The following is a 288358-nucleotide window of genomic DNA, read 5'->3' as shown; positions in this document are numbered from 1 at the left end:
GGGCAGTCCCCGGTCAATAAGGTTCTGTCCCGCCACAGTCTACCTGCTTCAATGGGTGCTTGGAGCTCAGGGTCATTGCCCGAAAGGTGGACTGAAACACCGCACCAAACAACATGAAAAAAGGAAAGAAGGTACCAGCCCTTCGCTTTGCAAGCTGGAACGTCAGAACTATGTGTCCTGGCCTGTCGGAAAACCTTACATAAATCAACGATTCTCGGAAGACCGCCATCATTAACAACGAGCTCAGTAGACTCAATGTAGACATTGCAGCACTTCAGGAGACACGCCTCCCCGCAAGTGGATCTCTAGCAGAGCAAGACTACACCTTCTTCTGGCAGGGCAGGGATCCTGAAGAACCAATACAGCATGGAGTGGACTTCGCCATCAGAAATTCCTTGCTCAGCATGATAGAGCCTCCCTCAAATGGCTCGGAACGCATACTGTCCATCCGACTGCTCACCACCTCTGGTCCAGTACACCTACTCAGCATCTATGCTCCAACACTCTGCTCCCCACCGGAAGCTAAAGATCAGTTCTACGAGGAACTCCATAACATCATTAGCAGCATCCCCAACACCAAACACCTATTCCTGCTGGGGGACTTTAATGCCAGGGTTGGGGCCGACCATGACTCATGGCCCTCCTGCCTTGGGCGCTATGGCGTTGGAAGGATGAATGAGAACGGGCAGAGACTGCTTGAGTTGTGTACCTATCATAACCTCTGCATCACCAACTCGTTCTTTCACACTAAACCCTGTCACCAGGTTTCATGGAGGCACCCAAGATCGCGTCGTTGGCACCAGCTAGACCTCATTGTTACAAGGCGTGCCGCCTTAAACAGTGTTCAAATCACACGCAGCTTCCACAGTGCGGACTGCGACACTGACCACTCCCTGGTGTGCAGAAAGGTTAGACTCAGACCAAAGAAGTTGCATCATTCCCAGCAGAAGGGCCACCCGCGCATCAACACGAGCAGACTTTCTCACCCACAGCTGTCACAAAAATTTCCAAATTCACTTGTAACAGCCCTTCAAAACACTCCCAACAGGGGATGCTGAGACCAAGTGGGCCCACATCAGAGACGCCAACTATGAGTCAGCTTTGACCACCTATGGCAAAAGTGTGAAGAGAAATGCAGACTGGTTTCAATCTCATAATGAAGAGCTGGAACCTGTCATAGCCACTAAGCGCATTGCACTGTTGAACTACAAGAAAGCCCCCAGCGAGTTAACATCCGTAGCACTTAAAGCAGCCAGAAGCACTGCACAAAGAACAGCCAGGCGCTGCGCAAACGACTACTGGCAACACCTATGCAGTCATATTCAGCTGGCCTCAGACACCGGAAACATCAGAGGGATGTATGATGGCATTAAGAGAGCTCTTGGGCCAACCATCAAGAAGATCGCCCCCCTCAAATCTAAATCAGGGGATATAATCACTGACCAACGCAAACAAATGGACCGCTGGGTTGAGCACTACCTAGAACTGTACTCCAGGGAGAATGTTGTCACTGAGACTGCCCTCAATGCAGCCCAGCCTCTACCAGTCATGGATGAGCTGGACATACAGCCAACAAAATCGGAACTCAGTGATGCCATTGATTCTCTAGCCAGCGGAAAAGCCCCTGGTAAGGACAGCATTACCCCTGAAATAATCAAGAGTGCCAAGCCTGCTATACTCTCAGCACTACATGAACTGCTATGCCTGTGCTGGGACAAGGGAGCAGTACCTCAGGACATGCGCGATGCCAATATCATCATCCTCTATAAAAACAAAGGTGACCGCGGTGACTGCAACAACTACCGTGGAATCTCCCTGCTCAGCATAGTGGGGAAAGTCTTTGCTCGAGTCGCTCTAAACAGGCTCCAGAAGCTGGCCGAGCGCATCTACCCTGAGGCACAGTGTGGCTTTCGTGCAGAGAGATCGACTGTTGACATGCTGATCTCCCTTCGTCAGATACAAGAGAAATGCCGCGAACAACAGATGCCCCTCTACATTGCTTTCATTGATCTCACCAAAGCCTTTGACCTCGTCAGCAGACGTGGTCTCTTCAGACTACTAGAAAAGATTGGATGTCCACCAAAGCTACTAAGAAGTATCATCACCTCATTCCATGACAATATGAAAGGCACAATTCAACATGGTGGCTCCTCATCAGACCCCTTTCCTATCCTGAGTGGCGTGAAACAGGGCTGTGTTCTCGCACCCACACTTTTTGGGATTTTCTTCTCCCTGCTGCTTTCACATGCATTCAAGTCCTCTGAAGAAGGAATTTTCCTCCACACAAGATCAGGGGGCAGGTTGTTCAACCTTGCCCGTCTAAGAGCGAAGTCCAAAGTACGGAACGTCCTCATCAGGGAACTCCTCTTTGCTGACGATGCTGCTTTAACATCTCACACTGAAGAGTGCCTGCAGAGTCTCATCGACAGGTTTGCGGCTGCCTGCAATGAATTTGGCTTAACCATCAGCCTCAAGAAAACAAACATCATGGGGCAGGATGTCAGAAATGCTCCATCCATCAATATTGGCGACCATGCTCTGGAAGTGGTTCAAGAGTTCACCTACCTTGGCTCAACTATCACCAGTAACCTGTCTCTAGATGTAGAAATCAACAAGCGCATGGGAAAGGCTTCCACTGCTATGTCCAGACTGGCCAAGAGAGTGTGGGAAAATGGCGCACTGACACGGAACACAAAAGTACGAGTGTATCAAGCCTGTGTCCTCAGTACCTTGCTCTATGGCAGCGAGGCCTGGACAACGTATGTCAGCCAAGAGCGACGTCTCAATTCATTCCATCTTCGCTGCCTCCGGAGAATACTTGGCATCAGGTGGCAGGACCGAATCTCCAACACAGAAGTCCTTGAAGCAGCCAACACCCCCAGCTTATACACACTACTGAGTCAGCGGCGCTTGAGATGGCTTGGCCATGTGAGCCGCATGGAAGATGGCAGGATCCCCAAAGACACATTGTACAGCGAGCTCGCCACTGGTATCAGACCCACCGGCTGTCCATGTCTCCGCTTTAAAGATGTCTGCAAACGCGACATGAAGTCCTGTGACATTGATCACAAGTCGTGGGAGTCAGTTGCCAGCATTCGCCAGAGCTGGCGGGCAGCCATAAAGGCGGGGCTAAAGTGTGGCGAGTCGAAGAGACTTAGCAGTTGGCAGGAAAAAAGACAGAGGCGCAAGGGGAGAGCCAACTGTGTAACAGCCCCGACACAGTGGCGCAGTGGTTAGCACTGCAGCCTCACAGCTCCAGGGACCCGGGTTCGATTCTGGGTACTGCCTGTGTGGAGTTTGCAAGTTCTCCCTGTGTCTGCGTGGGTTTTCCCCGGGTGCTCCGGTTTCCTCCCACAGCCAAAAGACTTGCAGGTGATAGGTAAATTGGCCGTTGTAAATTGCTCCTAGTGTAGGTAGGTGATAGGGAATATGGGATTACTGTAGGGTTAGTATCAATGGGTGGTTGTTGGTCGGCACAGACTCGGTGGGCCGAAGGGCCTGTTTCAGTGCTGTATCTCTAATAAAAATAAAAAAAACAAATTTTTCTGCAGCACCTGTGGAAGAGCCTGTCACTCTAGAATTGGCCTTTATAGCCACTCCAGGCGCTGCTCCACGTACCACTGACCACCTCCAGGCGCTTACCCATTGTCTCTCGAGATAAGGAGGCCAAAGAAGAGAGGGTGGTTGATGGTCGGCACAGACTCGGTGGGCTGAAGGGCCTGTTTCAGTGCTGTATCTCTAAATAAATAAACCGACCTGCATATTTAAAGCATGCCCCTGTTGCTTTCCAACATGTGTCCCACGTGTCTACTCAAAAGAGCAGATTAACATTGGGTCCCGGTGGGAAGGCAACAGGAGTAAATCACTGCTCTTATTTTAACTGCTTTCCCTAACCCAGTTTCTGGCACATGGGGAAATGGAGAAGGGTTAAAGTCTGGACCATTTGTATCAAACACTTATGAACCATGGATAATTTTTTAAACTGCTGATAGGGCTGCAGCCTGTCTAAGCAACATATCGAGGAGATTTATATTTTTATGAACTTGAGTTTAAATGAAACTATTAAGAACCAGTATCTCAGCAAAGCTGGACTATTAAAATGTCTGGGGACACAACCTGTCATTAGATCCACATTAGGTTAATGCTGAAACTAGCAGTTTTTGAATGATAATTATGTGTTTATCAATTAATGAGTTTAAGTTAAAAGTGGGCACGGTAATTTTAAATCCTATTTGAAAGAAAATGAACAGGTATCAGCAAATGCTTATACAATTAATCTTTCATGATGAGAGACTGATCTCCACAGAGATAATTAAGAACATAAAGAAAGATTTCAGGAAACTGAAGGAAAACATTTATCCTGAAAGCAACAGAGGTGTGAATGGTAAATTATTCAGCAACAGAGAAAGGAAATTTGAGAGAGAAAGAAAGACAACCTCAGGCTGTCTGAAAGGACTTGACAGCTAATTAAGTTCTTTTGAATTATGGGGCTGGATGGTCCTGTTTGGATCGTGATCCCGACATTGGCCTCAATTCTGGGTCAGGAACCCGGAAGTGGCTGTGGTGGGAGTCGCTCGCGATCTTCCCGGTGGATGCCAATTAAGAAGCTGACTCCGGGAGCCCCATCCAATTACGGGTGGTGGGCGGAGCAGTGAAGTGGGAGGCCCAATCAGAGGGCTCGCTGCAGTGTCCTGCTGGCAGCTCCGCTGAGAGAGGTGGATACTGCTGCTGAGACAGGCAGGAAACCAGGAGGGTTCCTCAAAATGGAGGCGTTCTTGGCAGCATTGGGAAAAGTTAAAAATCCTTCATGACCACAGCTGTCAGGCCATCAGTGTGAAGGGGAAAACTCTCCACAGCATGGCCCGCGGCCACAGCTATAGCTATTGCATCCCAGTGGGTCTGTGCTTGGGTAATGGAAAGGAGCCGTAGGTGGCACCCACTGGCTGGTACCAGAAGGCTGCCTCCAGTTCAATTCCAGGCTCTGGCCTCAGCTGGCGGATCTAGAATATCTCAGTGGCAGCACAGCATCTCTTCTCTAATTGGCCCAATAATGGGCCGAATTGACTAGCAGCCACTATCAGGCGGGTAGCCTCTGCTACACACACACCGCCTCCGGGAAGCTCACTCGGAAGTGGGAACGCATCGGGTAGCCAACCTGATGTGATCTTTACCAATTTTGCTCCCAGTCTGGCAGCCTCACTGTTTTTTTTATTCATTCATGGGATGTGGGCATCACTGGCCAGGCCAGCATTTATTGCCCATCCCTAATTGCCCTTGAGAAGGTGGTGGTGAGCTGCCTTCTTGAACCGCTGCAGTCCATGTGAGGTAGGTACACCCACAGTGCTGTTAGGAAGGGAGTTCCAGGATTTTGACCCAGCGACAGTGAAGAAACGGCGATATAGTTCCAAGTCAGGATGGTGTGTGACTTGGAGGGGAACGTGCAGGTGGTGGTGTTTGCATGCATTTGCTACCCTTGCCCTTCTAGTTGGTAGAGGTCGTGGGTTTGGAAGGTGCTGTCAAAGGAGCCTTGGTGCATTGCTGCAGTGCATCTTGTAGATGGTACACACTGCTGCCACTGTGCGTCGGTGGTGGAGGGAGTGAATGTTTGTAGATGGGGTGTCAATCAAGCGGGCTGCTTTGTCCTGGATGGTGTCGAGCTTCTTGAGTGTTGTTGGAGCTGCACCCATCCAGGCAAGTAGAGAGTATTCCATCATACTCCTGACTTGTGCCTTATAGATGGTGGACAGGCTTTGGGGAGTCAGGAGATGAGTTACTCGCTGTAGGATTCCTAGCCTCTGACCTGCTCTTGTAGCCATGGTATTTATATGGATACTCCAGTTCAGTTTCTGGTCAATGGTAGCCCCTAGGATGTTAATAGTGGGGGATTCAGTGATGGTAATGCCATTGACTGTCAAGGGGAGATGGTTAGATTCTCTCTTGTTGGAGATGGTCATTGCCTGGCACTTGTGTGGTGTGAATGTTACTTGCCACTTATCCGCCCAAGCCTGGATATTGTCCAAGTCTTGCTGCATTTCTACACGGACTGCTTCAGTATCTGAGGAGTCACGAATGGTGCTGAACATTGTGCAATCATCAGCGAACATCCCCACTTCTGATCTTATGATTGAAGGAAGGTCATTGATGAAGCAGCTGAAGATGGTTGGGCCTAGGACACTACCCTGAGGAACTCCTGCAGTGATGTCCTGGAGCTCAGGTGATTGACCTCCAACAACCACAACCATCTTCCTTTGCGCTAGGTATGACTCCAGCCAGCGGAGGGTTTTCCCCCTGATTCCCATTGACCTCAGTTTTGCTAGGGCTCCTTGATGCCATACTCGGTCAAATGCTGCCTTGATGTTAAGGGTAGTCACTCTCACCTCACCTCTTGAGTTCAGCTCTTTTGTCTATGTTTAAACCAAGGCTGTAATGAGGTCAGGAGCTGAGTGGCCCTGGCGAAACCCAAACTGAGAGTCACTAAGCAGGTTATTGCTAAGCAAGTACCGCTTTATGGCACTGTTGATGACACCTTCCATCACTTTACTGATTGAGAGTAGGCTGATGGGGCGGTAATTGGCCGGGTTGGACTTGTCCTGCTTTTTGTGTACAGGACATACCTGGGCAATTTTCCACATTGCTGGGTAGATGCCAGTGTTGTAGCTGTACTGGAACAGCTTGGTTAGGGGCGCGGCAAGTTCTGGAGCACAGGTCTTCAGTACTATTGCCGGAATATTGTCAGGGCCCGTAGCCTTTGCAGTATCCAGTGCCCTCAGTCGTTTCTTGATATCACGTGGAGTGAATCGAATTGGCTGAAGTCTGGCATCTGTGATGCTGGGGACTTCAGGAGGGGGCCGAGATGGATCATCAACTCGGCACTTCTGGCTGAAGATTGTTGCAAATACTTCAGCCTTATCTTTCGCACTGAAGCGCTGGGCTCCCCCATCATTGAGGATGGGGATATTTGTGGAGCCAGCTCCTCCAGTTAGTTGTTTAATTGTCCACCACCATTCATGGCAGGATGTGGCAGGACTGTTGAAATGTAAGAAACGTTAAACTAATGTGCACACAGCAAGCTCTCACCAACCGCACTGTGATAAAGACCAGTTAATCTGTTTTTTAGCAATATTGATTGAGGGATAAATATTGTCGAGGACAGCAGGGAAAACTCCCCTGCTCTTCTTCGAAATAGTGCCACGGGATCTTTTACATCCATCTGAGAGGGCAGACAGGGCTCTCAGTTTAATATCTTATTTGAAAGATGGCACCTCCAACAATGCAGCACTCCCTCAGTACTGCACTGGAGTACCAGCTTCGATCTTTATGCTCAAGTCTTTGGATTGGGACTTGAACTCACAACCTTATCTCAGAGGCAAAGATGCTACCAATTGAGCCACACTGACAAAAGGAGGGAATGCAGTAGCTTTTTTTTTGTCATTATTCAGAGAAAAATGTGTACAATATAAATAAAGATATGACTGATGTGTTCTAGTTTTTTGACCCCTATGAAGTTGGAATAGAAAAAACACATCAAATCAATCAAGACCCCAACAATACCTGAGTAGGTTGTACATCTGGTTAATTTTAAAATAGTGTGGGGAAACAGAATAGGGAAACAGTTTTTGGAAGAAAGTCCTGTCGACTGCCAAATTTATTTTAAATCGGTACTGTCTTCAGGAGAAAAGTATTCAGTGAATCCAATTTTGGTTATTCTGGACAGATGTGTTAGTGAGGTTTTATGTGGTTGAATAGCCTGCTAATCCAGGGTGAGGGGAGGGGGCTGAATTTTGATTCCCGGGTGGGAAAGCCGCATAGCGTGCGGCTGGTCCATCTGGGAGCAGCAGTGGGAGGATCAACCGATTTCAATGTCCGGGCTTCCTCAACATACTGCTGGCTGACTTCCTGACTAGAACCACTGAGACTTTGTCAGGAAACAGCTGCCCAGTTGTCAAAACCAGGAGGCTGAGACGCAGCTGGCCAGGTCCAACGAAATTACAGGCACGAGGGAGGGGAGACATGGGGATTTCTGAGCCGTCAATATTTAGGAAGGGGGAGGGAAGATTTCAGGGCAAAGGAGACCTACGTTCTCCTTCAAGGCCCAGATGAGCATTCCTACCCCTCCCGGCCACACAAAGGAAATGAATACACTTACTGTGAGAGGCCCCTTCTCCCATTGATCAGTCCTACCCGCTCTGTATATTTAAAGAAAGGCCCTGTTCCGTTGGGATGCCCTTGGAGTCTGCAATTTTCAATTGAAATTGGTGGGATTGGGGAAGGCCGGCAGGAAAGTGTCTCACTCCATTTCAGCTGCCTCCCAACCTGGTTTCTGTTGGAAAGAGTTAAACTGTGTAGAGTTAGTCATGAACTTGGACGAGATACCAGAAAGCTGCTGATACCCATGGAAATAAACCACAGTATGAATCAGCAGTTCAGAAGAGGAAGTAAAAGGAGCCGGAAATAAAAAGGAATGACATAATAACTTGATGCAATTTATGTCTTAGACTCGTATTTGTATTATAAAATGAGGAGGGTAAGAATTCCTCTAATCTCTAACAGTAGGGATACCATAGAGGAGATTTTCCTGGGTCTGTGGTCCGGTTCACTAGATTCCCTGACCACAGTGCATAACGAGAAATCAGGTGTTCGGAGTGCACATCTGTAAAAGGATGTGTCTGATTTTCTCATTTTTGCTGCACCTAAGTAATTCAGTGCGCCTAAGTGGAGATCAGGGAAAATTCCCCGTTGTACACGTTGCCGTCCTTCACCAGATCTGTCTTGATCACCTCAAGCCCTATCAGGCCTCACTCTCCTCTGCCAGAACTGCCAACAACTCCAGGATGATCCTGGAGAGTAAAGATAACACAAGGCTCCTTTATCCCACCACTAACATGCTTCTTAAACTGCTCTTCCACAACCTCTCCACCCTCACCTCCACCAACAGATGCAAGGAGTTTATGGATTTTTGGTAGTGATCATTCAGCTTCTCTGCAGTCTTTCCCCTTATCCATACCCATGAAGCCAAACCCCCAACAGTCTACAGCCCCAACCTAACCTAACCAACCTCTCTTTAGGCACTGCCTTTGAAAACTGCCATTAACTGCTTCTCAATAAAAATACTTTGATCTCTTTGTCCTTGCCATCTACTACTCCAACTTCAATCCCTCCCGTTTCCTGTTCAAGGTCCTTGAATGTCTTGTTGCCTTCCAGATCAGTGCCCAGGTCTCCCACAACTCCCTATTTGAATCCTTTTAATCAGAATTCCATTCCTCCCACAGCACCAAAATGGCTCTAACCAAAGTCACGGACAATTTTCTTTCCAACATTGACTATGGTGCATTATCCTCCTTCACCTCTCTGCAATCTTTAACTTAACTATACAATCTTCCTCCAAAGTCTTTTCTCTGTTGTCCAGCTCCAAGGGACTGCACATGTTGGTTCCAATCTTGCCTATCCAAGCATAACCACAGCATCTCTATCAATGGCTTCTTTTCCAAGCATCACACATTCACTTTCAGAGACCTCCAAGGATCCATCCTCATTCCTCTTCCTCATCCACATGCTGCTTCTTGGCAACAACATCCATAGCTGTAGGGTCAGCTTCCACATGTGTGACAACAACACCCTGTACCTCTGCACCACCTCTCTGAACCTCCCCAATGCCTCTGCGCTGTCAGACTGATTGTCCAACTTTCAATTTTGCATAAGCCATAATTTTTCCAGCTAAACAGTGGAAAGACTGAAAAAGCCATTGCTTTCAACCCCCACCACAAACTCCATACCTTAGCCATCAATTCCAACTTCCATCCCAGCCTAGCCAAAAACTGCCTTCTTCCATCTCCATAACATCACCCACTTCCAATCCTACCCTCTACTGTCACTGAAATCCACTTTTGCCTCTTCCTGACTCGACTGTTCCAATTTTCTCCTGGCTGTCCCTTCACCCACTATGAACTCCAGCTTGACCAAAGCTCTGTTGCCAGCACCCTATCTTTCACCGAGTCCCATTCACCCATGATGCTTGTCCTTGCTGACCTACAATCTTCAAAAGGCTCAAATTTACAATTCTTCCTTTGCACTCAAATTGCTCCATGCCTTCCTCCTTCCCTATCTCTAGAACCTCCTCGATCTCTGCAATACCACCAAGCCACTACCCATCCCTGGATTCTCTGTTCCTCTGATTCTAGTCTGTTGTCAAAGTCCTCCTCCCTTTTGACCCACCATTGTTGCCTATGCTTTCAGCCATCTAGACATCAGTCTCTGGAATTCCTTCCCTAAACTCTTTCTCTTCTCCCGATTCTCCTGAAAACACATCTCTTTATCCAAGCTTTTGGTCACCCATCCAAATTTCACCTTTGGTTTGGTGTCCATTTTCCTTACATCTCAGAAGGTTATCCTACTCTAAAGTTTCTACATAAATGCCCTCTAGTGAAATCATTCCTTTAGGAATCCTCAAGAGTACATAGAATCTTATAGAACAGTAAAGTGCAGAAGAAGGCCATTCAACCCATTGAGTCTGCATCAGCTCTTTCGAAAAGCAATCCAATTAGTACAACTTGCAAGCTCTTTCCCCATATCCCTGCAATTTTTCTTCTTCAAAAATCTATCCAATTCTCTTTTCAAGACTACAATTGAATTTGCATCCACCAGGCAGTGCATTCCAAATCCTAACCAGTCTTTGTATTTGGGCGGCACAGTGGCGCAGTGGTTAGCACCGCAGCCTCACAGCTCCAGTGACCCGGGTTCAATTCTGGGTGCTGCCTGTGTGGAGTTTGCAAGTTCTCCCTGTGTCTGCGTGGGTTTTCTCCGGGTGCTCCGGTTTCCTCCCACAAGCCAAAAGACTTGCAGGTTGGTAGGTAAATTGGCCATTATAAATTGTCCCTAGGATAGGTAGGTGGTAGGGAAATCTAGGGACAGGTCGGGATGTGGTAGGAATTTGGGATTAGTGTAGGATTAGTATAAATGGGTGGTTGATGGTCGGCACAGACTCGTTGGGCCGAAGGGCTTGTTTCAGTGCTGTATCTCTAAACTAAACTAAACATAAAGAAGTTCTTCCTCAGGTCGCCTGTGGCTCTTTTACCAATCACCTTAAATCTATTTAAATCTTAAACATAAAATAATATTGCTGCACATAGAGAAGTTCTAACTCTAGATAAAATGTTTTATCACATACTTTTTCAGGAAAACAGTGCTGCTTTAAATTAGGAATGAAGGCATGAATTTGATATAACTGCTTGGTACTGAAGGGCACAGATTCCATTTTCCGTATCTCTGTAAATGGAAATGTGTAAGTGTCCTAGGGTTCAGGGACTTGGCTTGAATTCCCATGTGTATGCTTGATGCGGACAATTATTTTTGGCCTCCACTAAATGTCCGTACATGGTATTCCTAGGAAATTCCAAAGTTCATGTCAGCCTCAAGCATGCTTTCCAATGGTGATCTCTTTTTCTGTCGACCACAGTTTTTAACTCTTTGACCCTTGTATTTTCCCCATATACCCACAAGAGTTAAAATGCATCCAATGTGGAAAAAATCGAAAGTGTTACAATATTTTAGAAGACTTGCATTTATATAGTGCTTTTCATGGCCTCAGGATGTCCCCAAGCACTTAACAGCCAATGAAATACTTTTTGAAGTGTAGACACTATTATAATGTAGGAGATATGGCAGCCAATTTGAGCACAGCAAAGTCCCACAAACAGTAATGAGATAATGACCAGCTCATCTATTTTAGTAATGTTGGTTGAGGGATAAAAATAGGCAGGGCACCAGGGAGAACTTCCCTGCTCTTCTTCAAATAGTGTCATGTGACCCTTTACACCCACCTTAAAAGCCAGAAAGGGCCTGGGTTTAATGTCTCGGCTGAAAGGTGGCACCTCCAACCATGCAGCACTCCCTCAGTACTGCACTGGAGTGTCAGTCTAGATCTCTGTGCTTAAATGCTGGAGTGGTACTTGAACCCACAACCTCCTGACTTAGCAGCAAGAATGCTACCAACTCAGCCATGGCTGACACTATAAATACAACATATATGTGAAAACGATTCAAAACTATATTTATATTTCTCCTGTGCAACCTGAACTCATGTTGGGGTGCTGTGCCTGAAATTATTCTATTAGCCACTATCTTTAAATTAATGCCTTCTCGATACTGCGATACTGTCTCACAGATCAATAGAAACACCTCCCATTACTTGTCCTTTCATAACTCGTCATAGTCTTGAAGACCTCTACAATTGCATGGTTAGAAAAGTGCTGCCTTCTTATCTCACCCAGAGAGCAGGAATGCATTAATGACCTCTTCTGTCAAGGATATTGAACGGCATCCAGTATAGGTACAACAAGGGAGCATGACCTTTATATAAAGTGGTATTGCCGTTTATATGAGGTTTGCAGGCAGGCTGGATACCTGGAAGAGTCAGGAATAGACTGCTCTCAAAATATTTCAATTGATGTCATATTGGCTGCTGAGGTAATAGGATCTGTACCATCTGAATAAAAGTCTTTGAATCACGCCAATGCAACCTTCCAGAGGGTGAATAGACAACAACAGCACTCAGCCTAAATGGTCACTAACTCCGGAGCCTTTATAAGCGCCAATCACAGCTCATCAGCTATTTCCCAAACCTGATTGCTTCACATTCCAGACTTGGGGGAATTTATGAGTAATTTTGTTATCTTAGATTGGGACATTTTTGTGGCTATTCCTCACGAGACCGTCAGGCATAATTTAACAAGAATAGTCCAAAACAGGACTTAGAAATGTATTTCAGTTGGATTTCAGTTAGCTTAGCAATAATAACCCATTGTAGGTTGTCTATTGTGCTGTCAAATCCACATAGACATTTTACTCGTATTGCATTCGGGATGATGCTGAGCATCAATGATGACACTGGTGCAGATTAATTACTTTGTATCTGCAGTAACACAAGATTTTGCCATTAATGTTATTCCTTTGATTTGTTTGACTTAATGGTAGCAGAATCAGAAGGTTCAACCCTAACCGAGGATTTCAGCCCATAGTTTTGGCTAGAATTTGAGTGCAATACTAAAATAGTGCTGCATTGTCGATGTGCTGTCTTTTAGGTGGGACATTAAACTGCTTTCTAACTGCTCAAATGGATGTAAATGGATGTAAAATCTGGAACACACTGCCTGAAGGGGTGGTAGAGGCAGGAACCCTCACAACATTTAAGAAGTATTTAGATGAGCACTTGAAACATCATAACATACAAGGCTATGGGCCAAGTGCTGGAAAATGGGATTAGAATAGATAGGTGCTTGATGGCTGGCATGGACACGATGGGCCGAAGGGCCTGTTTCTGTGACTCTAAAGAAAATCTCATGGCGCCAGTCAAAGAAAAGCAGGGCGTTTTCTTGGTGTCCTGGCCATCATTTAACCCACAACCAACACAGCCAAAAACAGCTTAACTATGATTGATCTTACTCTTGTTTGTGAGATCGTGTTGTGGAGAAATTAGTTATTTTGTTTGCCAAGAAAAATAACATTGACTGCACCTCAAAAATAACTTACCTTTTGCCGAGTGCTTTCGGACATCCTGAAGACATGAAAGGTGTTCTTTAAATACGAGTTCTTTCTTTCTCTGTTCTGGCTTAAAAGTTAAAAAGAAATTGGCTGAGCCATTTGTGCTCTATGACAGCAGTGATTCACTGATCAAGCCTCTGTTTACAAGGCTGTTAATGTCTTGCATCGACATTTAACCAGCAACTTCACATAAATAAAGACGAGGACGCGCAGTGATCGCATTACTAATGGGCCACTCAAATATTTCTGCTTAACCTCAGGCCTCAGCAATCAAATATCAGTAGGTTAACCCTTTGTGTTCTGAATGCCATCTGGCACTTTCTAATATTTGCAAAACTTTTGGCACTTAAAGTCATCAAATATGATGTTGCATAGTTTTAAAAGGTAATACTTTAGGAATGGAAGAAAGCGAGGATACCTGAGGAAACATTTGGAGCAAAAACGCCCCAGCCAATGTTGAAGATTTCTGTTAGACACATGTCATAGGAGTTCATAGAATCAATGAACAGTGCAGCACAGAAGGAGGCCATTCAGCTCATCGAGTCTGCATCTGCTCCTTTGAAGAGCAATCCAGTTAATCCCACGCCCCTGCTCTTACCCTATATTATTTTTCTTCTTCAAGTACTTACCCAATTCTCTTTTGAAAGTTACTACTGAGTCTGTATCCACCACCCTATCAGGTAGTGTATTCCAAATTCTAACCATTCGTCGTGTGAAAAATCCTCCTCTTGTCAGCTTTGCTTCTTTTGTCAATCAGCTGAAATTGCCCGCTAGTTATTGACCCTTCAGCCATTGGAAAGAGTTTCTCTTTATTTACTCTATCTAAACCTTTCATGCTTTTAGACGCCGCCACGAAATCCCTTCTCTGCTCCAAGGAGAATAACCCCTGCTCCTCTAGTCTATCCACGTAACTGTAATCCCTCATCCCTGGAGCCATTCTGTACATTCTCCAAAGCCTTCACCTTCTTCCTGAAGTGATGCCTGAACATGGACACAATATTCCTGCTAAGCCTGAGCTAGTGTTTTATATGGGTTTAGCATAACTTCCTGCCTTTTGTACTTCATGCCTTTAGTTATAAAGCCCAGCATCTGCTGATTATGCTTTACTAACAGCTTTGTTAACCTGTCCTGCCACCTTCAAAGATTTGTGTGCAAGCACCCCCACATCTGTTTGTTCTTTTTTTTAAAGAGATACAGCACTGAAACAGGCCCTTCGGCCCACCGAGTCTGTGCTGACCAACAACCACCCATTTATACTAATCCTACATTAACCCCATATTCTCCACCACATCCCCACTATTCTCCTACCTACACTAGGGGCAATTTACAACGGCCAATTTACCTAACAACCTGCAAGTCTTTGGCTGTGGGAGGAAACCGGAGCACCTGGCGGAAATCCACGCAGACACAGGGAGAACTTGCAAACTCCACACAGGAGGTACACAGAATTGAACCCAGGTTGCTGGAGCTGTGAGACTGCGGTGCTAACCACTGCGCCACTCCCAGATGATAATTTGTGCATCCATTGTACTCATGGTGAGCCCCCCTGCCAAATGCTGGCAATCAACTTATAAAGGCAATTGCTTATTTCCAGATGGACAGACATGAAGTGCACCTATCTGACCACTACTCTCACCAACACCCTTTCTCTGTCCGGTGAATCACATTTGTACTGAGGTGGTTCTGACATTCGTCGAACACTTTCAGGCTTCGTGAAAACATTGCATTTTATTTTGTCTCTCTGTGTTTCAGGAGACTTCATGCCAACCATGACACAACTTGACAAGTAGATTAGTGGTAGATGAAGCAGCACCACAAAATGCCTTGGGCGGATTGCAGGTGCAGTTAGCTCTGTGGTTCTTGGGAGATGTGGAGCCAAATGTTAATACCTACAAGTTCTAAAATGCCAATCAGCACGTCTCCCTCGATGTTTCGGTTGACGAGTGCTTAGGATCTGAAATACACAGCCTGAGAATGTGGTGGAGGCAGCTTCAATCGAGGCATTCAAAAGGGAATTAGACATCTGAAAAAGAAGAATGTGCAGGGTTATGGGGAGAAAGCGGGGGAATGACATTAGGTCAATCGGAGAGCCAGTGCAGACATGATGGGCCGAATGGCCTCCTTCTGCACTGTAGCAATCCTGTGATTCAGTGTGACCGTAAATGCAGAGCCCTGCATGGAACAGCCTCAGTCTCTGGTCTGCCCTGAGTTGTTTGATCTCGGTCACATTGGCGGTAGATGTGCTACAACTTTCCTCTGTATCCATGGGTCAGGGAATGCGGGGACATTAGGTGGACTGACACAGGCAAATAAACTGAAAGAAAGACTTGCATTTATATAACGCCTTTCAGAGCCTCAGGATGTCCCAAAGCACTTTACAGCCAATGAAGGACTTTTGAAGTGTAGTCTCTGTTGTAATATAGGAAACACAGCTGCCAATTTGTGCACAGCAAGCTCACACAAACAGCAATGTGATAATGATCAGATAATCTGTTTTAGTGATGTGGGTGAGGGATAAACATTGGCCAGGAAAAGAGTGAGAACTTCATAGTACCATCCAACTAAGAGGACAGACAGGGTCTTAATTTAATTTCTTATCTGAAATACATCAGCTCTAACAGTGCTGCAGTGGAATCACAGCCTAGATTATGTGGTCAAGTCCCTGGAATGGGACATTCTGACTCAGAAGGCTGAATTTTGAAAGCTCGCCCCCAATGATGTAGAGGGGGTGGCCATTCTGTCTCTGGCAACGGTCTCTGACGCCATTTGCAAAGGGCTTCAAGGCCTTCAGTGACATTTACATTTTTAAAGGTCCTCGACTCCGGGAAATAAAAATAAAATTTTATTACAACTTTGAATCCCGTCTCCCACACCCGCAATGAGTGATCTATTTATAAATTGCCCTCTCCCCCCAGAAAAGCTTTTATTCATATCCTGAACTTACCCCCCGAACTTTGTTCCTTTTGCCCCTCAACCCCTTCCCACCACCCCCACAGCCAATCACGTTTGTCTCTGCCGCTCCCCAACCCCGGCCCTGAAAAATTCACTCCTCCTCACCGGCGTCGTGCCTTGGATCTCCGAACAGAGATCAGAAGGCGCATGAGCTCCGGCCACCAGCCGGAATATCGTCATGGGACGGCCGTCGGGACAAGGTAAGTGCTTTTGCATGTAATTAAATTTATTTGGTTTTTTTTTATTTGTTGTTAGGGAAGTGGGCATTGCTGGCTTGGCCAGCATTTATTGCCCATCCCTGATTGCCCTTGAACTGAGCGGCTTGCTAGGCCATTTCAGAGGGCAGTTAAGAGTCAATCACATTGCTGTGGATCTGAAGTCACATGTAGGCCAGACCAGGTAAGGACAGCAGATTTCTTTCCCTAAAAGAAATTATGGGTTTTTACAACAATCGCCAATGGTTTCATGGTCACCATTAGACTAGCTTTTTAATTCCAGACTTATTAATTGAACTCAAATTTCACCATCTGCCGTGATGGGATTTGAATCCATGTCCCTAGAGGACTAGGCTAGGCCTCTGGATTACTAGTCCAGTGACATTACCACTACACCACCGCCTCCCCTTAGTTAAATATTTAAATGAAGGCTCCGCCGCCAAGCAGCGGGGGAGCTGCCCCGAGGCCTCGCCAGCGGCAGTAAAATGCGGCAGGGCCTTCCCTGTGTCAAGGCCCGTGGCGGGACTCTCCCAGAAGTATTTTCCGGGACTCCTCACCATGACCCCTGACGTTGAGGGGCTTAAAATTCAGCCCAGAGTGTGCTACCCATTGAGCCACAGCTGACAGCTAACTGCACTCAATATCTGAGCTCACACACCACTTGAGTGAAGTATTTCAGAACGGGCGGGAGGGGAGCGCGGAGGGGCGGGGGGTGCGGGTACTGGAGCTGGACCTCGATGAGTCAGCCCAAATGGGAGAGGAGAAAATTGAGGGGAAAAATAAATGAATAGCTAAAAAAGCAGACTTTCAAAGGAACATTTACAGGTCACTACCACCAGATGGCAAAATGCAGCTCAGTGTGTAAGGTACAAATAGTGAAGGCAAAAGCTCATTTTAGCATCAGGAGCAGGAACGACACCACTAGAGGAACAGTAATGGGAAGAGCTGTCTCCAATTTCTATGCAGCACAGATATCGAGAGTTGTGTGGGCAGCAAGGATTTGTTGAACTGCAAATATAGCCTACAGTTCTTTTAATCTATACATGTGACTCAAACCCGAGGTGAGAGCAAAGGCTGATGACTCACTGGTACAATGTAAAATTTAAATAGGGAAGCTCATTTTAGTCCCTGACAAAGTATGAATCACATGAGAGGGAGAGTGAAAAACAAGTACACAAAAATCAGCAGCAACATAGCAGGATATAGAAGAAATTAAGGATGTTGTTGATGGCGATTCCTGAGCTAGACTAGTTCCTCACTGTCACAAGCATAAGTGCTGACAAAGATAGTAAAAACAAGACTTGCACATTGTTGCTGATCACGTGCAAGTGTCCCAAGACATTTCCCATGCATCGAATTAGTTTTGGAGTCTGTCGATTGTTGGTGCAAAATCAACTGTAAACTTGCATCTAAGGGCAAAAAAAATACTATCTTGCATCTCCATCAACCACAGGATGAGAAAAATATATACGGAAAAAGCACGTTTGTGGAATCATTGCACAAGCGCACTTGCATTCTGCAGCTATTTTCTGGACTGTACACAGGAGAAGGAGACACCATCGAGATTGGCTCCAGCTTCTCACCTCCTTGAAAAAAGTTATATCTGGCCACCAACAACCACTTGGACCTACTGGGCTCCTGTCACCATGGGAATGAGAAAATAGACAGGGATGGGGACCAAACAAGGATATGGAAGAAACCAGTCATTCTTCTTTACTACAGCTTGAAAAAAACACACACACACTGTCCACAATAATCCAGACAAGACCTATTTCAGGAGAGCTGTTTCTCACATGAAGCCAGGAAATATGTATTGCCGACCACACAGGAAAGTAGTACAGGAAATATGACTGCTGGCAGGTATTTACCTGGCCCTAGGAACAAGTGCTTACAAACAGATTGCAAGTTATTGGGGATAAAATGGAATCCTGATCTGGAGCAAGCTCTATTTTGCATTCACAGTCAGAAGATAACATTCGTACCCAGCGAGCAGGGGAGAATTTAGATCTTATTCATTCCATTGCTGTGTGTGACAACTTGCTGTGTGTATAACGGTCTCTGCATTCATTCCATTTCAAAGTAATTCAAGGTGTTGGTGAAGTGCTTGGGATGTTTCTCAGAGAAGTCATAAAGGGTTATATAAAGGCAAGTCTTCTTTCTTATTCTCTAACACGACAGTTCTAAAAGTCAATGTCTTGTCGGCAACAGCTAAAGATTCAATTTGCTGACGTATAAGGTGCATTCCTTATTTGGACATCATGGTTCTGTGACACCCCAACACGCCAGCAGCCACGCACTTCTATGTCTGTCTCCACACGTTGTATTCTTAATTTACACTATCACAAATACGCTGTGAGGGAAATTCACTTAGTCCTGGCTTTCTGTGGATATAACCACATGGGATCTGCGCGTAGAGTCAAGTACACAGGCAGTGGTTTGCACCGCAGCCTCACAGCTCCAGCGACCCGGGTTCAATTCCGGGTATTGCCTGTGTGGAGTTTGCAAGTTCTCCCTGTGTCTGCTTGGGTTTTCTCCGGGTGCTCCGGTTTCCTCCCACATGCCAAAGACTTGCAGGTTGATAGGTAAATTGGCCATTAGCAATTGCCCCTAGTATAGGTAGGTGGTAGGGAAATATAGGGACAGGTGGGGATGTGGTAGGAATATGGAATTAGTGTAGGATTAGTATAAATGGGTGGTTGATGGTCGGCACAGACTCGGTGGGCCGAAGGGCCTGTTTCAGTGCTGTATCTCTAAACTAAACTAAACTAAACTACACGAGGCCACCAGGGTACCTGGGCTGCCAAATGATTATGCTGGGAAATCATGAGAGCCTACAATGTGCGGCCAGTAGGCAAGGGTCTCAGCCACCTGTCAATTAGGATTCCCATTTCTGATAAGTGCAAAATGAGACATGGGGCAGGATAGGGCCAAAGCAGGGCCTGGGATCATGGCTAAGTTCCAGTGTTCGCTTCTATTGATGTGAATTTTTCAAAAAGCCCAATAACTAATACTTCCACATCATAAGGCACAGAAGAAAGTTGGAAAAGATGGACATCTATTATCCAGTTCTCATTTGAAAAATCCCCCTGGAATTCACCAAACAGTCTGGCATCAAATCTGTTTAGTTCTGAATAGAAAGTGTGTGGTTTAATGCAAGCTGTGACTAAACATAAAATATGATTCGCTGCATTTCAGAATTTAGGTTTGTGGCAACGCAGACAGTTCTGAGAGTCAAGTTGACCTGGAGCTTCTATATGATTTCCTCCCAGATAACAGCTTAATTTGGTGCAAATTGGATGAAATAGCGCTAAATATCATGAAATTTTAAAAGTGGGCTGTGCCCATAACCATTTTATCCTGAAGTAATCACGACCTTTCACATTGGTTCAAAAGTCCATTTTCCTGAAACAGTCCCCGCTTACAAAACTGGCCACAATCCCAGGGCGAAATGGCGTGATTCGTGGGAAACTTTTACATTTGGGCTTATGCTAATATTTGCATAGAAACTTTAGCATAACTTTGCCTCGGCAATCCCAGTGCATTCAGCACTCATCTTGTCCACATCAATATCTGCTCCATTTTATACAATAAGGAGGTTATCGAACAAAAATCTCAGGTATGACCGTGTATATCGAGCTTCTACTTTTGCTACTTCACAATGATGTATTATGCTGTATCTGATTGTCCAAACTGACTGTTTCCTAATAAACCTTACATTTTCATTGTTGCTGCCCCTTCTAACTCAGTTCTACGTAATTGGATTTGAATGGAATGGACCAAATGGTCTGATCCATGTCTACCAACCAGAAGTAGACACAAACGTTTTCTCACCTTGCAATCCACTCTCCATCATGCACTTTCCCCCTCCAGGATACGTGGGTGATGGTTTTCTTCATTGCTGTCACTAATGATTTGATAGCATAAGATGCCACTTGAGAAAAGGAGCCAAATAATGTTGGATGTCCCCTGCAACATCCTACTTCAGCCAAGAGTTCCACTTTACAGTCTGTCTAAGGTAAGAAATTTCAAGAAGTAGGCAGGTTAGAAACAGAAGTGCCATCAGTCTTTTTTAAATAGAAACCTGCTCTTTAGTGAAATATCTGGAAATGAAACTCATACATAGAATTTAAAGCACAGAAACAGGCCTTTTAGTCCAACAGGTCTGTGTTACAACAGAGATTCCTCTTTCCTTACTTTATCTCACTCTATCAACATATCTTTCTATTCTTTCTCCTTTGTGTACTTACCTAGCTTCCACTTAATGCACCTATGCTATTCGCCTAAACTATTCCACGTGGTAACGAGTTTAATATACTCACACACTCTGAGTATAGAAGTTTCTCCTGAATTCCTTATTGGATTTATTAGTGGCTTTTTGTATTTTCACCCTCTAGTTTTGGACTCCCCCACAAGTTAAATATAAACTGGTTGTATTTAAAACTAAACTCCATTTCCCCACTTTGACTTATGGTGTGGAGCCGTTAGTTATTAAAGTTTACAAATTTTCATCAGTAACACAAACATCAGACCTCGATCCATGATCCCAGACATGTTTCTATCACCCTGTGCTGTTTTGGAAATGACAAATAAAGGACTAAACTAGGTTGAGAGCCAAGTGCTCTATCATCTGAGCAGGGAAACACTCTCAGATTCAAATGAATACTTACTGACTGATAGATGGCATGCGGTATAGATCAAGGTTAAAGTGGATCAGCATGATCTGAAATGGAGCCAATTTTGCGGCACTAGAATTTAATGACAGCATTATAACAGAATACGGAAAGATTAAGGAGAAAAATATCAACCCAAGTCTTCTTTGAAACACTTTGGTCCTGTTACAGGAAAAAAAACTTGTAAGTGTTTGGCCAGCAGTTGGGACTATTGACAAAAATTCCTGTGAACAACAACTTGTCAAACATTCAACTGTTGTCAAACGCAAGATACTGCAGAGCAGCTGTTCAACAAAGAGACAATGTGGCTTGTGGTGGGTGTTTTAAGTATCTGATGTTTTCCCTGGATTAGTTATTTGTTTTTCACAGAAAATGAACTAACTTTAAAGGCAAAGTATAAGGCCTGCACTGATCTGTACATGCAAGCAAATATCTAAGTGAAAAAAACGTGTTGAAAGATAAGGTAATTTTCTGGGACCTAAACATCTCGGTCTATACATCTTGAGCTGCTATAATGATTTGATCTCCTCCTTCCTTGTTAATAACATGCTGCGATTGGGGCGTACACGTTTTTTTCTGTTTGCTCTTTATAATTAATTTTGGTGACAATTGCGTAGCAATGCAGGTACGGTCATACATTCATGTACTGGTTAGTTTTCTGAACTAGTAATCCAGAGAATGTGAGTTGAAATCCACCCCACCCATGGCAACTTGAGAATTTGAATTCAGTTATTAAAAAAACGCTGAAAATAAAAGGCTGCTAGCTGTAAAAAAAAAGCGACCATGAAGCTAGCAGATTGTTGTAAAATCCCAACAGGTTCACTAATGTCTTTTAAGGAAGGAAAACTCATCTGACCTATATGGGATGCCAGTCCCGAACTAACATAGTTGATTCTTAACGTCCCTCTGACGTGGCCACCAGCAAGCCGCCCAGTTGCATCAAACTGCTTTATAGAAGGTGGCCCACAACCATCTTCTCAGGACAGGTGGGGGTGAGCAATAAATGCCAGACTTGACAGTGACACTGACATCCTCAGCATGTGTTTCGAATAAGGTGTGCATGCACGTGAAAGGGTGAGTCTGTAAATGATTCACAATGCATGGGCATTAGTCAACAACTCATGATTCTATTGCACTAAGTGTATACAGTATGTTGGATTGACACATTGTATGTAAGAAGAATTCGTGATCTGTTGATGGCACCCCATTCTTTGTTGTAAATATTCATCAGGACTTGCAAACGTTTGAGCTTTCGGAACAAAATTGTGACACAGTTCCATTCTATAGTGAAGAGAAATCAGAGTAAAGGTTTTTGTAAGGAAATTTACACCAAATACCAGATAGAAACTTGCCTTGCAATCTTCTATGAAACAAATTCTCTATTACTAATGCTCTGGTTAAACGATTCAACATATTCTGAGTCATAAAACTAATAACATTCTGATCCTAAATCAAATAACAAATCTTCAAACAATGTTAGAAAGTCACCTGATGATAGAAATGCTTTGAAAACATCACAAAATCGGGAGGGAAAAGGCAACATTCTGATATTCCCTGTGGCCTTCACTCCTGTACACAGTTGAAATAATGACAGGCACCAATGTCACCAAGTTGTAAACAGGAATTATTTCTTGGGAGCAGGGCTCCAAATCAATGAAATTCACGGCACCTGCTTGAAAGTGAGAAACTGCCACCATTCTCTGAACTAGGGTTATCAAATTCTGACAAATCCATAACAGGATGGAAGCAGGAGAGTGGAGGAAGAAAAGGATGGGACCACAGCTTTAGCTCTGAATTTTAATTCTCCAATTACAGACCAGCAATGCACCCATGATCATTCAATATATTTTAACAATTGGCAAGGTTGCTTGCCGATGGCAGCTACTGGAAAAACCTACCCCCTGATGAATTCTTCACTGATGAGAAACTTAATAATCTAACACCTGTGCATCATAAATAACAGGAGTGGAAAGAAAATAGGTGTCAATTTTTTAAAAAGGACTTTCATGGGGCACTTTCTCAAATACCCATTGGTGTTGGGCAACCCTCATCCATTGGCAGTGGGCAGTATGGTTGGAGCTTTCCTATGCATGCTGCCAGTGGATGGGATTTCCTAGCACTAGCATGTTCGGGGAATTGAGCTCCTTTGTGTTCACTTTTAGGTTTTAGAAGTCTTGTTATTTAATTCAAAAACCAGACTGTCCAGGTCAAAATTGGGAAAGTGACAACCACTCTTGGAAGCAAAGCTGCTGCAATTATTTTTAGGATGTGTTGACATTGTATGAAAGGTGAGTCAGCAGGAAGGAGCCCCATCGCCATGTGACAGTGACAAGCACAGCAGTTGTACAAACTTGTCCTTCCAAATCAGGAGGAGTCATAAAAACCACACCTGAAGAAACAAAATAATGGAAAACAAACTATTTGTGCCAACGATCACAAGATCCATGAGAGAGGCCATTTGGTCCAACTATGCAAAATAAGAGACTGACTGTCCCTCTGCCATCCAAAAATGTCCAATTATTCCCATGTTTTTTTCCAGGACCTCAAAACAATGGAACTCCTACAATCATCAGGCATTTGAAAGTGGTCTTGATTGCTTTATCAGGGAATGTAGGACCATTGCACGGCAGAACATACTTTGCTCCAAGACTTCCTTGCAAAGTTACGCAGTGTGGAAAATACAACACAGGAAGACTTGAAACCAAGCTGAGTCGATTCATATTTTGGCAAAGGATGATATTAAGTGCAAAGAGCCTGGAATGCAAAAGAACTACTGTGTAATGTACCAAAGTCCAACATAATAAAAGCAGAGTAACATCATCTGACAAATTCTTGAATAATGGTATGGTTTTTACTTCCACTGCGCATCACATCTGCTTTAAATGTTTTTTTTTAACCAGATCCCTCATTGGCGTATCTTGGCATACATTAAAATAGTGTTCTGGATTAAGCTTATTTGTGCTACTTAATATTGTGTACACTTCTATTAGGTCCTCTCTCTTCACCTTCGTTCAAAGTTAAAGAGGTGCATTTTTGTCTCATAATTGATTTACCCCTGGAATCAGGTTGGTGGCACTTTGCACCATTTCCATAGCTTGAGTGTTTCCCTCCTATTTGGTATTCAAAACTGAACACAGCACTCAAGGTGCTGACCGTGACACTATACAGTTTTGGCAATAATATCTTCCTCAGCTAGTAATATAATTAAGTATTCTGTATTGTTTATGACTGCTCCACTAAGGTTTGACATGCTAGCCATGGTAATCTTCCTTCACATCCTTTGCTCAGATGTTAGACAGACCTGGTATAAGCAGGTGGTTTACATGCCTACTGACAGGGCCTTGTGCCTTGAAACTGGTGTGAGACCATCACTGGTTGTTGGCCTCAAGCCCTCTGGCTGCAGTTGGCTATTAGCAGCCAGGCCCAAGATTCCATGGGAGGCTGCAGAAATCAGATGACCTACCTTCTTTGGCTTTCCTTGCCTTGTTGCCTGGCCCCTACAGACCCTCCAATCTAGGAGCAAGGTTTAACCTAAGCTTCTTTGTGCAGCCTTCAAAAAGGGCAGTTTTTCCTTTGCATTGAGAGTAAACCAAGGCACAGGTCTGGAAATGCCATCCTCCCAACTCATCTCTGTGGCGGCCCTTATCCTGTAGCCACTGTGGTCACACATCCAGGTCCGCCTCTGGGAAAACCCAGAAATCCTGGGGCAATAGAAAAGAGAGAGATTTGACATTGCGGGTCTCCTCACCATAGCATCTGGGAATTGAGCATTTTTCAGGTACTACAGAGAAAAACATCAGGGGCACTAGGTATATTAGAGTATAGTAACCTAGTGCTATGGTCATCGTCTAACAACCACAAGGTGATGAGTTCAAATCCCACCACAATAGCTTGTGAAACTGAATTTAAAAATTGGGCTAGTTTTTGGGCGAGCACCAAACAAAAATGGTTTACAAATCTCCTTTAGAGAAGGGGGTATGCCAACGTTACATGGTTTAGCCTACACATGACACCAGCCCCACCGTATATGGTTGACTCTGACTGCTGCTAGGACAACCAGGGATGGGCAATAAATGCAACCATGCCTATGTCACCCAAATAGGGGAATAAAATAAAAATGGTGCCAAATCTGCCATTATGCTATAATTTTCTGCTTATGCATTTCTATACGCATGGCATTCACCTTTCTGCCAGGGGTAGATTTTGTCTAACTTCTTTTCTAAGTTCCTGGCTGCTTCATCCATATTAAGATTCCATATCTCCTCCCACTTCTCCCCACAATTTAGTATCTTCTGATGTAATGTTTATTCTCGCCGAGTAGGAATTCACACTAAAGGCGTCAATGGGAAGTGAGCTAGATTACAATATGAGCTGTGGTTATGGTAGTTCATATATTTGCACATTTGAATACTCTAAATAAAAGATGACCGACTCAGGTATATTTATTATGCTTCAAAACACAGTCCCTAAAGCCAGAGGTGTTCTGTTTCCTCAAAACGATGACCCCTATCCATCTCTCTTAGACATTTTAGAAAATAACGTAATCCTATAAGGCCTGGCCCTCAAAACATGTCAACATGTGCACTGCTATTGGAAAATCCTATGATGCTGCATTCAGAGACTTCGTGCTGAGTAGCCCCTTCTTGAAGAATCAGACATGTTTACGTTTTCACGTGAAGGAGTCGGAGATGTGTTTCTTTTGGGCCTCCTTATCTCGAGAGACAATGGATACGCGCCTGGAGGTGGTCAGTGGTTTGTGAAGCAGCGCCTGGAGTGGCTATAGAGGCCAATTCTGGAGTGACAGGCTCTTCCACAGGTGCTGCAGAGAAATTTGTTTGTTGGGGCTGTTGCACAGTTGGCTCTCCCCTTGCGCCTCTGTCTTTTTTCCTGCCAACTACTAAGTCTCTTCAACTCGCCACAATTTAGCCCTGTCTTTATGGCTGCCCGCCAGCTCTGGCGAATGCTGGCAACTGACTCCCACGACTTGTGATCAATGTCACACGATTTCATGTCGCGTTTGCAGACGTCTTTATAACGGAGACATGGACGGCTGTATTGCCCCAGAACAATATGCTGTATTGCCCCAGAACAATATGGATCCCATGTAGTGACAATCCATTTCTACTCATAAATTTGAAGTTCTTACAGATACAATGAGCCTCATAAAAATAAATCTGTCTGTTGAAGACCTTAATAAATTAATTGTACCATTGAAATCAATGGGAAGAGTCCCATCACAAGTTAGATTTGTCGGTAAGTGTTGAAACCTATAAAAAGACATCCTACAAACATTTCTCAATTAAATTCTTCAGGACAGCAATGCATCAGATGCTGATAATCAGTGGTTTACATATGATCTCTCATTGCTAATGGCAGGGTATTCCTTGGGGGAGATGAATGCTCTTCTATAAAGCACCACTAGCCAAAGCTGTCTCAGAGTTTTCAGGCTTCCCACTGGCTCAGAAGGTACAAGCCCAACCCCTGATCCTGATGACCCACATCAATCAGGTAGGCTTGATCCTTGATCGACACTGCGTCAGCTGGTCTCAGCCAGAGCGGAATTAGGGAAAGTTCAAGCAGCCTTCGGGGAAACAAAAAATAATCAGCTGGCAGCCCCTACCCAATTGCTATGCCAAGATTTGCCCTCGGAAAATGTAGGTTGAAATCAAGGAGAGACTGAGGCTGTACTGCTCTCCACTCACCCTACCCCAGTTAAACATATACAGGCAGCTGACAGTCTCTACTTATGTTCACAGATGAAGAGTGGCCAGATGGATGTGGGCTACTTGTGCCTGTGGAATTGTACCCAGCAGGAGGCCATCAGGAAGGAAGGTAAAAGCTTAGAGAATAAAACACAGCCTCCAATCGCAATATTCTATAGTATAATTTCGAGCATATGGAGGTTATTGTTTCACTGCAGTCCATCTTCATTTGAAACTTCATGTTCAAACAATTCGGCCTTTAAGAGAAATGGCCATAGCAACTGAAGACTACCTCATGATTCAATTTGTCCACACGATGAATATAACAGGTTAGCTGCTGAATGTCTCCAGAGTCAGGTCGCTCAGCATTAATGCAGCAAGATAGAGCAATATATACACCAGCACTGTGCTCTTCAGGAACATTTGCAAATATGTAAATCACAGGCATTTTGCATTTAATCTGTATTTCTCCATTCTGAATGCAGCTAAACTTCAAATAACAAGCTTTAAAGTGATAGGAAAATTCCACTGCGGTGCAATGACATAATGGCCCAAAAGGGAATAAGTGATGTAATCTCCACAACACATCAATGGCCCAAGGAGCAAGCGGAATATATTTTAATATTGTGCCATTTGCTACAGACCAATATCTTTCCACCCCTTTGAGAGGGCAGAGGTGTATTATTCACATTAAACCCGCTCTGCAGATGCTGCACACTCTCACAATAATCCCAGAGTGCAAGCACAGCAATAGCTATGGAAACATATTAACCAGTGTTTAAAATGGAATGCAGCTATTAACCCATTAGCATCTGCAACTATTGGAGTATTTTCAATATCTCTGTTTATTGGCAACAAACAGCACTTCAGCAGATTATAAGGGGAGTGGGCACCACAAGTAAGAACCCCTTGGTTTCATTGTAAATAATCTTAAAACAGCTTTCCTAGTTCCCACCTTCCTCAACACTAAGGTCTTGGGCTCTCTGATTTGGAACAATGGTTACCGCATTGCCCAGATATTCCATGGGCAGACCTGGAGCAGTCAGTTCAGGGTCTTAATGAGCCTGCTTGCAACAGGAGCAAATTAACACAAGGGGCCAGATTTTGCTGAAATAATAAAGGAATCTGAATAACGCACACCGTTATTAATTCGCAAATGGGCCAGCAATCTGTGGAGAGTATAAGGTACTTCTTGAATTGTGAATCGTCACAAGTTGCCAGATGATTTGAGCCACTCTGTCAATAGGCTCGTGAAAACATCATCTTTCCCTTAATCGTCCTGTGATTTTCTTGAAGTTGCTGTATTTGCTCAACAATTGGCCATTAAGCTCGCCACAAAAGTTTAGTAATTATCAGCATAAGTACCCTCTTAATGACATGATGATTGACGAACCAGTCGCCCTCTTTTTCCTAGAAGGTGAACAATTGTAAGTGGGGAGTTTCATTCCTTTATGTTGTGGACTGTTCTAGGAGATTTTAAAAAGGTCAAATTTTAAATTGAACTTTTTTTTTTCTTAGTTCCCTTTCGGTCTCTTTTGTGTCTCAATCTAACTTTTCTTGCCCTCATACAAAAGCAAAATACTGTCGAGGTTGGAAATCTGAAATAAAGACAGCAAATGCTAGAAATACTTAGGAGATTAGCAGCATCTGTGGAGAGAGAAACAGATTTAATGTTTCAAGTTGATGATCTTTCAGCACCTCTAATAGTGCAGTATTCTCTCAGTACTGCACTGAAAGGCTGGTTACTCGCTCTGTAAAGGACTACTCACCTGGGCCTGTCTCTTCCATGGGTATCACAGACTCATAATTCCTTGAACATCCTAGCGTGCTATTCCTTAAGAATGAGAGGTGAAAGAATCAGTAGCATGTGCATGTTATTTCAGGCAGCATAGTCACGCTCAGAGCCATTTAGCAAGAATGGATGCAGATGCAAAACCCAGTTCAATCACTCAGTCCTTGGATGTTTGTGGGACAATGCTCATGGATGAATGGTTGCATGTTCTGCTCCATAATGGTCACTGTTGTCCAATTGTGTGACAAGCTTTGAGACATTGAGATAATATTTATTATATAAATATGTTTTATAGCTCCTGATCTGAATCACATGATAAAAAAATAAAATGAAGGTTTAAAAGAATGTGTTGTGTGCCAGATTGAAATTGTTTTAGAGTTTCTTGTACCGACAACATCCTCAGTTTAGCTCTGAGTCAAAAAAGTTCAGGTTCAATCTCCAATCCAGGACTTAAAAAGATAAAATAGTTTGATGCACCAGTGCCCTCTGTTACTAAAGGGTGGTGTGGCACTCCCAGGGTTGCTGCCTTTTGGATGAAGTCTTAAAACAAGTCTCTATCTGCTCCGGAGAAGACAAAAAAACCCATGGCACTATTCGAAGCCCTAGACAACATTCCTTTCTCAATAAACGCCCCCAAAATAAATAGATTAAGTAGCCATTTATCTCACCTGCTGTCTGTGGAAGCTTTCGGAGTGCGATTGGCTGCTACATTTGCTTCTGTAACACTAAGGGTCTGAATTTCCCAAGGCCCTGCAGCACCAGTAGTTGCTTATTGGAACATTGTGGGCTGCACTCCTTGCAATTATTGCTGGATTGACATTAATGAATAGGATATTGTGGGCAATACACTGAAGCCATCAGCTGTGTGTAAGGCCTCAGTGATGGCCTGAAGCCTTGAAAGATTTTGCCCACTGACTGCATGCAAAAGTAATTCATTGATTGTGAAGTGCTTTGAGACATCCTGAGCATGGAAGAGCGATCTATCACAATGCAAGTTTGTTCCTTCTTCTTTACCTGGAAGCGTCATTGCATAGTGACCACAAAATATGTGGATGTATTTTCCTTTGAAGGCAAAAATTATGCAAATTTTTTTAAAAAGCATCATAATTATAGTTCACATTTAAAGATTATGAATACTTGGCTCACACTTCAACAGATTAAAAAAAAAACTCCTTTGATAGCCAAAGGGACTTTGCAGTTCTTTCCTGTACTTGGAAAAAGTCCAATTTAATCTTTTTTTGTCTCCACTGTAATCTATCATACGAAAAGCCCTTAATAAGCAGAAAGGAAGTTGTCCAACTCATTCCAAGGTGACATCAATGCCAGTTTATAATTGAATACCAGGTAGATAAACAAGGCCAACTCCAGGTGGTGTCTGTTCCATGAGGAACCAACTGACCTCCACTTGCCACAGAAATTGAGAACTCATTGCACTGAGTGACGGTTATGAACCTGATACAACAGTCCACCATGAAGGGGATTCACAATGCATTTCTGATGCAGCTTCCAAAGAATGTTTATGTTTTAGATCATCTAGAAAGAAATACTTTGCATTTATATAGTGATTTTCACATCCTCAGGACATCTCAAAGTCCTTCACGCTCAACGAAGTACTTTTGAAGTGTAGTCACTGTTGTAATGTAGGAAATGGGACATCCAAATTGTTCATAGCAAGCTCCAAAAACAGCAATGTGATAATGACCAAATAATTTGTTTTTGAGTTGTTGATTGAGGGATAACTATTGGCCAGGACATCAGGGTAATTCCCAGGCTCTTTTTTACATCCACTTGAGAGGGCAGACAGACCCTCAGTTTAACATCTAATCCAAAAGGCAGCACCTCAGGCAGTGCAGCACTCCCTCAGTAGTGCACTGGAGCATCAGCCTAGATTTTTGTGCTCAGGTCTCTGGAATGCAACTTAAACCCACAAACTTCTGACTCAAAGCAGAGAGTGTTACCAACTGAGCCATGGCTGACATGAAAACTGAGAAAGACGGACATCTCTTCCTACCATCAGCTAACAAGGAAAATTGTATGCAACTATCACAAAGATAAGTACACATTGAGGAAACCACTCAATCTGTTTATCAATACTTTCATAGAAACTTATCTGTAGTGTCACCTGTAGATAACATTGCATGATCTCAGGTCCATGTCCTTTCCGTGTGTGTGTGTGTGTGTGTTCTTTGCAAACCACATGTTGAGAGTGCCTCTCAAAATGGTGTATCCTCTTTATGTTTGTTTGATGATGTCATCAGTTGAATCAGTAACCTAGTCTGTTGAAGGTATGGTTTCTTAAAGGTGAAGTCACCATAACACTGCATTACACTATCCACCATCTCTTGAGTGTTTCCAGTGTTTTTGCCTCCACCATTCTAACCAAAAGACCATTTCAGATATTAGTCACTCTGTGAAGATGTGCTTCTTGACATCAGTTCTTAACTAGCCTTTTACTAGTTATACCTCACTTTGTCCTGTAGTCATAATGCTCTAGATTAGCCTTTAACATTCCAACTAGTGAGGCAGAGGGCTGAATTCTGTAAGCCCGCCGGAAAAAAATGGCAGCCCACGCCAAAGAGCCACTGCAATTCCAAGCGCGGCAGCTCATTTAAATAGCCAGGCAGTCCCCCACGCCACCCCCCCCTCCCACACGTCCCGATCACATGGATGGGGCGGGCTGTCTGTCCCCAACAATGGTGTCAGCTGCCTGTGCGCAGGTGCTGACGCTATTTTTATAGGGCTGTCAGCCCTACCAGGAAATTTAAATATTTAAAGATAGATGAAATGAAAAAAAAGTATATTTGTGTAGCCCCCTCCCACCTCCCCATAACAATGAAATTAATTATTTGCCCTTTCCCCCCAAAACACTTAACTTTACCATCTGACCTGCCACCTTCCCCCTCAACTGCACAAACTTTAAAACTATAACCCTTCCCACCATCCCCTACACCTATGATGCTAATTTGACCTGTCCCCCTCCCTCGCGCACTGAAAAACTTACCTCCTCCACCCTCCCCACCAGTGTTGTGCCTCGTTTCACCGGACAGGGTGAAGATCACCGTGGGACATTAGGAGGCGACGGGAGAGTCATTAATTCAAGGACTGTAATTTATTTTAATATTGAAATTCCGATCCCGTTGCCGAGCAGCATCTGAGCGGGGGGTGGTTGCCACGAGGTCTCGCTGCCGCCGGCAATATTGGGCCGGGCTCTGCCAGCGTCGAAATCCATGGCGGGCGTCATCCGGGGCCATCTTCAGGCACCCCCTCTCCCCACCCCTCTGCCATGGCTCCCAACATTGGGGTCTCTATAGAATCCAACCCAGAGTTTCCGCTTTGAGTGCAATCGGCAATCTGGGTGCAAAATGCCCGCAAAATTGCACCCATTTTGAAAAATGCTTACCCCTGCCCCTGAGTTTCTGCTCAAATTAATTTGCCTATCACCAAATGCAAAATCTGCCATGAATCAAGACAATCAGGCAGCATTTTGAAATATAATTTAAAAAAAAAAGAAATTTGTTTAAACAGTATTCCTTGATATATTTAACAGTAGTAACTTGGTAAAGTTGTTTAATACAGGTGAAAATCGATTTATCACAAAATGACTTTTAAGATGAGGATAAAGCAGTGGATGTGGTGTATATGGATTTCAGTAAGGCGTTTGATAAGGTTCCCCACGGTAGGCTATTTGGCTAGCTGAAAGAAGACAGAGGGTGGTGGTTGATGGCAAATGTTCATCCTGGAGTTTAGTTACTAGTGGTGTACCGCAAGGATCTGTTTTGGGGCCACTGCTGTTTGTCATTTTTATAAATGACCTGGAAGAGGGTGTAGAAGGGTGGGTTAGTAAATTTGCGGATGACACTAAGGTCGGTGGAGTTGTGGATAGTGCCGAAGGATGTTGTAGGGTACAGAGGGACATAGATAGACTGCAGAGCTGGGCTGAGAGATGGCAAATGGAGTTTAATGCGGAAAAGTGTGAGGTGATTCACTTTGGAAGGAGTAACAGGAATGCAGAGTACTGGGCTAATGGGAAGATTCTTGGTAGTGTAGATGAACAGAGAGATCTTGGTGTCCAGGTACATAAATCCCTGAAGGTTGCTACCCAGGTTAATAGGGCTGTTAAGAAGGCATATGGTGTGTTAGCTTTTATTAGTAGGGGGATCGAGTTTCGGAGCCACGAGGTCATGCTGCAGCTGTACAAAACTCTGGTGAGGCCGCACCTTGAGTATTGCGTGCAGTTCTGGTCACCGCATTATAGGAAGGATGTGGAAGCTTTGGAAAGGGTGCAGAGGAGATTTACTAGAATGTTGCCTGGTATGGAGGGAAGGTCTTACGAGGAAAGGCTGAGGGACTTGAGGTTGTTTTCGTTGGAGAGAAGGAGGAGGAGAGGTGACTTAATAGAGACATATAAGATAATCAAAGGGTTAGATAGGGTGGATAGTGAGAGTCTTTTTCCTCGGATGGTGATGGCAAACACGAGGGGACATAGCTTTAAGTTGAGGGGTGATAGATATAGGACAGATGTCAGAGGTAGTTTCTTTACTCAGAGAGTAGTAGGGGCGTGGAACGCCCTGCCTGCAGCAGTAGTAGACTCGCCAACTTGAAGGGCATTTAAGTGGTCATTGGATGGACATATGGATGAAAATGGAATAGTGTAGGTCAGATGGTTTCACAGGTTGGCGCAACATCGAGGGCCGAAGGGCCTGTACTGCGCTGTAATGTTCTAATTCTAATTCTAATTCTAATTCTAATTATAAGAAACATTTGAAACTATTTTCTAGTTATATGGGGGTACAGTAGTCAGTTTCTTAGGATATTTAAAACAAAATTACATTCAAAACTGTATCACATCTTCAAAGGTTAAACATAAAGGGAGTAAACATGGTTTCAACAACTAAAACATAGGCTACTTACTGCGTCAGGAAAACAAAGACCCGCGGGTAGAGGTCCTCTTAATAAAGATGTGGGAGACTGTTTTTCTCTGAAATTGATAGCCTCTGAATGAAATTGTGTTTCAGAGCCACATGATCCCACAATTTCGTCATTGGATCCTGTTCACAAGTCTTTTATGTTAAAAAAGAATTGCAACCCACATTGGCATTTCGCTCGAGTCACATTCTTCAGCCATTCAGTAATCCTGGATTTCAGCCTCAGCTGACTGACAAAAAGGATATTCTCCCAATTAGCCAATTATTTATACCCCGTAACTTTGAGAGAATCTTAAATTCAGTCCCCGTACACATATGATTTATGCTTCTGAATCTAGCATATATCGTTCAGAATTACAGAGCATCCCTACAACAAACAACATCTGGCACTCAGGGCTCCAACTGATACTATCAGTGAGGGAGTGAAAGCAGCCGAATGTTTTCTAATGAACGATGATGGTGACATTGAAATTGTGATAGTATCACCAGTGAATAGATTTGCATTTTGCTTCTGTCCTGCTACTAACCTTAAAACAGCCTTTTGTTCAATTGTTCATCAGTAATGTTTGAAAAGTCAAAATTTGTTCAGAATTCTGACAGTGTGGCATATGCATACATCAATTATTTTCAATATATAAAGTGGAGATCATGGCGTTGCAGAACAACCTTTCAGGGACTTTCGCAAATTGGAAAGCAATGCATAGGTAAACAAAATGAAACAGGAACAGCTATGGGTTATACTGAGCTCCTGTGAACTTTACCTTTATTTCAACACAAACTGTTTAACCTTAGTGCCGAACAACACAGCTAGAAGTAAGTAACTGGTTTCAGCTGGATTTGGGAGAGATGCAAGTTCAGCAACAGTTATGCATTTTATAATTTTGTAAAGGATTAACTGATATCAGCTGTAGACCTAGACATTTAAAGTAGTTCTTTGACTATATGTGCCATAATATTAATATTTCAAGGATTGTACTTATTCAATTTCCCCAGTTTATTTTTTTCCTTTTTAGCTTTGTTTTTATCTCCCATCTTTTCCCAAGGGCAATGACCCTTTGCTGACACACTTTTCCACCAACTTGAGTCATCCTCGGGATATCAGCCGAGTGTCCATTGTTCATATGTGGCCCTTGGCAGCGAGATTTAGCAAGCTATTAGACCGCAGGGGGCAGCACCTACTAAACCTGGCCTCATTGGACACATACACAGCGCTGGATAGTGATCATTAGAGGGAACCCTGGCTGACTTTCTCCTCCTTACTCAAGGCAAGCTGAGGCTTTGAGCTAGTCAAATGGCAATTAAAAAAGCTGCTCCCGTCTACCAAATGGACATTGGGAGCAAAGAGACAGAAGAAGAAAGTTCAAGAAAAGGAAATGTTCAATATTAGAAAAAGAAAATAAAATTCAGCAGAAAAAGACAAGAGCACAAGGAGATTAAAAAAAGACAAGTAAAATGTAAACATATTGCTTATTTTTGAAATTGTGTTTCAGGCATTGAATTTAGTATCTTTTGGTTTAGCATCATAGATATCAGTAATAGCATGTTAAAATATTAGTGGTTATTATTAGTATTCAGCATTGGAGTATATGAACTGAATAAATACAAAACTGGTAAAGTCAGGGAGACAGGAGACAGAATCTATCAGCAGCGCAAGGGTTAAAGCCAGATTATTTGAAGGGAAAATTTGCGTCTTTGCAATCTCAGGTTTCAATCATTTAACTATTCAGAAACAGGGGTAAACAGTTTCCATCAACACCATCAGCGTAGCAGTGCTGCATTGAGCAGTTACTCCACTCGTAAACATTACCACAGTAAACATTACCATCAATCAGTAAAATTGCCTCTCTGAATCTCTTCAAAGATTGTCTTTGATCACAGGTGTCTGGGTTGGCAAACTCTTCAACCATGAGGTTATGATTTCCTCCCATTAAGTGTTGGTAAATTAGCCTTCAGCTGTCTGTCAAGCACTGGAGGGAGCCCCTTCCCTGCTTTCAGATCAGCTTTTCTCTTCTTCAGATAGAAGATGAAAATTATTTAATCATTCACTCTTGTGTGGAATCATTACGATCATATAACCTGTGTTAGGAGCAAGCAAGTTCAGATCAACAATGGTATAGGTAGGATAACAACAACAGCTTGCATTTATACAGCATTTTTAACGTGGGACATGGTACGAGCCAGGATACCTATGAGCAGCAGAGTTTTTGATGAGCTCGAGTCTACTGAGGTAGAAGTTGGGAGGTCGGCCAGGAGTGCATTGGAATGGTCGACTCTGGAGATAAAGCTCCTTCAAGTTAATCCAACTGTGTTCCCCTAATCTGAGAAACTCATTCACAGCTGCCTCAATGTGCTATTTCCTCTTCTTGCACCAGCCATCCATTGATCTCTCTGAGGAAGACTGCCAAATGGCATTTCAATTTTCATTGTAGTGCTCATATTTCAACACACAATGGACTAAGTCATCATGGAACACAATTGCTTCCAGTGCTGTTGGGAATCACAGAAAGGCCATGTGTGGGAGGTAAATGCCAGTGTTTAATAACGGAAGTGTAACTGTAGACACCTATCAAGTTCCATTTACATTATATTATGCGCTTACAGTTCTTACTACATTGATATTTTATGGAACTGTTTCAAATGTGTTAACCAGGCTGTATGTTGTGGCCAAGATTACTGTCATGGTCAGGGTAAATCATCAGCTATGATTTTGTGGAGAGGGCAGGTGGACATCCTAGGATGCATCACTCATCCTCCCCTTCACTATAAGTTCAGGTGTGGAGTGCTGATCTCTTCTGCCACCCTCGCTGTGCCAGTTGGGCTCCTTTTATGGAGAACATTGGTGTCATCACAGTTGGCAATGTAACCAAGTTCGTCTCCAGATGACCTGGTATTTTTCTCTAATGCAGAATTCTAAAATAAGCTCCACTGAACCTATTACTATCTAGAATCAGGGTTTTCAAAATCTTTAAATGGAAGCATTCATTAAACACAGCATACAGAATGCATCAGCAATTTCATCCTCATGCCATAATGTCTGACATTTTTTGCAATCTGCTTGGTTAGTGCATAACAGATGTCGTATGTGTTACAGAAATGACTAAATGATCAGACATGCCAACCAACTGGTTTCATGGGTTGTGATTGGCTGGCAACTGGCTGAAATGGAAGAACTGTTTAAGGATTAATGCAAAAATCTATTTCAGGTTTCAGCATTTAGCTCAGATTGTTCAACCAGATGCCCTACCTACAAAGAACACATCCCAAATAATTTCATAACCAGTTTCACATTATTTTACATCTCTCAATATTATTGGTCAAATACCACAGAATCACAGAATAATACAGTGCAGAAGAGGCCCTTCGGTCCATCGAGTCTGCACCGATGCATTAAAGACACCTGACCTGTCTACCTAATCCCATTTGCCAGCACTTGGCCCATAGCCTTGAATGTTGTGACGTGCCAAGTGCTCATCCAGGTACTTTTTAAAGGATGTGAGGCAACCCGCCTCTACCACCCTCCCAGGCAGGGCATTCCAGACTGTCACCACCCTCTGGGTAAAAAAGTTCTTCCTCAAATCCCCCTTAAACCTCCTGCCCCGCACCTTAAACTTGTGTCCCCTAGTAACTGACCCTTCAACTAAGGGGAACAGCTGCTGCCTATCCGCCCTGTCCATGCCTCTCATAATCTTGTACACCTCGATCAGGTCACCCCTCAGTCTTCTCTGCTCCAGCGAAAACAACCCAAGCCTATCCAACCTCTCTTCATAGCTTAAATGTTCCATCCCAGGCACCATCCTGGTGAATCGCCTCTGGACCCCCTCCAGTGCAATCACATCCTTACTATAATGTGGCGACCAGAATTGCACACAGTACTCCAGCTGTGGCCTTACCAAAGTTCTATACAACTCCAACATGACCTCCCTACTTTTGTGCTCTATGCCTCGATTGATAAAGGCAAGTGTCCCATATGCCTTTTTCACCACCCTATTAACCTGCCCTTCTGCCTTCAGAGATCTATGGACAAACACGCCAAGGTCCCTTTGTTCCTCGGAACTTCCCAGTGTCAGGCCATTCATTGACTACTTCCATGTCACATTACTCCTTCCAAAGTGTATCACCTCACACTTTTCAGGGTTAAATTCCATCTGCCACTTTTCTGCCCATTTGACCATCCCGTCTATATCTTCCTGTAACCCAAGCACTCAACCTCACTGTTAACCACTCAGCCAATCTTTGTGTCATCCGCGAACGTACTGATCCTACCCCCCACATAGTCATCTATGTCGTTTATATAAATGACAAACAAGATCCCTGTGGTGTGCCACTGGACACTGGCTACCAGTCACTAAAACAGCCGTCTGCCATCACTCTCTGTCTCCTACAGCTAAGCCAATTTTGGATCCACCTTATCAAGTTACCCTGTATCCTATGTGCATTTGCTTTCTTGATAAGTCTCCCATGTGGGACCTTGTCAAAGGCTTTGCTGAAATCCATGTAAACTACATCAACTGCACTACCCTCATCTATGCACCTGGTCACATGCTCAAAAAATTCAATCAAATTTGTTAGGCATGACTGCCCTCTGACAAAGCCATGCTGACTATTCCTAGTCAAATTTTGCCTCTCCAAGTGGAGATAGATTCTCTCCTTCAGAATTTTCTCCAATAGTTTTCCTACCACTGACATGAGACTCACTGGTCTGTAGTTCCCTGGCTTATCTCTACAACCTTTCTTAAATGGTGGGACCACATTAGCTGTTCTCCAGTCCTCTGGCACCTCTCCCGTGGCCAGAGAGGAATAAAAAATTTGGGTCAGAGCCCCTGCAATCTCCACCCCTCGCCTCCCACAGCATCATGGGAGTGTTAGAGTGAATACATCTGCTGTTTGTGTATAGATTTTTTTCAACTTCTAATGATGGGTAAACAATGTTTGGATTAAGTAGGTCCATTACAGTCTCTATTATCAATGACTTTTTTGCAAATAAAAATAAAAGTATATAAACTAGTGCCTGGTGGGATGATGACATCCTATTTTACATGTTGTGTACATGTTCACACTTGCATGCCATCAAAAAAAAAACACAGAACAAGTGGAAACAGCCTGCAGGATGGCACAGAGCCTAGGCTGACACTCCAGTGCAGTACTGAAGGAGGGCTGCACTGTCGGAGGTGCCATCTTTCAGATGAGATGTTAAACCGAGTCCCCATCTGCCCTCTCAGGTCAATGTAAAAAATTCTATGACGCTATTTTGAAGAAGAGCAGATGAGTTTTCCCTGGTGTCCTGGCCAATATTTATCCATCAACCAACATCACAAAAACAGATTAATCTCGTCATTATAACATCACTGATTCTGGGAGCTTACTGTGCACAAATTGACTGCCACATTTCCCACATTACAACATTAAAAGTACTTAATTGTCTGTAAAGCACATCAAGATGGCCTGAGTCTGTGAAAAGTGCTATATAAATGCAAGTCTTTCTTTAACCAATCATTACCTAGCCCAAAACTGTACAGTTGTTACTTTCTGAGATAGCTATACTTCAATATATCATCAAAACAGCAGGATTTGTTTCAGATTGTACTGCACAACACCCAGAGACATGGAGCTCAGGGATCAAACATTAAATAAAAATATTTTGAGAACATTATTTAATGTAGGATGTGCATGAATTCCAACAATGAATGGATTTATGGCTCTACCATCCATTTATGACTTGGCAAGAACCTTGGCATGTTACATTAAAGCAAAGAAAGCACACTTTAGTGGTTTCTTTGAAGTTAACAAGTACTAACAAGCCTGTAACAGTTAGTCTGTTATCACTGTCCTTTCAGGCCTACTGGGCTGATGAGATAAGTTACTGTGACAGCTTAAAAATCTATTTTGCTACTGCTGTATGGCTATAGTTAATGATAGTCATTGTTCTTGTTACACAGCAGCTTTTGTTTTTAGGTTTATTAAATGGGCCTTATTTTGCTGCTGTGTATATCCTGACCATAATTCCACTCTCCCTGGGCCGAAGTCCATTTCTCCTCTACTTCTAGACCTTATAGTGACCTCCAAAGTTGCCTCTGTTTTCTACAGTGTCTGTATTCTCTGGCAGGTATCTTGGTTCTAGTATTGGGCTTTCTGCTGTGTTCTCAGTTTTCTGCATCACTGCCAGGAATTTTCCATTCTACACTGAGTTAGCTCTGATTGGTTTCTGCTGGTTCCCACTCTGCTCTGGATTCTGCTCACCTGCTGCTGAATGACGTTTGATTTGCCCGCCTCTGCCTGCTTCCCATTATCGTTGATATTCCTGCGCTGGTATACTGGACCCATTGGTGTGCATTACTAATCACGGGGGCCGCTACTCACCTCCTCTGGACCTCTGGATCAACCTATGCTGGCTCATGGTCAATTCTACAAGCCTTCTCAGCTCTCCAATTTCCCTGAAAAGCCTCTAGCGGTGTGTCCGCTGGTATTCTGCCCCTCGAATAGCTCCTAGACTCAGTCACTCGCTCCACATCTGTCTCTGAACCTGGACAGCATATTCAGTTGTGCTGCAAGCTGACTCCGCCCTGTCTATAAGTCATCTTCATCCTACCATGTGACCTCCGACTAGATCTTTTGACATTCTCTTCTATTCTAGGTTTACAAGTAAGCCACATTTATCCTAATCTTTGCGATGCCTATATAACCTGAATTTCTGTACCCATTTGTATGCGCATTTTGGCTGCTGTTCCCGACTCAAGCCCATTATTTATATCTCCCTTTCTCTTTTCTCTTTACCCTTCTGGGACCTTTTCTCCAGTCTTCTCAACTTCCTTTTAATCACTGTTACGTCCTTTTATTTCTCCCCTCCTGGATGCTTTGCACCCCAAATCCATACCCCAACCCTTCATTATTCCTCTACCATCCTATTTGCTGCCACCATCCCAGGCTTGAATTACTCCTGGACAATCCCAACGTTTCCCCTAGTGCCCCCTCGACCTTGCCATCTCACATGGCCCCTCTATTCCCACTGTCTCAATCACAGCCAAGAACACCTATGATTACTTCCTTAAATCCCTCACAACTCACACCCGTCTTCTTCCTTCCAATCCAACTTCCTTCTGCATCACTGCCCACTCCCCTAGGAAATGTCTCTCCCGCAAGTCACCCAAAAGCACTCTTTAACTCCCAACTGACTCTTTGTGTCCCGCAATTCTTCTGCAGCTGCCAATCTGCTCAATCAAACCTCCACTTTTGTTGCCCTTGTCCCCTGGTCATGCCCCTTGAAAAGTCCCCTCATCTTCACTCCCTTAAGTGCAAGGGAAGCAAACTTGAATCAATATGAAGCACAACTGGGTTAGCCATTCATCATCAAATCTAGCCAGACTACATCAAGTACTTTTGGATTCGGCTCTTCTCTGCCAAGAATGCTCACTGTTCCAGGATCCTGGCTTCTTTTGTTCATTACCAATTGTCTACTGTTATCACCCTTACTCCTCAAAAAACCCACCCTTGACCCCTCTGTCCTTGCAAACTACCGCATCATTTCCAGTCTCCCTTTCCTCTCCAAAGCCCTTGAACGTGTTGTCGCGACCCCTGCAAATCCGTGACCATCCTTCCCACAACTTCAAGTCTCCAAACAGATTCCGCTCCTGCCTTAGTACTGAGATGGCCCAAATCAAAGTGACATCCTCTGTGACTGTGATCATGGTGAACTACCTCCTCCTCCTTTTCAACCCGTCTGCTGCCTTTGACATGTTTGGCCATACCATCCTCCTCCAATGCCCCCTCTGTTATCTGACTGAAGAACTACATTCACCTGGTTCCACTCTACCTATCCAGCCGTAGCCTGAGAATCTCCAGAAATGGCTTCTTTTCACATACTGTTACCTCTTCCCATATCAGAGGATCTATCGTTGACCTCTTCCTATTCCTTATCTTCACAGTATTTGCTGTCCCTAGATAACATCATCTGAAGCCATGACTTCAGGTTTCACACGTATGCTGACAACACCCAGTACTACCTCAACTCTGTCTCATTCAACACCAGCAAGGAATCCATGAATGATTTATTGAAGGAAATAATCGTGTTAATTGTGAGCATTAGGCAGGATCATTTGTTATGAACGCTGGATTTTGTAGTATGGTTATGTTTTAAAAACTGCTATCTTTAATGTAGTGTAAAACGGACATTCGGAGAAAACATGTGTCCTCATACAAATTCTGCCCAGGGACAAGCCAGGCATCTTAGTTCCCATGAAAACAAGAAACCTAGATCAAAGATCCTTTGGAAAGCAGGGTGCAAGGTTGTAATACCTAAAGGACAATGGATTTCACTCTCCCAGACTCTCTTTTTTTAGAAGATTGTAAACAGGGAGCCAGGAGCTCTCAAATGCAGATTTGAGTAGCAATTTTTAACACTTGGAAACAAAGGAAGGCCCGAGTGGTTTTGCTATGTTCAGACTTATGGGGCTGGATTCTATGCTGCCACCGTCGAGTATGGCGGCAGCCGTAAAAGATGGCGGCCTGCACACGGGGTTTTACTCCGCAGCCGCCACGATCTTGCACGCGGCGGTTCATTAACATGGCCGGGGCGGACCACACCCCCAATGACGTGGAAGGGGTGGGCGAGCCACTGCACTGACGCCATTTTTAAAGGGCTTCCAGCCCTTACATTTACTTTAAATTTTTAAAGAGACATTACTTTATAATTTATTACAAATAATGAAATAAACATTCCCTGCCCCTCTTCCACCTCCCCAATAAATTTACATTTCATCTCTTGTCCTCACCCCCCCGCAAAATACTCACCTTCTGTACCTGACCTTACCCCCCCCGCAAAGGTCAGAAACTTTTAACTTTACCCCTCCCATCACCCCCTAGACCAATCAAGTAAGTTTGACCCTGCTCCTGCTCCCCTCCCCCACTGATAAACTTACCTCCACCCCACTCCCTACAGGTGTCGTGCCTCGTTTCCCCGGATGGGGATCTGAAGGCACGTCAGTGCCAGCCACTAGGATGAAGATCGCAGTGGTACATCAGGAGGCAACAGGAACTTCATTACTGCAGGTAAGTTAATTTATTTAAATATTTAAATTGAGGTCCCGTCACCAAGCGGCAAGATCTGGACGGGCCCTGCCAGCATAGAGGTCCATGGCGGGCCTCATCCGGGGCAATCTTCATGCCACCCGTCTCCCCCGCCACAGATCCCGATGTCGAGGCCCCTATAAAATCCAACCCATGGTCTTAGAATTGTCAAAGGAAAATTACTATTGACTTTTGATCTGGAAGAATTTGACAGGCTTTGCCACGTCTGGGGGCTGAAAGGAAGACACGAAGACCAGCAGTGAGCTGTGGAGCTAAGAAAGAGAAAGAGAGAGAGAGAGAGGCCAATGAGCTGTTTTCTGGGGTAACAGCTGCTCTCAGATTATCGATACAGCAAAAGGCTGCTAAGATTTGAACCTAGTTCGAAGGTTTGACGTTTGCGGAGGAGAAAAGACCAACGGGATCACTAGAGATTTCCTTATTAACAAAAGTCCGGTCGAATGTGCTCAGTAGAAGTAAGTGAAAAGGACATTGACTTTGAGAAGGACGCTCGGAGATCCAACCCATTGCAGCTAGGAGGAGTTTGGGACTTTTAACTACAAGGATAGCTGTTCGATGAGTACACTGTGTAAATGTGGTGTGGGGTTTCAGAGTGTGTTAATGAGTTAATGGGAAATACATTTCTCTGTAATTTAGTTTATTAGCCACCTATTAAGTACTGTTTAATTATTGTTGATTTTTAGTTTAGTTATAGTAAAAGTCTTAAAATGTGAAATCCTGTCTTGGTCATATCTCTTGTTTTAAAGTTAATGCTCTCTACTGAGGTCATAACACCTTGCTAGAAATCACAAAGCAATTAAATCCCAGTCAAACTAGAGCCTGCCCAGGGTTCTCTGAATTTATCAAGATACATTTGCCTTGCTAATTAATTGACGAATGGGGTTCATATTTGCAGCCATTGTGTACCCCAGTATGCTGGACACAAACTAATTTCCTCATCACCCTCCTGTTCATGGGACCTGCTGCATTTCCAACATTGCAACTGTGACTACACTTTAAAAAGCATGTTCTTGGCTGTAAAGGGCTTTGGGAGTCCTGAGGTCATGGAAGACACTTTATTTCCCACCAGCTGTGCAGAGGAACTCTTTATAGTGGGTGGAACAATCCAAAAATATTGTGTGTTTGTTCCATTTATCACTGAACGTGCTCTTAGGGGATACAGTGTCCTATTCAAATAATTTTTGTTTGTAGAAATCCTGATTCCAAAAGATGGACCTCGAATTTCCACCAGTTACAGACGCACCTTTGTACTTCGTAGAATTCAAGATATATCATGGCACTTATTTCTTGTCAACTCTTCACATTATAAATTCCTATGCACCTATGTCCACATTTAATTGTGCTGTAATTACATCCTTCACTGAGGTACAATATACAGAAAATAATAATGCTTTCTTGATGAAGAAATTCAGAAGGAATCGCGCTGAACAGCAAGTTGTTAAATGTCCAGGTCCATAAAAATGAAATGTGTCTGCCACTGTCTGGGTGATATCACACCTCAAAACTCAAATGTGATGGTTTAATACTCAGAAACAAGTCTGTTAGGATGTATCCATCCATGTTTAGTCATGCAACAGTGCAAGTACAGCGAAAGTGTTTGTTCAGCCTGTGTTGTAATTTTTTTAGTTAATAATAATGTGCTCTGAACTCTTGCTGTGAGTTTGTATGATTTGGAAAGCTTTCTTCAGCCACACACAATGGGGTCTCTGTGCCTTACTGACCAAACTCCATTTACCTTGTCAGAATCCGACATCAAAACTGCTTTGATATGGTAAAAGAAAAATACAAAGGCACATTATTCACTTTCCAAAAGTAAATTAAAAGAAAAGTAGATAAATTTGTGTTTCATCAGACTTACGATCATGCTGGTGATGTATGACCAAGCTAAGGTTTTTATTTTAAAGAGAAGCCCATTGTGGACAGCCCAGGTGTTGGTTCTTTGAAGACCAGTTCAATCCAGCCAGCTGTTTTCAATCACATTATTTTCATTTAAAAAAAGAAAGATGCAATCTGAATAATACAATGAAAATGATGGGTTACTTAATTTTCCAGCTAAGCGTATATGCAAAACTAAAATAAGGAGAGAGGACTTCGCTGTTGGAAATAGATGTTAATTCCAGGGACAAATATACAGTCGGGTCTTAATAACTGGATTTTACAAACCAAGAGTACTTTTGTTGGATTGTAATTCATTTAGATCATAAAGGGACTGTCCACTTATTAAAGTTGTACACAATTTAAAACTGAGCATTATCGTCGAGCTGATTTCTGCTGTGTAAGAATAGTCGATTATATTATTGAACCTGGAATTCTTTTGAAAGCACTGGAAGTCACTCTTTGCTGTATAGGTAATAATAGGCATGCAGAGAAGGGGATCATTGTTAGACTAGGAATGTAGGTTCTCTGATCTTTTGCAGTTATTAGAACTTGCACATGCTATAATCATGCAATCTTGGACTGCTCTGAACTGATGCAAAAAATGTCATCTGAGGCCTTGTGATAATGAATCACTGTATTGCAAAAGACCATGCCTCAAGACTAGAGTGAGGAATATAGATCTGTGAAGCAGGAGCTTCTCAAAACTTGATAATTATACATTGGTTGACTCCTTTGAAAAGGAACTATGTAGGCATTTTGTTCAGGGAAGATTGAGGGTTATGTGGATCAGTGGAGGCATTCTTGGTTAAACACTCTCTAAAGAGCTGATTTACCTGTCTCCTCTGCACCTGGGAACCAGACAGGTGGAGTACACATGACTTGCACTGCATTTCCAATGATCTGAACCCACTTGTATTTCTACATTCACGTATCTCACTCACAAAGATAACCCTGCACAGGCACATCCACTGGCAGAGCCTTGTGCCTGAAACAGGGTCTGATGGAGCAGCTGCTGGGGCAGGCTTAAGAGGCCCCAAGTTGGGTCTTCTGGATGTTGTACAAAAACTCAGAAGGCCTCCATTACCGATTCCTGTCCCTGTAATAAATAAAGACTTAACTTGGGTCATCAGATAATGGTTGTCGCTCTCCAACTATTTGAACAAAGTGGGGCTCCCACTTCTTCTGGTGCCCCTCACAATGGGCTCCCTTCTGGAATTGGAGAGAGAAAAATGGGGCAGGAGACCACTTGCCTTATTACCAGGGCTGTGCTTTGCGTGCATCTTTTGTACTTGTAGGCACTCCACACCCAACACCAGGGCAATCCCCAGAAATCCCAGGGGGAAGAGATCCAGTATCATGGCTCTCCACCATCCCCCCACCATTTCTTCTTTGTGTCTGGGAACTGCGCGTTCCACAGGCCCATTGCAGAAGAAACTCAGCCTCTACCCCAGTCTTGTTGAGTCCAGATTAGTGTAGCCAGTGAAACGCATTTGGTTAGATTTTAATAGCACAATGATGTTAGACTGAATGGTTCATTTTATAAAAAGCAAAATACTGCAGATGCTGGAAATCCGAAATAAAAACAGAAAGTGCTGGAAATACTCAGCAGGTCAGGCAGCAGCTGTGGAGAGAGAAACAGAGTTAACGTTTCAGATCTGTGACCTTTCATCAGATTTTCCTCTTGAAATAGTTAACTTCTGCACTGTATTAGGCTCAATATGATATTTTTTGTCATGAATGGTTAACAAACGCTTGGCTGTGGAGAGTTATTGAATTCCAACAAATACAGAATATTTCACTAAATTAATGACATTACCACCTCTTCCCATTTGTAAGACACACTCAGATGGTATCTAATAGTCAAAACACTGACAGGGTACAGAGCACTGTGTCTAACAAAGTATACAACACAAGTATTAGTGAAGTATGAATTGCATCAAAGAAGCTCAGATGTATTTAACCTACAGTGGTTGGATAGACAGAAAGAAAATGTCTGTTGGGTTTCAATGCTAAGTTATTTTGTGGAGGTGATCAGTAATATTGTTTACTGATGTCTGCAGTAAATTCACAACAGATTTTACAGCACAACAGTGAAGGCATTTTATGTCAGTTAGCACACTGCATCTCTTCCAACACTTGTCAAAGCAGGTGGATAATAAAAGGATATCAAATACAATGGGCTGAATTTTTACCACGGAGGTGGGAAACAGGAGCTGAGTTTGTTTTCGGGTCAGAAACCCACTTCCAGTGGGAAACTGATTAAAGTCCTAATTTTCACATGGGTACTCCCTTAATTGGTATAGAGAAGGTTTTCCTGTCCAATTAGAGTCATTGGGGGGCAGAAATAGAGGCAGATCAGTTCAAGTGTGAGACTGGTTTAGACTCCCCATGGCAGCCATCACTAAGGCTGTCCTGAAGAAGAGAACTGTGGATTGTGCCAAAGCCTTCCACTGGCTCAAGAGAGCCGGGGCCTAGCACCCAGGACAGGGCTGTCCCTCGGTTTGTTGATACGGACCTGGATCTCATGTTGGAGGCTGTGAGCGATAGGAGGGAGGTCCTTTCGCCAGAAGGTGGCCGGAGGAGACTCCATATTGCTGCTGCCATGAGTGACAGAAGTGAGACAAGGAGAACTTGAAACCAGTGTGGAAAAAGGTTCAACAGCCTCATATGTTCTGGCAAGGAGAGTGTGATCCCCAACCCTCTGGACAGCTCTCAGGGCTTGACCCTCCAGCACATACACCACCTGAGGAGCCTTAGGGCACATGCTGCTCTTGAACATGGTTGTGTGTCCAGGCCACTTATTGATCCCTCAGAATGGCTCACAGTCAGAGAGCTGCTGAGGACCTGTCACCACTGAGATAGGCAGCTCCTCATGGAAAAGGGGCAGATGACATTGGCCACAGAGGACAGCAGTGCCTTATCTCACTCTCTTTTGTGCTTGCAGAAGAAATATGCTCACAACATGAGGGAGAGGGCCCAATGGGAGGAGAGGTGCCCTTCCTCTATTGAATAACCTCCATGGAGCAGACAGTAATGGAGATAGACAGGATAGTGGGAGCAGAGGCAATCAGGCCTGGTGAAACTGCAGCTCCTGGTGCACCTGGTGATTACAGAGGGTAAAGTGGTCATTATGAGGGCGCAGTGCATGCCACGCTGTCCAACAGCGTGCCACGCACTAAAATTGGGCAGCCTTTACACTGCAGAGGGTTCTACTCTCCTAGGCCAGCTCTCGTCAACTCTTTTTGTGTCTACAACAAGTGTAGACATCCAACCCAGGGCATCCTCTCCCTCTACCTCAATGAGCCCTGAGCTACACGAGGAAGAAGAAGAAACACCGTCACACCTGATAAACGCACCGTCCACAAGTGCAGATACTCTCACCTCGGTGAGTCCTCGCACATATATCGATATGGTGGCACAGGGTAATGATCTTGGCACTAGTGGGCAGGGGGAGGTGCCAGAGGCAGAGTGAACTGTGAGCAGTTCTTCTTGGAGGAGGGAGGACAGATGCTGCCTTACTCTACTGGGCACAAGTGCAGGGCCTGAGGAGTCACTGGAAAGGAGGCTGTACCTTAAACAGCAGCGGGAGATGTGTTCCCACGTCAGAGTTGCCTGAAGCAGTGTGGAGTCTTGGGCAGAGGACGGAGGAGTCCATCCAGCTCATATGTGTCACTATGGCTCAGGGCTAGGAAGGCATGAGCTCCTCCATAAAGAGAGTGGCCAACCTCTTGGACAGCCATATGCGGCATCACTCGGAGTGGATGCAGGAACTGCACACTGACGTCCACGGGATCTATGATACACTGGGTAGCATGGATCATTCAGTGGCACTGCTGGCGCAGAGATACTTGGAGGGGATGCCGTCTGCGCCCAAGCTGATGTTCTCCGCCAGGCAGCCGGAGAGCCCGGCAAGGGCTGAGGATGTTATGGAAGAGGTTGAGGGTGCCAGCCCTCATAGGGCATCCTCATCAGCCTTGGCCTCTTTAGGCACCGACTGAGGGATCTTCTGTGCAGCAGGGCCAAGTGATGCAGGCTGCCCCTGCAACGATGCAAGTGCAGCAGCCTCTTGAGATGCCCCCACGGACACCTCCACAACAAGGATGACCTCCACATGCATCTCAGCTGCAAGCTGAAATGAGTGAGCAGGCTGTTTCCACCTCCTCTGAGGCCGCAAGGGGATCACCGCGCAGGTGTGGCCAAATGCAGAGGCCACCATGTCATGCGGAGTACTAAGTGGGTCACTAGGTGTCTTCCTACTGTCTCTGTCAACTGATTTTTTCTCTGTACACTTTATAAATGATGACATGTTAAGGTACACATTTGGGACTCCTTTTATTGCTGCCATGACAGGAATTAATTAATTAATTTGGCCATTATAAATTGCCCCTAGTATAGATAGGTGGTGGGGGAATTGAGGGAAGGTGGGGATGTGGTAGGAATATGGGATTAATGTAGGATTAATATAAATGGGTGGTTGATGGTCGGCACAGACTCTGTGGGCCGAAGGGCCTGTTTCAGTGCTGTATCTCTAAATAAATAAATAAATAAAAGTGGCATGAGGTGATGCAAGAGATAACGGGATCTTGCACGATGAGGGCAAAGCCTCTGTGCAGATGGTCTTTCTTCATTGGCGGTAAGTGAGTGGATGTTCCAAGCTGGAGCTTCCATGCATGTGTTAGCACAGCTATCTCAGACTCCCTTCCGTGCCATGCCCCTCAACCCCGGGCCAGAGGGGCTCAGTTGAAACCTTCCTGAATCCGGAGATCTGACATTCATGACATCCTCACGAGCTAAGCCCAGCCACCTCGTTGTGCAGCAGGGGCACCTCTCTGTTCAGCGTCATCTCCCTCCACCTCCTGATCCTCCTCTCTCACCTCCAGCTCCTGCAATTCCCTTGATGAGCAGTCTCTTTCCAGGTCCTCAACGTCCACAAGGTCCAGACCGTCTGGATAGCCATGTTATGGAGAATGCAGCAGACCACTACAATGAGTGAGGATCTTGCAGGAGGGTATTGGAGGGCACCAGCTAACCGGTCCTGGCACTGGAATTGCACCTTCAGAAGCCCGCTGGCCTGCCCAATAGTAGTCTGAGTGAGCAGATGGCTTTGGTTGTATCACCTCTGTGCCTCTGATTGGGGCTACCATAGAGGGATCAGTTGCCATCTCCTCAAGGGATATCCCTTGTCCCTAGGATCCAATCATGCATTTTGCAGTTTGGAGTGAAGATCTGAGGCAGTGTGGACTGGCAGAGGATGAAGAAGTCATTGCAGCTACCAGAAAATCGAGCATACACATGGAAGAAGCTCTTATTGTGGTCGCAGATCAGCTGAATATTGAGGAAGTGGAAGCCGTTCCTTTTGATGAATCTGACTGGCCAATCACTGGGTGTCTTGATGGCTACATTAGTGCAATCGATGATGCCTTGCACCTGGAAACTCCAGAAATGGTGGCTAAACCCACTGCCCTTTGTGTCTGGGATGTCGCGTCTGTCATGAACTGAATGTACTGTCCAGCTCTGCCAAAAAGGGCATATGTGACCAACGAGATGTAGTGAAGTGCTGCCATTTGCGAGATGCCACTAAGATCCACAGGAAGGAGGCAGAGTGAAGAATTTCAAGGCCACAGTGACTTAGACAGCTACTGGCAGGGCATGCTGACCAGTTCTGTGAGGTGCAAGGTCTTTGGCGATTAGGTCACAGAAGTCTGAGACCATCTGTCAGGAGAGTCGCAGCCTTCTGCGGCACTGGGTCTCAGTTATCTCCAGATAGTTCCATCTTTGGTGGTAGATCCTATGTTAAGGGTATGGCCTCCATGTCCTTCCTGCCCCCTTTCCTCTCCCATGCCCCCCCTGCTGCTCTGGATTTCATCCTTCCTGTAGAGGGTGTTGCCCCTCATCGACACTGGTTCCAAAATCTGACAGTCATGCCCCCCCCCATTGCCAGCTGCAGCCTTCCTTCTGGCAGGCACCCACCCAATCGTGATTAGCAGCCTTGCTCTCCTCAGAGATGCAGAAAATTCCAGCCAATGTCTCTGAATTTGCAGGCACAAGGCAGCATGCTCCATTAGAATATTCCACTAGCTTTCCAGCCGGAATTCTTTCTGTGCGGCAAGTTGCTGGAAGTGTGAGCTGATAAAAGGGGCATCTGCGGCCTTGGTGAATGATGGGACCTTACAGTCTATCTCATTAACCAATGAGATTTAAGGATTAAGAAAAAAATAGAGGAATAACAAAGAAGGAAATAGGGTGAAATAAGAAAAAAAATACATTTTAAAAATCTCGAACAACAATTTACTATTGCAGGAAAAATACTCCACAGTTTCAATTGTTCCCTTTCTGGGCCAGAACATAAATTGAAAAGGTCCTTACGCTGTTAAGTATCAGCCCTACCTTTCTGCAGTGAAATTAATTGGCAATGTATGGACAAATGCTGCAATTTCTTGAAACTCACGGGGGAGTTTGAGGGTAAGATGTTGTTTTATTCACGAAGCTAATGCCAGAGCAGTGCAAATTGTCCAGCAATTTATGGCAATTTGCAATTCATGGTCTATTCATTCCTCTCCAGTAGTTGCTGGATGATTTACACATTAATAATGGTGAGCACCGTTAAACTCAATGTTATTATGGCAGAAAATTCTGGTCAGTTCTCAGTTAGATAAAGTTTAGCATTTAGATTACATCAGATGAACAATCTGAGGTCGGCCACTGTCATAAAAGCAAAATACTGCAGATGCTGGAAATCTGAAACAAAAACAATAAGTGCTGGAAAAACTCAGCAGGTCTGGCAGCATCTGTGGAGAGAGAAGCCAAAGTTAACGTTTCAGGTCTGATGAAAGGTCACAGACCTGAAACATTAACTAGACCACTGTTATATTGTCTAATATATTTAATATTTGATAATCAAAACTATGCCTCAATGATATCAGTTACGTTTGAAAAGGCTGGTTTAATGTTTTACTGGATTTTTTTAAATGTGCACAATAAAAGTTTAAATACATATTGCAAGGTTGTACCTTCCCAGAACTTACTTAATGCTGGATAAGTTACAAAATCAGCATTGTGCAAATGAAACACAAGCCATTGTTTCACACAGTCATGTCTCTGATTATCTGACAGAGGAAGCAAATGCAAAGCAACTTCATTATTAGCAGACACAACTCAATCAGAATATCACCTAACATGTTAAGAGCAGCAGCTCTTTGCTGCAGGGCATTGAGAGTAGGGGGCCTGCAAGAAACCTGCTCTAAATTGTGGTCAGGCAAGAGCCTTGCATCCTTGGTTTGCTCCAATGAGGACCTTTGCTGATGACACCATTCTTCATTTGAATCACAAGTCTTCACTAACCTTTACAATACAGGCTTGTTCCGGATACTTTTCCCTTATAACCAACACAAAAGTTAATTTCTCTAGGCAAGCCCTTGCTCCTTATAACCTGAAACAGGGCCCTATGCATGAAATAGGCTACAGGGTGAACAATTAATCCTTTTTTACCATTAAGGTATGCACTGGAAATAGTATGGTATCTCATGCTGATCTGTCTCACTGATGGCAAATACCACACTGACAGGTCATAAGAGTTGGTCAGAAAACTACAAATCAAGTGAAATTACCTGAAGCAAGAACAAATAGCAGATTTGAATTTGATGAGAATACTTTGCATAACTCAGTGCCCCTTTCAAAACAATAAATCTGAAAGAACCTTTAGCAGGTCTCTGTAATACTTAGAACAACATAGACCATGTGCACTTGATTAAAAGTTTGTAGTCAAGAAATTAACCATACAGAGCCCTTTGTTAGCCTTTGTCTGTACAGCAGCACATCAAGAAGGGAACTAAGGAACATAAAGCACAGTCCCAATTTTCTTCAAACAAAAGCAAAATACTGCGGAGGCTGGAAACCTAAAATAAGAACAGAAGATGCTCGAAATACTCAGCAGGTCAGTCAGTGTCTGTGGAGAGAGAAACAGAGTTAATGTTTCTGCTCGATGACCTGTCATCAGAACCCAGTTTTCTTCCCTTTCATATACAGGAAGATAAACAGATCATTTAAGTTGACCCACTGAAAAATATTTCTTTCAGTGAGGCTGAATTTTATATCGACGACGGTTCCTGGTGAAGGGCTACAAGGTGGGATGCAACCCCTCCTCAGCTCCCTATCGAACCCCCGACCAAATTCAATAGCAGGCAGGCAGTTAACTGCCCACCGTCAGGCACACCATCCCTTTAAGGGACAAAATCCCGCTTCCAAGAGTTGCCGGCCAATTGGAGGGCTGGTTGTTCAGCGGTACCAGCAGCACTGGAGTGGTGGCCACTGCCAGTATTGCAGGAGCTCCAGAGCAGCACTGATGGAGGAGACCCTGGAACCACCGTAAGTGGGGTCGGGGCTGCCAACGTCAGTCAGGCAGGCTCCAGCAACGGGGTGGGAGGGTGGTTGATGAGGCAGGGGGCTTCTTGCTGTGGGGGAGGGGGCCCTCAGTGGGCCATGAATTACTCCCAGAGGAGGATCCCCCACCCAGGGTAGCTGGGAAACCACCAGGATTTACTTGGTAGTGTCTCCAGGCAGCAGTGGGCCCCTCCACCGTTGGCTAAATGCCAGCAGAGGTGGGAAGCGGCCCTTAAGTGGCCCTTAATGGGGCTTAATTGACCTCCCAGCGGACTTCCTTCCTACCATGGCGCCCACCACAGCCAAAATGGCATGGGGGCAGGATAACTTTCGGCATGCTGCCTGACGCCACTCCACAGCATTTTGTGTGCTCCCCCCGCCCAGCCCATCTCCAAGGGCTGGATAAAATCCAGCCCATTGTGTCACATTAGGTTTCACAAGTACCAGAGTGGTCTATCAGAAATCAGACCAGCACTTTGCCGATGACACGAAGGTTGCTGGAGTTGTGGATAGTGTGGAAGGCTGTTGTAGGTTGCAACGGGACATTGACAGGATGCAGAGCTGGGCTGAGAAGTGGCAGATGGAGTTCCACCTGGAAAAGTGTGAAGTGATTAATTTTGGAAGGTCGAATTTGAATGCAGAATACAGGCTTAAAGACAGGATTCTTGGTAGTGTGGAGGAACAGAGGGATCTTGGGGTCCATGTCCATAGATCGCTCAAAGTTGCCACCCAAGTTGATAGGGTTGTTAAGAAGGCGTATGGTGTGTTGGCTTTCATTAACAGGGGGATTGAGTTTAAGAGCCGCGAGGTTATGCTGCAGTTCTATAAGGCCCTGGTTTGACCACACTTGGAATATTGTGTTCAGTTCTGGTCGCCTCATTACAGGAAGGATGTGGAAGCTTTAGAGAGGATGCAGAGGAGATTTACCAGGATGCTGCCTAGACTGGAGGGCATGTCCTGCGAAGAAAGATTGAGGGAGCTAGGGCTTTTCTCATTGGAGCGAAGAAGGATGAGAGGTGACTTGATAGAGGGGTACAAGATGATGAGAGGCATAGATAGAGTGGATAGCCAGAGACTTTTTCCCAGGATGGAAAGGGCTATCACCAGGGGGCATAATTTTAAGGTGATTGGAGGAAGGTTTCGGGGAGATGTCAGAGGTAGGTTCTTTACACAAAGAGTGGTGGGTGCATGGAATGCGCTGCCAGCGGTAGTAGTAGAAGCAGATACATTAGGGGCATTTAAGCGACTCTTGGATAGGTACATGGATGATAGTAGAATGAAGGGTATGTAGGTAGTTTGATCTTAGAGTAGGTTAAAGGTTCGGTACAACATCGTGGGCCGAAGGGCCTGTACTGTGCTGTACTGTTCTATGTTCTATGTTCACTCTATCCATTTGCTGAGGATATGGCCAAACTGCAAGAGTCTTGTTTGCTGGGCTCGTGGGACAATTGCAAAGGCCATAGCAGGAAGCACAAGTGACCAACAGCCTGGTGATCTAGTTAGTTTGATCACCAACATGTCTCCCAACACTTATTTGACAGAAGGAGAAGTTAGACCACTCAAGCAGCACCTATGTACAACCAGGAGGATGGATTTACTTAGCATTGACTTGGCATGCAGAGCTACAGGGTCAATAGCTCTGCCCAAGAAACCATTAGGAATCCATTTAAAAAATAATCATGACGGCACATTCACTCATGAAAAATGTATTGAAAGATACACAATTCGGAGATCCTTCGAGTCTGGAACCAAACACTCCTCTGATCTTTCGCAGTCACTGTCAATTTATTAAAACACCTGGAACTTCATACTTAAAAAGATCTGAATTGGTGTCTGAAAATATCTCTTCTATTCCTCTTAACAGGAGGCGTCCTAACCAAACCGAAAGCCACACGGAGGTATCAAAAAACAGCATTTTTTTCAGAAGTAATAATTTTCTTGCTTAAAAATAAATATGTTCACAGTTAGTTGCAAAGGATCCATTCCTTATGCTACGGAATTTTTATTTTTTTTGACCAAAATGTTCATATTTCATAGTCTGTTATATGAAAAATATAGTTTAAGCGATAACTCATGGTACTTTATAGTTGAGATACATTATTCAGGAAATGGCAATATACGTACTCTTGCTTCTAAACTACCACCTTCATAACAGGTCACTCCTTCATATTAATAACTAATATTTGAATGAGTCATGTTTCCAAATGTGCTGTCACAAGCAGCAAAGTAGTGCTAGTGTAATTAATGATCACAGTCGTGAAGTTTTATTTTGAACTTAGGTTTCATTAGGACGATTGTTAAATTCAAGTTAGACTTATTAATTTGTATTAAGTTAACATGTCACCAAATGTTATCCACAGAGGTGAGCGTTCTGTCTAGACACAACTACACAGATGGATAGAGGCATTTTAGCCATGGAAATCCCTACAGGCCCAACTGTAGAGTTGCCTGCGCTGCCAGGGTTGATCCATTTGTCTGATTTTACCCTGACTCAGAATCCATCAAAATAATAAAAAGCAAGACCACAAAATGCTGGAGGAAGGGAACACCCTCTTTTGAAGATCACAGATTAGATCGCACGGCTGAAATCAGCTCAATTAAATATGCTTCAAGCCCACCCAAAAACTCTTAGGTCTTAACGAACGTGATAAAAAATGTTCACTGAATGTGAGCCGGCTGCTCATTCAGGAAATCATTTGTGCAGTCTGCCTTGATTGTCACACACAAAGGACGCTGCTCTGCCTCTTTTGTCTATTCAGTAATTCTGGATTACATGGGTGTGCCAGTGACATCATTTAGCACCAACCACAGCTGATGAAAGGGGACAAAGCCCTCTGAATCCACATCATCCTAGAATGTCAGTGCCACTCCACTAACCTGATCTAACCTGTCCCTGGCTAATCGCACCCAGTATCAAGCATCAAACTGGGACTAACTATTGTTGATCATCTGAATCAAGGAGTGTCTGAATATATAGTATAGTTGCCGCCGATGGTTAACATATGGAAAGCAGATCAAGTTTTTTTTCCCTAAAATACACTTCCTTCATAAAACATGTAAAAGTACATTGCATATTAGTTCAAATTTGACATTACATAAAGTACAATACAGATCAGCTTCTTTCAATACAGTACATGAGGTCCCTCACCACACTTGCCATTACAGATTATATTTACAATGTACATTTCATGTCAAACTTTGTCTGTTGCGTTCAGCCCAAGGGGGTTTACACAGTTTCCAGCCCCTCCGTATACTATGGCAGGAGGGCCTTAGATATTGGAGCTCCCCTGTTGAGCCTTTGCAGCAACTGCCCCAAGCTTTAGTGTGTACTCCTGGACCTTGGAATTTTCCAGTCTACAAAACTCAGTCATTGACAGCTCTTTGCGCTGGAAGACCAGCAAGTTTCAGGCAGACCAAACAGCATCTTTCACCGAGTCGATGGTCCTCCAGCAGCAATTGATGTTTATCTCGGTGTGCGTCCCTGGGAACAGCCCGTAGAGCACTGAGTCCTGCGTTACAGAGCTGCTCGGGATGAACCTCGACAAAAACCACTGCATCTCTTTCCAGAGCTGCTTTGCAAAGGCACATTCCATAAGAAATTCAAGTTGGTGAGTCACTGGTCATGCTGCTATTTAGTCTCCATCTTACTTAACCAATCAAAGCAGTGCTGTATAACAACAAAGAACAAAGAACAGTACAGCACAGGAACAGGCCATTCGGCCCTCCAAGCCTGCGCCGATCTTGATGCCTGCCGAAACTAACACCTTCTGCACTTCTGGCGCCCATATCCCTCTATTCCCTTCCTATTCATATATTTGTCAAGATGTCTCTTAAACGTCACTATCGTATCTGCTTCCACCACCTCCCCTGGCAGTATGTTCCAGGCACTCACCACCCTCTATGTAAAAAACTTGCCTCGCACATCTCCTCTAAACTTTGCCCCTCGCACCTTAAACCTATGTCCCCTAGTAACTGACTCTTCCACCCTGGGAAAAAGCTTCTGACTATCCACTCTGTCCATGCCGCTCATAACTTTGTAAACCTCTATCATGTCGCCCCTCCACCTCCGTCATTCCAGTGAAAACAATACGAGTTTTTCCAACCTCTCCTCATAGCTAATGCCCTCCAGACCAGGCAACATCCTGGTAAACCTCCTCTGTACCCTCTCCAAAGCCTCCACGTCCTTCTGGTAGTGTGGAGACCAGAATTGCACGCAATATTCAAAGTGTGGCCTAACTAAGATTCTGTACAGCTGCAACATGACTTGCCAATTTTTATATTCTATGCCCCGACCGATGAAGGCAAGCATGTCATATGCCTTCTTGACTACCTTATCCACCTGCGTTGCCACTTTCAGTGACCTGTGGACCTGTACGCCCAGATCTCTCTGCCTGTCAATACTCCTAAGGGTTCTGCCATTTACTGTATACCTCCCACCTGCATTAGACCTTCCAAAATGCATTACCTCACATTTGTCCGGATTAAACTCCATCTGCCATTTCTCCGCCCAAGTCTCCAACCGATCTATATCCTGCTGTATCCTCTGACAATCCTCATCATTATCCACAACTCCACCAACCTTTGTGTCGTCCGCAAACTTACTAATCAGACCAGCTACACTTTCCTCCAAATCATTTATATATACTACAAACAGCAAAAGTCCTAGCACTGATCCCTGCGGAACACCACTAGTCACATCCCTCCATTCAGAAAAACACCAATTCACTGTTACCCTCTGTCTTCTGTGACTGAGCCAGTTCTGTATCCATCTTGCCAGCTCACCTCTGATCCCGTGTGACTTCACCTTTTGCACCAGTCTGCCATGCGGGACCTTGTCAAAGGCTTTACTAAAGTCCATATAGACAACATCCACCGCCCTTCCCTCATCAATCATCTTCGTCACTTCCTCAAAAAACTCAATCAAATTAGTAAGACACGACCTCCCCTTCACAAAACCATGCTGTTTCTCGCTAATAAGTTCGTTTGTTTCCAAATGGGAGTAAATCCTGTCCCGAAGAATCCTCTCTAATAGTTTCCCTACCACTGACGTAAGGCTCACCGGCCTATAATTTCCTGGATTATCCTTACCACCCTTCTTAAACAAAGGAACAACATTGGCTATTCTCCAGTCCTCTGGGACCTCACCTGTAGCCAATGAGGATGCAAAGATTTCTGTCAAGGCCCCAGCAATTTCTTCCCTTGCCTCCCTCAGTAGGGTAGATCCCATCAGGCCCTGGGGGCTTATCTACCTTAATGCTTTGTAAGACACCCAACACCTCCTCCTTTTTGATAATGAGATGACTGAGACTATCTGCACTCCCCTCCCTCGGCTCATCATCCACCAAGTCCTTCTCCTTGGTGAATACTGATGCAAAGTACTCATTTAGCACCTCACCCATTTCATCTGGCTCCACGCATAGATTCCCATCTCTGTCCTTGAGTGGACCAACCCTTTTCCTGGTTACCCTCTTGCTCTTTATATATGTATAAAAAGCCTTGGGATTTTCCTTAATCCTGTTTGCCAATGACTTTTCATGACCCCTTTTAGCCCTCCTAACTCCTTGCTTAAGTTCCTTCCTACTGTCTTTATATTCCTCAAGTGCTTCATCTGTTCCTAGCCTTCCAGCCCTTACAAATGCTTCCTTTTTCTTTTTGACTAGGCTCACAATATCCCGTGTTATCCAAGCTTCCCGAAACTTGTCTTTCTTCCTCACAGGAACATGCTGGTCCTGGATTCTAATCAGCTGACGTTTGAAAGACTCCCACATGTCAGATGTTGATTTACCCTCAAACAGCTGCCCCCAATCTAAATTCTTCAGTTCCTGCCTAATATTGTTATAATTAGCCTTCCCCCAATTTAGCACCTTCACCCGAGGAGTACTCTTATCCTTATCCACAAGTACCTTAAAACTTATGGAATTATGATCACTGCTCCCGAAATGCTCCCCCACTGAAACTTCGACCACCTGGCTGGGCTCATTCCCCAATACCAGGTCCAGCATGGCCCCATCCCTAGTTGGACTATCTACAGGCAACATTTTAGTCATTTCAGACAACAAAAAGTGTAAACTGGAACGACTTCCACAAATCATATCAAAAGCACAAGTCTAAATAAAATAAATTGTAGTAATGCATAGCTGAATGGCAATAGTGTGTGATAGAAGTTTATGAGCCAGGGTATATGAATTCGGGCATAAAGGGACATCAATTAAAGGTGGCTAAATGGAGTTGAAGTAGTGAATAGCCATGATCTAATTAAATGGCGGAATAAGTTTGAGCGCGGGGGTTGAATGGTCTATTCCTGTTCCTATGTTACCAGCCTCTTTGGAGATTTAGACATGAAGCTGTAAGATCATTAATGAATAAAATTAACATTTCATATTTAAAATAGATGAACTTATCTACTGTGGCATTGCCGCTAAAGATATAAAAACTATATTCATTATATGCATTGTGATAGATTTACATAATTAAACTCCTGCACATAGTGCATCTTAAATATCTGTAAGACATTTTAAGTATATTCCAAACATGAAAAATCATCCCACACACTTTTTCTGTTTACCTATTAATGCAGTTAACTATGCAAATTTTCTCAAATATTCAATTGTCACTAAACACGGCGGAAAATCTACCTTTAGGGACCAGTAACTGCCAAAATCAAATTGCTTAAATTATGTTTACAACACACAAAAACTTTAATTAATAAACAATATTTTATCCGTAAAATTAGCTGTAAAATTGGCCTTTATAGCCACTCCAGGCGCTGCTTCACAAACCACTGACCACCTCCAGGCGCTTACCCATCGTCTCTCGAGACAAGGAGGCCAAAGGAGGAAGAAGAAGAAGAAAATTAGCTAATGTTCCCAAGGAGTTTAGTTCCTCTGAGGTCTGCCCATTTATCTGTCTTATTAATTAAAGGGCGGGGGGGGCTAATATTTCTGACGAGAGATTTTATGAGGGGTTTTTATTTGGGGCTAAGGCATTTATCAGGAATTAGTGATCATTTGTGGTTCAGACCTCACTAAATATTCAACGTGATTACTGGAGATCCTTCTTTGGCCTCCTTGTCTCAAGAGACAATGGGTAAGTGCCTAGAGGTGGTCAGTGGTTTGTGCAGCAGCGCCTTGAGTGGCTATAAAGGCCAATTCTAAAGTGACAGACTCTTCCACAGGCGCTGCAGGTAAAATTGGTTGTTGGGGCTTTTACACAGTTGGCTCTCTCCTTGCACTTCTGTCTTTTTTCCTGCCAACTGCTAACTCTCTTCGACTCGCCACTCTTTAGCCCCGCCTTTATGGCTGTCCCCCAGCTCTGGCAATCACTGGCAACTGACTCCCACGATTTGTGGTCAATGTCACAGGACTTAATGTCGCGTTTGCAGACGTCTTTAAAGCAGAGACGTGGACGGCCGGTGGGTCTGATACCAGTGATGAGCTCGCTGTACAATATGTCCTTGGGGATCCTGCCATGTTCCATGCGGCTCACATGGCCAAGTCATCTCAAGCGCCGCTGGTTCAGTAGGGCGTATATGCTGGGGATGTTGGCCGCCTCGAGGAGTTCTGCATTTGAGATACGGTCCTACCACCTTTTGCCAAGGATTCTCTGGAGGCAGCGAAGATGGAATGAGTTGAGATATCGCTCTTGGTTGACATACATTGTCCAGGCCTCGCTGTCGTAGAGCAAGGCACTGAGGACACAGGCTTGCAACACTCGGACTTTTGTGTTTCGTGCCAGTGCGCTATTTTCCACACCCTCTTGGCCAGTCTGGACATAGCAGTGGATGCCTTTCCCATGCGCTTGTTGATTTCTGCATCGAGAGACAGGTTACTGGTGATAGTTGAACCTAGATAGGTGAAGTCTTGAACCACTTCCAGAGCATGGTTGCCAATATTGATGGATGGAGCATTTCTGACGTCCTGTCCCATGATGTTAGTTTTCTTGAGGCTGATGGTTAGACCAAATTCATTGCAGGCAGCCGCAATCCTGTCGATGAGTCTCTGCAGACACTCTTCTGTTTGGGATGTTAATGCAGCATCGTCAGCAAAGAGGAGTTCCCTGATAAGGACTTTCTGTACTTTGGTCTTCGCTCTAAGATGGGCAAGGTTGAACAACCTGCCATTTGAGATCCAACAGTAGGAAATAGCTCATTGTATAGTGCAACCTATGATACCCAATTCAACTAGGACCACAGAGAAGGGAGCAGAATATTTTTTAAAGCAATCATATAAATAACTGAGAGGAAGGGAGGCGGGAAACACAAATAACTCAAATCTTTTTAATAAAGAAAAATCCATCATGATAGATAATTCTTAAAAATAAAATTGAAGGACGCTTATTTGCATCTGAAAGAAATATTGTAACGTGGCAGGTAACTAGCAATTCAAAGTATTAGCAAATCCCCCATGATGTTGCCCACACTCAATCGATGAACATGTGTTTTATTTTACACACAAGATGATGTTGAAGAACTTTCAGAAACCCACACTACAGAATTACCTAGTGGACAGAGTCTTCAATTACACCATGATGGTTGCCATAGCAAACTCGAATTGTAAATGTTAACATGACAATATATAATTGTAAATATTAACAGAAAGGTGCAACCAATAAAGCAGGACCTATTATTTGTGGATAAATAATGTTCATCCTACTGCTGTTGAATTTATGTTGCTGAAGATTTGTGGCAAGTATCAGACACTGTGCTTTAGGTCCTGGGCTACCTGGACACAACTTTCTGGGAGAGTTACTAGTATATTTACTTAATTTCATGATACTAAATGGCTCACCTGCCTTGCATATAAAATGTTGGCCTCACCATTCCCAATTTGTTCTTTGTTTATAACCCTGATAACATTTATGAAGGAATTTCTTTTGTAGTTGAAAAAAAGTTGAAGTTGTTCCATGAGGTCACATTGTCATTGTAAATTTGCCTCTTTCCGAATTACAACCCGATGAGATCTCTCCGCTCCTCCAATTCTGGCCTCTTGCACATCCTTGATGGCTCCACCATTAGCAGCCGTGCCCAGGCCCTAAGCTACGGAATTCCTCCCCAAACCTCTCCTCTTTTTCCTCCTTTAAGATGCTCCATAAAACCTATCTCTATGACCAAACTTTTGGTCATCTGCCCTAATATCTCCTTATGTGGCTCAGTGCCAGATTTTGTTTTATAATACTCCGGTGAAGCACCTTGGGATGTTTTACTATATTAAAAACGTTGTGTAACTGCAACTTGTTGATTGCTGTTGTCATTGTTCCAGCAACCAATGACGAGTGACTTTTTAAAATCTGCGTCCACAATCAGAGCACTCAAAATACAATGACCAGCAGTTATAGAGTCGTCAGGAGCTAACAGAATCCTCCCCAAATCCCTGCCCCCACTTGGCCTTCCTTCATCAGCAATGGTCCATATTATGTACAATAGGGTTCATCATATCATTAGCTGCAGCAATGAGATTGCTCATCTCATAGTGACAAACAGGAGTCACGATCAAAGTTAATCAATGACGTAGTTTTAAAGTGTCACAAGAGATTCAAAGGTGATATGATCACTATTGGTCAATGATATTGCTCAAAAGAAACAGACAGTAATTATCTGATTGTTAATTTGGACACAGATACAGACTGTCTTTGACTAATCAGCCAGCTTACTGAGGCCCATGAAACTATTAATTTCTCCAGTGGAGATTAGCACAAAACGTAATTTACCGTTCATTTGACAACACTGAATTGATCCAATCTGTAGCGCTGAGTCCATATCATTTTAGTGAGCAAACACTTGCCTCACGCAACAGGAGTCAAGAAAATGTTCCATTATCATCCCTGGTCTACTGTAAATATCACCATAAGTTTCCTGCCATTAGAGTGGGTGCTGCAGCCACAGTATTGTATAAAGAAATGAATACCAGCCTGGTTGTACAGTGGGGGTAGGAGAAGGGGTTAGCAATATCACAAACCACAGGTGGGATGAAGTAACTAGAGTGGGAGGAGACTCGTGTGGAGAATAAACACGTTGGACCAAAAGGCCTGTTTCTATGCTGTAGATTCTATGTAATCAAGTGAAAGAACACAAGAACACAAGAAGTAGGAGCAGGAGTAGGCCATTTAGCCCCTCGAGCCTGCCCCGCCATTCAATAAGATCATGGCTGATCATCAATCCATCAGCTGTGGTTCAGTGGAAGCACGATCACTTCTTAGTCACATGGTTGTGAATTCATAGTCCCAGTCCAGGGAGTTGAGCACAAAATCTCGGCTGACACCCCCAGTGCAGAACTGAGGAACTTTTCCACTGTTGGGGATAGAAACATAGAATGGTTACAGACATGTCACCCTGCAATTTTGTTCCCTTCAGGTGCTTATCCAATTTCTTTTTGAGAGCCATGATTGAATCTGCTTCTGCCACCCATTCAGGCAGTGCATTCCAGATTGTAACCACTTGCTGGTAAAAACGTTTTTCCTTATGTTGCCTTTGGTTCTTTTGCCAATCACTTTAAACCTGTGGCCTCTTCTGCCAATGGGAACAGTTTCTCTCTATCTACTCTGTCTAGACACCTCATGATTTTGAACACCTCTATCAAATCTCCTCTGAACTTCCTCTTCTCTAAGGAAAACAAGCCCAGCTTTTTTTGAGATGCCAAATCGAGGACCTGCCTGCCCTCTCAGGGAAAAGATCTCATTGGACTATTTCAAAGAGAAGTAAGGGAGTTGTTCTACTTTTCTGACCAATCAACATTTTAAAACAGATTATCTGGCTATTATCACATTACTTATGGGACTTTGCTGTCACGTTACCTACACTTCAGAAAAGTACTTTGTTATCTGTAAAGCACTTTGGGATGTCCTGAAGGCATGTTAGTTGCTATATAATTGAAAGTTTTTCTTTCTTCTATAATATCATTATTTTCCACACTTACTTTCCTATCAATGATCTATAGGCAACTTTTGAGTCTGTTTTACGATATGGCTGATTTTCTATCAATTCTGTGGTGGTCTTGAAGAAGAGGAGTGTTCATTTAAAAAAGACTGCAAACACTGGGATTCTGAACCAAAACAAGAAAGAGAATGTGTTGGAAATACACAGCAGGTCCACCAGTTACTGAAAAAGAGAGAAGACAGGTTAATGTTTCGGGGTGTACACCCGATGAAGAGTTTTGGCTTTATGAAGAGTAAAAATAAGCAAGGTCAAATATTTATTTGTAATAATCCATTCAATAGGATCAAACAAAATTTGTCCCGTGACAAAAACCTATAACCATCTGGTTGCTAGGCACGTCCTCCAGCATTGTGCGACTGAAGACATTAAAGCTTCACAATTTTTTAAACGATTCTGCTAATAGGCTGTAGGCAAAAATGAGATGAAAGCACATTTATCGGCTTACACCTCAAAACATGCCCACACAAACCCTGTAGGCTTTATTGCCCTCAAAACCAAAACCAACACTGGAGGAGCACCAGTACAGTTATTTAACTTAACTCTGAATGGTGCCCAGCAGTTCTGAGACTGCCAGCATTTAGATAAAAATCACCCGGCACTTTGAAAACCTAGCCACATAAGAATGGAACTTTGAAATCTAGCATTCCTGATTAATCACAATGATCAGCATAATTGCAGAGGAAAATACAGCCAGGGAGGGGAGGAGGAGAAAGAATTTTAAAGAAAACAAAGTCAACTTCAATACAGGTTTATTCAAACCCCTGCTTCACGCAGACTGAGAGAGCAGAATAATTGCGGATGATGCCGCATCATTGTGTACCTGTGAAGTTCAGAAAACTGTACACAGGGAGAGATACTTTGAGAAAAGAACCTGTTCAAAAAAAAGCTTCTAAATGAATATGTTTGAAAAAAATAAAGCAAACTAGAGTATTACATTTTTCAAAAGCAGTTGAATGTTCAATCACCCATGTTAATGAACATGTTGAACTTCAGACAAATTTGAACAAAACAAGACATTTCGTATGATGTTATTTCCTTTGAAAGGCATGAAGGCATCTTTCTGCTGGTTGATCGGAGAATACCAGAATGCTCTATACAGTCTGTTCCTCTGAATTCAAACTTACTTAATTTAAATCATCTCCTGAATCAAGTTCTTTTAACATTACTTTCCTACTTCACTGTAATATTAAATAAATTATAGAAAAATTATCAGGAGTGATCTGGATGCATATTACATAGAATTACATGAAATATACAGCACACAAAAAGGCCATTCAGCCATCCAGTCCACGCCAGCATTTATGCTCCATTTGAGCCTCCTTCCACTCTTCCTCAACTGTATCAGTATAACCCTCTATACCATTCTCCCTCATATATTTGTATATATACACACACATATACATATTGGCAAGGAAAAAGAACTTTCTTATGCATCTTGAAGCATAGCAGTAAAAATTCCCCTGTGCTCAATGCAACCACTGTATCTGTGAAACTACTGTTGCCCAAAAGTCAACTGGAAATGAATGGCTGATTTTAAGACACAGAATTTTAGACTGGTGAGCAAAACAAAAATCCAGGTTCCTCGAGTGAGATAAGGCAAAACATATTAAGCTACCAGCTATTTGTCTGAAAACTATTTTGCAACGTATTCAGCAAGGTAAATATATATCTATAAATAAATTGGTCAATTCTATGGTTGTAATCTCAGGTATATTCTAAGGGAACAACATTTAAGAATGTGGCTATAAAGGACAAAAAGAAATAAAGATGTAGTGAAAATGACATCTATTTGCCTTTTTCTTGAGTTGACTCTTACCATTGTAGCTATTCACACATTTTTTTCTTTCACGCCTTTTCATGCTTCTTTCTAATTGCTTGATTGAAATGTTCTTTTATATCTTGTTGTACATCATTCAAACTATTAATTCCATCTCTGTGCTTGGATTTTCTGTACTGTCCCCCTTTTTTCCCTAATTTGGTTAAAGCTCTTGCCTATATTTTACGTTTCGGTTATGACAAAGAGCCCTATGTCCAAAATGTTGACCTGCCTTTTCCCTTCACAGATGCTCACTGCATTTCCAAAAAGAAATAAAACCTTTTACTCTGTATATGATTAGCAACATTCCCACAGCAGCAATATTGGAAATCAGCAAATAAAACCTCCTCTAGATGATTCCAATAGCTCAGCAGATAAATACATTGTGTGCGGCACTGAAATTTGGAGGTAAGGAAGGCCCCAGAGTTGAGATCTGATCTCTACTGAGTTAGCTAATCTCAGTTTAGATAGTGGCAGAAATAAAAAGAAAAGGCAACACTGGTATTTATATAGCACCTCTCATAACCTCAGAATGTCCCAAAGTCGTTTACCACCAATGAAATGCTTTGGAAGTGTAGTAAATAATGTAGGAAATGTGGCAGCCAATTTGTGCACAGCTGTGATCACCCCTGAACTCGGCTTACTCAGGTGAAATACTGGAGGGCTTCCACCCATGCAATCCCACCAAACAATGTTGGGATCAAGGGTCATTTCAGTCATCTGATCCAGATCTAGTAAACTAAAAAACAAATTTGCATATCGTTGGTGTTACAATGGAAGAATGATGTCACTAGAGGCTTAATCAAATTTCCTGGATTACAGGCCACAGGGAGAAAAAGAAACTTAACTTTTGCCCCTAGATTCAACCTAAAGTTATACAAATCAGTGGTTGGAATTTCCTGGAATTTCTTTCCTAAATTAACCCATGCAGGGTTTTTCCTAAAGAGATTTTGTGTGCTGGTTGGTGTGTAAGGGTGGCAGTGGCTAGAGGTCAGGGTGTGCATGAGTTGGAAAATGACACTGTAAGTGGGTATCGTGTATGCACACACACACATCACACACATATACATTCATATGGCAAATTACCTCATTAGCAACATTCAAATAACCAAGTCCAGATTGGTGAGCCAATGGGTAGCTTCCAATGCCGCTTGGTGTTGAGTTACAAAGGGACACACATAGACTAAGTGAGTGGACAAAACTATGGCAGATGGAGTACAGGAAATGTGAGGCCATCCACTTTGGACCTGAGAAAGACATATCGAAATACATTCTTAATGGTGCAAGGCTAGGAGCTGAGGATGAGCAAAGGAATTTGGGTTTCCATGTACACACATCACTAAAAGCTACTGCACAGGTACAAATAGTCCTTTATCTATAGGAGATTCAAATTTTAGAAGTAAAGAGCCTTGGGCATTCATGTACATAAATCATTAAAATGTCATGAACAGGTAAAGGAAATAATCAAAATGACTAATGAAATGCTGGCCTTTACATTTAGAGAACCAGAATATAAGGGGATAGACGTCATGCTTCAGCATTAAAAAGCCCTGGTTAGACCACACCAGAGTACTGTGAGCAGTTCTGGGAACCACACCATAGGAAGGATATACTGGTCTGGCAGAGAGTGCGGTGTAGATGCACCAGAATGATACCTGCACTCCAAAGGTTACTTTACAAGAAGAGATTGCATAAACTAGGGTCGTATTCCCTGGAACTTAGAAGGTTAAGGTGTGATTTGATCAAAGTTTTCAAGATATTAAAGGGAACAGATAGGGTAGATAGAGAGAAACTATTTCTGCTGGTTGGGGAGTCTAAGGAATAAGAAACATAGTCTAAAAATTAGAGCCAGACCTTTCAGGAGTGAAATTAGGTGGCAGAAGTTTGGAATTCTCTTCCGTAAATGACAATTGATGCTAGATCAATTGTAAATTTTAAATCTGACATTGATCAATTTTTGTTATCCAAAGGTATTAAGGGATATGGGGCAAAGGGAGAAAGGAATTACTGTGAAAGCTGCCAGATTATCTCAAGTACATACACACACACACACACAAAACACACACAAATAAAACACATACATACTCACATGAATAAAAATACACACACACGTATATACATATAAACACATATGCATACATACATATAAAACACACGTGAAAATATACAAATGCACAGATATATACAAACATACATGTACATATACAAACACATATATACAAACACACACATATACATACACACATATACATACAAACACACAAATACATGCATATTCACACACACACACACATGGGTTACAGCCATATTTGGTCTCACTATCTAGCCTTGCAACAGGCTTACTGCATATTAGTCCTATTACTCACTGACCCGTCTAAATACAGTAGCATTTACTGTTGAGAACATTAGAGTTTTGCCCTAGGGAGTCATCTCATAAGTGGCACTGGGCAGACAAAGAGTGTGATGAGACATCACTAAACTCCCAATCATAAGATGTTAAAGAAATTTACACTAAATTTCAAAATTAGTGGTAGTTGCTAACTTAGAAATATGACTTTCATTCTACAGTTTCACAACTATGCAGGGGCAATTACGGCTGCCGAACATTTTGAGCATATGCAAAGCACAGCTCACACAACAGCAGCACAGGATGTTAATCAGCTGTTTCTAGTGAAGTTAGTGTTAATTCTGAGAAATCAGCTGTAGCGGGGAAGCCGTGGAAATAGCACATCTGAACATGTTGCACCACAGCTCCAGGCTACAATGTTCACAAGTAGACACTGAGCCCTATTCCAGCGCTCCAGGTTGTGTTTGCACAGATATTGCAACAACTCCACAGCACAACAAATGCAAGTGCTTAAAGGCCACAAACAACCACAGTCGAAGATGGAGACACTTTTAACAGTTTGGAGTATCTTTTCTCTCAACTCTATCGTGCTTAATTTCATTCTCCACATACAAGTTTGCTGTGATCTAATTTCAAACTGGAGCACAGTCAGATGCAACTCTTGAATTAATGGTGCACTTGTGTTGACTTGTAAAAATAGAATTAGGATTTCAGTGTGGAAGAGCGAACATTTCATACCTTTTGATCGGTAAATCCAGGTTGAATTTTACTGGTTCAACATTTCTTCACATTAAGGAGTTGGATTGAGACCAAATTATACACATACATTAAATCGATCAAAGTCTGGCATTCGCTAGTACATTTTGGTATTGCATTATCTTTTCACCTCTATCTGGGATCTTGCTTTGAACAGAACCATAGAAGTCTATGACATACACAGAGACCATTTGGTCTATCTTTTCTCTGCCATCTTTGTTCTCATAGTCCTATATCATTCTCTGCTTCAAACGCTTATCTACTCTTCTCTTTAAAGGTGCAATGGTGTACGCCACAACCATTCTTCGTGTAAAGCTGTCCATGCTCTAACAACTCTTTTTAAAGTAATTTCTTGGAACCTTTCTCCTCACTCTCAATGATTATTATCAATTGATGGTGCCTTATCACTGACTGCTCAACCAGAAAAAAAAAATTCCTAATCACCCTAATCAAAACTCTTCATAATTTCGGAAACCTTTATGAAATCTTCCCTTAGCCTTCTCAAATCCAATGGAAATTTGCCCATTGTCTTAGCCAATTCATCTACAACATCCAACAACAATTTGCATTGCATTTATTTAGTGTTTCATGTGGAAAAACATCTCGAGGTGCTTCTCAGCATAGGTATAATCACAAAAAGAAAATCAACACCTGGACAAAGAAGAAAATGTTAGGAGGCGTGACCAAACACTTGGCCAAAGAGGAAGTCTTGAAGGGTGTGAGGAAGTGGAGGAGTTCATGAAGAGAATTCTAGGGTATAAGGCCTAGGTGGCTGAAGGCATGGCTACCACTGGTCAGGCAAAGGAGGGGGTGAGGGGGTGGTGGGTAGAGAAATGAACATGAAGCCCAGAGTCTTGGGGGAGAGGTGTGATGTAGGATTAGTGAAGGTTACACAGACAGATAGGGAGGAGCAAGGCTATAAAGGTATTTAAATAGAAGAACATGGATTTTAAATTTGTGGTGTTGGGTGATGGGGAGCTAAAGTAGGTCAGTGAAAACAGGGGAGATGGGTTAGTGAGACTTAGTGTAGAATAGGATGTGGGCAGTAGAGTTTTGAATAAGCTGAAGTTTACAGTAGGTCTGGGATGGACAATGGGAGGCTGGCCAGAGAACCTCAGCTTATTCAAGTCTAGAGGTGATAAAAGCATGGATGAAAGTTTCAAAAGTGGATCAGATGAAGGCAGGCAATGTTATGGAGGTTGAAACAGGCAATCTTTGTGAGGAAGAGGGCCCGTAGTCAGAAACTCATTTCAGGGTCAGATAGCATGCCGAATTAGTGAATTGTCTAGTTCAGACTGACACAATGTTAGGGAGGTTGTTGGAACTGGTCATGGTCAATCTTTCATGGCAGGGGTTGAGGTTTAACCAAGGTTTAACTGGATGAAATTTCAGCTTATCCAAGACAGGATGTCGGACAAGCGCTCTGACAACACAGAGGTAGTGATGAGGGATAAGGTAAGTAATGGAGAGGTACAGTTGGAAGTCAGCAGCATATATGCCGAAGCTGACCCATATCTGCGAATGATGTTGCCAAGGGCTTGCATGTCGATGAGGAAGAGGAGGAGGCCAAGGAAAGATCCTTGGGGCACATCCTAGGTAATGGTGTGGGGGCTGGATATACTCTGGCTAAGATAGAGAAGGCAAGACTGGAACCAAATGAAGGCAGTGCATCTGAGCTGGACAACAGAGGAGATTCATTGGAAGAGAATGGTATGGTTGACTGTGTCAATGGCTGCACAGAGGACGAGGAGGAATGCATCACAGTCACCTCACAGAGGGTGTCATTTGTGATTTTGGTTGGAACTGTTTCAGCGCTTTTTGCAGCATATCCAATTTGAGAAATTTACAGAGTTGCCAGAAAGATGGGCATGCATTTGAATGGTGACGACACATTTAACAACTTTGCAGAGGAAAGTAAGGTTGGAAATGGGGTGGTAGCTTGCAAGGATGGAGGGATAAAGAATGGAGGTTTTGAGGAAGGGATTGATGACAGTGGTTTTGAAAGGGAGGGTGACAGTACCTAGGGAGAGGGAACCATTTACAACCTGCTTAAAACCTACCTCCTTGACCATGTTACTTCATAAAGTATTTCATTGGCTGTAAAGTGCATTGAGATGACCAGTGGTCATGAAAGGCGCTATATAAATGCGAGTCTTTAAAAAAAAAATCTGCCCTAATATATGGCTCAGTGTCAAATTTTGTTTGGTAATGCTCCTGCGAAGGGTCTTGAGGCGTTTTACTATGTTAAAAACTCTACATAATGCAAGTCATTGTTGTTGGTGTTGTGAAAAAATTATTTTACAAGAAAAATACCAGAGCTGAGAGGTTTTAAACATGAGGAAAGACTGACCAAGTGGGGCTCTTTTCTATAGAAAAGAAAATGCTGAGGGATGACCTCGCAGGTTTGATAAGGTAGATGTAGAGATGTTTCCACTTGTGGGGAGTCAAAAAAAACTAAAGGATCATAAGTTTAAGAAAGTCACCAATAAATCCAAGAAGGAAATCAGGAGAAACCTCTTTACCCAGAGAGTAGTTAGAATGTGGAACTTGCTACCACATGGAGTAGTTGAGGTAAACAGCAATAGATACATTTAAGAGGGAAGCTAGATAGGTACACGAACAAGAAAGGAATACTTTGAAATCTGCTGTGCAAGTTGCAGGCACGTGCATTTTAAAAATTGGGATGCAATTTACACTACTGATGGAACATTACTACTGGGTGCAGTACCAGTTTGGATGGTAAACATTAAAAATACAACTATTTTAGGATAATTTTGACAAACAGTGAAGAACATTTTATTTGACATCCGATGTGCCTGTATGGCTAATGATGATAGATCCTGCATCCAAATTCTACCACAGGCCAAACATGAGAGAAAATTGAGACACCAAATGAAATAGCTCATTTAGTTGAAGCTGGTCTACAATTTATTGGGAATCAGTCATTTCAAATTGTACACAGATTGAGTAAAGAAGTCTTAATGACTATGTCTTAGTTAGGAATCATTTAAAAATATGATACTTCTATTCAGAGAACATAACTATGGCTCCAAAGCAACCTCATGCTGATAGTTTCCCCTTGTTGAATGACTCAGCGGTCACAGCAATTATTTTGGCACCATTCAAAATTTGTGGTGGTGGGAGATGGTACTTTTATTAGAAGTTGGAAAATTTAGAGATTGAATCATAAAATCATAGTATTACACAGCACAGGAGTCATTCGGCCCATTGTGCTTGCGAAAGAGCTACCCAATTAGTCCCACCCCATCTGTTCTTTTCCCATTGCTCTACAAGTTTTACCACTTCAACTATTTATCCAGGTTCCTTTTGAATGTCACTACTGAACCTGCTTTCTCCACCCTTTCAGGCAGTGCACTCCAGACTATAACAACTCACTGTGTAACATTTTGAATCCTCATAACTCCTCTGGTCTTTTTAAAATTCTTTCACAGGATGTGGGCATCGCTGGCAAGGCCAGCATTCAATTGCCCATCCCTGATTGCCCTTAATAACTGAGTGGCTTGCTAGGCCAGTTCAGAGGGCACTTTAAGAGTCATTGCTGTGGGTCTGGAGTCACATGTAGGCCAGATTAGGTAAGGACGGCAGATTTCCTTCCCTAAAGGATATTAGTGAACCAGATGGGTTTTTACAACAATCAATGATGATAATTTTATGGCACCATTACTGAGACTAGCTTTCAATTCCAGATTTTTTGAAGTGATTTACTGAATTTAAATTTCACCAGCTGCCATGGTGGGATTTAAATCAAAGCACCCAAGACCTCTGGATGACTAGTTCAGTGACATTACTACACCACCACCTCCCCTAACTATTACCTTAAATCTGTGTCCTCTGGTTACCAACCCTTCTGCCACTGGAAACAGTTTCTGGGGGATACCACTGTACACTTACCTCCAGTCTGAAAAACAACCGTTCACTACCTCTCTCTGCCCCTTAGCCAATTTTGTATCAATGCAGCCAATGCCCCTTTAGTCCCATTGACTTCAATTTCGCTAACTAGACTATTATATTGAATGTGTATTTTTTGATTTTTATGGGATTCATGTCCCCAACATACATTCTGCTATTCAAACTCCATTAGGAGTATAATTATTTTATTGGCAAGCAGCAGATTTGACATATGGGGACCAAGTCTATGTAGGACCAACAACTCCATTCTATAATAATAAATAAAAACAAGAAATGCTGGAAATACTCAGCAGGTCTGGCAGCATCTGTGGAGAGAGAAGCAGAGTTAACGTTTCAGGTCAGTGACCCTTCTTCAGAACTAGTTCTGAAGAAGGGTCACTGACCTGAAACGTTAACTCTGCTTCTCTCTCCACAGATGCTGCCAGACATGCTGAGTGTTTCCAGCATTTCTTGTTTTTATTTCAGATTTCCAGCATCTGCAGTATTTTGCTTTTATTATAACTCCATTCTATATCCTGCAATCTTAGGATTTGATGAACAATACAGGCCCCAGATTAAACATATGCAACCAATGATTTTCAGGCCTCAGCAGAAACTAGTGCAATCCATCAATATAGTCATTTTCAGAGTACACTAGGGATTTCCCCAATGAGCCACAACCAGCTTATCTGGGCATGTCTCATCTGCTCTGTGTTAATCGGTTAGCCGTTTCAAGTTGGAACTTGGGAGTTTCCCCTCGCCCCCAGTTTGTACCTTGTTAATAGGTTCAAAATCAGTGGCATTAAACGCAAGATTTTATTTCTGTCTACTGGCAAGATTGAAGATACTTCTCCCATGTTTATTTACTGAAGGGTCTGTTCCTACCTAAATAGGTAGTTACACACAAAACAGGCAATTAACCACTTATAAAACACTGCTAACAATAAAACAAACTTACTCAAAACAAACTTACTTTCCTCCCCGTCTCTCCGGAAGGCACTAATCTATATTGAGGTATGGCTCCAGGACTGCCAGCTGGCCTCTTGTAACTTAAGTGGCTTTTCTACATGTGTGCAACAAAAGAGTGTGCATCTAAAAATCAGACAACTCAGCACAGACTAAGATTCAAAACTAGTAATCTTCAGGCCCGAAAGCCCCCACTGATGCACCCATTAGGGTGCATCTCTTGTTGTAAGTAAAAGGGGAGCAACTTGTGTGGATATTTACTGAAAAAGTGACAATGTAATTGGGCTGTGATTTGTACAGCATGGACATGACACAACCCACTGAACATGTATCACAGGGCTACCTGCATGCTAAACACCAAAAGTAGCAGGTTATAGATCGAAATGCGTACATCCACAATCAACAGATTAGAACAAAGTTCTCTAGCCCTACCACATTCGGTCAGGAATGTTGTTTGGCAGCCTGACATCTAATAGGAGATGGCTTCATGAACATCCCCATTGTCACCCCTGTCCAGCATGTTACAGGCCTGAGAAGAAGGATATGCAGGTAGGGTAGATGAAGAGAGGTGGGAGGAGGCTTGTGTGGAGCATAAATGCTGACATAGACCAGTTAAGCTGAATAACCTGTTTTTGTGCAGTAGAGTAGAGAGGCCTGCTACCCGACCCGAACCCGACGACATGTGTCGTGTTCAGATCGAGTCGGGTCGGGCTGGACACACACAGTAAGTGCTCTGCTGGTAAGTATTAAAAATAAAAAAACTTACCTGAGCTCACTATGATGTCTCGCGCATGCGCTGCAGCTTCTTGCAGCTTCAATGTCAGGAACGTAAGTAAAGGGATGGTCGGGTTGGGCTCGGGTCGGGCCGACTAGTGGCGGGTTTGGGCCGGGTCAGGCTCGGGGCAAAATCGGAGGGACACGGGCCGGGTCGGGCTCGGGTCCACTGTGGTTCAGCTGGGATCGGGTCGGGTTCTTTTTACCCGACCTAAAGCGGGCCTCTACAGTAGACACTATGGGCTGAATTTTCTGGTGGACGTTGGGACCTCAATGTTGGGACCATATGGGGTAGCCGAGCCTGCACATGTGTCAGGGTGCCCGCCAGTACGACCTTTCAGAAGCGGCCTCCTAATTGGCCACTTCCACATTCGTTGTCCTTAGGCGGGTTCCCGAGGCAAGAGGTCCAATCAGAGGGCGTGCAGCAGAGAATAGCCGGAAGCCCCACCTGTGCTTATATATATAGAGGAGTAAGCTGAAAATCTAGTTATTGGTTGGAGATGAACAATATGCTATGCAAATAAAAGCTTATAAGTATATAAAGATTAGGCTTCAGTGTTCTTGCCTTCACCAACTGGTTTAGGTCTCCAACAAGAAGAGGCACAACCACCTCTACCTGACCTTCAATGGCGCATCAATTGCCAAATCCATACCATCAACATCTTTAGGATCACTGCTGGCCAGAAGCTTAACTGGACCAGTGATATCAACCATATGGCAGAGGTTAGATACTTTGTGATGATTGGCCCACCTCCTGCCCCTTCAAAGTCTCTCCATCATCTACAAGGCTCAAGCCAGGAGTTTTTTTTTATATAGAGAGATACAGCACTGAAACAGGCCCTTCAGCCCATCGAATCTGTGCTGACCAACAACCACCCATTTATACTAATCCTACATTAATCCCATATTCCCCACCATTCTCCTACCACCTACCTACATTAGGGGCAATTTACAATGGCCAATTTACCTATCAACCTGCAAGTCTTTGGCTGTGGGAGGAAACCGGAGCACCCGGCAGAAACCCACGCGGTCACAGGAAGAACTGGCAAACTCCGCACAGGCAGTACCCAGAAACGAACCTGGGTCGCTGGAGCTGTGAGGCTGCAGTGCTAACCACTGTGCGAGTTTGATAGAACACTGATCACTCACCTGGATAGGTGCAGTTGCAACATTCAAGAAATTCAACATCCTCAGAGACAGAGCAGCTCGCTCAATTGCCACCTTCGCCACTCGACTCAATATCTAGCTCCTCCATTGCCAGTGCACTATAATTGCAGAGCATACCATCTACGAAAACAACTTGGTATAGTTACTTCGACATCACCTGACTGCCCTATGACCTTTACCATTGAAAAGAACAAGAGTAGCAATGCGGTAGGAACACCAAATCCCCCAAATTCCCACCACCCTGACTTGGATTTAAATCATTAGTGGGTCAATATTTTATAATTCCTGACATAATCCTCACATGGGAGCACCATCACATCAAGACTTCAGCCAAATTAAAATGGATGATATGTGGCTCAGTTGGCAATGCTCTCACCTCTAAGTTAAAAAGTTGTGGGTCCAAATCCCACTCCAGGAACTGAGCACAACAATCTAGGCTGACACTCCAGTGTAGTGCTGAGGGATTACTGCGCCATTGGAAGTGCCATTTATTTGGTCGAGATGTTAAACAAAGGTCACGTCTGCCCTCTCAGGTGGGGGTAAAAGATCCCATGGCACTATTTCGAAGAACAGGGAAGTTGAATCCCTCATGTCCTGGCCAATATTTATCCTTCAATAGACATCACAAAAAGAAAAGATTGTCCAGTCATTATCACATTGCTGTATGTGGGAGCTTGCTCTGTGCATTACATTACAACAGTGACTACAGTTCAAAAGCATTTTATTGACTGTAAAGTGCTTTAAGACATCCGGTGGTTGTGAAAGGTTCTATATAAATGCAACTCTTTTTTATAAATGTGGCCTTGCCCGCATCAACCACATCTAAAGAACCAATTTAAAAAAATAAATACCCTAGATCTTCCTCAAAAAAGTGCCACACTTTTAAGTAGCCTGCGACAAAAATAAAACATTGTCTATATTTATAGACTTCTTCTTGCTGGTCACATCAAACACAGGATTAAAATTGAGTAGGGCTAGCTGATTCTGCAGGTGGTAGAGAATATACTCCAGACTGATACACATTCTTCAAGGCAAGGACTGAACCATGGGTCAATCTTTCCTTTCTGCTTGGGGCACTTTTGTTTAGCATCTGTATTTCTGTGGAAAAATCCATTTGATACACTGCGAATCTCTTACCATCTCAATGTAATTATGAGGAATCCAATCTGTGATTCTGTGATAGCCAAGGACCTTCTGTATGGTGAGGTAGCCAGGGCCAGATGACCAGTGGGGCATCCAAAGCTCTGCTTCAAGGATGCTTGTAAGCATGACATAAAGGCCCTAAATGTCAACTATTGCACTTGGGAGGGACTAGCTGGTGAAAGAGGGAAATGGCGACACATTCTGTAGACTGGTGTGCACTACCATGATGACTAGTTGCTGCAGCAGCTTGGCACAGTGGCGCAGTGGTTAGCACCACAGCCTCACAGCTCCAGGGAGCCGGGTTCGATTCTGGGTATTGCCTGTGTGGAGTTTGCAAGTTCTGCCTGTGACCGTGTGGGTTTCTGCCGGGTGCTCCGGTTTCCTCCCACAGCCAAAGACTTGCAGGTTGATAGATAAATTGGCCATTGTAAATTGCCCCTAGTGTAGGTAGGTGGTAGGGAATATGGGATTACTGTAGGGTTAGTATAAATGGGTGGTTGTTGGTTGGCACAGACTTGGTGGGCTGAAGGGCCTGTTTCAGTGCTGTAGAGGTAAGGAGGCAGAGAGGCTTGGGGAAGGAATTCCGCAGCTTAGGATCTAGAGAAGGAAAGAATAGGAAGCAATAGGAACCTCTATTTCCTCCTTCAAGATGCTCCTTAAAACCTACCTCTTTGACCAATCTTTCCATCATCTGCCTACACTCCAGATCCCACTACCTTGTGGCATGCCCTGCCCATGTGCCCAAAGATCTGCAAGTCGAGAATCGGCCTGTTCAATCACATGAAGACCCATGGCGGAAACTTGCAATCCTGAGTAGACGTCATCCTCAGAATCGAGGAACAGCCGACAACGATGAGGATGGTACAGATATGTGGTTGGAAGCTTATTGGGGTCAAATATGACACCAAGGTTGCGAACAGACTGGTTCAGCCTCAGACAGTTGTGAGGAAAAGGGATAGAGTCAGATTTCAATGCTCATCACCAAGAGTGGCTCGGTAGCACCACTACTGGCTGAGTCCTAAAAGACATAGCTGCTAGACTAGGTCTGCAGGTAGTGAGGGAACAAACAAAAATCTGCATCTGTCCACGACAGTATTGGTAGGAGTGACCACCACACAGTCCTTGTGGAGACAAAATCCCATCTTCGCTTTGAGGATACCCTCAATCATGTTCTATGGCTCTACCACCGTGCTAGATGGAGAGATTTCAAACAGATCTAGCAATGCAAAACTGGGCATCCATGAGGTGCTGCAGGCTATCAGCAGCAGCAGAATTGTACTCAATCACAATCTGTAACTCTTGCTCTACCATTACCATCAAGCCGGGGGATCAACCCTGGTTCTCAATGAATAGTGCAGGAGGGAATGCCAGGAGCAGTAACAGGCATACCTGAAAATGAGATGTCAACCTGGTGAAGCTACAACCCAGGACTACTTGCGTGCCATACTGCGTAAGTAGCATGCAATAGACAGAGCTAAGCGACCCCATAACCAACAGATCAGATCTAAGCTCTGCAGTCCTGCCACAACCAGTCGTGAATGGTATTGGACAATTAAACAACTAATTGGAGGAGGTGGCTCCACAAATATTCCCATCCTCAATGATGGGGGAGCCCAGCACATCAGTGCAAAAGTTAAGACTGAAGCATTTGCAACAATCTTCAGCCAGATGTACTGAGTGGATGATCCATCTCAGCCACCTCCTGAAGTCCCCAGCTCCAGGACATCACTGCAGGAGTTCCTCAGGGTAGTATCCCTAGGCTCAACCATCTTCAGCTGCTTCATCAATGATCAGAAGTGGGGATTTCCGCTGATGATTGCACAAGGTTCAGCACCATTCACAACTCCTCAGATACTGAAGCAGTCCGTGTAGAAATGCAGCAAGACCTGGACAATATCCAGGCTTGGGCTGATTCCTAAGTTCCAGGCAATGCCCATCTCCAACAAGACAGAATCTAACCATCTCCCCTTGACATTCAAATCGCTGAATCCTCCACTATCAACATCCTGGGGGTTACCATTGACCAGAAACTGAACTGGAGTAGTCATATAAATTATGTGGCTACAAGATTAGGTCAGAGGCGAGGAATCCTGAGGCGAGTAACTCACCTCCTGACTCCCCAAAACCTGTCCACCATCTACAAGGCACAAGTCAGGAGTGTGATTGAACACTCTCCACTTACCTGGATGAGTGCAGTGCCAGCAACACTAAAGAAGCTCGACACCATCCAGGACAAAGCAGCCCGTTTGTTTGCCACCCCATCCACAAACATTCACTCCCTCCACCACCGACGCACAGTGGCAGCAGTGTGTATCATGTATAAGATACACTGCAGCAAATCACCAAGGCTTCTTCGACAGCACCTTCCAAACCCACAACCTCTACCACCTAGAAGGACAAGGGCAGCAGATGCACGGGAACATCACCACCTGCAAGTTCCCCCTCAAGCCACACCCATCCTGACTTGGAATTATATCGCCCTTCCTTCACTGTCGCTGGGTCAAAATCCTGTAACTCCCTTCCTAACAGCACTGTGGGTGTACCTACACCACACTGACTGCAGCAGTTCAATAAGGTAGCTCACCACCACCTTTTCAAGGGCATTTAGGGAGGGGCAATAAAAGCTGGCCTAGCCAGCGCTGCCCACATTTTTTGTGATGTTGAGAAATAAATGTATCCATTATTTATAAGAAAATGTTAAAATTGGTTCTTTATCAACACATTGATGATTCAACTACAAAATGTACAGATATTTAGAGAGGAAAAGAGTTAACAAAGTGAGCGTTGATCCTATAAAACGTGAGTCTGGGGAATTAATAATGGATAATAAGGAACTGGCAGATGAATTAAACAGGTATTTTACATCGGTCTTCACTATTGAGGATACAAGTAACATCCCAGTATTAGCTGTAAGTCAAGAAATGAAAGGGAGGCAGGAACTCAAGAAAATTATAATCACCAGGGAAGTGGTACTGAACAAATTGTTGGAGCTGCAGGCTGACAAGTCCGCGGGTCCTGATGGACTTCATCCTAGGGTGTTAAAAAGAAGTGGCTAGTGAGATAGCTGATGCGTTAGTTTGAATTTTCCAAAATTCCCTAGATTCAGGGAAGCTTCCATTAGATTGGAAAATAGCGAATGTTTATTCAATGTTTATTCAAAAAGGGAGGGAGAGAGAAAGCAGGAAATTACAGGCCAGTTAGCTTAACATCTATCTTAGGTAAAATGTTAGAAGCTATTATTAAAGATGTTATAGCAGGGCATTTAGAAAAAATCAAGGTAATCAGGCAGAGTCAACATGGTTTTGTGAAAGGCAAGTCATGTTTAACCAATTTATTGGAGTTCTTTGAGGGAGTTACATGTGCTGTGGATAAAGGGGAACCGGTGGATGTATTGTACTTGGATTTCCAAAAGGCATTTGATAAGGTGCCACATCAAAGTTTATTGCAGAAAATTAAAGCTCATGGTGTAGGGGGTAACATATTGGCATGGATAGAAGATTGGTTAGCTAACAGGAAACAGAGAGTAGGCATAAATGGGTCATTTTCTGGTTGGCACGATGTAATGAGTGGTGTGCTGGGGCCTCAACTTTTTAAATAATATATAAACAATTTATATAAATGACTTAGATGAAGGGACCAAAGGTATAGTTACTAAATTTGTTGATGACACAAAGATAGGTAGGAAAGTAACTTGTGAAGAGGACATAACGAGGCTACAAAGGGATATAGATAGGTTAAGTGAACGGGCAAAGACCTGGCAAATGGAGTATAATGTGGGAAAATTTGGCAGAAAGAATAAAAAAGAAGCATATTATCTAAATGGTGAGAGATTGCAGAGCTCTTGAGATGCAGAGGGATCTGGGTATCCTAGTGCATGAATCGCAAAAGGTTAGTATGCAGGTACAGTACATATTTAGGAAAGCTAATAGAATGTTGTCGTTTATCGCAAGGGGAATTGAATACAAAAGCAGGGAGGTTATGCTTCAGCTATACAGGGCATTGGTGAGACCACATCTGGAGTACTGTGTACAGTACTGGTCTCCTTATTTAAGGAGGGATGTAAATGCATTGGAGGCAGTGCAGAGAAGGTTTACTAGACTGCTACCTGGAATGGGCGGGCTGTCTTATGAGAAAAGATTGGACAGGCTAGGCTTTTATCCGCTGGAAGTTAGAAGAGTAAGAGGTCGCCCATTTAAGACAGAGATGAGAAATTTCTTCTCTCAGAGGGTCGTGAGTCTTTGGAATTCTCTTTCTCAAAAGGCAGTGGAAGCAGAGTCTTGGAATATTTTTAAGGCAGAGGGAGATAGATTCTCGAATAGCAAGGGGGTGGAAGGTTATCGGGGGTGGGTGGAAATGTGGAGTAATCAGTTCAGCCAGGAACTTATTGAATGGCGGAGCAGGCTTGAAGGGCCAAGTAGCCTACTCCTGCTCCTAATTTGTATGTTCGTATGTAGAGTGCACATCTTACCCAGGAGGAAAATATTGAAATTGCATTTGAATTTTAAAAAAATTATAGTTCACCATAATAACTATCACTTCAGTTACTAACAATAAATACTACATAGCACAGTAGCGAATAACATTTATTTTTCTTTCTTTAAATGCAGCTAGTAGTGAATTCTCCAAGCCTGGAATGCAGCTTTATGTGTTGCCTTTTGGTATCCGACCAGTTTCCATTTAATGTTTGATGGTCTGGCAGTGATTGGGATTTGAATGCAAATGAGCTGAGCTACCACACTGCCTTAATCAAATGTGGCAAAGAATGTCTCACAATTCTGTAAGAACCCATCCTATAATACCAAATTGCAAACTGGCAAAAACTCCACCGATTATATTCAATTGCTGAAATAATTTTAAAAACTTACATAAACCCTGAAATTGTGGAATAACAGGAAATACTCAACAGGTCTGGCAGCATCTGTGGAGAAAGAAGCAGAGTTAATGTTTCAGGTCTGTGCCCTTTCATCACAACTGGCAAAGATTACAAATGTAATAGGTTTTAAGCAAGTGATGCAGTGTTAAAATGGGGAAAGAGGACCAAAGGAAAGCAGTGTGACACGGCAGAGGGCAGGAGAGATTAACTGACAAGGAGGTCATGGGGCAAAAGACAAAGCATTAGTGCAGACAGAATGTTAATGACAGAATAATAAATAGCTCTGTCCAAAAGCACAAACTTGAAAAATCAAGTTTAAGACAGGCACATGGTAAAAAAATGATAAGCAAAATAAAATAATAAAGGGCCAGTCATTGTCTAACTTGTAAAGTTCTAAAAGCTGTAAACATGGGAGATAATTTCCATTCTTTCCATATAAAAATAGTTTTGCTGTTCATATAGTTTGTTGAGAACCTGTGCCCGAGATTATCTAAGAGGACTTGATGCAATAATGTCACATGCAAGTAATGTGATGGTCTTTTCAACAACAATTGCATCACATGTTGACAAAATTGTAAGGTACTGGATGGGGAAAGAGAGATTTCCTGAGTGTTGAAAACAGTCTGTTTTTTTCCCCAAAATATACTTTATTCATAAAATATTTTGCAAAAATACATTACAAAACAGTTCAAATTTCACATTTCAGATTTCTTTGATACAGAAACATGAAGTGCCTCACAACTCTTGCCATTCAGTTTTTAAATGCAATGTACATTGGCATTAGATAGCAAAAAAAACATTTTGCTGCATACAGCTCGAGGGGTTTTACACAGGTTCCAGCTCCTCGCTATACTCAACGGGAGGACCTTACACAGTGGTCTTTTCCTGTTGAGCCTTTGCGGCAGCTGCCCCAAGCTTTAGTGCGTCGCTCAGCACATAGCCCTGGACCTTGGTATATGTCAGTCTGCAACACAATCTTTGCTCTGGATGACCAGCAAGTTTCGGGCAGAGCAAAGTGCATCCTTCACCGAGTTGATGGTCCTCCAGCAACAGTTGATGTTTATCTCGGTGTGAGTCCCTGGGAACAGCCCGTAAAGTACAGATCCCTGTGTTACAGAGCTGCTCGGGTTGAACCCCGACAAAAACCACTGCACCTCTTTCCACACCTGCTTTGCAAAGACACATTCCAGAAGGATAAAAGCAAAATACTGTAGATGCTGGAAATCTGAAATAGTAACAAGAAATGCTGAAAATACTCAGCAGGTCTGGCAGTATCTCGGGAGAGAGAAGCAGAGTTAACATTTCAGGTCAGTGACCCTTCATCAGAACTGACAAATATTAGAAATGTAAAAGGTTTTAAGCAAGTAAAGCAGGGGTGGGGCAAAAGATAACAGAAGAGAAGGTGTTGATAGGATAAGGTCATAAGGATGACCCCGAGCTTCCGGTTGCTGGCCATTTCAACACCCACCCTGCACTCATGCTCACATCTCTGTCCTGGGAATGCTGCAGTGTTCCAGTGAACATCAACGCAAGCTCGAGGAACAGCATCTCATTTACCGATTAGGCACACTACAGCCTGCCAGACTGAACATTGAGTTCAATAATTTCACAGCATGAAGGGCTGTGTTATTTTTAAAATTTGTTTACTTTATTTTAGTTTGTTTCTACTGTGCCTACCCACTGTTTTTTTTTCATATTTGTGCTTGGGGCCAGGGCTGTTCATTTTACTGTCAATTGACACCCTCTCTGTACTAACACTTTGTCTTTCACCACACCATTAACATACTGTTTGCCTTTGTAATTTGCCTTCTGGTCAGTTATTCACTGTGACCTTGTCTTATCAACACCTTCTCTTTTGTTATCTCTTGCCCCACCCCGCTTTACTTGCTTAAAACCCTTTACATTTCTAATATTTGTCAATTCTGATGAAGGGTAACTGACCTTAAATGTTAACTCTGTTTCTCTCTCCACAGATGCTGCCAGACCTGAGTATTTCCAGTATTTCTGCCTTGAGGGCAGCATGCAGAGGCGGCGATATCCGGGTGTGCAGGAAGGATCTGACAGGGAGGGACCTGCTCAACGCCAGCCAAGCTACATTTTGGTGCTTGTTTGAAAGTTCTTGAGGACACTGCAGACCACTCCCTGATGGATTGGTGGTCAAAGGTGTTTTTCTGCACAAACATTTCCATAAAGGATAGGAGTGAGGTGTGGGCTGGACCTGCGCCACATACACTAACAACGCGAGTGCCTCGCACCTGATGACTAAGTTCTTACCTGCAATGGAGAGAGAATGCTGCTCCTTACATGCCCAACTCTTTCCAGTTTTTGGCACACGCCCCGGCCCTTCCAAACCCTATCCCCAGCAGCTTCAGGTAGTCTGACCTAACGGTGAAGAGAACAAACCCCATTTTGGAGAGCATCTCCATCATGTAGGTGTGCGATATCCTGTCAAAAGCCTTCTCCTGTTCCAAGCTGTGAAGCAGGTGTCCACCCCACTGTCCCGTACAATGGCGATCGTATCCGTGAGTAACGCGAGGCTATCAGACATCTTCCTGCCGAGTACAGTACAGGTCTGATCAGGGTGAATCACCCAACTGGCGATGACTTTGGACAGAATCTTGTAGTCTACGTTAAGCAGTGAGATGGGCTGCCAACTTCTGATTTCTGCCCTCTCCCCCTTCCGCTTGTAGATTTTTTATTTATTTATTTAGAGATACAGTACTGAAAGAGGCCCTTCGGCCCACCGAGTCTGTGCCGACCAACAACCACCCATTTATACTAATCCTACACTAACCCCATATTCTCTACCACATCCCCACCATTCTCCTACCACCTACCTACACTACGGGCAATTTACAATGGGCAATTTACCTATCAACCTGCAAGTCTTTGGAGGTGGGAGGAAACCAGAGCACCCAGCGGAAACCCACGCACACACAGGGAGAACTTGCAAACTCCGCACAGGCAGTACCCAGAACTGAACCCGGGTCGCTGGAGCTGTGAGGCTGCAGTGCTAACCACTGTGCCACCCATGAGGGTGATGATACCTTTCCTCATGGATTCTGACATGCTGCCAGCCAGAAGCATACTCTAATAGACTTCCAGCAGGTCTGGGCTGATCCAGTCCCAGAGAGTCGATTACATCTCAACTGGTAAGCCGTCGCTTCCGAGAGTTTTACTCGTCTCGAAGGACCTGACGGCCTTTGTCAGCTCATCCAGAGTTAGTGGTTTGTCCAGACTATCCTGCATACTGTCAGCTAAGACCTCTGTGATATATGATAGGAAGGACTGGGAGGCCGTGCTATCCGTGGGCTTCACGTCGTACAGCCCAGCATAAAAGGATTTGCTGATCCTTAGTATGTCAGACTGCGATGACGTTACTGAGCCATCCTCTTCCTTCAGGCTGCTGATCACAGAGCTCTCTTTTGGAAGAAGAAACGCAAGCATGGCTCATCCTGCTCAACGGAGAGGACTCTGGACCGGAAGATGATCTTGGAGGCTTCCATGGCAAAGAGCGAGGCCTGCTGACTCTTCACCTCTTGGAGATCCTCCTTGACCTCAACCCCCATTGACTATAGCCAGAGCAGATACTGCATTCTTTTCTGGAGTCGACACATTTCCCTCTGTCTCTCTCTTGCCCTCTGAACACCTTTGAGGATGAAGTACGTCTTGATGTTCGCTTTGATTGCTTCCCACCAGTGTACCAGAGACTCAAAGAGGGGTTTCACAGTTCTCCAACCTTTGTAATTCCTTTTGAGTTCCTCACTGTTCTATGGGGTCAGCAGTTTTACGTTTAACTTCCATGTCCCGCTGCCAACCCGCTAGTCATCCTGTAAGTAACAGTCAGCCAGCAGGAAGCAGTGGTCAAAGAAGTACACTGGCTTGACACCGATGGATCTGACCGTTATTGCATGGGACACAAACAGGAAGTCAATCCTGGAACGGGCAGACCCATCTGGTCTTGACCAGGTGTATCTACGCTGCGCTCCGTCTGCAGGGTTGCTGAAGACGTCGTGCAACTTAGCATCTTTTACTGTTTCCATTGGGAATCTGGACGTAGCGTCCAGTTTGCTGTCGTCACTGCCAGATTGTCCAGCTGCATCGATGATGCAGTTGAAGTCACCGTCTAGAATGACCGGCCTGGACGTCGCCAGCAGCAGTGGGAGCTGCCGGAGGACGGTCAGCCATTCGCTGTATTGGGCCAGGGCGTACACATTGATTAACTGGAGTGGAACATTGTTGTACATTATGTCTGCTATGAGGAGATGACCACCCACCACCTTGTTGACACCAGAGATGGTGAAGTTGCCTCCTCGCAGCAGAATACCCAGGCCAGAGGAACGGGAATCATGTCCCCCTCCCAATTTACTGGAATGTGTTTTGTATCCTCTAGTGAAAACAGAAATAAAATATTTGTTAATTTCATCTGCCATTTCCTTATTATCTACTATTAACTCCCCATTCACACTCCAGAGGACCAACACTCTCTAGAGTAGCTTCGTTGCAGGGCACTGGCTGCATTGCTGCCCGGGGCTGGAAAACACCTGGGCCCTTCACTCTTCCAGTGTTTTCCAGCCCTGGGCCATTTGTCTCCTCCACCTCCTTGGTGTTTTGCCACTTCGTTGTTGGTGGCCCTCCTGCCCTTCCTCACCCGAGAAGGAGCAGTCACCGGTGTCTATCAGAGGCGTCAGCCACTTCTTGCCAGTACTTTGCAGGGCGGCTTTCCCTTCATTTTCTGACCTCTTCCTTGTAACAATTTGCCACTCTTCTTCTGGTGCTGCCTCGTCTTCCGTTGAATCTGCTTTCTCTGGTGTTGGCTGAGTGGTTTGGCCAATTTCTAAAGTGTCCTTCACATTTTGTTTGGATGCCATGCCCTCTTTCCCATTGTCTTATGGACCAGAGGTATTGGTGGGGGGGGGGCGAAGCTCCTTTGCAACAGGCCTGGTTGTTGTTCCTGCTTTTATGGCCTGCGCATAGGTGGCAGAGCATTTTGGGTAGGCCTTGTAGAGATGGTCACCCTCCCCACACAGGTTGCAGCACTTTTTTTCTTTGCAGTCCTTTGTCAAATGCCCTTCCTGCTTACAGTTCTGGCAAAAGGTTGCACTGCAGTTGACGGCCAAGTGACCGGTTTTGCCACAAGTGCGACAGACTTTGGGCTGCCCCGCGTACAATAAGTAATCTTGACTTCCACCAATGGCAAATACCTGCCCAGTAAGGTGAGCACATCCACTACAGGGACATGGGGGTTGTACATGTGAATGGTCACCACCCAGTTTTGTTGTGTTGGCAGAGTAAACAAAGGCTCTCCCCTGCCAGCCAAGTTGAAAACAGTCTGGTGTTGTTTGGTTGCCTCGTTTACAAATAATTAGACTAACTGTTTGACAAGTCGGCAGGGGCAGGCGGGTGTGTTCGTGGTTTAGGAAGGGGCGAGAAGCAAGTGGGACACTTACAAACTACTTCAACTAGTTGAGACTACATATAATTGAGAGTTCAGTTCAGTTCAAGGCTGGGAGATAATTAGATCAAATCCACATTTATAATAGAAATTTCCTATGCTAACTTGTCACAAAGTTATTATGACCTCCCACCTGTGACCCAACTATAGTGCCTCCACCAAGAACAGCTAAAGGGACGTGCTCTTTTTTGAAAAATATATTTAAGACCGGTAAATAAGATATAATTTTGGGGCATCTTGTGACAGTTTGAAGCACAGCTATAGGCAATCCTGCAGAAAATTAGATGGGGAGCTTCCTCATGGCTGATCTTATTGAATGGTGGGGCAGGCTTGAAGGGCTGAATGGCCTACTCCTGCTCCTATTTCTTATGTTCTTATGGATGCCTCTGGTGGGCAGTGGTCTAGGAGCATAGGAGATTTGGAACTTCAGAGCAAAAGAGTTTCTGCCTCCAAATACAGGCAACAATCCCAAAACAGAAGTTTTTAACAGCAGGAATGTACTTGCATTTAAAAATGACTTGTCTTCCCATTACTTGTTTGGAGTATGCCATATAAATTTTCAAATGGCCTAACAATGCAGAAATTGCTGTTTCTTTTGCATAGGACTTATGGATCAGGCCTGCAATGACCTCTCTTCCTGCTTTCACCCCATTACCTTGAGTTCTCCAAGAATCGATCCTTGGTACTCTTCTACTCATGACAATTTATAGATACTGCAGGCACAGTGCACCAATGTCAGAGGAAGTGAATGTTTAAGGTGGTGGGTCGGGTGCCAATGAAACAGGCTGCTTTGGCCTGGTTCATGTCAAGCTTTGTGTTGTTGGAGTGGGATGCAGCAATGGTCATGCCATTTGTCAGGCCAAGCCTGAATGTTGTCCAGGTTTTGTTGCCTGTGGACATATTATACAATCATCAGTAAACATCCCCACTTAATGAAGAACTCCTGTGGCAATGTGCTTGGGCTTAATGGAGTCTTTATCAATTTACATTAACTTTTATTCTACTAAGGCATCTCATCTCACCTCCTGAATTCTGCTCTTTTGCCTATGTTTGGACCAAGCCTGTAATGATATCCAGAGCCGAGTAGACCTGGCAGAACCCCAGGGAACAGGTTATTGTGTGTAATTACCACTCGATACCCTTGATGGGGCAGTATTTGGATTTTCCTGATTTTTGTGAAGATGGGCAATTTTCCACTTTGTGGGAAATGGGGCTGACGAGTTTAAACAAAAGACTGGGTTAATCCATTCCATGTTAGGATAGGAAGCTCCTGGCTTTACTAGCATTAAATACGAGTACTAAATTCAGCTTTTCGCAGCATGTCGTGAAAAAGTCATCTATATAGTGCTGGGCAACTAGATGTGTTTGTCTAGGAATCTGCAAGATGCACAACAGGAATGCAGTTTGATGGCAGATTTCTACCTTTTCAAATGTAAATAAACTGGAATTCCAGACCTTAGATCCTTGGCAGCTGCAAAATTCCAGTGTTGCTCAATAATAGAAATGATTGGGTGAACAGAATTTGGTTACAGGATGCAGGCAACAGCGTGTGTATGAGCTCGTTTATGAAGGGCGGAAGATGGGAGGCTAGCATTGGAATAGTCAAGAGGTAAAAGGCAGGAATGAGTATTGCGTATGTATATGTATTGAGTATGTATATGACATTTTGTTCAAATAATTTCACTATGAGACAGCTAGTAGATGAGGCTCAATAATGACCTCCTTGTTGTCTACTTTTGAGTATGATGTCAGCAGCTTATGTTTTGACTGCTCACCCAGATGTTCCTCCCTAAAATCTTATGTCCCCAAAACAGGCAAGACATGACAGCATTAAACTAGTGAGATGTTAAGAGGCTAGCAAATAGGCATCTTGAATTTTAAAACTCAACACTAATCTCCTGTAGAGGAAGGAGTTACATTTTTTGCATTAATTTGAAAACAATTCACATTGAACTCAAAATCCACCTACTAGGTTAGAAAGTTTAAGTTGAACTAGTGGGAAGACAATATTTATCTAATGAATTAAACTACATTTAAGTACAATTCTCCAAGTTATCGCAGAGAGTTCACTAGTACAGTTAAGAAGGGTTTAGACTAAATTGGCAGGGAGAATAGGCACTATCAAATAGAAGTAAAAAAGATAAGAGTGCACAAAGTGAGTGAGCACGTTGGAAAGTACTAAAGAAGTAGTACCATATTAGATATGAGCAGATCAAGAAGGACTACAAGGAAGGCAAAGGCAGATTTAGAATGCATGTATGTAAATGCACAAAGTGCAGTGAATAAGGTTGGTGAGCTAGAAACACAAATAGCTATGTGGGAATGTGATGTAGTGGCAATAATGGAAACATGGCTTAAAAATGCTGAGGACTGTGCACTTAATATTGCAGGATACAAAGTGTTCAGAAAAGATAGGTAAGGGAGAAAAATAAAAGGTGGGGTGGCAGTGTTGGAAAAACAGGATGTCCTTTAAGAGGGCAGGACAGAATCCATTTGGTTACATTTGAGAAGCAAGATAAGTATGATGTACTGGAATGGTTAACTATGCTTATGGTTGCATCCCTGGTTGTTAAAGGAAGTGGGGGTGGAGATAGCAGAAGGGCTCATTGTAATTGTCCTGGATACGAGGGAGGTACCTGGAGTGTGGCAAATATGACATCTTATTGAAGACAGGGTGAAAGGATATTCCTAGTAACTATAGGTTGGTCAGTTTAAAATCAGAGAAATAATTTGGGGGGGCATGGAAACAGACACTTGGAAGAGGTTTGAGTTAATTGAATTTTTTAATAAAGTAACAGATGGTTAACCTGAGGGTTCATGTACATAGATCTTTGAAGCAGCAGGACTTTGAAGGAGAGAGTTGTTAGCAAAGCATATCAGATCTTGGGCTTCATAAATAGAAAGGTGTTGTACTGAAACTGTATTTGATGTGAGGGCCCTAGAAGACAGGGTGCAGAGGCGATTTACCAGAAATGAATGAGGAAAAGGATGAGGAATTTTAGCATCCTTCAGTGCCGTATTGATTATGGCTCTAGTTGTGTTATTTGTACCTTTTGCCTATTCCATTTCAAATTAACATTCTGCAATTAAGCAGGTGAGGAAGGGAGAAACAGGCATGAATGCAGGTGAGGAAAAGAGGAATGGAGCCATGGAATTTTTTATGTCCACCTCAAAGGACAGATCAGGCCCCAATTTAACATTTCACCCAAAAAAACAGCACCAACAGTACAGCATTCCTTTAGTTCTACAGTGGGAGGTCAGCCTAACTTTTAGTTTTAGTGATACAGCACTGAAACAGGCCCTTCTGCCCACCGAGTCTGTGCCGACCATCAACCACCCATTTTATACTAATCCTACACTAATTCCACATTACTACCACATCCCCGCATGTCCCTATATTTCCCTACCACCTACCTATACTAGGGGCAATTTATAAAGGCCAATTAACCCATCAACCAGCAAGTCTTTGGCATGTGGGAGGAAACCGGAGCACCCGGAGGAAACCCACGCAGACACGGAGAACTTGCAAACTCCACACAGGCAGTCCCCAGAATTGAACCCGGGTCACTGGAGCTGTGAGGCTGTGGTGCTAACCACTGCACCACTGTTTTGTGCTGAGGTATCTGAGGTATCATGCAGAACTTGAACCCATTGACCCAGAAGAGTGCACTATCACTGAACAAAAACTGACGGTCATTTAAAATTAGTGAAACTATGCCAGATTAGGGGGGGGGGAGGAAAACACAAATGTGATGCCCGCCATGGCCAAATAGCATGCCAATATCCATCAAGATTCACACATATAATGGTCACGAGAACCATACCCCCAGCAATCAAAAAAAGTTCCAATACAAAAAATTTAAATGTGAAAATACATAAGCCTAACTTATTTTTTTTTTTTTTTTAAAACGTTCAATTCTCTTGAATATAATGCAAAAGCCAGCAAATGCTCAAGAGGACTAGTAAAACCAAGTAAGCAAGCATTACCACGCAGAGACTGAGAATTTCCAAATTTCATTGGTTTTGTCATTACAGACTGCTCAGTCACACTATGATACTTGGGGAAGTTCCCCATTAAGACTTTTTCAGTTGAAAAATAAATGCAAAGTTTAGACAGTCTTCCTCGGAACAGAAACAAGGCACATCATTAAAATTTTAAAATGCAAAATTAGTTCCAAACTGCAGAATTACTTGCTATAGCAAAGAGTAGACTTCAAAGAAGACTACAAATTGCTGCAGCTAAAAAAAAGCGAAGATAAAACGGTTATATACATACAGGAAATTCTAAAGAAGCCGCACAATTAGGGCACAGCAAGGGATTCTTGTTGATTATCAAGCAGAAAAAAAAAATATTTCAACATCCCATGTCTGAGAAAATCCCAAAGAATACACCCATTAAATGCTCCTTCTGATATATGTTAATGGTAAGGAGCAACAGGAAATAGGTAAAATGAACTTCACAAAAAGCTGATTAAGTCACGCCATGATTCTCAATACTTAGCTATATTTAATTTATAAAATTACATAAATATTACATGATTTAAAATATGATAGGATGTTTAAATTTTAACATTGCCAATGACATTAAAGTTTCAGGTATATTTGGTTGCTTTCTTGACCACATTTAAGTGAGCTGCTTTTAAAATTCTGATCTGCATTACAGTAGGAATTTATCAAGCTTTCACAATGTATTGTTTGAATACAACTTTGATACAGTACATAATTAGTAACACTTGTTTTTTTACAAATACAGAAAGGTTAAAAAAATTACTTTGCACTTGCAATGGCTTGCTTGCTATTTTCTATTTTAATGAAAACACTATACACATATTTTACTAAAATGGTTAAATGATTTACATTTAACATTACCAGATCATTACTAACTATAAAAAATCTTGTTTGTGAAATACCAAAAAGATAAAAAAAAACTAATGCTATTTGCTGAAGATTGCTCAATTATAAATATCCTAATAGAACCATATTCTCTTTTCTGGTAAAGTTAATTTTAACATTTTTGAAAATCTCAAACGTACAAGGTTGGAGAATATCCAAGTTGCCATAACTGAACTAAACAGTTATGAATAGTTTAATTTGAAACAGGGCACATAAAACCTGCTTTCTGACAATCGTTTGAGACTCTTAGGCACATGCATGAATCAGAAAAATATCCAATGGATTTGGTTATACTTTGCTATATATCGATTACTGAACAAGTTAGTGCAAATTCTTTGAGATTCTCAGAACAGGGTTGTAGAAAAGGATCCTAATTTTTCCACAGCTAACCCACAATAACCAAAAACTTTAAAGGGCTTTTGTTCAAGCCCTATTCTTATCACAATGCCTTTAAAAAATATTAAAGGATACTTCATTTCGTGTTGTAGGCAGTATATTAAATGAAATTTTAAAAAAGTGTACAAACGTAACACTAGCAAAACTGCAGACAAAAGTTTTGAGAATCTTCATATTTCTTGCTGTTCCATCCCACACGATGACAACCTCCAAAAACACCTTAAGAAATGGAGATGGAAATGGAAAACATTGTGCATGAGAAATTTATATCTTCTAGGATGTTAGCAACTGTTCCAATTGGTCAGATGCACCAGTCTATCGCACAGCAAGAAGGCAAGCTAACCCAGCTATGCCAAACCCAGCAACTGTTATCAGCATGTTGCGTACAGTTGACTCTTGCCAATGGTCATCACTGCCAAAGAATCTGAGAAATCCCTCCTGTCATGACAAAGAGAGAGAACAAGTTTACCACATTTACCAAGACAGCTTTACTAATTTCTTTCAATGGACAAGTTAATGCACAAGAGCATCATTACAATAAAACTACAAATACACCTCTACCAAAGTATTAGGCCCCCAAAAGTGGGCAACAAAAAAAGGTTGCACATAAAGACAAATGATCTTGTCATTGAGAATGTACACCCTCAGAAAAACAGCAGCACACTGCAGTTCTACTGAATATTTATAATGGGTTTAATGTTTTTAATCCATCTAGACATTGGGTTTATAATTAAGCCCCTGGGTATAGGATGCAATTAAAATGTATTAAAACAATCCTAGCCTGTCTCCACTACAAAATATATTCAGATACATATTTGAATAAAGTTTCTCTTGCGGAATCCAGAATGTAATACTGCCATATGCAATTAATGGCAAATCAGAATGGTTTTCAATTGCACTTTATTGGAGAGGGAATATTTGAACCCTATTTTGTTTTTATATCTTTGTATTCTCAAAAGGAATTAAAAAGGTGATATTTTATGGAATTTATACTTTTAAAAACAGATTTAATTTGAGTGCTCTCAGGTTTCAAAGGCCAAGCACAACACTGTTCAATGTAAAAATCAACTCCATTTAGAAAACAGGGAAAAAGACAAGCAGCTGTGTTTGCTTCAAGATCCACATTCAATATAGTGTATTGTGTATGCATAAGCCCAGCTGGTGTATTTGTGTATTGCCTGCCAGATGTCTATGTAAATTGGCCTGGCCCATATTTCTTGAGGCACTTTTATCAAAATACTTCCAATCCACTCAAAAACTACAAGAGCATTTTAAAAATATTCATAGGTAGAGTTACATGTCACATCCTCTTAAAATGCTGTTCAGATTAAAACCCATGTTGTAGCATCTTTTAAAAATTCAAGAATCTATAGTACATTTTATAGCATGTCTTGCCTTGTATCGGATCTGTATTAGAGTAAAATTTTATCAGGAATACAACTAACATGCTGTACCATATTTCACAAGATTATTTTTATGACCCTGAACACAGAAACATGAAACTTTTTCCTAAATGCATTTTACTTGCATTACATAAACTCAAGTTAAAAAAAAAGGTTGCAATACAATAGCATTTAGTGATTCTTTAAACAGAAGCATTTAGAATATGCAACACACCTTGGATAAGTTATTTCACAAATGCAAACCTCCTCCACGTCACAAGCAGTTTTAAAAAAAATAAATTCCTCAGTCATGACTACGGTAAACCCAACACTTCACGGGTAGGAATCGGCAGAAATGCAATTCAAACAGTGTTATGCTTAGTAGTATAATGCTTCTTAGAAGACCACATACAAGGGATGAAGATCCTTAATGCTTTAAATGTTGAAATATTAAGTGGTGTAACAGCACAGTATGTTACGAGCACCTAAGTGCAGTAGAATAGCGACAGGAAGATGTAATTACCCCATCTTTAGTCTGGTCTATCCTGCTGTGAAAGCAGGTGCATATCCTGATCCCAGGTCATCAGCATTTGCCTACGTGCAGTCAATCACAAGGGATTAGGGAGCACAAAAACGACTAACCTTCACCTCGCGTTCAAAATGAGGCACCGCAGCCTGTGTGCAGACCCTTCCCCACTTGTTATGCCTCATGTCAGAAGCAACGTATCTCATCCATAAAACCCCCCTCCTTTCCCAATTCCCAACGTTAAGCTCTGCAGTAGGGTGGGGCTCTCAATATGATGAGTCTTCATCCTATCCCTATTTCATTAATATCAGGAGATCAGCTTTTGGCTACAGGAGGAACAAGGAAAAGGGAGTTTAAAATATAGGGAAGAAGCGTGTCTATAAAAAGCAGGAACTATCTGTGTAGTCAGGCCAAGCCCTGGTGAGCCTCCCGGGCCCCGAGTCTCTTACCCAGCCCCCGTTCTGTTCAATCCACTCTCGCCGCTCCTTGCCCAGGTAGTTGGCCACACTCTCCGCCAGCGAATCCACAGGGCTGAGCCCGGCCTCCGGGCTCATGACGATGCCTGAGTCCCTCAGGTGCCGGCCCAGCACCCCTGCGAAGGCGAAGATGCTCACCACCCGGCCCCAGTTCATCTTCTCGTCGGCCGACATCTCCTCCACCACCCGGCGCAGGAAGTCGGCCGCGGCCACCGCCGCCGTGGCGGTGTCGGTCGCCTCCAGGGCCGAGGAGGCCGCCGCCGCCTCTCCTTCGGGCCCGGCCGCCACCGTTCGCGGCCTGGCGGCGATCTGCAGACCGTTGTCGAAGCGGCTCTTCATGTTGCTGAAAGCGGCCTGGTGCTGCTCCACCATCTGGTCGGCCACTTTGCGCAGGGTGAAGGCCGTCTTGTTGGGCGGCCTCGGCCCCCCGGCCGGGGTCAGGCAGTGCTGCAGGTAGTCGCGGGCCAGCAGCTGCGCTTCCTCCTTCACGCCCTCCCGCATCCTCCCTACCTAGCTGAGGCCCCGCTCCGCAAGCTTCCTCCGCTGCAGCCGCTGTCGGAAGCAGGAGGGCTGCGCCGTTGCCAGGTAACGGTGCCGGGCTCAGCTCCCCCCGCGCCTAGTTGCCCAGTAACGCTCGCGCTGCTCTTCTTTACCCCCTCCCCCCCCAGTCCGGTTGCCCGGGTAACGCTCGCGCTTCTGTTCCCCTTTTTTTAAACCCCCTCCCCTGCCGTTGCCGGGTAACGCTCTCAGTTCCTCTCGCGCTGACAGATACTGCGCCGACAGTAACAGCGGCGGCGCCGCAAACCTTCCCTTTAAAACAGCACGTCACCGCCTCTTTGTGACGGCAACATACGTCACCATATTTAAAGGGGCACCAGCAGCTGATTTCCCCTCCCCCCCTCGCCCCCAGCAGCAAGTGCATCAACCCTGCCCTTCAGTTGAGCAGCAATTAGAAAGGCTCCACAGGATGCCAAACACAAATGGTGGGCACCTCAGCGACAGATGGGCAGAGTGGACACCAGTTACGTATTTATACCACAGCCAGTGAGGACATAATAGGAGCAAGAGTAGGCCATGCACCCCCTCAGACCCACTCCGCCATTCAACAAGATCATGGCTGATCTCCTCCCTCCTCTCACTTTCCTGCTCTGTTTCTCACCCATGATGCATGAGCACCACCGCCCTCAGGGGAGACAATTCCAAAGATGCACGACCCTCTAAGTGAAGAAATTCCTCCTCATCTCACTCCTAAATGGCTGACCCCTTAGCATGAGACTGTGATCCCTAGTTCTAGACTCAACAATCAGGGGTAATGGCCTCTCAGAGTCTTACCCTGTTAAGCCTTTTACGAATTTTATGCTGGAAATCTGAAATGAAAGCAGAACATGCTGGAAATACTCTGCAGGTCAGGCTGCATCTGTGCAGAGAGAAACAGAGTTATTCCAGATCGATGATCTTTTATCTGAATATTATTTAATTTTGTAAGTTTCCTTGTTTTATAGTTTAAGTTCATTAGTTTCATTTGTTGTTGCTTGTTATTTATTAGTTGTTTCTCTCTAAAAAGGGGCACTGTTGTTAGTTAAACTGTAATGAATAACCTAAGAGGCATGCACACATGCCACCTACCCTCCTTCCCAATGTAACCTAGTCATATAGCATTCTAACTATTATAATAAATAACATAAGATTGAACAGGTTGGGGCTCTTTGCTGTAGAAAGAAGGTTGAGGGTTGACCTTGTAGAGGTCTTTGAGATTATGAAAGGGTTTGATAGGGTAAACATGGAGAAGATGTCTTCACTTGTGGGGGACACCAAAACTTGACACCACAAATATAAGATGGTTGCTCCAATAAGTAATTCAGGAGACATTTCTTTACCCAGAGAGTGGTTAGAATGTGGATCACACTACCACAAGGCATAGTTGAGGTGCATAGCGCAGAATAATTTAAGTGGAAGCTAGATAAGCACATGAGGGAGAAAGGAATAGAAGGATATGTAGGGGTAGATGAAGAGGAGTTGGAGGAACATAAACATTGTTAAGGACCAGTTGGGTCAAATGGCCTGTTTTTGTGGTGTAAATTCTGTGTAATTCTATGTAAAAATTGTTCCAACCCACCTATATGCCCAAGGTGTCAGCTGTGGCTCAGTGGTAGTACTCTTGCTTACTAACTCAGAAGGTTGTGGGTTCAAGCCCCACTCCAAAGTCTTTATCACATAATATGGGCTTCTGTGCAGTTATGAGGGTGGGTGGCACTGTCAGAGGTGATGTCTTTCAGATGAAATGTTAAATTGAGGCCCCATCTGTCCTTCCACTGGAATGTAAAAGATCCCACAACACTATTTTGAAGAAGAGCAGGGAGTTCTCCCAGTGACTCGGCCAACATCTATCCTTCAAACAACACTGAAAATGGAATGATCTGGTCATTTATTTCATTACTGTTTGTGGCAACTTGTGCGCAAATTGGCTGCCGTGTTTCCTAGGTTACACAGCGACCACACTTGAAAAGTACCTAAGTGGCTTGAAAGCACTTTGGTATGTCCTATTGTCGTGAAACGCTCTATATAAATGCAAAGCTTTCTTTTCTTCCAAAGCTATATGCTTACCATCAATATGCATGTATTATAGCTCCCATGTGCTCATAGATTTGCTACTACCGAATTAGGACCATTGTACACCACAATATTGTAACTGTGCCATGCCCATAAGCAGACAGGCAGCCTGCCACATTATGACTCCCATCTCCCATATATGCACGTAAATTGGCTACTATAACATTATAAAGCACACCAGATGATGGATATGCACACACATTATTTTTTGAGAAAACAGTGAAAGGCCAAGTACCATAGTGTAGTGCACCAATAGGGCTAAGAAAATAAAAGACCAGGTAAATCCAGAAATAGTGGCTAGGCAATCTCAAGTTTAGATTTTGCAGCATTAATGGAGCTAAGGAGTTTGAAGTTTTGAAGCCTGGAAAAGAATGAGTTAAGGCAGGAGACTATATGGTGATTTCAATACTATGTGAGCGTAGAGCTGAGGAAAAGCATGTAGGGGCATATTAAGAGCTCATGAGTCAAAAGTGCAAAGTTCAGAGGTGCATTGATTCAGAGGTAGCATGAAAACTAGTAGTATTGATTAAATAGCAAAATGCAAGAAATGTTACAATGGAGAGGTCGAGATTCGATGTGAGACAGAGATCCCCAATTAAAACGACTTTTTCTGGATTTTGACCATGAACACTCAGGCACAGGTACTGGAAAAATCTCAGCAGATTTGGGTGTAGTATTTTATTGTTTTTCCTGGAGGCAACTTTAGCAATGGGGAAGATATAGAGTTTTACTTGAGGTCAGAATAGATAGTGAGACCAAAGATAGAGGTTAAAGTGCGGAGCCATCAAAGGATTTTAGTGATTCAGCCATTCTATCAAAAGTAGAGAGTAAATTGTGGCTACAGAGGGCATATAATCTGGAGGAAGTGATGGATCTTGTTTGCCATTTCTTATAAAACCTATGAGAGTCATTGGGTTACTGCAGTGCCATTTGTTACCACCACGTGAGGAGGAGTCACAAAGCTCCCCTCTTATCCTTCTCCTTGTTTGACCGCAACAGAGTTTATTCCTTTTTAAACAGTGGATGTGCTCACCAATTCAGTGCGTGTTTAATCCTTTACCTTTGTTGTGATCATAAAAGAACCAATTGGACAGGTTTTCTGGAGTTTAAACAAGAAATAGGTTAGTTTATTGTACTTAAAATCTAAACCTGATCTAAGTAAAATAATAAAATTATGCTCCAACTTACACACACACACACGAGAATCACACACACACACTCAAATAAGTTACATAGTGTTGAGGAATAGTTTGGTTTTGATTAGAGTCCAGAACAAGTAAAAATAATATACAGTCTATGGGGTCTGGTAAGTCAGTTGTCTTCTGGCTGAAGTTGTGGTTCCGAAGTCTCTAGCTAGCAGAAGTACTTTGCACCTGGCCCACTTGGTTCAGGTTTTACTTGGAGACAGTGATGTAGGTGGCTTTCTTCCCTGGGGTCTATGTCTGTAGCAATGGTAGACTTGCATGTTTCACAATCACAAACAGGTTTCAAAATTGCGATGTTATCTGGAGAGAGACACACACACAAGGCTCCATTGTGGTCTTGTCTGGTTAGCACTCGAAGCTTGTCTGCTGTGTGTAACAAAACTCCAAGTTTTATGCAGCCTGGGGAGACTGTCACATGGCTCTTTCAATACCCTTTGTTTTTAATGAGGTCCAAAGTCTAAAAGCCAAATCTCTCTCAGGTTGTATTGTCAGTGTTTATCTTCTGGAGGTAGGTCTCCACTCATGAATGCTTCAAAATGGCTTTGAATATCCTGCTAACAAGGGTAATACTGGACGATCTACATCAGTTATCCAAGCCATTTTCTTGGTTGGGAGCCTTGTCAGACATGCGTCTCCAATTTGATGTCTTGGAATGTGAGGTATTTCAATGCAAATTGTGGTGGCCATCTTGGCTACCCACTTTTTAAAAGTTAAATGTAGGATCCCAATTTTCCTTTTAAAAGTTTAATGTAGGTTTCCAACCAATGAATTAAAAAGTTCTCATTCAGCATAGCATTTTTTCTTGACACATCAAACAAAAAAAAGCATGCCCTCTTTAGAGGGGTACCACCAATATAAAACTAAATCAAAAAGAAGGAAACATCAAATTAAATAATATCGCCACCAAAATCCAATATATCCTCCAGTCACTGTGGTGCCCTCTGGTCACAGAAGGCCTCAAGCCTGCCGATGGATACCAAGTGCTCCTCCTCTAGGGCCACCCGGGACAAGGCACTGGAAGAGAGGCCGGCAGCCAGATCAAAAACCCCTACGGGGCCGACATCAGCCTGGACCTGTAGATGGCCATCTTGAACAGGCCCAGGAGCAGGTGCATGTGGAGGTCCTTCGACTTGCCTGCACATTGCCAATCAGATGGCCAAATATCAGGAGTGTGAGATGGTAGTGGAGCCAGAAAATTCAGGAGCATCCCCTTTCAAATAGTGAAACATGAGCTGCAACCTCTCACACTCATTGTAGGTTTGATGAATCTAGTTTGTGACAGTGAATGGAACTGGATAATGAGTGGGAAATTCCCCCCCCCCCCCCCCACCGCCACCCCACCAAAATGCACACAGATCAGCTCCATCAACATTACCTTCCCCCAAACCATAATTTGTAGTGACTGACGGGTTAGCTATCTCAGTACTGTAAACTCCAACCCCTACCCTAAAATGTTCAAAGATTGGCTAAAATCCTAGCATCCTAGTTGCTAAATGGTCATGTAGACCAGCATTGATTCACATGGATTGGAAATGTTCTGGTCTGCACTGAGCCTGTCAGCTTCAACTGAAATAGCAGTGCGGCATTACAAATCTGAGCCCTGGAGAGGAAAAATACAGGAAGGACAATTGCTCTCACTTGTTCTTCGGTAACCATGCTACATGTATGCACATCAAGTAAAGATAGATCAGGCTGAGATCGGCACTTCCATTCAAATAGCCTATCAATGTTTAGTATCCATACTTATACACAACATATGGGCACATGTGCGAGATAGCTGGGAGGGGCAATGCCATATTCATAGACTGTATGCTAGCATAAATCACTACTTTCAGAACTAGAGAGATAAAGGGACAAAAGTGGAGGAGAATAAACATATTTAAGTTTTACAGCAAGATAATTCCCATTACTCATGTCAACAAAATACACAACGGATTGCTGGAAATCTGAAATTAAAGAAACCCAGAAAATTCTGGGAATACAGCTAATGTCAGAAAAAAATAGGTTAACATTCTGGCTTCTTGGGATTTTTTTGAATTTTTTGCCAAAATGTTTTGGGCTGAGACTCTTTATCAGAATCTTGTAAGGGATATCAAATTGAAACTGTAACCCATCTTTTGTTTTTTTCTGACATTGACAGACCTGTAATAATGTAACCAACAGAACTGTAGGAATTCCTGCTAATCTTATCACTTCAGTGTTTTTCATTCAGCATCCACGTACTAAGCAAATGCAAACTAACTAAAAATGGCAATTGGGAGTGTGTGCTAGTTTCAAATCAGTTCCCTGATTGATCGCATTAGTAATCCTTCTCCATTCAACCAAAAGAGTTTTACTGATTGTGTTTCTCAAAGCCCCAGTAACTGGGTTGTTCTATTGGAAATGTATAATGAAAATATTTCTCTCTGTACAGCTGCTGCCTGATCTGAATATTTCCACCATTTTGTATTTTTATTTCAAATTTCCAGCATCTGCAATATTTTGCTTTTATTCATTTGGATGTCACATTGCTGGTCCTTTTAATGAGCATCTGTAACAGCCAGTTTCCAGTACCTAAGGCAGGTGATTTATTCCAGCAAGTCATTTGTTATCACTCAAATCTGCTCAGAATGCTGTATTTTGATTCCTCCATGACCCTTTGCGGAAAATTATGAAACACAGGCTGCAATTTACATTCCACGCAATAAGTGAGCAAAGTGGCAGGATTTGTCTCAGAATGTTCTATTGTGACATGCTTGTCCTACTGACAACAGAAGCCCCATCTGCAACTTCTGGGGCCAGATTCAGGCTCTTGCAATCTTTATGAGCTTTCCTTTTAAAACAGAGAAAATGTAGCATTTTTAATTCATAATTTACTAAATGAAGTAGATTCAGTTACAGAATTTCATGTCATGTAGAGATCAATGGAATAAAAATTGGGCGGGTTCCAAAACAGATGGGCAATTCGCTATGTCAGATTATTGCCTAGATGGCTAAATTGAAAATTACATCCAATTGTAACAAAATGTTTTAGTACTTTAACTTCAACACATTTAGTACTATCATTTACATGATAGCGGTCCGGTAAATAGCAGCCAAAATGAAGGAAGATGCTGTCTGATGAACTTCTTTGACCTTTTTTTGAGAAAATGAAATCCCTACAACATGGAGCATCTTGACTTTTAACCAGCATTGTATAACATGCTCATTAAATTTTATTATTTAATTTTAATGGGTGGGGATTCAGGAAACAAAACTGGTATCAGATAAAGTTACTTAGCCCCAGGTACTTATTAAAGAAGTATGAGCTGGACATACAGCCAACAAAATCGGAACTCAGTGATGCCATTGGTTCTCGAGCCAGCGGAAAAGCCCCTGGGAAGGACGGCATTACCCCTGCAATAATCAAGAGTGCTAAGCCTGCCATACTCTCAGCACTCTACGAACTGCTTTGCCTGTGCTGGGACGAGGGAGCAGTACCACAGGACATGAGCGATGCCAATATCATCACCCTCTATAAAGACAAAGGTGACCACGGTGACTGCAACAATTACCGTGGAATCTCCCTGCTCAGCATAGTGGGGAAAGTCTTCGCTCAAGTCGCTTTAAACAGGCTCCAGAAGCTGGCCAAGCATGTCTATCCTGAGGCACAGTCTGGCTTTCGAGCAGAGAGATCGACCATTGACATGCTGTTCTCCCTTCATCAGCTACAGGGGAAATGCCGCGAACAACAGATGCCCCTCTACGTTGCTTTCATTGATCTCACCAAAGCCTTTGACCTCGTCAGCAGACGTGGTCTCTTCAGACTACTAGAAAAGATTGGATGTCCACCAAAGCTACTAAGTATCATCACCTCATTCCATGACAATATGAAAGGCACAATTCAGCATAGCGGCGCCTCATCAGACCCCTTTCCTATCCTGAATGGTGTGAAACAGGGCTGTGTTCTCGCACCTACACTGTTTGGGATTTTCTTCTCCCTGCTGCACTCACACACGTTCAAGTCTTCAGAAGAAGGAATTTTCCTCCACACAAGATCAGGTGGCAGGTTGTTCAACCTTGCCCGTCTAAGAGCGAAGACCAAAGTATGGAAAGTCCTCATCAGGGAACTCCTCTTTGCTGACGATGCTGCATTAACATCTCATACTGAAGAGTGTCTGCAGAGTCTCATCGACAGGCTTGCGGCTGCCTGCAGCAAATTTGGCCTAAACATCAGCCTCAAGAAAATGAACATCATGGGACAGGACGTCAGAAATGCTCCATCCATCAATATTGGCGACCACGCTCTGGAAGTGGTTCAAGAGTTCACCTACAGTGGCGCAGTGGTTAGCACCGCAGCCTCACAGCTCCAGTGACCCGGGTTCAATTCTGGGAACTGCCTGTGTGGAGTTTGCAAGTTCTCCCTGTGTTTGCATGGGGTTCCTCCGGGTGCTCCGGTTTCCTCCCACATGCCAAAGACTTGCAGGTTGATAGGTAAATTGGCCATTAGCAATTGCCCCTAGTATAGGTAGGTGGTAGGGAAATATAGGGACATGTGAGGATGTGGTAGGAATATGGAATTAGTGTAGGATTAGAATAAATGGGTGGTTGATAGTCGGCACAGACTCAGTGGGCCGAAGGGCCTGTTTGAGTGCTGTATCTCTAAACTAAACTATCTAAACTACCTGGACTCAACTATCACCAGTAACCTGTCTCTCGATGCAGAAATCAACAAGAACATGGGAAAGGCTTCCACTGCTATGTCCAGACTGGCCAGAGAGTGTGGGAAAATGGCGCACTGTCACGGAACACAAAAGTCCGAGTCTATCAAGCCTGTGTCCTCAGTATCTTGCTCTACGGCAGCGAGGCCTGGACAACGTATGTCAGGCAAGAGCGACGTCTCAATTCATTCCATCTTCGCTGCCTCCGGAGAATCCTTGGCATCAGGTGGCAGGACCGCATCTCCAACACAGTAGTCCTTGAGGCGGCCAACATCCCCAGCTTATACACACTACTGAGTCAGCGGCGCTTGAGATGGCTTCGCCATGTGAGCCGCGTGGAAGATGGCAGGATCCCTAAGGACACATTGTACAGCGAGCTCGCCACTGGTATCAGACCTACCAGCCGTCCATGTCTCCGCTTTAAAGACATCTGAAAATGTGACATGAAGCCCTGTAACATTGATCACAAGTCGTGGGAGTCAGTTGCCAGCAATCTCCAGAGCTGGCGGGCAGCCATAAAGGCGGGGCTAAAGTGTGGCGAGTCAAAGAGATTTAGCAGTTGGCAGGAAAAAAGACAGAAGCGCAAGGGGAGAGCTAACTGTGTAACAGCCCCGACAACCAATTTTTTCTGCAGCACCTGTGGAAGAGTCTGTCACTCTAGTATTAGCCTTTATAGCCACTCAAGGCGCTGCTCCACAAACCACTGACCACCTCCAGGCGCTTGCCCATTGTCTCCCGAGACAAGGAGGCCAAAGAAGAAGAAGAAAAAGATGTTGAGTGCAATGTTGAATCAGGTGTCCCAGGGATCAGTGTTCAGCCTCCACTATTTCTGGTTTATGTGAATAACTTTGGATTCAAAAGGTCAAGGCAAAATTGCAGATGAAACCAAACTAAGATAGGCAATTGCAACTGATGAGACAATTTAGGAGCTACAAAAATGGGCTAGATGAAATGTAATATGGATAAGTGTAAAAGACTGTGCATGGAGGAGAAGAATGGGTAACTGGTATAAATTTCAAAACTGAACTACATATTTCCTCGGGTTCAGCATTATTGCTCACACCATAAATGGATCACACTTCCTCCATGACCTGCAGAACTCTACAATATGTTGAAAACTGAGTGGAGCCTGAGTATATATGCCTCTTAGATGGCTGCTTTGTCTAGTATTTCGACTAATTTGCCCTAAACATTATTCTTGATAGCTTGCATTACTCTGGGAGTTGACCCTTTGTGATCTGAACCCAACATCATATAAAATCAAACCAAAATCCCTCCCAGACCAAATAAGGTAAAAAAAAACCTCAAAATGGTGAAGTGACATAAGTATATCATGAATTGTATTGAAATAACTATTAAAGATGAGGTTGTAAGAGATCTAAGGTTTAATAGACTTAATGCTCAACATATTCAATCATGGTGCACAAAGAAAGTCAAATGGAATGTTGATCTATGTAGCCAAACCAGTGGAGTACAAGTTGGAAGGAGTCGTGCCCAAACTGCACAGTGCTCTGATCAGACCACCTTGGGTACTATTGTCCACCTCTGTGCACCAAGGCACAAAGAGGATATTCAAACCCTTGAAGTGGTTCAGAGAAGAGCCACTAGGAGACTGATGAAAAACTTGAGAATATTCATACAACTGAAGCTAATTCAGCTCAAAGCAGATGGTTCCGAACATCAATCTTTGCTTAGATCAGTTTAGATTTGAACACGAGCAGGCTATTTTAAGCAGGACTGCTTAGTGTCTTTTCTGGATGTAAAATGCTGGAATTCCAGTGCAAAGCTCCAAGGATAATCATTGTTGTCTTGTAATTATCCGTAGCCATCTGCCCATTCCAACATAAGTAAAACTAAGGCATTTAGAAATCACTTTCAAGTTAAAATTTTATAAGAAGCAAATTTGTGAGTTTGTAATGTTGTTCGAGTCTGGAGAGTGTGCCATAAATTCCCTATTGAATAATTATGTAACATAGTTAATGTCATTAAAGGTATATCTAATGTGAACAAAACTGGTATCTGTTTAGCCATTACAGTGGTTGAGAGCAGGAATGATGTCACTTAATTAGGACATGATATGGAGTTAAGATAAAAATCAAAGGTGTTTTGGAAAAAAACCTGTCAAATATTCTTGGTAATCTCTGAAAAATATTTCCTCTAAATATGGAGTTCTAAGTTAAGAAAGTCTACGAAATCAAAGATTTTTTGCCTTTTGATTTATGGCATATACTTTGATGTAGAAAAGGAATCAAATATCATTCAGCTTCAAGTATTTCTGATTGGCTGGCCTATTTCTGCACCATAATTCATGTCACAGTAACTTTCAGGAGCAGGGGCCCACTAGGATAACAGTAATCTTTGTTGGTTGATACAACTCTTCTTTTTGTTTGAGATCGTGCCCCCTCCTGAACAATTTCCTGGGTCTCTGGTTAGGACGCAATACGCTCTGGTAATCAAGAATTCATTGGTAATGCACTGAGGCACAAGATTTCCTCTATCTACTCTTAGTAAATGAACTCGAGCAAAATTCCTGATGGTTGTAATAAAGTTATCATCCTATTTATTTTAAATGGGTTAAAAATCAGGCAGTGTAGAGTCTGTACCCAATTCCCTACTTTCCCCATCAGTATGATTTAAAATAACCAGTTGGAATCTGAGCTGTAAAAGTCAAAACATCTGCCATTATTTAAAATATTATATGTGCCATTTATTAATTTTTGGTGCATTTCAAAAGATTTACACAAGTGTTCACCAAAAGAACTGTTGGAAGTATACACAAAACAAGTACAGAAACAAAACCAAAATCGTACAACTGGCCCTACAGAAAAGAGGTGCTTTAACAAGGACCCGACATAAGTCAGAAGGCCTTACTTTTTGTCAAGATCCCAGTAATGTTGTAATATAATATTGCACTTCTTACCAAGAGAATTAAAATCTTCAAAAGTTCACAGTGCATTTATATCTACTGCATTGGATTACATTAATTGAATTTTACAATTTACCACTTTAAACAACAACTTTGATTAGATTTTCTCCCGCTGCAATATGTGAAGTTCTCAAACAGTCATTGTGTATATACCTACTCCAGATTTGTCATCTGCTATTAAACATTATTTTACAATTCTGTGTATCAAAAACAAAAAGTGTGTACAGGCAAAATGGGCATGCTGAGCTTTAAACAAAGGAGCACTTTGCCACCCATAAGTAGTGTAACTATTCAGCACAATTCAAATTGCAAAATATATATACTCCAGAAAGGACTAGTTTAAACAGATTCTCTACACTTTTCATTATCTAGTCCATTCATTGTCATACCATAGATTTTTACTTGCAGTTATTTTTAGACATAGAACATAAACAGTGCTTTGTAAAAATCCTTCAGAGGGTCTCTCCCCATTTTCGCCACCACATTGACTGAAGAAAGCATTACAAGCAAACACAATTAATCATTCAGGTTTGGAGGTTTTCCTCAAACAGAATGGGAATCAAAGTCATGGAAATATGAAAGTTTTAATGTAAATGTGCATATAAAAAAAATTTACAAATGGAAACATTATTAGAAAGTGGGGAAATTTATTACTGATGGGCATTTGGAAAATGCAGCAGCTATTTCTAAACATTTTGTTTGCTACAAGTTCAACTGACTGATACCAAAATCATAATTACCTAATTTCCTTCTCGGATGTTAAATAATTATATAGTCACTGCAGACTGGGTTAAATGTCACAATTCCAAAATATTTGCACATTTCCTAAAACAGACACAAGATCTAGGAGTTGAGCCATCATACTGCAAATGCCAAGAAATCCTGGAATGGAGTCTTCATTCAGAATTGGACAATCGAGTTCAAGAAACTTTAAGCCCAAATCTACAAAACAGAAGAATAAATGCATATTCAGTTTTATTGGTTTGTGCTGTTAACGATCTAAGTGTTAGGAGAAGTAATTTTGGACCATCCATGCATTGAGATATTTGGAGTTCATGGGGGAGAATTCCTTAGCATGCTCAGTCCAACAAAATCATAAATCATAAACCTGTTTACACAGAATGGGTTCACAATTTCACTAGTTTGGCATGCAGAGGAAATCTTCCACCATGGGATGTATAGTGACTCTATACTACACAATCATAGCAGTCAAGAGAGAGTATTGGATGCCTGGAAGTGCTTACAAGGTGGTAGTCTATTCGAAGCACTCAGGTGTCTTCACAAGCTATGGATGGTTGAGATTACGGTCTTTCTTTATTCATTCATGGGATGTGGGCATTGCTGGCTAGGCCAGCATTTGTTGCCCATCCCTAATTGCCCTTGAGAAGGTGGTGGTGAGCTGCCTTCTTGAACCGCTGCCGTCGATGTAGGGTAGGGACACCCATAGTGCTGTTAGGAAGGGAGTTCCAGGATTTTGACCCAGCGACGGTGAAGGAAAGGCAATATAGTTCCAAGTCAGGATGGTGTGTGGTTTGGAGGGGAACTTGCAGGTGGTGGTGTTCCCAACCATTTGCTGCCCTTGTCCTTCTAGGTGATAGAGGTCATAGGTTTGGCAAGTGTTGTCTAAGGAGCCTTGGTGCATTACCACCACCTGCAAGTTCCCCTCCACGCCACACACCATCCTGACTTGGAACTATATTGCCGTTCCTTCACTGTCTGCTTTAAAGGTTTCGAAAAAAATAGGTACTAAAAGCCAGCTTTATTCAGTTTTTGTGGCAGTAGTTGGCCGTCAGCAAAAAGGGCAACTGTCAGTCTGTTCCAAGTCATCACAGTGTGATCACATTCATACTACACTTTCGTGATTGCAGGCTTTTGAGAGTTAACTTGCAGTACACTACAGCAAAATTTTATTACCAATAGCATACAACAGGCAAAAATATTAAGCTTGGTGTCTGCTTGCCTGTATGTCTGTAATATTGAAAAAGCATCAATATGGTTGTGACTCTTTACTGTTACTAATTGGTTAATGCTAATCACATTGTCCTACAGACCAGATACCAACATTAGTCCATGCTAACTAGGCGACACCACCAACCAATCACCACATTAGAGAAAAAAACTCAATTATTTATCGTGCCATGATAGTTCTGTTATCATGGCCCCATTATTAATACTCCATCTCTGTCTTTTTACCCACTCTGCTTAGCTTCGGCTCCTTTCCAAGACCCCACACCACTCCCCTGCCTTGAGTCTCTGCTCCACTTCTGGCTGTGGCCCATACTCCATGCTCTCCCAAGCCAACCACAAGTGCTTCCACTAGCCGTTTTTCCTTCTTTCCTTCCCATGCCTGCCCCAGATACTCCAGTGCTGATTTTTCCCACTCATTTGGTGTTGGTGGGTATATAATAAAGTAAAATGCAACTTCTGTGAGAGAGCATCCACACAGGCATTTTCACCAAACTTATCCTTCTTAATGTGTAGAATGGAATGGTTAGTATTCCAGCAATAAACCCATTCTGACCAGTCAGTACTTTTATTCGTGTAACATTAGTGTTTATTTCAGCATCACAATGAATAAACCAAACAAACCTTTTTTTAAAAAAAAACTAACTAGGCCAATGAGCCTGGAATTATTCAGGACCTTCTCAGTGGCTTGAGAATTACATTTTCAGAAGCTACAAATCAACAAAACTGCCCTCCCCAACTGATACTAATGAGCGCCAACCTACTTTTCAACTCAGTTGTACAAGGGAACCGTTGTTACAGAAAGGGAGCAGGTTATAGTTTAAGTATATGGTCAGTTTTACTCTATTTATATAGCAATCTTCCCCAAAAGACTGAACACTATCCAGATTCTGTTGGGCAGAATCAGCCCTGTTTATGCACTGGTGGAGATTTGGCAAAATTGGAACATGTGTGCATGGAAAAATGTCATCTGTTCAAAAGTCAAGAGCACAACTTTGAAGCAATTGCATGTGTGCAGTGTACTACTGAGTTTATCTGCAAATTTATCATTCTGATCACCGTCCTTATGTCAGTGTTGGGCAAAGATCTGTACAAGTTAGCAATGAGCAGATAACAATTACAACCTGCATCTGTGGGTTGAGAGCTCAGCCAACCCATTACCAGAATAAAATGGCTGACTCAAAGACAAGTAGTGGCATCAGCAGCCACTTCTAAGTGCTGCTGGGAGTATGTTGACTTGGTACCAGAGAAACTAACCTCCCAGTGCCTTGCGAGGCATTGGGCAGCTCTTCATTATGTATCATGGTTGTCCTCGGAGGGGGTGTTTTGATATATGGGATATTTGAGGAAGGGAAAGGAGACTTTGTGCTGGATCTTTCCCTTGAGTGCAAAGTAGAAAATGTTCTTGTTCAGCATCATCAATCCAGAGGTTGAGAAAATGCACAGATGATTAAATATGTATAAATATGAGTATGCCATTCAGCTCCTCAAACCTGTTCTGCCATTCAATAATAATGTATGTAATAAGTAGACATTATGCAACAAATAATTAAAAAAAACACCAACTCTCAGGGTATGATCCCATGATCCTGAGCAGAAAGCAGTGCCATCAGGGGAAACTCGCAAAGTGCTGACTCGGTTCTCGTGTCCAAACAGGATAGACACTCGAGTTCCCTTCAATACATCCCACACATTGATGGTGTAATCGTTGTAACCAGCGAACAAGAGACGACCTGGAAAATAGTCCAAGTGTATGGTTTTATTGATCATTTTTACCTTTATAGTAATTTGAGCTTCCTTCATTCCTCAGTCCCTAATGACTCTGAGCATGGCTGCAACTTCCTACCAGCAGAAAGAAGGGGGAACGACAAGTGTCTTCTGTAAGATGGGGCATTCTTGCATGAAACACTCTATCTTACCAACGGGCTGTGAACCAAACTCATTGGGAATAGCTGGTTCATAGGTAGATTGTCCTTTCAATGTGCCCAGGAAATCACCCTTCCCCAGATACAGAAAAGAGGATCAAAGGGGTGGAATTCCGTTACATCAGGTCCCTGTCCCACTGCACGGCCCTGGGATTTCCTAGGTCTCCTGAGGAACGTCATTGAGCTCGTGACTGCAGCCCAGCTTTAACAATATAAATGGGGTAGAAGGGGCCTTCTTGGCCTCATGCCCCCTTAGTGATTACTGGACTAGTAATCTAGAGAGGCCTGAACTAATGATCCGGAGACATGAGTTCAAATCCCACAATGACAGCTGGGGAATTTAAATTTGGTTAATTAAAATAAAGCTGGACTTAAAAGCTAGTATCAGTCATGGTGACCATGAAACTACAAGATTGTCATAAAAAAACATCTGGTTCACTAATGTCCTTTAGGGAAGGAAATCTGCCATCCTTACCTGGTCTGGCCTACATATAACTCTAGACCCACAGCAATGTGGTCACTCTTAACTGCCCTCTGAGATGGCCTAGCAAGCCACTCAGTTGTATTCAAGAAGGTGGCTCACCATCACCGCAGGGGTAATTAGGGATGGTTAATAACTGCTCGTCTTGCTAGCGAGGCCCACATCCCATGAACGAATAAAAATAAAGATGGATTGAACACCCCTTCTGCATTTTCTCTCAGATTTTGTTGAACTGTTCAGTTGGACTCTCATCTCGTTGAATAAATTACATTTCCTTTTCACTGCTGTCATCAACATGTTTTTGTTCTGAACTACGGTTATACTGAACAAAAATATTTTTCTTGGAAACTCCCCACACCGTTTAAATTCCTGAGACCTACCAACAATATTTTTAATTGGATTGGTTGAACATATTTTATGAGGCCTTTTGACAGCAAGTTATTTTTTTATAGCTGTACTGGGGGGCACAGTGCCTAAGACATTCGTTTTACAGTTTCAAAGCACTTCCACATAACTGGAATCCTGCACAACACAACTGTCAAACGCAAGGGATCTTCTTGCATTGTAAATTACAATCACTAACCTTTTGCTGGTACTTTTCTGTGGACCATTTGACCTATGATTTCCTCAAAGCTGCTGTTGCACCTTTACAAAAACTCGTACTTGCCAGTGGCCTGCAAGTTTCCTGCATCAGCTCATTCACATTCTCATTGAGGCAGTCACTGGTGTTAACCCCGTGCATAATGACAGCAAATGGCTGAACATGTGGGAACTCTTGTGCAGCCTTGCAAAAGTCAGGTCAGCCTGCATTCTTTAGCAGCAAACTGGACGATAAGCAGGTAAGAGAGGAATAGCGCTTGGCTCTTTCATTTCACTTTCAAATAACTTCACTGCATGCCGCAGTAATAGTCTTATTATACCTGTAGAGATTGATGAGCACCATTTGCACTCAGATGGCACCAGGGCAGGGCCCCGTCCAGGAAAAGAACACAAAATCTTAATAATGCCAATCTCCAACCCCTTCTGAAAAGAGACTGAAGGCAGGAGGCACAGATGCTTGGATGTAGGACCATCAAGACTGGCAGGAATGTCACTCGTGCCATCTGGAGGGAGGTGGCACTGGCTCCGAGTGCCTCAGACCCAGAATTGCAGGCCAGTGCCTCAAAACAAGTTCAACATCCTCAACAGAGCTGTCAAAGTTGCAGGGAGGCTAGTTTCTCCTTTTCTTCCTTGCCCACTTTGGGCACCAGCGCAAACACCACCTTCTTAAGCAACATTCGGAAAACTAATCATTCACAGTGCACTCTGATTAGGGTGACTCAAACTCCATCTCATGTACTATATATAGACAGCTCCCCCAACAACAACTGGCATTCACAGCCTGAAAGCTACTTCTTCCACTCTCTCAGTCTCATAATCCCACACCTCGTACTTCACCCCTTATATGCCATTGACACACATTAATTAAACACTAGCCTTACACTCAATTACTCTATCTTCCTGCCAGACAAATAAACACACCAAAGGCAGATAATCACAGAAGGCATTCTCACCTTTAAACCACTCAGCATCTTTGAGAAGGCCATGGAGCTAATGGGTACCCAGTTTGTCCTTGGGGCTGGCATTTTATTGGTGCCAGGTTTGTGGCAGAGTACCCATACTGTGCATCTGTTATCCCTTAGAAGAACCAAGCAGACATCACCTTCCACTTTTTTCTGTCTCCTTAATGTGAAGAGTAAAGCTAACACATTCTTTATTTCTAGCCTCCTTTCCCACAGATTCACCATGGTAACAGGGTGGGGCTTGGATGCTGATGATGATAATGTTGATGACGAAGAGAAGGAGCAGCAGTTGGGTAGATACTTCTCCCTGGTGATGCTGTTTCATCCTGCCCCCATCTTCCTCTTCCCCAATCCCCACCAACTCATCACTTGCTTCCTCATCACCAGGCACCAGTTCAGATTCTTCCACCCAGGAGGAACTACATAATGGTGGGGAGGATGTGGTACTGGATGGTTCATTGAGGTTGTGAAAAACCCATGGAGTGGAGAGTGAGTGAGGATGTGTCATCTACCCACTGGAGGCAATGAAAGCTGCCAATGACCGGGAACACAGTTTAAAAATTAGGGGTCTCCCATGTAGACTGAGATGAGGAGAATTTTATTTTCTCCGAGGGTCATTAATTTGGAATTCTCTTCCCCAGAGAGCAGTAGAGGCGGGGTCATTGATTATTTTCAAGGCTGAGTTAGATAGATTTTTCATCAACAAGGGAGTCAAGGGTCATGGGGGGATTGGTGGGGGGGGCAGACAGGAACGTGAAGTTCAGGCCACAATCAGACCAGCCATGATCTTATCAAATGGCAGTGCAGGCTCGAGGAGCTGAATGGCCTATTCCTGCTCTTAATTCTTGTATTCCTTGGATGCAGTGGCAGCTTCAATAAAATTGGCAGTAGATTCCCATCTAAGAAGCAGCCAAAGGCCACTCAGTGCCTCCACCTCCATGGAAGCATAGACTGCATCTCTGGAGGTAGTCGGAGACAGAATGGAACGCTGCATGAATCATAGCTTCTAGAGTGTGGCAACCTCTGGGTCTCAGGGCTGTCAGTATCTTATCGCGGCCACAAGACCAGTCATTCTACTGATCACTGGAGCCACAGACCCAGAGGCCAGTGAACTAGAACCACTGGAATCCAGCTACCGGATACTGACATCACTTGGGACAGCAGCACATCCCAGGCCTCCAGCCTTCTCTCTCAGGGCACCACGCTATTGGAGTGTGGGAGGCGAGATAAGGCTGCTGAGCAGCACCCTCCAGCTAGCAGCTCCATGGCAGATGCCAGCCGCCATGAGATGGGGGCCACCTCAGTCCCATGACCCTTCTGTACAGCCTGAGCAGCCAACCACCTACTGCAATCAGGCCTTCAGCCAGCACTTAGAAATAGCACTAGAACAGGTGACAGAAAGGCACATGTAGACACCCAGAGAGAGGTGTGATAAAGAAGTAGGATTATTGTTTGCACCTTTCCATTATTATGATAAGGACACTATGTTCTGACATGTCACTTTGTTATTCATGGAGGTTACAGGCATCCAGGACAGCATGCACTTATTGGTGCTGACTTATTCACACAGATGACAATTATTGACAGTCAAGTCAGGGCAGAGAGGGCTCAACTGTTAGTAGGATAGTAGTGGATTAAGGAATGTCTCTTTATTTGCAAGTTGAGAAGAGGTCAGGCTATGGTGTCATAGGGACGGCGAGTTAGAGAAAAGACTTTTGCCTTGAGCTGCCCTTTGAATGCCTGTTGTCCTGATAGCATGCTTGCTCCTTGTAGCTCTGGATCCACTGCAGCCAGAGAAGTCTCCTCAGCCACGTCAAAGACCAGTCCTTCCTGAATGGACAAAAGCCCTATTTTGTCCTCAAGTGCTCCAACCATACTTCATAGCTCTAGCTAGGAATGCTAGCTCTAGCTAGAAACCCCTATCGTTTGCAAGTAAACACATATCAATTTGGTCTTAATATATCTGTTACTGAACAACCATCTTAGATACGAATCAATTATAAACAGGATGTTAACTTTAAAAGGCTACCCTGCTAAATTCTGTCAACATTAGCAAACTCATTCTTCAAAAACATTTGAAGCTATGTACAGAATATCTGGCACCAATAGCTTGGAATTATATTTACATGATTTTCTTTCTTCCCATTCCTGCCATGCATTATGTATTTAATTCTTGACTCTCAAACTGGAAGTATTGGACTGGTATTAGACTCACAGGTCAGGTATCTAAGAAACACCTGAGGCCATTTGATGACTAGATTCTACTGCCAAATGGCACGGAAAGTACCAATCACCGTTATTAACCGTATACCTTTCCTGGTATTCAACCAGATAAGTGAATGTACAGCACAAAAGGTTGGAATGCAAGGAATTTAAATTCATGTCATTTTGTTCAGCATATAGAAGGTAATTCCCATTTCCTAGAACTGGTAGGTTAAGCAATAGACTCACCACTGAGGGAGAAGTCCACACTGGAGGCTCCAAAAATGATACTGTCCTTCGAATAGATAGCTACTTCTCTGTCTGCACGGAGATCATACAGACGACACTGAAAAAAAAGACAATAGTCTTACTTACACCTCATATTATTAGAATTTCAGGCCTCCTTTTGAGATCTGTAGGAATTTGGACAGTTTCGAATTGGTCAAGGTAAAAAGGGTCACTTTAAAGGGGTATCCCAGTTTCAGTTCAAAACAATCGGCCCCTCAACAAACAGATCATTTAGGTTCATTGAGGAGGGTATATATTTATAAAGGGTAGGTGATGTCTGATGGATCTGATTAAAAGCAAATTATTGACCTGGTTAGGAAATTGGCAGGTACACTAATTGGCAGGATGTGACTAGTGGTGTCCCGCGAGGATCTGTGTTGGGGCCCCAACTATTCACTGTGTTCATTAACAACTTAGATGATGGGATAGAAAGCCACATATCCAAATTTGCCAATGACATAAAAATGTGGGGCATTGTAAGCAGTGTAGATGGAAGCATAAAATTACAAATAGATATTGAGAGCTTAAATGATTGGACAAAACTGTGGCAAATGGATTTCAATATAGGCAAATATGAGATCATCCACTACAGACCTAAAAAGGAAAGAACAGGATACTTTCTTAATGGTGAAAAGCGATAAACAATGGGGGTCCAAAGAGACTTGGGGTTCAAGTACACAGATCATTAAAATGTAATGAACAGGTACAGGAAATAATCAAAAAGATGAATGAAATGCAGGCATTTGCATCTGGAGGACTAGAATACAAGGGGGCGGGGGTAGAGGTCATTTTCAGCAATGCAAAACCCTGGTCAGACAACATCTGGAGTACTGCGAGCAGTTCTGGGCACCACATCTTAGGAAGAATATATTGGCCCTGCAGGAAGTACAGTGTAGATTTACTAGAATGACTCCAAGGGTTAAGCTATGAGGAGACATTAAACAAACTAGGATTGTATTCTCTGGCATTTAGAAGGTTAAGGGGTGATTTGGTCAAAGCTTTCAAGATAGTAAGGGGAACAAATAAGGTAGATTGGGGAAACTATTTCCACTAGTTGGGGAGTCTAGGACTAGGGAGCAGAGTCAAAAAAAATAGAGCCAGACCCTTCAGGAGTGAAATTAGGAAACACTTCTACACAGAAAGGGTGGTAGAAGTTTGGAACTCTCTTTTACAAATGACAATTGATGCGAGATCAATTGCTAATTTTAAACTGAGATTGATAGATGCTTGTTAGCCAAAGGTATGAGGCGAAGGCAGGTGTATGGAGTTAAGCCGCAGATAAGCCAATGAATGGTGGAACAGGCTTGAGGGGCTAAATGGTCTACTGCTGTTCCTATGTTCCTTTCTTCCCTGCCCTCCCACCCCCATCCCCTTGAACAGGTCTAAATCTGATCTAGCCTTTCTGTTGCAAATGAGCATCATCCCCTCTTCTTGTTTGCTGCATCCCTGTACCCCAGAGCACTGACTTTAAAAATCTTGTCCTTGCCTTTAAATCCCTAAACAGCCTCTCCCCATCTTAACTTTACATCCACCTTCAGCCTAATAATGCCTCCTGTGCCCTCCAGTCCTACGATTCTGGTCTTTTGCCATTTCCCCATCTGTTTGTCCTACCATTGGTAGCACAAACCTCAGCTGCCATTGCCCCACTCTCTGCCAGTTCCTCCCTAAAGCACTTCACTTCCTCTTAAAAAACTCACGAGTGAACATTCAGCCACTTCTAAAACTCTCCCACCTTGCCTGAGCACCTGTTCCTTATTCCTCACATCTTTTCTCTCCTCACCTCTGCAACCCCCTCCCCCCACATAAAATGCCTTGGAATGTTATACTAAAGGCTTTATATAAATGCATGCTGTTGTTGGCAAAGATTCACAGACAGTGAATGACTTCCGGCCCACCCACCATTCACGGAGTGGATATCTTTGTTTATATCAATCATTGATGGAACAAATATTCCTCAGAGCTACTGGTTATGTCTGGAGAAAAAAAAACATTGGCTATCTTTCCCCAAATGTTTCCAAAACTGACATTAGGGAATATAGATGATTTAAAAAAATCTATTCTTAGTCTTCCTCTGCTCCATTTTCTCTGCATATTCCTATCCTGGATGGATCAAGTCAGAACCATCAAAATGACAAGGTAAAAGAGGATGTACGTTTTAATGTTTTTCTCCAGCAAATTAAAGGCGTGAAACAATGAATTCTGTGGTTTCTCATTTCCACGATGGGGACTAACCGATGGAATAATAGGGAACTTCTGAACCTACATTCAATGTTAAATTAGACCCACGCAGGTCTGTAAATTTCAAACTCAAAGATTAAAAAGCACAGTATAATGCTTCATGAATCATTCTTTCATCACTAGTAATTTCCATTTCTGCATCAACTCTGAATACCACCTCATGAAGCCATCCAGATACTTAAATAAAAGCAAAATACTGCGGATGCTGTAAATCTGAAAGTACTGGAAATACTCAGCAGGTCAGGCAGCATCTGTGGAGAGAGAAACAGAGTTACCATTTCAGGTCTGTGACCTTTCATCAGAACTGGCAGAAGTTAGAAATGTAATAGGTTTTAAGCAAGTGAAGGGGATGGGGGAAGAGAACTAAAGGGAAGGTGTGTGATAAGGCAGAGGACAGGAGAGATTAAATGACAAAGATGCCATGGGACAAAGGCAAAGGGAGTGCTGATGGTTGTGGTGAAAGACAAAGCATTAGTCCAGAGAGAGTGTTAATGGCAGAATATTGAACAGCTCTGTTCAAAAGCACAAACATGAAAAATCAAGTTTAAGGCAGACACATGGTGAAAAAATAATTAGGCACTCTACAGCCTTCCAGACCCAACATTGAGTTCAACAATTTCAGTGTGTGACTGGCCTTTCTTAAATGATTTTATTTATTTATTTTTTAAACCATGTGTCTGCCTTAAACTTGATTTTTCATGTTTGTGCTTTTGAACAGAGCTGTTCAATATTCTGCCATTAACACTCTCTCTGGACTAATGCTTTGTCTTTCACCACAACCATTAGCACTCCCTTTGCCTTTGTCCCATGACATCTTTGGCATTTAATCTCTCCTGCCCTCTGCCCTATCACTCACCTTCCCTTTAGTTCTTTTTAGTTTTAGAGATACAGCACTGAAACAGGCCCTTCGGCCCACCGAGTCTGTGCCGACCATCAACCACCCATTTATACTAATCCTACACTAATCCCATATCCCTACCACGTCCCCACCTGTCCCTATATTTCCCGACCACCTACCTATACAAGGGGCAATATATAATGGCCAATTAACCTATCAACCTGCAAGTCTTTGGCATGTGGGAGGAAACCGGAGCACCCGGAGGAAACCCACGCAGACACAGGGAGAACTTGCAAACTCCACACAGGCAGTACCCAGAATTGAACCCGGGTCGCTGGAGCTGTGAGGCTGCGGTGCTAACCACTGCGCCACTGTGCCGCCCTTCTCTTCCCCCACCCCCTTCACTTGCTTAAAACCTATTACATTTCCAACTTTTGTCAATTCTGATGAAAGGTCACAGACCTGAAACGTTAACTCTGCTTCTCTCTCCACAGATGCTGCCAGACCTGCTCAGTATTTCCACTACTTTCTGTTTTAATTTCATCCAAATACTTATTCTGGAGACCGATGCACTTGGAAAGGTATGAGAGAAATGCTCCCATCTCTGAACATTTCAGAACACGGTGGGTCCTTGCCAGAGATTAAATAATCCAACATGTCAGTCAAACTCAAACTCAGTCAGGATTGGACAGTGAGAGAGATTACTCACTGAGGCAGGTCTCTATTAAGACTGATGCACTTCTTGGGGGCACTGTCGATTTCCAATTCTATTATCGAACATATATCACAACAACTTGGCAAGCAGCATTTCCTATTTTATCATATTTTCTAACTCAGAAGGACAAAAGGCTAAGCAAACTCTGTCTAATTCAAAGCCAAATACTCAAGCCTGCTATGCAACCAAGTGAGCTACCCCATTTTATAACCAAAGATGGGCAGCTTAGTCAGATGGAAGTTTTCAAGGCAACTTTGTAAGTGGAAAGAAAAATAGACTTGCATTTATATAAGTACCTTTTTAATTACTTCAGGATGTCCCAAAGCTCTTTGCAGCCAATTAAGCATTTTTGAAGTGCAGTTACTTTGTAAAGTGGCAGCCAATTTATGCACAGCAAGCTCCCACAAACAGCAATGTGTTAATGACCAGCTCATCTGTTTTAGTGATGTTGATTGAAGGATAAATATTGGCCAGGACACCAGCAGAATTCCCCGTTCTCCTTTGAAATTGTGGCATGGGACCACTTATGTCCACCTGCGATGCCACATTGGGCCTTGGTTTAACATCTTATCTGAAAGACGCCTCCTCCGATGGTGCAGCACGCCCTCAATTCTGCACTGGAAGTGTCAGTCTGGTTTACGTCCTCAAGTCCCTGGAGTGGAGCTTGAATCTACAATCTTCTGACTCAGAGTGCTGCCACAGCTGACACCATGTGTGGGAATAACATTTTCTCCCAGGGAATCACAAAGGTCCAAAATAAAAGCAAAATACTGCAGATGCTGGAAATCTGAAATAAAAACAAGAAATGCTGTAAATACTCAGCAGGTCTGGCAGCATCATCAGATGAAGGGTCATTGACCTGAAACCTTAACTCTGCTTCTCCCTCCACAGATGCTGCCAGACCTGCTGAGTATTTCCAACATTTCTTGTTTTTATTACCACAAAGCTCCACTTGATTTTCTATATTAAAACAACTGCCTAAAAAAGATTTATTTAAATTCACTGACATGGAAGACTGCCTGCAAACAGAAAGTTAGAACTACCCGTTTGTTATCATTCATTGTTCAATGGAGGCAAAAAAGCACAACATAAACGTTACACAGTATCTAAAAGTTATTGAAACTTATCAGAAAGAATCACAAAAATCACTGTCAGTTTGTTGATCATATCATGTTTGTCAGGACCTTTTTTGAAAACAAAAACAAGGCTCTTCTGTATAACACACAAAGGAAACATTTACAACCTATGATTAAAGTTGACTTACTGTGGCATCATCTGAACCAGAGGCAAAAGCATCACCACTGGGAAAATACCTGTGGTGAGAGAAGGTACTTCAATGTCATATTTGCAACAAACAAGTGTAATATTGTAACCCAGAATTTTGTATAATCTAGCTATGAAAGTATAGTTTCAATGTTAAACGTGTAACTAGAACCAGTGCACAATCATTATTTCTTACATGACACACACACTGAGGTTTTCTCAGGTCTGAACGTGGTGAACTTGTGGCAGTCACAAGTAATTCAGTTTGTCAAAAAACTTGAGAAAGTTAGTTCATAAACAGCAAATGCAGTTTCAGGCCTGAAATAAGACTTTTACAGAATAAATCATTAAATCCACTAACCTAACACTATTTATATCAGACTCATGAGTCTCAAAGGACTGGATACACTGACCAGAACGCATGTCCCAAATCATTGCTTTCTTATCGCAGCCCTGCAAGAAGATAGGAAGAATAATAAATAAGACAAGAAACTGAATCGAACTGAACAGTATTTACTTGACTTTAACAACTATCAACCACATCCAATACAGGCATAAATTAAAGGAAACAAATAGTAATGTGAATGGCCACATATAATCTACTCCTGCTAACGCAAGGTCACAGTGGAATTATCCATAATTTCAACTTTGAGGCACAAAAAAGGACAAGTACTGTTATAATTAAGTTGCTTTGCTGATATCATTGGATCATTTGATTTCCTTGTGCAAAAATGACTGAACTAATAGGGATAGACTGTAACGTGAAATGTTATAAAGGGAGACTTGTACAAACACTGGTAAGTCCTGTGCATCCTCATTTTACATTACATTAGGTCATATTCCTGCTGACTTGGGTAATCATCAGTTTGTTTTGGGGAGCTTGACTGCTTAGGAAAATTGTCATGACCACCCTCAACTCACCCACTCACTCTGCTGCTTTCCACCTGGCTACCTTGGCCACTGGCACAGTAGACAGAGGAAAAAACAAATGAGATGCAGTAGGTATTAAACAGCCAGTGGAAAGAGCAAATGCAATATATTTTTTCTCCTTCCACATTTTGCTACAGTTTTTTTTGAAAATACTGTTGGTGAGATTTGAACTCACTCAAAACCCATCCACTTGCGCAGTTAAAATCGGGTCCACCATACCCAATACAAATATGCATCGTGATTGCGCAATATTTTTACCACCGTGTTTTTAAAAATCTTTAGCTTTGAATTGTGATACTGCCTGGCAACAGACAAAATAAGTTGAGCGACATGTTACATGTGATCTTGAGCTGGCTCTTGGAAGGGTAGGTTGCTTAACAAAAAAACAAAGTGCTATATTTGAATGCTGGAACATCTTTCATTTTTACAGGTGGTTTTGAAAATTCACCCTTTCCATCAATTAGACAGGTATTGGATTTTTGTTGTTGTTGCATTAATCCAGGTGATTAAAGGCCCACTCCTGTGTTGGATTTCCACTCTGCTGACATTATGAAGCTAAACTCCAACTGCAACATGACTGAGCGAAGCTCCACAGACTCACAATGTGGTTACAGGGAATCCAGTGCAAGAGCCTGTTCTTCTTCAGTGAGTGTTCTTCGCACATGACTGGAATGGCCAAAATGAGGACATGCTCCCAGACAAAATGATTACATGGGGGGGAATAACCTCCTCTTTACAATGCCATGGGACTGTATCTTCAGAGGCATGCCCCATCTTAGAATCATAACATTTTTAACACAGATTGCCAGTTGACTCTTCCAGCCTACAGTAATACTAGCAGCTATCTCCTCCAATCCTAGTACCCCATGCACTTCAATATGTTTCGTCCTTCAAGCATTTATCTAATTCCCTCTTAAATGTTCCTGATTGAAGTGGCTTCAATCGCCACTTGTGGTAATGCAATTCATATTCTTAATAACACTCTGCATACAATAAATCCTTCTATATATCCTCACATTACACTTCTGGCACTAATCCTAAATCTAGGCCCCTTTTTTTACCATTTGAATAAACAATGTTCCTCTGTTTCAAAACAGAATTGGAAGGGAAGGAAATGTTCCACTTATTATTTCAATGTATTTAATTCTCTTCCTGCAACAATTCTCACTAAAAATGAGGTCATTCCAATAATAAAACTGGCAAAACTGTTCCACAGCATTTCAACTAATATCACTTAATGTTGACCAGTAATTTTCCAGATATGTGAATAATGAAGAAATGGAAAGTACCTGAATCAGTCAATTGGGGGTGGGGAAAATTTGATTGTTTTTAAACCAACAAATAAAATTCTTGACTGGAATTTTAAAAATTGAAAACCTTGGTAGAACAGGGAAAATCCCCTTAGAATACTTTAGGGCTTTTTGATAAGACATTATCTGCAGAATATCTAATAAGTACAGATCACAGTTATCACCATTGAATGGTGATGTATACTGAACAGTCTCACTAGGAGGGACAAACCGGCCATATGGGAAATCAGGGTATTTTCTGAGTGCCGCCTCTTGTGGATGGCTCAATTACTATCAGAAGCCCCCTTTTCCTGGGAGGATCCCAAAGAATCCTGAACCCTTTCGGCATGGGCAATCCGCCCTGGTTGCAAGACAACTTTCAGTGCTTCTGAACAATGACGGTGTTTAACAAAGCCATCCAATTGTTTCTGGTTCTGCAGATTCTCAGTGAGAACAAAAGGCAAAAATGACCAAAACTTTTCATATGAGATTTACACTCCAGCATCTGCAAATTGCATTGGTCACCCTGTAATGTGAGGTCTCAGAGTCCATTCACACGTGTATTTTGGCTGCTGCTCTGGACCTAAGCCCATCAATCTATTCCCACTTTTGCTCTTTCTATTTAACCTCTTTTCTCTTGACCCCTCCTAGACTCTCTTCTATTGAATTAGAATTAGAATTAGAATATTACAGCGCAGTACAGGCCCTTCGGCCCTCGATGTTGCGCCGATCATCTGACCTACACTATTCCATTTACATCCATATGTCTATCCAATGACCACTTAAATGCCCTTAAAGTTGGCGAGTCTACTACTGTTGCAGGCAGGGCGTTCCACGCCCCGACTACTCTCTGCGTAAAGAAACTACCTCTGACATCTGTCCTATATCTTTCACCCCTCAACTTAAAGCTATGTCCCCTCGTGTTTGCCATCCTCATCCGAGGAAAAAGACTCTCACTATCCACCCTATCTAACCCTCTGATTATCTTGTATGTCTCTATTAAGTCACCTCTCCTCCTCCTTCTCTCTAACGAAAACAACCCCAAGTCCCTCAGCCTTTCCTCGTAAGACCTTCCTTCCATACCAGGCAACATCCTAGTAAATCTCCTCTGCACCCTTTCCAAAGCTTCGACATCCTTCCTATAATGCGGTGACCAGAACTGCACGCAATACTCCAGGTGCGGCCTCACCAGAGTTTTGTACAGCTGCATCATGACCCCGTGGCTCTGAAACTCGATCCCCCTACTAATAAAGGCTAACACACCATATGCCTTCTTAACAGCCCTATTAACCTGGGTAGCAACTTTCAGGGATTTATGTACCTGGATACCAAGATCTCTCTGCTCATCTACACTACCAAGAATCTTCCCATTAGCCCAGTACTCTGCATTGCTGTTACTCCTTCCAAAGTGAATCACCTCACACTTCTCCGCATTAAACTCCATTTGCCATCTCTCAGCCCAGCTCTGCAGCCTATCTATGTCCCTCTGTACCCTACAACACCCTTCGACACTATCCACAACTCCACCGACCTTCGTGTCATCCGCAAATTTACTAACCCACCCTTCTACACCCTCATCCAGGTCGTTTATAAAAATGACAAACAGCAGTGGCCCCAAAACAGAACCTTGCGGTACACCACTAGTAACTAAACTCCAGGATGAACATTTGCCATCAACCACCACCCTCTGTCTTCTTTCAGCTAGCCAATTTCTGATCCAAAGCTCTAAATCACCTTCAACCCCATACTTCCGTATTTTCTGCAATAGCCTACCGTGGGGAACCTTATCAAACGCCTTACTGAAATCCATATACACCACATCCACGGCTTTACCCTCATCCACCTGTTTGGTCACCTTCTCGAAAAACTCAATAAGGTTTGTGAGGCACGACCTACCTTTCACAAAACCGTGCTGACTATCGCAAATGAACTTATTCTTTTCAAGATGATTATAAATCCTGTCTCTTATAACCTTTTCCAACATTTTACCCACAACCGAAGTAAGGCTCACAGGTCTATAATTACCAGGGCTGTCTCTACTCCCCTTCTTGAACAAGGGGACAACATTTGCTATCCTCCAGTCCTCCGGCACTACTCCTGTCGACAATGACGACTTAAAGATCAACAACAACGGCTCTGCAATCTCCTCCCTGGCTTCCCAGAGAATCCTAGGATAAATCCCATCTGGCCCAGGGGACTTATCTATTTTCACTCTTTCCAAAATTGCTAACACCTCCTCCTTGTGAACCTCAATCCCATCTAGCCTAGTAGTCTGTATCTCAGTATTCTCCTCGACAACATTTTCTTTCTCTACTGTAAATACTGACGAAAAATATTCATTTAACGCTTCCCCTATCTCCTCTGATTCCGCACACAACTTCCCACTACTATCCTTGATTGGCCCTGTTCTAACTCTTATCATTCGTTTATTCCTGATATACCTATAGAAAGCCTTAGGGTTTTCTTTGATCCTATCCGCCAATGACTTCTCGTGTCCTCTCCTTGCTCTTCTTAGCCCTCCCTTTAGATCCTTCCTGGCTAGCTTGTAACTCTCAAGCGCCCTAACTGAGCCTTCACGTCTCATCCTAACATAAGCCGCCCTCTTCCTCTTGACAAGCGCTTCAACTTCTTGAGTAAACCACGGCTCCCTCGCTCGACAACTTCCGCCCTGCCTGACAGGTACATACTTATCAAGGACACGCATTAGCTGCTCCTTGAATAAGCTCCACATTTCGTTTGTGCCCATCCCCTGCAGTTTCCTTCCCCATCCTACACATCCTAAATCTTGCCTAATCGCGTCATAATTTCCTTTCCCCCAGCTATAATTCTTGCCCTGCGGTATATACCTGTCCCTGCCCATCGCTAAGGTAAACCTAACCGAATTGTGATCACTATCGCCAAAGTGCTCACCTACATCTAAATCGAACACCTGGCCGGGTTCATTACCCAGTACCAAATCCAATGTGGCATCGCCCCTGGTTGGCCTGTCCACATACTGTGTCAGAAAACCCTCCTGCACACACTGGACAAAAACTGACCCCTCTAAAGTACTCGAACTATAGTATTTCCAGTCAATATTTGGAAAGTTAAAGTCCCCCATAACCACTACCCTGTTACTCTCGCTCCTGTCGAGAATCATCTTCGCTATCCTTTCCTCTACATCTCTGGAACTATTCGGAGGTCTATAGAAAACTCCCAACAGGGTGACCTCTCCTCTCCTGTTTCTAACCTCGGCCCATACTACCTCAGTAGACGAGTCCTCAAACGTCCTTTCTGCCGCTGTAATACTTTCCTTGATTAACAATGCCACACCCCCCCCTCTTTTACCCTCTTCTCTGTTCTTTCTGAAACATCTAAATCCCGGAACCTGCAACATCCATTCCTGCCCCTGCTCTACCCATGTCTCCGAAATGGCCACAACATCAGGATCCCAGGTATTGTCATGCCTACTTTCACTTCTCCGCTTTCAGATACTCTGCCCTCCCGATACCCTACCCAAACCCTTCAAGTACTCCTCAACCTTTCTGTTCTCTTTCCACCATCCCAGTCTTGACTCCCTCTTAGATGAGCCTACACTTTCCCTCTGTGCCTCTCTTGGCATCCTCCAACAGGCTCAGCGAGGCGCTCGGTTCTGGCTCATTATGAGCAGCAACCTCAACTGCCTCATCCCACTCTCTTGTTGACCTTCCAGCCCAGTGAGCCACTGGGGGCTAATTTTGCAATCTTCTTCCTGTCCAACTCAGTCCTCCCACTGCTGCCCCTGTGGACTCTGCCAGCGAACCAGCTCTCACCACCCCTCTATATATCTCCCTGGCCCTTGCCATCCATGAACTTATTGTGAATGATAGCATCGACATCATGGCCTTAATGGAAACCTGGCTGAGGGGTGATGACACCTTGCTACTTAATGAAGCCTCCCCACATGGCTATATCTTCCACCACTTGCCCTGCCAAGACCATCACGGTGGCAGTGTGCTGCTTAATACCAGGTCACACCCTGGCTTGACCCCTTACTCCTCTGGCATTTTCTCCTCTTTTGAACATCTCACCACATTCCACTCCTCTCACCTCTCTTTCAAAATCATCATTCTCTATTGTCTTCCCAAGTACCCAAATTTTCTCACCGAGATATCTTCACTGCTTTCCTCCCTCAGTCTCTGCACTAAATGACTTCTCATCCTCATTGATTTCAACCTCCATCTCAACTCATCATGTTCTCTCCTTTGAGTTCACTGTCCTCTTATCCTCCCTAACTCTCTCCCTGCTTGTAAACTCCCCAACCCATATTCACGCCATCCCCTTGACCTTGCCATCTCACGTGATCTTGCTAGTCCCATCGTATCAGTTACAGGTAAGGCCATCTCTGATCACTTCCTTGTATCACTCACTACGCACATCCTCCTTCCACCACCCCCCCTCCCCCCCCCCCCAACCCTACCTCCTTCCGTACCCGTCCCTGGAAAAACTATCCTCCAATTCACTTACAACTGCATTTCAAAATCCTAACGGCCTAGCCTCTGGTTCTCTGTTTGCCACATGGCTGCAGCTGCTGATTTGCTCAAATGCAACCTCACCTCCACCTAGTCCCCAATAAAAGCACTACTCTCTCTCACCCAGATCTTTCCCCCTGGTACAGCTCTCATCTCCTTTCCTTTAAATCCACAGCACACAGACTTGAAAGGATATGGCAGACAACTGGTTTAGCCATCCACTGCCAAATCTGTCTCGACCACAATCAACACTATGGGATCCTTCTCTCATCTGCTAAAACAGATCACTATTCCAGGATCATCCTGGAATGCAAAGATAAACCTCGGCTTCTTTTCTCCCTGCAAACTGTCTTCTTAAACCCCTCTTCCATCTCCTCCACCATTTAAGTGCGAGGAGCTCATGGACTTCATTGTCACTAATATAGAGACCATCCAATCAGCTGCCTCCCTTCCACTAGTCCAAAGTTACTCTAATGCTCCCCCTGCTCTAGCCCTGAACTCACATCTTTCTCTAGTTTCTCTCCTCTCTCCCCTCATGCCCTCTCTGAGCACATCTTGTCCACGAGACCCACCTCCTACTCCCTTGACCCTATTCCCATTAAACCCGCTGACCAACTTTTCCTCCTGATCCGCAGCATTTTAGCCAATAATGTAAACGGTTCTCTTGCTTCAGGTGCAGTCTCTCTTTCCTTTAAATCTGCCGTCATCACCCCTCTCCTCAAAAACAAACCCTTGACCGCACCATCTTGCAAACTACTGTCCTGTCTCCAAGCTCCAAAGTCCTTGAACCTTCCAAATCCCTGCCCATCTTCCCCGGTACTCCACATTTGAATTCCTTCAATCAGTTTTCTGCCCCTGCTGCAGTGCCGATACAGCCTTCATCAAAATAAAAACAAGAAATGCTGGAACCACTCAGCAGGTCTGGCAGCATCTGTGGAAAGAGAAGCAGAGTTAACATTTTGGGTCAGTGACCCTTCATCGGAACTTTATCAAAGTCGCAAACAACATCCTATGTGACTGTGACAAAGGTACAATTTCCCTCCTTGTCCTTCGCGACCTGTCTGCAGCCTTTGACATGATTGAACACTTGCTAAACTATCAGACTGCTTATCTGACATCCAGTACTGGATGAGTAGAAATTTCCTTCAGTTAAATATTGGGAAGACTAAAGCCCTCGTTTTCAGTCCCTGCTTCAAACTTTGTTTCCTAGCTACTGACTCCATTCCCCCACCCTGGCAACAGTCTGACATTAAGTCAGTATGTTCACAACCTTGACGTCACATCTGGCCCTGAGATGAGCTTTTGACCTCAATATTCGCACCATCACTAACACCGCCTATTTCCACCTCCCTAGCATCATCTGACTTCACCCCTGTCTCAGCTCATTTGCTGCTGAAAGCCTCATTCATGCCTTTGTTACCTCTGGACTTAACTATTCCAATGTACTCCTGGCTGGTCTCCCACTATCTACCCTCCATAAATTTAAGGTCATCCAAAACTCTGCTGCCAATATCTTAACTTGCACCAAGTCCCATTCACCTATCACCCCTGTGATTGCTGACCTACATTGGCTCCTGTCAAGCAAAGTCTTGATTTTAAAATCCTCATCCTGGTTTCCAAATCCCACCATAGCCTCGCCCCTTCCTATCTCTGTAATTTCCTCCAGCCCCACAACCTCAGAGATATCTGTGCTTCTCTAATTCCGGCTTCTTGAGCATCCCAAATATTAACCATGCCACCATTGGTGGCTGTGCCTTCAGTTGCCTAGGCCCTAAGCTCTGGAATACCCTCCCTAAACCTTTCTGGCTTCCTACCTCGCTTTCATCCTTAAGCCATTCCTTAAAACCTACCTCTTTGACTAAGCTTTTGGTCATCTGATCTAATATCTCCTTACTAGCTCAGTGTCATATTTTGTTTTATAATGCTCCTGTGAATCACCTTGGGACATTTTATTACATTAAAGCTTCTATATAAATATAAGTTCTTGTTGTTGCTGTACGTTGAACCAGATTTGCTCAGTCTGGCAGATGCAGGTCTATAAATGGAACCAAGTATCTCCCTAAAATGCAATTTAACGTTAATTACCAATGGAAGATCGCAGGCTCTTCCTATTAGGGACAAATTAAACTGATGAGAAAAGCTCACAAAAAGTGCAGCAATTGAAAATGCAAGAACACAACCTGAAGAGTTATAAAAATGAACTTTTCTTTTAAAAAAGTGGACAATGTGCTTCAAAATGGCCACTGAAGGTCAAAAGACCTGGCCTTGTATATTCAAACTGTCTTAGGGTTGAATTTTACGAGCTCCTCAACGTTGTGGGTCGTGGCGGGGGGGCCGTAAAATTCTGTGGGGAGAGGCCCGCCTCGACCCACTACGTCGAGAAGGGCCCGCTGCATATTACCGGCAGCTGGGGGGGGGGAGGGGCCTTCATATACATATTCAAATTATACTAAGTTAGATGCAAATTCACTTACCTGCGGCCATCCCACGCCGATTTTACAGCCGCCGTTCATCGCTCGCCCGCCTTCGGAACTCTGTACAGAGTTACGAGGCGGGAACCTGGTGGGGAGGGGGGAGGAATAAATTTTCAGGGCAGGAGGGATGGAGGAGCAGGGAAAACAATTTTGATTGGATGTGGGGATGGTGAGAAGGCATTGAAGGGCAAAAATTTGAAGATTATCCCGGGCAATGAAATGACCATTGGGGAAGGGCCTCCATCACATAAGATTTTATTTATTAAAAATTAATACCGATGCACCTTTAAAAATTGTAATTTTTGCTAAGGGCTTAAAGCACTTGAAAAATGGCAACGGCAACTGTGCGGTGGTGCCAGACGTCATTGTCAGGGACGCGGCAGCTGCCCCCTCTATTTAAATCATCCCCCGTGCGTAATATCACGGGGGCTGTGCGGTGGCCCTTCCACGTTGGAAGGCCGCCGAGTTGAAAGCGCGCCGCCGCAGAGCGCGAATAAAATCTAGCCCTTACTGTCTGGCAAGGACAGAAGGATACATACCAAAGCTAAGAGGTGTCAATTACACCTTTCCTGAACCCATCAACAGACATTTTTGAATTGTGTTCTGAAACAAATTGAATTCTGAAACAAAGATGATGTGAAGTAGCCATATCCTGAGCCACTGTCAGTCATCCCAAGGAGGATGATCTGCGTCTCCCAACAGAGGCACGATGTGGGAGACCTTTACCTTAAAAAGTAGCTCCCTGGAGCGACAGAAAAGAATCAGGATAAACATCCCCAAAGCCTGTCCAGCAGAGAGCTGGGAGAAATCCAGCAAGAAGGTGCCCTGCTGTGAATTCTACACTACACCTTGTGCAGCAGAGAACTGAACGTGATCCCCTGTCTTCAGACTGAAATTTCAACCAACAGAGAAATCTATAATCACCAAGGCCTGCAACTTTAAAGAGAAATTGACCTCTGAGAAGATTCAACAGGTTACCGTAAACCCTGAAAGCTTATGTCACTTCAAGCCCCTTCCCTCTTTTCCTCTCTATCTCTTGCGCATGTGTGCGTGCGAGTGGAATGTGTGTGCGGGTGCAGTTGCGGCCATTTCAGGAGTGAATATTTGCTCAATGAATAGTTAATCTTCTGTTTTAGACCAACAAGAAAACCTGTTGCTGTCTGTTTATTTGACAAATGAAACACAACAGGGTTAAAACCTTAATAACAAAAACACTTGCTGTGGTCATTTGGGAGTTGAACTGTGGGCACTACTCACACCCCTCACCACATGGCTGTAACAATATCAATGTTACTTATGCCCTCAGCTCATGTAGTGACAAAATCTTTCCAGTATTCCATTGTAACCGTTTGAATGGTTAAGCATCAAGCCAACTCATTAAAGAATATTTAGAATCTTACAACACAGGAGGCCATTCAGCCCATTGTACTGCCCCCACCCCCGACTCTTTCCCTTTAGCTCTGCCAATGTTTCTTTTTCAAGTATCTATCCAATTCCCTTTTGTTCAGTCACTTTCACTAGTTAAAGGGACAGTATCACAGTTAATAGATCCTTTTACTGCCCTTCCACCTTGCTGGCACAGCCTGCAATTTTCCACACCTTGAAATTAACGGTTGGAAAATCCCAGACTCTGAGCCCACCATTCCCGGTGTTGTGCTTCCTGCAAATGCCATCTCCCACTGGCTGGGCAGAACTGGCCTTTAAATTTACACACAGTAGGATGCAGTGAGGCTGATAACCAGACAGTGCAAAAAGCAATGTAGTTCAAACCCCAGCCGGAATCTGAAAACTGCATTAATTGGAATGTCTGATGCAACATTTGATAAGATAGTCTGGATAGATGACAGAGTTAACTTCAAAATTTGATGAGTAAAGTTTCCTTGTTAAAATAAAGCGACTGCCTCACAGGAGAGAAGAACTGCTTGGTTGCTAGGTGTGTTGCACTTGTAAATATGCTAGGTAAATATTTCTCACAATGTCACAAGGATATTTATGATTTCACAAGAAATCCCAAGCAAACAAAATCTGGGTGAACTCATTTGCACTGCACATAGCAGCCAGAGCAGTTTCCCTCCCAAGGCTGGAATTTCCTGCATCTTTGCACCCAGATACATGGAACCAAACACGGGGCCTGAAGGATTGTGGAATTTTGGGCACAAGTACAGTATCGACCAAATCTCTTTTATGTTTTCTGATTGTCCATTGAGCCCCCGGCCCGAGCATATCTTTGTCCTCCATAACAATCTCTGTCCCCAAGCGACAGCCTAATACATGATTTTCCTGCAATGGTGCATACTCAGAGGCTCTCTTCAAATTATGATCAGATTTTCAGTCGCAGCAGGAAACAAAATCATTCTTCTAGTGTTTTATATCAAAAAAAATTACCCTCCCTGAGAGGATGTTTCATTGAATGCATTTTTATGGCCTGTATAAATCACAGTAAAAATTGAAAAGCTTCCCTGATTGCAAGTTGGTAAATACACTTGGCCTGATGTGCATGAATGATCATTAAATGAGTTGAAACTTTAATTTTCATACTTAAAGAAGGAATATATGATGAGAGTTTATCTCTTTCCTTGGGCCCCAATTGTTTTTGATTACTAGTGGCTGCAAAGGTGACGGTGCCGATGAACTTTTGTGCATCTGGCTCCTTCCTGACTGGGGCTGGGGATGTTTGCAACATCCGCACTGTTGCCTGAGGGAGGTCACTGACACTCTTTATTCATTGACATCTGATGACATTTCATTCTCTCTTGCCAAAGAGAAGCAGGTGGAGCAAGTGCATGGTTTCACTATGACTGCAGCCACGCCATAGCATACAAGGCTACGGGCCAAGTACTGGATAATGGGATAAGAATAGATAGGTGCTTGATGGCCGGCACAGACACGATGGGCCGAAGGGCCTGTTTCTGTGCTGTATAACTCTATGACTGTATTCCTTACGGTGCAGCATGCCATTGACCACACACCACTTTCCGGGCACCGCATGTCAACTCTTCCCTTGACTGGAACCAAAAGGGATTCCACTTTCTCAGCTTCCAGCTGGTCTGTGACCAGAGGCAGAGTATCATGCAGGTCAATGCCCAGTGTCCTGGCAGCAGTCTTGATGCATTCATTCTGTGGTAGTCCGCTGTGGCAGCTGCATTTGAGACACTGTCACAAACCAAAGGCTGGCCACTAGTGGACAAGGGCTATCTGCTAACCACATGGCTGATCATTCCACTGCACAATCCACACATTTATGCAGCATGCATACAATGAAAGCCATGATGCCACACAAAATGTGATAGAGCAGATCGCTGGCATGCTGAAACAACACTTCCGCTGCCTGGACTGCTCTGGAGGAGCCCTGCAGTACTCAGCAGAGCAGTTGTCAAGCTTCATAGTGGTCTGCTGCATGCTGCACAACCTCGCCATCAGGGGTCAGTGCTAGTGATTTTAGAAATAGGAGGATAGAGCAGATGAATGCGTGGCTGAGGAGATGGTGCAGGAGGGAGGGCTTTAGTTTCCTGGATCACTGGGTCTGTTTCTGGCAAAGGTGGGACCTGTACAAGTTGGACGGGTTGCACCTGAACCGGAATGGGACAAGCATCCTTGCTGGGAGATTTGCCAGTTCTTTTGTGGGGTGGGGGGGGGGGGGGGGGAGGGGTTAAACTAATTTGGCAGGAGGATGGGATACAGAGTGGAGGTACAGGAGGGGGTAACATAGAACAGAAAGTGAGTCTGCCTGGAAGGCAGAGCAAATATAGACCTGGTAAGGCACAAAGGAAAAATGAAAGATTGGATTGCATCTATTTCAATGCAAGGAGTCTAACTAGTAAGGCAGATGAATTAAGGGCATTGATTAGCACATGGGTTTATGATATTATTGCTATCACAGAGACATGGTTGAGGGAGGGACAGGACTGGCAGCTCAATATTCCAGGGTATAGAATCTTCAGGCGCGACAGGGGAGGGGATAAAAGAGGAGGTGGCATTGCATTGTTGATCAAGGAGTTAATTACTGCAGTAAGGAGGAATGACATCTTAGAAGGTTCCTCAACTTAAAAACAAAAAGGGGGCAATCACTTGGCTGGGCATGTACTACAGGCCTCCAAACAGTCAGGGAGAGATAGAGGAGCAGATATGTAGGCAAATCTCTGAGAGGTGTAAAAATAATAGGGGATTTCAACTTCCCCAATATTAACTGGGATAGTGTCAGTGCAAAAGGCTTAAAAGGGGCGGAATTCTTAAAATGCATACAGGAGAGCTTTTTGAGCCAGTATGTAGAAAGTCCTACAAGGAAAGGGGCAGGACTGAACCTAATCCTAGGGAATGAAGCCAGTCAAGTGGTCGAAGTGTCAGTGGGAGAGCATTTCGGGGATAATGACCATAACTCTAAGATTTATGGTAGTTATGGAAAAGAACAATGATGGACCAGAAATAAAGGTACTGAATTGGGGAAAGGCCAATTTCAATATGATAAAACAGAATCTGGCCAAAGTGGACTGGGAGCAGCTACTTGTCCAAAGCACATCAGTGGGAGTCATTCAAAGAGGAAAATGTGAGAATTCAGAGCCAACATGTACCCATTAAGGTGAAGGGTAGGACCAACAAGTCCAGGGAACCCTGGATGTCAAGGGATATAGAGGATTGGATCAGGAAAAAAAAAAAAGGAGGCTTACGGCAGATCCCAAGCGCTGAAAACAGCGGAGGCACCAGAGGAGTATAGAAAATGTAGGGTGGCACTTAAAAAAAGTAATTAGGAGAGCGAAGAGCGGACATGAAAAAACACTGGCGGGCAAGATAAAGGAAAATCCCAAGGGGTTTTATAAGTATATTAAGGGTAAGAGGATAACCAGGGAAAGAGTAGGGCCCATTCGGGACCAACATGGCAATCTTTGCGTGGGGCCGGAGGACATAGGTGAGATTTTAAATGATTACTTTTCATCGGTGTTCACTATGGAGAAGGATGATGTAAGTGTAGAGATCAGGGAGGGGGATTGTGATATACTTGAACATATTGACATTGAAAGGGGGGGAAATATTAGCTGTTTTAGCGGGCTTAAAAGTGGATAAATCCTCAGGCCCAGATGAGATGTATCCCAGGCTGTTATGTGAGGCAAGGGAGGAGATAACAGGGGGCTTTAACACAAATTTTCAAATCCTCTGGCCACAGGAGAGGTACCAGAGGACTGGAAGACAGCAAATGTGGTACCATTATTCAAGAAGGGTAGCAGGGATAAACCAGGTAATTACACGGCTGGTGAGTCGAACATCAGTGGTTGGGAAAATATTGGAAAAGATTCTGAGGGACAGGATTAATCTCCACTTGGAGAAGCAGGGATTAATCAGGGATAGTCAGTATGGCTTTGTCAAGGGGAGATCGTGTCTAACTAAATTTGATTGAATTTTTCGATGAGGTAACTAGATGTGTCGATGAGAGTAAAGCAGTAGGTGTCGTATACATGGATTTCAGTAAGGCCTTTGATAAGGTCCCGCATGGGAGATTGGTTAAGAAGATAAGAGCCCATGGGATCCAGGGCAATTTGGCAAATTGGATCCAAGATTGGCTTATTGGCGGGAGGCAGAGGGTAATGGTCAAGGGCTGTTTTTGCGATTGGAAGCCTGTGACCAGTGGTGTACCACAGGGATCGGTGCTGGGACCCTTGCTGTTTGTAGTGTACATTAATGATTTAGACGTGAATATAGGAGGTATGATCAGTAAGTTTGCAGATGACATGAAAATTGGTGGTGTTGTAAATAGTGAGGAGGAAATCATTAGATTACAGGGAGATATAGATGGGCTGGTAAGATGGGCGGAGCAGTGGCAAATGGATTTTAATCCTGAAAAGTATGAGGTAATGCATTTTGGGAGGACTAACAAGGCAAGGGAATATACAATGGATGGTAGGACCCTAGGAAGTACAGAAAGTCAGAAGGACCCTGGTGTACTTGTCCATAGATCACTGAAGGCAGCAGCACAGGTAGATAAGGTGGTTAAAAAGGCATATGGGATACTTGCTTTTATTAGCCGAGGCATAGAATATAAGAGCAGGGAGGTTATGATGGAACTATATAAAATGCTGGTTAGGCCACAGCTGGAGTACTGTGTACAGTTCTGGGCACCACACTATAGGAAGGATGTGATTGCAATGGAGAGGGTGCAAAGGAGATTCACCAGGATGTTGCCTGGGCTGGAGCATTTCAGCTATGAAAAGAGACTGAAAAGGCTAGGGTTGTTTTCCTTGGAGCAGAGAAGGCTGAGGGGGGATATGATTGAGGTGTACAAGATTATGAGGGGCATTGATAGTTTAGATAGGAAGAAACATTATCCCTTAGTGGAGGGGTCAAGAACCAGGGGGAATAGATTTAGGGTAAGGGGCAGGAGGTTTAAGGGGGATTTGAGGAAGCATTCATCACCCAGAGGGTGGTTGGAATCTGGAACGCACTGTCTGAAGAGGTGGTGGAGGCAGGAACCCTCACAACATTTAAGAAGTATTTAGATGAGCACTTGAAACGCCATAGCATACAAGGCTACAGGCCTAGTGCAGGAATATGGGATTAGAATAGTTGGGTGCTGTATGGCCGGCACAGACACGATGGGCTGAAGGGCCTGTTTCTGTGCTGTATAACTCCATGATTCTATGACAGACCTTGCCACCAGCTATATGGCAAGCAGCTCAGGAGCAGGTACATGAGGAGGAGGAGGAGGAGCTGGAATGTGAGGAGGAAGAGGAAGTCAGGAGACAACCTCATCCACATGTGATATCAGTAACTACAACCCCAATCCCCCATTCACCAACAGTCCCACACCTTCCCTTCCCTCTGTTACTGACCACTTGGCCACAATGCCAAAATAAAAGCCACCACAAAATAAATATTCAATATCAAATTTAGAAATGATATCATTCCATATTCCATACAAAAGTCAACTAATCACCTAATACAATCCTCTTGTGCTTGTCTTCCTTGTGCCTTTCCCTGTCCTAGTGCTCCTACTCAATGTTACCCCAGTGGCTGGTGGAAGGCTGCTGACTTTCAGTTGAGGAGATTGGAAATGGCCTTAAAGGATGACCTCGAGCAGTTCTGGCCCGAGAAGGCCCACCTGCAGTTGGCGCCATCTCGGCTTGGTGGCAGCAGCCTGGGCTGACTGGCTGACAGGCAACAGCAAGGGCAGTGGTGGAGTGGCACAGGTGGGATGATGAATGCTGTCTTCCTGAGAGTGCCACGGAGCCAATGCCACTCCTCCAGGGCAGTGCCTCAGCAATCCTCGTAATCTGTAGCACACTGCAATCCCACAGAAGTCTTAACCTGCAAGGCAGCAAACTGGCCTTGCAGGACGGCAGTTTTATTTCCACTGCAACACTCAGACTTCTTGTGGATGCTGCTTGTGCTGCAATGGAAGCTGAGATATCGGTCAAACGACACATCATTGTTGGGTCCACAAGTGTGCTGATGGAGTTGGCTACCATTTCCATGTTGGAAAGGATTGACTCCTAGCTCTGCACAAAGCCCTGTGCCAAGTTGGTGGAGGACTCCTCCCTGCTCCTGATCATTGAAGGTACCCAATGCACCAAGCTGCCTTCTGAAGGCTGCCCCATCAAAGTGCTCAACCAAATCTTCTGAAGCAGAACTCGCGTGCAACCTCACCTTCTGGTAAGCAGGCACCTGAGCATCCTTGACCCCTGCACTGGCTATAGGCCACTCCTGCTTGGTGTCTCACTGCATGTAGATCCTGCCTCTACGCTATCCTCTAAATTACATACATCAGTATCGGAGCTGGCAGCTGAGATTGTGAAATCATGTGACAGTGCAACTTGATCATCACTGTGTTTTTGCTGTTCCTTCACTGCCTGGCCAGGTTCTACTTCTTGGGTATCTGAATGGAGAAAGGCACAGGGGTTTGGCTGTGGCTGCAGGAGTGGGGGAGAAAGTAGGAGGCGCTTGCTTACACCATCTGTAGCTTGCAAATCAGAAGAGAGTGTGAGGGGGAGGTGGGCTGCGAGAAGGAGGATTAGGTTTGAGAATATCGCTATCTTCAATGGTTTCAGCTCCTCTGCTGGTCACGGCCTCAGCAGTGGGTGTCCCAGTAACGGCGAGCACGGGTCTCCTCCATGGGGTTATAACAGGCAGACATGCCTATCCTCTTCAGTTAGCTCCCACTACCTCCTGTTGTGCACCACCTTGTCCTACAAGAGAGAGGGAAGTATTTCAGCGAGTGTCTTGCAATCTGGCATGTGGTTGTTGTGGTTGAGTAGCTGGCTGTGTGTGCAAGATGTGGGTGTGAGACTTGCAGCATTGCTAAGTGTGTAAGGGTGCATGGAGTATATGAATATCAGGTACAAATCTTGATTGATGTAGATTGTTGGCAGGTAAGTGATTGCAGTGTTGTGAATTAGGCAGTGTCTGAGGCTAGTGGAGCAGTTGATAGGAAGTGGCATTTGAAGATGAATTCACTGACCTTGACCATTCGTATGTAGTCATTGAACTTGTGGTACTGTATCCAAATCTTCAGGGCTTGACTCCTGACATTGACCTTCATGGTCATCTGCTCCCACTGCCTTCTGACAAGTGCCTGGAGGGCCTCCTGGCTTCCTGCAGATACAGATCATCTCTGCTCCTTTCCACTTCCTCCACCAAGGCCTCCAGTGCAGCATCTGAAAATCTGCAGCCCGCCGTCTCCCACTTTCGGGCATTATTTAGAGTCATAGAGTTATACAGCACAGAAACAGGCCCGTCGGTCCATCGTGTCTGTGTTGGCCATACAGCACCCAACTATTCTAATCCCATATTCCTGCGCTTGGCCCGTAGCCCTGTATGCTATGGCGTTTCAAGTGCTCATCTAAATGCTTCTTAAATGTTGTGAGGGCTCCTGTCTCCACCACCTCTTCAGACAGTGCGTTCCAGATTCCAACCACCCTCTGGGTGAAAAAAATGTATCCTCAAATCCCCCTTAAACCTCCTGCCCCTTACCCTAAATCTATACCCCCTGGTTCTTGACCCGTCCGCTAAGGGAAAAGGTTTCCTCCTATCTAACCTATCAATGCCCCTCATAATCTTGTACACCTCAATCATGTCCCCCCCTCAGACTTCTCTGCTCCAAGGAAAACAACCCTAGCCTTTTCAGTCTCTCTTCATAGCTGAAATGCTCCAGCCCAGGCAACATCCTGGTGAAACTCCTCTGCACCCTCTCCAGTGCAATCACATCCTTCCTATAGTGTGGTGACCAGAACTGTACACAGTACTCCAGCTGTGGCCTAACTAGCGTTTTATACAGCTTCATCATAACCTTCCTGCTCTTATATTCTATGCCTCGGCTAATAAAAGCAAGTATCCCATATGCCTTCCTAACCACCTTATCTACCTGTGCTGCTGCCTTCAGTGATCTATGGACAAGTACACCAAGGTCCTTCTGACTTTCTGTACTTCCTAGGGTCCTACCATCCATTGTGTATTCCCTTGCCTTGTTAGTCTTCCCAAAATGCATTACCTCACACTTTTCAGGATTAAATTCCATTTGCCACTGCTCCGCCCATCTTACCAGCCCATCTATATCTCCCTGTAATCTAAGGATTTCCTCCTCACTATTTACAACACCACCAATTTTCATGTCATCTGCAAACTTACTGATCATACCTCCTATATTCTTGTCTAACTCATTAATATACACGACAAACAGCAAGGGTACCAGCTGGTACACCATTGGTCACAGGCTTCCAATCACAAAAACAGTCCTTGACCATTACCCTCTGCCTCCTGCCACTAAGCCAATTTTGGATCCAATTTGCCAAATTACCTTCTTCACCAATCTCCCATGCGGAAACTTACCCTGAATATACTGATAAAACGCCTTGGAATTTTCCTTTATCTTGCCCGCCAGTGCTTTTTCATGCCCCCTCTTCGCTCTCCTAATTACTTTTTTAAGTGCCACCCTACACTTTCTATACTCCTCTAGTGCCTCCGCTGTTTTCAGTGCTTAGGATCTGCCGTAAGCCTCCTTTTTTTTTCCTGATCCAATCCTCTATATCCCTTGACATCCAGGGTTCCCTGGGCCTGTTAGGCCTACCCTTCACCTTAACGGGTACATGTTGGCTCTGAACTCTCACTATTTCCTCTTTAAATGTCTCCCACTGGTGTGATGTAGACTTTCCTACAAGTAGCTGCTCCCAGTCCACTTTGGCCAGATTCTGTTTTATCATATTGAAATCAGCCTTCCCCCAATTCAGTACCTTTATTTCTGGTCCATTTTTGTCCTTTTCCATAACTACCTTAAATCTTACAGAGTTATGGTCATTATTCCCAAAATGCTCTCCCACTGACAATTCTACCACTTGACTGGCTTCATTCCCTAGGATTAGGTCCAGTACTGCCCCTTCCCTTGGAGGACTTTCTACATACTGGCTCAAAAAGCTCTCCTGTATGCATTTTAAGAATTCCGCCCCTTTTAAGCCTTTTGCACTAAGACTATCCCAGTTAATATTGGGGAAGTTGAAATCCCCTACTATTATTACCCTATTATTTTTACACCTCTCAGAGATTTGCCTACGTATCTGCTCCCCTATCTCTTCCTGACTGTTTGGATGCCTGTAGTAGACACCCAGCCAAGTGACTGCCCCCTTTTTGTTTTTAAGTTCTACCTAAATGGCCTCATTTGAGGAACCTTCTAAGATGTCATCCCTTAATTTAACATTAACCAAGTCAGATTCACTTGCCAGCACCTGCTCCAGCCATAATGCACCTCCCCTTTAATAGGTGTAGGGTAGCTTTAAGCAGTTGCAGGCTAGCTTTAAGTCGTGCTGGCCACTCATATTAACCCTTGCACAGGCGCTAGCCAATGAACAGCGTGATTCGCGCTGGGTGGGCGCTGAAATAATTTACAACAGCAGGCAGCACAAAGTTGGTGTGCTGCCTGCATTGCAATCGTTGGGTGCGTGTTAATTGCACATCACAATATCCGGGCCGGTTTTCAGAGGCTACTGACTTTAGCCCCCACCCAGTGTTTCAGAATATAATGTAATTACATGTGCATCCGGCAGAGGGAGTTTACTTATTTGGCTGAGGCGTTGTCAGGCTGCTGAATATAGAACACAAATACTTTGATCCAGTAAAAACATGTGAGTACTAATTATTATTCAGAATCAGTTACACACACACACACACAATGTCTCCAAGTTAATAGTCCACACCATGTTCTATACACTGCACCATAACAGCTTCAAAGGGTCTAAATTATGTCCTGCTCGTTACCGTGAATTGGAGAGAAACCACTCACCCCCGACACAAATGTATGGCCGGTCTCAGATGGTGCCAAGTCAAGGCAAAGGACATCAGCACCATGCCCATGAAAGCTCTGAAGCAGTTGTCCACTCTCGACATCCCAGAGCGCACAGGTTCCATCACCACTTGATGTCAGAATCTAAGGAGATGCATGAAGAGAAGATAAAATGGTCATCAAGATGGCAGTTATTTAATCAGGCAATAAATGTCAACAACTAGCATCCTAGGTCAGGCTGAGCACAACCCGGTGCAGAATAAGGCTTCCTCCGCTCTTTCCCAAATAACACTGCTCAACCTAAAAAAAAAAAACTCACCTATTCCTACAATAGCACTTTTCCCATACCCCACAACAGCCATCTTCTGGTCTTTTGGAGTAAGACTGCCAATTAGTGCCAAATTAAAAAGAAAGACTTGCATTTGTGTAGCAAGTTTCACAAACTCAGGACAACCCAAAGCACTTTATAGCTGATGAAGTACTTTTGAAAATGATTAGATAATCTGTTTTGTGATGTCAATCGAGGGATAAACATTGGCCAGGACACTGAGGAGAACTTACTGCTCTTTTTCAAAATGGTGCCAAGGGATCTTTTACATCCATTGGAGAGGGCAGGTGGGGCCTCATGGAACATCTCATTTGAAAGACAGCATCTGACAGTGCAGCACTCCTTCAGTACTGGGATTGAAACCCAGAACCTCCTGACTCAGAGGTGAGAATGCTACCCATCGAGACTCAGCCGACTCCTCCTGACAGTTCTTGCACCCACATCCACTAGGAACTGGAATGAGACTGCCCAACCTCACTTCACAAAGGTCCAGTGCAGTGAACAATTATCCGTCAGCATGGGCTAGATTTGAACTTGGGTTTCAGAGGTGAAAGGTCAGAGTTTAACCTCACAGTACCACCAAGTTCCCCAAAAGGATATTCTTTTAAAAGAAGTATTGAACTAAACCAAGGAATAATTGTCTCAAAGAAGCACACTTGTTAAGCTCCTTCTGAACATTGGCCAAATTTTAAAACAGCCATGGAGGTTACTAGGCCTACAGTTGCCTGCCACCGGCCAGCATGCTGGTTTGCTGGCAGGTTTCCGCCTCAGGGCCATTTTTGAACATGCCGGTTTGGAGGGGTGACCGCCCACGAGCAGCAGGTAGCCAATTAAGCCAGTTAATGGGCCTATTAAGACCACTTTGTGGACAATCAGCAGTCAGGCTGCCTGTTGAGGCCCAATCCCAGCCGATGAGATGACAGACCCCGCAACCACCACCAACCACCCTCCGCCCCCCACCCTGCAATCCCATGGCCACGATTGCAAGATGATTACAGCTGAGGCCACAGGCCGCCCTGTGAAATGGGTTACCCCCTCCACAATGAGCACTGGCAGCTGTGGCTCTTCTTATTTTTAAGAAGTCATCGAGGTGCCCTCTCTTTCACCTATCCACTTCGCAGCCCCCAGCTCTGACAATGGGACTGCCAATGTGTCATTGCTGGGGAGTCTCCTATTGGCCCTCCGACTCTGGGAGCCCGCCACTCTTAATTGGACGGCGAGCATGCACCTTGGCCACTAATTGGCCTACTCGTTAAAAATCACACGGATGTGACCCCGTGAGCACCAAACACCGGGGTCCCAATCCCAAAACAAACGTTCCGCCCATCATGTTGGAGTTTTCTCAGGGAGTTCTGAATCTCCGACCATAAACTTTGGGAGAATCCCCAGAGAACTGGCCTTCTATGCTATTTCCCTGGAGGGTTCTGCCAGTCCCCAGCTGTATAATGCCCAAGGCAATATCAGGCACATTTCGCAATGTCTCTCTTGCGCCAATTGAAAATTTGCGAAGCAGAAATATTTTCAGGGCTACTGGGAAAGAGCCAGGGAGTGGGAATAATTGGAGAGCTGGCACAGGCAAAATGGGCCAAATGGTTGTTGTGTATCATTCTATGATTCATTGTCATCAGTGGCGCATTATATCTTTGTGGGCAAGTTCATTCGTGCACCAGCTTATCCCAAAATTCCCACTGTTGGACAATGGGAGCTATTGTAAGTTTTCACAGCAGGAAGCACAAAAGCTGTTGCAAATATTTTCCCTGCTTCCCTCCTCTCCTGAAATTGACTGCTTGCTGGGGAAGGATCCCACATGCGCCAAGAATCCTGGTGGCTACTTTTCACGTGTTCGCCATGAAAGTGAGTGCCAACAAGCTGTTTTAAGTGACAGCCATCACATCCAAGGCAAACCCTGCCCTCACTTGACATCCACAGACATGAACAGCAATGAGGATAGGAACCTTCACAAGTTTTCCACTGCAAGCAGTTGACTCAACACAGTTCAGGGATTGTACCTGGGATCTTTCGGGTCTGTAAAGCTCAGCTATGGACTCGATGAACTCACTGAATCATCAGGAGCCTGAGCAAACACTTTCAACATTTTTTTTCCAACTAGCTTCAAGATTAAAAACAAAAAATGTGGTTGTGCAATCATCTAGGAGAGGCAAACACAAAAACAATGGGTAAAACCTGAACCAATTTAGGAAAACTCTGGAAAATTTCTCTGACACCCCAAAGGCAATCATTTAAGCTCGAGGACAGTGATTCAGTCGTTCTCATGGTTAAGTGACTTGTGAACGTTTGTTCCTTATGCATACATGCTGAAAGGCCACTTCAGTGAGAAAGGACAGTGATCCTTGTTGAATCAAAGCCCAGGATTTGTAGCAGAGGAGGATTCAGATAGAAACAAAAACAGAAAATGTTGGAAATACACAGCAGATCTGGCAGCACTTTTCTGTTTTTATATGAACTCTGATTGATAGAGGCGTTGCCATGGAGAATACACCAATTTATGGTGACTGACCGTTAACTGCCCAGCTTTGTTTGAAATTTAAACCAGGCAGTTTGACTCTGGTCAAGGCATTGCCCTGAGGAATGAACCAGCGAATGGCTGTCACTTATTTTGTTCAGCTGAAAGAGGCGCAATGTGTGTACATGTTCTTTCTGCCTGCAAAGAACAGGGCCATGTGTAATAATATATGTAGCTACCAGTACATGCAAATGCACCACACTGCGAGCCCTACTGTTAAATTCACCAGCTATACCAGTGCACCACGCATTTGCTTGTACTGGTAGCTACATATATTATTACACATGGCCCTGTTCTTTGCAGACAGAAAGAACATGTACACACATTGCGCCTCTTTCAGCTGAACAAAATAAGTGACAGCCATTCGCTGGTTCATTCCTCAGGGCAATGCCTTGACCAGAGTCAAACTGCCTGGTTTAAATTTCAAACAAAGCTGGGCAGTTAACGGTCAGTCACCATAAATTGGTGTATTCTCCATGGCAACGCCTCTATCAATCAGAGTTCATATAAAAACAGAAAAGTGCTGCCAGATCTGCTGTGTATTTCCAACATTTTCTGTTTTTGTTTCTATCTGAATCCTCCTCTGCTACAAATCCTGGGCTTTGATTCAACAAGGATCACTGTCCTTTCTCACTGAAGTGGCCAACCAATCAGTACTCTCTTCTCATGCAGTATAAGTTGTTGTTTTCCCTTATGTTGGTTATTCTTATGTATTGTCCTGATGAGTGCAAGACGAAAATCTTTGACAACATGTCTCTATTTTGCTTTTATTAAAATAGAATCATTTTGAAAGTAGAAGTAATATGATCTTGCAGACACAACTGGGTGGCAAGAAGATATTTTAAAACCCCTCTCTATTTGATTATTTCAGTGATGAATCTCACATAACTTTTGTCTTTGAAACTTTATGGAGCCATTTGCTGTACTCATACATTACCCAATTATAGCTATTCTTAATAACATGGATACAATATCAATGGATTATCAAAATAATTAACATATACTGGCAATACTACAAGGGATTTTCCTCTATATAGAAGAAATAATTTAATATGGATTAACCCGCAGTGTGTAGTTTGCCAAATGTGTTCATATAACGACTTTGACTGCACTTCAAAAAGAAAATTGATGCATTTAGAACATCCCCAGAGATCTGACCAGGTGCCGTAGAAATGCAAGTTCTTTCTAACTGCTTCATATTACAGTATAGTGCACAGCTGCCATTTCCTGTACACATGTGCCATCTAGTGAGACAAATTCATTCACCGATCTTGCCCTTGATAGCAGGACCAAAAAGTACATCTGCGCTTTTCTTTTTAAAATCAGAAATTGGATGGCCTTTTCATGCTGAGGAGCTGAGCTGATGGTCCAAACTAATTTGACATTGGGCCTGTACAGTAAGCAGAGAGAGGAGAATTTGAATCCAAGAACAGGATAGTGTACATTCCCATTGCACCATTCAGCTCCCACTGACAATGATGCTGAGTAGCTTTATCTGAAGTCAGTCACTTGGCACTTTGTTACAAAACATGAAGTGACATCGGCAAACAGCCAGATGGTCCTGCAGAACTCAACATTCCAGATGTATCAAATATAAAGCCAAACACAAGACCAGCAAAGAGTGGCGGGTGGGACCTCACAGTAGCTGACAAGGGATTCTAGTGCAGCATGCACCAGTAAACTTCCTCTACAATGGCAACAAGCACCCACCAATAGAAAATCTGCATTATCCAATTAACAGTGACAGACAAGTCATCTCTTCCAGGATTCTATATCCATTAATGTTAAGCCACTCCATTTTTTCTTCTAATAGACTTCTTATTCTGTCTACTTAAGTGCACAAAACATTAGAAGTAAGCTTTAAACTTAACTTTGCAATAATAATACTCTTTAAATATCAAGTTGTGTGGATCCCCCTCCTGCCAACTCTTCAGCGGTTAAACATTCCTACCTACATACAATTTTTCTTTCTTTTTGGGTTTCATCAGCCCTCTGTCCTTGACAGAGGGGAGGTGGTCAGTGGGAACCCTTCTCCCAGGTCTGTGTCCATCAGCAGCCAGCTACGAGAGGTTTGCCTTTGCATGGTAATGCTGAATGAATGTTGGGTGCCTCCTCACAGGGGTACAGCTTAGATCAAGGACTCAGCAGAGTTTGGGGGAATTTCTCCTTTTACCTTGAGACTAGATATAGTGTCCCATGTGCCACTATTATTAACGAAGAGCTAGAATTTCATTGTTAACATCAAAAAGGCCAATGATTGAAGGTTTTCTTAAAGCCTGCTCTAAGACTTGAATTTATACACTGTCTTCACATACCTCAGAAATGTTGCAAAGAGTTTCACATACAGTGACTGTCATTATGTATGCAATCACTGCAAGCTGTATGCAGCAATACCATAGAAACAACAAATGAGATAAATAACAAGATGCTCTGCTTTTGGTGGTATTGGATGAGGGAGAACTCTGGTGGCACCTTTGGACCTTGAAAGTCCACCTGAACTGTTGAAACAGGCAGATGGGGCTGAATTTAATGTCACCTTTAAAAAACATAGCAGAGAGAGATTCATGAGTTACAAGTTGTGTCTTAAATTTCATTAGTGTGTAAACTCACAACATCCTCTTGAAGCATGTGTTCTTTCACAACAACTCTGCAATGCTAGCTTTTAAACTAAGCTATGTACTTAATATAGATAACTCTAACTTTTATTTTCACTCATCTCTACCATTTATCATAGGTCAAAAGAGCCACATGCAAGATGCATGGGGTTATGGCTCTGCAATAAATATGTATACTTTTTGACAATATGTTTTTAGATTTATTTTATTTAATTTCTTTAGATTTAGACACTGTCAAATGAAAGTATTTTACTTTTGAACATTTTTCAGCAAATCGATTGTATAATAGCTCACCAAGATTGGTTTCCGAAACCCTTAGGGTTGATTAAATTGAACTCCCCCTACTGTTTGTGCCAAAGTCAATCACAGCAGAGGCCTCTGAGAACATTGTGCACTTTTAGCCGCTGTCATGGTAACTGGTCTCAGACCCACCAATACATAACGTGACCACAGGACAAGACTACAAATGTTTCCTAAGGAAGGATGTACTGTCTCAAAAGGATGAGTAAAACTGAATTAGTATTGTTGCAGAAGCAGTGATTATATCCCAGAGCAAGGACACACAAAGCTAAATATTTTATAATGCACTCAGTTAACGTATTAGAAGGGATGTATAAAATACTCAGTGGGAAATGAAAATATAAAGGGATGTAGCATGATGATTCACGAGTGATTAAGTCACAAGAATTATTAAAAGGCGTTTTTTTATGAGTAGAATTGTTCACTGTACAGTTCCCCACTGACTATTCTACTAACTCTAGTCGCATCTCATCTTGAATATATTTTCCCTTCATCATCAATATTCAGGCCTTAAGTAACCATAATGCACTGAAGTGTTCCAGGGACTATAACTGATTTGGGAAAATTCTTGGTCTTAATTCTGACATACAATCACAGAAATATACATTTAAAAAAAAGAGAAAACCATTTGATCCATTATGTCAGTGATGGTGCTAGCTCCCAATTAGAGCTGTCTATTCAAATTAAATTTTCCTGCTCTTCTCTGTACTCTTCAATACTTTCCTCTTTAAATATTTATCTAATGGCCTCAAAAATATTGTGACTAACTCAGCTTCACGAGCCGCTCAGGGTTACACATTTCAAACTCTAATAACCCAACAATACAGATATTCAAACTGCACTCACACATAACAATCATTTGCTTCTGATTTGGAATTCTGATGAGCGTTCACAGACCTGAAAGGTTAACTGTTTTTCTCTCTCCACAGATGCTGCCTGACCTGCTGAGTATTTCCAGCATTTTGTGCTTTTATTTCAGATTTCCAGCCTCCGCAGTATTTTGCTTTGGTTTACATTTGCTGTTGACTACATTGAAACTGACAGCAATTTCTGGGGTTCGCACATTCACAGAATAATGTGGAAATCCAGAAGTTGCTGTAAGTGATTCTACACTCCTCCAGAGGGTGGACTGTTGGGATGCCCCCAAGAGTGCAATCCTGAAACAAATAAGTGAATTGATGAAAACTTTCACTTTTAAGCATTGTAAAAACCCTTGACAAAGTTACACCTTGTTAAATGAGTTGTAACTGGGTTAACTGCATATGAAATTCATAATTATTGCAAAATACACTCACTGGCCCTGAAAAGCTAATTTTATATTCATGGAATGTCAAATGTCTCCATTATGATAAAAAAAAAATCCACATTTAAAAAAATAATATATTTTTAAAAGTTTGATCATCTTTAGTTTAGCTTCTATCTTAACCCATTCAGAATTATTTATTCTGTGATTTGAAAATTTAAAATTGGAAAAGTGAAGGGATTCAGTGCTTTTAACCTCCTGGCTTGCTGTCTGAGAGAATACTTGATTGATTGTCTGTTTACCCTGTTTGCTGACATCACTGCTGCTGCATGCTTGGAGATCCCCCTGACTTGACTCCAGACATAAACTGCCATCGGGAAATGGAAAGTCCGTGCGACAGAGCTCGCTAGGTCTTTGTGGGCAGCTTTCTTTGAGATCAGTGGCAAAAGCTGTTGCTTCTCCACTGACCGCGAAATCTAGACCATAGTATCCAGTTGTGGATTATACCCAACAGCCTCGTAAACAGTGAGGTCAGTGATGCAAAGGTATTTGATAAGTTCTCTACTTTACAACATTGGCAACTCTCCTAAAGTACCTAATTGGTTGTAAACGCACTTTGGGGCATCACAGGGTGATAAAGGACACTGCATAAATGCAAGTGTTTCTTTTTTTCCTTCTTCACTTAAAAAGACTTAATATTAGCAAATTTCTTAGGCCAGATGACATATACCCCAAAATTCTGAGGAAGCCCAGAGAGGAAATCTGTCCTGTGCTGTCTATAGTTATGCAGGCAGTGCTGAGCACTGGGAGTTTTGGCAGGACTGAAAGCAAGCTAATATGATACCTAGAAACAAAATGAATAACAAGCTGACACTAGCAAAATTATAGGCCCATCAGCCTTGAATCCATAACAGTTGACCAAGATAATGGGGACTATTCTTAGAGGTGGTCTGGAGGAGTTACTGTCATATAATCATTTAGTAAAAGATAGCTGGCAGGGATTTCATTGGGGAAGGTCCTGCCTGAGAAACCAGTTCGGGGTAAGATCGATAAATGATGACATAGTTTATTTAACTTTTTTAAAGCCTAAGTTTATTACTAAATAGGAAGCAAAAATTCCAAAAGCAGCAATGTCAGAATGGGAGGTGGGGGTTGGGGGACGGGGGAGCAGTGGAAACAGAGATAACAGCACAAGACTAACTTAGATAGGCTTTGTAACTGGTCAGAAAAAATAAGTGTTATCAGAACACAGTGGCCCAGCTTTTGCTGCCAAAGTACCAGTAAATTTATGATGCACACTGTTATTAATGTGTAAATTGTCGAGCAACTTGTGAAGAGGAAGAGGGACCCCAAGAATTGCAAATCGTCACAAGTTGCTGGATGACTTGCACTACTCTGACATCAGCCTCCTGAAAATGGCAGCTTACCCTCAGCCTCCCCCTTAGTTTCAAGGCTTTGCTATATTTGCTCCTAAGTTGCCAATTAAACTCACTGCTGAAATTTCGGACGAGTGCTTAACAGAGCAATGAGATTAATGCTCCTGCAATGCTACTCAACCTCTCCAGCCCAGAAAAGGAACAACTGGAACCTTGAAGTCTCATTCTTATAGGTAGTAAATTGTTCATAGAGACTTTTAAATTTTTTTCATACTTTTCCATTCTGCCACTTTTTTATCTCTCCCTTAATCCAAACTTTCTTTCCCTTTCTGTACCTAATTCATGCTATTTCCTTCTGTGTGATTCCTCTGTTTCTTTCTCAATCCTTATATCTCATTGGTGAACAAAGGGACCACAGTCCATCCCCTTAACCAATGTGTTGCTAGCAGCTCGCTCTTTGATCAACTTGCAGGGCAAAATCTCTCAGCTGAACAGCGAGAGGAAAAGTCGAACTAATAAGATGTGCTGCGAGAATCCCCACTCCAACAAATTCTGAGCCAATAAATGGACCTGAACTGGCAGGAGGAAATTTAGAAAGAAATACAAGAGCAGTGGACGTCCCATCACTTCCAATGTTTGGACAATGTTGGGAAGCTAGGCTAGGATGTCTAGTGTGAAGGAGTACAGTACCAGTCTGCTTCTGATATTTCAAAGTCATGTTTTGTACTAAAGATTCAAATGAATTATATGGAGGAAAATAGCACTGGAGGCTTTTTTTTTTAGTGCAATACAAGTTTGAATTATCCAGTAATTCAAATGAAGTGACTTTGAATTATCAGAAACATGTTGGGATTATGCTGGGTCTTCACAATGCATTAGACAGATCCATTTATGGTCAACAGAAGGGTGACAGAGCAGAGCAAAGCAGCAAGGTCAACATTGAATATAATGTAATGGGGATGAGTTCAGAGGATTAAGCTCTGTAGTTCAGAAAAAGGGCTAAAGGAAGGACGTCACTGAGTTACCCAAGATATTCAATTAAATGGTGCAAAGAGGATAAACCTTGAATATTACATCAAAACAAAGCAGGGCCTATGTTAAATGAGTGAAAAATACTTTTAAAACAGGAATGATGAAGAACCTCTTCATTCAGAGTGCTAACAGTTTGAATCAACAACAGCATGCATTTATATAGTGCCTTTAATGTATTACAACATCCTAAGGTGTTTCACAGGAGCGTTACCAAACAAAATCTGACCCAAGCCACATAGAAGATATTAGGGCAGGTGACCAAAACATTCTAAGGGGCAGCGGGCTGGGCAGAAACATTAAGATGTTCAAAAAGAGGGTGCACCCTATAATGGGAAAGCCACCACACTAGAAGGATAAACCTTGTTGGGCCTAATATACTTTTCTTAGCTTTGGCTTTTATGTCCTGATAACTTTCCCCTCATCGCTGGAGATGGGAGCCCTGTAAGCCGCATTGTGTCCAGCAGACTCCATGATCACTGTTAAAAATTAAAATGCTGTACCTCATTAGCCTTACCTGCATATCAGAATTAGTGAAGCTGCAGGCAGACAAGTAGTTTGTGTGCATTGCAACAGACTTCTTCTTGGCCGCCATGCTCTCGTTTTTATCAAAAGTCAGCGGGTACACAGAGCACTTGTTGTCCAAGCCACTAGAAAAAGTTAAAGAGTTGCCCAGGATTACTGAATACTGCAAAGACTCCTTTAATGTTCTCTAGGATCACAGAAATAACAGCACAGACTGAGACCATTCAGCTGATCAGACCTATGCCAGTACTAACTATTCAACTGGAGCTTTCTCCTCTAATCCCATTCCTCCACCTTTTCCCCATATCCTTTCAGATGGGAGTATGAAAAGGACTTCAGCCAATCCAGCTGATCTCAGACTTATTTCTGCTATGTACCAGTTTAACAGCATATCTGACTAGAATACTAATACTTTCCAATGTAATGAAAATTACTTAAGTTTGTTTCCATACAAGTGAGTCCCTGGGCTTTGGGTGATAGAGGGTGCTAGACATTGATTCTTGAATCCTGGGACTCAATTCTTAACAAGGCAACTAGGTTGAAATTCTTTTCACTCACCAAATATCAGGAACCTAGCTGTAAAGGCCATGCAAGAACAAGCAAACCCATGCCATAGCACTCCATGACATGGCATGCTCATGTGCCAGTCTCAATCAAATTTCTGGTGGCATTAATATATACAAATACCCAGAATTTGAGTGCCCTGTACACATTGGATATTTGCACCTGGCGTTGAGCAGCCTAACTAGCGGTTCTTAAATGGTACCACTGGAGACTGCTCACAAAATGGCCCAGGAATCTCCTCGCACCCACCCTCCTCGCCCCAAAAAAACTCCATTCTGCTTCAGGCCATTCAAGGCCTCTCCATGAGACTCCCAGACCCAACCTGCCGCGCACTCAGCATGGCAGCCGGCCAATTTTCCACCCTCCCACAAGTACCAACCCCAGCCCACTTGGCAGCTTTCAAAAGACGTCTGGTGGGCCTTCAATTAGCTCAGGCCTCAAGCCAGTAAGAATGGGTGGGTGATGAGCCCCCACAGTCTAAGGCTGTGGCCTGCCAAACTGACAATCTGAGCTGCGCCATTGTTGGGCAGCACTGAGTGAAGCCCAAGGCAGCACACAAAGCGTGGAAAACCAGAGTACCATCATCACAATGAACTCAGACAACTCCCAGCAGCCAGCTGAAGAGCAGCAGTGGTGGGAGCCAGAGCAGAGGGTGCCCATATCTCCCAGCTTTTGTTGGCAGATAGCCACGGAGGCCTGAGTAAAGCAGAGAGAAGATAAGGCAAAAGAAAAGCATAGGCTTTTCTGATCAGCTGAATGAGCACCGGGAATTGGAAAATTGAGCGAGCTGGGCTTGGCCATGTTTCTTGCCGGATTCCTTCTACCAGTGATTTTCTGGCTGGTTGCACGTTGTGTGCTGGTGTTCTCACACACGGTGCACCACAACCTCATTAAAGTTCCAGCATTCATGCAGAAAATATTTAAATGAATGCAGGTGGTATAAGATGAAAGAAGGCATGCTAAGAAAATCAGCAAGCATAGGAAACAAACTGACGCCACTTGCTATTAGAATGCATTCAATGTCTTCAGGCCTTGGCAAAGCTCCTGAAGTCCTGTGACATACTTAACCTCGAATATATGCTGACCTAAAGTCAATAAAAACACCTCATACAGAGGTGATTATTTTAAAGTTTTACTTTCCGTTCTCTCCCCCTTTTTGAAATCGTTATGAATGCACACTGTCAGGTAAATTCAGTGACATTGCACTCCCAGTATGGAGCCTCACTGGATGGGAACATTGATCAGAGAACTGGGGCTTACTGGAGGTGACATTTTCTTTGGGGGAGGGCGGGGGGGGGGCAGCACAAAATGGGTGAATTGCAAATTGGCCGTCAGTGGATAGGAAAATCAGGCGAGGTGTAAAACCAGCTGCTGATTCACCACCATTCGTTTGCCCAGCCCCCGCCCCACCCCGAAGACAGATCTCACCCCCATTGTTATAACCTTACCTCCTGTCTGTGCTCCCAGATGGCTAGGCTCTGCTCGGAGTACCTTTCTACCTACCATGTGCAACTGTCATGTTAACATTCGGGGATATAATCCATGCCATCTTGCAGGATTACATTGGGTGAATTTCCACTGAGCTCAATCAGTCTCTTTGTCAAATGTTTTACAGTAAGAGGCATCTAACTAGAAACAAGTAACTAAGCAGCAACCACAGAGAGCAGAACCTCAGCCACCATCGTGTTACAGTGGGGGAAAGAGTACACAGGGATGTGCCCTGCAGCATGGACCACTGTGGTGTTTCTTCATGGGGCAGTGGCACTTTTAGAAGTGGGTTCACTCTGCATCTGGGAGTGGTCTGGGGCGCGCACCATCCACCAGACAATATTTATTTTCAACACTTCATTTACGTGCACCCTTCATTAAAACGTTGTCCATTACTTAGTGGGCGCTACTGAAGTGGCCTTACTGCAAGATACACCAGATGCTGCAATGCTAACTGACCACAAAGAAAAACTGGGTGCAGAGATGCGAGTTGAACCAATGCAGGACTCCTGGCCGCAGCAGCACGGGCTGAAAGGCTCATGAGGCTGCTGCATGCAGGCGCCAGGAGGGACAAACCTCTTTGTTAACTCATAGATCTTATCTGAGACTTCATGGAAACTACTAAGAAAAACATGATGAGGGAAAGAAAGCAGGGAGGAGGGAAGTCATGTTAGCTGCTTTTTCCCAAACTCCTGGTAGACTTTTGACTGGAACTACTGCCAGAGAACTGGGTATAGCTGGATGCCCAGAGAGGACAACGTAAATAAAGCATGGCACAAAGATTAACATAATACTACTCACCCACATGCAATAGCACAGCCAGATGGAGCATAGGCACAAGCCATCACCCAGGTACAGGGCATGGTCACTGCATGTTCCTGCAAATGCACAGATACCAATCAGTTAACCAACCAACACAAATTAGGATCGGTCAAAATGAACCTCAAACCCCGAATTCCACAAGCCGAAGAAAGGAATCTTGGTATGTGCAGCATGTTCGGGATTTTTCAATCACTTTAAAATTCAACTTACACTGAAAGCTGGAAGCAGAAGCATCCCAGGCAATTCAGGGGAAGCAGTTATTTAAGGATAACATGCAGTCAGTACAAACAGCAGAGATTTACCCTCCGGCTTCTTGAGCCTGCCCTCCAGTGCTCTTTGTGGAGCAGCAGGGCAGTGAATGTGAGTGCCGAGTCCAGACACAGATCCAGATCTCAGCTTAAATAATATACAAACTGCTCTGCATCAGGTGATAACCTGCTGTATTGCTCAAATACATCCCTGTGAACCAGATTTATCTCCTGATAGTTTTGTATAAAGGATAAATGCATGGACTATTTGTGATCTGCTGAAAGTCCAGTTGTAGAGCTTTCAAAATGCATTATTGTGTGTGTGAGAGAGAGAGAGAGAGAGAGGTGAGCATGTCTGTGAGGACATTATGTATGTGTGTGTGTGTGTGTGTGTGTGTGTGTGTGTGTGTGTGTGTGTGTGTGTGTGTGTGTGTGTGTGTGTGTGTGAGAGAGAGAGAGGTGAGCATGTCTGTGAGGACATTGTGTGTGGGTGTGTGGGTGGGCAGTGTATGAGGGCAAGAGAGAGAGGGCAATGTGTGTGTGTGTGTGTGTGTGTGTGTGTGAGCGAGAGAGAGGTGAACATGTCTGTGAGGACATTGTGTGCGTGTGTGTGTGAGCGAAAGAGAGACGTGAACATGTCTGTGAGGACATTGTGTGTGCGCACGCGCGTACATGCATGCTGTGGGCATGCATGTTTGTGAGATGAGTGTGCGTGCAGCGTATGCGTGTGATGTGTGCGAGTGTGCATGTGACGTGTGCATCCATCCTCTTTCTCCTGGTTCTAAAACTAATTGCGACAGCCCCTGCTACCATGTCAATGGAAATCAACCAATAGAACTGGGGACCTCCTGAGACACATGACTGAGTTTAAATCAAGCCATTTTTAGAACTTGGTGAGTCATTTAAATCCCAGGTGGTAGCACCATATAACTGTACGCATACAGAGTCGATATGTTAATGCGATTTGGAACCTACCTTATTGGTGGTGAAAGCATCCCACACAATAACCTTTCCATCCTGGAAACAGAAGAAAGATCAGTCAGCACATGCACACACTCTCATACCATTCATTCAGAGCACTATTTACAAGGGAGTGCAACCTTATTCACTGACAAAAGGTAGCACAGTGTGGATACAAAACCTTCCTGTCTCTGCAGGTGCCACAAGGTGTTACTTTAGGTTATTTTTTTCTCCTGAACATTTGGGATACACAGTCCTGACATGTATACAATATCCTCACACCCAGACACAGAGGAATTAATTCAACAAACCTACACTTCTCAGCATCCCTTGTAAATTGGCCAATTACATGGAAAATGGCAATTGTGAGCAAAATGCTGAATAGAATATTCTCCCAACAGGGAGGAAAGGTTAAAAGGGCCATAGCAACCCTTTCTGGTTATGGGGGAAGGGTTGAGGGGAAAATTCTCCCCATTGTTCTCGCTGAAGTGCAGCTGGGCTGTACAGAAACTCAGATCACACTGTTGTTATTTGCAGTGACCCATTTCTGTTGGAACGCACGCTTCACTGTGAACGGGTTTATCTGTCAAAATAAATCCACGAGGAATCTTATCCAGAATTCTGGATAGTAGGACTGCAAACAGTGCGTCACGGAAACTGATGCTGGCAATGGATCCTGCACATGGGGGTGGTGGGGGGATGGGGCAGAGAAAACAATGAAGGATAATGTCATTTGAAATTTGAAAATGCATTTCCACAACACAAACGTTTCTAATGGATGTTTCATTTAAAGAAGTGTTTCCCATTAAACAGAAGAAATAACAGCCTTGAAATTACCCCATGGGATACCAGTGTGATTTTGTATGAAATTCTGCTTGCTGACATTCTAGTGGTGGCTATTCCAGTTCAAGACTGGCAGGTTCAGAGTCCAGGCGCTAATAACCCGTGGTATAACATCAGGTTCAATCGGGGAGAAATTCAACTCACAGCCGCCCACTTGGCACCTGAGAAAATGGGAGGAGGGCGAGGGGGCGTCAATTTGCCCCATTGGTGCCCAAGGCCTGCCTGATGCAATATTTGGGCAGGCCTGTCAATGGGCAAGCTGCCTGCCCGATCCCTCTGAAGCAGGTGCAAGGCTGCTTAAATATGCAAATGGTGCCCGATGCTAAATTCAGGTACAAATGAGCGGAGGAGGCGGCCCCAACAATTTCAGTGGGATACCATTTTTGTGATGCCAGGGATAGGAGGAGAAGCCCCTCCGAGCTCCACAAAAACAATTTGGGCTGTTGTTGCCCAAGCTGCCCGCACCCTCCCACCCCTGCCACACACACCCTCCCGTGTTTGGTCCCTCTCCCTGCTACCGTTCCACCAGTTAGGTCAGCATTGGGGCTGACAGAAGTAGGTAAGCTGCAGCAGGACGATACTGAGGCCAAAACCTGATGCTGGTTCGTGCCTCAGGCCAACACAAACGGATGGACAGCGCGTGCGGCCGCACCCCCGAGGTCATGCCCGTTTTGGGCGGAAGCGGGAAGAGGGGCATCAATGGGAAGTACAATGATCTGCTGCAAGATTAGTAGATCTGAGATACATAAGTGAATCATGGTCAGCATTAGTATACCAGTCCCGTGTAATCATCCGATTTCTTCAGGCTACATTAATTCAATTCCAGAATACAATGGTGTTTAAAAGCTGTTTTTTTATCAAATTTCCATGAGTATCTATTGCATTCTCCATCGTCACTGCGTCAAAATCCTGGAACTCCCTACCCAGCAGCACTGTGGGAGCACCTTTATCTCACAGACTGCAGCAGTTCAAGAGAAAGGCCCATCACCATCTTCTCGGGGCAATTAGGGATGGGCAATGAACGTCAACCTTGCCAGCAACGTCTACATCCTGAGAATGGAGGGGGGAAAATAAAGTGTTCTGTTGTACATGTGGGCTAGAATCTTGATCAGCACTAGTCAGAGTCAAGCACTCGGGAGTTTATTCATCAGCACCCACATTATATGATGCACCATCACTACTTTTTAATTAACAGAAGTGCACGGGTTTACAGCATGGCACGCAATCACCACTCCTGGGATTACGCTTCTTCCCAAGCACAATGTACAAGGTGAAGCAGGCTGCCTTCCTGCTGTGCCTCCGGCTCCATCACAAACACACTCCTCCTTTCCAAAATCCGCAGTCAATGCTGGAAAGGTGTGAATCTGCGTCATGTATTCTGCAGCCTATTGAAGCTGTTTCATGCAGCTTGCTTGCAAAATAATCCCTTCTTCAATGCAAGCACTTTGCTCTTCAAACACTCTCAAAAATTAGCAGCCTCAACACCCAGCAGCCATTAATGATTGTACGGAATTGTGTCCTCTACAGTTACACACTGAGCACTCAATATAGTTTTACATTCACATTGTAAAACAGTAATATTGAGGACGATTGCTGGGTGATATTTGCACTGCTGCCCCCACCTTAAATCACTTCCTGTGACAGTAATTAGTAGTCACAGATTTCCGGCAATGCTGCTGTACTTCCATTTATTTAGTTATAAAAATATCAGATATGGGAAACAAGGCTGCTGACAGAAAGTCAAGAATCATCCAGATATGAAGAGGCTGCTCACTTTATAATTTGAGTGGGAAGGGAATAAGCCACAAGGATGGACATGTTAGGTGACCAATGGCAGGATAGCAGGGAAGGGACTATTGGTGGACAGAGAGATCACATGATGTTACTTCCAGAAATATGCCCAACCAGATTTGGCAACCCTATTTGCGTAGCGGAAATCTGAGGCAGGCTCGCCATGGTTTTCCATCATGGACAAAATATTGCGACGGTCACGAGTATGATTTGTGCTTGTGCAAGGCTCCATGATGGCAGTATATTTTTGTAAAATTACCCTAATACAAAGAACTAGCTCATTGTTCTTTACCAAGCAATATTACGAGAAGCTTTTTTCTTCCCTTTCCCAGTTTCTCCCTTCTTCTCCTGGACACAAAGAGTTGCTCCCACCTGATTTTTTTTAAAAATTCATTTATGGGATGTAGGCATCACTGGCCAGGCCAGCATTTATTGCCCATCCCTAATTGCCCTTGAGAAGGTGGTGGTGATCTGCCTTCTTGAACCGCTGCAGTCCATTTGGGGTAGGTACATCCACAGTGCTGTTAGGAAGGGAGTTCCAGGATTTTGACCCAGTGACAGTGAAGGAACGCCACTATAGTTCCAAGTCAGGATGGTGTATGACTTGGAGGGGAACTTGCAGGTGGTGGTGTTCCCATGTATTTGCTGCCCTTGTCCTTTTAGTTGGGAGAGGTCGCGGTTCCCTACAGTTGATAGCACTTGGGCATTTCACACAAGTGGCCATCTTTTGTGTGTTAGCATTAACACTGTCGACAGGTTATTCAACCCTGGCTTTGTACCACAGCTGGCATTCACACTCGTGAGCCCCAATATTCGTCTCCCTCTTCCCACCCCAATGCAAGTTGTAAGCACTTGACTTCATCTCAGCTGATACTGTGCCCCACAGAGGGCCACCCCTGAAGCCTCCAATTGCCCCCAACACCCCTAACCGACCCCTCCATGCCTCGCCGGGGCCCAACCGATTGCCCCCAGCAAGGCCCCAAAAACTTACCTCTTTTTCGGTGCTTTCCGTCATCTTCATTCTGAAGTTGGGTTGCAGTCCCAGCAGTGGCCACCGCTCCCAGTGGAGCTAATGGCACTATGAGCCGCCAGCCCACTGACTGGCCAGCAGCTCCATTAGGTATGACTTCCTGCCTCAATGAAGCGGAAGTCCCACCCAAGACCGATTAATGGTCTGAGGACCGTAAATTCCGGTCTGGATCCCTAGGCCCGACAGAGGCGGGATTGCCGCTGACTTTTCGGCCGATGGATGGCTCCTCCCACTCCCCCCCACTCCCCCCTCCACCACTGTAAAATCTAGCCCAATGTCTTGGAATTGCCACTTGTCAAAAATCAATTTGGAGAAATTAAAGGCCTGGAGCAGTGTATGTTTTACATCGGTTGGAAACAGCAGCCAAATGATCCCACCATGGCCACCTTGAAACATTTCAAAGACGCACTTACCTTAGCTATGTGGAAGTCACTGGTCATCCCTTTTACAGATCCCTTGACTGAAAGGGCAACCCCACAACCTCTAATGTCCAGTTTCTTTGGGTGCTCCCTTAGTAGTATACCTGGAAACTGATCGAGGAGATATCGCTCCTACATTATCAACATAATATTTCAATACTTTCACCTGTTTCAGGCCAAAGCTTCCCGTCTGCAAATGCTTCAGGAAATACATGTCAAGAATCAATGGGATAGGGGTTTGGCATTTTGGGTATCTGCCTCTTATTCTTTTCACTAACACATTGCAACTGGAGCGTGCTGACAGAGGAAGACTGTCTCCATTAACATTTACATCAAGGCTTATTTGGTAGTGCTCAGGACCAGGAAAACGAGCAAGTGTGGGATACAGCTGCCACGACCTCAACCAATGACAAAGACAAAGTTCACGGAGTCAAAGGACGGCTGTGAGCAACAGGCCTTTGGAGGACCCTACCCGAAGAGGAAATACCAGCTGCCAGGCTGGAGGGTGACGGAGGGTGGGGAAGGTGCCAGCCTTCTCCTCGAAAGGGGAAGAGGCTGCTCTCTCAATCCAGCAGACTCACAGGTTTTCCATTTCCAATATACACTCCTGCCAAGCAGAGTTTGTTGCAGTGAGCACGGTGCTGAAAAATAATCTCATGTTTCCCTATTCTGGCCTCTGAAATGCACTCTTCCCTGAAGTGTAGGGATATGCTATTGCTGCTGATACAATCACAGCAATGACTGCCAGCTTCAACCACTTCCCATTTTCAGCTGAAAATAGTGAATAATGCCAGATTTTCTTTGGCAAGAATTCTCAACTGGACTGATCATAACAACAGTACATAAGTACACATTTTTAACACTGTGCTACGACCACACAAGTGCACAAGGAAGGGTTAGCAAAACAAGAGCGTTTCTGATTTCCCTTCTGATATACACTGACCCTGAAATTCAGCATCTGCTTCAGTGCGCTCCTGCCAGAACGTTGAGCAGGAGTCTGCTGCAACAGCCCTAACCTCAGCCAGGATGTGGATAGCCCGGATGTTGGTCATGGGCTGTGGATTCTGGGATGGATTTATGGGGCTGAGCCATCTCCAACTTCTGCAAGACCATCAATGTGAGGTTGGGGATTCCCTAAGTTAGGAAATCCTGTGATCCATCGGAGTCAGGACGTGGCCTCGAGTCGGCACAGGTATATCTTGTGACATCTGGCGTATCTCATCAACAAGTGAGAAGATAGGCTCCACTTGAGGCCTGATGCCAAGTTCAGGGCCGGGACCAATGAAGATGAGTTTTAAAAATATTACCAGTAGCCCCCAACACAGCAATGTTTAATATGTGCTCTAGACGTGCAAGCTTCTCTCCCTGTTGAAACATTATACCTCTATTGTGTACTAAAATTGAAAACTATTAATATTGGAAACAATAGTGCTTGCAGAACTTCTCCAGCAACCAATCCAAAGAGTTCGATAAACTGGTGACAAAGGCCAATGAGGATTGCTTAAGCTGTTATTTTATCGCTGTTTAACCATTTGACTCCTGTAGAACTGCTCTCATACAGTCACATCAATGTAAGTGTCTCGACCTGTAGGTTGCTCATTCAGTACCACTACACTCCACACCTGTTTGTAAAGAGCATCACTATGGTATAAATCTTACCACACAATTACCAAAAGCAGAAGGGGTTTTTGACTTTTGTCTGAAAGAAAATTGCTGGGCTGTGGGCAAAGAGCAGGGAATGGGACTAATTGGATAGTTCTTTCAAAAAGCCAGCACGGGTACGATGGGCTGAATGGCCTCCTTCTGTTTATTTTTATTTTATTTATTTAGGAGATACAGCACTGAAACAGGCCCTTCGGCCCCCCGAGTCTGTGCTGACCATCAACCACCCATTTATACTAATCCTACATTAATCCCATATTCCCTACCACATCCCTACAATTCCCCTACCACCTACCTACACCAGGGGCAATTTACAATGGCCAATTTACCCATCAACCCGCAAGTCTTTGGCTGTGGAAGGAAACCGGAGCACCCGGCGGAAACCCACGCGGTCACAGCGAGAACTTGCAAACTCCACATAGGCAGTACCCAGAACTGAACCCGGGTCGCTGGAGCTGTGAGGCTGCGGTGCTAACCACTGCGCCACTGTGCCGCCCTGTTCTCTATCATTCTATGATTCTATGGAATGGGTACAAAGTTGGCAGATTGGAGCTCCTAACCTCATTTGAATGCTTGCTGCCAATGAGATGGGGGCAGCAAACAGGCGCCCTGCTGCAGCTCGCTGGGTAAGGGAGAGCAGGATATTAACCAGATCCCACACTGAGCTGACCAGCTGGTTGGGGAACAAATCGTGGAAGGGCGTGAAACACAGGTTGGCAGCAGGCTGCTGTATTTTTTTGTGGAACCAGGAGGAGAACTCCAGCTCCACCTGGCCCAACCAGGTTTCTTCCCCAAAATATTCCTGGACCTTTGCTGGAGTGGCCTCCAGCAGTCCCTTTAAGGACCACAGGTTAGGCCATTCACTGCCTGATACAAATAAATGAAGCATATGCAGTACAAGCTCCACCCATTTGTACTTGAAAATTGCAAATGGGGGTCCAACAAACTCGATTTTCACAATTAAGCAGCCAAAACAGACCCACTTTAAAATTGCAATGGGCAAGCCATGGGCATCAATGGGACTCAGGATGCCCCCTCACTCCCAATTTTCAGTGGCCGCTGCCTGCTTTTCAGGCAAGAAACAGACAAACATAAGAAATGGGAGCTGGAGTAGGCCATCCAGCCCTTCGAGTCTGCTCTGCCATTCAATAAACTCATGGCTGATCCTCTACTTCAATGCCATCTTCCCACATTATCCCCATATCCCTTGATACCCAAAAATCTATTGATCTCTGCATTGAATATACTCAACAACTGAGCATCCCATAGCTCTCTGTGGTAGAGAATTCCAAATGTTCACAACCCTTTGAGTGAAGAAATTTCTCCTCAAAAATCAAGGCTGACACTCCAGTGCAGTACTGAGGGAGTGCTGCACTGTCAGAGGTGCCATCTTTTGGATGAGACGTTAAACCAAGTTTACGTCTGCCCTCTCAGGTGGACATAAAAGATCCCATGGCACTATTTCAAAGAAGAGCAGGGGAGTTCTCCCCGGAGTCCTGGCCAATATTTATCCCTCAACTCAACTAAAACAGATTATCACATTGCTGCCTGTCAGAGCTTGCTGTGCGCAAATTGCCTGTTGTATTTCCTACATTACAACAGTGTCTACACTTCAAAAGTACTTCATTGGCTGGAAAGTACTTCGAGACATTCAGTGTCATGAAAAGTGCTGTATAAATGCAAGTCTTTCCTTCATTTTTCTTGTCCAAAACGGCTGACCCCTTATTTGAGACTGTGAGCCTATAGTTCTAGAAATGGATGGCTGACAGATGAAAAATTGTCTCCCCACAATATTTTCCAATCAGCTTTTCCAGTGCTGGCTGTACAAATATAAATAATTCTGTTGATGGTCTGGTACTGGATAGTTCTTTGGTTTGTTTCCAGCACCCTCTGAACTAGACTGAGCAAGGAGAACAATCAGTCTGTGTTCACACTCTATCAGAGCTGGTGGACCAAGGCGAGAAAACCGATATCTGCTGAGAACAGGATTGGGCTCAGCTGTGATGCCTAACATGACTGAATAGTCCTCCAACAGTCACTGTGGAAGTGACTCTATGATCTGGTGCTCCTTACAAGGAGTAGTGTTCACAGGGAGTACTTTGTAGGAAATCGCAGTCGGGGAGGGCAGAGCCCATAATTTCCTGTTGGAGGACATACATCTTGTACAAGCTTCACATGAAGGATGATCGCTTGGGTAGGGCCGCAATGGTTGGCAAGCACCTTATTGGAGGGGTGGGGATGAGGGTTCATGAATGAATAATTCTCCATTTTGATTGCTTATTTATAAAAAAAACAAGATTAGACAAAAATAGCCAGGTGCATACAAACAATAATGGGAATTAGGCCCTTCTTAATTCTCTCTCTGAAGTGGCTACTTCATCTATGTGATGTTAATAAAACAAATGAGCTTCCGCCCGTTCCATCGGGAGGAATTGTGTTTGGTTCTCCTGATAGATGTCGCACCTCCCCGGGGACTGGCTGGGACAGCTGCAAAAACAGTGAATGGAATTTCTTGACTTCTGCAGCAGTGCCAAAACCCCAATAGGTGCCAGTGGGAGGCTGTCGCTATGAACGACAATCAATATGCTTCGTTTGAAATCAATGAATCAGCATTTTTCCTGCCCTCCTCAATTTCAAATAAAATACAAATATTCCCCTCTGAATCTAGTTACACTCTTTATTGTCCAGAAAAACTGCAATTTTATAAACCGAATCTTGCAGCAATGAAATCAAATTAATTGTTTTCTCGGAGGAGAAAGAGCACTGGGTAAGACAATAGATTGCTTCAAGAACTCCACTGCAATTAAGGGGAAGCTGGAGCACCATATGGGCTTCAGACAGAAAGGATGGAGCTCTGAGCTGTAACAGACAGGCAGACGGAGCACTGAAGCAGTGCACAGGCAGATAATTGAAAGGATAAATTTCCATCTCAGCATTAATGTAAATGGTTGTTGTAAGTACAAAGTTACTTAAAAGACTCCAGGGATTTTACATCCACTACTGTACCTGGACAGTCACTTGGGCAAATGCAGATTAATTAAGGAAAGCCAGCATGGATTTGTTAAGGACAAATCATGTTTAACTAACTTATTTGAGTTTTTTGATGAGATAAGAGAGGTCGGATGAGGGTACTGGAGTTGATGTGGTGTACATAGACTTCCAAAAAGCACTTGATAAAGTGCCTCATAACAGACTTGTCAGCAAAGTTACAGCGCATGGAATAAAAGGGACAGTCGCAGCATGGATACGAAATTGGCTGAGTGACAGGAAACATAGAGTAATGGTGAATGGTTGTTTTTCGTACTGGAGGAAGGTTTATAGTGGGGTTCCTCTGGGGTTGGGACCTCTGCTTTTCATGATATATATTAATGATGTAGACTTGGGTGTGCAGGGCACAATTTCAAATCTGAGGAGGACACAAAACTTGGAAATATTGTGAACTGTGAGGAGGAAAGTGTTCAACTTCAAAAGGACATAGACAAGTTGGCGGAATGAGCAAACAACTGGCAGATAAAATTTAATGCAGAGAAGTGTGAATTGATTCATTTTAGTAGGAAGAATGAGGAGAGGCAATTTAAAATAAAGGGTCCAATTCTAAAGGGGCTGCAGGACCAGAGGGACATGAGGGTTTATGTGCAGAAATCATTGAAGGTGGCAGGATAGGTTGAGAGCACGGTTAATAAAGCATACGGGATTCTGGGCTTTATATCTAGGGGCATAGAGTACAAAAGCAAGGAAGTTATGATAAACCTGTATAAAACCCTGGTTTGGCCTCAACTGGCCTATTGTGTCCAGTTCTGGACTCCACACTTTAAAAAAGATGCGAAGGCATTACAGAAGGTGCAGAAAAGATTCATGAGAATGGTTCCAGGGATGAAGAACTTTAGTTACATGGATAGATTGGAGAAACTGGGGCCGTTCTCCTTGGAGAAGAGAAATGTGAGAGGAGATTTGAAAGAGGTGTTCAAAATCATGAGGAGCATGGACAGAGTAGAAAGAGAGAAACTGTTCCCATTGGTGGAAGAATTGAGAACCCGAGGACAATGATTTAAAAGAAGCAACGGCAGCATGAACTAAAACCTTTTTACACAGTGAGTGGTTAGGATTTAGAATGCACTGCCTGTGTATAGAGGCAGAGTCAATCATGGCTTTCAAATGGGAATTGGATAAGCAACTGAAGGGAAACAAATTTGCAGGACTATGGGGAAAGGTGGGGGAATGGGACTAGGGGAGTTGAACCTACAGAGAGCTAGCACAGACACGATGGGCTGAATGGCCTCCTTCTGTGCGGTAACCATTCTATGATTTTAAGTGTCAGACGTGTCTCAGTTTGCAGTACTCTCGCCTCTGAGTCAGAAGGTTGTGGGTTCAAGCCCCACTCAAGAACTTGAGCACAAAAATCTAGGCTGACGTTCCAATACAGTACTGAGGAAGTGCTGCATTGTTGGAAGTGCCGTCTTTCAGATGAGATGTTAAACCGAGGCCATGTCTGCCCTCTCAGGTGGACATAAAACATCAAGGGAGTTATCCCTTATGTCCTACCCAATATTTATCTCTCAATCAACATCACAAAAACAGATTTATCTGGTCATTATCGCATTGCTGTTTGTGGGAGCTTGCTGTGCATAAATTAGTTCCTACATTATAACAGTGACTGCACTTCAAAAGTACTTCATTGGCTGTAAAGTGCTTTGGGACATTCTGTGGTCATGAAAGACGCTATATAAATGCAAATCTTTCTTTTTATGTGTTGTCGCCCTTTGTGTGAAAAAGAACTTCCTAACCTCTGTCCTAAACTTGTTCTTCACTAGCTTGAAACACTGCAGGATAAATTTAACCCAACCCACAGGATTAGGTGAAACACCTCAATGAATATTACTCTCCATTGACTTTGCCTGGGTTTGGTTAAAGCTGTCCCCACTGTCATTGCATTTCCTACATTATAACAGTGACTACACTTCAGAATTACTTCATTGGCTGGAAAGTGCTTTGGGACATCCTAGAGTTCTATATAAATGCATGTCTTTCCTTCTTTCTTTTAGTAGGTGACGATGCAGTTTGAGCATGACAGCCTCAAATTAATATTCTACATGTTTTGGCTATGTAGTTCAGTAGTCTGATTGCTGCTTTGGATATGTCGAGTGTTGTATCTATTAAAACACTATGTCGCTTTCAATTTCATGCTTTTCTATTTTAACAGCATTTATGCACTATGAATGTTCCCCATTTTTCTTCCTACATGTGGCACTTGTCTGTGCTAAATTCCATCTGCAATTTTTCTGCCCAATTGTCCAACACATTTTATACTCCCCAAGCAGCAGCCTCCTCAGAATCAACTGCAACTCCTAGTTTGGCATCATCTGCAATTTTCACCAATGGATATTAAATCCAAGTCATTGATGTAAATTAGAAATGGCAGTGGTCCCAATATAGATTCCTGGAGCACTTTGCTCAGCACTTTCCCCACCCAACACAACTCCTTTAATAAGTGCCAGCTGTTTGTTACTTTTAGGTTGATTTCCAAGATTTACCCCAATTCCCCCCAGTATGAAGCTTGACATGCTTTTTTGGAAGTCTAAGTACACCATGTCATGGGGTTTTCCACAGGCCGTCTGGTGGATCTGCTCCTGTGTTTGACTACAACCACCATTCTCAGATCCAGGATGCATCAGATCTTTGGAGGGGGCAGGGTGGGGGGGGGGGGGGGGGAAAAGAGGGGGAAGGGGGAGGAAATGGGGGCTCCTCTGCTGAGAGTTTGCCATTTTCTCTAGACCTTTTGTGCATCCAGGTGATGACACAGTATCCACCAGTACACCTGAAACCTTCCGCAACCAGTGGGCAGTGCTGGACGTGATGAAGGAAACCACACCATGATTTAACTGTAAATGTTTTAGTTTGACTGAGTCATTTGTATTAGTGGTGCCCTCCTCTTGACCCAGTTCAAAATAGTTCACACTCTATGTGGAATGCCACCTCCTCCAAAAAGTCAAGGTGGTTGATCAGTCAGGGTCCTCCCCTTCTGTGCTGACTGCTGTTTATTATTATAATACAGATTTAATCCTGATGGCCGATCCTGTTATGTTATATTGAAGCAGGACTAATAGATCTGTAGTTCCCTACATCTGAATGCTCACCTCTTTTGAAAACAGGCACCACATTAACTTGTTTCCAGTTCACTGGTACCTCCGCAATGTTAATCAGCTCCCTTACAATCACTGTCACTACCTCACAAGTCTCCTCCCTTGTCTGTCTTAGTGCTCTAGGATACATACCATCTATCCCTGGGGCAATACCCCCGATAAACTCTGCTACTGATTTATTTTAATACATTAGATATGACAATATCAAAGTACAAATAAAATGCACCTCGGTATGGACATCACTGACAGTCCCCCTTCCTTACAGTAACTGTCTGACCCCTTCAGGATGCACAATCTTCACCAAAATTGTTTCAAGGGAGCACTGGTCTGTAATTAGGTTTTCAGCATGTTATCGGACATATTTCATAAGCATACAGTCCAGAAACAAAACAGATGCAAGTTGATAAAGATTTTAGCACATTGAATTTTTAAAAGCAAACAAATAATAAAAGAAACTTTAAACTTAATTTTGGCCTGGATGTTGAGGTCAGTGGCAAATGAGCAGCCCTTGCTATTCACTAAACTTCCACTTGTCTATAAAGTCTCTGTGGTCGTTTGCACTGGAACTTGCAGTTATTTGAGAGCAAAGCAGCACTACACCCTCCACAGGGGACGTGGGACCTGTGGGAATAGGGCGAGCAATGTGTGCCTCCTTAACCAGATTGAAAAATGCTCACTGAGACGCTAGAGTCTAAACCAAGAAGTATAAATTAGAATATTTAATTTAATGTACAGAAGCAAAAGAGAGAAGGAAAGATGAGATTAAGAGAGAGATATAAAATAAACAAAAAGAAAATGGTGAAAAAAAAAAATTTTTTTTAAATCTCCAACAATAATTAAAATCTGAAGAAATGAGACTCCACACTTGTAAAAGTAAATTTTCAGTAACAGAGTTTTTTTTAAGCAGTAATTAAGACCTATCATGATATTAAAAGTTCAGTCACATTTAAATGGACAAGCTTCAACTTTTTCTGGTGTGTTCAGTGGGTAAGTACCGCAATTTTATGCCCTTCCTGTATTTGAATACTTAGTCTCTCAGAGATACTGGTACAGTGCAACTTCTGGAGGAGCAGGGCAACTCGGGCAGAAACTTACTGATTTCCACGTTGAACTGCACATGTGCAGATGCCTAAAGTTGTCATCCAACTTCCTGCTTAACAATGGTGAGCACTGATAACCTCACCAGTATTACCACAGAATATAGGCCAATGTTAGAACTTGAGGCTAAATTGAATGGTTTTGTGTTCGACATAGAGGGTCAATGATAGGGTTTCCCTCTCACTCAGCTGTTTATTAGACAAATTTGAAAATTATACTTTGTTCCACTTATCAGAAGCAAATCACTAAATGTTCCTTTATCCTGATATTTGTTTTTCTTTGTTTTGGTGGCTTTATTGTGTAAATTCTGGCAAAATTACTGCACAGCTGAGGTGTTTCATTATTTGAGCAAAACAAAAATGGAAGGTGGCAGCACAAATATAATCTTAGCTAATGCCAACTGGAGTGCAGCTTGTTCAAAGAGAGCTAATGGGATTATGCTGCTCATCTGCATTTGTGCAAAACGTCAGTGCCCTTTTCTCTCATTTCTGTGAGACCTGTAGCAGTGCTCACTGCTGAGTTACATTCTTCAGTGATGGTCTGTCAAGATAATGTGAGGAAAACAAAATATTACATAAATTCCTCAAATATTCCAGAAATAGATAGAATTTTGCTTCCAAGTATACAAGTTCCCCTGTGGAGTACAGTTCAACCAGAAACCCATGGTTAGGATAGGGAGACAGTTTTCAATAAGGCTTGAACACATAAGTAAAGCAGGTGATAGGGCCACACGTCATCCACTATCCTGAGAAGTGCTTCATATAATGAACAGCATCATGCTTTCAGTGATTTATCCCAGTGTCTCTCCCACATTCTCCAACCTTGTTGATGTCCTGCACTATGGGGCTTGGCTCACCATGTTCTCTCAAACTACATGGTACAGCCCTGTTTGTTTGTTTGTTTGTCATACAGTGACGCAATTCATAATGTTGCAAAATCACCATCACATCACTTTTACATGATATCATCACAACAAATGAGCACATGGCTCTTCTCCCTTCTCAGCCATTAAGGCAATGGCTCTTGAGCAATGAAAATACAACTGACAAGGTCACAATAGCATTGTTTGTGACCTATGTGCAATTTAAAAATTGTAGAAATAGACAGCCAAACATGGCAAATAACTCAAAGATCTCTACACACAATAGAATCCCTCCTATTGGCCCAATTAACATTAAAAGTGGTCAATGTCACAGCCACTTCATTTCTAAAACTGGAGAAATGCCAAAGGATGTCTCTCTTGCAGCTACATTAAAACGGAGGTGTGCTTGTAGTGAAATACAACAAAGACAGCACGCGAAGATTGGGTTACCTAGAGAAGTAGCTCTTTCCAACTGGAACAAACCGTGGTATTGTTGAACACATTACTGTTCACATACCAATAATTGCATCACCTCCTTCCCCATCCCTCAAGGCTGCCACTGACTTCCATCCCAACAGTTTCAATTCTACTTGAACCTGTACCAGATGGCTCCAAATATTACAAAATAATTCAACCGATTTAATAAAAGGTGTCTACACCACAGGGACAAAGCAATTTCCACTAATTGTCCCTGGCAAATTGTTATAGTCTTTTTTTTTTTACAATATTACAGACAAAGGTTTATAATCTGTGGAGATGAAGGAGCAATCCATCAATCAGAGTAATGACATTTTAACTTTGCAGACTTAAACAGTACTGTCTCTTTAAAGGTAACATGTCCTTCCTCCCACCCCCACAATTTACAGCACATTCTTGTTTATGATGCTTCAAATGAAGGTAGATTGCTTCCTTATCTGTCAATCAAGGGGTCTGGGAGAATTTTAAAACACATTGTTTTTGAAGAGAATTAAGGAAAAATACCATGAGGGTCACCCACTGGAAAACTTGGTTATGTAGCATTAGAGATTGTCAGGCCTACTCCTGCTCCTAGTTCATATGTATTGTTTGTGCAATAATATTTTGCAGAATTACACAATAACGGGTACTTAGATAATGCCTTAAGACATTCTAGATATTTCATAAAGGGGAACTGGACACAGAGTTCGTGAAAATGACCAAGGTGTAGCTGAAGAGTCAGGTTTTGTTAAAGCTTTTGAAAGTGGGGAGAGTTGCAGCACGGTGCAAGTATTTAGGAAAATGGAACAGTAGCATATTGATCATGTTAATGGACTGGTTATCCAGAGGCCTGGCCAAATGATCCAGAGGCATGAGTTCAAATCCTACCACAGTAGCTGTGGGTAGAATTTAAATTCGGATAAGTAAGGAAATCTGGAATAAAAAGCAAGCATCAGTAATGGTGACCATGAAACTACTGAATTGCCATAAAACCCAGCTGGTTCACTGATGTTCTTTAGGGAAGGAAATCGACCGTCCTTCCCCGGACTGGTCAATATGTGACTCCAGACCCACAGCAATGTGGTTGACTATTAACTACCCATGAAAAGGCCTAAAAAGCCACTCAAGTACACTGCTATATAAAAAAAAAAGCACAAGGCTGAAACTGAACAGATCAACTGGCTTTGACCTAGCTGTCAGATTCAGACACAACAAAGACACATACAGCCCAGTCGACCCTGCAAAGTCCTACTCACTAATAAGAAATAGGAGTGGGGTGGACCGGTCGGCCACTCGAACCAGCTCCACCATTCAACACGATCGTGGCTGATCTTCCTCCTCAACTCCACTTTCTTGCCAGTTCCTCCTATCCCTTGATTCTCTGTGAGATCAAAAATTTAAATCGATCTCAGTCTTCAATATACTCAATGATGAAGCATCTTCAACCTTCACAACCCTCTGAATGATGAAACTTCTCCTCATCTTAGGCCTAAATGATCCACTCCTTATCCTGAGGCTGTGCTCCCAAATTCTAGCTTAGGAAAACAACCTCTCAGTGTCTACCCTGTCGAGTCCCTTCAGAATTTTGTATGTTTCAATGAGATTACCTCTCACTCTTCTAAACTGCAGACAGTATATACATCTGCGGACTTGGGCCAAAATTGAGAGACCAGTCAAGCAACAGTCTAATATAGTCATACTCACACAAATATACCTTTCAGCCAACATCCCAGACTCCTCCATCACTATCCCTTGGTATGCTCTGTCCCACGTGTAGGACAGATCCACCAGAGGTGGTAGCACAGTGTATACAGTCAGAAGGGAGTGACCCTGGGAGTCTTCAACGTTGACTCCGGACCCCATGAAGTCTTATTCAGGTCAAATATGGGCAAGGAAACATCCTACTTACTGCCCTCCTTCAGCTGATGAATCAGTACTCCTCCATATTGAACACCACCTGGAAGATGTCCTGAGGGAAGCAAGGACACAGAATGTACTCTGAGTGGGAGACTTCAATGGCCATTAATACACATGGCTCAGTAGCACCACTACTGACCGAGCTGCTTGAGTCCCGAAGGCCATGTCTGCCAGACTGGGCCTGCAGCAGGTGGAGAGAGAACAAACATGAGGGGAAAATGTACTCGGCCTCATCGATCTACCTGTCACAGCTGCATCTGTCTGCGACAGTATTAGTAGGAATGACTACTGCACCATCCTTGTGGAGACCAAGTCCCATCTTCACACGGAAGACACCCTCCATTGTGTTGTGTGGCACTATCAACATGCTAAATGGGATAGATTTAGAATAGATCTAGAGGCTCAAAACTGGGCATCCATGAGGCACTGTGGGCCATCAGCAGCAGGAGAATTTTATTTAACCACAATTTGTAATCTCATAGCCCAGCATATCCCTCACTCTACCATTACCATCAAGCCAGGGTATCAACCCTGGTTCAGTGAGGAGTGCAGGAGAGTGTGCCAGGACCAGCACCAGATATACCTAAAAGTGAGGTGCCAACCTGGTAAAGCTACAACACACAAGTACATGCATGCTAACAATAGAAGTAGCATGTGATAGACAGAGCAATGCCAATGGTCTGCCCGAAACTTGCTGGTCTTCCAGCGCCAAGAGTTGTCCACGACCGAATGTTGCAGACTGGCACATTCCAAGGTCCAGGACTACGTGCTGAGGGACGCACTAAAGCTTGGGGCAGCCGCAGCAAAGGTTCAATGGGGAAAGACCACTGTGTAAGGTCCCCCCACCAAGCTGAACTGAGGGGCTGGATCCATGGAAAACCCCTCGGACTGTATCTGGAAAATATTTGTTTGCTGTAAAATGTACATGGCATGAAAAATGAAATGGAAGGGTTGTGAGGCAACTCACTCCTGTATTGAAGGAAACTGATCTCCTTTGCACTCTTTGTATTGTCTGACTTGGTGCTTTTTGGAACTGTTTTGTAATGTATTTTTTTTTTTTAAACATATTTTTATGAATAAAGTATATTTTGGAAATTAAAAAAAAAAGCAATGCCACAACCAATGGATCAGATCTAAACTTTGAAGTCCTACTACATCCAGTCATGAATGGTAGTAGACAATTAAACAACCATCCAGAAGAGGAAGCTCCACAAACATCCCCGTCCTTAATGATGGGATGCCCAGCGCATCAGAGCAAAAGACAAGGCCCGCCAAGGCTGTCCACAAAAATTAGGATAAATCCAATCTGGCCAATTATCACCCCAATCAGTCTGCTCTCAACCATCAGCAAAGTGATGGAAGGTGTCATTGAGTGCTATCAAGCGGTATTTACTCAGCAATAACCTGCTCACCAGAGCTCAGTTTGGGTACCGCCAGGACCACTCAGCTCCTGACCTCATTACAGCCTTGGTCCAAACATGAACAAAAAAGAGCAGAATTCCAGAGGTGAGGTGAGAGTGACTGCCCTGGACATTTTACTGAATGTGGCACCAAGGAGTCATAGCAAAACTGAAGTCAATAGGAGGCAGGGGAAAACTCTCCACTGGTTGGAATCATACCTAGCACAAAAGAAGATGGTTGTCTTGTTGGAGACCAATAATCTCAGCTGCAGGAGCTCCTCAGGGTAGTGTCCGAGGCCCAACTATTTTCAGCTGCTTCATCAATGACTTTGCCTTCATCATAAGGTCAGAAAGGAGAATGTTTGCTGATGATTGCAGTGTTTAGCACAATTTGAAATGTCTCAGATACTGAAGCAGTCTGTGCCCACATGCAGCAAAAGCTGGACAACATTCAGGGTTGGGGCTGATAAGTGGCAAGTAACATTCACACCACGCAAGAGCTAATCAATGACCATCTCCAAAAAGAAACAGAGAATCTAACCATCTCCCCTTGACGTTCATGGCATTAACATCGCTGAATCCTCAACCATCAACATCCTAGGGGCTTACCAGTGACCAGAAACTTAACTGGACCAGCCATATAAATACTGTGGCTACAAGAGCAGGTCAGAGGCTGGGAATTCTGCAGTGAGTAACTCACCTCCTGACTCCCCAAAGCCTGTACATCAACAAGGCACAAGTCAGGAGTGTGATGGAATACTCTTCACTTGCCTGAATGGGTGCAGTTCCAATAACACTCAATAACTTCAACACCATCCAGGACAAAGCAGCCCGCTTGATCATCACCAAATCCATCACCTTAAACATTCACTCCCTCCACCACTACAGCACAGTGGCAGCACTGTGTATCATATACAAGATGCACACAGCAACTCACCAAAGATCCTTCGACAGCACCTTCCAAACCTACAACCTCTACCACCTGGAAGGACAAGGGCAGCAGTTGCATGGGAACACCATCACCTGCAAGTTTCCCTCCAAGCCACACACCATTCTGACTTAGAACTATATCACCATTCCTTCACTGTCACTGGGTCAAAAACCTGGAACTCCCGCCCCAACAGCACTGTGGGTGTACCTACACCAGATAGACAGCAGTGGTCAAGAAGGTGGCTCACCACCAACTCCTCAAGGGCAATTAGGGATGGGCAACAAATGCTGGCCTTGCCAGCGACGCTCACATCCCATGAAATGAATTTTTTAAAAAGTGGAGCAAAGACCATGAAGGAATTTGTAAATGCAATTGAAGATCACAAAAACACAAGAACACAAGAAGTAGGAGCAGGAGTCGGCCATTCAGCCCCTTGTGCCTGCCCTGCCATTCAATAAGATCATGGCTGATCTGTCCCAGGCCTCAACTCCTCTTTCGGGCCTGCTCTGCCTAACCATCGAATCCCCAAGATTTAAAAAATCTATCTAGCTCCTCCTTAAATACAATTAGTGATCTGACCTTCACAACTCTCTGAGGTACAGAATTCCAGAGATTCACCACCCTCTGAGAGAAGAAATTCCTTCGCATCTCAGTTTTAACTGGGTGCCCCCTTATTCTGTAACTATGTCCCATAGTTCAAGATTCCCCCACCAGTGGAAACATATTCTCAACATCTACCCTATCAAGCTCCCTTAGAATCTTATACGTTTCAATAAGATCACCTCTCATTCTTCTAAACTGCAATGAATAAAGGCTGTTATTTAGCCGTTCTTGATAAGTCAACCCCTTCATCTCAGGAATCAGCCTAGTGAACCTTTTCTGAACTGCCTCCAATGCTAGTATATCCTTCCTTAAATATGGAGGACCAAAACTGTATGCAGTACTCCAGGTGTGGCCTCACCAACACCCTCTACAGTTGTAATAAGACTTCCCTTTTTTAAACTCTAATCCCCTGGCAATAAAGGCAAAAATTCCATTTGCCTTCTTAATTACCTGTTGCACCTGCATGCTAACTTTTTGTGTTTCATGTACAAGAACACCCAGATCCCTCTGTACTGCAGTATTTTGTAGCCTTTCTCCATCTAAATTATAATCTACCTTTTTATTCTTCCTACCAAAGTGGATTACCTCACACTTTCCCACATTGAACACCATCTGCCAAGTTTTTGTCCACTCACTTAACCTATCTATATCCCTTTGCAAATTCTTTGTGTCCTCATCACAACATGCCTTCCCACCTATTTTTGTATTGTCAGCAAATTTGGATACACTACACTCTGTCCCTTCCTCCAAGTCATTAATATAAATAGTAAATAGTTGAGGCCCTAGGACCAATCATTGTGGCACCCCACTAGTTGCAGCTTTCCAACCGGAAAAAGACCCATTGATCCCAACTCTCTGCCTTGTGTGTGTTAGCCAATCCTCAATCCATGCTAACACATTACCCCCAATACCCTGAGCTCCTATTTTGTGTCATGACACAAATGTAAGGTTGGGAAGGCAACAGTGGACAGGTGAGCAAGGCTTAGCAAAGGATAGGATGTGAGAGGCAGAGTTCTACATGAGTTTGGGTTCTGTGGAGTTTGTAAAGCTGGATGGCTGGGAGCAGTCACAATGTGTATGAAGGTGAAAATAATAATTCAACAAATCTTATGCATAGTTTTGATAATGTTGAATCAAATCTACAATTCATCTTAAGGCTTTAGCTAAGATTTATTTATAATGATGCACCCAAAAATCCCCAGGACACTGTGGAAAGCCATGACTGAGAAAAGATTTCCTTACATCATACAAGCAAGACATACTATAAAATTCATTGTGTAAATAAAACTAAAGTACACCGATCATAGACAGTGTCCAACTGCCCTTTAAGCTCCTTATTTCTAGATAATAAAGACTTTTAAACTTGGCAGAATAAAGGTTTTCCTTCCCAGGATTAAGAGCTCCCTGAAATGGTTGTACTGTGTTAATAATAAAAGAAACACAGTTTTCCTTTTTCTGAGCATCCTCCATTCTAGTATCAATTCCAAACTTTAGCTCAAACGATTCGAATATTCCAATCACAAATTTAAAATTGGATTTTTTTTTCCAACAGCAGATATAGACATTTTAACAATTGTTGGAAAGAAAGTTGGAAAGAACCTAACTTAGGTTGCAATACAAATTAATGAGAGAGAAAAGTGCACATTTTCTTGAACTACCTCCAGAATTAGGACCAAGACCATTTCCTCCCCAAACAGCTGTGTCTTTGTTTTACTACATTTGAGACTTCTCTGAACAAAAGCAGAGGAAAGCTTTATGGTCAGAATGTTGTTACTAGCAGGATGGAGGATGATCTCAGTTAAAATACATCTTTACTTGTTACCAGTGAAGCAACTCTAATAATGTACTGGCAATCAAATAGTGGGCAGAGGGACACAAATCTAACCTGGGAGGAACTGACAATTCTTCGCTTGTCTCGGCACCAGTCCATGCACAACACTTTATTTCCATGGCCTTTTAGAGTCCGTCTTGTCTTCATCACAAACTGTCCGAGAGCCTCTGTTCGCTCAGCAACCTGGTGAACTGGCAAGGACAGCAAAGAAAGGAATATTTGATAATTTTTAAAAGCCAGTCATGGAGTGAGAAATTATAAAGTGGTTTATACAATGCCATTTGCTTCATATAGTGAAAAGTATCATCACCATGGTAATCCTCATCGTGACTAAACAAATATAAGCAGCATACATGCCACACTGACTGTCCAAACATTAAACTCTGGAGGACGTATGGTATCTTCCTTCATCGTATACATTTTAACCTCCAGATGAAAATGGATGTAGTAGCTTCCCAGGCAGAGAATCACTTAGGAAGACCTCAATATAAATTCAACTCAGTGGTGAATTATTCAGACAGTCTCAGGTTAGTATTCAGCCGATGAAGATGGGATCTCACTGCCCCTATCAGCAGCCTCTACACAAGTGTCAAAGACTGAACGCAGATAATTGTTGTGGTCACATTCAGATTAGTGAACCATATCAGTGCACATAATCCTATCAATGTGGAACAGTTAATAGTCATCCCAGAAATTGTTCTGAATATTTGATGCTCCTTCAGGTTTGTTTAAAGCAAAAGCATAATCCTGATTGCATCAGAGGTAAAGTGCAAAGATCACACTGGGCAATTCCACAAAGCTGGGGACAACACAATCTGATGCCAAAATTAACGGACAAAATTGAATAAGAATACCTACGACTAGAATCCTAGGGAGAAAATCATATTAGTTTGCTATAAGTCCATGCTGAACTGCCCCTTATCCATTGAGCAATCACTGCTCCATCTGAAGGTTACATCTTCGATCCTGGACTACTCTATATTAATACTCAGCAGTACCATGCCATTTGAAATGGACAGTTCATGTAGTGGAACGTATATCCATCATGTTAATCCTCAGCATGGCCAAACCAAATTGAAGCAGCATACCTCCACACATTAAACTCTGGAGGATATCAATGTAATTGTCTTTCACATATACATTGTAATCCCTCATGAAAAGTAAAAAGGTCAGATACTGCAGGACACAACAGCAAGGGAAATAGAAAATAGAAGAAATCTGGAAATAAAAGCTGGTGTCAGAACAAGTGACCATGAAGCTGTCGATTGTTATAAAAACCCAACTGTTTCAGTAATGTTTTTCAGGGAAAGAAACCGGCCGTCCTTTCCCAGTCTGGTACTACATGCGACTCCTGTTTCTCACCAACGTGATGGACTTTTAACTCCCCTCTGAAATGGGCGAGAAAGCCTAATTGGTTGTATTAGAATGCTACAAGGAATTGCAATGGGTCAAGACAACCCATCATCAGCTTCTCAGGTTAACTAATGGCGGGCAATGAATGACGGCTTGCCAACAACACCCACATCCTGAGAATGAGCAAGAAGAAATGTTCTTGTGTACTGTTTCCTGCAAAGAAAACTAGGAAATTAAATCTTGTACTATTTTTGAATGTAATTCAAAGTTCAAAAGAAGTCCTGACACGTTAGATAAAGGTGCATGATAATTTTTCTCAGAGGCCCAAACTGTGTCAGAGATTCTCATTTGGAAGCTACAGTTCCCGAAGCTGTTAGGATTGTACAGCCAGTGTTGTACTTCTGTTCAGTGTAAATGCCAAACAAGTGAAGTCTGCTTTGCCAGTTGAAGTTTAGGATCCACTTTCCTGCAACAACAAAGCCACAATAGCAGGTGCCTGATTCCCATTCAGGTAGGACAAAGTGAAAAAACTTCATACAGCCCAGTGCATGTTTTTGATTTTCTTTTCCATCTTTGCCGTCTAGACTTTCTGCCTTCTCTACAACATCAAGCCATTAACCTCCCATCATCATTACAGGGCAGAGAGCAAGGAGAAAGCTCTAACCACAGCCCAGGTCACAACAGAACAAAAGTTACCTTCTTAATGTAACATTTATTGAGAAAATACTTCATCTTTTGTTGTTAGGCCACACAAACATACTACTAGCAACACCCTGAAACAGCACAAGAACACAAGGATAAAGTACTATTCTCGTCACTGTCACAAGTTATTTTAATCCACGGTCCATTATCCACTACATAACTGAATATTAGGATGGAATCAATAAACAGTCCTTGAGAAGAGCCAAGATTTTCACAATTCCAAAATGCGCAAAGACTTGTTTCAAATGGGCTAATAAACCATCGTGGAGAGACCTGAACCAAAACAAAAACCCACATTTTCTACTTCAGGCTAATTCGTAATACTTCAATTTTCTCTCTTTTTTTAAAGTATCAGCATACAGATGCAATCACACAAGATGTCCCTCTGCCTATTTTCTTTATCTCACCAATTTTGTCATTGTTGTAACAGTAGGTGCTGAGTGACTAATGTGCCTGGGGTGACAGCAAATGGGATGAAGTCGATGCCTTTTAAAAATATGGTCAGGACTAGCTTATCTGATCTATTATAGCTGGTCCTTAGAGTCTCATAGGAAGAGGCTGATCTCTGCTAATTTAAATGAGCAGATCATTTTTATTTTATTTTTATTTAGAGATACAGCACTGAAACAGGCCCTTCGGCCCACTGAATTTGTGCCGACCAACAACCACCCAGTTATACTAACCCTGCAGTAATCCCATATTCTCTACCACCTACCTACACTAGGGGCAATTTACAATGGCCAATTTACCTATCAACCTGCAAGTCTTTGGCTGTGGGAGGAAACTGGAGCACCCGATGAAAACCCACGCGGTCACAGGGAGAACTTGCAAACTCCACACAGGCTATAGTTTCTGGATATTGTCAAGCAAATTCTGGATGGGTAAAAGAGGTGGCCCTTTCTGATTTCTGGTAGTGAGCATCTATTTGGCCCAGTTATAAAATGCAATGGATATGTCCAGATTCCTTGAGGGTCTCGGAAGAAATCCTGAGCTGGTAATTCAGATCAGGTATTCAAGTTTCTAAATATCCTGGAGCCAGATCCTGAAGAACAGAAAGAAAGGAAGAAAAATAACCAATTTAATACATCTGATAGGGGACCCTAGGAATTGTAGGACCAGAGAAGATGATTTTGCTGATCTGAATATTTAGGGTTTGAGACAGCAGAGCAACTGCTTCTCTCACAAATAGCTCCAGAAACGGTTACAGCGAAAGACAAGGGGAGGAATGGGTGGTATAAATATGGTATATTGCAGGGCTTCCCGACCTTTTTGCTTATATATTATTTTTGTTTTGCTTACAACTTGACTGCTATCCTCCGATCCTTCCCCTTCTAGGGCTGGGATTGTCTCTTTTCTGCACAATCCAACCCATCAGAGACATGGTACATAGTTACCCTCCCAATTTGCAATTTTTTTTTTACCTTAAGCAAGCATTTTTTTAAAATGCATATAATTTATAAATATAGTACTGGACAATTGTAATTACAATAGTATAGCAGACAGTAACTCAATTTGGAGATCTGGAGATGGGTGGAGGGGGTGGGTGGGTGTTGGGGGGGGAGTGTGAAATAACATGCATGGGGTGGGACTAAGAAGAAATCAGAAGGGTGAAGAAAACATGGACACTTGGAGGATTTTGCCAACAGATTTGATGCACATAATCATGTCACTGGGGAAACAAGAGATGAAGCTTTAAGTCACAGTCAGTCTCTGTCTCTGTCTCTGTCTCTCTCTCTCAGGCGCCAACAATTCAGCATCTTATCGCCCTTGCCCTATCCCTACCCTCCCTCCATGCACTGTGCTCAAACACCATTGCCTAGCACATGGACCAACCTGCTGTTTTCCTTTTACACTTCGACCAGACCTGTATGAATACAAAGAGAAGCCCGCCCTGATTTACTCTCATTGCAAGGCATTCCTTATTGACAAAAGCACCTCGGACACAGTTTGTTCTGACTCTGATTCGTCCATTACCATGTCAATCTCTTTCTTTTTCCTACACATTCTCTGGTTATTTCTGGCAGATCTCTTGAAACTATCTCCCAGACTGACCCCCTTCTCCCATCCCTACCAACCCAGTTGAGAACCCTTGGCATAGTGGACAGACACACCGTGTTTGACAACTGGAGACCTCACTGCATAAATACAAGACATGGCCAATACTCGTTAAAGCCTAACAGTTCTAACACTGTTCCTGCATTCATTTTAAAAAAAAAATAAAGTTGCATTTAAAAGCAGGTATCAGCTACTGGAGGGCAGCAGAACACTTTGTGAGCTTGGCACCTCGTGAAAGATTCTTTCACACCTGTGGGACCAGGGAACCTAAGATGGCTTTGCGAACTCCCTTCAAAAGTAAGAAGTTTATTCACAATTGCTACCTTGATAGAAACTGATGAAAATATGCCAAGTCCTGCCGAATTTTAAGAAATCATATTCCTGAAAATCTTTCACAGGGAGCTGGTAAAAGCTGACACACAGTTTATCCTGTGCAATTACGTGTAATGTAAACCTTCTAACATTGTAAAACTGATTGTTTAAAGAAATCTATATATACACTTTACTGCTGATGTTAAATGTTGCACACAGGAGCGTGCACTTAGCTCCAAATGCAAGCTCTGGAGCCATGAAGGAAAGTACTGGCAGGCACACAGCACTGCCACTGAGTCCCTCCATATTCAGATTGAGCCCAGTAGAGACTCCAGCTCTCGCTTTCCCCGCTGCTGTACTTACGTTCTACATCATGAAGCTTTGCCCTCTCCTCCTCCAATTTACCCTTGAGCGTCTCTGCCTCATTCCTCAGCGATGACAAGGATTCATTTTCCTGCAGCCCCTCGGTTGCCATCTTTTTGGACACCAAAACCAACCAAGAAAAAAAAGGATATATATTAGACAATTATTTTATTTTTTTGTTGGTGCTGTTTGTACGTGCACCGGGGAGATGCCAAGAGCTGTCGCTACAGCTCATCCAGATAGATGGAGGCTGGCTGACGTCAGTGGGAGGATACTGAAATTCACCAGCCTCCACCAAAGAGATTTCACCTTCTTGTGAAATGACCCGGGTTCATAAACCAATCCAGCATAAAATAAATGCATAAATTAATAAACCATTCACTTTAGGAAATCAGCAATTGGGGAAAGCAATCACATCTGACAGTGCGATGGTTCTGTCTAATTATATCCCACAGAGAACCAGCATTTGGTACAGGCTTATCAGAGCGGGTCAATTCAAAATGTTTAAATGTGGCATTTCCAGACCAATAAACCCAAATCTTGACTGAAAGAACACAAGTGCTCATTTACAGATTAAATTGCCAGAAATATCCACAGTGCCTCTCATCTCCATCCAGTAAAACTGTATGTTTAAAGGAAGTATTTTGAGTTAATTTGCCCAGATAGTTGCTCTCTCTGATATCATTGTCATTGCATGGCAAATTATAGGCTGTAACCTGCAAATTGACCTGACCCCATCTCCCCAAAACTCCTAAATTATTCAGACGTGTAAACTGCACTAGAGCAGACCAGTCAGAGCAGATTTCATTAAAACTAATTGCGTCATTCCATCCCAGATGTTTGAAATGATTAAACCAGGGGAATGGGGTGATATTTTTTTACTAGCGCCTCTCTATCCTGGAAGGATTTAATTTTTCCCATTTTTCTGACAGACTGGAAATTACTGTCTGTTAATGGACAACGCCTGACATGTTTTTGCAAATTTTGTGTCCATTGTTTTTAAGAGGTGTTAACCCTAACTGGTTAATTTGATGGAAATGGGTTAACGTTACCATTAGCTTAGCAAATTGTTATACAAATAAAAAATGCTGGAAACTCTCAGCAGGTCAGGATGCATCTGCTGTCAGGAAAAAAAGAACAGTAATTAGGATCTGAAATTATTGTAAACCTTCTGGACTCAACACCAAGTAACCTATGTGTAGGGGTGGAAGATGTCGGTATTGTTCTTAATGAATTCTTTGCGTCTGTCTTCACAAAAGCGGGGGACAATGCAGATATTGTAGTTAAGGAGGAGGAGTGTGAAGTATTGGATGTGATAAACATAGGGAGAGAGGAAGTATTCATGGAATTAGCGTCCTTGAAAGTTGATAAATCACCAGGACCGGATGAAATGTACCCCCAGGCTGTTAAGAGAAGCAAGAAAGGCAAGAGAGGAAATAGCGGGAGGTCTGACCATCATTTTCCAGTCCTCACTGGATACAGGTGTGGTGCTGGAGGATTGGAGAACTGCTAACGTTGTGAGGGATAGACCGAATAATTACAGGCCAGTCAGTCTAATCTCAGTAACGGCCAAATTATTGGAATCTATTCTGAGAGACAAGATAAACTGTCACTTAGAAAGGCATGGATAGTCAGCATGGATTTGTTAAGGGAAGATCTTATTTGACAAACTTGATCGAATTTTTTGAAGTAACAAGGAAGATAAATAAGGGTAGTGCAGTTGATGTGGTCTACATGGATTTTAGCAAGGCTTTTGACAAGGTCACACATGGCAGACTTGTTAAAAAAAAATCCCATGGGATCCAGCGAAATGCAGCAAGGTGGATACAAAATTGGCTCAGTGGCAGGAAACAAAGGGTAATTATTGACAGGTGCTTTTACGACTGGAAGGCTGTTTCCAATGGCATTCCGCAGGGCTCAATACTGGGTCCCCTGCTTTTTATGATATATATTAACGATTTGGATGTAAATGTGGGGGGCATGATCAAGAAGTTTGCAGACAACACAAAGATTGGTCGTGTGCTAGATAGCGAGGAAGATATCTGTAGGCTGCAGGAAGATATTGATGGTCCGGTCAGATGGACAGAAACGTGGCAAATGGAATTCAACCCAGAGAAATGTGAGATGATGCATTTGGGGAGGTCAAACAAGGCAAAGGAATACACAATTAATGGAAAAGTACTGAGAAGTGTAGAGGAAGTGAGGGACTTTGGACTCAATGTCCACAGATCCCTGAAGGTAGCAGGACAGGTCAATAAGATGGTTAAGAAGGCATATGGAATCCTTTCCTTTATTAACTGAGGTATAGAATATAAGAGCGGGGAGGTTATGCTGGAACTGTATAACTCATTGGTTAGGCCACAACTTGAGCACTGTGTGCAGTTCTGGCCACATCATTACAGAAAGGATGGAATTGCACTAGAGAGGGTACAGAGGAGATATGATGATGTCGCCAGGACTGGAAAAATGCAGCTATGAGGAACGATTGGCTAGGCCGGGGTTGTTTTCCTTGGAACAGAGAAGGGTGAGGGGAGATCTGATTGAAATGTACAAAATTTTGAGGGGCCTGGATAGAGTGGAGGTGAAGGGCCTACTCACCTTAGAAGAGAGGTCAGTGACTAGGGGGGGCATAGATTTAAAGTAATTGGTAGAAAAATTAGAGGGGAGATGAGGAAATATTTTTTCACCCAGAGGGTGGTGGGGGTCTGGAAGTCACTGCCTGAAAGGGTAGTTGAGGCAGAAACCCTCAACTCATTCAAAAGGAGTCTGGATATGCACCTCAAGTGCCATAATCTGCAGCGCTACGGACAAAATGCTGGAAGGCGGGATTAGAATGGCTGGACCGTTTTTCAACTGGCACAGACACAATGGGTGAAGTGGCCTCTTTCTTTGCCTTAAATGTTCTACGAATCTAAGATTCAACAATTTCAGATCATAACCACTGCTCCCATTTCTTTCAGACAGCAGGTGCTGCCAATGGTTCTGCTGTTGCCATTTACCGCTCTGTTGACTCATCTTTTGTTTCTTCACTTGTGCCATTACCATCTCCTTTTGACTTGCACCATCACCCCTTTAATCATTTAATCTCTCCTGCCTTCTACCCTATCACAGACCTTCCGTTTTATTCTTTCCTCCCCTCCTAGAGTGGCCACTGACAGACCTCAAGAATACCAGTCACCCCGCCAACCCTCATGCCCACAGGCATTTGTGCACTTCTTTTTATTAAAATAAATTATAACTATTGATTCGACCCTTTTGCTCAAAGAAGTGAGAATACCTTACACAATGAACCTAGTGTTTTAAAGCGAGCTGAACTTGGGGAGCTTGTATATTTCCAGTTTATAAAGGACCTTGGAGGAACTAAAGCAGGTTAAAAAAATTCGAGTGATACTTTTAATCAGGGACTGCGTGTACATGTGTTGAGACTGTCTGGTAACCCGATCCATTTTATGGGCAGCAATATCCAGGTTGAGAATAGGGGCAAGGCACAGACAGACATGGAGAGTTTTTAACCATACTCTTGTTGAGTCTCTCCTCATGGCAGCTATTCAAGAGTAGTGTGCATCAGTGTGGCCCTATGTCTATGTTAATCACGGCGCAAGCAACGTAGCGTGAGGGCATCATAAGGACACACCACACGGCTAGGACCAATAGGATCTTTGCAGGGTCGCTACACTGGTCCTGGGCCAGGCTTTCGCAGGTACAGGCAGAATCAATAATTTCAATTTTAAATGCTTGCCTCGAGGCTGGGCACTTCAGAATAAAAATACCAGACAATAAGGTGTCCAGTTCAAATCAGGTACCAGACAGGGGACAGAAAACCCGACTGTCCGGTATAAAACCAGAGGAATGGCCCCTGCCCTTGTACTTGCTTACAAACCATTACATCTCTAACTTCTTCCAGTTCTGCTGAAAAATCGTCACCCTGAAATGTTATCTCTGTTTCTTTCTCCACAGATGCTGCCAGACTGCTGAGTATTTCCAGCATTTTCTGTTTTTATCTCAGATTTCTAACATTCTCAGTCTTGTGCTTTTGTATTTTTTTTATTTGTACACAGGATGCGAGCATCACTGGGAATGACAGAATTTATTGCCCATTTCTAATTGCCCTTGGAAAGGTGGTGGTGAGCCGCTTTCTTAAACCACTGCAGTCCATGCAGTGTGGGTACTCCCATAGTGCTATTCGGGAGGGTGTTCCAGGATTTTGACCCAGTGACAGTGAAGGAATGGCAATATATTTCCAATCAGGATGGTGTGTGACTTGGAGGGGAATTTTCAGGTGGTGGTGTCCCCATGCAATTGCTGCCCTTGTCCTTGTCCTTCTAGGTGGTAGAGGTTGTGGGTTTGGAAGGTGCTGTCGAAGGAGCATTGGCGAGTTGCTGCAGTGGATTTTGTAGATGATACACAATGCTGCCACTGTGCGTCAGTGGTGGAGGGAGTGAATGTTGAAGGTGGTGGATAGGGTGCCAATCAAGTGGGCTGCTTTGTCCTGGATGGTGTCGAGCTTCTTGTGTATTGTTGGAGCTGCACCCATCCAGGCAAGTGGAGAGAATTCCATTACACTCCTGACCTTTGCCTTGTAGATGATGAACAGGCTTTGGGGAGTCAGGAGATGAGTTACTCACTGCTGAATTCCCAGCCACTGACCTGCTCTTGTAGCCATAGCATTTATGCGATTGATTCCAGTTCAGTTTCTGGTCAAAGGTAACCCCGCAGGATGTTGATGGTGGAGCACTGAAGGATGTTAATACCATTGAATGTCAAGGGGGGATGGTTAGATTCTCTCTTGTTGGTGAAGGTCATTGTCTGGCACTTGTGTGGTGTGAATGTTACTTCCCACTTATCAGCCAAAGACTGAATCTTGTCCAGGTCTTAGTACATGTGGGCACGGACTGATTCATTATTTGAGGAGCTACGAATGAACACAATGCAAACACCAGTGAACATCCCCACTTCCAACCTTATGAGGGAGGGGAAGCCATTGATGAAGTAGCTGAACATGGTTGGACCTAGGACAATTTAGAGGCCTATTTGGAGGAAAGTGTTATGTGCTTATGTTGCCAATGGCAATTTCTAATCTTACAGGAGAAATGGGGCAATTGTGGAAATTTCAACACAGAAAAGCCATTTAGCCAATGATATTAGTTCTCCCTGCTATCAAATTCAATTGAATTTTCCTACTCCTACTATTTCCTCATGGCCTCCAATATCTCCCTTCTTCAAGTGCTTACCTAGCTCCCTCTTAAGGTGTAATTACAATGTGAAGAAATTTCTACTTTGTGCCAATGCTAAACTATCAGTGCAAATCTGGCATCAGAGACTTACTTGACTCAGGACTGAGGTGGAATGGCACTCCAACAGCTTGGGTTTGGAGTGTAAATCCAGTACAGTATCACATCTGATTAGCCAAGTGTAACGTGATTTTGTTTTGGGCCCAATGGACACCTTGTAGACCTACTTGATATGGAGACTGTACTGCAACTGCTTGTATAAAGTGCTTTCACTCTCCACTGACATTGAAAATATCATAAACAGTAGAATGCACAACCTGAAGGATGGTACAAGCAGAGTCAATAGGAACTTTCAGAATGGAATTGGATAAATACCCGGAAAGAAAACATTTGAAGGGCTATGGGGAAAAAGCATTAGAGTGGAACTAATTGGTAGCTCTTTCAAAGAGTTGGCACCGGCACAACTGACCAAATGGCCTTCCATGCTTATGATTGTAGGAAAGTAATACGAGTCTGAATTCTGTACCAGGATCTGACCAAATACCAGAGAGAAGTGCAGTAAGAGTTCCTGGAGAAGGAGGTCTCACTGAGCTTCCTTTTGGAGTCATTTATATTCCAAGTTTAATGTCCGTGGTGTTTTGGATTCAGATCTGTAGTAAGCTTGTGGGATATTAATACTAGCTAAGTTTAATAAAGCACTCATATTCCCCTCTGATAACCTGTTAAATCTGAATCATGTTGGTTGACATTGGTCGATCACATGGTTGCCATACCATTTCGACACACAGTGAGCAGTAGTTGATCTGCTCCGTGTTGATGTAAAGGTTCCGCAACGGTCCAACTTCCTGGCATTTTTCACAGGGTCCGAAGGTCGCAGCAGCAAACGTCTGGTCACACATCTCTCGGGAAGCCTAGCCTGGACTTGCAGAAAGAAAAAGGAAAATCAGGGAGGAGACAGCAGATGTGCAGAAGGACATTTGATCAGTGATGACTAATCTGCACAGCCTAATCCGATCAGGCACAACTATACAAACACACACACACACATTGCCTTCTCTTCGACCTCATTAAATCAGTGAGGCGATCCGATCAAAGGCTCAATTGCCTTTTGCTAGATTTTTTTCGGGGTAAAAACAACTTTCCATGAAAGTAAATCTGATAATGTTCTTTTAATTAGACATGTCAGCCCAGATCAGACCATCTCCTCATACAATTAACTTCTTCACTTTAAAGGTCAATTTGACAACCAATCCAAATAGTTTATACAAAAAGCAAAATATTGCAGATGCTGGAAATACCGGAAATACTCAGCAGGTCAGGCAGTATCTGAGTTAATGCTTCAGGTCGATGACTTTTCATCAGAACAGTTCTGGTGCAAGGTCACAGATCTGAAACGTTAACTCTTTTTCTCTCTCCACAGATGTTGTCCGACCTGCTGAGAATATCCAGCATTTCCTGAATTTTATAAATATGTTTTACTTACATACAAAACACCATTAAGTCTGTACTAGACATAGTCAGATATAGGAACATGTAAAATATCCGTAAGGATTAGCAATTAGAATGGTCATTCAGATTCTTTGAAGATATTCCTCACCACAGGTTATTTTCTAGCCTTTTAATGCTGGAAGTCAAATAATTCAAAATATATGCTGGGATGGGCATGTCTAAAACATTTATTTACATGTAAAATGCCAACCTTTGAATAGTGAAAGCCAAGGTCAGACATACCTGGTTGTTGTAGGAAGACAACAGATGAGAGGCTGAAGTCAGGCTGTGAAAGACTGAACATTTGAGAACTAGATCCACCCTAAAGGACCATCCAATAATCTTCTTAAAGGATTACCAGTCATTCTGAATATTTTGTCGACACCTTCACATAGGACTTTATATTCACTACAACTTTCAACTTTATTGTAGAAAACATAGAGGACTCTAAAATCAAAATGGTTTAAATATTTCACATCTCCAGAATAGTTAGAACTATTAATAATTCAGGTGATTTAAGGCTCATGTGACATCCTTAAATAGATCAACAAGATGATGACATGGCTTTGTTTGCCCAACAGTTGAAAGCTGTTAATCATTTCTAAAGCTCCTTCAAAACGTTTAGCATCCATGAAGTGAAAAGTAAATAAAGTATGGATTTGAATTGAAATGTACAACCTTGGACATATCACACGGACCAGGAGTGGTCTTAACACTCATTGCGGTTGTAAATTGAGTAGAATATTTACATGATGGGATGATCAGGCAGAAATGATGTTAACATTTTAGCTAGGTACCCAATATTTTCAATGTTGGGACACAAGTGGAAATAAAAGGAAAATATTACAAATGCTGGAAATCTGAACAGTAGAAATTACTGGAAGTACAAAGTAGGGCAGTCAGCATCTGAAAAGAGAATGGGTGAATGTGTGTTTTAGGGAACATTGATGTGAATTAAAAGATGCTGTTAGGGCCCTTATTGAAGTAGTTATAGGCAAAAGAAATGTTATCAGGTGTTTTATGCCGTGATGGTTCTTTACTGAAAAAATATTCACCCAGTTACAATATTCTCTGTTGATACTTCAGAGAAAAGCACAGTGGCGCAGTGGTTAGCACCGCAGCCTCACAGCTCCAGCGACCCGGGTTCAGTTCTGGGTACTGCCTGTGTGGAGTTTGCAAGTTCTCCCTGTGTCTGCGTAGGTTTCCACTGGGTGCTCTGGTTTCCTCCCACCTCCAAAGACTTGCAGGTTGATAGGTAAATTGGCCATTGTAAATTTCCCCTAGTGTAGGTAGGTGGTAGGAGAATGGTGGGGATGTGGTAGAGAATATGGGATTAATGTAGGATTAGAAAAATGGGTGGTTGTTGGTCAGCACAGACTTGGTGGGCCGAAGGACCTGTTTCAGTGCTGTATCTCTAAATAAAATAATAAATAAATAAAAACTGTTGTTGGGATTGTGTGTGCCGAAGGTGGAGGAATCCTGGTGTTCAATGCACTATCACCTTATCCCTGCCTTAACACACCCATCTGACACAGAGCGCATTAAGAGCCACTGGGGAAAAAAATTGCATGAGGCTAATAAGTGAGTGTGGGGATCGCGAAGCATGATTAACCCACGCGCATTCGTCGTGATGCAGCCAGTACATAAACTTTATGCTGCCTGCTAATTTAAATGATAGTGGAGTTCAGCCCGGCAATAAGCATGCTGCTGAATGGCTACACACCTCAGCAGAGATCCCAAGTTTGTGTGAGGCTGGCACCACCTAACGCTAGCTGCACTATTCAAAGCCAGCCTGCGCCTCTTAAACGTAAGGTGCACTATGACTGGAGCAGATGCTGGAATTGGCTGGGGAAGAGTAGATGAGCAAGAAAAGGAATGGAAATGGCTGAGGGTGGTCGCACAACAACTGTACATTCAGCGAGTGCTTTCCTTGGTGGTTGCATCTCAGCATAGAGATGCAGTGCTCGCAAAGCCTCGTCGATGCAGTTGATGGCGCCCTGCACCATGGGGAAGCCTGCTATCCTGGCGAAACCATGTGCGGACTTTGTCTGCTTCTCTCTGTTCAGAGAGGACATAACGAACTCTCCTCTCCTGGCGTAAAGAATGTCTGTCACCTCTCTTGAGGCAACAGTGGATGGCAAACTGGGAGATGTTACAGATAACACCTGCTCCAGCCTGGAAGGATCTCAGGATCATGGTCGCCTTCACAGCCACTGGAGGAGCCATCCTGTCCCCGCTCTGAGGGCATAGGTCTGGTTGCAAGAGGTGCTAGAGTTCTGTGTGAATTAATGAATGAGGCCTGGGGGTGCAGAACTATGATCCCATGTTACTGCTCTCTCATAGTATGATCGTGTTTTCCTGATGATGCTACATCAAATGTGATGAACAAATCTATTTCACTAATGTCCTTGATAGAAAAGTACAAGGAGACAAGGTTCACTTGATCTGGCAGCAGTGGTGGAGACAGAACCAGAGTTAACGTCTAAGGTCGATGACCTTTCATCAGAACGATCTGAAACATCAACTCTCTTTCTTGCTCCACAGATGCTGCCTGGCTTGCATTTTCTGTTTTCATTTCAGATTTCCAGCATCTGCAGTATTTTGCTATTCTATTAAGGCAATTAGACTTCGATTTCAGATATGCAAAATAATTTGAACAAATGCACAGATTTTAAAAAAAATATTGCAAAATTCAGGAAAAAGAAACTTGCACCCCGACTGGTCTGTCACGCACGACTCCAGTCCCATACTACTGGATGATCCTTAAGTGTCCTAGCAAGACATTCAGTCGCAGCAATCACAAGGAAGCAAAACAAGCCCACTACCATCTCAGGACAACTAAAACATGGGCAATAAACCAGCTATCTGTGTTGCTGTTTATGGGATGTTAGCTATTGGTTTGCCTACATAACAACAGTTACTGCACTTCAAATTTAATTCATTGCATTAAGTGTCAAGTATTTTGGTGATAAAAGTTATATGAGTATAGGGGGGGTGCTGTACAGTAGTGCTTGGTGGTTATATTACAAGACGAGTAATTCAGAGGCTGGATTAATGATCTGGAAACACGAGTTCAAATGATACCATGGCAGTTGGGGAATTTAAATTCAATTATTTAAATAAATCTGGAATAAATAGCTAGTCTCAGTAATGGCGACCAGGAAACTACCAGAGTCTGTTTCACCAGTGTACTTTAGGGAAGGAAATCTGCTGCCCTTACCCGGTCTGGTCCATATGTGACTTCAGACCCATTGAGGTTGACTTAACTGCCCATTGAAATGGCCTAGCAAGGCACTCAGTTGCATTCAAGAAGGAAGATCACCACCACTTTCTCAAGGACAATTACAGATGGGCAATAAATGCTGGTGTTGCCAGTGATGCCCACATCCTACAAATTAAAAAAAAAAATCCATATATTATAAATTGCCTCCTCCGGTGGTCCTAAAGGTCTTAAAAGGACAAAGATGTGGAATCCAAGCTTTAGAAAATCTGGAGCTGTTGTTGAACCCTAGGGCAGGACCTCTGGAGCCCTACCATTCAAATGTGAATAAAACAAATACTCGAGTGCACAGACCTTTAGGTCAGGATTTTCCTTTTGGGGTGGGGACCCCGACATTAGCATCAAATCCAGGTCTCGACCCCACACCATGTTGCCAGTCAGCCAACACAATTTTGGAAGGATTGGCCAATTAATGGCCGGATGGCACACTTGCTGTCCAATTAAGTATGGCAGGTGGACTCTCGAAGCTGGAGGGCCAATAGGAGGCCCTCCAACACTGAAGGAGCTGCAGCCTGCCATGGCAGTTGGGGGGGCAGGGGGCGGAAAAAGAGAGGGCACCTCCATTTTGAGACAGCCGCTCAGCACTTTTTACAAAACTGAAGAAATGGCCACAGCACCAGACCGCAACTGTGGAGGGAGAAACACGTCCACAGGGTGGTCTGTGGCTGCAGCTATGGCCAGGTAGATATGGTGGGGAGGGGGGGGGGGGTGTTGGGGGGAGTTCTCAAAGTGATCCTAGAGCACTGGCCCCACAGTTTGCCACCAGTAGGATGCCACTAGGCATCTGCCATGCTCCCAGTGTCGTGGCGAGGCAGGGTTGCTCACAGACTGTTCCACGTCCTACCTGCCCTCCAGGCAAATGGCTGGGGGTTGGGACCGTGGTGGTGAACCAACCAGGCCAGCATTGGGAAATTCCATGCCTGCATTCTTTCCCCCACACTGGTACCAAAATCATGCCCTTAGAGCCTGGGACTGAAACACAATCTCATTCTGAAGGTTACCTCAGTTTCAACTCAGAAAGGGTTTAGTGACTCAATGTTGACAGGAAGCACTACAGTCCTTGGACAATCAATTCCTGAATGAATCACCCAAAAAAATTATACCGCAGTCACAGCCGCACTGATGCGGAGAGAACTCTACCCTTTGACATTTTGAATTTGAAAGTGGTCATCCTGGAAAAAATTACTCATTCTAGGGAGATCAATCAGATTTATTGTCCAAGTCAGGAACAAATTAAAAATGTAAATAATATCCACTGAGGAGGTAATTAGCTCATCTGATAAATGCTTAATTCTATCCCAGTTCAAAGGTAAGCCTGCACAATATGTGACTGTAATAATTTGATGGGCTGAATAAAAGGCTAGAGCCAGTCAGCCCAGGAGGGCATGAGAGACATGGTGCCAGGTTCACAGTGCTTCAAACTAGATACTATGAAACTGCTTTCCAGAAAATGTGGCAAGTTTCGAACCCAGATCAACATCTTGCTCCACTTGTGTGGGTAATTTTTAGCCACATTCAATCTTTTCTTCAGAGAGGGATCAATCATCATGGCACTCTATATCTTAGTTGTGAAGGGGAATGATTTAACTTTCTGCACTGTGCTCACTTCTGCAGCAAGTTCTTTCTTATCAATGGATCTATTTCTGCTAAGTGTGTTGAGACTGGCGTATTTGATACAGTGCCGCGTCATGGTTTCGTGATGGAGACCAAAGGCATAGATCATGGTCACCTCACCTTGAAAAGGCCCAGGTGCAGATAGTGCAGCACTTCAAGTTAGACAGTAGCTTAGAAACATTCAGCAGCTCTACAGAAACATTTCACAAATAGAAAGAATGTTGAACAATGTTGAGAACATTTTTTTAAAAATTCCTTCAGAGCTTTGAGTGGGAATCACAGAGATTAAAATACAGTTTCAAATGATAGTTTCAAAGAAGTTCAGTACTGTATGCTTGATTCCTTTCAATTGAAAGAACTATAGCTGATTTGGGAAGAGAACTTCTATGCAACAGCCAACTACAGACTAGACAAGCACTGGAGGCACTATTTCCTGTTTGTGAAAATGCTCCATTTAAATCACAAGCTACTTCATAAGAGAGGATGGGGCAGAATGTAGCGACAGTAACAAGAGATGCTAAAGGTGCTTAACCTATTTTCACATGAGGGAGGGATAAATTAGGAGTTGCATGATCTACATTTTGAGTAAAGAAAGGAACCAGGAGATGTGATGACCGGAAGCCAAGCAAGCCACGAACTAAATGTAATTTAAGGAATATATTTCTAGCACGAATGAATATACTGCCATCTAGTGCATTCAAGAAAGAAGCATTCACATTTCAATTTAACAAAGTAGATTAGTCCTGAAACAGCAGGAAAACAAAAATGTTCTCAGAATTTTAACAGTTTATTTAGAACAGGTTGAAAGTAGACATGGCATTTAGTTAACACATACAGTATATTGTTATCTAATGTGGAAACAAGACTTCCTCCCTGTACTGCACTATAGTAAATGCAGTCATGACAATCTCCCTGTTTGGCACTTCGAGCCAACTCAAGCAAGCTCTTTTAGGAATACTAAACAGAGGAAATCTTCACCAACACAGTTACAATGTCACTGCACATAGCAGCCAGATGCAGTCTTACCTTGTGGGGTCTAATTTACAGACATCTGCTAAAACTTCTTACTTTCTTTAAAAAAATATCTAGTTTCCAAGTTATTATAGATCTACAACTATTTACTCATAAGCACCATGTTTTGCATTAAAAAATAGAAAAATGAATTTTATAAATGAACAATTTTAATTAAGGTCAGGTTTATGTCAGGAAATAAACTGTATTCAAGAAAGAACTTGGATTTATATAGCACCTTTCATGAGACATCCCAAAGCCAATGAAGTATTTTGAAGTGTAATGTCGAAAAAATTGCCAAATTGCACACAGCAGTCTTACAAATAACAATGAAATAAATGACTAGATAAGCTGTTCTGGTGATATTTGTTAAGGGTTAGATGTTGGCCAAAACACAATGAAAACTCCCTGCCGATTCATGTAGTGCCATGGGATCTTTTACGTCTACTTGTGAGGGTAGACAGGACCCCGGTTCAACTTCTCACTGTGCTCCCACAGAACTGCAGTGAACCTTCTGCACAGTTTATGTGGAGTCGCTGGAGTGAAGCTTGAATCCACAACCTTCCAACTCAGAGGTGAGAGCGCTACCACTAGGCCCAGGCTGACATTTAAAATAATAAAATTCATTGCAGCCATGAAGTTTATCAGAAGGTAGACAGCGAAGCATCAACAATGAATTACTTGGGCAGGAGTTACCTTTGTGAAAAGAATATCACTTCTGTTAAGTACTAAATCAAGCAAAATCTGATGAAAGCTCAGAAAATAAAACAGATCTTCAAGTTTAAGTAAACGAACTATTAAAATCTGTAAACTGTTTTGTTCTGAAACACTATTGATAAATAGTTCACAGGATGGATGGTTAAAATAAGAGACATTATAGTGTTAGGTAATATCTAGGTGAAAGAGGGACCAGACGACCCAAGGGAGTGAATACATCATTGAACATTATTCTCAAATTGCAATCAATAATTAGCTTCCGCCTCTGAAAAAATAAAAGCATTTTATAACACATTGTATACATACAACAGCTAGATTTGTAATTAAAATTATCAATATAATTATATACTGCATTATAAAGTGATGCAATATTTGTACTATAATTTGATAAAACCAATTAAAGTTAAATACATTTTTTGACAGCTGTATGGTATTAATGAATTACAAAACTATGTAATTACTGGAGTGTTATGAGCAGTTCAGTTTAAACCATCTCACGTTAGTCACAAATGACTGACTCCATTTCCTCATGAAGTCAATTAGAAGACTGGGGGGGGGGGGTGGGTGGTTTTTAGATTTTTTTTTTAGAGATACAGCACTGAAACAGGCCCTTCGGCCCACCGAGTCTGTGCCGACCATTAACCACCCATTTATACTAATCCTACACTAATCCCATATTCCTACCACATCCTCACCTGTCCCTATATTCCCCTACCTATACTAGTGGCAATTTATAATGGCCAATTCACCTATCAACCTGCAAGTCTTTTGGCTGTGGGAGGAAACCGGAGCACCCGGAGGAAACCCACGCAGACACAGGGAGAACTTGCAAACTCCACACAGGCAGTACCCAGAATTGAACCCGGGTCGCTGGAGCTGTGAGGCTGCGGTGCTAACCACTGCGCCACTGTGCTGGTGTCTTGGGTCCTGGGAGTGGTTGGGGAAGTGGGAGTGGCCCTCAAAGCGGGCACCCTGTGCCCAATTGTCAGGCCCCCTCCCCCCGGGGCGCCAAGAGGCTGCCAACTTTCACTGAGCAGCCTTTCGTGGCTCCAGGACTCCCGCTTGCCACGGGTAAAAGCCCCATGGAGGCGGGCGAAGGCCCTTAAGTGCCCGTTAATTGGCAACTTAAGGGCCTTGATTGGCCTGGGGCGTGCAGCCCGTTTTCCGCCCCCACCCTCCCCGCCCTATGTAAAGTGGGATGGAGGTGGGAGTGGGTCGAGAAGGCCTCCTGGAACCTCCCGCTCCAATTTACTCCACCCCCCACCCCCATCCGGTTCACTGGGGTGATGTAAAATTCCGGCCCAAATCTGGACACAGGAGAATGACACTTTCCAATATAGTTCCATATTGCAGAATTATTTTAAAAACTTGTAGCAGGTCGCTAAATAGATTACCAGGTGACAAGAAGATAGTTGAAATCAGGAGAAGAAACTGGCTGACCAGCATAATTGCATTTGAACACTTTTGTTTCATGCCAGCGCTGATTCACGACATGGGGAGAACTCAACAGTGCAGACACATCCACCTTTCCAGGGTGATAGTTAGTTGTAGCTAGCCTTGTGCAATGGGTGGGGCAGATCAGATGAAATACACTAAAATGAGACAACTGCTTTACTGTGCTGTGAGCAGTCTGCAGGGAATTATATTTCCTTAGGAAGGCAATAACCACAATCTTTTAAGTTTATAAAAAGCAATGCATTCATAATTTGTGATGAATGTGAGTTTTTAAAATAAATTTTACAATGTGCAATGAAACTTCACACAAAAATGAGACACTGCTGGTACTTTTTTATTTTGCTTTTTGAACACTCATGGTAGAAAGTTAAAATATATTCTATACACAGGAATCAATGTTGTGATAAATAGGTTCATGAAGTGGTTTTCCTTTTTTTCCCATTTGGTTCTGAACATGCATTCATTTGCTATTTATATATTTTTAAAAACTCATTATTTTAGAATCTGTATAGCTCAAGCCATTTGTTAAACCACTAATACATATTGTTGGGAGAATAACTTCTTATCAGCATTATGAAAAGTATCACTCAGCTTTCATCTTTATACTAAACTTTATGCAACTCAAGTCTGCAGCTGCTTGTGAAATACTTCCATGACATTTTTAGAAAAAATAAATACTGTACTTGTAAGAGCAGTCAATCCAAACTGAATGTTTACAATTTTGTAAAAATAGACTGCATTTTTAAAAAATGAATACAAAATCGTACTTAAACGCAAATAAATCATTCATTTTGTCACTTGAGGAAAAAAATAAACAAACACCCAATCTCCAAACTTCAGGCCACCAATGTCTTCGATATAAATTTTTAATATGACTCATCCTCAAAGTTTACAACAAATATTCTGTACACTGGCATGATTTATATCCGAGTTAGGAAGTTTAGTTTGAAGCTGCTTGGAATCTGGATCGTCTCCAGTGCCTGTGGAGATGGACTGAATGGAAAAGTCACTTGGAAATGATATTTGGCATCAATTATTAACGTCGAACCATCTTCACGACTGTTCAGTTGTGACTAAAAGAAAGTAAAAACAGTGAGTTTTATTTTTTAATAGTTTATAACTTTTCCCTTAACTTCTCCCTCCAAACCTTTGCTTGAGCCTTGGCCCTCCAGTACAGCTCTCTTCCTCCTTGTGTGGATTATGAAATTAAGTTTAACCTCAATGTCTTATTTTTGCTCACCTGAACTTTGCGTACAAAGGATGGAGCCAAACGTTTCTCAAAATCATCAATTGGTGTATAGGAATTCAAAATCTTGACAATCTGTTGAAATAAAGTATTGAAACATGGGACAGAAATGTCACATAAGAAAGAAAGAGATTCCCTTGTCTATAAAGCTATTCATCATTCAACATGGAAGAACTACTATTGAAAGCCAGTTAATTTGGTGAATTGAAGCAATTAAGACAAAATCACAATATTGTGTGTCCCTCTATATATTTTATGTAATGATGAGAATAGTACAGCAATAATCCTTCAGAAAACCCATAAGAAATATATATTGCATTAGAAGTCATGGGAAACCGAAGACAATTATACAAAGGCATGCTGGAATGTAGACGATCAAACCAGAAAACAAAAATATCAGATCTAATGATCTGATCAGAAATACAGAAAAGAAATGAGAGTGTAGGGGACATTTAGAGAAAGTGAGAGTGAGAGATAGAATGAAGATTTGTCTGACAGCAATCATGGAGGTCAACCAGTAATAATGAAAGCTAAGTCAGACCTGCACAGCTGAGAGGGATGAACATCTTTCACATATTTCTTTCACATCATCATCTGTTGTTTTGTTGACCTGAAGTAGCCAGGCAGCCTGGGAGAGTGGCTCCAGGGTCTCTTTTGCATTGCTACTCTGCATATTCTTATCCTTTAGCCACTCTTCTAAGTAACTAATATTACATCTGTATCAAGAATAAAGAAATCATTTATCAAAAATACACAGCAACTAGACATTGTAAAAAATTACTGATAACTGTCACAACACTTTTATAGCTTCAAAGTATCATACATTGGCACCACAGTTTGAATTATGCTCAACTAAACATGCATTGCAAATAACTCCATTTAATACACAAATAATTAAATTAACATTATCTCCATTATTTTAGTAAAATGCCATTTAACTTAGTAAGTTTAATGCCTTGCAGACATTTATCCACTTCCCTCAGTCACCTCTCCTTATAGCAGACATCCATGTTTGTGTCCAGTTTCACACATGGCAACAGTGCTCTATTACTGCTTAAAAAGCATTACTTTAATTGTTTAATGGGTACTATATAAATAGAATGCAAGTTAGAATTAGTATTTACAGAAAAGAGGTTTTTTTAATATATTAATTATTCACACCTCCGGTGTTCATGAGTTATGCAATAATACACAAACACAAGAAATAGGAGCAGAAGTAGACCACATGGCCCATTGAGCCTGCTCCGCCATTCAACACAGCTGATCTTGGGCTTCAATTCCACTTTCCTGCCCACTCCCCATATCCCTTGATTCCTTGTGAGACCAAAAAGCTATCTATCCCAGCCTTAAATGTATTCAACGATGGAGTATCCACAACCCTCTGGGGTAGAGAATTCCAAAGATTCACAGCTCTTTATGTGTAGTAATTTCTCCTCATCTCAGTCCTGAATGATTGGCCCCTTGTACTGAAACTGTGCCCCCACATTCTCGATTCCCCGCCCAGCGGAAACAATCTCTCAGCTTCTACCCTGTCAAGCCCTTTCAGAATCTTGTATGTCTCAATTAGATCACATCTCATTCTTCTAAACTCCAGAGAAAGGGCGGCACAGTGGTTAGCACCGCAGCCTCACAGCTCCAGCAACCCGGGTTTGGTTCTGGGTATTGCCTATTTACAAGTTCTCCCTGTAACTGTGTGGGTTTCCTCCGGGTGCTCTGGTTTCCTCCCACATGCCGAAGACTTGTGGGTTGACAGGTAAATTGACCATTGTAAAATAAAAAATTGCCCCTAGTGTAGGTAGGTGGTAGGAGAATTGATGGAAGGTGGGGATGTGAGAGGGGGAAATGGGCTTAATGTAGGATTAGTATCAATGGGTGGTTGATGGTCAGCATGGACTTGTTGGGCTGAAGGGCCTGTTTCAGTGCTGTATCTCTCTATGATTCTAATATAAGCTTGATTTACTCAGCCTCTCATCATAGGACAACCACCTCATCCCAGGGACCAATTCAGTAAATCTTCATTGCACCGTCTCCAGTGCAAGTATATCCTTTCTTAAATGTGGAAACCAAAACTGCACACAGTATTCCAGGTGCAGTTTCACCAAAGCTCTGTACAATTTTAGTAAGACTTCTTTATTCCTGTACTCCAATCCCCTTGCAGTAAAGGCCAACATGTCATTTTCCTTCTTAATAGCCTGCTCAACTTGCATGTTAACTTTGCGTGTTCCTTGTATGAGTACCCCCAAGTCTCTCTGAACATCAACACTTATCAATTTCACACCTTTTTAAAAATACTCTACTTTTCTATTTTTACAATAAAAGTGAACAACTTCACACTTCCCTACATTATACTCCATTTGCCATCTTGTTGCCCACTTACTTAACCTGTCTATATCTCTTTGCAGCCTCTCTACGTCCTCCCCACAGCTTAACATTCCACCGAGTTTTGTATCATCAGCAAACTTAAATATATTACTCTGATTCTTCATTCAAGCCATTAATATAGATTGTAAATAGCTGAGGCCCCAGCACTGATCCTTGCGGCACCCCACTATTCACTGCCTGCCAACTTGAAAATGCCCCATTTACGCCCACTCTCTGCTTCCTGTCTGTTAACCAATCCTTTATCCACGCTAATATATTACCCCCAACACCATGAACCCTTATCTTGTGTATTAATATTTTATGTGGCACTTCATCGAATGTATTTTTAGAAATCCAGATATACTACATCTACTGGTTCCCTTTTATCTACCCTACTAGTTACATCCTCAAAAAACCCGAATAAATTTGTCAATCAGGATCTCTCCTTAGTAAAACCATGCTGACTTGTTCTAATCATACTATGCTTTTCCAAGTGCAATGTTAAGACTTCTTTAATAATAGTTTCCAGCATCTTCCCAATGACTGATGTGAGGCTAACTGACCTGTAGTTCCCGGTTTTCTCTCTACCTAATTTCTTGAAAAGCGGTGTAATAGATGTCATTCAGTGGTTTTTTGCAACCCTGCAGTCTCCATTAAATCTCACATAAGGTTCACTGCGAGTATGTAATCCTGAATAGGCCAGCACAGTTCAACATAACAAACGCACCAAGGAATGTATTTTTTTTTTTAATTACGGCATCAGCTTTGGCTTAGTGGCAGCACTCTCACTTTTGCCTCAAAAGGTTGTGTATTCAAACTGGAGACTTGAGTAAATAATTTAGACAAACAATCTGAGGCAATATTGAGGGAGTGCTACATTGTCAGAGGTGCAGTCTTTCAGATGAGACATTAAACCGAGACCACGTCTGCTCTCTAAGGTAGATCTAAAAGATCCCATAGCATGAGCCAAAAAGCAGGGGAGCTCTTCTGGTGTTCTGACTAAGACTTACCCCTCAACCAACATCACAAACAGATAATAACGTCATTAATCTCATGGCTGTTTCTGAGACCTTGTTGTGCGCAAATTGGCTGCCCTATTCCCCTATGTTACAAAACTTACTGCAATTCAAAAGTATTTGATTGGTTACAAAGCACTTTGGAATGTCCTGAGGTTGTGAAAAGTGCTATTTAAATGCAAGATCCTTCCTTTCTTTCAAGTCCTCTGTTCAGTTTTCAAAGTAAAAGAGACATCGGGCACGATTTTAACTTACTCAAAGACCATTCACTTGCATAGAGTTAAAATTGGGCCCATTATCTCACATGGGGCTACATCTCTCTCAGATTTAATGCAACTCACTCTTTGTGAGGAAGTATTGAAGCAAAATGCCTACTGCATTTCCGATTTTACCTTATTTGCATTCCTTTTCTGCACGAGCACATGTCCTTACGCAGGAAGAGATTATTAAGGGTGATTGCTCCAATCAGGAAAAAGAGCTGTTTAACTGACTGTTTAATGAGCTCATTGTCCATGCCATGCTGGCACATTGTGGTAAAGTAATAGCTCAGCTGCTGCAAAATGGAAGATATGGTATACTGGTCCATTTCTTCTCGATAGCTTGAAGATCGTTTCCGAAGTCCAGTTGGCTTCATGCTCGAAATGCCTTGAAGACTTTCATGTTCCAGCATTCCTGGTACTAAAATGGAGTAATAATAATTATGAACTAGTAGTTTCAGTAACAGACTGCCTTTGCGCTGACTAATATATAATCATTGACAGTACAAAAAAGTCCATACACAAACAGGCAATTCAGCCATGCACATCAGGGTTAGTGGTGTCTCTTGTTTGCACCAATTCTAATAGGGACACACCAGTCTGTTTTCAATTGCTATCCCTCTCTTACCCCACCATATGCACTCTTATCATATACAGGCATCACAAAATATAACTAGAACCATATCCTCTTTCAAATGTAGCACTTGTCCTGAGCATAAGACCCCAAAACACAAGTTGGCTTTCATCTAAGTTTACTATTCTCTCTTGGATTTCTTGAAGAACATTTGGGGTGTATTTTGAATGTGATGGCACAAACTCTTCTGAAGGGACACGAAGCTCCCACCTGATGTGCAAGAATTGATAGTTCTGAAGAGAATATAGATGATATATAGATCATCTTTACCTATCATTGGCTGAAGATCATCTTCCATCACTTGAATGAGCTGTTGGTAGATGTGAATAGCCAAGTCACTCAGAATCTGCCTGTACTCAGACAGGTCAAAGTTTCTCAGACACTGTTTATTTTGCTGCGGAGTGTTGTGCTTCATAAACTCCTTCATTAGAAACAATAAATATGTTAAAAATATACCAATAATAGTAATAGTACAGTAGTCTTGCACATATTTATTGTTTGAGAATTGAAAAAGACTCATTGCCCATCTGCCAATGGACTAACACAGACAGTGAGGCCAGTGGAGGGGGGTTGGTGGCCATAAAATAGCGAGACAAGGCCAGCAGCTCAAGGCATGATCTTGTCCTTTAATTGGGATGGGCAGTTAATTACCTGCCCACCATTAAATTCGACCAGGGATCCAATAAAGGGTCAACACAGGGTCGCCCCACCGTCGCCAATGGAATCAAGAGCTGAACTCCAGAAGTGAGGTGAGAGCGACTGCCACTGACATCAAGGCAGTATTTAACTGAGTGTGAAGTCAATCAATTGTGATCAGGCAGAAAACTCTCTAACGGCTGAAGTCATAGCTCGCACAAAGGAAGATGGTAGTTAGACACCACTCATCTCAGCCACAAGACATTGCTGCATGAGTTTCTCAGAGTAGCATCCTAGGCCCAATTATCTTAGGTTACTTCATCAATGACCTTCTCTGTATCATGAGGTCAGAAGGGAGGAGGTTCACTGATGTTTGTGCTGGATGAGCAGAAATTTCCTCCAATTAAATATTGGGAAGACTGATGCCATTGTCTTTGGTCTCCACTACAAACTGCGTTCCCTAGCCACCAACTCCATCCCTCTGCCTTACAACTGTCTGAGGCTGAACCAGATGAGTCGTAATCATGGTGTCATATTTGACCCCGAGATGAGCTTCCAACATGTCTGTGCCATCGCTAAGACTGCCTGTTTCACCTTTGTAATATCGCCTGACTTCCTCCCTGCCTCACTCATCTGCTGCTGAAACCCTCATCCATGTCTTTGTTACCTCTAGACTTGACCATTTTAATGCACTCCTTGCTAGTCTCTCACATTCTACCCTCCATAAATTTGAGGTCATCCAAAACTCTCTGCCCCTGTTCTTACTCTTACCAATGATGAAGCAATTAAAATCAGGGGTCACCCTTGTGCTCGCTGACCTATATTGGCTCCCAGTCAAGCAATGCTTCAATTTTAAAATTTTCATCCTTGTTTTCAACTATCTCCATGATCTTGCCCCTCCCTATCTCTGTCATTGCCTCCAGCCCCTCAACCCTCCAAAGTGTTTGTGCTCCTCTAATTCTGGCCTCTTGAGCAACCCCAATTTTAATTCCTTCAGCATTAGTGGTCATGCCTTCTGTTGCCTAGGCCCTAAGCTCTGGAATTCTCTCCAACTCTTCTTGTTCCTTTAAGATGCTTCTTAAAACTCCTCTTTGACCAAGCTTTTGGCCAGCTGCCCTAATATCGTCCTATGTGGCTCGGTGTCAAATTTTGCTTCAAAATGCTCCTGTGAAGCACCTTGGGAGGTTTCATTATGTTAAAGGCACTATACAAGTACAAGTTGTTGTTGTTTGCAGAGTGTTCCGCTTCATTTGTAATTCCTCAAATAACAAAGCAGTCCATGCTCTCATTCAACAAAGCTTGTACTGATAACTGACAATAACATTCACAAAGTGCCAGGAAATGACCATCTCCACAAGAGAGAGCCTAACTAATGTCGCCTTGACATTCAGTGGTATTACCATCACCAAATCTCCACCATGAACATCCTGGGGAGGTCACCATTAACCAGCATCTCAACTGGACAAGCTGAAACATCTAGGTGTACTGTGTGCACTATCTACAGGAGGTCCTGAAGCAGATCTCCAAGGCTCCTTCAACAGCACTTCCCAAACCTGTGATCTCTAGAAGGTCAAGGGCAATATATGCATGGGAACACCATCACCTCAAATTCTCGTCCAGGTGCAACCCACTTTGACCTGGATATTTATTGACTGTTTCTTCACTCCTACTAGTTTAAAATCCTGGAACTCCCTACCCAACAGCATTGATACCTTTGCTGCAAGGACTGTAGCAGTTACAAGATGGTGGCCTACCATCACGTTCTCAAGGGTAACTAGGGATGATCAATAAAATGCTGGCTGTGCCAGAGACACCCTTTTCTCCAGAATGAATATTAAAAAATTAAGATTATAGAGTCATGGCCAACAGAAAGGCGCAATAGGTATCGCAAAAGTGAGCCCAATATGTTAATACATGAATTACAAAACTATGAATGATTTTAGTAACATTTCATTCTAAATTAGCACTTATTGTAGTTTAAAATTTTAAATATAAATAGAAAACAAAAGTGTTTTCTAACAAAATTTGGAGATTTGAAGAGCAAATCCAGTATTCCTGGACGAGACATGTTCTTACCTCCTCTCCGCTGTACTGTTTTAAGCAATTGAGAAAGTGGACACTGTTTGAAAGCCAGAATGAGAGCATTTCAAAATCTTCATTGTGATTCTGTTAAACAAGGAAAGATTTGGAAGAATGAATATTAACAATTATAGAATTTTCTCCTGGCTATCAAAAAGTTATTTTTCATCTAAAAAACAGCAAAATGTAACATAGTTTAGGTGTACTGGCGATATCCATAAGACACTATAGCTGTATCAAAATTTCTGATATTAACTAAAGTGTGTTACAACCTTCTTTTGAATTGCAACTACTTTCTGTATCAAATATTTATAAATGCTAAAAATTTATATCATTTGTAAAAATACAAGACACTTCACATGAAACAGCTCATATTATAAAGTTAATTAAAAAGAAGTAATAAATGTTTTATTGAACACATCTGCATTTCTGGAGGTTTTCATACCTTAGTGACCTTTTTGACACCACCAAGCAGGGCATTCATCAGGGATTTCAGCATTTCAGCATCATTAATATCATCAGCATAGCGCACACACATGAATAAGATGTGTGCTGGCAGTCCTGGAATCATATTTACGACCACACCTCTAGGTTTAAGGTCTAAAAGTAAAACATAACCATATACATAACAATAGTTAAGAGTCCTAAACACAAGTACAGTACTAATTTAATTATTTTTATAGCCAACCCCACAATTGATTACTTTAGAAAATAAACTACTGCAATTAAATGGCTATGTGACATGAACTATAGGAGAAAAATTGCATTAACTGCCAGGAACTGGAGTGAAATTGGCAATATGGTGAAAACACGTGCCTGCATATGGAGGCTTGGGGTTCACTCCAAATTGGGGCTCAGGTCTCATCGTGACAACAGCAACGAGCTGCAGCCACAAATCAAGCATGTCTACGCAGTGGACCAGTCTGGGGCTGCCCAAAATTTTCTGGCTTGGACACCTAACCGGCCAGGAAGTCAGCCCTGGGAAGCTAGAGATGATGAAGTGGAGGAAGAGAAGCACCGCCCGCAGTACTTCACAACATAAGTGAAACCGCAGAAGGGACCTATTATTTGGCTGCAGAATGACTGGAAAAACTGAGCAGGGTATGTGCGACACACGTTCCACCCAATATTTGCCCAATTTGGTATCGGGGTCCTGAAACAGGCGTCAGGCCACCGGTTAACACCTGGGGGCGCCCAGGCACTCGGAAGTCACTGGCTGCCAAATTAGCAGCTGGTGAACTTCCAGGAAAATCAGGCGAGGGAGAAACTGGTTCCCCCTCCACGTTCATTTCATGCAAAAAACAGGCTCATCAGAGACCAATACCCACCCACCCCCATAGTGATTAATCTAAGTCCAGCAATCAGTTGTTACCAAAGTATTGTTTCTGATACACTAGCAGAGATCCCCTTAAGGGCTGCACATTGTAAATGGGGAGTGTTATACAAGAATGGGCACATCATACTATGTAACACACATAGTATTGTTCTACAGATAATATACACAAGTAGTTTCTTTTAATATGACAAATTGTAATTGTTCTACATTCATGAAAACAACTGCATGCTGATTGCTCCTAACAGACTCTCAGGACAACTGGAGACCAGATAGGCTGAACTGGATAAGCTACAGCGGATTTGAATTGACTTGAGAATTACACAGACGGGTGGCAAATGAAATCAATGTAGAAATATGAAGTGCTTCACATGGGGTGAAAAATCTAGGAATGGTCCGACCATTAGCATTGCATCATGTGACTAGGAAGATGGTAGAAGGCGAACTTGGTTGATCTTGATCTTCTTTTCTACCAATTCTTCGATTCATACGTCTTTCACAAAGCACAGAAATGGTCTCATAAAACAACTTTACCCAAAACTAGATTTTTGATGAGCTTTTCTTCATCTTCAGATTTACATTCCAGCATTCCAAGGTACTCCTTCTTCACAACTTGACTCAGTTTCCCATTGGTTTGATTATCTGCTCAGAATTATAAACATTAATCAGATTCTTTCTGCTTTCAAAACCTTTCAAATCTTCAGAATCTCAAGTATAGCCAGCAAATCTGTGCTACTCTTTTCAGATCATTTAAAAAAATGTAATATGTTACATTAAATATCAGAGACAAGTTTTTTTTTTAATTAAATGACTGCTCCTTAACTAGTGTTAGAACTTGAGTTTAACATACTGCTGTCTCTGCTCTACATCAACCCTTGCAGCCGAAAAACATTAATTATGGGTAAAGTTCCAGTTACATACCTTTCTCAAATGTTTTGGTTAAGGACTTAATCTGATCTTGCAACTTCCTGATTTGCTTCTCTTTCTGGTCAAGTTGTTCCTCAAGATCCTTCAGAACAAAAGAGAAACAGAATTACCTTTCAGTTCACTACCACTGCTAGCTTTATTAAAAGCGTATACAGAGTTCTGTAAATAAAAGAAATAAAAACCTCCAAATCAAGTATAAAACTGAAATGAAAGCAAAACTATTCTTTTTTTTAAACCAGCACTAAATGGCCTGTAAGGGTTACAAACCTCATATTGCTACTTTTGTGTCAACCAAAGGTGTATTTTCAAGGAGTTGGAGAGAAATGACTTTTGGCTGCTCTTTGTAATTACCTCATATCCAGTGGAGTGTTTTACCAAGTAGGCCAGCCAAGTAAAAGTATAGAATGATAGAATGTTTAAGGCACAGAAAGAGGCCACTTGGCCCATCATGCCAGTGCCAGCCGAAAAACGATCCACCTATTCTAATTCCGCCTGCCAGCATTTGGTCCGTAGCCCTGCAGATTACGGCACTTGAGGTGCATATCCAGACTCCTTTTGAAATGAGTTGAGGGTTTCTGCCTCAACTATCTTTTCAGGCAGTGAGTTCCAGACCCTCACCACCCTTATCTCCCCTCTAATTTTTCTACCAATCGCTTTAAATCTATGCCCCCTCGTCACTGGCCTGTCTTCTAAGGTGAATAGACCCTTCACCTCCACTCTATCCAGGCCCCTCAAAAGTTTGTACATTTCAATCAGATCTCCCCTCACCCTTCTCTGTTCCAATGAGAATAACCCCAGCCTATCCAATCTTTCCTCATAGCTGCATTTTTCCAATCCTGGCAACATCATCATAAATCATCTCTGTACCCTCTCTAGTGCAATTCCATCGTTTCTGTCATAAGGTGACCAGAACTGCACACAGTACTCAAGTTGTGGCCTAACCAATGAGTTATACAGTTCCAGCATAACCTCCCCGCTCTTATATTCTTTACCTCAGTTAATAAAGGAAAGGATTCCATATGCCTTCTTAACCATCTTATTGACCTGTCCTGCTACTTCAGGGATCTCTGGACATTGAGTCCAAGGTCCCTCACTTCCTCTACACTTCTCAGTATTTTCCCATTAATAGTGCATTCCTTTGCCTTGTTTGACCTCCCCAAATGCATCACCTCACACTTCTCCAGATTGAATTCCATTTGCCAGTTTTCTGCCCATCTGACCAGACTATCAATATCTTCCTGCAGCCTACAGCTATCCCCCTCGCTACCTACCACACGGCCAATCTTTGTGTCGTCAGGTTATCCTTAACAGACATTTCACATTCAAACATCAGTTAACACTGATCAAACTCAAGAACTATATCGACAAGCTGTAAATTCAATTCTCCATCACTGGAGCTTAATCATACATGTTCTATGTTGTTGATGGAGGTATTGAACATTGTCATTGTGGGTAATCGCCTTTGAATGCCCCAAAAGGCCAGTATCAAAACTCAGGCATTCTAGTTCAGTCTTAAAATTGCATTTTAACAATATTCAGTCCACTTTAGATTTTAACAGATGATTTGCATCAACTATATTAAAACAATTGTAATACTTTAGGGATGGCAATATTCCAGCACTCACCCAGTTTTCCATTGTTAATTGAGATGCTTCTCGTTGTATTCTGTTATTGGCTGCACTATCAGTTTGGGTCCGATTCAGCAGTTGGTAATTCTCATTTTGAAGTTTTTTGATTTTAGCAAGTAATTCCACATTTTCTTTTGCACAGTTATCTTTCTGGGTCTCTAACAATCTATATATTGTTAACAAATTGAGAACATTTCAATGCAAAACCAGTTACCGTACCGTTGTCAATTAACAGTACTGACTTTTTTATTTAAAAAGATGCATTGGAGAATTTGGATATTAAGTGTTTCGGTTTAAATTCTGGAAGCTTTTCTGAATTATTATTAGAAAACAGGAATAGTAACTTTTTGTTTTTGGGACTTTGTTCAGTCATAAACTAATTGTAAATAAGGGAAGTTTTTTTTTGGTTAATCAAGATAATCAAGTTAAAAATAATTTTGAATCTCTAAGGTTTTATTCTCGGCATTGCCTTTTACAAACCAACAGCAATGGCTATAGTCTATAAATCACAATTTTATAATTAATCTCGGAGGAATAAAAGAAATCTATAAATTGCACTGGCTTACATGTCATTCCTTATATGTGGGGCACATGCATGAAAGCAACTTGTATACCAGATTTTATAGTAGATTTACATGAACTTGCTTAAAACACTTAATGTAATTATCTTGCTCAGCTACAGAAAAAACTAATGCTTTATTGAGTGGATTTCACAGATTATTGCGCATGGAGAAAACAAGAATTCAAGCTCTAATAAAATGGGCAGCCTTGGATATATTTACTTTTTCAAATTATGACATTTAGAAAATACAGCAAAAAATATAGTTTGGGTAATGTTAGGTGTTTTCTTTAGCAAAGGCAAGTTATTAGCTCAAAAGGAGCAAAGTAAGTAGCATTTCTGGAGTTCACATTACTGAATAAACATTCGATCATACTTGAGCAAATGGTAAGCTACATAAATCTATTCTCATCTTCGAAATTTCAAATTGCTCAGTGTATTCAAAATGGAATTCAAAGAAATTAATTAAATGTGCTGCCTGACCGTTCGACTTAAAGATGGCTGACTGCTAATGACTGGAAAGGTGATCACGTTAAGATGCAAAATAAAAACAAGACAGCAAATCAAAAATATTTAGGACTAAGGCTGCAGAAATAATATCGATCAGTTTAGTTACGATTTGCACTGCTCATTACTATGTTTTTAGAATGATATTCTGTGATCCATCTAAGTGTTAAAATGATATAACATCACACAATCTTGATCATATACAGCACTGAGCAGTAGAATTTTGATTTAATTCCCTCATCGTACTGCATAGTTGGTGCAACAGCAAACATGCATTATAATTCAGGTAATTATCAGAAATTGGAAGCTTGGCATCAATAGCTAAATGGTTGGAGGCTGGTAATTAATACTTGTTCATGCATTTCAGTATGCACATCCAGATCTTTGCCTTCCTGCACTCAGCACTGATGCATAACTTTGGCACTTCTCTTGTACTTATGTTAGAGAAAATCTGCACTAATTGGTGCAGTAAAACTGATCATAAACTAAGTTAGGCACTGAGGGAATATACTAATATTAGAGTTTTCACACCTTCTTTGGAATCCTTCTTCTTCAAGATTGCCTTGCAACTGATCAGTAACTTCTTCCATTTTTTCTGTAAATTGCAGTTATTTTATCAGTGCACAGGTTTTCTCATATAATGTGCATCACTTTCACAATATCACTGATGAGTAAAGTTAGCTGGTAGCTTATTCAATACAATGTATAGAGATATAGAGACTGTTAAAATCATTTATCAATGTTTGCAAGGAAACATGCAATATGCGTGAAGCTGGATTTTCTTTTAGATTCCGACAACTGCAAAAGCTTTATTGAGCTATGAAAATCAACAAATCACACTTCATAATTTGTATGCTTTAGATAAATGCAACACAGCATACATAGTCACCTTTCATATCCACAACCTGTCCCTTTAGGTGGCTCTCAATGTCTTGTTTCTGTTTTTGCAGCTCTAAGATTTGGAGTTTGAATTCTGGAATGACCTGATTGTACACAAAAATGGTTTACTCCAATGAAGCAAAATTCGATACCATCAACAACACTGAACCTGCTGCAGCTCTCTGACATTAATGACCCAAAGCTCAAATAGCATCAATGAGAAAGACAGTTGAGCATTAATGGCGGGACACTTGGAATTCCCTCTATCTGTGGCTGTAAAACTGTTGTGGGCACGTTCCCTGTATTGAATTCTTTAACCCTCTCCTGCCCATTGTGCAAGGTCGGGGGTCATATCGAGACCTAGCTGTCTCATTTTTCAACCATTATTTTCTCCTCTGATATCAAAATATAGTTCCATTGGAAATTCTCTGATACCTCATCCAAATGTTCATTCTTCATTGGATATATGGCATAGAAACAAGCAATTCAGCCCAGGCTAGAACCTTACCCACTAAGCCACAGCTGACACTATTGTGTGTGAATCTAGTAAATAACACCTGGAAGGTCAACAGAAGTTCTTCTGATCGTTTCCTGTAACTTTGATGGAAACAAAAAGTAATTTATCACATTTCTCAGGGGTTTCTAGCAAAGTCATAACAGGAGACCAGGAGAACAACCCAAGTATCCCAGGCTAATTGATCATGGGCAACATCACAGTTGGGGCCAATGCTATTCTAGACAGTTGGTTAAGCAATCTGAAGAGGGACACTGGTTGATTTTCTCCCACCCTAGCTAGTAATGGTAACACTCAACTGGTATGGCCTTAATAAAAGCAAAATACTGCAGATGCTGGAAAGCAGAAATAAAAATGAAAAATGCTGGAAATACTCAGCAGGTCTGGCAGCATCTTTGGAGAGAGAAGCAAAATTAATAATTCAGGTCAGTGACCTTTCATCAGAACTGGCAAATGTTAGAAATGTAATAGGTTTTAATCAAATAAAGCGGCAGTGGGGCAAGAGATAACAAAAGGCAAGGTGTTGATAGCACAAAGGGTCACAGAGAATAACTAACCAGAAGGTCATGGAGCAAAGGCAAATGGTATGTTAATGGCATGCTGAAAGACAAAGCGTCAGTGCAGAGAGGGTGTTAATTGACAGAAGAATGAACAGCCCTGGCCCAAAGCACAAACATGAAAAAAAAGTGGGTAGGCATATGGTAAAAAAAAAATTAATGATGAAACAAACTAAAATAAAAACAAATAAAAAAGAAAAAAATAACTAAAAATAAAAAGGGGCGCCCGTCATGCTCTGAAATTATCGTATTGTTCAGTCCGGCAGGCTGTAGCCTGCCTAATCGGTAAATGGTATAGCCTTAAGTTTTCTTTCTTTTTTCCCTTTGCCAGGAGATTGGTTGATTGGGGGTGGGAGGACGGATGAGTTAATCATCTGGGTGAGGCAGGATTGATGAACCAGTTGGGCTTTTCCTGTTATTTTCACATGTTTGTGTGGATTCTCCTGCTGCCCCGAGAGCAGACAACTCAAGAGAACACCAGAAACAGTTGCTGAGACATTCTGACCTGTTTGTTTTAGTGCTGCACCTGGGAAGCCACGTTAGATGGTTTGATAGTGAATGAGTTACTGAACTTTTAGTACATTACTAAACAGTGCTTCAAAAATATAGAAATATTGAAAACTTAGTCAGTGCCTGTATGAAGTTACATTAAATCTCTGGTAGGAATAACATTTTCACTGCCATTTTTTCCTGCAAGTACCATTGAGGGAGACCTTTATAGTTCAGTTATATTACTCCACAGTTACTGTGTATCTTTTTATATCTGAGTTGATTTCTGTCAGGTAATCAAGTAACCTAAGTTTGATTTGCTTGCATATGTAGGAGAGAAACATTTGTAATTCACAGCCTATAAGATCTTAATAATTTTATTGTACCATATTTTCGTTAGCCAGTCTGGTCAACTCCTGCCGGATGTTCTCATTCGTGTTGTTCTCGGCTTGGAGCTTCTGCTGGAGATGTGTTGTCGCTTCACAGAGTTGTTCAATTCTAAAACTGAGCTCCTCGATTTCCTTTTCATAGCTGTCTTTCTGAGACTGAATATGCATTTCCATTACTCTATGTGGTATAGAAGTGCACAATTAATAGAATTATTGCAGTCACAATGGGCACAAGGTTCGCTGTAAACACAACAGAAAATAAAAAGCTATCAGAAAAGTTACTAAATGGTACCTATTACTGAAACCTTCAGCAATCTGAAATATTGTTTGGTTAACTAATGGGAATTAAATATTTGCTAGTTGATTCCCCATGGCATTGCCTGTGGATAGTCCAGAGCAAGGACACTATCGAAGTCAAGCCAGGTTAGAGGGCAGGGTGAAAACTGGACTGAGGCGGCAGAGGGGAAGGAAGCAGATGGGAGGAGAAAGGATGATGAGGAGAAATGAGGCAGAGGGGAAGGAAGCAGATGGGAGGAGAAAGGATGAGGAGAAATGAGGCACAATGGAAGGAAGGGGAGAAGAGGTTGGAGAGAAGGAGTTGTGCTGAGGGTTGGATAAAGAATGAAAATGAGGGAGAGGCAGGGCAGAAGGGAAGAGAGAAGGTGAGTGGCAAGAGGAGGTGTGGGGGTGAGTAGGGAGAGGAGAGAAAAGGTAAGCAGGAAGGTGTGAATAACAGACATTTCCACTGTCAAATTTGGCTCAGCTGAGGGCTGAGGGGTTAAGCCTGCCCTGTGTCAACGCCTAACTTCAGATCAGCAGTGGGAGAGGAGGGAGCAGAGACCGCCAGCTTCAACTCAGAATTGTAAAGGAGCAGGAAAGTAAGAGAGAATCATCGAAAAGAGCTCTGCACGGAATTAATGCAAAGTTACAGACACTATGATCACCACGGGGCTGTGATCAGCTTGGGAGAAGCAGAAGTCGAACTGGAAGTAGTCAAATAGGGGCCAGGAGAAGCAGATGTCAGTTTTTGACAGGCCAAGAATGAATTGGGAGATGTGAGCAATAAATAGGCTGGGAGAGGGGAAGATTGGGGGCAGGAGAGGCAGGGAGCAGGACATGAGCAATGGACAACAGCGGCAAACTGGCAGAAAATGACAATCTGGAGAATGTGTGTCCAATAAAGGGCCTCTGGCTAAAAGTATCAGTTAGGTTATAATTTCTCTAACTTCAGGAAGGTGGATTTCAGGTCAGGACTGTGGGACTGTCGCAAAACATTAGGTGGTGACCCATTAATTACAATTAGCCACATAACATTATCTCTACAATGTCACCTGCTTGTTCGGCACCATTGAAATCTTAAACCCACTCAATGTTTTAATATATAATAGATGGTGAGGATAAAATATATACAAGATAACTTTGCATACCAAGAAGGATACCCATGGAGGCAATAACCAGTACGTGGGTTAGCTTTTACCAAAATGTAATTCCATAGAATACTGAGAACCGGACAGCATCTTTTTGATTAATAATCCTGTCCTTAAAAATTGAGATTCAATTTTTCCATAAATATAGGTTTACTTCTCCAACAAAACTGCTTGCAATTCAATCTTCACTTCCTGGGTTCATTTCAGTCTAGCTTGCATTTAAAAGTCAGTAATTATTACAAGCCTGCCAATACAGCGCAAGTATATATCAAAAAAGATAGTTCTTACAACCATTTCACAAAATGTATTACAGTAAACTGTATGGACATTAATACAATTTAAAGCACTTTACATAATCCTGAGGATGTAATAATGTACTAGATAAATGCAAATACTTTAATAATTCCATAGAAGGTGACTCAAGTGTATATAATTGTAATATGCAGATATAAATACTATGCTGCTGGATAAAACATTCACATACTAATTATTCTGCAGCTTTGCCATTATTAATTTAAACAAGATAAAATGTCATTTATTTTCCATCACCTGGTAGCTCTTTTCAATCCTTCATATGCCAACCAGAGCTCTCCATCTTCATTTAGCTGTTCCATGTCCTCTGGAGAAAGCCTTAAACGAAACATTTTAAAAATATATAACACAACCAACTTTTTCCCCATTTATCCTTACTGTCAATAAAACTTATGTGAGATATGCAACATGTTTTTGTACAGGTGCACTGAGCAGGGAGAACATAGTGGAGTGACGCCATAAGCAAAATAGATGTATCAATTCTACTCCTGTTTCACTTTTAGAATTTGTTTTCTCTTCATAATGCCATAAGACCAGTGTTCCACATCATCACCTTTGAATATGCAGGAGCAAGTCAGGTGCATTTCCCCATTGACCTACTAGATAATTGATCTGTACCACCTTTCTTATGTACAGGTTATTCAAATTTAATTGCTCTCGTCACAATTATTTACATATTTAGAAGCTCATATCTTTGAGTAATTTTTTTTAAAAAGTCTTTCCTCAATAGATTGGCCTGGATTTTGCTGCAAGAGGCAAAGGAACAACTTTTGCTGTTCACTTTGTGTACAGCTGCTGACAGACTTTTAGTGAGCTTTTCAGCCCAGATTTCCAGTCTTCTGTCTGTTTGACTTTGACGCCCTCTATTGAGGATCTGTGGCACCTGCAATGCAGACAGTGAAGCAGGAAATAGAAGTTGCATCTAAATCAATGTACAGGAAGAAAACTAAAGCTTGGACCATATACATGGGACTGGCTGAAAGACATGAGAGCAACACCCAAGAACAATATAAAAACAAATTTAAGAAATTGCAACATTAATTTTCTGAGGGAATGAGACACTACAATTGTAAAATTAATTTTTCAGTGCCAGAGAGGTTGTTCAGCAGTAAATATAACTTACTATGCCATTAAAAAAATCAGTTATTCCCATTTATCAAGGCTCAAGTTTTTCCATTGGTCTTTAGTATGATAATAGTGATAATTCGCCTAAGTTCACGTCATGGCAGTGACCTCAGTGCACATACCACCAGCAAAGACTGCACCAGCATAGCCTGTGGAGGAGCAGGGTAACAATGACGACAATTTCCAGGTTTCTACGTTTACCTGTGCATGTATGGATGCCAGAAGATGTTGTCAGTTTTACTCCCACCATTATTAGTACAGCAAAATCTGGGCCAGTGTGTTGGGTGCCCTTATTAACTTAGAAAGCGTCTATGAAAATACATTTTAGCTATCCTTCAAAAATTGGTTGCAATTGGAAGGCAACAATCATGTGGAGCAACTCTTCTCATTGAAAGATTAACTGTAAAAGCCAATGTTATTCTATTCCAGTTACTACAAACCAGGTGGAACTGTGTCAGATTGTAATAAGTATTCACAATCACGTGAAGCCTCCTTTAACATCTTTCTTAAGTGTCAAGTGGCCAAAGAGCAGACTTGTCTTTTTCTTCTTAATTAATTTTTTTTTAAATGCTCTTTAAAACAATGCTTTGTTATGTCTGTCTTTCATTTGGTACTTATGCTTTTTATCAGATGCATCTAAAGTTTTATTTCACTGTTATTTGTACTTGAGCATGACTTTTTTTCTATTTCAGTTTTGTCTGTAATTTTCTTCATTCTATCATCAAAGTGAGGAAGGGTCAGTCTAGCTCTCTGGGTAGTCAGTAAGGAAGAGGTAGAGCAGAGATGAGACAGCCCAGTTTTTAATCTTGATCACAGATGCACTCGTGCATCAGGTGACAGGGCACTGCAGCTTATGCAAACAGTGTAGTAAAATCTTCCCTGACTGCATTGCTACAACGGACACTTAGCCTGGTACAAAATTTTCATCTACAGGCTGGCTTAGTGAGGAATGGTCTGAAATCAGTCACATGAATGATTAAATGGTTAAAAAACTGGTTTATTTTCCATAGTGTACCATGTTTAGAAAAAAAATCAGATCCTAACTATTTTTGTCTAAGCACCAAAGATTATTAATGATGTGGCTAGGTTTAGAAAAATTAATACACACATCAAGATGGTCAAGTTTAATTAAAGAATAAAGCTGTTAATTTGGCTGACAAAAGTGATTGACTCCAGCATTTTGTTAAAAATTTTGGATTTGCGAGTTGAATAGCTACTTTCACTTGAAGGCCTTATAGCTTAAATAAGGCATTCAAATTTTTTCGTAGCGTGCAATTTTTTTTCATTCGAATGTTGAGCAAGGCACACTGAGTTTCAGCAATCTTGGGCTGAATTTTACATTCCCGCTGCTGAAATCGGGCGGGAATGAATGGCAGGCCACACGTCGCGGAGTTGCTGCAATCCTAAGCGCGGGGGCTCATTTAAATAGCCAGGGAGGGCTGCCTCCTCCCCCACAATGATGTGGAGGGGGCAGGCTGTCCGTCCCCAGCAGTGGCGTCAGCTGCCTGTGTGCAGGTGCTGATGCCATTTTTAAAGGGCTTTGAGCCCTACAATTATATTTAAAGATGTAAAGGTACAGTGAATTAAAAAAAATTAAATACATTTATTTTGCCCCTCTCCCACCCCCTCCAATAACCATAAAATTAATTACTTGCCCTCTCCCCCCACAAAACACTTACCTTGTCTGTCTGACCTTCCCCCCCACCCCCACAAAGTGCATAAATTTTAACCTAAAACCCTTCCCACCATCCCCTACACCAATGATGTCACTTTGGCCCTGTTCCCCTCCTCCCTCACTGAGAAACTTACCTCCCCCTCCCGCCCCCCCATACTCACCAGTGTTCTGCCTCGTTTCCCTGGACAGGGATCCAAAGGCGCGGGACTGCCGGTCAGTGGCACGAAGATTGCACCGGGACAGACGTCAGGAACGTAAATATAATTAATGTACTCATTTACATTTATTTAACTATACAAATGCGGTCCTGTCGCCGAGCGGCAGTGGGGGCCTCCACGAGGCCTCACCACCACTGGCTATAATGGGCTGAGCCCTCCCAGCCTCGGGGGGTGTAGCGGCCCTCTCCCGGAGGCATTTTCCAGCACCCCCCACCACCACCACCACCCCCACCATGACCCCCAACGTCGGGGGGTCTGTAAAATTCAGCCCCTTAAGTCAAGATTTGAAACTTCAGATCGAGCAATGCTTGTTTTCAAATCTCATGATAAATGGGAGCCAAAATATCAAGTCCCAGTCTTCACCCTAATGAGCTTATTCTTGAAATATTGTTACTAAAGCAGGCAGCAAAAGAACAAATATACAATAATACAGTAATGAAAGATTTTCAACAACTAGTTAGATAGTGCATTTAACATTATAAAACATCCCAAGGTGCTTCACAGGAGTAAAATTTGACACTGAGCCACAGATGACCAAAGCTTGCTCAAAGAAGTAGGTTTTAAGGAACATTTTAAAAGGAGGAAAGAGAAACAGGCGACGCAGTGGTTAGCACCGCAGCCTCACAACTCCAGGGACCCGGGTTCAATTCTGGGTCCTGCCTGTGCGGAGTTTGCAAGTTCTCCCTGTGACCGCGTAGGTTTTCGCCGGGTGCTCCGTTTTCTCCCACAGCCAAAGACTTGCAGGTGATAGGTAAATTGGCTGTTGTAAATTGCCCCTAGTGTAGGGAATATGGGATTACTGTAGGGTTAGGATAAATGGGTGGTTGTTGGTCGGCACAGACTGGGTGGGCCGAAGGACCTGTTTCAGTGCTGTATCAATAAATAAAGTAGAGAGTGAGAGCTTTAGGGGGGGAATTCCAGAGCTTAGGGCCTTGGCAGCTGAAAGCACGGCCACCAATTGTGAGGTGATTAAAATCGATGATGCTCAGGAGGCCAGAATGAAAGGGGTGCAGATAGCTGAGGTTTGTGGGCTGGAAGAGATTAGAGAGACAAGGAGGGGTGAGGTTTTTTTGGGGTAAGGGGTGAGGGATGAATTTTAAAATTGAAACGCTGTTTAACTGGGAGCGAATGTGGGTCAGCAATCACAGGCGTGATTGATGAGTGAAGACATGGGCAGCAGAGCTTTGGATGCCCTCATAATTGCAGAGGGTAGAATGTGGGAAACCAGTCAGAGATACATTGGAATAGTCAAGTCTTGAGGTAACAAAGGCATGAATGGGACCTAAGGACATTTTCTCACATTTATAATAAGCTAAGGAAAAACACTTCTAAATATGTATACCACAATGTACATGCCAGAGTGCATTACAATATAGCAGACAGCAATGTATTTAGCAGTTTAGGCATCGTAGAAAATGAGTGAAGCTTGACTGGTTTATTCATTTCATATATACACAAAGACATGTTACCGATTGAAACAGACATTAGCAAGAGCTATTTTGTCGAATATATGGATGCCACTTAATAGGGCGGTTTAATTATACTGCCAGCAAGCCGTTTTGTTTTGCTTGCAGTGGGTGTTATGGTGAATAGCAACAGATGGCAGGCTCTCAGTCAAAGTCCCATGGTTTGAAAACTGAAGTGCTGTTCTTCCACTAATTTGACTTGGGATGAGTCCAAGTTTTATTTCACTGTATATTAAAGGGGACTGTTACTCCACGTAAAATTGTTTAGCTCAAGCACAAATTGACTCGGTCAGTTCCTGAACCTTCACACTGCATTAATAATGCAATAATTATTGGTAATAATGCCAAATTTAAGTGAGAGATTTCATACCTCTTTCGTAGCTCTTCTCCCTCTAAACCGCCAAGGAGCTGTTTTGTAATTTCTTCCACTTTTTCTGTTAAATTGTAAGATGTTTGTACAATTTTACAATACTGCCGTAAATAGTATAAGTAGGTGCAATCACATGATACATGATGTTAAGACAGTTTAAGCATTCCCAAACCTGCTAAAGGATTAGGCACAAGATAGCTTTGCCTACATATTTCCAACTTTGTGCATGAACCCAAAAATCATAAGAATATGTAATTCTGACCCTCCCTGCTACCTCATACTTCCACATCCAAATTCGACACCATCTATTCTTAAAGGGAAATTTATGATCCAAGCAACTTGTATTTAGCTGCTTTTGTGTTAGGTTTAGTGGGGCGTTCATGCTGCCAGCTGCTGTTGCTCAGCTCTGTCATACTGTCGGCAATCCTAGTGGCTGGTTGCTAGGAAGACACATTTAGTTTGCAGTTGTCATAGTTATGCGAGACCTACATATCAGCATGCTGCAGCACTAATGCCTCACTACTCAAACTCAACACAGATCAAAAATAACTTTTAACATACCAAAACCTCCAAAAACATTCAATGCTTAGTGTTGCTTCATTTTTGCATGTACGGTAAAAGCAAGTTACAGTATTTTACACTGAATGGCCAGCTATTTACTGCCACAGAGAGATTGTTAGCAGCATTTTGTTAGCAGACGATGCCATATTGCTGATGTTGGCTGAAAATTTGCGTTAAGCAGCAAGAACATAACTCACATTCTGTTTAATCACCACTTCTAACAGTTTCAAGTAAGCCTTCAAATTAAAAAGCTCTCCTACGCAAACATTTGAGAAGTAATTTTCAACTTCAGTACGGCTTGAAACTGGTATTGGATCAGCTGACTGATATACTGCCCGCCCAATTTTCGTTTCCACTGGTCAATCAGGCAGGGTGTAGAATGGGCAGCCGATCCAATACTGCCAGCTTTACACACCTATTTTGCTTACACTGCCCAGTGTCCAGTCCAAATTTTCACATGGTTCGTCCATGGTCAAAGTACTATCCAGGAAGTGATCACAACTGAGGGAACTCAACTCTATACAGGAGTTGGACCAGTGTGATTTTGTTCATGATACAATAGTACCTTCAATGTCTACCAAGTATAGAACACCACACCAACAGAGGCGCAACTGAGCTCAGGTTCATTGTTAGTAGCAGTCCGGAGACCTACCCTTATATATATATATATATATATATATATATATCATTTGATCCATTGTTTATTAATAAACCAAACAGTACAATGAGGAACAACAGGCAAGGACAAACAACTGAACTCTCAAATTAACACACTAGTATCATATCCAGTAACTGGGGCTCTGGTATATAAATTTTTGTCATTACCCACTCACTGGGGCTCTGTATTCTGGAAGTATTATTAGCACATGATGCGGGACCATCTACATTATTTCCAAGTCCATATGTCACCACCGAACAACCAACTTCAATAAAGTCCATAGGATCTGGATTCATGATGCCATCTTCCAACCCCAGATAACTCACTTCAGTCGAATGCCAGGCTCTTGCCAGATGTTAATTCGTCAACACCTTGCAGCTAATGTATTGGGCCAAGATCGCATGACCCCTCCGGCAAAATGAGGCCGAAGCCTGGTTCAATGCTTTTTGCATTTACAAGAGCCATTGGGACTTGATCTCCGCAAATCACCCATCCACCTGTTCTCTGAGCAGTCAATATTCAGCATCTTAAAACGATGGGAGATATTTATAACTGGCAATCAAAACCATCTGCGGTGCGACGCACTGTGGCATTGAAGATGCAAAATGGGCACAGCTACGATAACCAGACTCTAGTGCCAGCTCCTGGGGTCTTTTGGCAGTTATTACCGGGTCCAGCCAGGCAGTCTATATGAGAACAGAACCAGGCCACCAGCCACGGATTTTGAGACAAGATCTTGACAGATGGCCCCTCATAAAACCCAAATGATTCTATGAATCAAGACTAAACTACTCTAGGCAAGAATATGCGTGAATCAAACACTCAACAGTTAGATTGTTACGGCCAATAGTATTCAAGACATCCTGCTCTCTGGCCAGTCGCCTCAGCCAACATAAAAATATTGCTGCTCCAGCGGGACCACGTGGAGGCATGACTCACTGTGATTTTTTTTTTTATTTAGAGATACAGCACTGAAACAGGCCCTTCAGCCTACCGAGTCTGTGCTGACCATCAGCCACCCATTTATACTAATCCTACATTAATCCCATATTCCTACCACATCCCCACAATTCCCCTACCACCTACCTATACTAGGGGCAATTTGTAATGGTCAATTTACCTACCAACCTGCAAGTCTTTGGCTGTGGGAGGAAACCAGAGCACTGGCGAAAACCCACGCAGTCACAGGGAGACCTTGCAAACTCCGCACAGGCAGTACCCAGAATTGAACCCGGGTTGCTGGAGCTGTGAGGCTGTGGTGCTAACCACTAACTAAACATATAGATGGTGCAGAAGAGCAAAACTTAAACCTATTACTTCTGTAATTTTTGTTTTTAACCTGTCAACACATACAAGGTAAAACACTGCTCTCTCCAATGATTGCAAAGCCCTCAAGTAAAATTAGTTTTTGATATTGAGTTGAAAACAGGAACCTTCTATGTTTTGATAGTTTCTTTTAAAAAAATCATCAAACTGGTGTAGAAAACCAAAATAATAACATGGTACATTTGGGTGTATTCTAATGCTGAAGTTGAGGAGCATTGTTGGAGTGGTATAGACTGAGCTTTACTCCGCATCAAATTGTCACAGGAACTGGGAAGACTTGATGTTGACACTAATTACTAATATCCTTCAACATCAGCATCCCTTTACCCCAATGAGTGCAATTTCACCAAAAAAAAGGGCTTTCTTTTCTAGAAAGGTATTTAATCTCCAAAATTATTGAGTAATGAAAAATACAGGGAATTTTATTAACTTGACTTGAAATTGCCTCTGATGGCACAGCAAATTAATCCCTTAATTAGCTGACTCTTACAGAACTGAAAAGTTGCAAGATCAAAGCTCTGTTAGTGCTGCATTTGTTGATGTCATGTGAAATCATTGAATCACCAGTCTGCCGTAATAGCCAGGGAATGATGTGTACTGGGAATAAAGGCCTAAAAGGGGAATAAAGGACAAGAAATGCATATTTAAGTTTTCCAAAGTTTTGTTCATAGAGCTCATAAAGGCGGTCGTAGATAGGAGCAGTCCAGTGCTAAAGAACTACTACATATTTCCAAGTATATAATGCTCAATTACATGAGCACTTAGCCGGTTTTACCTCTCATTTCTTTTCTTTGGTTTTGCAGACACATTTCTAAATCTTGTCTCTTCATTTCAAGAGTTGCAATGTCCTCTTTAAGTTTTGGAATGACCTGTGAAAGATGCGCTACCGATTATTTCATGTGCAAGTTATATTAACTCTAATGATCAACCATTACCACAAGCAAATTGATAATTGGGCCAAGATTGCTGATTTAAGCATAAATTTAAATGTACAATTTTTTTTTTAAATTGCAAATTATGAAAATCTAAAACAAAATCAGAAAATGCTAGAAACATACCAGCTCAATCATAAAGCAAAAGAAGTTTAACATTTCAGGTATAACTGTCAAAATTCATTGTGCTTGGAAAAAATAACATTGCCAATCCAAGATATGTGGCTGTTGAGTGTGACAGGAGTTCTTAAACCTTACAAATTAGAAATCATGGTTGGAAGGTATATACAAAATTGCTTTCAGTACTTCCCAGTGTAAAATCGATGATCTGCATGAGCTGATTTCCTTTGAATTATTTCTCATTTTTTAGGCACATCAAACTAGAAATTTGTGCAACCTTTACAAAAAGAAAGCTGGTGTAAAATGTACACATGTTGTGGGAGACTAACTGATAAAGCTGCCAAACAGTAATAAAATATATGTAATTTTCAAACCTCTAACACTACCGTAAATACATTCTCGAAGGCAATCATGCCTCAATAGATGGACAATTTTCACGAAACTCATCCAGTACCTGGGAGAAGAATTTACTTGAATATGTAAGTTAATAAGGCCACCACTGAGTGGTGATAGCTAGTCTGATTTTCAACTAGCTTAATATCAAATTAATTGTCTGACAAAGTTTCACAAAATCTAATGTAGATATTTTTGAAATTACATTAGTTTTCAACTAACAGTTCTTGAACATAGCAGGGCCAAGTAAGCTGACAATTGACTTTGAATGGATCCACTGTCCATAAAAACCACAAAGAAGCCTGGCTGTTGAAGTGAGACATGCTTCCTTGCATTCTAGCAACTGAATTTTGTTTTTTGTACCTCAGACAGTACAAAGGTGTGGATGGATGCAAGTGTAATTGAGAGGAAGTAGCCGGAATTTTACGCCACCTCAGTGAGCCGGATGGTGGCGGAGGTGGGGTGGGGGAGGAGGGCGACGTAAATTGGAGTGGGAGGCTCCGGGAGGCTTTCCCGACCTGCTCCTGGCCTCTGCCCCACTTTACGTAGGGCGGGGGGGGGAGGGGGCAGAAAATGGGCCACCCACCCCAGACCAATCAAGGCCCTTAAGTTGCCAATTAATAGCCACTTAAGGGCCTTCACCTGCCTCCATGGGGATTTTACCCATGGCAAGTGGGTGTCCTGGAACTGGGAAAGGCCACCCGGTGAAAGCCGTCGACCTCTCCCCACCCCCCTGGGGCGAGGATGGGCCCTGACAATTGGGCACAGAGTGCCCGATTGAGGGCTGCCCCTGCTTCCCCAACCACCCCAGGACCCAAGACACTCCCTTCCCCCCCGAACAACCACCCTTGCTCCCGGTGGCGCTGCTGGGACTAACAGTTGCCAGCCCATGATTGGCTGGCAGCTCAATGAGGCTGGACTTCCTCCCTCAAGCGGGTGGAAGTCCCCCCTCGGAACAATTAAAACCTGGGGACCCGTAAAATACGGGACGGAACCCCAGGCTAGGCGGAAGCGGGTTCACCACTGAATTTTACGTCAGTGGCCAGCTCCCGTCCAGCCCAGTGTCTCTCAAACTGACCCTTGTGATCATTGAGAGTCAGAACGACCTGAAGAATTCATACAGTGTGCCTGTAGACAAACAACACGTGCCTGAAAATCATGTCACTTTATTAGATATGCAAAGCTAAACCATCCAAATCACTCCAATCAAAAAGCCACTTTCTGAAATGACCTTGTATTTAAAAGTGAGACCACATTGTAGTGGTAAATGATTAAGGATGTTAGGATGGGCACAAGAATGAGCACCAGACCCTTGTACAAACAGAAATGAGAGGACACATTCGAAAGTTCAGTTCCAATAGATGAATCATTTTTCTTGTCCACCTTAAATTTCCTCCCTATACACTGTCCCAGTAGCTCTTGCTGAGCTTTGGTGCCACAGGGATAAGTGTCTCCAAATTATCATTCTTTTGTTGGGATAGCAAGCATCAATAGACTATTCAAGCTTGGTGATCTTTAGAAAGGAGTCTAATTGCATCTCACTTGATATTCACACTTCTAGATAGATCATTGGATTATCACTCCAATAGAGGTCAGCCAAATCAGCAGAGACCATAAAATTGAACTGGGACAATCCTGCTCTCTACGGCTCAGGTGCATACTAGGCGGTAGTTAGGAGTCCTTTCACCACCAAAAGCCAATGTGAAATACCAAGCTTGGTGCAAGTCCTGCATGGTGCTAAAAGTAGAATATCTTTACTGCCTGACAGGACCTGGAGCTTATCTGCAAATTACCTTCCATCATATAAAATAATGATTGGAGAGTCTGAGGAGGACCAATGCACAGGTTAAACAACGTACACAATGAGTGGGTTACCTTCAGAACCAAAAATAAAATTTGCTAGACCTTATGGGAACACTTGTCGAACATACAGTTAGAGTTCTGCTCTTTCAAAATGTTATAAAACAAAAGGTTTATCACATTTACCAGTGCTTCATTAGCCAGTTGTGCCATATCCTTCCGTAGGCCATCATTTACCAGGTACTCCTCCTGAATCTGCTCCTGCAACTGGATTCTTTCTTCCTGCAAACGTTTTATTTCATCAATCAGTGCTTCTATTTGCTTTTCATAGCTCTCTTTCTGGATCTGAAAATTATTCTCCAATTTTCTGAAAAGGACAACAGCAGAAATATTACTGATTCATCATCAAAACTGTTACCCCCAACTGTTGTTGCTAAATCCCTCCCTCATGCATTTGCCCAATATACATATGGGTAACTTTCATTTCCAATAACTTCTTAATGGCATCCAACCTAAAGATCTTCAAATATTGAAGAGTGGTCCATTTCAGGAAGAAATAGTCTGGACATCTCTTTGCTTTCCCCCATTTTATTAGCTATTGCTCTCTGTTTACAATTCCCAACAACCATGCAGCCAGTAAACAGACACAAAAAGCAGATGTCATAGATGTGAGTACATGAACAGTGCGACTTTTTGAAATTACCATGCCTCGTAAAGACTGAGGATTTCTATTATCACAATGCCAAAAATAATGTTATGACAATAGTAGAATTAAAATGAACAATGAAGCTTGTTCTATTGTGCTGAAGTTTTAAAATGCCCAAAGTCTTTCACAATAGACAATACTAAATGGAGGAGGTTGCAATTTTTATCATTAAAAACGAATGTTTGTAAACACAGACATAGTGCTGTTGCAGACAGAAATAAAATTCTGCCCGGTCCGTTTTTGTGATCCGACCACACATACAATATTTCCCAAAATGAACAGTTAGGGCATCCAATACCTGCTGGCTTTAGCTATATTAAAAAAGGGAGAAACACCAGTAAAGGAAAATGTAATATCTTGAAAGTGCAATTTCTTTTTAATTGAATAATATTTGGATTGTTCCCTGTGCTGTCAAATGCTACATTGTATAATGAAAATAACTGACAAATCACACAGAATTTAGAAAAATAGTGCTGGCAAGACTGAAATGATTCTTCACTCACCATACTGATAAACTAGCTATAGATTTCACATGGGATTATAACAAACGCTGAAGCTGGGAAATAGTAACTTCTGCCATTACTTTTCATCTATTTACTGGGCCAATATTTCAGCCTGAAGTTCTGGGTCCAGGGATTAGGTCTGAGTTTGAATGAGGAATCTGAATCAGAACATCAGATTAGGAATGTGGGTTTTCCAGGTTCTTGATCTGATGTTCAGTCTAATCTTTCATAGAGTAGCTTCAGGTTTTTTTGAGTCACTACACTTGTATTCAGAAACACTCAACCAACTCTACAAACTACATCCAAAAGAATCAGAGAAAGTAATGGATTTAATTGTAAGCAATTCAAGTTGATAAGAAGTTATTTACTCTTTACAACCAGGAACCACCATCTTTGTTCCTCCACACGTGAAAATATTGCTGGTGGATTTGTTCCATACATAAGTTTTAAGTACCTTCCTAAATCTCTCCGCCCCTCCACCTCCTTTGAGACCCTCGTTAAAAACCGCCTTTTTGTCGAAACATTTAGTCACCCCTTCTAATATTTCCTTTAGTTCAGTGTCCATTTTATTTGATTATGCCCCTGTGAAGCACCTTGGGACCTTTTTCTGCATTAAAAGGTACTATACAAATGCAAGCTTTCACTGTTGTTTTGTCGGTACCCTTCTTCTTCTTCTTTGGCCGCCTTATCTTGAGAGACAATGGATAGCGCCTGGAGGCGGTCAGTGGTTTGTGAAGCAGCGCCTGGAGTGGCTATAAAGGCCAATTCTAGAGTGACAGACTCTTCCACAGGTGCTGCAGAGAAATTTGTTTGTCGGGGCTGTTACACAGTTGGCTCTCCCCTTGCGCTTCTGTCTTTTTTCCTGCCAACTACTAAGTCTCTTCGACTCGCCACATTTTAGCCCCGTCTTTATGGCTGCCCGCCAGCTCTGGCGAACGCTGGCAACTGACTCCCACGACTTGTGATCAATGTCACAGGATTTCATGTCGCATTTGCAGACGTCTTTAAAGCGGAGACATGGACGGCCGGTGGGTCTGATACCAGTGGCGAGCTCGCTGTACAATGTGTCTTTGGGGATCCTGCCATCTTCCATGCGGCTAACATGGCCAAGCCATCTCAAGCGCCGCTGACTCAGTAGTGTGTACAAGCTGGGGATGTTGGCCGCCTCGAGGACTTCTGTGTTGGAGATACGGTCCTGCCACCTGATGCCAAGTATTCTCCGGAGGCAGCGAAGATGGAATGAATTGAGACGTCGCTCTTGGCTGACATACGTTGTCCAGGCCTCGCTGCCATAGAGCAAGGTACTGAGGACACAGGCTTGATACACTCGGACTTTTGTGTTCCGTGTCAGTGCGCCATTTTCCCACACTCTCTTGGCCAGTCTGGACATAGCAGTGTCGGTACAACAAAGCTTTAAAAGGGCAGTGTTTGGCTTCTAAATGGCTGCGTGGCTTTTCATCAGATGTGCACATAAAGATGAGCAATCATGTCACCAGGGTAAATAAAGTTCCTTTAATTCAAAGTTAATTATAAACCCACAAAAGTGTATTAAGTAGTTTATCTGCCAGGAGATATAACACCTATGCAAACTTAAACATTCCTAGCAATGAAAATCTAACATTGATTCAAATTGATTTGCTGAAGTAGGCTGTTTCTGATACCATGAAAACTATAATATTCCTTAAGCAACTCAATGCTTGGGCTTTCCAATAATATTCTGTTCAGTACATGTCAGTTAGAGAATCATTGCTAAAAAAATCCTTAGCAGCCTCTTATATGCTTAAGTACTTTTCTGTAGTTAAACAGCAGTTGTATTCAGCTCAGATTTTCCAGGAGTGTGATGGTTCTTTTGGGCCTCCTTATCTCGAGAGACAATGGATACGCGCCTGGAGGTGGTCAGTGGTTTGTGAAGCAGCGCCTGGAGTGGCTATAAAGGCCAATTCTGGAGTGACAGGCTCTTCCACAGGTGCTGCAGAGAAATTTGTTTGTCGGGGCTGTTGCACAGTTGGCTCTCCCCTTGCACCTCTGTCTTTTTTCCTGCCAACTACTAAGTCTCTTCGACTCGCCACATTTTAGCCCTGTCTTTATGGCTGCCCGCCAGCTCTGGCGAACGCTGGCAACTGACTCCCACGACTTGTGATCAATGTCACAGGATTTCATGTCGTGTTTGCAGACATGATAGTTAGTATTGATGGTAGACATAATGGTAGTTAGTATTAAACTGCCATACTTTGTAGAAGCTCCTAAATGGAAAAAAGGGACTGTAATTTTATGTCATCGCATATTCTTAAACCCAAGCCCTACATTATGTAGCTCTTGTTCCAACTAGCTTTTCAAATGTGAATCGATTTTAATGCTGGGGAAAATGGAGTAAATCTCAAACACGGCCAAATATAAATATCACCAGGTGTTCTGTACCTCCTTTGCCGCTCTTCCCTTTCTAAATCACCAAGATGCTGCCGTGTGATTTCATCCATTTTTTCTGTGAACAAACATAATCGAATAAACATTTTGCAGTAAGTATACAAATAACACCCTAGATTTCTGCAAATCACTGGTTTCACAATTCAGCATTAACAGCTGTGAAGCTCAGCAAAGACGTGTCGAAGAAATGTCTCAGTTTTCTTTGTTACCCCAATGCCTACACAAAAGAAAATTGTTTGTAGCCTCTCTCGAGTGTGAAAGTTGTGGATTCAAGTCCCCCTCTAGGATTTGAGTTCATAATCTAACCTTCACACCACACTGCTGCATTCCTTCAATTGTGATGTTAAAAATAGGTTGGTATGCCCATGCAGATGGACAGATAAAGATAATGATAAAAGGGGACAGCAAGGATGGGTTCCTACAATAATTATTTCAAGACAGACATTTCTTTTTAAAAACAAGTAGCCACCATTGGTGAAGGCATCATGCGTAAATAAAAGCAAATCTGAAATAAAAAGAAGAAATGCTGGAACCACTCAGCAGGTCTGGCAGCATCTGTGGAAAGAGAAGCAGAGTTAACGTTTCGGGTCAGTGACCCATCTTCGGAACTCGGAAGAAGGGTCACTGACCCGAAACGTTAACTCTGCTTCTCTTTCCATAGATGCTGCCAGACCTGCTGAGTGGTTCCAGCATTTCTTGTTTTTAATGCATAAATACAAGGGGCTGGATTTTCCCTGTGGGCCACTAAATGTCATCAGGCTGAAATGTGGGTCAGAAACCCGCACTAGGTTGGATTTTATGCAACCGCACGGGTGAAAAAAAATGACAGCCCGCACATGCCGTCGTGATCTTGCTAGTGGCGGCCCACAATAATATGCTGGTTGGGCCGCCCTCCCCAATCACGTGGAGGGGGCGGGCTCTCTGACACCAGCAATGGCGTCAGCTGTCTGCGTGCAAGCCCTGGTGCCATTTTTAAAGCCCTGCCAACTAAATTAAATTTTTGAAAAGTTTACCCCCCCTCCCCCCCCACAAACATTGTACAGATTAAAAATCTGCTGCCCCTTTCCCACCCAATAACAATAAAATTCATTGGCCCTCTTCCCCCCCCCCCCCAAAAAACACTTACCTTCCACACTTGACAACCCCCCACCTCCCCCCAGACTGAACAAAGTGCACAGGTCACCGCCTCCCACCATCCCCTCCACTAATGATGTAAATTTGACCCTGTTCCCCCTCCGCCTGCACTAGAAATCTTAAGTTCCCCACTTTCCCACCACTGGCGCCTGCTTTCCCCAGACAGGAAAGTGAAAGCGCAAGTGCCAGCCGCTGCTCAGGAGATCACGGTCCGACGGTAAGACTGGAGTCACTTTTATTTAAATGTATGCATTCTGTTCATTTGAATAATTTAATCTGGGTCCCGTCGCCCAGTGGCACAGGTGCCACCATGGAGCCCAACTTCGGGGGCTCTGTAAAATCCAGGCCCGTGTGGGAAACATTCATCCATTCTGATATTCCCCAGAGCGGCTAATTAATTGCCAGAAGCCGGGCTTTCAAAGCTGGAGGGCCAATCAGAGACTTTCCAGCCTGAAAGGAAGAGCAGGCTGCAAAGGAAGAGAAGTAAGGGACAGGGCATTTCAAAATGGAGGCACCCTCTCTCTAACTTTTTTTATATTGAAAAATGGGTTTTACATCCAGGCCACCACTGTGGGTGGCAGGGGAGGGAGTGTGGGGGGTTGGAGAACCTCTATGGGGCGGCCTGCAGCTGCTGTGCCACCCAGGCAGGCAATGAGGGCCCCCAGGCTTGCATGGAGCGCTGGCCCCACCGCCTGCTGGGACCTGGCATCTAGAAAATCCCAGTCAGCCTCCCTTAAGTGGCCCTCAACAAGTGGGTCTGCTACCCACCGCATGTGGGTGGGTAGCACTGCTGCACCCCCCACCATCCCCATCCCGCCTCCGTAAAAATGGCCTCGGGGTAGGACGGAGCTGGCGAACTGGCAGACAGGCCGGCAGCGTTATTTTTAGCTTCTGTCCCCAGCGGAGCGTAAAAATCAAGTCCTGGGCCTTTTGGGTACATTAGGTCTTCCATATATTTACCTTAGCCAATCAGTCAAAGTCACGTACAATACATGAGAGATTTAGCCAAGTTTTGCAGGTTTGACCTCATTTGTTGTATGGTTCGCACCTTAACAGATCAACATTACTGGAGGTGTATTCTGGCTGTCTTCTCATTATAATCATTTGCAATAGATCAAGCAAACATTAAGTAAAGTTGCACAGACTTGTTAGCAATGTTCCCTCTAAGCTGCGCATCAATCCTGAAGGTACTGCACAGGCTGCTCACAAGCTGTCCCCATTAAAATACTGAACGTGCACAGCATTGCATAAAAATCTAAGAGGTACCATGCATTGAAATAAACAGGCAGCGTACAACAAAGGATCAGTTCTTGTCGTTATTACAAAAAAAAGGGAGCAAAGCCAAAGTCCTTTCCAACACACCTTCAATGCATTGAGCAATTTTATTCCATCACCAAGATAGCCTACTTTCACTTGCATAACATGCCCATTTCCAAGCCTGCCTCAGCTCACCTGCTGTTGAAACCCTTGTCCATGCCTTTGTTAACTCTAGACTTGACTATTCCAATCCTCTCCCGGCCAGCCTCCCATTTTCCACACTCCATAAACTTTTGAGTTCATCCAAAAGTCTGCTGCCAGTGTCCTAACTTGCGCCGAGTCCCGTTCACTGTGCTTGCTAACCTACATTGACTCCCTGTCTGGCAACCCTTCTATCTTAAAATTCTCACCCTTGTTTTCGAATACCTCCATGGCTTCACCGCCTCCCTATTTCTCAAACTTCCTCCAGCCCTACAATCCTCAGATACCTGCACTCCTCCAATTCTGGCCTCTTGCACCACTGCAATTTTATTGCCTCCACCATAAGCAGCCATGCCTTCAGCTGTTTGGGCCCTAGAAATTCCCTCCCTGAACCTCTCAGCCTTTACTTTCCTCCTTTGAGACACTCCTTAAAACCTACCTCTGATGAAGCTTTTACCTTTCCTAATATAAGAACATAAGAACTAGGAGCAGGAGTAGCCAATTCAGCCCCTCGAGCCTGCTCCACCATTCAATAGGATCATGGCTGATCTCTTCTCGGCCTCAACTCCACTTTCCTGCCCATTCTCCATAAACCTTCAACCCATTTCTAATTAAAAATCTGTCTCTCTCCTCCTTAAATTTATTCAATGTCCCGGCATCCACCGCACTCTAGGGTAGTGAATTCCACAGACCAACGACCATTTGAGAGAAGTACTTTCTCATCTCTGTTTTAAATCTGCTACACCTTATCCTAAAACTATGACCTCTCGTTCTAGATTGCCCCACCAGAGGAAACATCCTCTCTACATCTACTTTGTCAATCCCCTTAATCATCTTATATGCCTCGATTAGACCTCCCCTCGTTCTTCCAAACTCCAGAGAGTAAAGGCCTAAACTGCTCAATCTCTCTTCATAGGACAAACCCCCTCATCTCTGGAATCAATCTAGTGAACCTCCTCTGAACTGCCTCCAGTGCAACTACATCCCTCCTCAAGTAAGGGGACCAAAACTGTACGCAATACTCCAGGTGCGGTCTCACTAATGCCTTGTACAATTGCAGCAACACTTCTCTACTTTTCTACTCTATTCCTTCAGCAACAAATGCCAAAATTCCATTTGCCTTCCTAATTACCTGCTGTACCTGCATACTAGTTTTCTGCGATTCATGCACAAGGACACCCAGACCCCTCTGCACAAAAGCACTCTGAAGTTTCTCTCCATTTAGATAATAATTTGCCTTTCTATTCTTCTGACCAAAATGAATAACCTCACACTTATCCACGTTAAACTCCATCTGCCAAATTTTGGCCCATTCACCTAACCTATCCATATCCATTAGTAAATTTCTTATTTCTTTATTGCAACTTACTATCCCACCTATTTTAGTGTCATCTGCAAATTTGGCTATAGTACCTTCTATCCCTGCATCCAAGTCATTAATATAGATTATAAATAGTTGGGGCCCGAGGACTGAACCCTGTGGCACCCCACTAGTTACATCCTGCCAACCAGAAAAAGACTAATTTATCCCGACTCTCTGTTTTCTGTTGGTTAGTCAATCCTCTATCCAAGCTAATAAATTGCCCCTAACTCCATGTGATCTTACCTTGTGTATTAACCTTTTGTGCGGCACCTTATCAAATGCCTTCTGGAAGTCCAGATATACTACATCTACAGGATCCCCATTATCCACTTTGCTTGTTACAGCTTCAAAGAACTCTAGCAAATGAGTCAAACATGATTTACCCTTCATAAAACCATGCTGACTCTGATGGATTGCATTTTGACTTTCTAAATATCCTGTTAGTACTTCCTTAAAAATGGATTCTAACAGTTTCCCAACGACAGATGTTAAACTAACTGGTCTGTAATTTCCTACTTTCTGCCTCCCTCCCTTTTTGAATAAGGGCGTTATATTAACTTTTTTCCAATCCACTGGAACCTTTCCCACATCCAGGGAATTTTGGATTATAACCAATGGATCCACTATCTCTGTTGCCACTTCCTTCAAGACCCTAGGATGTAGGCTATCAGGCCCTGGGGACTTGGCTGCCTTCAACCGTAGGTAGCTTGGTGTCAAATCTTTGCTTGATAACACTCCTGCAAAGTGCCTTGGAAATATTTGCTAGGTAAAGATTCTATCTAATTTAAGTAGTTGTTGTTGTCTGATACCATTGGTACTGAATTTTAGAAAACTACTACAGTGAGAGAAAACTTTCTCCATCTGATTTTGTTTACATTTTTCTTGAAGTTTTGGCAACTGGAACCTCTACCTTCCATTGGTAACACCATCAAAATTCATTTGATGGAAGGAGGGAATATCTTACATCTCGAAGTAACCCTGAGATACAAGATCCACTCAAAGGCAGAGATTTTCTGAGGCGTGACAGTACTGCTCATGTGTTGCAATAATGTTATTCAAAGGTTTAAAATCAAGCCTCAAATGAGGTTACAGGTCAGAAGAAACTTTGCCCCATCAACTAAGTTGGGGATATGTGAAACAGACGTCTAGCAAAAGCAATTGATGCCAAGATAATTGCCTCATTTAAAAAATATATTATCGGCTTGCAAATGGAATTGGAAATTATAAGGATTTGTATAGGCTAGATTAATCAAATACTCCGTGGGACACATTGGGCTGGGAGGACAGATTAGAACTGTTAGGTGAAAATGTGGGACTGAACCAATATTGCGGAGTTTTTCTGTGTTATCTTTGAGGATTATATCTCCCTCAGGAGATATAAAAAAGGTGGAATCGAGCCCACATTTGGGTAGATTGCACAAGATGTGAGGTCTTGATGAGTGAATCATAAAATGATACAACATAGAAGGTGGCCATCTGGTCCATTGTGCCTGTGCTGGCACTTTGATAGAGCTATCCAATTAGTCCCATTCCCCTGTCCTTTCTCCAAGGCCCTGCAAATGCTTCCCCTTCAAGTACTTATCTAATTCTCTTTTGAAAGTTATTAATGAATCTGCTTCCACCACCATTTCAGGCAAATGTATTCCAGATCATATTTAGCTTGCTGTGTGAAAAAAAAAGGTCATCTCATCTCCGGTTCTTCTGCCAGTTTACTCTGTTCATGCTTTCTTATTATTCTTAACCTAACAGTTAATTAAATTGTAAAAGTGTATCTGATAATAGCATGAAAGTACTGTTTCTATAAATAACACACCTTTCATTTCCTGGGTCTGTTCCAGATGTTGCTTCTCCAGCTTCTGGTTTTGTGCTTGCAGTGATAAAGTTTGCTTTCTGAACTCCGACAATGTCTGTGTGAATTGCAAATGGAGGAATGAGTAAATAGATTTGTGAATATATTAGTGGAAAATATGAGATCCAATTCTCCCCTCTTGCCTCCCCTCCAAAATGATATTAGTAGTAATCTGGATTGAATTCAGTTTTCTACAAACGGAAATACCTGCTCACTTTGCCCCTTGGATTTCTTTACTTGCTCCTCAATGAATATCTTTTGTGTCACTGCTTTCTGAAACTCTTCCTCGAGTTTCTGAAATTTGCCTACATCAGCAGAATGAACTGTAGACAGATGCGTCAAACGCTCCAGCAACCCCTTGTTCTCTTTGCTCTGGTTTAAGATAAACACAAATTCACATATAGTTAGAGATCACTCGATCTGTCCTGAACATTTTTAGCAAATTAATAAACATCTAGTAAATTCAGTACATCACGCTAGACAAGGAAGAATCAAATCAATATATTTTAGAAATACTGTATTCAAATCATTTTCCTAGGTAGTGCAACTAAACTTGATTGAACGAAATGTATCATAACATTCCAAAATAATTTGTCTAAATTTTGTATGGGAATGGCCTGACAAATCATATCAATTCTTCCAAACAGAATTTAACCAGAGGTCACAGAGATATCCTGAAACAGCTACTCTGGACTACTCTTGCCATTATTTCTTCAAAACTCTCACCTCTTTCATAACATTTCTAAAATTAATAGAATTACATAGAATTTTACAGCACAGAAACAGGCTATTCAGCCCAACAGGTCTATGCTGGTGTATATGCTCTAGATGAGCCTCCTCCAATCCTGCTTCATCAACATATCCTCATTTACCTTCCTTCCTCATGTACTTATCTAGCTTCTCCTTGAATGCGAATCACCTCATCTACTCCATGGGGTCACAAGTTTCACATTCTCACCACTGAGCAAAGAAGTTTCTCCTGAATTCCCCACTTGATTTATTAGTGATTATCTCATATTTATGGTCCTTCGTTTTGGACACCCCCACAGGTGGGAATACCTTCTCTATATCTACTCTATCAAACTCTTTCATAATTTTAATTACTTCTGTCAGGTCACCTCTCGAACTTCTCTTTTCTACAGAACAAGTCCTAGCCTGTTTGATCTTTCCTGATGGTTTTATGCTCAGTTCGGGTATCATATACACTTTCTCCAGTACACTCAAATCTTTTTTGTTATAAGGAGACCAGAACTGTGCACAGTACTGTAAGTGTGGTCCAACCAAGGTTCTGTTTAAATTTAGCATAGCTTCTCTGCTTTTGAACTCTATTCCTTTAGAAATGAACCAGTGCTTTGTTTGCACTTATTATGGCTTAGCTAACCTGCATTACTATTTTTAATCATTTGTGAATCTGTACCCTGAGATCACTTTGCACTTCTACCTCATCACACTCTCATTTTCCAAGGAGTAGTGATCTCCTTATTCTATCTACCAAAATGCACCACCTTAAACTCAGCTATGTTGAAATTCATTTACCGTTAACAAACCTATTCTGCAAGTTTGTTATTGTCGTCTTGTAATTTGTCAATCTTCCTCAGTATTAACTATACCCCTAAATTTGTCTTCCATTTCAGCACGTTACTATATTTCTCACTTCATGACAGAAGAACAAAGTATTACATATACTATATGATTACAGAAAATCCAAGATTAATTTCTAATAAGTTGCTCCGAACATGTCATTTTTACAGGAATCACAAGCCAATTTTCAATAGTTTTAACAAAAATCTATTGTCATTGGCTGCTGAAGGATAGGTAATTTAGCCAAGTTTTCTAAACATTACCAAGTCGAAAGACCAAGCACTGGATTGTATTTGTATTTCCTTTTTCATTTAGTTCAAAACATTTTTGGAAGAGCTGCTGGAATTTACCAAAGTGATGGCAGACTTAAATACGTAAGCCTTTTTAAATTAATTTTTGGAACTATAAGATTATAAATATATTGTTTATTTCAACAGAAATTTGTGGTTATTTTCCGATAGGCGATAGACTTGTAACCCACCTGCTCATCCAGTTTTTTGTGGAGCTGTTTGACACGAAACGACAGCTGGATGTTCAAAACAAACCGCCGTATACTTTGATATCGGCGTCTTATCAACCAGGCACGGACATGCTTTTGAATTATTAATGCTTTTTGATCTTTCAGCATCTATAAGAAATATTGAACAAACTAAGATACATATCTTCTAGGATTTAAGGTTTTGACTTTGACTATTGAAAAAAACGTATTCAACTGGTTGCTTACACTAAAATAATTAAATCACAAATTAGTTGAATTTGTGTTCTAGATTTGCTTTTTTCTAAACCATTTATCATCTTATACACCTTCACAACATTACATTGCAGTCACTACTTTCAAGGCTGAAAAAGCTCACGTTTTCTCAGTGTTTCAACAGTCCCCTGCTCAGGATTGATCTTTTCTTGAGCACTTGAACAGTGTCTATGTATCTCTTTGACTGTACATATTATTGAAATGATGCCTTCATCAGAGCACTATAAAGGTTAAGCATGTTTTTCTCTGACTTGTCCTCTAACATTTTGGCTGTATAGCTCAGTGTTCTACTTGCTTTGTTGATTGCTGCTGCACCGTGGTTGGACATCTTCAGCATTGAGTCTACTAAAACTCTTTTAACTTCAACTATTCCAACACCATTCATGGAGTGCATGTGCTGCCTAATTTTCCCTCTAAGCATAGTACTTTACACTGGTCCGTATTAGATTTAATCTGCCTTTATTAGGCCCATGTTTATAGTTAGTTTAACATTTTTATAGTTTTAAAGATTACTCTTCAGATTCAACTTTCCCTCTTGGTTTGGTACCTTCCGCAAATTTGAATAGCTTGCATTGAGTTTCTGAATCCGAGTCATTAATGCAAATTACAAACAGCAGAAGGCACCCAATTCATCACTCTGTCATCTCCCTTTTCACAAGTACCTACTGCTTTCTACACTCAATTTTTTTAATCCATTTCCAGATTTCATAACCAATGCTTCAATCTTCAGTAGCCTTTGTTGTACACTGCTTTTGGCAATCAAGGTACATCACATCGTTGTATTTCCAGAGTCTACTTGGAATATTACTTCCTCAAAAAAGTCAATGAGATTAGTCAGGTTAGACATTTCCTTTCTGAATCCAAGTCATTTAATTGGCTATTATCACACGGGCAACCGTTTGCTCCTGAAAACTGATTTAATTACTTTATTTAGTAATTGATTACTGTCTAGGTCTGTCTTGTCACCCTTTTTGGAAATAGCCACCACTTTATCCTATCACAAATCTAGCAGAAATTTACTGGAGTTCATTGATCTCCCCAGAATTTCTCTTGTCCTAGATTGTCAAGGACTTTCATCACATTTATGTTGAAGTCATTAATTCTACTTGGGTTACCAGTATTTAGGAAGGGCATGGCTTGTCTAGTGAATACTAGTGGAAGTATTCATTTAGTATATTGACTGTCTATAATGCTCATCCTCAGTTTTGGCCCCATTAATGTCTTTTATAGTTCCCTTGTCTTCTAACTGCTCATTTACTGTTACATACTGAAAGAATTCATTACTCCTGTGCTTAGTGTCTGCAGATATACATTTTCCAGTTCTCTCCTTGGCCACCTGCACATTCTTTACTTTTTTCTTTTTAACATTGCTAGTTCCTTTGATGGGTTCTTTAGTGGTTGTAGCTCGAGTGTGTTTCCTTTTTGTGGCAGTAATAATGGCTAGGGGTTCTCTTATTTTGGAGTTGATGTATCCATTAGGTTACACCTTTGCTGATTTAAATCTTACCTTTTTATATTGCCTTCTTGCTAGCCAGCCACGGGTGTACGCTTGAATTGTAATGGTGGCCACCAGAATGAGTTGGTAAAGGCGACACACTAAAAATCGCCGCCAGTGTTTTTGGATGATAACTGCAGCCCAGGCTTGTTTTAGAACAGTGGCATTCAATACATGTCTGAAATTATAAATCACATATGTATTAATTACACATTAACCAAACCATTTGTAATTATTCTGGATAATGTATGAGTTGAGTTATCCATAAAATGAAGTCCAATGAGTAAAGGACTGCAGGAGTAGTTCACAAGGAACAAAATATGAACCAAGACACTGTTTTCTTTTTACAATATCCATGAGGGGTACTTGATGCAGCTCCATGTGATGCCATCTTTATTTCCACAATGAAGTGATCCCAAAATCAATGAGAAACTAAGTCTAAAGTTAAGAAATGGGTCAACTTAGCAAGCGGAAATAACAAAATAAACATGTCCCAAAAGAAAAAACTATGTTTTTGCCTCAATTTAGTTTTTTTTAAGCTTGGAAAGTACACAGAAATTTTATCTAGTCACTAACATTGAAAAAAAATGTTTATATTCCACAATTCTGTGCTCTACAAGGGTTACCAGATGACACAAAATGAGGGTGTGTGATTTTTCACTGAATCCCTAACCTAATATATGACAAACAGTTGCAGGAGTCCTGGAAAAATCTCATATCTGGAGATAGTGTATCATTAACAGGCATGTGCAGTTTCTGATTAAAAATAAAGTCTAAGTAGAAATTTTCAAAGGATTGTTCCATCATACCAATGGAAACATGAAGTTTATAATGACTGAGAATTCTACACAAGCAGTACGATCAAGCTGCTGGCTAAATATATTGCCTGGCATCAGCACATAATCAACAGAAAATTAACATTTTAAGAGCACTGGACATTCACATCAGTGAGACATTACAGTGGTTAGTAATCTCAATTAGAATCACAGGCACAGATGGAGAATTGGATTGTAGAACTGGCACTGGACCCCAGAAGCCTCAAAATATCAATGAAATTTGATGTATGGTTTCACATCTCAAACATCAAATCAGCTGTGAAATTGCTTGAAACTTGGTTACGTGTGAAATTTGAGTACATAAATTGGTCGCCAATAGCAACGTCAACAGACTTTAGACCAAGAGATAAAACATTTGCAGGATCAACTGAATATATTATAATATTACTAAAATTACTATGACCAACAAGAAACCAACAGTAAGTCAACCTTTTAAAACTGAGTGGTGGAAATGGAATCATGGCATATTAATACCATCTCAATCTCTTGATATATTACTGCTTTGAGATACGCTCCACAGTATTATTCTGAAACAATCACTTTTTACTGTTTTCTCGCGTGTTTGGTGGCAGTAAATCATGGAAGAGAGGCATAGATTGCTCTCATATCAAACCATGTTAATTTGACAAACAATGATATTGTACAATGTGACTTGACAAACAGATTGAATCAGGATTTATTTTACTATGTCAGTTTGGCTCAGTGGTAGGAATCTCACTTGAGTGACAAAGCTGTGGGTTCAAGCCCCACTCCAAACATTGAACACATATCTAGGGCTGACATTTCAGTGCAGTCACAAGGAAGTGTTGGATTGTCAGAATGGCTATATTTCAGGAGATGTGGAACTTAGTCCCCTATTCAAACTAAGGCAGGGTGTTCTCTCAGTAAAAAGAGCAGTAATAAAAGCAAAATACTGCTGATGCTGGACATCTGAAATAAAAACAGAAAGTACTGGATATGCGTGGCAGGTCTGGCAGCATCTGTGGAGAGAGAAAGAGAGCTAACGGGCTATATTTTGTAGGGGCCTCAACGTCGGGGTCCGTGGCAGGGGCGGTCTGCCCCGCCTATATAAATGAGCCACCGTGCTTGGAATCGTGGCGGCTCTTTGCTGTGTGGACCGCACGGGCGAACCGCAAGTTTTTTCAATCAGCGGCGGGCTTATAGAATTCAGCCCAACATTTCAAGTCAACGACCTTTCATCAGAACTCAGGTCAGGTCATCGATTTGAAACATTAACTGTTCCTCTCTCCACAGATGCTGCCAGACCTGCTGAGTATTTCCAGCATTTTCTGTTTTTATTTTGTTCTGTCAGTGTCTCGGCCAACATTTATCCCCCAACCACCACCACCAAAAACAGATCATCTTGTCATTTATCTCAATGTGGAACTATATGGTGTTCAAATTGATGGCAGCATTTACCTTTAAAACAACAATGACCATATTTTAAATGTAATTCTTTGCCTTTGAAATATCCTGAGGATGTGAAAAGTGTTATATAAATGCAAATGCTACCTTTACTGATATACACAAGGGTATATTGCGGTTTCACTACATTCATTAAACCTTTGCCTTATACAAAATTGTTTTATAACTTCAAAGCGCTGTAGTAAATTGCAGTGCTGTAAGAATAGCTATTACCGTATGGCACGCTGTCCACGAACGTATTGCTGTATGGTAATAGCAGCTTGTTTCATCTCGAGGAATTTTCTCCGTTGAATCCAGCAACGCAGATTTTTCTGTATAGTGACTGAAGCTGCCCTAAGTTTATCTGCTCGAAGTTTTTCCAAAAATGCCACTTGCCCCGCACGGAAGAAAATCTTTGTTTTACCAAACTGATACTGGTTTGGATCCTGTGAAAGACAAAAACTTACTCAGTCGCAAAGTGAAATAACCAAACCAGAGAACACCATGCCTGGATTACACAGCTTTTTGTTGATTGAAGGATGCAGAGATGAAATATATTGAGTTAACTATAGTTAGCAATAGTAACAATAGTTAATTATTGAGTGATACATACCCCCCATCAATTGATTTTATACATTTTTGAATGCATAGCTTATCCAAAGCACAGCTACATTATCTCCAGAGCATCACTTTTAAAAGTATACGTTACTATTTATGGAGCTAAAATAAGGTTGACTATAGTTATAGAGTTTACATTACATATTAGTGTTTCACAGTAATTTTCTTGCACACATATAGTGGAGGAAGTAATCATTTACAGTGCTTTCGATTGATTTCACTGTACCAAGTGTCAGAATTGTGACAAACTGATAAAAAATATATATATATGCATTGACTAAGGCAGAGGACGATAACAACAGTTTAGTGATTTAGCTTTACTGCCTTAACATTCTGACCTGAATTAAATGTTTCAAGACATCTTTGCAAATCTGTTTTTCATCATTTATTGCAAGGTCTTGTTGTGACATTAGAATGCGGTAACGACTGAAAAACTCAAAGTAAGTCCATCTGGAAATAAAAAAAAAAATTTACGCTATGTAATGTTTCTTCAAACCTTCAGATGTAATGAAAGAATGGCAGAAAGTTTAAGTTTACCTGGAAGGATAGCTCTGTGCACTGATCCTAATAGTTTCCAGAACACCACAGGCTCTAAGCTGTTGGACAACTCTCTTTGAATCATACCTAAAAACAGAAGCTTATAATGTTGTACTCTGAAACTTTCTGTCCATTTTTATAAGGATAAGTAAATATTTTCATTTGGGAAGTTATGATGATAAAGTAAGAAAGCTTACTCAAATGGGAGCTTAGAGTCATTTGGCTTAATGCAACGCACATAGTGAGGTGTTGTAGCATTAAGGGTTTCCATGAGCAAATGCAGAGAATTACGGAACTGTAATCAACACAATTAAAGTAGGGTTAGAAATGCAATTTTGCTTTGCTACAATGTTAAAACATCTCAGCATAGAAAATAACTCTTTGCATGACTATACCTTACTGCCAACAGTTGTCCGATGTTGTTTGTTAAAGGATTTAAACCCCGGTCTTGCAGGCCTGACTTTAATGTTTGCATTCAAGCTCCCGGTAGATGATTCATTGTCTTGAAAGTACTCAGCTAGGAGATTCAACTGCATAGTTAAAATAAAAAAAAAGACAAAGACTAGATTTATTGCAATACATGTAAACTTTCCCTACTACCATTCCATGTTCCTGAGCTTTAATTTAGTTTTGCATTCCAGGTGTTTTTGCCCATTTTGTTTAAAAGACTTACTTCCATATTTTTGGCAAGCCATATATTTACAACGACTTGCCCATCTACATTAATTGGTGATACCTTTTCCCCCTCTCCTTTACTGGGTACAATTTCACAGGCACTATTCATCCTCCTGTACCTCACTTAGTGGTCATTACTCAAGCATGAGCCTCTACAATTAAGTGCCAGAAAGTTTTCAGAGTCAAGTTTGATCCTGTGCTTACTCAGTGTCCATTCTAACTGTGTAGCAGTTAGGAACTGGGCAATTTTACTTTCCCTAACTGGGAGCATTGTGGTTAAGTGTATTGCTCCTCTGCCACCCTGTCTGGAATATGCTAGTTTATCATGGACCAGGGATCAAATCTGGGAGCTGTCTGCTGTGTATGGTCCAGAAATGCTGCCTTTATCTGTGAACCACTAGGAGATCCATAGAAAGTTTGGTTTGTATGATCCATCGACACTGAACTGCAGATGATAACCAGATCAAATTTTAACACTGATTAGTATTGCTGTTGGTAGATTCATGTGCCTGTAACACACAGGGGTTCTACGCCATTCATATGGCTGTTATAACTATTGGCAATAAACACCACTTCCACAATCATAGCAGGTCATATCTTACTCTCAAACATTAAATTTCTTACACTTGTAACTTACCTGCTTTACAGAATAAATGTCTTTGAGTTCACACAATGACATACACAAGTGATGTAGAGATATGTTTTCTTCTGTTCAGTATCCCGAGTGTAAGTGGGACTTTTTACTTGATATTCCTACTGTAGTATTCCCTCCAGTTTTAATTCAGAGCAGGAATAGTGTGGGCACGGGTCAAGGTGAACAGCAAGTTCAAGGAGTGAGAGGTGGGAAGTAGCAGGTTGTCGGCAGACGGGAGAGTGGCAGGACATTCTCAAACTCAGCTAAGTGATTGGGATAGGGTTCAGGAGGGCCTTGCAGCCGGGTTGGGGGAGGGAGGTGGGGTGAATATCCAGGGCAAAGGAGACCGAACCTTTCCTTGTGGGTCCTGGAGAAGTACTCCTGTACTCCATAAAGAAAGTTTAAAAAACTGGAAAACCACTTACTCTTTGGGCTTTTCTGGTCCTGTCTCCTCTTCCCACCAAGTTGGCCTGGCAGGGGGGAGCCACAACAACTCTCCCTGAAGGTCTCTGGTTAAAACTGCAGTCGGACCCTGATGCAGAATCCGATCTGCATCTTGAAAGTAGGACCTCGCTGCTTTCTGGCTGGTGTCCCTCTTCTCTGCTCAGAAGAACAGGTTAAAATTGGAATATGCAGGAACACAGCAAGACTTCGGAGGGAAAATTCCATGGGGGATTTTAATTGCCCATCCAGGTTTCTGCCACATGGCTGACATTAATATTGTCCCTTACTAAACATGGGAAAAAATGCATTTTGGGCTGGATATCAGCTCAGAGGTGGGGAGGGGTAAGCGGTTCATTTTGAGGTCAGAAAACCTGGAAGTCCAGGTTTTCCGAATGCCCAACATCTTTAAAGATTTTTCTGTAGGTTTCATGCACTCAGGCTAACTGCTCGTCAGATGGGAAATCCTGTAGCACTCGGCTGCAGTTGAACTTGGCTAGAAGCAGATAGGTCTAATGTGGGGGGGGGGGTGCTGGGTGAGATCGTTGAGGGGGGGTGTGGTGAGGAGGGGTTGTTGGGTTTTACTGGGTAGCTTGTTGTTTGTTGGACCTGCAGGAAACACTTCTGCTATACCTGACCCACAAGCAGTGCTGTAAAGGCACTTACCTTATAGATTCAGTGCTTTTTGCCTCCTTTCCCCTGTTGGGTTTCCCCGAGGCTGACTGTGGTTAAAAATACTGGAACTACTGTTGAAATTAAGGTATGCGGCCTCATTAAAGTATTTAAATAACCAACCCACCCCCTGTGAGCTGATTGGTCTTTCACCCCTCATTCTGCCTCCATTCAAATTGGAAGTGGGCGCATTCAAGACAGAACCTGCATCAGATTTTTACCTTAACCACCCTTATGGGGGTTAAAATTCCCTCCTCAATGTCAGCTTTTATCGGTCATGTACTGTCGCCAAAAATATTTCAGTTTACATTAGCGAGTGCATATTTAGAAAGTAACTAAGCATGCCATTAACCCACTGTTCTATTCCAGCTGATCCATCTTAAGTAGTAAGAACTTCAGCACATTTTATATGCTCTTTCTCTGCAAAGTGCCACTGTCAGCGAATATAAAAATAACTGGGTGCTGACGACACTTGTATTAGATGCTTCAAGTTGCAGAGATGGGCTGTACTCTCAGCCTATCCAAACAGGTCAGCCAAAGGTTTCTGCCATTGTTGACCTGTACATGTCTCAGCCATAAATTGGAGGAAGTCTATGGATAGCACAATAAAGTTGTAAATGCAGCCATGCAGTAAACTGTGCATTGGCAAGACTTGTCTCTTTTAATGTTGCATATTTGAGATGCTGTGCAGAAACAAGACTTGCAAATGCAGTTGTTCCACTGTTATTTGATGTGTCCGACAAGATAAATGGGACAGCTTCAGCTCCAAAAGAACTGGTGTAGTTGAGATGCCACTGGAAGCAGTTCTGTAGAAAAGAAAGGGAGATTAAAAGGAGAATTTACCCCTTTCCAGCTGCAGAACAGCCAATCCCATAGGGGATGGTGGCGTAGTGTTAATGTCACTAAGCTAGTAATCCAGAAGCCTCGGCTATTGCCCAGGGGACAGGGGTTCAAATCCCACCATGGCAGCTGGTGGAATTTAAATTTATTTAATTAATATATTCAATTAATTAAAAAGAAATCTGGAATTGAAATCTAGCTTCAAGACACCATTACTGAAACTATCAATTGTCATTAAAAACCCATCTGTCTCACTAATGTTCTTTGGGGAAGGAAGTCTGCTGTCGTGGTCTGGCCTACGTGTGACTCCAGACCACTGCAATGTGGTTGACACTTAACTGCCCTCTGAAATGGCCTAGCAAGCCATTCAATTGTCACGGGCAATTAGGGATGGGCAACAAATGCTGGCCTTGCCAGCGACGTCCACATCCCATGAAAGAATTTTTTAAAAAGTAATCCTGCATGGGGAACAACACTGCAATAACTAGCTGCAGCAGGTAAAAATATTATAGGGAAGAAATCCTGTGCTGTTTGCATGGAGTGAGGCTGTAAGTTAAATGTGGGTATTTTCATTGGCTGGGGGCGGTGGAAGGTGCTCTTTGCTCTTTTTCTTTCTCGGCCTCAAAGGTACAGGGGATAAAAGTTGATTGTAAATAGCTGGTAAGATATTACACAAGCAAGTTTTTTTTTTCATTGTAAAAGTAAGTAATGGCGGGGCAGCTTGGCCAAGCGGAATGTACCTCCTGTGCAATGTAGGAAGTCGGGGACGTGCCATGTGACCTTGGCAAACATGTCTGCAGAAAGTGTCTCCGGTTGCAGAAGCTTGAGCTTCAGGTTTTGAAACTCAAGCGGCGGCTGGAGTCACTGTAGAGCATCTGCAAGGTGCAGGACTATGTGGATGACAAGTTTCAGGAGATGGTCAAGCCGGTGCCTAGGCAAGCAAAGTCGGGGGGTACTGGGTGGCTGCCGGACGGACAAAGAAGTCAGGGCAGGTAGTGCAGGAGTCCCCAGAGGACATCCCACTTTCTAACCGGTATTCAGTTCTGAGTACTGATGAGAGAGAGGGTTCCTCTGGAAAATGCACCGAGAGTCATGACCGGAATGTCGTGGCTGACTCGGCTGTGCTGAGATGGAGAAAAAGGGACAAGAGGACAATAGTGGTAGGGGATTCTATGGTTAGAGGAACAGATAGGCGTTTCTGTGGTCACAGACCTGATTCCAGGATGGTATGTTGCCTCCCTGGTGCAAGGGTCTTGGATATCACTGAGCAGCTACAAAGTATTCTGGAGGGTGAGGGTGCATAGCTGGAGGTCGTGGTCCACATTGGTACCAATGACATAGGTAGAAAGAGGGAGGAGGTCCTGCAAAAAGAATTTACGGAGCTAGGCAGCAGATTACAAAGTAGGACCTCAAAGGTTGTAATCTCTGGATTTCTTCCGGTGCCACGGGCTAGTGAGTATATGAATAGGAGGTTAGAGCAGATGAATGCATGGTTGGGGAGATGGTGCAGGAGGGAGGGCTTTAGATTCTTGGATCACTGGGTCTGTTTCCGGCGAAGGTGGAATCTGTATAAGATGGACGGGTTGCACCTGAACTAGAATGGGACCAGCATCCTTGCTGGGTGGTTTGCTAGTGCTGTTGCGGGGGGTGGGGGGTTTAAACTAATTGGGCAGGGGGATGGGATACAGAGTGGAAGCACAGTACGGGGTATTGTACAATCAAATATAAATGTGAAACTCAGTCAGTCCGGAGGACAGAATAAATATAGACCTGTTAAGGCTCAGGCAAATAATGCAAGGCTGGATTGTATCTATTTTAATGCAAGGAGTCTTACTAGTAAGGCAGATGAATTGAGGGCGTTGATTAACACATGGGAATATGATATTATTGCTATCACTGAGACATGGTTGAGGGAAGGGCAGGACAGACTGCTTAATATCCCAGGGTATAGAATCTTCAGACGTGATCGGGGAGGGGGTAAAAGAGGAGGTGGCATTGCTCTGTTGATTAAGGAGCCAATTACTGCAGTAAGGAGGGATGATATCCTAGAAGGTCCCTCTAATGAGGCCATATGGGTAGAACTTAAAAACAAAAAGGGGGCAATCACTTGGCTGGCAGTGTACTACAGGCCTCCAAACAGTCAGGCAGTGATAGAGGAGCAGATATGTCAACAAATCTCAGAGAGGTGCAAAAATAATAGGGTAATAATAGTAGGAGATTTCAACTTTCCCTATATCAGAGGGGACAGTATTAGTGCAAAAAGCTTAAAAGGGCGGAATTCTTCAAGTGCATTCAGGAGAGCTTTTTCAGCCAGCATGTAGAGAGTCCTACAAGAGGAAGGGCAGTACTGGACTTAATCCTAGGGAATGAAGCCGGACAAGTGGAAGAAGTGGCAGTGGAGGAGCATTTCAGGGATAGTGACCATAACTCTGTAAGATTTAAGGTAGTTATGGAAAAGGACATCGAGGGACCGGAAATAAGAGTATTGAATTGGGGGAAGGCAGATTTCAATATGATAAAGCAGGATCTGCACAAAGTGAACTGGGAGCAGCTTCTAATAGGAAAGTCTACATCAGAGCAGTGGGAGTCATTTAGAAGGGAAATTGTGAGGGTTCAGGTGCAGCATGTTCCTATAAAATGAAGAGCAGGACCAACAGGTCAAGGGAACCCTGGATGTCAAGGGATATAGAGGATTGGATAAGGAAAAAAAAGGAGACGTATGGCAGATTCAGAGTGCTGAAAACAGCAGAAGCCCTAGAGGAGTATAGAAAATGTAGGGGAGTACTTAAAAAAGTAATTAGGAGAGTGAAGAGGGGGCATGAAAAATCACTGGCAGACAAGATAAAGGAAAATCCCAAGACGTTTTATAAGGATGTTAGGGGCAAGAGGATAACCAGGGAAAAGGTGGGGCCCATTAGCGATCATAGAGGTATTCTGTGTGTGGAGCCAGAGGACATAGGGGAAGTTTTGAATGATTACTTTTCATCTGTGTTCACTATGTAATCAGGGAGAGGCATTGTGATATACTTGATCAAATTAGCATTGTAAAGGAGGAAGTAGTGGCTGTATTAGCGGGCGTAAAAGGTGGATAAATCCCCAGGCCCAGATGAGATGTATCCCAGGCTGCTATGTGAGGCAAGGGAGGAGATAGTGGGGGCTCTGACACAAACTTTCAGATCCTCTCTGGCCACAGGAGAGGTACCAGAGAATTGGAGGACAGCGAATGTGGTACCATTATTCAAGAAGGGTAGCAGGGATAAACCAGGTAATTACAGGCCAGTGAGTCTAACATCAGTGGTAGGGAAATTATTGGAAAAAATTCTAAGTGAGAGGATTAATCTCCACTGGAGAGCAGGGGTTAATCAGGGATAGTCAGCATGGCTTTGTCAGGGATAGATCGTGTCTAACAAATTTGACTGAATTTTGAGAGGCGGTAGCAACATGTGTAGATGAGAGTAAAGCAGTTCATGTAGTCTACATGGACTTCAATAAGGCTTTTGATAAGGTCCTGCATGGGAGATTGGTTAAGAAAGTAAAAGCCCATGGGATCCAGGGCAATTTGGCAAATTGGATTCAAAATTGACTGAGTGGAAGGAGGCAGAGGGTGATGGTCGAGGGTTGTTTTTGTGAATGGAGGCCTGTGACCAGTGGGGTACCGCAGGGATCGGGGCTGGGACCCTTACTGTTTGTAGTGTACATTAATGATTTAGACGTGAATATAGGAGGTATGATCAGCAACTTCGCAGACGATACGCAAACTGGTGCTGTCATAAATAGTGAGGAGGAAAGCCTTAGACTATAGGACGATATAGATGGGCTGGTAAGATGGGCAGAGCAGTGGCAAATGGAGTTTAATCCTGAGAGGTGTGAGGTGATGCACTTTGGGAGGTCTAACAAGGCAAGGGAATATACAATGGAGTACTGTGTATAGTTCTGGTCACCACACTATAGGAAGGATGTGATTGCAATGGAGAGGGTGCAGAGGAGATTCACCAGGATGTTGCCTGGGCTGGAGCATTTCAGTTATGAAGACAGACTGGATAGACTGGGGTTGTTTTCCTTGGAGTGGAGAAGGCTGAGGGGGGACCTGATTGAGGGATACAGAATTATGAGGGGTATTGATAGGATAGATAGGAAGAAACTTTTTCCCTTCGCGGAGAGGTCAATAACTAGGGGACAGGAGGTTTAGAGGGGAGTTGAGGAGAAATGTTTTCACCCAGAGCGTGGTTGGAATCTGGAATACACTGCCTGACGTGGTGGTAGAGGCAGGAACACTCACGACATTCAAGAAGCATTTAGATAAACATTTGAAAGGCTACGGGCCAACTGCGGGGAAATGGGAGTAGTTAGGACGGGTGCTCGATGGTTGGCGCAGGCGCATTGGGCCGAAGGGCCTGTTTCTGTGCTGTTAAAAACTCTATGACTCTCGCTGTATGGAATAAGTAGGTTTGGATAAATGGAATTTAGAATGAGCATGTGAGGCAATCATCGGAGAACTGTGGCGATGGCAGTTTCTACCCTTATACCTGTAAACAAACTTTTGAAATTGTTAACTTTTCTTGCAAATAGCTCTAAAAAAAGATCACTTCATTTCAGAGATGGTCACAAACCTTACTTTTCTTCAGTACATTAATCAGCTCTTCATACAATGTGTCTCTGTTCTTCTCGAGGAATCCCTCGCATTCGTATTGCACCTTAACAAGGTAAAACACTCGAGGTAGTTTATTGCAAGACACCAGTACTATAAATATCAGTTTTAACAAGCTACCAAATATTTTGTTAAGAGCAGGACAGCTGAGAGTCTCTCATACCTTATCAGCAAAGTGCAGGATAATGAAGGCCTTGCTCAACATTCTAGGCTTCTCAAAGAGAGGGTTCTTATTTAAGTAATTGTTCTGTAGTTTCTGAAGCCAGTTTTCCTCTGTTCCTTGTGGCAACTGTATAAATGATTTTTGAGAGTCAATTTGATATTTCTTGCATGCTTGGAAACTGCCTTTTGTGCTAAGCCCTAGGATTATACAACCAACTAAAACACAGGTTCAAGTTTGGAAACACAGCTTGAATTGCACACCCTTGACCCCCATAACTAAACCTCTCTTGTCAAAATAACAGCAACCAAATCCCTCTTGTCCCCCACCCACCACCCCCAACACCTTATCTTGTACTTATTCTGGAAAAACCCTAAGCTAATTGACAACCCAACAGGATCAATCAGCGCCCTTTTGTATTTCTGCTATACCGGCCTCTCATTACCATAAGATTTCCATCTTGGAAAACCAATGACTGACAGCTGGGCAAGGTGATACTTGATTATTAAATGCTAAAATAATCAAGATTCATTACCTAGCTTTTAGGCTTCATGACAGTTAAATGAAAGGTAGGCCATTTTTACGACTAAAATTGTAGGCATGACTGTCAGTAAGGACATTATTTCTGTTCCTACCCTTCAGTAGACTACACCCTGGTCCAGATATACATTCATCTTTTTTCTTTACTGAATTTCAAAAATTCTTGTGTGACCAGAATAACATACCAGCTGCTCAATTTACACAACAATCTACTGCACAATGAAAAGGAGTGTGAACTCAAAACTAAAACACAAAACCACCTGTTATTCTTCCGGTCACTGTACCCAGCACATAAAAAAATAGACAATAAAAAAAAAAGGAATTCTTTCAAAATTAACAGAATATGGGGCAGGATTTTTAGCCCCCGATGGGGGTGGGCATGAAGACGGCTGGGCGTGAAAATTCATGCCGCTGGCTGGCGTGCTGGGGTACCATCCCAACCCCAGGCTGTTTTCCTGGAGACGGGATGTGACGGGAACAGCAGGGCTGCCCACCCACAAGTGGCAGGTATTAAAGTATTTCAGGCCTATTATCAGAGGACAACTAGAATCTCTCTCACTTTCCTGAAAAGGCAGCTCATTGCTTCTCGCGAGCTCCTATTGGCCCTCCTGCTTTGTGACCCCACCCGCCATCCTTAATTGGACGGCACCCCTGCCCACTGGCCACTAATTGGCCAATTCAGGGAAAATTACTGCTGGGTGACTGTTTCCCCCACAGTGTGGGGTTGTGACCCCTAGTTGACCCCAACATCAGGGTCCCAACCCAAAGGGAAAATCCTGCCCATGATTTCAATGAAAACAGAAGATGATTAATTTTTTAAAAAGCCAAATAACTGTTGCAACAGTCTACTGTGTTTGCGAGCATATCTCCTTAGTCTGAATTCCAAGGTGTATCTCTCCTTGCATGCTGAAGGATCTGCTTGACATACGTGTTCATAAATAGCAGGCAATTATGAAAACATTTGATTCTTACCAGGCACTCCTCATCCAGCAGCTCCAGTATGCCCATCTTAGCTTCTATCAAATCAATGCAAGGTTGATTGTCGTTGAATTCTATCAATGCCCATGGAATATCTTCCTTCATGTATTCATCTTGTTCAAGTTTAAACACATGCTGGAGAGATTTTATATCTGAAGTGATTAATTTGCATTTTTCATTATAGGTAAGATAACCTGACAGATGATGGTTAAGTTCAGATATTTACAGCTATAGGGTTGGTTAAAATTATAATCAAAATGAAGAACAAGCAATAGAACTAAAATGGCAGCATGCTATTGAAATACTTACCAAGTTAAATTGTTGTTGCAGTTTCTCATTGGCATAATTTATACAGAACTGTTCAAAACTATTGACGTCAAAGGTTTCGAACCTAAATGGATATTATATAATGATCTTGCTTGTATTTTTTAAAATTATGCAGGAAAAATTCATACATTGTCATTCTAAATAATACAAATCAGCTTTATCGCCCTGATGGTATAATGGACACATTTGTCGCTTAGTTTAGTACGAAGCCTTACAGATTCCAGGTTTGAGTACCAGTCTGAGATGAGTTAAGCCACAGCGGCAATTGGGACACTACATATGACCCCAGTGTGCTGGGCTTGACAACAGAAATGAAATCATACAGCAGTTTAACTCCATAATTCAGTCCGAGTAATATCAAACCTCCCAACTGCCCATTATAATGGGAGATCTCAACATTAAGCAGTGCCACTAAGAAAGCACAGAAGATTCAGTAAATTGACTTGATTTGCTGGTTGTACAAAAAAGTGCCCCAATCTTAAACTGAATTCCATTCTTTCAACATATTGGAGGTTGATCGGTGGGTCAATGAACCCCTGCTGGAAAGTACAGTTGTGTCAACTTTGGATGAAGACAGAATTCAGCTTAGATGTGGCGTTCCCCACAATGAATAGCTTGCTGATACTATCAAGGGGCATCTATGAAGAATGGTCACCTGGATGAAGTATCAGAGCTCTGTTAGCATTTGTTGAACTGGAGTCAACATCTTCTGGAGATTTAAAAAGGAAAGAACAAATCACTTTCATTCTTTAGTTATTGGCACACACTTTTGTGTCGATCATCAATTGATTCGCCTGGCGTTAAAGGGGCAGTAACGGCCTCAAAATGGGGCACATGGCATTACCACACTGTCAACACTGACAATATGGCTGCATCCATATTGAAAGGGGCCTACTGCCAAGCTTCCAGAGCATAAATTTGCAGCTACTTTTTAATATGCAAATTGGGGTCCTATGGCATAAATAGGATCCTAATTGCCATTCTGGAATGGAACCAGTCGGGGTAAGAGCCGTGCTGGAATGCTCCCCCCCCCACTGCCCACCGCAAACCCAAGTCCACAAAAATAATCCAAGCCATCGCTGCCGTCACACTGCCTTGATACACCGCCCTGCCCACATGAGTTTTCCTAGCTGTGGTTGAAGAAGTACAATATTGGTAAGCCTCAATAGGGGATGCCTATTTAGCAGCCTGCAACTCACTGGCCCAATGTAAATGAGGTGGGACTGCAAAAATCACAGCTGTTTCTTTTCTTAGAGTAGGAGCAACAGGCCTGCTACTCCACCAATCAGTCACCCACACGTCGAAGTGAATCGCACTGTGTAGAGTTGAACTTATAACTTCACAATGTTTCTTTACCCATAATGGTGATAAGGGAGTACAGCTTTCCTTTGTCGAAGAACACTTTCAATTTAAACCAAATTTTAGTCTTCATAACATTAGCTGAAAAGATAATTAAAGCTCTCAGAACAAGCACTAAAACTTTCCTGCAAAAGCAACAAAACATTGTTTGACATTTTCATTACCCATAAATGTCCAGCACGCCAATAAACGTATGCTTTTTGCTAGAAAACTGTAAAGCCTTATTAATGTGATCCACAATGCAGCTGAACAGATGAGCATAGATGTGTTTTGCCAAAGCATCCCTGGCATTGATAGCCTGAACTTTGGTCATGGGCTTGATCACAGTGTCCGAGGTAGTAGCTATTTTTCTGTGGCACAGCCCATAAGCCATCTCCTCCGGCTTTATCTCCAGGAGTTCAGAAAATACTTTCAGGTGATAATCATCATACTGTTTAGAGGAAAACAATAAAAAGCAATGAGGATCATGATAGGTTCATTCTTAAAATTAAAAACAGTCGATGCATGTACATTTTTCCTTAATAATTAATTAAAACATCACTGTGTAAAGGTTGAGTGTTGATGGCCACTTACGACTTGGTACAAACAGTTCAGAGAATAGTTAATATAACACAGGAGGCTGTCATTTGGCCCATCATGACTGTGCCTCTACCAATTAGTCCCACTGCCCCACACTTTCCCATTGCCCTGCCAAATTCTTCCTGTTTATGTATATATCCAATTCATTTTTGAAAGTTACCACTGAATCTTCTTCCACCACACTTTCATATAGTACATTCCCGATCACAACTCGCTGAGTAAAACAAAACAAAAACAACCTCCCCATAATTTTGTTTGCTAATTATCTTAAATCTGTGTCCTCTGGTTACCAACCCTCCTGTCAGTGGGAACATTTTCTCTCTATATATCCTATCAAAACCCTTCTTAAATTTTGAACACCTCTATTAAATTTCCCATGAACCTTCTTTGCTCAATGGGGAACAATCTCAGCTTCTCCAGTCTCTCCACATAACCACAATTCCCTCATCTCTGGTACCATTCTGGTAACTCTCTTCTGCATCCTCTCCCCTTTCATCTCAATCAGCTGTTTACTAATATACACTCTGTTAAAACTTTATTAAGGACAGAAACCAAATGAATACAAATACTTTTATTAAAAAAGAGAATCTTAACCTAGGATGATTATTCTTTTTATTTCAGGAGCTCCTGATATGAATGCTCTGAAAACAAAAATATCGATGGGTCACCAATGTAGTGATCGATCCAAATTACAGTTTTATTTTGTATATTTACTCTGTTACTGAATTGCAGTATTAAATATAACATACCGAAGATTTGAAAGCTGTAACTTACTTGGACTGAAGATTTATCGTCACCCACAGCTTTTATTCCTACATTTCCTAAATGTAGAATCCCTGCCAACACTTTGAAGATATCCATCTGAAAGTCTTTGTTCAAGCCTGCAACACAGGTTTACTTTTCGGTAAATATACCTGAGTTTCATGAGTCTGGGTAGAGAATCTCAATTATTGAAAGCTGAAGAGACACTAAATTAGCCTGGTGAAGGAATGTGCACAAGTGACAGAAAACAAAATTTAAACAAGAAGCAAGGAAAATTGTATATAATAGGTATACTGTATACAGAACCCAATATCAAACCCAGGCTTAAACATTTCTAAGTTCAGTTCAATTTGTCATTTAAACTTATGATGTATTGTAGGATCAGTCCTTTATTCTGTCTTTTCATTGCTGTGCATTCAAAAAACTTGTGCTTACTAGTTCACTGGAAATACTGACCAGAGGAAATTTTCCCATTTTATGATATTGACACACACAGTAACTGGATGAAAATATCTTCACAGGTTTTTAAACCCTAAGCTTGCCATCACCCAACCACTACTGTCTGAATTGGCTTTTCTGTCTGGTACTACAAGCATTCTTTGTACCTTCTTTTAAAATTAAAGAGTTACTAGTACATTTGCTCTTTCTTTTCTCTCTTTTGGGCCTCCTTATCTCGAGAGACAATGGATATGCGCCTGGAGGTGGTCAGTGGTCAAGTAGTACATTTGCAGTACAAGTATATTTGCAGTAAGACAGAAAAGCTGTCTATTACATGGCAGACCCAAAAACTGCTCCTAGTGAGGAGTCTAACTCAATGTGATTAAAAAGAAAATTGGGCAGGGAAGTCAGCACACCCGATTGGTAGGGGTCCCAATTAAAAGAAGTGGTTGAAGAATTGAGTTCTATGAATTAAGCACAGGGATCTCTACTTAATTTAACATTAACAGAGTGATTACACTTAAAAAATACTTCACTGGCTATAAAGCCCTTTCGGATCTGGAGGTTGTGAGAGGTGCTATATAAAAATGCAAGTTCCTTTCTCATTCTTTGATTTGCATTCCCATTGATCCATCGGAGATTGACAATTCACAGCAGAGTGTTCTGACTTGAACTATCAAGTGTTTAAAACTGGAATACGAGTAGATTAATTCCCCTGCACAATTGTTACTGCTACAAGTGCGAGTACAAATGAACAACTAAGGCTTCTTGATAATGCAATCACTTCTAACACGTAACAATTTATTTAACAAATGTAATCTACCAAAATAGAAAGAGCAGTAGATAAATACTATTGAAACATCCCATTACATTTCGTGTATCACAGCACCAAATCAAATTTAGCTTTAGTAGAGAGCTTTCCTGCTGCAAATGGGCAGCAAACTGATCATTTTAAAGATGATTAGTCTGGGATCTGGTCCAATTTAAAATATATCGGCGACAATTGCCCTGTTTAAAAAAACAGTTCTACAACAATGGCAATGGACGTAACATTTAAGCCTTGTGTTATGCAGACACCCACCTGCCAAGAATGAGGCATATTAATTTTGTCATATGAACATTGATTTTAAACTGTTGCTGGAGTGAAGAAATGATCACCAGACACTGGGCTGGAAGGATATTTGCATACTAAGAGACGCTGCTTGTGGAGAAATTGGACTATTCCCTGATCCAATTAACCCACGTGGATTTTGATCACCAGGCATTGGAGGTGTAAGGAAGCTCATTCCCCAGGGCCTAGGGCCTACTCAGAAGATACAATCCACAAACGCAGAAGTGGTTAAGCCAGTTAGTCACATGACTGACCTGCTGGCCAACTTGGGTTTTTATTTGTGCCACATAGAAAATAATTCAGCAGAAGGCTTTGCAACTGAAGCTGGAACAAGCAAGACTCTCTCCTGGCTGTCTCTCTCTCTTTCTCTGCCCCAAGCCACCAGACCCACGGAAGAGACATAAACCTCAAGAGAGAAAAGACTCCGACATCGAAACAAGTTGAAGCGTGAACTGGGCCCCAACGAATAGCAGGACTTATTGGCAACCAAAGACTCCACATTGAACTCAAAGGACAGTAAATAACTAACAGATTTCCTCAAACCTTTCCGCTTTGTTCTTTCTACTTTTTCTGTCTCTATCTGCGTGTGTGTTTATCGCGTAAGCATGCTAGCGTGGTCGTGTCACATATTAGTAGTCGTTAACCAGATTACAGTTTAAGATGAATAAACTTCTACCTTTCTTGTTTAAATTCTAAGGAAACCTGTCTGAATTATTTGCCTTAAAATTGGAGCAGTGAACAAGGATTCACTGTAGGATGAGCTACAAACACGGTATTTCTAAACTTAAACCCTGTTACGGTTAAATCAGGCAAAGGCTGAGAGGGAACCCCTAGACCCCTTCTCACCTGGTCGTAACACCTTGATTTTAACGTCCAACGGGGAATTGTATGAATGAGGGCTGAGGTGGGTGGAAAACTGGCTGGCCCTCCACACTGTGAGGAGATTTTAGCCCCCAAGTCCCATCTGCATAGGCCCCGTCAGCCGCCCTCCCGAAACTAGAGGGGTATAGTGGCTGGCTGGTAGGCAGATGCGGGATACTGGGAGCTAGTAGGCTTGTGCTAGGGACCTGTGGGGCAGGCCCTGGCACTCATAAGTATTCTGGAGTGGGGGGGGTCAGAAGGGCCTCAAACTGGGGAGGGGGGGAATGCCAGAGCAGGAGATGCCCAAGATTTCCTTGTGGAGACCAATGGAACACTCCTGCCCCACAAAAGAATGATTAAAAAAAAAACACTAAAATCAACTTACTTTTTTTTTTAAGGCCTCTTCTGGTTCATCTCCATCTTGCCACTAAGTTGGCCTGGTGGAAAGGCCCCAAGAGCTCCGCACCCAAACCCCCAGTTAAAATTGATGTCATCGCAGCCTGATCTGTATTCTTAAAGTATGAACGGTTTATCATTCAGCAGATGTCTCACTTAGCTGCTCAGAGGAGCACGCTAACTTACAACTCAGGGTAAGGCAGCGGGATTGGTATTGTAAGTTACATGGACCGTTTTACCAGCCTACCCACCTGGTTTCCTCTGGGCGGCCCAGTTAAAATTGGCCCATTAAAAGTTTCAGCATTGTTAGATATGACATATACACCACACAAAGTGAGAAACACATTTTACTCATTCATCAGTGAGCCAATCATAAATCTCCGAGTTTTTCCCATCTCTCCCTTGCACATTCCTAGCAATGCTTTGGTAGCTCACTCAAGTGGTTATTCCTCATTTCTCAGATAGTGAGCTTGTGGCTATTTAGCTCTTGCGGGGGGAGGTGGAGGGCACATTATTGCCAATTTGATGCCCAGTCGCATTCGCTAACTAAATATGCACTTTCCTGCAGGATAGGGATCAGGAACAGAAATCCAAACTGATTTGCACCTCCGTAGCCCCACAAGCTGACATAATTGTTGCACCTTAACCAACATTCCAGCTGAGATCACTTAACCCAGCTCATAATCCTTGTAGTTTGTAAGCTGAGCATCAGAAACAGTTGGGCCATTTATTAACTGAACCATTCGGGAAGCTGTGCCATAGATTCATCGTCACTTACCCAGCAGTAAGAACGTTTTTTGTGTTTCAATTAAGTCGCTTCGGTCATTAACACCATCAATGATAGAATTGCCACCCATGTTCACGTAACTAAAGTTTTCTGCAGCAGCTGCAAATAATTTAAAATACCTAAATCATACAATATGAAAGACAACTGTTGAGTTCAAGAAAAATCTTATTTCATAGAATTTGGCCTGGTTAAAAGTTTGTAACATGGACTCATCAGTAGAGTACACAGACTGGAAGTTCATCTGATACTGGTTTCTCAAGATAGAAAGCTATGCCTACCTAATTTTAGATGCTTGAACTCAGGTTGATCAGCAGAAGCACAAAGCTGGTAGAATATATGGTAATTTCTCTCATTTTCAGCCTAGATTTAACAAATTGATGATGCAATGTAATTAGAATAGGGCGAAGTACAGTTAGACCACGGATATGAACTGTTGTTAGCCATCATAAGACCACGTTTCACAATGAACTTGAAATAAGATCTTCGTGGAGAAACAGATACAGAAGCTAACAAGCGAATGTGTGCAACATTAAAATACAAAGCTATTTCACTCAACCTCCTGGCCTTGTTAGATTCAGCATGGTTCAACTAGTTTGAAATATTAATAAATTAATACTTCTAGACAAAGTGAATTAAAACTATATCTATTACTGGATAGGAGTGTCATCATCAACATCTTAAAACCATAAAAAACTAATCAATCGAATAGTATACAGATGTTTGCTTTAGAATATAACTTACTTCATTTTTTTTTGTTTTAAAATTGATCTGTCTAGCTGACCATCTGAGTCACCAGAATCTGCCTCAATGTCCTTGGCTAGAGAATGGGTGTAGATGGGCATGAAAATAATGGCCTGGAGTTTGCAGTCAGTGGTGAAGCAAGGGCACTCGCTGCTGACCTCGAAGAAAGCTGCCCACAAAGATCTAACAATCTCTGTGGCATGTTTTCCCCTTTCCCAGCAGCAGTTTAAATATTGTGCCAAGTCTAGGGGATCTCTGTGTGCAGCAGTAGTGATGTCAGCAAGCAGGTAAGCAGCTAATCCCATTTAAGTATTCACACAGAAGGCAAGCCAGGAAGTGAAAAGCACTGAATAGCTTTCACTTTCAATTTAAATTTTCAGATAGCAAAATAAATGATTAGGATTGGATTAATTTAGATGCTAAATTAAACAAACTTTCAAGAAGCATTTTTTTTAAATGTGTTCTTTTTAAATCATAATGGAGAAATTTGATATTCCATAAACATAAAATTCACTTTTCAGGGCCAGAGAGGGTGTTTTGCAGTAATTCTGAAGTTAGTACGCTATTGAAAACCCAGTTGCACCTCATTCAAAGGTTTTTCAGCAAGACTAACAACATAAGAGTGGAAGTTCTTGTAATTCAAATGATTCCCATTGATTGCAGTTTTTTGGGGGGCGGGCAGGTGTGGGGGGGTGGGGCGGTGTGGGGTGGTGGTGGTGGTTGGTGGCCTCAACACCTTCTGGTGACATGTCAAAACACCAACAGCAACTTCTGGATTTCCTCATTATTCTGTGCATGTGCAGACTCCAGAAGTTGCTGTCAGTTTCAATGGAATAATGGCAGCAAATGTTGACAAAATCTGGGCCAATGATCATCCAATAATCCTTAGAGGAACTGTCTATCAGTTTAACAGTACATGAATTCTCAATTAATTTGTCGAATAATTACAAGTATGAGTGATTTGTGAGATGTAGAATAAATAGCAATAGTTGAATCATTGAAAGAAAAAGACAAATTTATTGCAAATGTAATTGCATTTAACTGAGTTCAACAGAGAAGGTTACATATATGAACATGCATTAGAACCACAATATTTCCCTCTACCTAATGTCATTCTTACCTGAAACACAACCCTTGACTTTTCCAGCAGGTAAGTTCTCATATTTGCACCAATGATTCTATACCGGCTATCAAAACTGATCTCAGTGTATTTACCAAAACGGCTGCTATTGTCATTTCGTGTTGTCTTTGCATTTCCAATAGCCTGGAAACAAGGACACATTGCTACAGCTATCTTGAGGCAGAACATGCATTAGGTAACCCTGCAATCAAACCATTGATGAACATTTATTGGGAAACTTTCATGCCAAAATTTTTAATGAGAATTTGGATTTATGGAAACTTTATTTTTTCATTTTATTGATGAAATGCTTGAATTAAGACATTAACATTTACCAATTGAAGAATGTCAATTTAAAATTTTTCATTTATGTTAATTCTTTATTTAAGTTGTTGAATTGAAGTTATCAGTTAAGTTGAATTCAAATCATGCACTATAATGAATAAATACTTAATTTATACTGGATAAAAACATTTTCAAAGCAAAAAAAAACTACTTTGAATTAAAAGGAGTAGACAGTAATGTGACTTTGCAAAGACATTTAACAACAACAACGTATATAGAGGGATAGTTATCCTTTCCAATATCTATTAGTAGTGTCATCTCCAAGCTTAATTTTAATTACTTTTATGCAATATATCCAGACATAGACTCTGAGAGAAATATCATAATCACAAGCCTCAATGTGTGACTATCATTGTACAGCAAGCACATAGGTTATACAGACAACTGAAATTAAAACCAATAGCTCCAGATTTTTGCATAAAAGATTAGCTAAAAATCTTCAAAAAATTGAAACAGTACATGTTATAAATAGCAACAGATAGCATGGAGCAATTTCATTGCTTTAATTAACTATGGGAAGGCGAGGATGGTTATGAACCACTCAAGTCTCAGTGACATGCTTCATAATTTCTTCCAAACACCTTGATTACTCCTCCCAGGTATTACTATTCTTAACTAATAGACCACTTTGTTGCTTCTTACCTCTGTTATAGGATTTGATGCAAGGACTTTATCTTCCACACAAGCCTTGCTACTGGACTTACTGACAGTGGCGAAGTACCTCATAGCATATCGAGCAGATACGGTCTTCCCTGCACCTGACTCTCCACTTACAATAATAGACTGGTTCCTATTCTTCCTAACATTAGGAGACATAGGATGAGGGCATTAGACAACAGTTCTTCTCAGGTACCTTAATCTGATTTGTATAAAGCTAAAAATAAAATCAATTATCTTTTAATGAAGAGATTAATAAAAGATGAAAACAAATATATGGAAAACTGGAGCATTAACAGCATAATTTATTGGCATTTTCAATTAGTTTTAAGATTAGCAATCTCTTCATTCTAACAATATAATAAGCAAAGTGTTTTTTAGAAATAGGAATCATCAATATAATTTTAGGCAATAACTGTTGTCTTTATTATGGAATACCATTTTTTCCACAAGACTGCTTTTACACCATTGACCTTGCATGAGATTAGCAAAAGGTTCTCATATGCTATGACACAACAAACTAAGGATACTAAACACTCCCTACATGCAATCAGCAGTTAACATTTGCGTTCACAAGAAAAAAAAACTTGTTTCATTTATATTTTAAAAGACAGACAGAGTCAGCCCTTGCTCTCTGCAAACTTGCTAGAGTAAAAATGGTGATTGTTGAAGTTCATGTACAAATGCTTAACCACCTCATACTGTTTCTGTATGTACTATTTTTTAGAAAGGTACTTCAAACAAATGGGTTAATGCTCATGCCAGAACAGTGCACACAGAAATGTCACAGCAGCATGTGGCATATTCGTGCATGAATCTTGTTGATCAGAATTTACATGATGCTTTCTCTCTCTCAAAGTCTGTTCCTTCCTCTTAATTCATACCTTTCTTTCACTCTCGTTCATATTTATTTCACTTTCAATGTTTCCTCTTAATTACTCTATACCATTTTTACTATAGAATTTTCTACCTATCTCCATTCTTCTCTAGTTTACCAACTACCTATATCCTCACAATACAGTGACCAATTTCAACTGAAAAAACTTTTGGTTGTTACTTTTGTTACAACCGACTGCTCACGTCAAAGCCCCCAATCAAAATATATGATTCTGATTGTGGTGGGAGAAACGCACCATTGATTCAGTCCCATCTCTCCACAGATTGCCTAACATATCTATTTTTCAAATGAAAGACTCAGCCAAATTGTACTATGTATTAACCCCTGAATGAGGCTAACCAAACCAGGTGTCTTTAGATCAACAAATTAACTGTTTAATTAGAAAAACTAAATTCTTAAACACTACTAAAGATATAAACAACATTTAAAATAGAAAAATTTAGTGTCCTTGCATATTTACGCTCCTGCCAAAGTGAAATCTTCCAATGTGGAATAGTCCAAGTTGCTTGTGTCCTCACAGCCATCCGATGGGGGAAAAGAAGGTTCTTCAACAGTAGAACAGCCCGTAGTCTAATTCAACAGTTGAATTGATGCTCTTCTTTTCCAGTGATGAAATTCAACAATTACAGTTCAGTAGTTAAAGGAATTTAGTTATTTTCTTTCAAGAAATTAATCTGGCTTGACATCAGAATTCTGAGAGTGTAATAAATAGGGTTTAAATAAACTGAGAGAGAGCTCACATTTCCTTCAGTAGATGCTGGTCCAGCTATCTGTCTGTGTCTGTTTCCAATGCCAGTTTTTCAACTAGTTTCAAACATCAAATGGCAACAATGTATCTCGTTTCTTTGGTCCCGACTGGCTGTATTCTATGGCAATGAGAATGCATTCTTTGACTCAGTCTCTGGAGCTTGTTGCCTTAAAGCAGTACTGATCCTTTTCTAGCCTTAAAGGCACATTGCATTCTTCCCGGAAAAAAAACTACAGGATCATAGCACTATGCATGCAATCTTGTAATGCAGTATTGCAAATGTTTTATAAGCAGCCATTATCTGCTGTATTAATTTATCAATGACTTTTGCTTCACTGTTATTGTATTTTTAAAAACCCATTATAAAGTTTAGCATAGGAAGTACAACAGCTTATATCATATGTGTAATCAGCTAAGAGTGAACAGTTACTGCCGTTATCAGATTTCCTAATTTGCGAGACTCTGCTGATTTTGTAAGCTAAGGATATGAAACTCAAGTTTATATAGTTATCAGAACAGCAACAGTGTGTTGTGTCACATTCCCACAATGCATTATATTATTTATATAACTTATGAAAGTACCATAATTCATTCTTTATTCATAGTACTTTCCCTGTAGTTTTAGATCTTCTACAGTTGCATTTTCTGGACTATTTCATATTTTAATCAACCTCCAACAAAAGGAGTTTGCCATTTTGTTCTTCATCTTCAAGAGCAATAACAGCTTGAATTTATTTAAATGCCTTTAATGTAGTAAAATGTCCGAAGATGCTACACTGGAATAAAATCAGACTAAAACTGGCACAGAGCTAAATAAGGAGACATACAGGCAGGCGGCCAAAAGCCTGGTGTTACGACCAGGTGAGAAAGAGGTTGAGGGATCCCTTGCATCCTTCACCTGGTCCTACCATAACAGGGTTTAATTTTAAACACACTATTTTTTTTTAAGCTCCCCCTTAGTGAATCCTTGTTCACCGCTTTCCAACTGTAAGGCAAAGAAACTAGCCAAACAGGTTTTCTTAGGTTTAAAGAAAGAAGGTTGAACTTTATTAAACTTAAACTCTAATTCAGTTAATGCCTACGGATGCGCGACGTGCCCACGCTAGCATGCATACATAATACACACATGCAGATAGAGACAGAAAAGAGCAGAAGAAATAAAGTGGAAAAGTTTGAAGCAATATCTGAAGATGGTTTGGGTTACTGCTCTTCGAGCTCGCTGTAGAGTCCTTGATTGTAGGTAGGTCTTGCTTTTTGTTGAGGCCCAGTATTCTTCTTAAACCTTGCTCGATGTAGGAGACTTTTCTCTCTTGAAGTTCATGTGCCCTCAGTGGGCACATGAACTTGTGAGAAAGAGGCTTGTGAGAAAGAGATGGGAGCAGACAAGAGAGGTCTTCACACTCCAGGAGCAAACAGTCTTTTTCTGAGTTCAAAACTCTTTGTACAATTCAGAAAAAACCCAGGTTGCCAAGCAGATTAGTCATGTGACTAGCTGATCTGACCATGTCTGTTTGTAGATTCTCTTGGCTTAGCTGACCCTGGAACGTCTCTTCTTACACACAATACCTGGTGCTCAAAGTCCATTGTGGGTTAAATTGAAGCAGGGAATAGCCCCTTTGTCCCTCCGAGCACCGTCTGTTAGTATGCAAATGTATTTTCCAGTCACGGCTGATCTGTTTAACAAGTCATTTCCTTGCTCCAGCAACAGTTTAAAATCAATGTTCATCTGACAAAATTAATATGCCTCATTCTTGGCAGGTGTTGGGGGTGGGGGGAGGGGGGGGCGGTTCTGCATGACACTGGTCAAAGACTAAGGGTTTAAGCAGCGTCTTAAATGAGGTGAAGTGGAAAGATTTAGGGAGGTAATTCCAGAGGTTGGGGGCTAAATAGTTGAAAACCGATGACGCAGCTAAGGGAAGGGGGGTAGGGGTGAAAAAGAAGTCAGAATTGGAGAAATGCAGAGGTCTCAGAGGGTTGTAGGGCTGGAGGAAATTACAGAGAGACAGATGGGCAAAGCCGTAGAGGGATTTGAACACAATGATGAGAATTTTAAAATAGTGGTGTCGGTGGATAGGGAGCCAATGTAAGTCAGTGAGCACAGGGGTGAAGGATGAAAGAAATTGGGTCCGTGTTCCTGTAAGAAAATTCAAATCGGTCACCCAAATTTCTGGTTTGCAACTCAATCCTTTTATTATGTTCGACCAAATCTTTAACGTATGCAATATCTCAAAGCAGTAGACCTACAGAGAAATAAACAATATTATTCCCCAGGGACGAAACACAACCTTCATCGATCCTTTTGATTCTGACACCCTACAAATTGCTGCAGAAAGCTCAAGAACTTTATAGACCTCTAGTCACACACACTGTCCCAGATAATTTATTATATCCTGATAAACAGTTATGGTGAATAAGCCCCCCCAGAAATGAGGTGCGACTTACAAAATACCAGATGCTAACTTGTTTATCACCTAGGCCCTATTCTTCCCCATTCCTATTTCAAGACTATTTTTTCTATCTCATTTTGCAATGTGGCAACAAAAAGTCAACAGGCATCAATCACAACACGCACTTGCAGCAGAAGCTAAACAGCACAGTCAGCTAAATTGTCCCGACACACTAAACCTTAAAGCATCCTGGGATTTAACAACTTTAAATCATTTCATTACTTCGAGCGCCAGTATCATGTTAATGGTAGGTTAATCATGTCAAGATAAACGGGTGAAGAGCATTGTTTAATTAAGGACTGAGAGGGGATATATATATGCTGGGACACAAGTTGTGTGTTTGCAGGAGGCAGAGATATAGGCGGCACAGTGGCGCAGTGGTTAGCACCGCAGCCTCACAGCTCCAGCGACCCGGGTTCAATTCCGGGTACTGCCTGTGTGGAGTTTGCAAGTTCTCCCTGTGTCTGCGTGGGTTTCCTCCGGGTGCTCCGGTTTCCTCCCACATGCCAAAGACTTGCAGGTTGATAGGTAAATTGGCCATTATAAATTGCCCCTAGTATAGGTAGGTGGTAGGGATAATATAGGGACAGGTGGGGATGTGGTAGGAATATGGAATTAGTATAGGAATAGTGTAAACGGGTGGTTGATGGTCGGCACAGACTCGGTGGGCCGAAGGGCCTGTTTCAGTGCTGTATCTCTAAACTAAACGTAAGGCTGCATTCTGTGAATAAAACAAATGTCAAGAAAAGGATCTGTGTCCAGATTCATTCTTCACCATTTGGGTTTGATCCATTTAACATATAAATCCACAGGCCATTTTAGAAGCAAAAAGAAAGTAAAATCTTTATTCATATGAGAATAAACCAAATCCTAGTCCTACATATGTATGTATACACAACTAGGGTATCTCACAATAAGAGCAGCAGAGTTTTGGATAAAGAGGTTTATGGAGGGTGGAAGATGGGAGACCAGCCAGGAGAGCATTAGAATAGTTGAATCTGGAGGTAACAGAAGCAAGAGGCAGGAGCAGAAACACAGCAGAATATTAGAGGTGGAAGTCACTTTTATGATGGAGAGGATCTGGAGCCAGAAGCTCAGTTCAGAGTCAAATAGAAGGCCAATGCTGCAAAAAGTCTGATTAACCTGGGACAGTGGCTGGGCAGGGGAATGGAATCGGTGACTAGGGAAAGGAGTTTGTGGCGGGTGCTCAAGATAGTGGCTTTGGTCTTCCCGATGTTTCATCACAGAAAATTTTGCCTCATCCAGGACTTTACATCAGGCAAGCAGCCTGGCAACACAGAGACAGTAGAGGGATCAAGAGAGTTGGTGGTGCGGTAGAGCTCAGTGTGATCAATGTATATATGGAATCTGACATTGTGCCATCTGAAATAGGATAGGGCCAAGGATAGATCCTTGGGGGTCTCCAGAGGCAATGGTGAGGGGGTGGGAAGAGAAGCTATTGCAAGAGACTCTGGTTAGCACTGGACTGGTGAGAGTGGAACCAGAAGAGGGAGGTCCCACTCAGCTAGACAACGCTACTATACTTCAATGTCGCTAAGTATCAAAAGGTAAGGATTGTGACACATGAAAATGAGTCAGCATCACACGAGATGAAGCAGTCTGTTAAAGTATTACAAATTAATTCTTATTTGTTGCATATGACCTGAATTTTCATTTAATTGTATCACCATTCAATAATGAAATGTATGTGAAATTAATGGAATATATGTTATATAACAGATTTATACATGAAACTACGACACAGATAAGTATCCTACACTTATATTGAATCAATGGGTCGGAAAAATTGACCTGGCCATTTGTTTGTAAGCTTCTTCAGCCACTGCAAAGATATGAGGATCCATATCACCCATATTCTGCCCACTGTAGGCATGGATGATGGCATTGCCATAGATTGGTATTTCTTTGTATGGGTTAATCGCCACAAGAATAATACCTAAAATTAAAAAAAAAAATCAGAGCCAACATTTAATACATAAAGCAATTAGTTAAATGAAAATTTCCAAAAAGGTGATGTGCTATCTGTTGTGGCTTCATTTCTTACCACAATAAGTGTAGATGAGTTTGGAATCAACAAAGCGCACTTTGAGGTTATGCATAACCGCAGGCTCATGCAAATAGCTGAGTGCCGTGAGGTCATTTTCACCCACGAGTATATCAGGGTTCCTTAGAGGTGGCAGCAGTGTCTTAATTGGATCAATTGGATATTCCAATTCCTGAAATGTTCAAAATAAATGAGAAATACAGGGTGTCAGTCATTTACCTTTTAAATGTGCTTGCAACTATTAAACATTAAAGTAGATTAGGCTGTCCTACAATGACATAAGAAATATACTGCAAAACCAGTTGGACTGATAACATGAACTATGGAATGCATAACATTTCTTTATTACAGGTGTGGTGTTGTGTTTAACTTGACAGATGATGAATGTGAACATTTTAAGTCACAAGTGCAGATAAGTGTTGACTAATAATATTCAGTCACCAAATATTTGAGCAAAGGCCATATAATTTATTTGACTTATTTTTATTCTTTTGCATGATGCAAACATCCTGAAGCAGCAATAGTATTATACAAGCAACATTTATATCAGATCCAAATTTGGTTTCCATGAACTACATTGGGTACAGACAAATCCATGTATGAAAAAAAACATTTACAATGAGTAAGAAAATAAATGATTCATTTCTCACTGAATGGAACTGTAATTAATCTTTATACTGAGTTACTAAGTTATAAAGAAAATCTAAAATATTTCTAGTTAGTAATGATAGCATTACTGGGAGCACTGGCATTCAAATTAAACACAGCAGTTAACTTATGCTCTCGGGCGCATAAATTAGGAACTAAAATATTTGAACAATGTTTCCGCCTACATTGTCTGTCTCTCCATGTGTAAGGCTTAAATCAAATAAGGCAGAGCAAGAAAGAGGAAGAACTTGTTTGACCGGTAATTGCATATTAAAGGTATTGGCTAAAATGTTGTATACGGTTTGAACTCATGAATTATACTGTCTGTTAATTGATCAGGCTTTGCTTCAGTGTTTTTGGAATATTTTAATAAACTCAAATTACAAAATAAACGGTAAACTGTGTCATACATCAGAATCTACTGTCTAACTAGCTTCACGGAGTCATTTAGAAGGAATGCTAAACTGATCCTAAATAAATATCAGACTGGACTAAGCGTAGATCCGTTTCCTTCATAAACTGTCAAATATTTTTGTGACCATCATAATCACCTGACTTTGCTCCAACACATTGTGTTCAGGTTGTTGGAATTTGAATAAATGGCCAAATAACTGTGCATTGGCCTGTATCAGCAGAAACAATGGGGTATTCAAGTATCCCGTTGCACTTTTCGGAATGTGAGATTTTGAAAATAAAACTATTCAAAGTAATTTAATAAATTTGTATTTTACATTCAGATGTAGGCCATTTCAATTTTTATAATTGGTTATGCAATTGTCGAATGGAAAATATAAGTAAATGCAATTCAAATTCATATAGTTAAATAAATTACAGAAAACCAAATTACTGGAAAAACTCACTTTGCCTTTTGCTGTACGACAAAGAAAATGAAAGTTTTGAAGGGATAACTCACAAGCAAGATGAGTAAGATGCAGTCAGTCGATGTATATTATAATCAAGGTCAGAGGCTAGGTATTCTGCAGCGAGTGACTCACATCCTGACTTCCCAGAGCCCTTGCGACATTTGCAAAGCACAGGTCAGGAGTGTGATGGAAGACACTCCACTTGCCTGGATCAGTGCAGCTCCAGAAACACTCAAGATGCTCAACACATCCAAGACAAAGCTTGATGGGCACCCCATCCACTCTCACTCCCTCCACCATAGACAACCTGGCTGCAGCGTGTACAATCAACAAGATGCACCACAGCACCTGCCAAACCCATACTGTCTAAAAGGGCATCAGGTGCCTGGGAACACCACTACCTGCAAGTCACACAATCCTGACTTGGAAATGTATTGCCATTCCTTCATCATCACTGTGTCAATATCCCGGAACTTCCTAGCTAACAGCCAGCAATGCCCACACCCCATGAATGAAAATGAATGAATTTTTTTTAAAACCCCACTGCTTTATTCATGACCTGAAAATGGTGCCATAGAATTGTAGAAATTGCAGCATTGTTCTAATGTTCTTATGCCAGTGCCTTCTCAACTGGAACAATCTACCCAAATCTGATTTCTCCACTTTCCTGTATCATAAAAATGACACAGAACTTACACTACGGACACAGGCCATTTATGCTCCACATGAGCCTCCTCTCAGCCTTCCTCATCTAACCATCAGCATAACCATCTATTCCCTTCTCCCTCATATGCTTATCTTGCTTCCCCTTAAATACATCCATAACATGTGGGGTGGCACAGTGGCGCAGTGGTTAGCACAGCAGCCTCACAGCTCCAGCGACCCAGATTCTGGGTACTGCCTGTGTGGAGTTTGCAAGTTCTCCCTGTGACTGCGTGGGTTTCCGCCGGGTGCTCCGGTTTCCTCCCACAGCCAAAGACTTGCAGGTTGATAGGTAAATTGGCCATTGTAAATTGCCCCTAGTGTAGGTAGGTGGTAGGAGAATGGTGGGGATGTGGTAGGGAATATGGGATTAATGTAGGATTAGTATAAATGGGTGGTTGTTGATCGGCACAGACTTGGTGTGCCGAAGGGCCTGTTTCAGTGCTGTATCTCTAAATAAATAAATAAATTTGCCTCAACTACTCCCTGCAGTAGCGATTTCCACATTCTCACCAATCTCTGGATAAAGAAGTTTCTTCTAAATTCCCTATTTGATTTTTGGTGACTATTTTATATTGATAGCTTCTAGTGCAAATACACTCTTCCTACTCTATCAAAACCTCTCATAATTTTAACAACCTCTGTTAGGTCAACCCTTAGCCTTCTCTTTGCAAGAGAGAGAAGAGGCCCAACCTGTTCAACCTTTCATGATAGATAGAACCTCACAATTCTGGTATCATCCTTGTAAATCATTTTTGCACCCTCTCCAATGCCTCTATAACCTTTTTCTAACATGGCAACCAAAACTGTACAAGTGCTCCAAGTATGGTATAACCAAGATTTGATTCAAGTTGAGTGGAACTTCTGCACTTTTCAATTCTATCCCTACAGAAATAAACCCTAGCGCTTGGTTTGCTTTGGTTTTTTATGGCTTTATTAACCTGTGTCGCTACTTCTAGTGATATACATATTTGTATCCCCTGATCCCTTTGCCCCTCTACCCCATAGAGATTTTTATTCTTCAAGTATTTTTCTTAATAAAATCCTTTTTATATTTTCCTCCTTTTCAACTTCTAAACAAATAACATTTTGAGGGATGGGCAGTTTTACCAGAAAGTTTAGGCTCTAAAGTAGCGCTTGGCTACCCGACCCGAATCCGACAGGACCTGACAACATGTGTCGGGTTCAGGTTGGGTTGCTCTTCTGGGTCTGACATTCGGGCTCAGGTCAGACACAGTGACAGCCAGGACGTCAAGGCGGGAAACACTCCACACTGGTCTGCAGTGAGCGATTCCATTGAAGGTAGGGCACAACCACTTTAATGTTATCCACTTTATTCTGGTGGTCGGGTCGGATTGGGTGCGGGAAAAAATGAAAGGACCCGGGCTGGGGTTGGGTTTCATTTGTAGACCCAAGCAGGCCTTTACTCTAAAGAGCCTTGGAGGTGGCCAAGATGGCATCTTAAGCTGAAACACCAGTTTAGCCCAAGTCTAGCACAAGACACCATCTTGATAAAGGAGTTGAAGCATACGCTCAGAACAGCCGCCCAGAGGGTTGTTCAGGGCCAGATTGCCACTTAAATTGCCTGCTAGCACTCGTTAAAGACACTGTACGGGATTTCGATGGATAGTGCTTGACCTAACGCCCTCTCCTAACAACGACGAGTAAACAAGTCGTTATACAGAACTGAGCACTAATTAAAAGTGTCACCTTTTAGAGTTCATTGTCTGCTGGAGGTTTGAAGAGGAATTTTGAAACTTTCTGGGACACTTTGTCAAGCCTTCCAACACTGTGTTAGCAATTAACCTGGAAATTCTCGGAGGACTTTACCCTAAAAGAGTAAAGCGGGAGAAACCTGTTCGCATAGCTTCTAGCGATAGCATTGAAAAGAGCTACATGTGCCAGCCACCAAGAGTCAACATAAGTCTGCATGACAGCACTAGAAATGGTGCTACATGAATGAAATTCTCACCTAAAGTGCCTTAGACCGGGGGATAAAGGGAGTTCTTGGTCATCAGCGTCTTGCTAGGTCTGTCGGAGGAATGGGAGGTGGACATGAGGCTAGGCCGAGCATCAAGTGCTGCTGCAGGAGAGAGGGGCAGGAGGTTGAGGTGGACCCTTTCCCTCCTTCGTGTACATCCTTTTTCCTCTGGACCTCCTCCACCAGGACCTCCAGTGCCACATCTGGGAACCTGTGTGCCCGTTACGTGGTTCATGAGCCATCCTGAAACATGCCGCTGTCTGTCAGCCAGTGCACTCCAAGTCCAGAATTTTTCGTTGGACGGGAGGCCCCGCCCACCAGCCGCCTCCACGGAGCCTAACCTGGATTTTCCGCTCCCCAGGTGTTTACTTGGTCTTGGGTGGGACTTCCATCTCCTTGAAGCAGGAAGTCCCGCCTAATGGAGCTGCCGGCCAATCAGCGGGACGGCAGCTCTTAGTTCCAGCAGTGCCTCCGGGAGCGGTGGACACTGCTGGGACTGCACCCAGTCATCGGCTCCCCCAGAAAAAAGTTACGTTTTTAGTGCCTCCCCAGGGATAATCAGTTGGGCCCTGGTGAGGCAAGGGGGGCGGGGGTAGGGGGGGTCAGGATGAGCGTTGTGCGTTGGGGGCAGTTGGGTCTTCAGGGGCAGCCATCCCTGGGGCACAGGGTGTCCGATCAGAAGGGCCCCACCCAGCCCACAAGAAGGCCGCCTGGTTTCATCAGGTCGGCTTTTTGAGGCCTCAGTCGCCCGCCAGCCGAGGGTAAAATACCCATGACGGCAGATGGAGACCCTTAAGTGCCAGTTAACTGGCCATTTAAGGGCCTTGATTGGCCTGGGGCAGACAGGCTATTCCTTGCCACCGCTCCCCATAAACTGGCAACGAAGCGGGAGGGGGTCAGGAATGGCACCCCCCAACCTCCCACTAAATTTTAAACCCCTCTCCCCGACCAGCCTGCTAGTTTGGCGGGGGGCATATAATTCTGGACCACAACATTTGGAGAAAACAGTTGGGTGGAGCTCACATAAACATCTGTATGAAAATTGCTTCTGTTCAGCGCCTGACTGCTAACACTGCAGGTTGCCTGTTATAGGCCTCCAGGCAATTCAAATTATGATAATCAGCAATTAGAACCAAAATTGCGTGCTAAAACCAATCTTTCCAACAGGCGTGTCTTATTAGCACAGCGTCCATTTGGCTTCTGTTTTCAACTTCTTCTAATGTCTTATATTGCTCCAATACTAACCTACCAATACCACTAAAATAGATTAACTTGTCATTTATCTCATTGCTATTTGCAGGGTCTTGAATGTGCAAATCAGCTACAATGTTTGCCAACACAGCAGCGACTACATTTCAAAAGAATCCATTTGCTATGAAGCATTCTGAGATGGCCTGTGGATATGAAAGGTACTATACAAGTGTTCAACTACCTCCATAGCCTCACCCCTCCCTTTCCCTGTAACGTGCTCCAGCCAACAACCCTCCGAGATCTCTGTTCTTTACTAATTCTGGCTTCTTAAACGTCCTCAATTTTTATCACTCTATCGTCAGTGGCTGTGCCTGCAGCTGTCTTGGCCTAAACTCTGGAATTCCCTCCCAAACTTCTCCACCATTTAGCCACTCCTTAAAACCTACTTATTTAAGCTTTTGGCCACCTGTCCCAATATCTCTATGTGACTTGTTGTTAAATTTAGAACCATAGAAGTGTTACAGCACAGAAGGAGGCCATTCAGCCCATTACGTCTGCGCCAGCTGAAAAAAAACTAGCCGCCCAATCTAATCCCACCTTCCAGTACCTGGTCCGTAACCTTGCAGGTTACAGCACCTCAGGTGCATGTCTAGGTACCTTTTAACAGAGTTGAGGGTTTCTGCCTCCAACACTGATCGGGGCAGTGAATTCCAGACACCCAGCACCCTCTGGGTGAAAAAGGTTTTCCGCATGTCCCCTTTAATCCTTCTACAAATCACCTTAAATCTGTGCCCCCTGGTAATTGACCTCTCCGCTGGGGGAAACAGGTCCTTCCTGTCTACTCTATCCAGGCCCCTCATAATTTTGTGCACCTCAATTAAGTCACTCTCAGCCTCCTCTGGTCTAAGGAAAACAACTCTAGCCTTTCCTCATAGCTGCAACTTTCAACCCCTGGCAACATTCTTGTAAATCTCCTCTGTACTCTCTCCAGAGCAATTCTGTCCTTCCTGTAATAAGGTGACCAGAACTGTACGCAATACTCCAGCTGTGACCTAACCAGCGTTTTATACAGTTCCAGCATCACATCCCTGCTTTTGTATTCTCCCCTGGCCAATAAAGGAAAGCATTCCATATGCCTTCTTCACCACTCTAAGTATCTGTCCTACTACCTTCAGGGACCTGTGGACATGCACTCCAAGGTCTCTCACTTCTTCTACCCCTCTCAGTATCAAACAATTTTGTCTGATAATGTTCCTGTGAGGTGCCATGGGTTGTTTTTACTTCATCAAAGGCACTATATAAATCCAATTTTTTCCTTGAAAGTGTCAAATTGGCTTAACTATTCTGATGAAGGGTACATACCCGAAACAAGATAATCTGTCTTTTTTTTTATTTACCAGGTGTTGACCAATCTGCTGTTTATTTCCAGCATTTGCAAGTTTGCCCTTTCTTTACATATTAACGCTTTTATGGGGCTCAATTCCAAAATCTGTCTGCGCAACCTCTAATCTAGTTAGAAGTAATTCAAACATCTCCGAAGTCCTCTCGTCAGTTTGCAGTTCATAAAAAGCTCCTGGCAGCTCAGAACACAGGCGATTAACACTACATTCACTATGCTGACAGGACAAAGGGTACAGAGTGTACCTGAAGTGCCTTGAAAGAAAACTACAAAGACCACAAAGTGTAGGATAGTAAGTTTTAAAACAAAAAACTTACAGGTTTTAGATTTGTTTATGTTTAATTTGATGTGTAACTATATTTTATAGAGGACCAAAAACAATGGAGCTTTGTACTCATACATGTAAAGGTTATTATTTGAGGCCCAGTAAATGAAAAGCAGCTTCCAGGAACTTCATAACGAAAACTAAACACTTACATTTTCAGTATTGTGGAATAACGTTAGCTGCAGCCAACATCAGAGTGTTATCAATTGTGCAAAAAAAGTGCTCCATTCCTCTTTATTAGCAGTGATGTGTGGGGTGAGCAGTAATAAAGTTAACTTCCAGCAGACTGTTGTTAACTCTAATATAACCACAGCCAAAATAGCATAGAATATGCTTTGTGTTTTAACATTGTACAAAAAAAAGACTTGCATCTCTCTAGCGCCTTTCCTGACCAAAGGATTTCCCAAACTGCTTTACATCCAATGAAGTACTTTTGACATGTAGTCACTGTCATAATGTAGGAAATGTAGCAGCCAATTTGCGCATATCAAGATCCCACAAATGCTAACGATAGACAATATGCTTTTGTGATGTTGATTCAGGGATAAATATTGTCCAAGACAGAGGGGTAAACTTCCCTACTCTTTTTCGAAATGATGCCATGGGATCTTTTAAGTCCACCTGAGAAGGCAGACAGGGCTCTGGTTTAACGGCTCATCCAAAAGACAGCACCTCCAACAGTGCAGCACGTCCTCAGTACTGCACCAAAGTGTAAGCTTTGATTTTTGTGCTCAAGTCCTGGAGTGGGACTTGAACCCACCACAACTTTGTTATTTAGAAACAAGAGTGTGATCAACTGAGCCACACTGCCACTGGACAAAATGCAAACAAACAATCTAATGAAAAAAAACTTTTGTTAAATGATTTTGCAAACTTGCATAAAACAAAACCAATCCCATTTTTCTTTGCAAATTTTTGTCAACTTACAGTGCCATCTTCTAACTGCAGAAATAATACTTCAGATCCCTTCTTATAGTCCTTGGTGATCTCTGCTGACTGCCAGACTTCATCAGGGTTAGGAATCCAAACACTATTGTACTGTGGAACAGAGCAAATAAAGCCACATTTTCCATTAATGCAACAAACACTCTCAACATATTCCATACACTTCTATTACTGGCCAATGCCCATTTCTGTCCTTGCAATGCAAGTTGGGTCAATTACTATGTTAAAGTAGCTATATAAAAATATAAATTGATGCTCGTGCTCCTTCTTCCTGTGTGTCTAGCAGTGGACTAACTAAATGTGAAGGATGAAATGTATACGATTACTACTAAAACAGAGTTATCACTTGGGATTGTGGAGTACTGTGTTCTCTTATGCATCTTAAAAACAATGTAAAACGTTACTTCCCAGACATCTAATCGATCTATTCACCTTAATTGCAGGACTGCCCAATAGCGTTGACTAATTTTACCACTATATGCACTGTTCCCACAGTCTAATACTACCATTATGCTACATATTAGGGTGGCACAGTGGCGCAGTGGTTAGCACTGCAGCCTCACAGCTCCAGGGACCCGGGTTCGATTCCAGGTACTGCCTGTGTGGAGTTTGCAAGTTCTCCCTGTGTCTGCGTGGGTTTTCTCCGGGTGCTCCGGTTTCCTCCCACAAGCCAAAAGACTTGCAGGTTGACAGGTAAATTGGCCATTATAAATTGTCACTAGTATAGGTAGGTGGTAGGGAAATATAGGGATAGGTGGGGATGTTTGGTAGGAATATAGGATTAGTATAAATGGGTGGTTGATGTTCGGCACAGACTCGGTGGGCCGAAGGGCCTGTTTCAGTGCTGTATCTCTAATAAAAAAATAAAAATAATATACCACACAGTTATCTGTAGAGTGTTACTTATCTGACAGACTAGTTATAATTCATTGAGTTGCATTCTAACAAGACAGAAGACCCCTCTGCATGTACCTATTTGAATGCACAGAGTTCTGCTCCCAGGTTGTTAATTTTTATTGAGGGCACAGGCCTTATATTTAAAAATTCCAGATGAAAACTTGAAAATGGCTCAAAACCACTTGGACACTTTTTGAAACTACTGACTGGATGTGGTCCAATGACCTTTGTTTTACTGCAAATGCAGCCTCCATCCCACAAGCTCTACCACCCAGAGGAATCAGGACAGCAGGCACATGGGAACACCATCAACTGCAGGCTCCCCTCCAAATCACATATCACCCGACCTGGAATGAGACTGAAATTCGTTCATCGTCCCTGGATCAGAATCCTGGATTTCACTGCTTAAAAGCACTGTGGGCTTTACCTATACCACATGGACTGTAGCGGTTCAAAGCAGCAGCTCACGAGGGATGGGCAATAAATGTTGGTTTGGCCAAGAGCCCACATCCCATGAATGAACTAAAAAAAAACTCATTCATTGACCTGACTCAGCATAAAAGAGCCTCATCCAACCAGGTCATAATCAAGTTTTGTTCCTTGTCTGAACACTCAGTCCCAACAGAATGATGGAACAATGTACCTTGTGGGATATCCAGATACTCCTACATTCCCTAAATTTCAGTAAGTTTACTGTATACACCTTTTATAAACATGCACATAATCTTTTTCTTAATAATTTGGTTGACTCCCTTCCTTCAGTACAAGGCTGTTCTATTCTGAGTATGGGTGTTCCTTAAAATTAGCTTAAACATTTTATGTTATAACTTCCTCTTCTCACATGTGTGCAACAAGGATGATGTGTTTTATGGGTTTAGACTACACTCTGTTACAGAGTTATGGCTTTTGTGTAGTTCCTAAAAAGTTGCAGGAAACAAAGGTTATGCCACTTAACTCTGTATCTTATATTTTCCTGATAATTCCAGACATTGTTAACTTTCAGAACCTCTCTGATTTCCTCTGTTTCATCCTTGCTAGTCCTCTTTAAGACTGGAGCATGGCTTTATTCACCATTAGAAGTATGTGAACAATCAGATAATTCCCAATGTGACCCAAGTTACCATATATTTACATAGTGTTACGACCAGGTGAGAAAGGGGTCTAGGGGTTCCCTCTCAGCCTTTGTCTGGTTTGGCCGTAGCAGGGTTTAACTTTTAATACACTGCATTTTAAGCTTCCCCTCAGTGAATCTTTGTTCACTGTTCTCTAAATGTAATGGCAAAGAAATCAACCAGAAGGGTTTTCTTAGATTTAAACAAGAAAGGTGTAACCTTATTAACCTTAAAACTCTAATTCGATTAAAACTACCAGAAATACGTGACACGACCACGCTAGCATGCATTCACGATAAACACACACACAAATAGAAACAGAGGAGGAGAAAGGTTTAAAGTAATAGCTGGAGTCGAGTTACTAGCTTTTGGGTTTGATGTAAAGTCTTGGATTGCAGTTGTCTTGCAGTTCTCGTTGGGGCCCAGTGCACACTTTCAAACTTGCTTAGTTGCAGGAGTCTTCTCGCTTGAGGTTTGAGTGGCTTCAATGGATCCCCCTGGAACTTCGTGAGAGAGAGGGGGAAAGACCTTCTTCCTCTGATGTCTTCAAATTGCAGTCTCTTTTTCAACTGCTCTGAGAGCACAATTCAAAACTCCAAGTTGGCCAGCAGGTTAGTCTTGTGACTAACTTATCTGGAACAACCACTCCTGCGGGTTGTGGATTTCAAGGCTCTCGGTGGGGGGTGGGGGGTGCAGTGCTGTCTCTTACACAGACAAAATGTGGATCACTATTGCCCAGACCATTGTCTGTTAATTGAATCAGTGAGCAGTTCCCATTGTCTCTTTTTTTCCCTACTGTCTTTTAGAATGCAAAATGAGCAGTCATGTTTCAGTGGTCTTTTTAAACCAATTTTTTCAGTCCAGTAACAGTTTAAAATTAATGTCCCATATGACGAAATGAATATGTCTCATTTTGGCAGGTGTGGTTTTCATGACAATAATCACTGACTTCTTCAGTAAAATTGGTAAAACTAGTATTCACATTTTATAAGAGATTCCGCAACATTCATTAATTCTTGTGGCTGAAATATTCTAAATAATTAAACCAATTTGATTCTGACCTGGACAGAAGAAATGCAAGTTGGCTTCGAAGATCACCCAATATCATCTACCTAATACAAATGTTTGTGTCACTGAACTTGATGCTGGCAGTGGAACTTATCCAATGTTAGCATCTATCATCAGAGGCTCTGAACACTCCTAAATTCAGTTTAGATTGTCAATCTAGAATGCAACAGCAGTTATCAAATGCCAATGTTCATGGTAAATATGTAAAGATTATTTAACCGTTATTGTTAACCTAATCTGTGCGCTTTTCTGAATTCTCCTACTTTCACAATTACTGATGGGTTCAACATCTTTTAGTGCCCATCAAAACCTCTCTCTTTCACCTATCTTAATTATTAATTACTGCGAAGATAGTATCGAGACAGTGGGAAATGGGATGGGATGTTTTATGTGAAGGTCTCAACTCCCCCAATGTCATACAGAGTCCATTAATAACAATGAATTAATTTTAAGAACTTTTTGTGGCCCTTTGCAGCTTTGAAAAACATCTATCACTGCCCGGATTCAAACAGTGCAGATCGTTGTTTATTTCAACCACATTGCACAGAGATGTTTTGCAGAACCTTTAACTGAGGTTCAACAAGCATTTGACCAAAACACTTAAGAGTGCGATTTTAATGAATCGGTGTGGCCAGAGGGCCGAAGAAAATGGAACAGGTCTGTCGATGGGGGTAAGTTACATGGTCACCAGGCCAGGGAGGGGTGGGGGTGTTTAAAATTATCCCCTAAGCTTCCAAAAATTCTGACTGAATAGAAGTAATTACTTGTTTGTCAACATTATTTTACTTTCACATGATAATGACAGAGGTTAACCAAGTTGAAACAATATCTGCCCACACAATCATCTGATTCAATGTATTGGTCAATTTGCAAGTGATGGAACAAAACTGACAATACTGGCATACTATGTTATTATAAACTGACAATAATAAATGGTGAGTTTAGAATATGTAGTCTGTGATAATTGCTACAAACAGTTCAGATGTTCATCATACTGATTATAAATACAGCAAGTAACAAATATACATTTTATACTCAGTTCAGTTTTACTAGAAGCACTTATTTCCCCTTTTATTGATAAATTTACATGTTTTTGCATGACTTTACACATGTGGTTAGATTTGCACTCTTAGCTCATATGTATTTGCATTTGAATTTATTTAATTAAATGGCAGTCTTAAATCTTTGGTGACGTTATGTACCCAGTTGGGAGAGAAGAAGGGAGGACAGTTCTTGATGACTGATGTTCTACTTGATTGGTGTCTGACTGGCTGTAGTTTCTAGTGTTGAGGTGGGGGTGAGTTGATGAATTTTCCAATGACTTTGATTGGGTCTGGTTACTGTCTTGTTTCCCTTCTTATAGTTGTCCCCTCATCTTTTGAGGTTTGGGATATTTATATGTAACATAAGCTAGCCATTCTTACACTGTAGAATACACAACAAGCAATTCCACCATTGTGCAAAAAAAGCCTTTCAGTTTTTCCAGAAATTGAATACTTTTAGGGTTGTAATTTTTACATTAAGATTTTCTACACATTAACTTTTAAATAAATTAAGAAAGCATTCAGCATTTGGTGGAGTGATAAAACTAAGCAATTTGTCTAAATTTTGCTGTGCATATTGGATGAAAACTTATGTCATGATGCTGATCACATGCTTAATGAGCACTATTAATATCAAACTCAATATATAAAATGAAATTAACTTTTTTTTTATTTCCAAAATATACTTTATTCATAAAAATCTGTAAAAATTACATTGCCAAACAGTTTCCAAACAGCACGAAAAAATACAAACATTGCAAAAGAGATCAGTTTCTTTCAATAATGTCATGAGTTTCTTCCCAACCCTTCCGTTTCACAATTGTCATGTCAATTACAGTTTTACATTTACAGCAATTGAGAATATTAACGATACTGTTCGAGGGGCTTCCCATGGTTCCAGCCCCTCAGTCCAGCTTGGTGGGGGAACCTTACACTGTGGTCTTTCCCCATTGAGCCTTTGCTGCGGCTGCCCCAAGCTTTAGTGCGTCCCTCAGCACGTAGTCCTGGACCTTGGAATGTGCCAGTCTGCAACATTCGGTGGTGGACAACTCTTTGCGCTGGAAGACCAGCAAGTTTCGGGCAGACCAAAGGGCGTCTTTCACCAAATTGATAGTCCTCCAGCAGCAGTTGATGTTTGTCTCGGTGTGCGTCCCTGGGAACAGCCCGTAGAGCACAGACTCCTGTGTTACAGAGCTGCTTGGGATGAACCTTGACAAAAACCACTGCATCTCTTTCCACACCTGCTTTGCAAAGGCACATTCCAGGAGGAGGTGGGCGACCGTCTTATAAAATGAAATTAACAATGCACCCAACTTAATCTGGATAAAGGCTGATGCACATTTGCTGATTAAAATATTCAAACTGTGCCACTTCACACCTTCCCCATTAAGAAGAATGTTACATAGAAATCAAGAGAGAAATTCACAGCCTCCAAACATCCCAAAGTGTTTCATACAATTAACTATTTTTGGAGTTCAGTGGCTGTTGTTAGTGAGTCAAACTATAAAGCAGTAAAGCAAATTCAAATTTGCATTAAGATGCAAGATAACTACAGAGATAGCATGTGACCAGCTCGACATTATAGACTGATTTTACAGCCTGGATCAGCATTCAAGTTGTTTTAATTCTAATGTTTAATTATTGCTATGGTTACTGTTTGCCTTTATTCAAATAAAAAAGGAAGAGAATCAGCAGCTGTTTTCTCACCTTTACACTCAGTTCCTTTAAACTGAGCCAGCTGTCATTACAGACATGAGGCACCTGATGATACATTGTTTTAACTATTTATAGCACTTACTGGAACCTATTGAAAACTCATTCAATAAAGCCTTTTAATTTTTTTTTTAAGCACCATGCTTCAAAGGTTTAAGCTCCTGGTGTGTGGCTTGGAGGGGAGAAAGGAACATGAAGGAAAAACAATGCACTGATGCATAACACATTTTGCACAGAAATTACCTTAACGTATCTAAAATTTTCAGTTCATTTTAATAAAAGGTTGCAGTAATTTTAATATGAAGCTGTAGCTTTGATAAATTCAGTGGTGTTCAGAAAGCAAGTTTTTTTTTAAGTCATACATTGCTGAGTAAACATTTACCTTTTTAAATACAATTTCATTTTTTTCTAAAAGTTTTTGTAATTAATAGATCTCTCGTGACATTACTCATGATGAACTGGATGATGCACAGTCCTATAATGACAGGAGTATTACAATACGCAACACACAATATTTTCTCATATAGTTTATCTCCTGTAGATTGTGCATGAAAAATATCTTTTCCAGTTACTGTTGCTTTCCTACTCCTTAATCCATTCATGTTACTCTCTATATTGCTGTTTGCATACTTACTTAATTAGATTCCTCAATACTTTATTTCTTATTGTTTTTCTTCAGTCTTTCTATATGTCTCTCCCTAATCTGTGCTATATTTCATTTGTATGTCTCCATTTCCTTTATGACTATTGCACACGTATCTTTACTGACGTATTCAATATCAGTGTCTTGCCTCTTCTAAGGTCCAAGGATAGAGATAGATGGAAGGAAACATTTACCAGGATGAGGGAAGTTTGTCCTGGAGGTGCCATGACAAAGGCTGTTAAGATTGAATATGGGGCTGAGAGTCAGGCCAGGACAGGAGGGACGGGTGGAAGGGGTACAGATGGGAAGAAGCAACAGGTTGTGTTGCAGCATGGGCTACAACCAGCAAAGAAAGCCAAACTGGACTTGGGAAACAATGGTTATGGATCGTTGGGCACTTGAAAACCTATCTCAGAAGGTTCTAAAGTTCATTCTCTGGTTCATTTTGAAATCATTGGAATAAAAATTCATAATTGCTATTACAGCCTGAGAAAAGACACTAAAGTTGCTGCATGTTACCCAGGTCATACCGATGCATGCTGGAAGATGTTCCACAATGCTTACACCCAGACTGCAGCTCCTGGGATTCCAGGCACAGATGCTTACCAGGTGTTATAGTTGTTAATTGTCTTCAGCTCTCAGAATGATAACTTTAGGAAGAATATCAACTCAAACCCTAGGCTTTGCTGACAGGGTGAGATCTCAGAACAAGAATACCAACATAAGCATCTCAAAAGGCAACGGAGCCGAGAGAGGAAATTCCAGAGCACAATGTCTAGGTGACTAAAGTCACAGCTACCAATGGTGGGATGAAGAGGAGTTAGCAGGGAGATGCAGGAGAGGCCAGAGTCAGAGGAAATAGAGTTTGTAGTGGGGCTATATGACTGGAGAGGGTTGCAGAGATAGTTAGGGGAGAGGCAATGAAGGGATTTAAACATGACAATGAGAAGTTTAAATAGAATACCTTGTGAGACTAGGAGAGAATCTAGGTCAGCAAGCAGTAACGTCAGGGATGATTAGGACTTGTTGTGGGATGTGATACATGCAGAGTTTTAAATGAGCTGAAGTTTACAGAGAGGGGAGGGTGGTACGCCAGCCAGACAAGCATTAAAACAGTCGTCTGGAGGCAACAAAGGCATGGATGAGGGTTTCAGCAGTTTATGGGTTGAGGTAGGGCTGGAGGCAGGCAATGTTATGTAGGACGAAGTAGGCAGTTTTTGAGATGGAGAGGATATGTGGGTTGGAAACTCAGCGCAGAGCTGAATAGGATGCCGAGATTACAAACAGTCAGTTTCAGCCTCAGAGTGTGGCTGGGGAAAAGGAGATGGATGGAATCAGTTGCAAAAGTATAGAGTTTGTAGTGCAGAAGGAAGATGACAGTGTTGGTCCTCCCACCATTTAAGTGGAGGAAACTGCTGCTCATCCAAGACTAGACGTTACATAAGCAACCTGACAAAACAGAGGCAGTGGACTGCTCTAGACAGGTGGTGGAAAGGTATTGCTGGGTGTTGTCATTGTATATGTGGCAGCTGACTCACTATCTCGAATGATGGCACCAATAAGCAGTATGTGGATGAGGAAGAGTGCCAAGGATAGATCCTTGGAGGATTCTGGAAATAAAGATGCAAGGATGGGAAGGAAAGTCATTACTGAAATTCTCTGGCTACAGTCAGATAGGAAAGAGGTAAACCAAGCAAGGGCAGTTCCACTGAGCTGGATAATAGGGGAGAGGCATTGCATATGATGGTCAATATGTCAAAGGCTGCAGAAAAGTCAAGGAGGATAATATGCCATGTTCACAATCACGGAGGATGTCATTTGTGACTTGTTCGGGATGCATGATCCATGATCGGGGTGGCAAATTTTGTGTGTGCCAGAGGCAGTCTGTTGCCGATACTGAGATTTAAGATTGGCAGGTTGTGCCAGTCATACAAACTGGGAGCAGGAGCAGGCTGCTCGGCCCTTCGAGCCTGCTCCGCCATTCAATAAGTTCCTGGCTGAACTGATTACTCCACATTTCCACCTACCCCCGATAACCTTTCACCCCCTTGCTTATATGAACATGCCATGAGAATCATGTGACTGTCATAACTAGAGTCAATACAATAAATTCCTTCTTGATGAAGGGGGTAGAAATTGGTTATACTGCAAAAAACAGGCCATAACCAATAGCACTCAGACTGGAAGACCTAAGGCACTGGAAAGTCTCTCCTTCACCATCCGACCCTACAACAAACTTAAGAAAAGTTATTTCGAGTTTGTACGTTGTAGTGACCACTGAAGATTCCTGAATGGAGCAATGCAGCATCTGTTCTGCTCAGCGTCATCCAATTTAGAAGAGGGGTTCTAAAGCAGGCATTAGGCCCCTCATTTAGACACGCAAAGGGTTCAATGCTTCTTTTCGATGGTTGTCCCAATTTGGGATCAAACAATTTTTCAGACACCCTTGCGGTGCAGGTGATAGCATCCATTTAACAATCAGTACAGAATGGTGCAACTTATCTCCCAAGGATTTGGGAAGGGATTCCTTGAAATCAATACAATGCCTTTAATATCTGTGTCAAATAAACCTAATGTCTCGGTGCCTGGGTAGGAAGATGAAATAATTTGGAATTAATTCCACACCCATTCTTGCAATAACCAGAGTCAGAAACACTTCTATTGCTGAGGTATAGCTCCCAATGTATTTAAATACTGATTAACTGAACCAGGACAATTGCTAATTACGCAGCCACAGACAGAAGTTACATTCAAAGCTGAGAAGCTGCGACATTAAGAGAAGAGCACTTGGGAATAGAGGATGGAATCCAGTGAGGTGCAGTTAGCAGCGTGCAGCAGAGAGCAATAGGGAGTGTGCTCCACTGACATTGAAAAGTGGTGAGTCAAATCCACACAGCAAAGAACAAGGGTGTGGCAAGGAAATTTTTACTAAAATAACTCGAATAGCAATTGAAGTGTAGAACTCAAACTGAGGACGATGGAAAGAGAAGACTGAAAACAAACTTTTTTTGATTTTAGCATGAGTTCAAAGCCCAGGCTGTGCCATATCAAGTGTTACAAATGCAAACCTTTAAAAAATACATAAAAATCAGCTTTTCTGCAGACATGGAGTCACTGGTAAACTCCTTAAGGACAAGACTGAAGCTGAGACATTAAAGGTTCTTCTACCTGTCATCTGCAGGTATGTAGTTCTTGACAACTGCCCTCCTGAAAATAAATGACTTGACTAATGCTTTAGATGATGGAGTGCGTTCATGTCATCTTTTCCCTCTGTCCTGTTTGTTCATTTATATGTGGAAGGTGAATAAAGAGTACATCTCGTTTCTATTTCTTGTACAATGGCATTACTGCACTACGAAAACCAACTGCCTCAATATGGCTGCCAGTTGTTTAAATATGAGGCTTCATTGCATCCTCTATTGGGATGAATAAAAACTTCACATTAGGGTCATTATAAACTAAATTTTCCTATGACTCAAATCCTGTAAGTCCCAAGTTTTATTAGCTTCTAAAAGGTATAACTTTTAATGTTGGTTAGTAGATAACACAGTGCAAAAAAAGACCAAGGTTTTGTACTTTTTGATGCCAGAGCTACCATATCAGGAGAAACAACTGACAGGGAACAACATCCTTGGAGTACACTGCTCAGTGGTTACTTTCAGAGAACAGTATCTCAGACACGGTCTTGTTTTATCTATAAATATTTGTGTTGCTAGGAATAATTTAAAGTTAGTAAACAGGTCCAAAAATCAATCAAAAGACAAGGGGACTGAAATACAAAAGGAAGGAAGTTATGCTTCAGTGATTTAGGGGACAGTGATCATTGTATCATAAGGTATAGGTTGTCTATGAAAAAGGACGAAGAACAATCTAGAGTAAGAATAATTAACTGGGGGAAAGCCAACTTCAATGGGGGAAGAATGGATCTGGGCAGAATAAATTGGATTCAAAGACTGGCAGGAAAAAATGGTAGCTGAACAATGGGCTACTTTCAAGGAGTTTGGGCACAGTCAAGGTATATTCCCATGAAGGGGAAAGGTAGGGCAAACAAATCCAGAGCTCCATAGTGGTTAGCACCGCAGCTTCACAACTCCAGCGACCCGAGTTCGGTTCTGGGTACTGCCTGTGCGGAGAACTGTGCAAGTTCTCCCTGTGACCGCATGGGTTTCCGTCGGGTGCTCCGGTTTCCTCCCACAGCCAAAGACTTGCAGGTTGGTAGGTAAATTGGCCATTGTAAATTGCCCCTAGTGTAGGTAGGTGGTAGGAAAATTGAGGGAAGGTGGGGATGTGGTAAGGAAAATGGAATTAATGTAGGATTAGTATAAATGGGTGGTTGATGGTCGGCACAGACTCGGTGGACCGAAGGGCCTGTTTCAGTGCTGTATCTCTCTATGACTCTATGACAAAAGAGATAGAGATTAAGATGAAAAAGAAAAAAAAGTGTGCTTATGACAGACATCAGGTGGACAACAAAATAGAGAACCAGACTGAATATAGAAGGTTCAGAGAGGAAGTGAAAAAGCAAATAAGAGAAGCAAAGAGAGAGTATGAAAAGAGACTGGCAGCTAACATAAAAGGGAATCTCAAGTCTTCCATAGGCAAATAAATAGTAAAAAGGTGGTAAAAGGAGGAGTTGGGCTGAATCGGGACCAAAAAGGGGATTTACACATGAAGGCAGGGAGCAATAGATGAGGTGCTAAATGAATACTTTGCATCTGTATTTACTAAGGAAGAAGATGCTACCCAGGTCACAGTGAAAGCAAGGTAATTAATACACTAGAAGGCCTTAAGACTGATAAGGAGGAGGTATCAGATAGGCTGTCAATACTTAAAGTTGATAAAGCACCAGGAACGGATGAGATGCATCCAAGAACACCGAGGGAAGGGAGAGTGGAAATTGTGGAAGCACTGGCCATAATTTTCCAGTCTTCCTTAGACTCAGGGATGGTGCCAGAGGACTGGAGAATTGCCAAGTGTTACACACTTGTTCAAAAAAAGGTGTAAAGATAAGCCCAGCAATTACAGTCCAGTCAGTTTAACTTCGCTGGTGGGGAAACTTCTAGAAACAATAATTCGGGACAAAATTAATAGGTATATGGACAAATGCGGGTTAATTAAGGAAAGCCAGCATTGATTTGTCAAGGGAAAATTGTGTTTAACTAACTTGCTGGAGTTTTTGAACAGGTAACAGAGGGGGTTAAAGAGGGCAATGCTGTTGATGTGGTGTACATAGACTTCTAAATGGCATTTGATACAGTGCCACACAACAGACGTTTGAGCAAAGTTATAGCTCATAGAATAAAAAGGAACAGTAGCAACATAGAAAGAAAATTGGCTGTGGGATAGGAAACAGAGATAGAGATTAAAGGATGTTTTTTGGGCTGGAGGAAGGTTTGTCATGGAGTTCCCCAATGGTTAGTGTTGAAACCCTTGCTCTTCCTGATATATATCAATGACCTAAACCTGATGTATAGGGCAGAATTTCAAAATTTAAGGATTATACGAAACTTGGAAGCATTGTGAACTGTGAGAAGGATAATGTAGAACTTCAAAAGGAAATAGACAAGTTGGTGGAATAGATTGACAGGTGTCAGATGAAGTTCAATGCGGGGAAATGTGAAACAATTCATTTTGGTAGGAAGAACATGGAAAGACAATATAGGATAAAGTGTACAACTATAAAAGGGGGTGCAGGAGCTGAGTAACTTGGTATAAATGTGCATAAGTCATTGATGGTGGCAGGACAGGTTGAGAGAGAGGTTAGTAAAGCATACAGTATCCTGGGCTTTATTAATATGAGCATGTAGTACAAGAGCAAGGAGGCTATGCTGAACTTGTATCAGACACTAGTTCAGCCTCAACTGGAGTATTGCGTCCAGTTCTGGGTGCCGCACTTACAGTAAAGATGTGAAAGCATTGGAGGGCAGAAAAGATTCACAAGAATGTTTCCAGGTATGAGGAACGTCAGTTATGAAGACAGATTGGAGAAGTTGGATTGTTTTCCTTAAAGAGAAGGCCGAGAGGTGATTTGATAGAGGTATTCAAAATCATGAGGGGTCTGGACAGAGTAGATAGAGAAAAACTTTTCCCACTTGTGAAAGGATCAAGAACGAGAGGGCAGAGATTTAAGGTAATTGGCAAAAGAAGCAAAAGCAAAATGAGGAAAAAAAATTTCATGCAGTGAGTGGTTAGGGTCTGGAATGCACTGCCTGAGAGTGTGGTGGAGGCAGGTTCAATCGAGGCATTCAAAAGGGAATTAGACTGTTACCTAAAAAAGAAGAATGTGCAGGGTCGCGGGGAGAAGGCAGGGATATGGCATTAGGTGAATTGCTCATTCGGAGAGCCGGTGCAGACAAGATGGGCTGAATGGCCTCCTTCTGTGCTGTAATAATTCTGTGATTGCAGGTTGTACAGAACATTGGTCAGATCCCATCCGGAGAACTGCATTTAGTTTCAGGCACCAACCTCAGAAAGAATATACTGGCGTTGGAGTGGGTGCAGTGCAGATTCACCAGAACAATACCAGGGCTTAATGGGTTAAATTACGAGGGCAGGCTGCATAAACTTGGTTTGCAGTCCCTTGAGTTTAGAAGAGTGAGGGGTGATCAAAGCGTTAAAAGGATTCAATAGTGTTGATGCAGAGAAATGGTTTCCTCTAGTGGGGGGGGGGGGAAATCAATAACAATAGGACATTATCTTAAAATTGTTGAGCCAGGCCATTTAACAGGGAAATCAAGAAGCATTTTTTTCCCCCACACAAAGCAGAGTGGAAATCTGGAATTTTCTCCCCCTAAAGCCTGCGGAAGTTGGGACAATTGCAGCTTTCAAGGCTCAGATAGGAAATTTTTTTGTTAGGTAGGACTATCAAGGGATATGGGTCCACACTATGTTTACCAGATATGTAATTACAAAACAGATTTCAAATATCAGCTGCAGAGCTTGCCATTGCTATTTTTTTACTTTTTAAAAGGGTTACTTTCAAAGTGTACAGATTCCCAGAATGTTGGCATGAAGAGTACACCTGCTACATCATTTTTGTCTGGTGCCAATCAGTCACAGTCCAACATGAAAGAAGCAGGACATTTCAACAACATGGGACAATGTTTTCGTTCCCCTTGAAAGAAAAAACTATTTCCTTTGGGAGAGTAGAATCAACTTTTATCTATTCTAGGCAAGTGTACAGAACTTGTATCCAGAATCCTGTATCCAGATGATGTCATTATTTCTGAACAGTGTACGACTTCCCAATTTCTGTATTAATGCTCCCAAACCAAGCTGCCCCCCAAAAAAGCGTGAAATGTCATATATCGGCAGACAACCAGTAAGCCACAAGTTACAGGAATAAAGCCCAGCAGAAATACAAAATGATTAAAATAATTGCATGAAGACTCCTTCCTTAAGTGGGTTAACACCACCGAATCGGGAAAGTCTTTACAAAACCGGTTCCATATGGTTTTTGCTGGAGGCATTTCACAGTGGCAACTCGGCAAAGCTTAAATTCACTTAGGAGCAAATTCGACAGTGTTTGTTTAAAGCTTTTTAATACCGATATATAATAGTCATTTTACATTAACAGCAGAAGGGGGAGGGAAATAGATTTAACTGTACAAGTTTCTGCCAACAAGTTGCGCTTGAACAGGCGCATTAAGGAATGGCTGAGGAGAATAAGCTGGTTACTGAGTTACCTTGGTGTACAGTTCAGCCACCGCCATGTCCCATGGGGATGCGTTGCCTCAGTTACGATCGGAGTGCTCAGTACTGCAGATGCTCATGTTTGGGGCGATGAGGAGCAGCTCTCAGGATTGCCTCCGACAACTAATCTCTTGTTCTAGCCCCTATCTCTCTCGCTCTTTCTTTCTTTCTTTCTCTCACTCACTCTCTCTCTCTCTCTGTGTTCCACCTGTTATGTACTCACACCAACTCGACTTTGCACTCTCTCTCTTTTCTCCCACTAGAGGCACCTCGTGACAAGGGAGCGTCTGAAAGCAACTTCCAAAACGAAATAGTGGGCAGTCAGCTGCAAAAATTCTGCTTGGGCACAAGCTAGTGCCAAAAGTTACTCAATCTTATGCATCGGGAATTCAATTTGCAAGTGATTTTTTTAATGCTCAGCTTCATTTTAAAGTTATAATACACCCCTTTCAACAAAAATTACATTTGATCACATCTTCCAAAATGGGGAAAGTTTTATGACAAATCCCAAAGGCACAAAACTTTATTGTGTGGAGATTCGGGGATTAATTGAAGCCCCCAGAAGTTTTCCAGGTATATCAGTAAAAAGTAAGCAGGTGTGTTAGAAATGCAGAGAATTGTTCAGAAATGATGGTGTCATCAAAACTCTGGTATTATATCCTCTTATCATACTGATAGCTAAAGGAACAAAAGGTAATTTAAATAATAAAGGTAATTGTTGCGATTCCATGCCCGGCTGTTCCTAACACCCTGCTCTTCTCGATATGACAAACTCTTTTCTGTCTGTAGCAGAATAATATCACAGCCCCCAATCCGGATAACTCTACAGAAATTATAATGAGTTACCAAGTCTAGTTCACGTAGTTCAAACTCAGGATCCTTGCTTTATTTTTGATTCATTTCCAAGATAAAGTTGTAACAAAATAATCATGCAATTTTGCATCAATTTAATGATGTTTCTATATAGTACTTGGTGCTGTAATACCCATAGTATGATT

At 42.5% G+C, this 288358-nt stretch overlaps 2 protein-coding genes and 1 long non-coding RNA gene across 6 annotated transcripts; all 3 read right to left on the bottom strand.

Annotated features, from left to right (window-relative positions):
* Positions 1-15255: 15255 nt before the first annotated feature.
* On the bottom strand, positions 15256-34464 carry LOC137352335 (uncharacterized). Of its 2 annotated transcripts, XR_010969683.1 has the most exons (5): positions 34320-34464; positions 33779-34022; positions 28845-28909; positions 20535-20713; positions 15256-15559 (listed from the first exon to the last, which is right to left on the bottom strand). It is a non-coding gene; the product is annotated as an uncharacterized lncRNA (long non-coding RNA). The 2 variants fall into 2 exon arrangements; XR_010969684.1 differs by lacking the exon at positions 28845-28909.
* A 71672-nt stretch (positions 34465-106136) lies between these two features.
* LOC137352476 (guanine nucleotide-binding protein subunit beta-5) lies at positions 106137-187205 on the bottom strand. The gene is made up of 13 exons (XM_068017989.1): positions 187023-187205; positions 186065-186207; positions 180061-180172; positions 175330-175466; positions 154308-154349; positions 153064-153140; positions 150203-150335; positions 140271-140414; positions 120195-120286; positions 119835-119883; positions 114741-114837; positions 109888-110054; positions 106137-107298 (listed from the first exon to the last, which is right to left on the bottom strand). The coding sequence occupies exons 2-13, from the start codon at positions 186188-186190 to the stop codon at positions 107287-107289; spliced, it is 1188 nt and encodes a 395-aa protein (XP_067874090.1). The 5' UTR covers positions 186191-186207; positions 187023-187205; the 3' UTR covers positions 106137-107286.
* A 7473-nt stretch (positions 187206-194678) lies between these two features.
* myo5c (myosin VC) lies at positions 194679-287626 on the bottom strand. 3 transcript variants are annotated; one of them, XM_068017986.1, is made up of 41 exons: positions 287354-287626; positions 273175-273285; positions 265139-265310; positions 264886-265030; positions 258966-259122; positions 257979-258122; positions 256396-256477; positions 256109-256216; positions 252537-252643; positions 251348-251613; positions 249807-249888; positions 249492-249632; positions 247983-248108; positions 247782-247865; positions 240305-240439; positions 240107-240204; positions 239910-239996; positions 239711-239822; positions 238989-239200; positions 236527-236692; positions 234750-234896; positions 232895-233059; positions 232652-232745; positions 226878-226941; positions 223437-223617; positions 220781-220874; positions 217461-217524; positions 212844-212924; positions 210865-211045; positions 208929-209022; positions 208571-208634; positions 206971-207139; positions 205340-205427; positions 204953-205060; positions 203531-203685; positions 203083-203172; positions 200641-200791; positions 199872-200157; positions 196644-196818; positions 196097-196177; positions 194680-195929 (listed from the first exon to the last, which is right to left on the bottom strand). In XM_068017986.1, the coding sequence occupies exons 1-41, from the start codon at positions 287378-287380 to the stop codon at positions 195777-195779; spliced, it is 5247 nt and encodes a 1748-aa protein (XP_067874087.1). In that variant the 5' UTR covers positions 287381-287626; the 3' UTR covers positions 194680-195776. The 3 variants fall into 3 exon arrangements, with proteins under 3 accessions (XP_067874088.1, XP_067874089.1, XP_067874087.1); XM_068017987.1 differs by lacking the exon at positions 257979-258122 and having other exon boundaries at positions 194679-195929; XM_068017988.1 differs by lacking the exons at positions 206971-207139; positions 208571-208634; positions 208929-209022 and having other exon boundaries at positions 194679-195929.
* Positions 287627-288358: the final 732 nt, after the last annotated feature.

The sequence above is a fragment of the Heterodontus francisci genome, chromosome 38, assembly GCF_036365525.1.
Source record: "Heterodontus francisci isolate sHetFra1 chromosome 38, sHetFra1.hap1, whole genome shotgun sequence".
In the NCBI taxonomy this organism is placed as follows: Eukaryota; Metazoa; Chordata; class Chondrichthyes; order Heterodontiformes; family Heterodontidae; genus Heterodontus; species Heterodontus francisci.
This window is presented reverse-complemented; position numbering and strand designations above follow the sequence as displayed.

What these genes read in the sequence shown, in the direction of transcription:
- LOC137352476 (XM_068017989.1), bottom strand. Translation starts at nt 186,190, where the DNA reads ATGTGTGACCAGACGTTTGCTGCTGCGACCTTCGGACCCTGTGAAAAA. An exon ending in ATGCTTTCACCACCAATAAG is followed by an intron (nt 153,141 to 154,307) that starts GTAGGTTCCAAA and finishes GTGCATTTGCAG; the next exon opens with GAACATGCAGTGACCATGCC. An exon ending in GGCTGTGCTATTGCATGTGG is followed by an intron (nt 150,336 to 153,063) that starts GTGAGTAGTATT and finishes AACTTTTTCTAG; the next exon opens with TGGCTTGGACAACAAGTGCT.
- myo5c (XM_068017986.1), bottom strand. Translation starts at nt 287,380, where the DNA reads ATGGCGGTGGCTGAACTGTACACCAAG. An exon ending in AAAAACGTTCTTACTGCTGG is followed by an intron (nt 252,644 to 256,108) that starts GTAAGTGACGAT and finishes CCTGTGTTGCAG; the next exon opens with GCTTGAACAAAGACTTTCAG. An exon ending in GCACAGAGCTATCCTTCCAG is followed by an intron (nt 239,823 to 239,909) that starts GTAAACTTAAAC and finishes TTTTATTTCCAG; the next exon opens with ATGGACTTACTTTGAGTTTT.